Source organism: Corythoichthys intestinalis, chromosome 6 (genome assembly GCF_030265065.1).
Source record: "Corythoichthys intestinalis isolate RoL2023-P3 chromosome 6, ASM3026506v1, whole genome shotgun sequence".
NCBI lineage: Eukaryota > Metazoa > Chordata > Actinopteri > Syngnathiformes > Syngnathidae > Corythoichthys > Corythoichthys intestinalis.
Window position 1 is genome coordinate 57,743,607 of NC_080400.1, and position 279,409 is coordinate 58,023,015.

General features: G+C 40.4%; 5 protein-coding genes, 2 long non-coding RNA genes and 1 other non-coding gene across 12 annotated transcripts in view; 4 read left to right on the top strand and 4 right to left on the bottom strand.

The window, feature by feature from the left end:
* The window catches only part of LOC130917150 (Na(+)/H(+) exchange regulatory cofactor NHE-RF4-like), a 23,684-nt gene extending 19,556 nt beyond the window's left edge, over window positions 1–4,128 (bottom strand). The window contains exon 1 of the mRNA XM_057838254.1: window positions 4,049–4,128. Within this exon, the coding sequence (XP_057694237.1) occupies window positions 4,049–4,064 (16 nt within the window). The 5' untranslated portion in view covers window positions 4,065–4,128. The remainder of the gene's footprint in view (window positions 1–4,048) is intronic.
* Window positions 4,129–9,531: 5,403 nt separating this feature from the next.
* Window positions 9,532–50,693, bottom strand: nlrx1 (NLR family member X1). 4 transcript variants are annotated; one of them, XM_057839592.1, is made up of 13 exons: window positions 50,429–50,693; window positions 50,255–50,328; window positions 49,763–49,825; window positions 40,630–40,742; window positions 39,522–39,912; window positions 37,288–37,519; window positions 32,529–33,696; window positions 28,408–28,591; window positions 27,868–27,963; window positions 23,791–23,877; window positions 20,725–20,976; window positions 20,432–20,642; window positions 9,532–16,097 (listed from the first exon to the last, which is right to left on the bottom strand). In XM_057839592.1, the coding sequence occupies exons 3-13, from the start codon at window positions 49,780–49,782 to the stop codon at window positions 15,948–15,950; spliced, it is 2,904 nt and encodes a 967-aa protein (XP_057695575.1). In that variant the 5' UTR covers window positions 49,783–49,825; window positions 50,255–50,328; window positions 50,429–50,693; the 3' UTR covers window positions 9,532–15,947. The 4 variants fall into 4 exon arrangements, with proteins under 4 accessions (XP_057695575.1, XP_057695578.1, XP_057695577.1 ...); XM_057839593.1 differs by lacking the exon at window positions 9,532–16,097 and adding an exon at window positions 20,199–20,328; XM_057839595.1 differs by lacking the exons at window positions 49,763–49,825; window positions 50,255–50,328; window positions 50,429–50,693 and adding an exon at window positions 40,031–40,176.
* A 1,391-nt stretch (window positions 50,694–52,084) lies between these two features.
* On the bottom strand, window positions 52,085–155,553 carry LOC130917124 (uncharacterized). Its single transcript, XM_057838211.1, has 12 exons — window positions 155,329–155,553; window positions 152,676–152,741; window positions 89,265–89,391; window positions 84,102–84,336; window positions 77,385–77,661; window positions 77,126–77,303; window positions 76,984–77,060; window positions 72,970–73,150; window positions 72,584–72,832; window positions 59,828–59,996; window positions 59,606–59,751; window positions 52,085–52,821 (listed from the first exon to the last, which is right to left on the bottom strand). Exons 1-12 carry the CDS (start codon window positions 155,551–155,553, stop codon window positions 52,667–52,669), a joined length of 2,085 nt encoding a protein of 694 aa, XP_057694194.1. The 3' UTR covers window positions 52,085–52,666.
* A 14,794-nt stretch (window positions 155,554–170,347) lies between these two features.
* LOC130918104 (uncharacterized) lies at window positions 170,348–174,938 on the top strand. Its single transcript, XR_009063561.1, has 4 exons — window positions 170,348–170,431; window positions 170,515–170,627; window positions 174,602–174,773; window positions 174,843–174,938. It is a non-coding gene; the product is annotated as an uncharacterized LOC130918104 (long non-coding RNA).
* A 17,960-nt stretch (window positions 174,939–192,898) lies between these two features.
* LOC130917605 (mucin-5AC-like) lies at window positions 192,899–226,267 on the top strand. Of its 2 annotated transcripts, none has more exons than XM_057839184.1 (19): window positions 192,899–192,918; window positions 195,193–195,258; window positions 195,359–195,409; window positions 195,491–195,521; window positions 195,627–195,653; window positions 195,945–196,116; window positions 196,197–196,309; window positions 196,470–196,650; window positions 196,734–196,846; window positions 198,910–199,081; window positions 199,150–199,262; window positions 204,389–204,569; window positions 204,649–204,761; window positions 206,535–206,706; window positions 217,727–217,839; window positions 221,985–222,156; window positions 222,245–222,357; window positions 225,754–225,925; window positions 226,103–226,267. In XM_057839184.1, the coding sequence occupies exons 3-19, from the start codon at window positions 195,383–195,385 to the stop codon at window positions 226,209–226,211; spliced, it is 2,094 nt and encodes a 697-aa protein (XP_057695167.1). In that variant the 5' UTR covers window positions 192,899–192,918; window positions 195,193–195,258; window positions 195,359–195,382; the 3' UTR covers window positions 226,212–226,267. The 2 variants fall into 2 exon arrangements, with proteins under 2 accessions (XP_057695167.1, XP_057695168.1); XM_057839185.1 differs by lacking the exon at window positions 192,899–192,918 and adding an exon at window positions 194,595–194,618.
* On the top strand, window positions 196,977–198,131 carry LOC130917606 (uncharacterized). The gene is made up of 3 exons (XR_009063497.1): window positions 196,977–197,283; window positions 197,443–197,491; window positions 197,582–198,131. It is a non-coding gene; the product is annotated as an uncharacterized LOC130917606 (long non-coding RNA).
* Window positions 226,268–234,873: 8,606 nt separating the features above from the next.
* On the bottom strand, window positions 234,874–248,041 carry LOC130917125 (mucin-5AC-like). Its single transcript, XM_057838212.1, has 7 exons — window positions 247,857–248,041; window positions 246,399–246,550; window positions 245,637–245,808; window positions 245,447–245,559; window positions 241,137–241,308; window positions 235,131–235,240; window positions 234,874–235,049 (listed from the first exon to the last, which is right to left on the bottom strand). The coding sequence occupies exons 1-7, from the start codon at window positions 248,039–248,041 to the stop codon at window positions 234,874–234,876; spliced, it is 1,080 nt and encodes a 359-aa protein (XP_057694195.1).
* Window positions 248,042–264,995: 16,954 nt separating this feature from the next.
* Window positions 264,996–265,069, top strand: trnai-aau (transfer RNA isoleucine (anticodon AAU)). The gene has a single exon. It is a non-coding gene; the product is annotated as a tRNA-Ile (tRNA).
* The last annotated feature ends 14,340 nt before the right edge of the window (window positions 265,070–279,409 follow it).

Genomic DNA, 279,409 nt, shown 5'->3' on the forward strand with positions numbered 1-279,409 from the left:
TTTTACTAAAACATTTTTCTAATAGAAATTTTTTTAAAAATCTCCTTTTTAAAAGGACATATGAGCTGATAGCACTCAAAAATAATAATTGAAAAAGATAAATACAGTCAAATACAGTCAAATACAAAAGAACAGTGTGTATTGCAAATGTGCAAAATGAACAATTCTTTTGCAGAAAAATAAGCATGTCTGCTTTTTCAGGTAGAATACGTGATCTTTCTGGACTTATGGTGTCTCCAGCAGTGGAGAACACCCTCTCACATGGGGTGGAGAAAGCCTGCGCACACAGAAAGTGTTCAGCTAGTCCAGACAGCAGGGCAGAGTATCTCTTTTGTTGTCCCAAATATTAACAAGTTCATAGTAAGGTTGGTGTGATTACATAAGGACGATTGGATCTCACGCAATATAAGAGGAATTTTAGAACAATCCTTCGTTAACGCTGATTTGTTAACTTCCAAAACATAGTTGGGGTACTCTATGGAAAGGCCTTTTGATACAGAGTAGAATAAAAGTGGTTTGGGACCAATGGGACCATCCTATCTACAATTACGGGTGAAAATACGCTGATTGGCTGTAGTCGTCAGGTGCATTTCGGGAAGTCATTTGGAACATCCACTTCCGTTAGTCGTAGCAACACAAAAATACCACTATCGGGTGTGGAGTTATATACTTTTGTGTGAAATCAGTAGTCAGATTGGCCCTACGACCCACACAATTCAAATTATTCCGAAAAACCTCAAAAAACCATTGATTGGTGGACTACCGACCGAAATGAGTATCATAATTGCTAATAAAATCATTTAGGATTATTTTAGATGCATATATGTTCTATTATCCTTTTAGAGTATTCGACGAGGAATACGATAGACCCATTAATAGACTTTTTGGAAAAAACATCACCCTTTCTTTAAGTAGTCTCATGAATAATGACTTGGCCTGTAAAAATCAATGCTTGAACATTTGGCAACTGCTCTCCAGATTGCACCTGGTAAGAGGTCACTCTTACAATTATCACAGTCTTACCTACTGATTTGAGCACATGTGATATGAGCAAATTATGTGATGCAATTATGACATAATTCGTGCAGCTTGAAATCTATAGGAGAATTGTTAGATAAACTGCTAAACGATTCCGTGGAATGGACCCGCTTCTCTACAGGAACCTGTTCTGAATTCCCATCCCTACACATAATGTTGTGTGTTACTCCTAAACAGTTCAACTTTGGTTTCATGAGTCCACAACTTCTATGGAGTGTCCAAGTGCCTTTTTGTGAACATTAAACGAGCAACAATATTTTTTTGGACAGCAGTGGCTTCCACCATGGAGTCCTCCCATGAACACCATTCTTGGCCATAGTTTTACATATAGTATAGCTGATGTGTGCACAGGGACATTTGACTGTGCCAGTGATTTCTGTAAGTCTTTAGCAGACACTCCAGGGTTATTTTTTACCTCTCTGAGTATTCTGCTCTGAACTCTTGGCGTCATCTTTGGTGGACGGCCACTCCTTGGGAGGGAAGCAACAGTGCCCAACTCTCTCCATTTGTAGAAAACTTCTCTGACTTTCGATTGATCAACATCCAGACTTTGATTTGAAGATGCAGGCATTTGCACATAATTTTATGTTTTTGCCTATCTGATGACATTGTTTAAAAAAAAAAAAATCAGACTTCATGTTCATTTTGGCAGATCCGGCACCTCTCGTGCATATAAAATAATAATAATATAAAAACGTTGGGGGGAAAGAAGATGAGTCGTTGATGACATTGTTTTAAAAAAAATAATAATCAGACTTCATGTTCATTTTGGCAGATCCGGCAGCTCTCGTGCATATAAAATAATAATAATATAAAAACGTTGGGGGGGAAAGAAGATGAGTCGTTGATGGCTTTCTCCACTTTATTGTGGCAACAATAAGAAAACAAAATAATTGCGGACTGCCGCCACATTCGACTGCAAAGTTTTGCTTCTCGCTCATCTCCCCCTCGCCTCCTACTACTCACTGCTCTCCAGTCCCAGCGTCTCTTAAACGGATCGTGCATAGTGTCTTGTTATGAGCTTTTTGTTGACAAAGGTATCGAACACACAGCGTTCTGACAACTTTGTTTCTTTATTAACACATGGAGCTAACAGTACGAACACAGCTTGGGACTCTCGGCAGGCTGTGCGGAGCGATAGATAGAGCCTGTAGAAGTGGCGTCTAAAGGCGTGAGGAAATGTTTTTTCACACAAGCGAACAGATCACAAAGCACCACTTCAGTGTTGTCCCGAGACTACATTTCCCATGATTCACTGTGTGACCTGCGCCGCTCGCTGATTCGCTGCGAGATTGACTCAATGGCTACGCTAAACCAACACACTAGTTGTCAGCTGTCACCTGCTCTCATAAAACACAAACTAGAAGGCTATCATGCGATCACCGTGGAAGAAACGCCGAACCGTCCAAAAGCAATGCAATGCTTGAAGCATGAAGGTGGAAATACATAATACAAATACAAATAAACGTGCACAAACTAACCGGCGGTGTGTGTCTCTTACGGCAACGTGACAGTGAATTACCGCGACGCCGACCCGCTTATATGCACATCCACACCCCTTTCCCGATTGACAGTGGATTAACCCTTTCGGACAAGATCGTAGATGACGCACAATTTAAACACGCTTAACCTAGCGAACGCAACAACAACTATGATCGGGGATTGCCACGAGTTAGCTTTCGGCTAACGTCGCTAGCTTCTACTGTTCATTCCACAACAGTTGGCAGCTCTGCTTTGACGAAGTCATCAGTCATCTATTCAAAAATCACACTTACTTTTTGGCAAATCCTTGATCATGAGCAGACCGGTTGAGGAAGCAGGCATCTTCGAAGTGTTTGCAGCAGAGAACACTACTCAATGATGGCGTGAAATTCATTCGCTTAGTGCGACCAAAAGACGTGCCCTGCTATCCTTCAGCCACTCATACAACTTTTCTTTAGATTGACAACAATACATCGCCACACACCGCCATGGCATTTTACCAAGAAGCAATGCAACAATACTGTGTGTATGGCGGACTTCCCTCGCAGTTCTCGGTGTGAACGTCAATTCCGAAGATTGTCAAAGAAAAGCATTTTCGTTGTCAAGGGCATTGCTATGGGTTAAAGAATTTGGAAGGGTTGCGTTAAAAAAAAAAAAAAAAAAAAACGAAAATATGCTTAAAATTGTTTAGCCATTGGTATTATTCAAAAACAGGGTTGGCCAACCTTACTTCACATTTGGCCTTTAAAGCAGACACTTTTGTTTTTTTATCTGTGTGATTTTGACAAAGATCTGATCACATTTGATGGTGATTTTATGCAGAAACCCGGGCAAAAATGGTTGTACAATTTTGGGTTGTTTTATCTAATGACTCACTATTTTTCAGTTTATTAAGAGACTGGTGTTTGATTATGGCATAGTTGTTTTATTCACTAAATTATGGCAATTAATATCAACTCATGTTTGATTGTATTTACATGCATAAGTTTGTTTCGGCTGCAGTTGTTCAAAAAGTGCAACAAAAATAAAATTAAATTGAGATCACTTTTGTTTTGACTGTCAAATCGAACCCAAATAATGTATACTGGTGATCTTCCTCCTGAATACCTTGGAACACAGGAGGTCTACTAAGACCTGTAAACTTATTTTGAGTATGATTGCTATATTATACTGGTCTGGTGCTTCTTTGTGTCATAATAAGTAAGCTAATGGCAAGTTTGTGGTCATACTGTCATCATTACGGCAATAGCTGGTCTGGCAATGTTTAACAAAATGGTTAACAACTGTCAGGGTGCAGTGTACAATCCGACGGAACACCAACAGTAGAAACTGGTTATCTTTTCCAATGCTACAACACAACACATACCTTATGCCATTTCATATCTTGTACAATGGTTAAAACCATATCCTGCTATACTGCAGATAAATCATTTACAGTGCAAATGAGACATTTTAAAGTGCTTACAATTTAGATTGAGTAATACTAAGCATTTTTTCCAGCCAAAGTGAAAGAAGGAGGATAGCTTACCTGAGATGGACCTCATAGTGTTCCGTACTGTATTCCCAGGTCACTATCTGCTCAGAGTGAAGAGCAGTCAAGAGCCCAGCTTTGGAGTTGAGGGATAATAAAACTCCTTATCAGCTGGCGAGTTGGAGACTCCTTTCTTAACAACCTTGTTGTTTAAATATTTACCCACGGTGTGGTTAAACAACTCAGACAACTGTGTGCGCAGAGCTGGTGTGAAAGCGGCAAGACCGTTAAGGTTTATTTTTGATACGAGTCAACATACTTAAAGGGACTGTAAATTGGAAGTCAACATAAATGATTTGATTGGGCCAAAGAAACGTGTGTTGTTCACAAGTCTGACAAATTGAATAAAATGTATTGTAAAATGTAATAGGACTTCAAAAATTGGGCTAACTGTGCTTAAACCACACCCAGCTCTAGTGCCAACAGTCTATCAAGCTAGAGTAGTTTTAGTCAACAATGACGATAATGAAAATATTTTGTTCACAAACAATTTTTTCAAGATGATGACGTGACGATGACAAGCTAAAAACCTGGCTCTGAAGACTAGAGCATAACGATGCGAATGCCAGTTTTCGTCTGACGAGATGACAACTAGACTAGTTTATCCCAAAAGTGAGTACACCCCTGGCATTTCTGCAGATACTTAAGTATATCTTTTCATGGGACAACACTGACAAAATGACACTTTGACACAATGAAAAGTAGTCTGTGTGCAGCTTATATAATAAATTTATTTTCCCCTCAAAATAACTCATAATATAGCCATTAACACCTAAACCCCTGGCAACAAAAGTGAGTAAACCCCTTAGAAACTACATCCCTAAATGTCTGAATTGAGTACTGCTTGTCATTTTCCCTTCAAAATGTCATGTGACTTGTTAGTGTTACTAGGTCCAGGTGTGCATAGGGAGCAGGTGTGTTCAAATTTATGGTGCAGCTCTCACACTCTCTGAGGATCTTAAAAGACATATTGTTGCGCTACATGAAGATGGCCAAGGCTACAAGAAGATTGCCAACACCCTGAAACTGAGCTGCAGCTTAGTGGCTAGGATCATCCAGCATTTTAAAAGAGCGGGGTCCACTCAGAACAGGCCTCGGGTTGGTCGTCCAAATAAGCTGAGCGCACGTGCTGAGCGTCACATCCAAATGCTTTCTTTGAAAGATCGTCGTAGGAGTGCTGTCAGCATTGCTGCAGAGCTTGAAGAGGTGGGGGGTCAGCCTGTTAGTGCTCAGACCATACGCCACACTTTACATCAAATTAGTGTGCATGGCTGTCACCCCAGGAGGAAGCCTCTTCTGAAGACGGTACCAAGAAAGCCCGCAAACTGTTTGCTGAAAACATGTCAACAAAGCACATGGATCACTGGAACCATGTCCGTCTGATGAGACGAAGATTAATTTATTTGGTTCCGATGGTCTCAAGTGTGTGTGGCGCCGACCAGGTGAGGAGTACAAAGATAAGTGTGTCATGCCTACAGTCAAGCATGACGATGGGAATGTCATGGTCTGGGGCTGCATGAGTGCTGCAGGTGTTGGAGAGTTACATTCCATTGAGGGAAACATGAACTCCAACATGTACTGTGAAATACTGCAGCAGAGCACGATCCCCTCCCTCCAGAAACTGGGTCGCAGGGCAGTGTTCCAGCATGACAATGACCCCAAACACACAGTACAGCAGATGGCAGTATGCACCTGATAGTTGCTTGCAATCCGCCATTAAGTAAGTTTTGGAGTTTTTTTTTTTAGCTTGTTAAGCTTCTGTTTACAGTGCAGTCAATTTTTTGCATGTTTTTTTCCATTCTGCACAGTCTTAAAAAGTGAAAAAGAAAATGGTAATATTGTGGGTGCAAATGTACTATGTACACATTCTCTTATAACTGGCATTTATTTTTGCGTTGGGAGAAAATACTCAAGTATTTTTTTTTCTTAGATACTTTTACTTAAATATGTTTTGCCCCTGTATCTGTACTTCAGTAAAATAAAGTGAATCAATCAGTCATAGTTCATTTTGAACTTATTGTTAAAGATGAAGGGCTCCTTTAGATTAGTATTCTTACAAAAATCTTTATTTCCAACCATAACAAGGCAAAATTGTTTATGACATAAAATTCAAAAGGTAGAAATGGAAATTCTACAGAGACATGAGCATTATTTTTTCTTTTTCCTGATGAAAAAGAGGACATGCATCAAAAATACTGTTATAGGAGGACATCCTATTATGAAAAAAGAAAACAAGCAAGTACGGCAGCGTTGCGCTATTGTTAATCCCTCTTATGCAAGTATAGATTTTAGAAAGCGGTAGGCAGTTGAGATGTATCCAAATGTGTCACCTTAAAAAAAATACTAAAACAAACTTGCGTTATGTTGCTGACTCATAGACTTCATAATATATTGAAGGGACATGGGGCACAGGGCTGATTAATAGGGGGCCTGCATTGTTGGCGTGGCCGTCAAAGCTGACCGAGTGGAAAATTCTTGTGGATAAATGCTTAAATCCCTGAATTCTTTATAGATATGGACGTAAAACATCTCGATTCTTGGTTAAAAAAAAAAAAAAAAAGTGCAGTTAGCATTTATTTTACGTAAATGTGTCGGAGTATGATGCTAGTCTGTCAGTCAATGTGCTGGCCGCCATATGTAAACAGAGCTTTCCGATGAAAATTCTTGTGAATAAATGCTTAAATCCCTGAATTCTTTATATATATGGACGTAAAACAGTCATGATTCTTAGTTAAAAGCATAAAAAAAACAGTGCAGGTAGCACACATTTTATGTAAATATTGTAAACTATGAGGCTAGTCAGTAAGGAAATGTAGCAGCCACCTTATGAAAACAGAGCTTTTCCAGTAAAAATTCTTGTGAATAACTGCTTAAATCCCTGAATTATTTATAGATATGGACGTAAAACAGTTTTGATTCTTTGTTCAAAGAGCAAAAAAAAAAAAAAAAAAAAACAGGCAGTTAGCATTTATTTTATGTAAATATGTCAAAGAATGATGCCAACGCCGTCGCGGTGAATTTCTCCCATTGTTTTAAAAAAAAAAAAATTTTTTTTTTTTACAACGTTTCAAAATGCATGCCCGGTGCGAAAAATATAATAATTACTAGGGGTGCACGATATCAATTTTTTTAAATCGATACCAATATCGATAACTTCCTGCTCCTCAAGGCCGATACCGATACTATAACCAATAATGTATGTATATAATTTTTCAATGTATATTCACCAGAGTTTTTGAACACCTCTAGGTAAAAATATTAGTGGTGGATTCAGCATAGATTTGCCTTTGACCTAACCAGAATTTTTTTTTAATGACATCAACATTATTATAATAAACAAAACAAATACAAGAACAGTTTTAACTTCAAATAAAGTGCCCATATTAATTATTTCAAATAAATATGATTTGACAATTCAATTCAATTCGACAATGTGTTCCCCAGAACAATGAGGACTGAACCAAAACAGACATAAACCCAACAGGCATTGTGCTTTGTCAGCAGATAAAACATTACGTGCAACTGGAGACGAGACTTTTGTAGTCTTGGTCCATGAAACAACTTAACCTGGCAATTACATATCAATAACCAAAAGGCCTCTCAAGAACTTGTAAACATAACACTGTAAAATGCAAACATTTGCCAATTGCCATAGTAAGGTTCATCACTTAGTGATGGGAAAATAAGGCCTCTAGAACAGTAAAAAAAAAACTTTGCATACTGGCAAAACAGGAGGGGAAACAAATGCACACATCCCAATCCACCAATAGACCCTACTCACGTGACGTCACAGCCACGCCCCCGCGCCATGTTGTCCGGATACTAGTCATGTTAATGCATTAGCGCTTCGTAAATTCCTCCTATTATGGCGTGTTTTTCTGCTCGTTAACATTAATAATCAAAATGGTGAAGTCGTGTGTGGCGGTCGGTTGCAAAAACAGAGAAGATAGACGGAGAGACTTGAATTTTTACCGTATTCCGAGAAGGCCGAAGAGGAGACCGAGATTGATTGCTGCAATTCGACGAGAAAACTGGGCTCCAAACGACTACCACAGATTATGTAGTAGTCATTTAATATCTGGTAAGATGCATTTAATATATATTTAGAGGGTTTTGGGCTGACAACCACAATTAAGATCATTGCTAGGCTAATCGCCGACAACATACACTCAGACGTTGTGAATGAACTACCTGAAAATATATAATTATAAGAGGATAATCAGACAGTTGTCATACAATTAATTTACAATTTCACTATTGAGGTCAAAAGCCAAAAAATAAATTCAACTAGGGACAATTTGGAGTAGTGCTATCGCACTTCATACGTATTATATATGTATATAGTGAGAGTGCTATTGCTAAACCATATAAACATTAAAAGCCCTAGCTCCATTGACAAATGATATGAAATACATTAGAATTGACAGTGGATGTTAGCAAGAACAAAAGATTTTGAATTGAAAATTTCGTAACTCACCTTCCAAGCACAAAATTCCTGCCGAATTTTCGTGTACGAGGACCTGTTTCACCCAACCAGCAACGTAGCATTTATAAGCCTCCAAGCTCTTAAAGTTTTTCAAACTTTCGTGAGAATAGGCTGATTTTGTGTGGACAAGATAGTTGTAAATATCAGGATATCAGATGTCAGGCGAAGCCAGCGGGTCGAAAAACATCGATTTAGGCATCAAATACGGATCTGGCGAATGGATAAACTGAAGCTTTTCCACGTAACGCCTTTTATGCAACGGATCCAATGAGTTTACAGCGTCAGATAACACCGGGGCTTCCATGAATTGCTCTATAACTTGCTCGACGAATTGAAGACAATGAGAATAGGTCTAAAAAAGAGGTACAATATGGCGGCCGGAAACAGAGACACGTCCATTTTGTGACGTAGGTGAGTAGGGTCTATATTAATAGGCCCGATAATATATAATGTTATATATATACTGTAATACTGTAATTCCTGTAATTCCTATTATTGGACCGATAATTATCGTGCACCTGTAATAATTACCTTGAATCCTCGAACAAATCACTCCTGAGATAGTTCTTCCTGTTTGTATGCAGTACAGCTTTCGTACTTTTTCAACCTAAATCCGGCGTTGGATCGTTGCATGTGTTACTGCGACCGACTGCGAATAACTTAAGTGGAGTGTGGGATGGCCCCCCACTTGAAGGCGTGGCGCAGTGTATGTCCAAAGTGACCCGTGAAAATAATTATGAAGTCTATGGCTGACTATAAAAAATAATGTGCAATGGTCTTCAAGAGTACTAAAAGACAAAGGCAAAACTGCCAAAGTCCAGTCCCCGAGAGCCCCTATCCAGCTTGTTTTCCATGTCTTCCTCCTTTAACACAACTGAATAAAATGATCAGCAAGCTCTGCAGGAACCCTATAACGATCCTGATTATTTATTTCAGGTGTGTTGGAGTAGAGAGACATGGAAAGCGAGCTGGATAGGGGCTCTCGAGGACCGGACTTGGGAACCCCTGCTTCATATGATGGATTTGAACAGTGATGTTTAGAATGATTTATTGACATAAAGTACTACAGTGGTACCTGGACATACGATCCTTTCGACATCCGACCTAAAATTAAACTCGTCATTCGTCTCGACATATGACGACATGCTCGAAATACGACTATTTACAACAGCGTAGCAATTTCATTGTCATTTCATCATTCCCGCAAGACGGCAGCACGGCGGATTTTCTTGTGAGAGAAAAAAACATGGGTCCAAAGAAGGCTGCTACAGGTGGTAAAAAAAAAGGTGACACTTACCATTGAAAGTAAGATGGAAATGATGGAATATGTCTACAGTCTCAGCGGTCCTCCCCCTACCTCTGACTGCCTGTCTTTATAAGTTAAGGTGACAATTATTATTATTGTAAAATCGGCAAGGAAGTCGGCATCTTCGTCAGGTTTTTAATTATTTATTTCAGTACTTGTGCACAACAAGGCTACTGAAAGTAAAAACTCTTCCGCATTTCTCTCACTTTCTCGTCATTCACGGAGTGTTCAGGAACCGCATGCAAAACAGAACCACCACATTAGTACCCATTTCGATAGATTATTATTATTATTACGTTTTGTATTTAGAATTTACTGTATTGGCCCGAATATAAGACGGTGTTTTTTTTGCATTGAAATTAGATTGAAAAAGAGGGGGTCGAGGTCTAGACGTTATACCCATTCACGACGCTAGATGACGCCAGATATCATTGAAGCAATGTTCTGGTATGACAGATCTCAGCTACTCTCCCCATTCACGACGCTAGATGACGCCAGATATCATTGAAGCAATGTTCTGTCATGGCAGATCTCAGCTACTAGTTTAACCAGTTTGCATTATTTTATTGCAATGTTTTTCCTCATTCAGATTTGTTTCGAGACTAGTTACAATTAGACTTCACTTTGATGGTTAATGCAGTTATTGCAGTTTTGTTATTTTATCACAATAGATGGGTTTATTTACAATTCAAAAACAGGAAGCCATTCATTTACGAATGTGATTGCACTTTCGTTTACATATTTAAATGTTCAGATATTAAGATTTGAATGAGGCAAAATAACATGCTTTTTCTCTCAAATATATTGTTATAATCATTTGTTTCAGATGAACTGTAATTATTTTCTGTATAAAAATTAATTTGATGTTCAAAAAGTCTTTTTTCAAACTTGAGTCTTAAAAAAGAGGGGGTCGTCTTATAATCAGCGCCGTCTTATGTTTGGGCCAATACAGTATTAGTTTTGCTATGTGTAATTGCTATTTGTAATTGTACCTTCAGTATTTATTAAGGATTTAGCGTAGGTTTTTGGGCTGGGGAATGAATTAATCTAAACCATAGACTTCACCGTCAGTTGACTAGACAGCTCCTACAGACATTGCGCCAAGCCTTACAGTAGGGGGCCGGGCCAGGCAGAGTGGTGTGCAGCTTTCACTGCTATAAACTCAAACACACGCTGCGTTCAAACGCCGGATTTAGGTTAAAAAGGGGCGAAAGTATTACGGCATACAAGCGGGCAGGAGTGTCTCAAGAGTGATTTGGTCGAGGATTCAAGGTAATTATAATATAAGATAGCACCATGCATACACTTTGAAACGTGAAAAAAATGAATGGGAAAAAATTTGCCTAACTTTAGCTTGAAATATTTAATAATAATAATAATAATAATAATAATAATAATACATTTTATTTCTAGAGCGCTTTTCAAACCACACAAAGACGCTTCACAAGAGACATGGACTCACAGTACGATAAAAAGGTATTGAAAGGATAAAAGCACAATAAAAAGAAATAGAAATATAACAGATAGGGATTATGGTGGGTAAGAAAGAGTGAACAGGTGTGTTTTCAGTCTGGATTTGAAAAGTGATAGGGTAGATATGCTGCGAAGATCAGGGGGTAGGGAGTTCCAGAGCTGGGGGGCACACTGACTAAAAGCTCTGGAACCAAAGCTGAGACGGACACGGGGGACGGAGAGGGGAAGAATAGTGGTAGGGCGAAGTGAACGGGTTGGATTGTTTAAACTGAGTATATCGCAAAGGTAGGGAGGGGCCAGGCCACGGAGTGTTTTGAAGGTGATGATTAGGATCTTGTAATTGATTCTTTGTTTGACGGAAAGCCAGTGAAGTTGACGGAGGATGGGGGTGATGTGGTGTGTTGCGGGGGTTCGAGTGATTAGGCGTGCTGCTGAGTTCTGGAGGAGCTGCAGTTTCTGGAGGGACTTGTTAGGGAGACCGAAGAGCATTGAGCTGCAATAATCGAGACGGGAGGTTATTAGATTACAGACCAGGGTGGAAGCGGTATGGCGGGTGAGAGAAGGGAGGAGGCGAGAAATGTTGCAAAGGTGGAAATAGGCTGATCAGGTGATGCTGTTAATATGTGACCGGAAGGAGAGTGTGCTGTCGAGGATGACACCCAGACTCTTAACCTGAGACAAAGGAGAGATTGGTAAATTGTTGATGGTAATAAAGAACTTATGGACATTAGAGAGCATTGCGGTGGTTCCAACTAGGAGGACTTCTGTTTTGGAGCTGTTGAGTAGGAGGAAGTTAGAGGAGAACCAGGAGTTAATGTCATCCAAGCAGAGGGTGAGGGAGGAAGGTGGGAGGGAGGCAGTTGGTTTTGAGGAGATGTAGAGCTGGGTGTCATCCGCGTAACAGTGGAAGTGAATGTTGTGTTTGCGGAAGATGGAAACGAGGGAGAGAATGTAAATGATAAAGAGGAGCGGCCCCAGGACAGAGCCCTGGGGCACGCCAGCAGAGACAGGGAGGGAATTGGATTTATGGGGGCCGAATTTGACGAATTGTGTGTGGTTGGACAGGTAGGAAGTGAACCAGGAAAGGGGAATGTGAGTGATACCAATGGAGGAGAGTCGGTCGAGAAGGATTGTGTGGGAAATGGTGTCGAAGGCGGCAGTGAGATCGAGGAGGACGAGAATTGATAATAAACCGGAGTCGGATGCTATGAGAAGGTCGTTTGTAAATCTGAGTAAGGCTGTTTCGGTGCTAGAGGAGGGGGCGGAAACTGGATTGAAAGTGCTCGTAGATGTCATTGGTATTTAGGTGGTTATGGAGCTGGGATGCAACGGTTTTTTTCAAGAATTTTGGAAATGAAAGGTAGATTGGAGATGGAGCGGAGGTTATTGAAAGTGAGTATAATATAAAGTGAGTTGAGAACTGTACATTTCCTTGTGTATTGATAGTCCAGTTTTCTTGTACAGACGTTCGAGCTGACCGTTTCGTGACTTAAGGAGGCAGAGAGCAGGGGTGAACCAGGGCGCGGATTGGGTGAGGGAAACAGAATGGGTTTTTAGGGGGGCATGGTAGTTTAGGAGTGAGTGGAGATGGGAATTGTAATGGGACACTAAATCGGCAGGTGAACTGGTCGGGGTTGTGGGAGGAAGGTTGTCAATGTCACAAGAAAGTGCTTGGGTGTTAATGCTCTTGCAAAACAAAATTGATCTGGTGAGGATAATCTTTGAAAAGGGGATCTTGAGAGTAAAAGTAAGTAGGGAGTGGTGAGAGTATAGTAATGGATGGGGCCTGCAATCAGAAGGGGTGGAGCCAGAGCAGCAAACCAAGTCCAAAATATGTCCTTTGTTGTGAGTGGGAAAGTTGATGCATTGTGTTAAACCGAGGCTATCAAGGCAGGAAATGAAATCTTTTGTGAAGGGATTATTTTGATTGTCAAGATGAATGTTGAAGTCGCCAAGGATAATAATAGTTTAACAGAGGGAAGAAAGAGGGAAGAAAGATGGATGATTTGTATAAAATGAATGATAACCACCCATTTTTTTGCTTTTAACCAAGAATCTAGACTGTTTTACGTTCATATCTATAGAGATTCTGGATTTGCGCATTTATTTATAAGAACATTCAACATAAAAAGCTCTATGTTTTGACATGGCCGCCATGTTATATCCATACACAGTAGTGTAACTTTACATTCAAATGATCAGATAATTTTCGGCCAACTGCCCCTTCTTTGGCAAAAATTAGTAATTTAGACATTTCTGCGTCCATACGAAAAAAATCCGGCTTTTATGTGGTTTATTTTACGTAGCATTTCCTTAAATATTAAGTTTCTGAGGTGAAAATTAAGCGATTTATTAGCTGTTGAAACCTTGCAGTAAATCAACAAAACCTAAGTCGCTATTTCGGGCAAAAACTTGTATGTTAAATATTGCTATTGATCCTGAAAATAGAGGTGATTATCTTTGCATTTGGTGATTTCTGTGCATCTGGCGTAAATTTGAGAATTGTATAGCTATTTTAAGTTTTGTTATATTTATATTAAAAAATAATTTATCGGGATTTTATTAGGGAACGACTTTGAATTTTTTTTATGTTGCTGCCCATGGAGACTCATGAATGCCTAAGGGAGGTGCCTGTTTGGGTTTTAGGTCGCTAGCGGATTTGGTTTTAAAAATCTTTGAATTTGGGTTAGGGTTTAGGTCTAGAACCCGTGTCCCATCAACTGATAGTGAAGTCTATGTCTAAACTTTTTAAAATGCTTTAATAAAGTGCAATTGAACTCAGTTTTGCTCATGCTGCCTTAAAAAAAAAAAAAAAAAAAAAAAACACTAGCGCGCATGCTAGCGTGCATGCTAGCATATGTTTTTCATGCACCCAATAGAAGAAGTCGGACATCCGGGCATTAATGACATCACCAGCCACAACAAAGCGTCGCCATATCGAAAACGGGGCAAAAGACGAATCACAAGCAATTGCTCTGTAGTGTATTGTAAAACAAACGTGTTGAACTTTTGTCTTATTTGCGGTCTTTTTTCCGTCGGAATGACTAAAAGTTGCTGAGTGGCGGGTTGTCACACAAGGAAGAGTTCGGAGCCGCATTTTAAGGTTCTTCATTATTCCTCATGAGAAGAAAATAAACAAATGGCTGAAAGCAATTAATCGAGGAACAGTAAAAGAAGACTGTTCCGTGTACTATTCTCGCCTGTGGGAACCTAAATCCAAGCACATTTACGTTTGCAGCTGACATTTTATTACTGGTGAGTAAACCTTAATTTTTTTTTTTTTTCTTTTTTTTTTTTTCCCCCAATTAGCTGCTAGGATTTAATAGACTAGGCAGTAGTTATTATTACTGGAACCGACAACTCGCAAAGCGTTTTTTCTTATGCAGTGAACTGCTATGATCGGTCAATCGGTATATTATTGGCTTGGTGGGAATTGGTTATTTTGCCGTGACGTGTTCACGGCTAAATAACGCTTGGAGGTGAACTACCAGTTACGGCAGAAATAATCACTCCGTATATCCTACCAGTTTTCTTAGTTTCACAAAGTACATATTCCACGTAATTGATGAAGGTCAACTTACTGGGTGACTTTATGAGGTAGTTGTAGATGTTTCCGAACTCCACTGCAGGCCATTCCTTTGTTTATCGAGCTATCAGCTGCGACTATGTATGGGCAGATTTGCAAGCCAATAAACGCTAATTTTAAGTTGTATCGCTTCCTCGCGTTTGTCGGCAGTGACTCGTGATAATAAAAAGTCATGTTTAAGACGTTTTTATGAAAAAAAAAGACGCAAAACACAGCTGAGATATATGAATGTCAGACAACGTTTGTCTACGGCTGTTAAGCTGTGCAGGCCCCCTTTACAAAATGGCGACACGTTGCTAAGCGAGGTGACGTCATCGTGACATCACGCCGACTTCCTCCATAATGCGGTGCGCCTTTTGTGTGTGTGTTAAATACAAAAATATCATCCGAAAATGAGCTTGCACCTTTTAATACAGTACGCCTTATTGTCATGAAAATACGGTTTATAACTTTTGCTTCCAACAAGAGACATAGCTTCATTACACATTAACCCCAATGTGTATTTTCACTTTCAAATGCTTTGTTTTGGCATCCAGGAAGTTGTAGATTATGTGTAAACAGTAGCTTCACTTCAGCAGTGAATGACACCGGTGATCAAATTGCAGTTCAGGGATGAAAATTAGCTCACTCACAAAATGGTGAGAGTTAAACATCCCTTTGCCAATATGTTAACAGAGTAATTAACACTACAACACGTCATTCCAGACGACATACTGTGGAAACATTTTTTGCCATGTGGGCAAATGTGTCACTTCCTCACACTGCATGAGCAACACATTTGCACCAACCCGCTTTAAAATAGATACATAATTAGACATATTACAGCTCCATTTTGTAAATATTTCAAGGCTTTGTACATAAGGCATGTTATACCTATTTTCTGCTATACGCAGTAAAAAAATCTTGAAGTGACATTTGCACACCGTCAGCTAAATCCTAATGACATGCACACACATCGATCTGGAGGACCACACTATCTGTAATGATAATTACAGTCAAAGTGCATCATGAATTCTAAAATATAGTATTATCTAGTTGATTCCAGTTACTTGTTGACCGATGCAGAAGGCGGCGGCGTGTCTTTCTCCAGCATCCGTAGTGTTTGACGCACGCCTTTCTCCACCCTTCGGAAGTGAAGTTTTTTCAAGAGACTCTGCTGCTGTTGACGTCCCCACTCCAAATCCCTGAGGAACACCTGAACAGGATTAAACTGTATGACTGCCAAAGATCAGTAAAATCACATCACTTTATCAGCGGTGTTCTTTTCAATTAACGGTGACAAAATTATTTCAGTGACGCTCCTTTCTGTGATTAAAAAAGGACTAAAACCTGCACCCCTGCAATTCTGTCAGATAATGCTAAATTTCTCCCAGAAAATGATTGCAATTACAAATGCTTTGTTAGTAATATCTTCATTTATTTTGCTTGCCATGAAAAAACACAAAAGAGAATTGGAAAAAAATTAAATCATTATCATTTTCCCAAAAAATCCAAAAATGGCCCGGACAAAAGTATTGACACCTTTTGAAAAATCATGTGATGCTCCTCTAATTTGTGTAATTAACAGCACCTGATACTTACCTGTGGCACATAACAGGTGGTGGCAATAACTAAATCACACTTGAAGCCAGTTAAAATGGATTCAAGTTTACTCAACCTCTGTCCTGTGTCCTTGTGTGTACCACATTGAGCATGGAGAAAAGAAAGAAAACCAAAGAACTGTCTGAGGACTTCAGAAGCAAAATTGTGAGGAAGCATGGGCAATCTCAAGGCTGCAAGTCCATCTCTAAAGACCTGAATGTTCCTTTGTCTACCGTGTGCAGTGTCATCTATAAGTGTAAAGCCCATGGCACTGTGGCTAACCTCCCTAGATGTGGACGGAAAGGAAAAATTGACGAGAGATTTCCACGAAAGATTGTGCGGATGGTGAATAAAGAACCTTGACTAACATCCAAACAAGTTCATGTTGTCCTGCAGTCCGAGGGTACAACAGTGTCAACCCATACTATCCATCGTCGTCTGAATTAAAAGGGACCCTATACCTAGAAAGACCCAACTTTTGACCCAGAGACATACAAAAGCCAGGTTGGAGTTTGCTAAAACTTACCTGAGAAAGCCAAAAATGTTTTGGAAGAATGTTCTCTGGTCAAATAACACAAAAGCAGAGTTTTTGGGGAAAAGGCATTAAAGTTTACATGTCAAAAAAACGAGGACTTAAAAAAAAAAAAAAGAAGTCAAACATGACGGAGGTTCCCTGATGTTTTGGCGTTGCGTCGCTACCTCTGGCACTGGACTGCTTGACCGTGTGCATGGCATTATGAAGTCCTAAGACTACCAATCTTCAAGCAGGACAATGACCCAAAACACACTTCAAAAAGCACTAGAAAATGGTTCGAGAAAAAGCACTGGAGACTTCTTAAGTGGCCAGCAATGAGTCCAGACTTGAGTCCCATAGAACTCCTGTGGAGAGATCTGAAAATGGCAGTTTGGAGAAGGCAAAGGCACCCTTTAGATCTCAGAGATCTGGAGTAGTTGGCCAAAGAAGAATGGTCTACAATTCCAGCAGAGCATGGTAAGAAACTCATTGATGGATACCGGAACCGGTTGTTCGCAGTTGTTTGGTCTAAAGGTTGTGCTACCAAGTATTAGGCTGAGGGTGCCGATACTTTTGTCCGGCCGATTTTTGGAGTTTTGTGTAAAATGATAATGATTGAATTTTTTCCCCCCATTCTCTTTTGTGTTTTTTTTTTATTGCAAGCAAAATCAATGAAGATATTACTACCACAGCATTTGTAATTGCAATCATTTTCTGGTAGAAACTGAGCATTATCTGATAGAATTGATGAGATGCCAATACTTTTGGCTAGCAGTGTAGGGCAGGGCGATATGGCATTGAGTCTGGCATCTGTTTTTACATTGCAAATACTGACACAACAAGTTTGAGTTCAAGTCCAGGGTTTTAGGAAAGTTTCAGAAATTATTGATACAGGAAAATTACACCTACAACAGGAAATGTGTTACCTCTTTGACTGCATTATTCATCTTATTGTTATCTGAAGACGAGGAAAACTGAAAAAGGTAATACTTGTTTTATTTAGAAATACATTACCTTTACCTGTTTGTGTTTTAACATTTTCATAATAGGTAGATCCATTTGTCTTAAGAGTCTAAAAAGTAGGTTACGAGCTAAACAAGGGTACAAAAGATTCTTAAAGGGATCCTCGACCTTAAATAAACGTAGACTCTAATAAACCACAATTGTTCTCTTGTTAAAATATGTTGTTAGAAACACAAAATGTTAAATCAATGGCAATATTTTATAATATTTAGTACATATTTTGACCAATAGTTGGCGCAATGTTTTGCGGGCTCGGTGTGATAACGTAAATGGGATTTTTCCAAATGTGTAACGTGTACATCAATTGCATATTGCTGCCTAAACTCGCGAAGTAAAATGCCACGATGTGCTGCTTTTGGAGGCAATTTCCAGTTAAATGGAAACAAGGGGAGTGACATGAGTCTCCACAGATTTCCTGTTGACAAGAAGAGGTGCCGGCAGACTGGCAAAACTTCCCAAGGACTCAAGGCTTTGTTCTAGCCATTTTTCTCCTACGGCGTTTGAGGCTTTTAGTCGACGACAACTTATGAAAGAGCTCACCTGAGCGGCTGGATATAAGCACAGACTAAAACCAAATGCTGTTCCAACTATTTTCTTGCCTGGTATACCAGACTCACCTCTGTTCCAGCGATTGAGTCTGGCGACCTTCCGGCGGATCAAATTCCGAGGGCGGAGCAAGCCACAGCAAACAGACAGCGGAGTGGACCAATCAGCGTCGGGCAGACGTGACGTTGTTAAAGCGACAAGTAATTAGCGTGAGCTGAGAATGGAGACGTTTATTCAACATGGCTAGCGCGAGCCATGTTGACTGTTGTCAGTGACTTGTGTCGATGTGTTTTTGGTCATTTAAAACTGGTTTTTACCGTGGATTGGAACATATTCTCGGCTCTCCCGTTCGCCATCTGTGTTGTTGTAGAGACGACTTTCGTCGCGCAAGAGTGACGTTACTCGTTAAGAACACGTCACGCAAATAAACAAATCTGATTGGACGGTTGATTTTGTACTTGTTCGAGAGGTCGTTAATGGGCTGGGTCCCAGACCATTTCTCACAGTGTTTGAAAAATAAAGGGAGAATAGTCTGGCGGTGCCAGGCAAACTATTTTCCATCACAAGAAGCTTCAACGTGCTTGGATATCAAGTGAAATGTGCGCAATAAAGCGCCAAAGACAAGACACTCTGGCTGCTCTCTTAAAGCTCTTAAGCAGCCAAGCCGCTCCTGTCGCTACAGCGGTAGGCGAACCTTCTGGCGTACCGCTAATCGCAGAGGAAGCTAACAATTCACTTCTACTGTCAGTTCATCAGGCAGTAAGCGTGTCTGTTCAGTATTCACCTAATATGAGTGATGCTGCTACTCAAACTGATCCAAACACTTCCGATGCAATGGTACAGTGGCCAGCTGATGCGCACAGAGCACTTAATATGGACCACCCTACTTAGCTCAACGTGAGTTGGATGTACAAGACATGGAAGACACTAGATCCAGATGACGAATTTAATGAGGACAGCCACGACTCGACTCCAATCCTGACTATCACATGTGTGCATTCATAGTTTTATTACCTTCAGTGAGAGTTTATAATCTCAATAGTCATGAAAATAAAAATGCACGAATGACAAGGTGTGTTCAAACTTTTGGTTTGTATTGTATGTAAAGCACACGACAGCTGTGCTAACAATCGACATATTTATACTGGGTTAAGTTTGACCACACAATAGCTTACCTTAATGATCTGCTAACAAAAAACAGTTCTCAACAGCATACACTCTCTCGCTCCGTCGTCATTGAGATGCACTTGCCGCGAAGTACATCACCAGTTTTGCCCAACTCTTGTCTTATCAGGTATTTCCTGCTTTGCATTTTGCCTTTGCTGCTCGTCTTGTGAACGACCGACCGTGCTGTCCTGCTCTTCACTTTTCCCATCTGGTTCAAATTGGAAGGGCACAACCGACGAAATGTCGGGGTAGCTAACGAGTGACACGCTGGAAGTTTGGCAACGGGCCTGGTGGCGTCACTGCACTGTGACGTCAACAAGAATGACGACCTATCAATTAAAATAATTTCACAAGTTTTATTAAAACGAAAACATTAAGAGGGGTTTTGATAGCAAATTACTATAACTCATACTAACATTTATCTTTTAAGAATGACTTATCTTAAAGATCGAGGATCCCTTTAAGTCTAATGACAACCTGATGTACTGTACTGACCGGAACACTGTAAAAACTGACACTGCGCTCTGCTTCATCCAGTTATGGATATTTTTGTCAGTGCGTTTTTTTTAGGTGAGAGCGTGTGTTGGGTAGAAAACTGGGAAAGGAAAACATCATCATTCGACCAAGGGGAATTTTAGCAGCAAAGTCGTATATTAGAATGAAAGAGCATACTGAACAGTACGTTAGTAAGAGATTACCTTAAGCTGCTGTTTTAAACGCTCTCTGTCCCAAGATGAGACATTCTCACGAATGACACTGAGAATAGGGTGCCAATCCTCTGAGAGATCAGAACCCTCCGTGACGGAAGCGAGGACTCTGACGCGCCGCCCGCTGCCGCCGTGGCTCTTGGGAATGCCTCGGACGTAGAGGGACTGCTTGCCCACATCGCTCAGAGGGTTCAGGTACAAACTAAGCAAACAGATAAGTTGGGAGTTTTAACAACATCAAAAAGCAGTCACTTGAAAAACACCGGAGACAGAAAGTCTCTTACTGAACAGTGTCAATGCTGGGATGTTCCCTGCAAGCATCCACAAGTGCCAGAGCAGCATTGTCTCCAATATTATTGTAGGCAACGTTGAGCTCCTGTAGGCCAGTATGCTGCTGAAGTCTCTCAGCCAGCTCGAGGGCCCCTTGGTCCTCCAAGCCGGTGTGCATCAGGGACAGATGCCTCAAGGACTGGTTCTCCGGAAGGGCCTCCAGGAGAAGGCAGGCTCCGGAGTCTAGTATTCGGTTGTCACAAAGTCTGTACGTGAGACATTTCTGGTATTTAATCACATTCACAGTGACATATTAAGATACTTATGTCATAGTGACAGACTATGACCCCTGTATATCTCATACGTAAGCAGTTTGAGACGTTAGTCGGATCTAAATTATGTACCATGAAAATAATCACCGATATAGCACAGGATCCAACATGATCAGATGCTCAATTTAGTAGCCTTTGTTTAACTAGTTTATCCATTATTACAATATGTGTCCTCATTAAAGATTTTTAGTAGTAATTCCTCATTGGCATTATATAAGACTCTGAAATAACAAGCTGAGGTCTGAGACACGCTATTGAGAAACTGTTTTAAATTGTGACCAACAAAAATCATAATACGACTATATTACAGACTAGAATTGAGTTTTGCAAATGACACTAGATTGTCGTGTCTTAATCTGTCAGCAAGGGGCGCTGGTGTGTTGTAATGCATGATAGAACTAATAGATAGAATTTTTAATTTTACTACCATTAGTGATCGACTTGTGGTAATAAAAATTATCAATAATAATGACAAGTATTCTATATATAAAAGTAGTATAAATAGACCGCTATATTAAAGCCTATTTCAGAAAATTGAACATGCTGAAAAATGCAAGCATGCCAACTCAACAGTGCTAAATTATGGAGTCACAGGAGTGCCAAAATTAAAAATAAATAAATAAATGAATGAATATATAAATATAAAGAGAAATAAATATATAAATACATGAATAGTGGAGTTGCAGGAGTGCCAAAATTAAAAATAAATAAATAAATAAATATAAAGAGAAATAAATATATAAATAAATAAATGAATAGGTAAATAAATGAACGGATAAATAAATATGAAGAGAAATTAATATACAAATAAATAAAAATATAACGGTATACTTTGTCATTGACATTTACCTTTGGTCATTAACAACCACAAACGGAAAAAACAATGACAATTGCATTTTTTTGCCTTTGCCTTTTCTGTTTGGCTTTTACATTGTCATTTGTCGCCTTTCCTCTTCAGGAATGTAAATGGCAACTGCACAGGGAATCGGTCTGTCAAATCAAATGACGTTGGGCGGGGCTTTCCAACCAGGAATAGTAATCGATAATTGATTATTCCTAGTTTACCTGAAGGAAAGTGACGTCGGTTATCGAGTTGCACGTGCGGTTTTTATGGATAGGATAGACTGGATAGATATGGATATAGATAGACTTTTTACGCGATGTATTCAACGATAGAAATACATTTTTCTAGACCGGTAAAAAAATATATTATAAAATATATTATTCGACACACATGCCAGACCATTCAAAGAATAATCATTTTCTATGTCCGAATCTTCACGTTTATAATCATGACGACATTGGAGGAAGTGGCGTAGTGCAGTCACACAAAACAGCCGCGGTCGCGCTTGGGTAGCCGTACGGCGAATGTGCGGAAAGTTAAACCAGGAATAATCAGCTATCGACTACTATTCCTGGTTGGAAAGCCCCTCCCAACGTCATTTGATTGACGGACCGTTTCTCTGTGCATTTGCTATTTACATTCCCGAACAGGAAAGGCGATCGACAAATGTCAATGACAATGTGAAAGCCAAACAGAAAAGGCAAAGGCAAAAAATACAATTGTCATTGTTTTTTCCGTTTGTGGTGTTCAATGACAGAAAATAAAAGTCAATGAACAATATTGTCATTGTTTTTTCCGTTTGTGGTTTTTAATGACCAAAAGTAAATGTCAATGACAAAGTAAACCGTTATATTTTTTATTTATTTATATATTTTTTTCTCTTTATATTTATTTATTCGTTCATTTATTTACCAATTCATTTATTTATATATTCTCTTTATATTTATTTATTTATTCATTCATTTATTTATTTATTTTTAATTTTGCCACTCCTGTAACTCCATACTAAATAAGACCATGAAATCTTTACATAAACTCATTTGTAGTAACCACTATTACCATCTTAACCCTGAGCTTTAAAAAGTTCACCTTGATGCGTGAATCTCTCTTCCCTACCCTAACTTTTCCCACCAAAATGAATTGTCACAAGTCTTGAGTACATTTGCTTCTTTGAATTGAAAACAATATTTTGTTTAAAAAAAAATACATGCAATATTTGGGATTATCTATAAATGTCGACCGATATATCGACTTTTTCCAACGGCCAATTAACAAAAGCCGATAAAAAAGGATTTTGATCAGGCATCTGTGTGGGCAACTGTGGCTGCCGCTAACTGATGGTAGGACCCCGAAAGGACCCCGCACCAGCTTGAAACAATAATACCTGACTGCAGCCAAGAGCCAAGCGACCGCCGCTATAAACTACTCCCACATAATGCTACGGTAGTAGCGTCTGATGCCTCTCCTAGATATCATATGTACACAGAACTACATGCGAAATGACAGACTCGGCGGCATTAGTAAATAGCCGCCATCTTAAAGCAGTAGACTTCTCAGGAAGGCTCTGTTGAAGCGAACCTAAGGTGAGTAACTTTTTATCTAAAATACTTCCAAATGGGCAAAATTTTCACTTGAATCCACCTTTAAATGATGAAACAAAATCAGTTTTGTATATTGTCAGTTGGCTGAATTTTTTTTTCGAAATCAGAATCGGCATCTTAAAATCCTCTTTTGGTCGACCTCTATCTATCCCTCAAGTTCCATCCAATCCATTACAAAATTGATATAAAAATAATTTTTAAAAAATCTAATAGTACATTTGTTCCATGATTGATTGATTAATTAATTAAAGGAACTGACACATTAACTCGGTAAAGAAAGGAGTTGTGAAAGAGTTGTCTTACTGTAGTACACTAACACAACTTTTGGAGTCTTTTAGTAGATCTCTCAGGAGGATGCAGGAATCAGGACCGAGGCTATTAAACTGCAGGCTGAGGAAAATAGAGACAGGCAAAAGCAAAAATCACAACACACACATGCTGACCAGCAGAGGTGGAAAGACTAGCCAAACATTTTTTACAAGGAAGAGCAGCGTTACTTCAAATAATTTTACTCAAGTACAAAACAGTAAAAAAGTGTACAGTGAAAATAATAATCAAGTAATTGCTTACAATGTGTGTTTTTTTTTAATACGAGTATTTTTTCCCCTTCAGAACAAAGTCATCTACAGTATACTGTGGTATGAAAAAGTATCTAAATCTTTTGGAATTTCTCACATTTCTGCATAAAATCACCATCAAATGTGATCTGATCGTTGTCAAAATCACACAGATAAAAAAACAAACTGCTTTAACTAAAACCACCTAAACATTTACAGGTTTTCATATTTTAATGAGGATAGTATGCAAACAATGACAGAAGGGGGAAAAATATCAAAGTGAACCCTCTGCCTAAGGAGTCAAAGAGAAATTGAAACCAATTTTTACCAAGCAATTTTAAGTCAGCTGTGTCCCCAATCACTGATGAGTGGTTTAAAGCTGCCCTGCCCACTATAAAACACACCTAGTAAGAATTGTCTTGATGAGAAGCATTGTTCCCTCAATCCATTGCATCTCTACAAACTGGAACTCCTTCTGCTAATACCCATCATCAGTCCTGGTGCATCTATAGCTTGTCCGTCCTGGGAGTGGATCTCTCCTGCCTGTGGTTCTCCCCAAGATTTCTCTTTTCCCACTGGATTTTTGGAGTTTTTCTTGCCGCCATGGAGGGTCTAAGGATAGGGGATGCCCAGGACATGAACCATCTCATTCATCTACTGTATCTGACTGTATCAAATTGACTCTGTAAAGCCCTCTGAGACAACCTTGTTGTGATATAGGACCATACAAATAAAATTGAATTGAATTGTTTGATGTGCATCATGGCTTGGTCAAAAGAGCTGTCTGAAGAACTGCAACCAAGGATTGTTGATTTGTATAAAGCTGGGAAAGGGTACAAAACCATCTCTAAAATTCATGATGTTCATCAATCGAAGGTCAGAGAAGTTGTCTACAAATGGAGCGAGTTTGGCACTATTGCTTCTCTCCCAAGAAGTGGCTGTCCACCAAAGATGACGCCAAGAGTTCAGCGCAGAATACTCAGAGGTAAAAAAGAACTCTTGCGTGTCTGTTTAAGACATACAGAAATCACTAGCACAGTCCAATATCTGTGAACATATCAACTACTAGTATATGTAAAACTTTGGCCAAGAATCGTGTTCATGGGAGGAATCCACAGAGGAAGCCAGTACCGTCTAAAAAAAAATATATATTGTTGCTCGTTTAATGTTCAAAAAGGCACATGGACACTCCACAGAAGTCTTGGCAAAATATTTTTGTGGACTGATGTCACCAAAGATTAATTTTTTGGGAGTAACACACAATGTCATGTGTGGAGGAAAAATGGAACAGCTCACCAATATCAACACCTCATTCCCACCGCGAAACATGGTGGAGAGAGCATCATGATTTGGGGCTCTTTTGCTGCCTCAGGGCCTGGACAACTTGCAATCATTACTAGAAGAATGAATTCAAAAGTTTATCAAGATGTTTTTCAGGAAAACCTGAGGCCGTCTGTCAGGCAGTTAAAGCTGAAAAGAGGATGGATGCTTCAACAAGACAATGATCCAGAACACAGAAGTAAATCAACTTCAGAATGGTTTCGGAAGAACAAAATACACGTTTTGGAGTGGCCAGACTTGAACCCAATTGAGATGCTGTAGCATGACCTCAAGATAGCGATTCATGTCAGACATCCCAGGAATCTAACTGAACTACAGCAGTTTTGTAGAGAAAAATGGGCCAAGATTAGTGCTGATCAATGTGCCAGACTGATCTGCAGCTACAGGAAGCATCTGGTTGAAGTTATTGCCGCCGAAGGGGGAGCCACAAAATAATAAACGTAGGGCTGCAGCTATCGATTATTTTAGCAGTCGATTAATCGATGAACTATTTAGTTCGAATAATCGAGTAATTGGATAAGGAACATAAAAAAATAAAATACCTGAGCTGAGCCTCAAACGGTATAAAATAAATAAATAAATGAGGATCTATGTACAACAGAAGAACAATAGGCTATCATGCATAGCAAAAGTCAGTTAGCTTAAATGCTATAAAATGCCAACTTTTTTTTTTTTTTTTACAATGCTCTTAACAAATGATCCAGACACATATCGCCACAAAAAACGGCTAAATATACCTAAAAAAATTAATTACAAATGCATTTAACAAACATTTAACTTAGGTTGGTCTTAACAGGGAGCGGCTGGATTCAGCCATGTGAAATGAGGCAGACTAGAGGGCAGTGTATCCACCTAAATGAATAAAGCTAAATGCAAACACTTTCAAAACAAACCATTATGACGCCACTTTAATTAAACAAATACTCGAAGCAGCAAAATTTAATTCAAATCTTTTTTTTCCTAATCGAATACGCGAGTCAATTGATAAATCGTTGCAGCACTAATTAAATGTAATGGTTTACATATGTTTCCACCTTCTGTCATTGTTTGCATAGTATCCTCATTAAAATATGAAAACCTATAAATGTTTGGGTGGTTTTGGTTAAAGCAGTTTTTTTTCCATCTGTGTGATTTTGACAAAGATCAGATCACATTTGATGATTTTATGTAGAAATCTGAGAAATTTCAAAAGGTTCAAATTCTTTTTCATACCACTGTATATGAACTGTGATTATTATACTGCGCTATAAGCTGCAGTCCATGAATACACAAAAATAATCAAATTCTGACGAGAAAAATCTACAGAAATGTAACATGACCAGTCCAAAGAGCATGAGTGCCGTCTAGTGGAGAATGCTTATTCCCTAGCATGAAATTAAAATGATTACATCTCTGGTTTTCTGTTGTCTTTTGGTGCCATATAAGAACTGGGAGGGGTTGAAATCCGTGCTTTGGATTTAATGTTAACTTAATGTGAAATAATTTCTTTTTTACCGCGCTTTACAGAGGCCACGCGACTGAACAGGCCGGTGTCGTCATAATACTTCCGACTGCAAGCTTGCGTGTGACCATGTAATTGTTACGTCTGATTAGTATAATAGTGCGATCGGACTATTGTGAAGATGCCTCATTGGTGAAACTGGTCAAATCTAGTATGTAGACTCAATAGGAAAACTGCAACAACTAGTGTCGGCCAAATTAGAGTAAGAGTGGCGTCTCTTCCTCAACAATCTTCAAGTAAAAGGAAAAAGAATGGCGTGGTAAAAATACTCTTAGAAATACATTTTTCTCAAAAGGTTACTCAAGTAAATGTAACTCGCGACTATTCACCTCTGCTGACCGGTTTGAATTATCACAAATTAAGTAGTAACCCAGATAAAGTGCATGTTTTGTAATATTTTTAAAAATATGGATTGTCTTGTTACATGATAGTTTGGGTAAAGGACTAACTCAAATTGTCACTATAAACATTCTTTCCAAATTTACAGTTTTTGTAAATTTTAAATGGAAAGACAACACCAAGCATACAGTAATCGACCTTAATGTTAAAGATGCTTTTTGTAATAGAAGAAATGTTGTTTCAACACAAAAAATAACTGCTGATTCTGTGAAATCATTTATACCCACATGCATTCACACTGATAGACTCAAGGGCAGGTGAATGTAATATTGGGCATTAATGGCGTCATGAGAAAGAGCAAAAAAGTCTTGGATACACGAGTTTGATTGGCTGAAATAGTGCTGGCATTGATAAAATGTCACATAATGCACATAATAAAGGTGTGGTCTTTCCATTTAAAGCTAGGTAATGAAGTGTTTTTAAAGGGCATTTATTATCTGGGTCACTGAAACGAACATGCATCCATTAATTTTGGTTCATCTGGGTTATGCACTCATTAAAGTGGAGAAAAATTCTCAGTCCCCAAAATCAATCAAGACCTTCACTGCAAACAACGGGAAAATAGAAATGCCTTTGTCTCACTTGAGGTTGCGAGTGTGTCTGAAGGCAGGCGACAACATCTGAAGCATGTCTCGAGTAAGAAGACATGAGGAAAGGTCCAACTCTTCCAATTGGTAACTACGAGACACAAATGGTCTGTCTTTAAAACTTCTCATTCAATGACAGTCTGTCTTACAAGCCCTACTCAGATCATTAAAAAAAATAAAATACAAAAGTTTTCCTTTAGACTGTTCCACATGATCAAACAATGTACAGTATACTACCGTTCAAAAGATGGGGTCTAAGCGACCCCAAACTTTTGAACTATAGTGTACATAATGAAAAATCCCATATGATACACTATGGTTCAAAAGTTGGGGTTCGCTTAGCGGGATCCCATTTATGCTCATTGCACCCTGTCGCTGTTCACATTTGTTCCGCCATTGATGTTGGCAATAACTATGAACGGACTTACAATTTGAATCTAAAGACACATCTATTGTAGTTTGTAAACTGCATGGCGAATTTAAACAAAAACAAAGAAAAAGTGGAAAATAATTTAAAATACGACCTCTGCCTTACCTTGGAGGAGCGCATGAAAGCACAGAACTCAACACAAAGCATTTGAGGGCAGTCATGCGTATATTGTGGAGGCGGATGGTTCTGATTGAGGCAAGAACCTCCGCAGTTAGGCGAGGATTTTGAAACTCGTACAGAAGAACTAACAGATCCATTAACTCCTCTGGTGGCTGTGGCTTGTTGATTTCTAACAGAAAAAAAATGTAAAAATACAATTAATTAATCCTTTAAACCTTATCATTGTTATAGATTGATTCTAAATCATTTTCACATGTATTGTTATGTACGGTATGTAAGAATCAAAGAGAACGGAAAAATAGATGAGTTGGATCAAATATTAGAACAGTGTTTAGAAATTTTTACATCAAATATTAATTGAAATCTATTAATCTTATGAATATTTAGTATTTCTTGGCTGTTGTATGAGCTGATTGTGGTTTTAAAATTGTCATACAACATTTTCCTTAGAGTAAGAGTATTTTGCTATCACTGCTCATCTCTAGACAGAATACCAAATTTTGTACTTTTTGAAGTTATTTGAGAAAACTTATGAGGTGGGTGAAAAACCCATTAAGGGTTGTGGGGGAAAAAAATTAATCTAAGAACTCGATTATGTTGAGGATAAAAATATGTCAACATACAATCTATGTCGGTGGCATTTCCCATTTTACATACAGGGAGGAGCAGAAGTATTTGCACCCCTTGTGATTTTGCAAGTTTACCCTCTTAGAAATAGGCAGAGGTATAAAATTTCAATCATAGATGAATTTCCACTTATAGAGATATAATCTAAAAAAAAAAAAAAAAAAATCCAGAACTCACATTGTATGATTTTTCAATAATTTGTAATTTACTGGGGTTCATAAGTATTTGTACCTCTGAGAATCAGCAATAATTATGACCCTCAGAGTTTTCAGTCCACGTAAAAAAAAAAAAGTCCACCTTTACACCATCAGTAACCACCCACCCATCAACCATTTGATCTCAATGTTGTCACCTGTGCACCCCACAGTCAGTCATAATCCAACTGCTACCATGGGCAAGACCAGAGTGCTTTTCAAAAGACACCAGAGAAAAAAATGTTAGCAATTGTTAGAAAATTGAATGAAATGGCTGAATATGACTGATAATCTACCTCGGAGTAGGGCTCCATGTAAAATCTCACCTCGTGCGGCATCACTCATGATGAAAAAAGTGAGGGCTCGGCCTAGAACTACACTGCAGGAGCTGATCAATTACCTGAAGAGAGCTGGCTGCACAGTATCAAAGGATACTGTCAGTAGAACACTACGTTGCAATGGTTTGAAATCACACATACTTAAAAGGTTCCCCTGTTGAGGCCACTACATGTAAAGGCCTGTCTGAAGTTTGATACAGAAGGGACATAGGAGAAAGTCACGTGATCAGATGAGACCGAAGTAAAAAGTTTTTGGTGCAAACTTTACTCGTTGTGTGTGGAGGAAAACGAAGGATCAGTACAATCCCAACAACACCATCCCCACTGTGAAGTATGGGGGTGGAAACCTCATGCTTTGGGGCTGCTTTTCGGCAAAGGGAACAGGACGACTGTACTGTATAAAGCAGAGGATGGATGGTGAAATGTATCGTCAGATTTTGAGCCACAACCTCCTTCCCTCAGTCAGAGAATTGAAGATAAGTCGTGGCTGGATCTTCCAACATGACAATGATCCGAAGCACACAGCCAAGATGACCAAGGAAATCATTGAATTGAGCTGAAACTTCATGTCTCTCAATAACAGCCCCAGTGACAGATCTGGAGAAGATTTGTGTGGAAAAATGGGCCAAAATCCCTGTTTCCATATGTGAACTGACCTTTATAATTGCAAAAAATTTCTTCTGCACTAAATATGACTACTGACTTTCTCAGGGGTACAAGTACTTATGAACCCCAGTAAATTAAAATAATTTTTAAAAATCATACAATGTGAGTTCGGGATTTTTTTTTAGATTATGTCTGTATAAGTGGAAATGCATCTATGATTGAAATTTTAGACCTCAATCTATTTTCTAAGAGGGTGAACTTGCAAAACCACAAGGGGTGCAAATACTTCTGCTCCTCACTGTATTTCTACAATACATAAAACTCCATTGTCTTGTGTCAGTCTCCTGATGACTGTACCCTCTATTGGTACCCTCTATTAATAAAAGATGGTACCACTTGGCCAGTTCATAATTCTAAATAAAAATCTATAGGGGTGTAACAGTACACAAAAATCTCGGTTCGGTACATACCTCATTGTTGAAGTCACGGTTCTGTTCATTTTCGGTACAGTTAGAAAACAAGATGCAAAATATAAATGTGCTACTTGTTCATTACACACTTTTGTACTTTCAACAATAGGAACATTAGCCTATACAAAGCTAGAATTCTGCTCAAAAAGTAGCGGTATTTAAAGATAATAATCCAACAACAATTTGCCTTTCAGACCCTGCGTATTGGTCAGATTTCTTTCTGAAAGAAAGAAGAAAAAAGAAGTCCTGTGCTAAAGAGAAAATCAATCACAATGACAAAGATTTTAACATCTATTTTACAAATGAAATGCCTCAATGAATCATTTTCTTTCTTATGAACGGTTTTCAAAAGCTTTATTGGTGGATTTTCTCAAGTTAAAGCGCCACACAGAAATTAAAAAATTTCATTGTGTAAGCAGGATCTGTGTATTATTATTATTTAATTACAGGTGTTTTAGCTCATTTCAATTAATTTAAATGGGCTATTATATATTTTATTATGTGTTTATATTTTACAAATGTGATGTAGTATTCATTTATATTGTATATTTTATGTTGTATAATTTTAGTTCCTATGTAAATATTAGTTCCGACTTGTTTTGTTGTGGTAGGAGGGTTTTCTATTGAACACAGGGCCGTGTGGGTTATTATTATAGCAGAGAAGACAGCAGTAAATCAACAAAGTCAATTCAACTGTGCCCCGATCTACCACTCAAGAGATCTGATGGACTCAAAAAGTGGGTTACGATTGCATATTAGTTTGAAAATCGACCGGATCCACTGTATTTTTACACGAATGACTTCCGGTCTGCCAGATCCTAGCCAGTAGTATTGACGCAGGAGGGCCGCGTCTCGCGTCAAATAATGAACTCTGACGTTCTTTTCGCGTGAGTTGCATTGAGCCACTTCTGGGACGCGTAACATGCGGCCGCACTGCGACTGGTGTGTATTGGCTGATTGACTTTAACGCCGGCATTTCACTGCGTTCTCGCGGCGGCCACGTTGTCGCGCCGTTGACGTTTCTGGGTTATACTGTCCACAGACCTACCGTGTTGGTCCTCATTATAGTAGAGAGAAGACAGAGTAAATATAATCTACACAAAGAAATTGTAACCCGATCGACTCACAGCCTCGAAAAGTAAGGGTTACATTACGTCAAAAATTCGTTCGGTACGCCTCAGTTCTGAACCGAGCACCACGTACCGAAACGGTTCAATACAAACACATGTACCGTTGCACCCTTAGAATTCTATCAAAACTTATACAGTATATATAAATGGAACTCCGTCTGTGTGTCTGCATGCAGCTTAGGCGGAACAATCGTCACGAGATTACTTCCAGAAACAATTATTGTCGTAAGTAAAGGTACCAATGTAGTTTCGACAGCCCTGCTGATTTATTGCTAATATGAAACCGTTTTTTATTACAATAGTTTGCATACATTTTTCAAAACATATGCTTTCTTGGAAAACTTTTTTTAAGACTAAAACCTTTAAATTTTTGCAGACGAAAAAGAAATCTTGAGTATTCATTGACGAAAACTAGACAAAGACTATCCCTTTTTGAAATGACTGAAATATAACGAAGACTATGTTTTTTCGTCCAAAAAACTAAGACGAAAATTTAAACGGCTGCCACAAAAATCACTGAATCATTTGTTTCAAAACTGGTGGCAGTTTACAAAAGAGGCTAGGGGGGTTAGGGTTAGATTTTTGAGTAGAATAATTAATAAGATAATCGGATCTAAAAAAAAGCTTAAGCTACATGACTGAAATGATCGTATTCAACTTTTGGAAATACGTACAAGGCACAAGGAAACTAGAATTGGCAGGGTATTGTTGGTATAGACTAAAAAGCATAGGAAACATTACCTCGAACAAGATATTTCCGAAGAGCTCGTGTGATCTGAGCCACTGTGTCACTCTGGATGTTACAGCCAAGATGCTGAAGAAGGACTCTGTTGCCATAATGCAAGAGTCCACCCATGAAGATGGGGTACAACTCAAAAGGCTGCGCCTCCATCTGCTGTTTTGACTGTGGACCATGCACTCCCAGGAGGTTTTGCTCCATCTGATCCAGAACGTCCTCATTGTAGCTATCTTCCTTGCGGAACAGTTCGGCTGCCATCGTCCTTGCGATATTGCCCTTGTTTCGAGTACTGATTTTCTCGTACAACTTTGGAAAAAGCTTGATTAAGTTGAAGACTGCAAAGATTCTGAGTGGGATGAACTTGGAGAAGATATTAACAATGGCACTGACATCCTCAGTTGCCTGTCCAATGGCTACGGACACCTGCTTGGTCAGCTTCTCCAGAGCGGACTTATTCTCCCCTAGTACTACATAGAGTGCCGCCAAGTATTCCTGCATGGCTGGAACAGCAAATACATATCGCCTCCCATCATGTTCACAGAGTTCCGCGGGTAAATGTTTACAACTTTCAACACACGGAGCCAGAAAAAAGTCTAGCACGTCAGTTCTGAACACAGCCAGCTGACGCAACTCCTCGTCCGTCTTGGTCTTTCCTCCGATCCACTGCTCGAGCTCCTGTTCTGAGAATGAGGTGCGTTTGTATGCCACGCCTTCGTAGGCCAGTTTGCCAACTGTGCGGACGACATACAGCATTAAAGAACTGTGAATGTCCTGCTTGGGTGCACTTGCTCCAGTAGCTTTGCTCAGTACCTCCCCTCCAAAGTTGAGCCTGAGAAAACTGGTGTATATGCCAGTCAGAGTGCGAATAGGTGCCTTGGCATCAGTAAAATGCAGGAAGTGCAAGGTAGCACATGTGAGCCAGCAGTAAGACGGCAGAAAGCAGGCTGCGGCCAGCTGGCTTTCTCTCTGTAGATTGAGGTAAAGTAGCTCTACGAGAGCCTGAGCATCATGCGCCTGGACGCTTCCCCCACTCTGCTGGAGGAGGCGGCTGGTGAAGTAGGCACGCTGACGGTTCGGGTCGTTGAAGCCACAAATCTGTGCATAGCGACTCACATACTTTGGAGGGATACGGTCCAAGGCAGACAGTCTGGTGGTCACTAAAACACTGGCCTGAGAAACAGAGCAAACAGGCCGTTAAAAATACCATCATTTTAAAGAGGCACTGTACGCAGTTTCCAATACTTTGAACCGTTTCATGCATTTGTGTCACGTTTCTCGGGCGAGCAGGCAGGCGCAGTTGAAACAATGCTTTGATAGGTGAAAAAAAGTACAAACAAAAGACTGCGGGATCCAAAAACTCGAAGGCAAACAAAACCCAGGGTACTAAAAAAAGACAGGGTATCAAAAGTTAGCAGGGGCAGGGGAACACAAGGGCTTGGATGCAGAAATAGACATGAACAATGCCGCAACAAGAAATGAACAAAAACAGGGAGCTTATATACACAGACAAGGGGTAACTAGCAGTGTTGTCACTAACACTAATTTACTAAGTAATACGTTACTGTAATCTGATTAAAGTTACAGTAGTTTCCATAGTGTCTGTGTGTTACTATTTTGTTATGACCTCATAACGTATGTAGAATGAAGAATATCGTAGTCATATACGGAGATAAATGAATACAAAAGGTTAGGTTCCCATAGGGCCGAGCCCGATTTCCCGGCTTCGGGACCTCTGTGCGAACACCCCTGTTTCTCGAGCGTTCCCCCACGGCGTGCGAGCAGAGCCAGGACCCGAATACGCCGCGGCGAACCAGTCGTGGCGGGCGGATTATCCGGTACGAACATAGTTGCCGCCGCCGATACGAGACACGGTTTGTTTTTTTTACCGAAATGTTCCGAGAACCAAAGCCCTGGATAAAAAAATAATACAGTTTATAGGACCACCATTCTTCATGAAAAAGTGATGTCCAGTAAGCAAGCTTATCATGACGGCACAGTGGTTCGATGATAATTTAACATGGAGAAAATGAAGTCAGCCAGCCAATAATGCATTCAGTATGTAAAATGACGAGCGGTCAGATGACTTTGTAACACTGCCTTTATTTTCGGCTTAACAAAACTCAGGCACAAAACAACACGCACGCGGATGCGAGCTCCAACTCCGTCCAAATAGTCCTGCCGTGTATCAGTTTAGCTGCTGTAAAGCAAATGTCGCGAAAGCCGCAAATGTAAACAAAGCGCTGCAGAATGGGTACATGACATCTCGCTCTTTTGAGTTAATCATTTTCACAGTGTGCAACAAAGCATGTACAGTGCCTTGCAAAAGTATTCGGCCCCCTTGAACCTTGCAACCTTTCGCCACATTTCAGGCTTCAAACATAAAGATATAAAATTTTAATTTTTTGTCAAGAATCAACAAGTGGGACACAATCGTGAAGTGGAACAAAATTTATTGGATAATTTAAACCTTTTTAACATATAAAAAACTGAAAAGTGGGGCGTGCAATATTATTCGGCCCCCTTGCGTTAATACTTTGTAGCGCCACCTTTTGCTCCAATTACAGCTGCAAGTCGCTTGGGGTATGTTTCTATCAGTTTTGCACATCGAGAGACTGACATTCTTGCCCATTCTTCCTTGCAAAACAGCTCGAGCTCAGTGAGGTTGGATGGAGAGTGTTTGTGAACAGCAGTCTTCAGCTCTTTCCACAGATTCTCGATTGGATTCAGGTCTGGACTTTGACTTGGCCATTCTAACACCTGGATACGTTTATTTTTGAACCATTCCATTGTAGATTTGGCTTTATGTTTTGGATCATTGTCCTGTTGGAAGATAAATCTCCGTCCTAGTCTCAGGTCTTGTGCAGATACCTACAGGTTTTCTTCCAGAATGTTCCTGTATTTGGCTACATCCATCTTCCCGTCAGTTTTAACCATCTTCCCTGTCCCTGCTGAAGAAAAGCAGGCCCAAACCATGATGCTGCCACCACCATGTTTGACAGTGGGGATGGTGTGTTCAGGGTGATGAGCTGTGTTGCTTTTACGCCAAACATATCGTTTTGCATTGTGGCCAAAAAGTTCAATTTGGTTTCATCTTACCAGAGCACCTTCTTCCACATGTTTGGTGTGTCTCCCAGGTGGCTTGTGGCAAACTTTAAACGAGACTTTTTATGGATATCTTTGAGAAATGGCTTTCTTCTTGCCACTCTTCCATAAAGGCCAGATTTGTGCAGTGTACGACTGATTGTTGTCCTATGGACAGACTCTCCCACCTCAGCTGTAGATCTCTGCAGTTCATCCAGAGTGATCATGGGCCTCTTGGCTGTATCTCTGATCAGTTTACTCCTTGTTTGAGAAGAAAGTTTGGAAGGACGGCCGGGTCTTGGTAGATTTGCAGTGGTCTGATGCTCCTTCCATTTCAATATGATGGCTTGCACAGTGCTCCTTCAGATGTTTAAAGCTTGGGAAATCTTTTTGTATCCAAATCCGGCTTTAAACTTCTCCACAACAGTATCTCGGACCTGCCTGGTGTGTTCCTTGGTTTTCATAATGCTCTCTGCACTTTAAACAGAACCCTGAGACTATCACAGAGCAGGTGCATTTATACGGAGACTTGATTACACACAGGCGGATTCTATTTATCATCATCGGTCATTTAGGACAACATTGGATCATTCAGAGATCCTCACTGAACTTCTGGAGTGAGTTTGCTGCACTGAAAGTAAAGGGGCCGAATAATATTGCACGCCCCACTTTTCAGTTTTTTATTTGTTAAAAAAGTTTAAATTATCCAATAAATGTTGGTCCACTTCACGATTTGTGTCCCACTTGTTGTTGATTCTTGACAAAAAAAATTAAATTTCATATCTTTATGTTTGAAGCCTGAAATGTGGCGAAAGGTTGCAAGATTCAAGGGGGCTGAATACTTTTGCAAGGCACTGTACTTACACTTACATGTGATTCATTCAATACTGGGTTCCACACCTCACTTTGCTGATTTGTGTCAGCTCCACCCAGTCTAATCACATCCTCTTTGACTAGCTTCCCCTCCTCTTTCTCCTCGGTTATCAGGGCCACCGCATGGTATCCACTGGTAAATATAATTAGCTCACGAAAGCACCACTATGTTCATAGGCATCATGCATAAAAATGTATTTCTTATAATTGTTTGTTCTTCCCCTCTTCTGTCTGCTCCCTTCCTTCCTTTCTCTCCCCTCATCACCTCTTCCTGTTCACCGCTTTCTCCTAATGAATAAAACAATATACAAACACAGTGGGGGTGTAACAAACTCCCATGTGATAGATTAAAACTGTTCAGACCATAAGGACACTCAGATTCCCATTCTTTGTGTCAAAGCAGCTGAACAGGACAGATTTGGGGGAAAAAAAGCCTATTCAGATCAAGATTTGATTCTGAACGAGAGGGTTGCTTGATGTCTAATTATAATCCGATTGCCGCGCATCAAAACAGTTTCTGTATATTTGACCAGCCTGCGCAAGTGCAAAGTAATTTCTTCCGATTGAAAGTGTGACGCCCGAGTGTCCATTAAAACATTGCATCCGATCATAATTTTAATTCGAACGCCGATTAGATTTAAGAAATTTTGTCCAAGTAAACAAAGCCAGTGAATACGCCCTTATTCTTCATTTCAGTTCAACTCATTGTGATTGTGATTGTGATTTTTGCCATAATCGCACAGTCTAACTTATAAAAAGTGCATTTTCAGCAAGCTGCATATTGTGAAATTTTCCATACTCCTTTACCTCTGGGAGAAGGTACTTGCGAAGAAGGTTGACCACCACCGCACCAGAGGGCAGCGCCTCATTTGGATCACTGCAGAGCTCTGTGGAGCCAATCCGGAAGTCAAGTTTCATCTTTTCCATGCCATTGAATAAGAAGAGTACGTCTTTGGCTTGGTTGCCTTCGCCACTTAGTAGAGGGGTTTTTTTCAAGTGAAGGTATTTCCTACTGACCAGGTCCCTCAAAGATGCAACCCTGATTGAAACAGATCACAAAAAAGACAAAAGTGAAATTGTTTGGCACAGCTACTTGAACTGAGTCGTTTAATCAGAATAGTCAATTCCACTGACTTCATAATGCACTGACGGGACACGGGTCGCGGGGGCGATTCAAAAGGGGCCTATCTTCGTCAAATAAACTTTTTCAGTTGAAAATTTTTGTGAATTCTGAATTCTTTATAGATATGGACGTAAAACAGTCTCGATTCTTGGTTAGAAGCACAAAAAAAAACAAAAAAACGTGCATGTAGCATTTATTTTACGTAAATATAGAGAACTATGAGGTTAGTCAGTAAGGAAATTGGCGGCCGCCATATGTAAAAAAAGAGCTTTTTCTGTTAAAAATTCTAGTGAATAAATGCTTAAATTTCTGAATTCTTTACAGATATGGACGTAAAACAGTCTCGATTCTTGTTAAAAAACACCAAAAAAAAAAAAAAACGGGTAGTTAGCATTTATTTTATATAAATATGTCGAATGTGCTGCTACTTATGTCACTGTGGCGGCCCCCTTAGTACAACAAAGAGCTTTTTCCGTTGAAAATTATGCACTTCTCTTTCGTCATGCATGTTGTATTAGTAATGGATTTTTTTTTCTTTTGTTCGCATCGCTTGCAAATTCTTTAATCCAGCGAGTGTTCATGTTTGATGTGTCACCTTTTAACCACAATTTTGCGTTGTGGAGAAGACTGTCAATGTTTTATAACAGACTAAAGTGGTTAGTACAATGTCTTTTTTCCATTAGTCTGAATGTAGCAATGCTAACTCTTGAAATGTTTAATGTAGAACTGTTTACTTATTTTGTGTATCTGAACATTAATTCCACAGAGTGTTGATGGCCAATAAAAATCTGTGAAAGCTACGGGAGTCAAATATGTAATCAACACGCCCCTTGTGCCGAGTGCACGCAGCACACATGAACGCACACACGCGGTGATAAATAGCAGCCGGGAAAATTACCGCCCTCATTTTCATTTACCGTGCGATAATTTCACTTATTGCATATCGCGACAGGCTTACATACATGCGTGTTTTTGGTGGAAATAAACAATTCAGTGCTTGCACTCCTATTCCCGTCCAGTAATTGGCAGCGCGCAGCAGCATTGCCTTGCAGTTTGCACCAATCTGAGAAGAGATTTACGTCACCCTATAGTGGTTGCTCGGATTAGTCCTTTTATATATTAGTCTGAAATTTGGGCTCATTTTGGCTTTGACTGCAAAGACGGAGGCATGAAGTATTTACAATCCTGCATTTAAACAGCTTTGCGCTAAAGTATGTTTGCACAAAAAAAAAAAAAAAAAAAAGAGAAAATGTTATTATGAAAGCCATATGTTGTTCAAACATAAAACAAAAACATTTTTACTAAAGTGCTGGATGGGGTTTCAGGAATATATCGATACAAATGTACTTATGTCCATTTTGATTTGTTTTTTTTCTAAAGTGATATACAAATATTGCAATATCGTCTTCAAGTGTAGTTTCGGGATTAATCAGGATCGAATCGTATCGTGACCTGTGAATCGTGTTGTGAATCGTATTGCCAGATATGAAGCAATACACACCTCTACTTTCTATATACATATTTTGGTTGGGGAAAGTACTGTTTACCAATATTTATTTATTTATCTAATTATGTGTGTTAATGAGACTTACTTGATTGTACAGTAAATATTGCTCCAGGCACATCAGCGTCAAATAACTGAAATTTTATTTGTTGTGTCATCATTTTAGTAGAACTGTCATGACTCTTATCAAAATTCATTCACATTCTGCGTTGCTCATCAAACACTGCAATACATTCCTGTTTATCTAACATAAAAGGCAGGGTACTACTTATTCACAGGGATGATAAATACAGAGCATTCAGGCAAAAATTGACTGACAACTAATTTTCAAGAGAACCCAACTTGCATGCATTGACTTGTACCCAGAGAAACAACACACAAGCACAATTAAACACTCTACAAAAAAGGTCTTACTTTGTTAGCTCGCCAAGATCTTCACAGGAAAATGGAATCAGCAGTTTGAAGTTTGTCAGCGTGGTCCCTGCGCACCAATCCAGCACTAGCTTTCGGACAACTGTGCTTTTTCCAGTTCCCACCGCTCCGTACAGCAGTACGTTGAGTCCTCGGTCATGGTGCTGGTCTTCATTTATTTCAAAAAGCTGCTCCACGGTCAAGGCGGAGCCAGAAGAAGCCTGGATTTTTACGGGGGTGCTGAGAAGTCCCGCTCTTTCCTCTGGCTTCCTTTCCAGGATCAGTGGATCCACATGCATCGTCTCTGGGCTAAAGTAGCCTCCAAACTGTTTCTCCTCCTGGGGAAGATGGCTGAACCATAAGAACAGCTTCCTCCTGTGGATCTCTGTGGGATCTACAAACAGTATTTTAATTTGGTGTAAAGAAATAGCTTTCATCTTAACCAGGCAAATCAAATTAGTTTTTAATTTGTATGCAGTGAAATTACCTGATATGAAACTGATCATGCTTACCTCAATGTCCAATGGAATTGAGCCAATACTTTAAAATTTGTATCACAGGTGAACCTCGATTTCATCCACTATCGGAACTTTCACAGCCTGTCTTTCCTATTTTCAAGGCATTTTTAGGTCACTTCCGGTTGAGTTTGACTCACTGCCTATTCATTTGGAGAGATTCCAGTGTCACTTCTTGTTCTGTATCCCCAAAATCAACAGGAAGTGACTGAAAATCAACAGCAAATGACCTGAAATGCCCCACAATCAAACTCATGGGTTGCCATTGACGTCCAATCCATTTGAAGTGAGAGGGATCGCAGCAAATGATCATTTGCTGCCACCCTCCCAGTTTAAGTAAATTGGACATCTACTAGTGATAGATACAATTCAATTCACAACAGAAGGATGAAAAGAGCTCGTTTTTCTGTTTATTACTTGTATATTAGAAAATTGTAGACTGACCTGACCCATGTATCGATAATTGTTATATCGCCATATTGTGAGATAATCGTTATCATGAGACTTGTATTGTATCATATTATGAGGAATCCAAAGTTACCCACTCCTAATGCTAACATCAGGACAGACATTTTTTCAGGTAGTCTGCTTTTTACCTGCTTCAATTGTAGTGGAGCAGACCCTCTTGCAGTACAACGCAGCACCGGGGCAGAGACAAACATCTGCTCTCCTCTTCCACTTCCAAACAATGAAAAGGTGATTCAAATGTCTGAAAAAAAAAAAGAGCCTTATTATTTTTGGTCAGCTCAGCAGAAAAACATTGTTCATTAACTTTACAGGATGTTCCACTTACTCAACTTTCTCACAGTAGCTTGACACCTCCTGTTTTTGACAGTAAGCCTGATTCACTATTATTATTATGCTTCAATTGACAGTAAACAGCTGCAATGTGCTCTTTGCGGGAAAACTAGTATGTGTACTAAATATATGTTGAGCATTCAGTCAAGTCAGATATGGGAAGTCAACAGGCTATTTACGCCACGTCCATAAACAAGCAAGAAAGAAGGTTTTTAATCATGAATTAAGGCAGGGGTGTCCAAACTTTTTGCAAAGGGGGCCAGATTTGGTGTGGTAAAAATGTGGGGGGCCGACCTTGGCTGACGTCCTTTACGCAGAACAATATATTTAAGGAAATTTTAGCAAGCTATTCTGTGTGTCACATTTGCTTTATTATTTTTTTTAAATGAATAATTTCAACATTCTCTCAACTAGAGTTCTCTTTCGACTCTCGAGCTCTTGCGAAATACTGCTGCTGTGAAATTAAACTAGCTTCAAAAGTTGCTTCAATTTCTCGCTGCATATCGTCCCCGTAATTTTGTCGTACACAGGCATGAAAATGGGCCAGGGGTTAAAAAGGTGAGAAGGGTGTGGAGGAAAAATGTTCCAGTACACTGTACACCCCAACAAAATATTGAGCTCTGTCGACCCACACTGTGTTTCAGCAGGGCCATGCAGAGACCGGTGGAGGGGCGGGTGCTCGTAGATCAAAAGGGGCACATGAACAAGTATTTAATACACCTTAAAACAACATAACTTCAATTTTAACCAGCTTTAGATAATAATTGGCTGTGACTGTGACATACTTTAATTGGGAGGGGGCAACAGTGAATAGAAATCAAAACTGTCATCAACACTTTCTGGCTGTGATGCTACTTCCCGGTTTTCACTTATTGCTGCGGGTTCTGGTCCCCATTAACCGCGAAAAACGAGGGATCCCTGTATTTCTGAAAAGCTTTAAGAAGCAGGACACATTCCCACCACTCGTCGGGCCGGTGTTGTGCCGACACCGGCCGTCAGCTCAAATCCAAGCCGAAAATAACGCGTCTCCGGCGGACGACGGGAGCGATGTGAGGCGCCCCTTCCATCCGAGAGCATGCCGCTTAATTTGACTCAACAATGTGTTTCTTCGTTTGTATTACCGCTAAATACACAAGCTTGACGCCAATTTAACGGGAGCTATTTTTTTTCATGGGAGATTTGGCTAGCTCTGGCAGTGTTCAACGCAAGCTGCAACGAATGGCAGTAAATTTTTTATATCGCAAAATGTGAAAACGATTGAAACCATTACTCACCAACTTCAATCTGCTGGCAAATACAGGCAAGTGTGTATGCTGCGCTCTGGTCTGCCCCGGTGTGGATAAGGCCTGCTTTTTGTTTTCGCAGCTTTGCAATGCAACCAAAGGCTCTCCGAGCACTCCATTTACAGTAAGGAGAGTGCGCGCGTTTGGAATAATGGAACGCAGCTTGGGCCATGATTGGTTCTCGTCAGCGAAGCATCTAGAAGGATTTGCTGACTGTGTTCTTAAGTGCTTAGTTTACGTACTAAGTTAATCACATGATGATAATAATAATGCTAATTAAATAAAACCTCCCGACCCCCCCCCTCCCAAAAAGAATTTCTCCTCGGATCTACGCAATTCACGTAGGTCGCCCTTTTTGACTTCAAAATGGCGAATTTCGCCAAAAGGTGAGAGATTTTCATGCCTGCGTACATGTCAGCGTGTCTTGTTTGGTAATATCGCCTCACATTGAATTCTTTAAAAACAGCGACTGTCTCTTTGCAAATGAGGCAGACACAGTTGTTGCTTATTTTATTGAAGAAATAGTCCAATTTCCACCTATCCTTGAAGCGTCAGCTGTCACAGTCAACTTTTTGTTGTTGTTGATTGTCGCCATTTTAGAAAATTGGAAGTCAAGGATCACACGGGGTAATGTTGCTTGGAGTCCTGCTGCCTTTTAGTGGGTAAATGAGGAGCAGCATTTAGTGTGTAAGCTACTTCATATGCTGGTAGCAGTACTGCTGACCAATTTATTAAGTCTGTGTGCGGGCCAGACGTTATTGATCTTATGACAGAGGCTGGGGGTGCCGGATGAAATTTGACCACGGGCCGCATTTGGCCCCCGGGCCGCACTTTGGACATGTCTGAATTAAGGTTTTAGTGCATTTTCTCATTACAGTACAGTACTTTATTTAATTTTATTTGAGAAGCAGATGTCACATCCGGTGAATATTTGAATTCAAATTGAATCTTCCTTTTGAGTTCTGGGGTCTCTTTCTTTGACAAACCTATTCTGACCACAAAAGCTTCATGTCACAGAGCATACAGTTTACAGTACATTCAATCATTAAAGTGCGTATGACAGGATAAAAAGTCTTAAATAGCAGTATTATGTGAATTAGAATCATACTTTGAGCCGATTCGACTATATACAACAATTTGGCAAAGCGCAGATGACGATTTTGTGGTGGGCGGAGCCAAGGTAGCTGAGAAAGGAAGACTACGGTTATTAGGATCTTATTTCATTCTTGATCATTTTCTGTTAAAATTTCAGATAGATTTGTGTCCAAAATATGCTCTGCTATCATTTTGAAGTCACTTGCTGTAGTATTTCATAGCACTTTTAAAATGCCTTGTGACACGAAAAAGCATGTTTATTTCATAATATACGCGGTATTTTATGCTCCTGAATGAAATGGACCACTTGGATGTGTGAAGAAGCGATCAATATATTTATTCAATTTTTTGAATACCGCGCTACGAAAATGACAGACTTTCGGCTTCGCTCTTGCACTGAGGAAGAGGGCGCTGTGACGTGTACGGGAGAAGGAGTCCTCTTCACAATACAGCCGTACTGTTGTTTGAGAAAGACAAAGGATTCAGCTGATTTTGCGGATTAATTCGTTTATTTTTAAGTTATATTTAAGTTTCCCATTCAACGGTGGATATTGGCCAAAACAAGCCCTAATACTGTGGGAACATGGGACGTACGAGGAAGTGAGTAAACATTGTGCTTTGTATTATGTCAAACACTGGGATCATTTTAATATGTAGGTGGCTTGCATTTTGTGGCTGACATGCTCCTTCGGCCATCGGCCGACGACCGGCGGCTTGTCGCACATCCCCCCGCCGGGAGAGCACTATACTCGGCTTATTGCCCTCTTCATGTGCCCGGTGTTCTGTCAAATTTTCCAACTGATCAGAAATTGCAACTTTGAGTTAAAAATAGCTGCGAATACAGCGATTACAAAGTAAACACTACAAACTCTCTTTAAATAAAGGACTACTTACGTTTGATCCTGGATGAGCATGAAAAAAGCTCACCTCATACACATATTGTCATGTTAGCTGCATGGCAACTGCAGCCGCCCTCCTATGAGTCTCTCGCTTTTTAGGACTTCGCCGTGTAGTAAAGCATTATTTTGCCGGATTCGTGTTAACCATTTGGCAGCTACACCCTCCTCCGACATTGGCCGGTTTGTCCGGCAGTCATTGTCCAGCTGCTTCCCCGCAAACGAGTCCTCTGCCCTCAGCAGCAGAACGATGAGCTCTAACTTGTTTGCTGCCGGGCGGGTTGCCAATCGGCAAAGACAATCGACAACCCAGTCGTCATGTGAGATTATCCGGGCTAGTTATGTGTAATTTTCTGCTTTGAAGACTTTGAAACATCATTTGGTTCTGGTTAGCATGTCGGCTAGCTGTCACGCCGGGTAAGGGAAATGACATAAGCCCGACTTAGGTGGCATAAAATATCCTTCGGGAGGCAAGACAGTAAAGGTGAAGTCGACAGTTCTGACCATTATGGAGTAATTTTGTCATGTCGTACTGAATAAATGCATTTTTATTATTTCATATTCCGTTTAGCACAAGACTTATTTGTCATGACTATACCATTTATTTAGCAATTGGGGAAAAATACTTCGATAAAAAGAATATTCTGTAAAAATATTGGGAGTAGAGAGACTGAAACAGACATTTTGCGGCTCTCTTCGTCGCGTTTTCCTCGTTCTGAATAATTCCCCCTCAATGGGCTGAATAGTAAAACCGATGAGCCCATTCTCCCACTGACGACATCCACCTGTTGGGGACGCCAGAGCCCTATAATGGTGGGCGTGACTAACCGGCAGATTAAAAGACTAATTTCTCATCATCTGCGCTTTGCTAAAGTGTTGTATATAGTCGAATCGTCTCAAAATATGATTCAAATTCACATAATAATGATATTTAAGACTTTTTTTCTCTTGTCGTATGCACTTTAAGTTTGACGTATGTGGGAAATCCGTGGATACTTATAACGTTAAAATCGTATGACCTGACAATGTGCACAAAGGAACACATCAATATTCATGCTTTTATTCGTGTTGTCCTTGAAGAGAATAAAAATCGTGTGTTGTCCTTGAAGAGAAAAAAAATCGTGTCTTAAATGAGAATAAAACTCAGCTGGAAATTTGATAATATGAATGGCAGCAAACCGAAAGAGAAAAAGAGCCAGCAGGAGAATCTTTAGCAGATGAAACGTCACGGCGCTCTGTTCATAGAGCCTATAAAAGAGCTTGCATGTTGAAACAGGTAAATTAACATACCTCTGAGGCGTGTACGAGTGGATTTACCAGAGCTGAACACATTATCACCCTTTATTTAAAATAATCCCTCTTCAAGGCTTCTCACAGAGAACACATGCAGGTTTTTGTTCTATATGTGTGAGAACTCTCATTGATATCCCTAACCCTTCGTATGCCATGAAATGCCAGCACTTCATCTAACACCCACGTAAACCCATTCACACGCATGCACTTAAAATTTCACCTTTAAGGCAGCTGTCACATTGTTTACACGCTAACAGTTCTGGAAATGTCGGACAGGTCTGTACACTTCGATATGTACTAAATAAAGAATTATGGGTTGGCCGTACAGTACATGCTCCACAGCAGGACTTTTCTCATGAAAACGCATATGACTGAGTGTGCATTCAGGACATTTTTAGGACTTTTTTTTTTTTTTTTTTTTTTAAATGACATGCAATGAAAGTACAACACCAGACATGCCAAAGAGGGAAGTACAGTCATTATTACAGAACTAAAAATGTAACTCAGTTGTTCTGTAGAAAAAGGAGACACGTCTCTGTCCTGGCTGTTTCAGTACAAAATCCCTACCGAATCAAACATGACGCTTTGACTTTTTTTCCCCCTCTAGATTTAATAATATAGTGGTATCTCTACATACGAATTAAATTCATTCCAAGACATGGTTAAGTTAAGACCAGTAAGTCGAAATGGTGGTATGTCGAGCGGGATTCTCCCTCAAGAACACATTTTAATTCAATTAATTTGTTCCACAGCCCAAAAAACCGATGCAGTTTGGTGTGGCGTTGTTTTGGCCGCATGGGCATTTCGAACAATGATCTGCCTCAGCGAGCTATCAGTAAGCTAAACCATGCTAGGCATTATGGGAAACGTAGTTTTGAACTGATACGTTTGGAAACATGCTGGTTGAATTGTTTGTCAGTTTATTTCGGGTATTGTTTGTGTGCAATCTAGAACATTGAATGAGAATATAAATTGAATGGGAATAACAATTCGTCAAGGACAATTGTCGTGATAGTAATTTACAAAAATGTTTAGTTGGCACATAACCTACTGTGTGTATATGTATTGACTGGACAACATTTCCATGGGTCTGCATTCTATATATATTATTATTATTTTTTTTTTTTCAAACTGCATTTTTCCATCCAGAGTGAGGGGGCACACTTTAAATATATTAAAGTGATATAGGCATCTTTGAGTGAACTTGGAGTAAAATTCAAGTAACTTGAGGCCGGGCTGAGTGTCCTCTTTTTTGGAAATCAAAATATGGTCACCCTAGTCTAGTATGCTTTAGATATAGATCAGTCCTTGGATGTCTCAGATTTCTTGGATCGCTCTCTGTTTGCACTTCAGAATGTTTCTTTAGTAGTTTTTGAAAACAAAGGTTTGAATGGAACGTTGTATCACCTGAACCAATACATGTGAAAGTTTGAGTCAATAAAGATTTATTTTGCATTGATCATTTAGCTTAGCAACTGATTTGGTTCATATTTGTGAGAAATGTAACCCTGCCCACTGTTCAATAATCTGTTCGGTCTTATTCATTAATGTCCCGACCAATGCTGAGACAAAACCTACACCCTTATAAGCACATCCGCCTCATATGAGGTTCTTGCGCTCACATCCCCAAAACAACATGTAGGTAGGCTCAATAAACACTCTCAATTCTCCAAAGGTGTGTTTATGCGTGTGAAAAGTTGTTTGCCTAGATGTGCCCTGCTATTGGCTGTCATTCGGTTCACAGTACACCCCGCCTCTTGCACATAGTAAGATGGGCTAAGCTCCAGCACCGCCATGGCCTTCGCGAGGGTAAGAGGAGCAGAGGACGAATGAATAGTTTACTATAGTCCCTACTCACATGACGTCACAACCACGCTTCCGCGCCATATTGTCCGTCTACTCATCGTGTTGACGCATTACCGCTACGTAAATTCCTCCTATTATGGCGTGTTTTTCTGCTCGTTAACATTAATAATCAAAATGGTGAAGGCGTGTGTGGCGGTTGGTTGCAAGAACAGAGAAGATAGACAGAGAGACTTGAAGCTCTACCGTATTCCAAGAGACCCGGAGAGGAGAGCGAGATGGACTGCTGCAATTCGACGAGAAAACTGGGCTCCAAACGATTACCACAGATTATGTAGTAGTCATTTTATATCTGGTATGATGCATTTAATATAAATTTAGAGGGTTTTGGGCTGACAACCACAATTAAGATCATTGTGAGACTAATCGCCGACAACATACAGTTTCAAATTCAAGATGTTTATTTCTTCCACCATCATTACATTTTGAATAATATTTAGCTGGTACTAAGTGAAAGAAGCTGGCCTCGTCTACGGATCATCAGTTAAACAGGTGTGTCCAAACCAGGGGTCGCGTTAACCGGAAATTTTCCGTCGTTGACCGTTTTTTTAAAACTGTGACGGAAAAAACTGAAGTCTGTCAGTCATTTTGACAGGTTGCAATTCACACCCCAGACCACAGGGTGGCGAGTTAGCATATTATTTGGCTATTGTCTGTCTTAATGCATGACGTCGTTGGCTATTCTGTCAGAATATTGTAGTGTAACCGGGGTCTGGCGGCGGCACCGTGATTGACACATCAACGCGAGGTTCTTATTGGTGCACCCGGTGTGCCAGCGCGTCATCCAATTGATGGACAAGATTGCCGCCTGTGTATAGACCCCAATCACATGACGTCACAACTCTGCCCCCCTGACCGGAGCCGCCATATTGTGTGTCAGCCCCTCATGTTTATACATTACCGCTACGTACATGCTTCCTACTACGGCGTGTTTTTCTGCTCGTTAATATTAATAATCAAAATGGTGAAGGCGTGTGTGGCGGTTGGTTGCTGTAACAGAGAAGATAGACGGAGAGACTTGAAGTTCTACCGTATTCTGAGAGACGCGAAGATGAGAGCGAGATGGACTGCTGTAATTCGACAAGAAATCTGGGCACCAAGCGATCACCACAGACTATGTAGTAGTCTTTTTATATATGGTAAGATGCATTTAATATATATTTAGAAGATTTTGGGCTGACAACCACAATTAAGATCATTGTGTGACGTTGGTGATTGGGGTCTATATCGTTGCCTCCTTTTCTTTGGGGGCGGAGTTGTTGGCGGTAAGCAGAGTAAAAAGGGAGAAAAATACCACGACTTCCGTGTCTAATTTTTCGCCGCCAAGCAAGCGTTACAATATTAATTAAAAATGAATGAAAACTAAATACTATTGAATATGTCATCATTAGCATTTTAAAAATTTAAGTGACGGGTAAAAATAGACTATGACCGGATTTTTATGACCTGTCAGTCAAAATGACAGACAACGAAAATGTCTAGCGCAACCTCTGGTCCAAACCTTTTGCAAAGGGGGCCAGATTTGGAGTGGTAAAAATGCGGGGGGCTACCTTGGCTGATTTACATAGAACAATATATTTAAACAAATTTTAGCAAGCCCTTCTGTGTGTCACATTTACTTTATTTTTTTTTCATTAATTCATAATTTCAACAATGTCGCCTTTGTGGCGTTCTCTTTCGACACTTGGGATCTTGCAAAATACTGCTGCTGTGAAATTAAACTAGCTTCAAGTTGCTATTATTTCTCGCTGCGTATCTTCCCTGTAATGTTGACGTACATGTCAGCGTGTCTTGTTCGGTAATATTATCGCGTCACATCGAACTCTTTAAAAACAGCAACTGTCTCTTTGCAAATGAGGCAGACACAGTTGTTGCGTGTTTTATTGAAGAAATAGTCCAATATCCACCTATCTTTGAAGCGTCGGCCATCGCAGTCACCTTTTTTTTTTTTTTTTTTTTTAAATTGATTGTCACCATTTTAGAAAATTGGGTCACACGGGGTAATGTTGCTTAGAGTGCTGCTCTTAAAGTTTTTCAAACTTTCGTGAGAATAGGCTGATTTTGTGTGGACAAGTTAGTTGTAGATATCAGGGTAGCAGATGTCAGGCAGAGAGGGCGAAGACAGCGGGTTGAAAAATATCGATTTAGGCATCAAATATGGATCTGGCGAATGGATAGACTGAAGCTTTTCCACATAACGCCTTTTATGCAACGCATTCAATGAGTTTACAGCGTCTGAAAGCACCGGGGCGTCCATGAATTGCTCTATATACTGAACGACTAATTGAAACCATTGAGAATAGGGCTAAACAGAAACGGACAATATGGCGGCCGGATACAGCGACACGTCATTCTGTGACGTTGGTGAGTAGGGTCTATATATTTAGCACTTAACTAATCTAGCCATTTGCAAATTTTGCACCATCCATATCTTGTCAATGCGTCAGCGAAGAGAATACGTGTAGCATTATGACTGAAATAAAAGAGATCATTAAACTTACCGCTGCAGCGAGGCGCTCATCTTTCAGCTTTCCTATAATGCAGGTGGAAACGGAAGGTTTAAGCTGTAAAACAGGCCAAAGCACAACAAAGTTATAACAAGACATGAGTACATGATTTTGCCCTTAAATACCTGCAACATGAAGCAATTATCAGAGAATCCCAAAACATGAAGAAGAAAAAAAGATCCCAATGAAACCTTTTTTTCAAATTTGTAAAAAGAAAAGTCAAAATGAATATGTCTAATAAGCGCTATGATATCTATAGCCTAACCCTTGCTAAATCCTGTTTGTTTTTCTCATGGAACCTACAGTGCATGTGTTGACTTGCATCCATCATTTTTTTCCCCCAAAAAGAATTGTCAAAATTCTGAATTAGTCTCAAAATCATGAAATTCTAGGTGTATCAAATGTGATACGTAGGGCAATAAAGGGTTAAAAATATGTGTACATCTACACTGGTTTGGGAAAACAAGTTTTTTGGGGCATCCTTACTCGCAGTCGTTCTCCCGTTAGACGTGAGAAGTTAGTCTTCACCCTCTCACGCTTTATGAACTTTAAACCAGCAGCTGCAATGAGAAGGTCACTCACAGTTTGCTTTCAATGCTACAGTGTAGAAAGCTAGTGTTAAATGAAGCGACAACGAGACTTATTTAACCATAGCCTTACCGTCTGCACTCTCCTGCCTTCAACAGTGCCGTAGTTGACAAAGTGTCACCGATTTAATGATTTTCCACCATCTCAGTCAGAAGACGTGCACTGCCTGCTGAATCCGGCGAGCCCTTGTAATTCTCTTCCTTAGAAGGAGGCGCCATCAGTTGGCATCCGCAAGTCGCTTCAAAATAAAATAGAATGTCTCCAATAAATAAAATAATCAAATAAATCGTAACATTACATTATCGTATTCATCTACTTAATTAACCACAGACCTTCGCCACAGCAGAAACTGCAATGAGGTTTATTAGAATATGAACACTATATTCATGTTTTTTTAAAAAAATTATCTTAAACTACAAGAGTACCACTGGGTCAAGTATTTACACCAGCGTGTTCTAAGTCATAAGTGTTCGTTGGTTTAAATGCAAAAAGAGCAATTTACATTAAATTGCCAGTGTCTATTTTAGTGGTTATTTACTTACCGGTTGAGTGAAGTGAAGCGCCTTTATTTTTTAAATAATTCATGACGAATGGATACGTTTCCTGCCCTAATTAATTCAATATCATTTCAAAATAAAAAGTCAGAAAATTTGTTTCGTGAAAATGATTTTTTATAAATATGCTTCTTTGTTTAAAATGTGGACTAAATGGTGAACATAATTAATAATAATCGACGTGGTCCAAAACACTTGCGTCCCGAAACTCATACCCCCTTGTTTGCACACATAGATCATTTGTTTTTGGAATCAAGCGTGTCATTAATTACTGTTGAGTTTTCCCCTGAAAGGTTTTGAGAAGAATACATTTAATTTCCACATAATTAGTGGGCATAAGAGACCCAGGGTTGCCAGACGGGAAAGAATCTCAAGCCCATTCACAGCGTAAAATCCACCCAGTTCAACATAAAGCAGCCCAAATGACAACCAATGTTTTACCTAATCAACTCAATCTGTATTTTGATATTATAACCAGAAAATAATTAGGAATTGACGTGCAGGTCACAGCGCCATTACAGCAAAGAAAAGAAAAAAAAGAAAAAAAATCTCAAGTAAATGTAACCATCCAATAAATACTCAAGTACAAAAAAAGTATTTGGTGAAAAGACTAGTCAAGTAATGAGTAACACTGTGAGTAACTGCTAGATTTTTTTTTTTTAGCAATATTTTTTTTCCAGCACAAAGTTATCTAAATGAACTGTTATTATACTTTGAAGAAGAGTATAACCTACAACATAACCACATAAAGCAGAAAAATAAATAAATAAAAATGAAATACAGAAATGAAGCATAATTCGCTCAAAGAGCATGCGTGTCGTCTAGTGGAGAAACAATGAAACTAAAAGGATCATATCTACGGGTTTCCGTGGTCAATCGGTGCCAAATAAAAACTGGGAGGGGTTAAATCTGCTCTTTTGAGTCATCTTGACGGCTGCGCTGTCAAATACTTTTATATTTTTAGAGTGCTTTAAAGACACCACGTTATTAAAACAGGCCGGTTTGATCATAGAGCAGCAAACTTGAGTCTGATTGGTATAATGGAGTCATGTCATTACTATTGCAACGTCTCATTGGTGAAACTGGAAAGCGCCACTGTTAGCAGCGCCGGCAAAAAAACAAACTCACTCTGATATATAAAATAAAGAGGAAAAATATGACTAGTGTAGTGCCCAAAGTAGCGGTGTAAGAGTAGCGTTTCTTCTTCACAAATCTACTCAAGTAAAAGTATGGCTCAGTAAAACTACTCTTAAAGTAAATTTTTCTCAAAAAGTTACCAAAGTTAATGTAACGGAGTAAATGTAACACGTTACTAACCGCCTTTGAGTGTTATACATCAGAAAACAAAACGGTTCCCTCCCAAATTGTCAAATTTTGATTAACCTGCCCAGTGCATTTTTTTCTCGCTTGTCTTTGAAAATAGCCCAAATGGGTAACACTGAACAGACCATCCTGGATTTCAACCATTACGTTTTGCAAAATATCAGCAACATCTACATAGGTAACTATGGATCAGTCCCGAAAAGAACAGGTGAAGAGCATGTAACTAAAGAATTACAGTCGTAAAATGAACACATATTTATTACAATTTTTATTTTTGATCATATTTACATAGAATTTGTGGCATATTGAGGTTTTGTGAATTGGTGGTGGGGATTGCTTGGAACAAGAGTACGAGGGGTTATTCCATCACCGCGGTCTGTCAGATAAAAGAGAAGTTTCCCCGACCCCATGTTGACTCCTAGACATCACTGGATTAAGTCTGAACGGCCACAACATGCTTCTTTGAAGGCCCCTCATGTAGAGAACTGATGGTAGGAGGTACAGGCACCTTCTCCAGTTCCTTTTGGAACTTTCTGGGATCAGCAAGTACTTCATTGAGAACCAGCTGGATCAAGTCACTCCTGTATGCTGCGAAATTGTAAATACTGTTAGAGTATGGAGCAAAATCTAGGCCCAAAGTATTATAATCTGGGTTTTGATGAGTTGAAGAGTTGTTATTTTCAGGTTTAAATGGTACTTTTTGGTTTATGATTAGATTTTTTCCTACTTTCAAATCTTTTTTTCTCAGCTTCATTTTTTAACCTTTAAATACATATATTTTTTCATTTTCAGGTCTTTTTTTTTTTTCCAATTCTTTTATTCAGTTTTAAACTTTCGGCAATGTTATGGCGTGGGAGGCGTGGCCTCGCCTCAGAGGCTTGTGGTCTTGTAAGACAGTGTTTTTCAACCGGCGTGCCACGACACACTAGTGTGCCATGAGAGATAATCAGGTGTAAAATGCTTTAATATCGCATCGTTTAATTAAAAAAAAAAAATTTTTTTTTACGTCGTCAGGTGAAGTTGCAATAGGAAGGAAGCAGTATGTAGAAAGTTCTCGGTCGTGTGCAGATGAGTGAAGTATTGCTCGTGTCGCATTCAAAAACCGCTCCGATTTCTAGCCATTGGCCACCTTGCTGTTTGTGACAATGTGGACCCCTGCACTTCTACTATACATCATTTGATTAGACTCGTCAAGTGTCGATATACACGAAAGTGTCCTTTCCATTTTATCCATGTGACGACCGTCAATCCTCCCTGTGTGTTTTATTCCAACACATTGTCGAGGACAGCAAGGTGGCTGATGGCTAGAAATCAGAGCTGCTCCTGAACGTGACACGAGCCAACAGGGCCATGATGCCAAGCAAGCTTAAACATCTCTAAACGAAACACCTGTCGCTTCAAACTATGGACTATTTTGTTTGCCTTTGTGAAAACACAGAGAAACAGGCAACTATCTGGAGAAAAACTACAAAGGTAAATGCGAAAGCCCTCAAAGCTACTTAACTGATGCTGAACTTGTTGCTAAATCCCAAATGTCCCACACTGTGGCACAGGGGCAGACTGGGACTAAAAAGCAGCCCTGGACTTTGACACGGCCCAGCCCACAAGAATCGCTATACCGAGGGAAATACAGACCCCCTAGGAGGTCCGGGGGCATGCCCCCCCACCCCCGGAGACCTTTATTTTTATTTTTATTTTTTTATACATTTTATTGTAAAATGCATCAATTTCGTGCACTTTGAGAGAAAATGAAGAAAATGTGTCTAGACTGTGACTGTCTGACTTGGGGCGCTCAAAGTATTGCAAGGCTGAACTGGAGTTGGGTTCATTTTCTGTACTAGCTCTATGATCAACCTGAAAAAACAGATGAAAGAAATTATTTTTCAAAGCAAGTTTTATGTATCCAATTGATTACAATATATCTCTATATATCTATGCCATAATTCAGTGGTCTCCAAACCATTCCACATAGGGCCGCAGCGGGCGCAGGATTTCATTCTAACAAAACAAGACAACGACTGTGCACCAATCTGGTGTTTTACAAGTGTAATCAGTTGACTGCAGTCAGGTGCTGCTTGTTTTAGCAGAAACTTCATTGGTTAAACTGTCGGTACTCGATCGGTTGAAACAAAAACCAGGCCCCACAGCGGCCCTTGAGGACCGGTTTGGAGACCCCTGCCATAATTAATCTTGCTATACAAATAATAAATTTCAATGAAAATACAATAAACATTTCAAGACAAATCCTGGATACATAACCTTCATTGGAAAGTATTAACCAGAAAACAAAACGATATATACATGAATAAAATATATATATCATATCAATTTAACTAAACTTTAAAGTAAAACCATTCATTTTATTAATATTTTGTTATATTTCTTCTGAATATTGCTGCTGCGTGTGCATACATTGTTTTACAGCTAAAATATTTTTCCTTAGGAGAGTGATAGTAGGACTAGCATACTGTAACTTGACACGATTGCAAACGGACGAGCTGGCACTAACCCTTTAATTGTCATTTATTTCATTTGAAATGTAGCTACTTGGTGGATAACAATTGCCAGTTTACCGAGCAAGTGACCCTCTTCATCCCTTTTTACTTGCCCTGCGCTTGTCTGGGGAACTTCCACCAGATTATCATTACACCCTCCCTCTACTTTTCTCTCTCCCTGCAGCGGCTGCACGTCAGAGCGGCTCCCGCTCCCCCTCTCACCATCGCCGGGGGCTGAGCTGCTGTTACCCGACGTGGCCGTTGTATGGACTGCTGCTTGCGAAAATATTTGTCAACTTATGACATTTTAATACTTCGCTCTCCAGTTTCTTCATTTTTTTTTCTCCCTAACCTTCTCCGCGCCACCCTTTTCTTTTTTTGCCACCACCATCCATATTGTGCATTGACGCTCGTTGCTAGTTTGCTTCCACAAAGAACCAATGAAGTATGGAGTCACAGGAGTGCCAAAATTAAAAATAAATGAATGAATAAATAAATATAAAGAGAAATAAATATATAAATAAATGAATAGGTAAATAAATGAATGAATAAATAAATATAAAGACAAATAAATATATAAATAAATACAAATATAACGGTATACTTTGTCATTGACATTTACTTTTGGTCATTAACAACCACAAACGGAAAAAACAATGACAATATTTTTCATTGACTTTTACTTTCTGTCATTGAACACCACAAATGGAAAAAACAATGACAATTGTATTTTTTGCCTTTGCCTTTTCTGTTTGGCTTTCACATTGTCATTGTCATTTGCCGATCGCCTTTCCTCTTTGGGGAATGTAAATGGCAAATGCGCAGAGAAACGGTCTGTCAATCAAATGACGTTGGAGGGGCTTTCCAACCAGGAATAGTAGTCGATAACTGATTATTCCTGGTTTAACTTTCCGCACATGGGCCGTACGGCTACCGAAGCGCGACCGCGGCTGTTTTGTGTGACTGCACTATGCCACTTCCTCCAATGTCGCCATGATTATAGACGCGAAGATTCGGACATAGAAAATAATTATTCTTTGAATGGTCTGGCATGTGTATCGAATAATATATTTTATAATATATTTTTTACCGGCCTAGAAAGATGTATTTCTATCATTGAATCTATCACGTAAAAAGTCTATCCATATCCATATCTATCCAGTCTATCCTATCCATAAAAACCGCACGTGCAACTCGATAACCGACGTCACTTTCCTTCAGGTAAACTAGGAATAATCAGTTATCGACTACTATTCCTGGTTGGAAAGCTCCCCCAACGTCATTTGATTGACAGACCGTTTCTCTGCGCATTCGCCATTTACATTCCCGAAGAGGAAAGGCGATCGACAAATGACAATGTAAAAGCCAAACAGAAACGGCAAAGGCAAAAAATACAATTGTCATTGTTTTTTCCGTTTGTGGTGTTCAATGACAGAAAGTAAAAGTCAATGAAAAATATTGTCATTGTTTTTTCCGCTTGTGGTTGTTAATGACCAAAAGTAAATGTCAATGACAAAGTATACCGTTATATTTGTATTTATTTATATATTTATTTCTCTTTATATTTATTTATTCGTTCATTTATTTACCTATTCATTCATTATTTATATATTTATTTCTCTTTATATTTATATTTATTTATTCATTTATTTATTTATTTTTAATTTTGGCACTCCTGTGACTCCATAATGAAGGCTACTTTGTGCTTTCTTCGTTCTTCTATCAGACTGGCGATGAACAGCAGGCGCAATGCTGCCACCTGTCGGATTGGATGCGAACTGTAGATAATCAGAGGCTAGGGGGGATAAAACCAGTGATGCATAATGAATGGCGGCCGCCAGCCGTCCAGGGCACCGGCCGTTCTGTGATCCTCCAGAACCCACAGATCACCAGTCCGCCCCTGCTGTGGCAGGGACATTAATACTACCTGTCTGCCAGTGGCGCCCCCGGGGGTGGCCACGGCCCCCCCTATAAATTTGTTGGCCACCCCACTTGCCAGAATATCGTTAGATTGTTGTAGCATCACTAATGCATTTCATTCCGTGTCCTTAAGTCTTTCTGATAGTTTTCCCCTGACCTTTTTTACTGCAACCTGAAATAATGGCTTTTAGTTTTGGTGTGCCACCCCAAGATTTCAAGTGGCCCCATCTGGCCACCCCAATGAAAAATTTCTGGAGGCGCCACTGCTGTCTGCAAAGCCATTGTCAGCGAGATGCTCGGCCCTGATGTGGTTCAAGACTCTCTACAAAGAGAGTCTTCGCAAATACAACCAGGAACTGAAAAATGCTAGACAATCATATTTTTCAGAGATCATTAGTAGAAACACCAACAATACTCGCACACTATTTTCTGTTGTTGACAAACTGACAAAACCACAAGCATCAATACCTCAGGAATTGGCATCTGAGGTGTCCTGTAATAATTTCGCAGCATTCTTTACACACAAAGTACTAATGATTAGACAGACTGTGTGCAACTCCGGATTAACAAATGTTACACTAAATGCCTCCCAACATGTCCCCCACGTCAATCTTAGAGAGTTTAGCCTCTTGGACTATGCCACTTTAACAGAAATAGTGTCGAAACTAAAGCCCACAACATGCTGCCTTGACATCCTTCCTTCAAACTTTTTCAAAACTGTTTTTCATTGCATAGCCCCAGACATACTTCAGATTATAAATACTTCCCTCCAAACAGGAGAGTTTCCTCAGACTTTAAAAACTGCAGTAATAAAACCTCTCTGAAAAAAACCTAATCTGGATGCCTCAACCATTAGTAATTACAGGCCAATATCAAATCTGACATTCCTGGGGAAAATTATCGAAAGGGTTGTGTTTGAACAGATCCAGACTTTTATGATCCAAAACAATCTTTTTAACTCATTTCAGTCTGGATTTCGGCCACAACACAGCACAGAGACTGTGCTTATCAAAGTCCTAAATGATATTCGTCGGAATACCGATGCAGGCAAATCATCTGTTCTGCTACTATTGGACCTCAGCGCCGCATTTGACACGGTTGATCACAACATACTACTCAGCAGATTGGAACAGTGGGTAGGGCTTACTGACACTATTCTTCAGTGGTTCACATCCTATTTACATGATAGGGATTTCTTTGTGTCAATCGGAAATTATCAGTCAGAACGAACCAAATTCACTTGTGGAGTCCCTCAAGGGTCAATTCTTGGACCACTCTTATTTAACATCTATATGCTTCCGTTAGCTCAGATAATGGAACAGTATGACATCTCCTATCACGCCTATGCAGATGACACACAACTGTACATTTCTGTGTCCCCACATGATTATAGTCCCTTAGTCTCCCTGAGTAAATGCATTCATCAAATCAATGAATGGATGTGCCAGAATTTTCTCCAGTTAAATGTGGAGAAAACAGAGGTGATCATTTTTGGGCCAAAAAAGGAAAGGTCAAAGATAAGCAGCCAACTTAGCACAATGTCACTTACAGCTACAAATCAAGTCAGAAACCTTGGCGTAATTATTGACTCAGACCTAAAATTTGATAGCCATCTAAAGTCCGTCACTAAATCCGCTTATTACCACCTAAAAAATATAACCAGAATTAAGGGGCTTCTGACTCAACAAGACATGGAAAAACTTATGCATGCATTCGTTTTCAGCAGATTGGACTACTGCAACGGTATATTTACAGGTCTTGATAAAAAATCAGTCAGGAAGCTGCAGCTAGTACAGAATGCTGCAGCCAGAGTCCTCACAAATACAAGGAAGCTGGACCACATTACACCGGTTTTGAAATCGCTACACTGGCTTCCAGTGAGTCAAAGGATAGACTATAAAATACTACTGCTCGTCTACAAAACACTTAATGGCCTTGGACCAAAATACATGCTTGACTTGTTAGATTCCTATGAGACATCTAGACCCCTAAGGTCGTCTGGAACGGGTCTTCTGCATGTTCCAAGAACAAGAACCAAGCAGGGTGAGGCAGCATTTAGTTATTATGCTCCTCACCTCTGGAACAAGTTACCCGAACGTCTGAAGTATGCTCAAACTGTTAGCTCCTTTAAATCAGGGCTAAAAACGCTTTTGTTTAGCACTGCATATCCATAACTGTCTATATATTTCAATCTACCTGCCTTCTATTCCTCTTGTGCTTATCTCCATTGCTGATTTCAATGATTATTAGTAGTAGTAGTTTTTGCTTTATTTCTATTTTTGTTTTATTTTTATTTATTTTTATTCTGTGATTAAATGCGATCTTTTGTCTTGGTTTTTACGTTGTGTTGATTTAAATGTGATTTTTATGGTTTTCATGTGATGTAAAGCACTTTGAATTGCCTTGTGTTGAATTGTGCTATATAAATAAATTTGCCTTGCCTTGCCTTGCCAAGACATTGCTAAAGTCCCCCTGTCTGATAATTGTGAGCTTTTCAAGCCTAACTGCTATTTAAAAAAAAAAAAAAAAAAAAAAAAAAAAAAACAGACACCTAGAACTGTTAAAGAAGATTCCTGCCAGGATATCGGCTTTGTGTTCATCTAAACAGGCTAACGTTTCACACTGAGTAGGTATAAATACTGAGATATTTTATAATTTGATATACTGAACAGAAAGTAATTTTGGAACACTTTTGGTTTATGGTGTGCCACGAGAGTTTGTACAATGTAAAAACGTGCCGTGACTCAGAAAAGGTTGAAAAGCAGTGTTGTAAGAGACAGCAATTCAAAGAGAAAAAAATGTTTGTTTTAAAAAAAAAAGAACAAACCTTAAAACCTTATGCTTTCAATATTGTTTTTTTCTTTTTTTTAACTACTCTTTTGGCCTTGATTTAGCTCAACTGCATAATACAGTGTGTAAGATAAAAATATGTGGGAAATAAAGAATTTTTTTTTTACCAAATGTGGGATTTGTTTTGATTGGCCTTGCAATAGTCTGTCCCTTTATGGACTTTGGGTACCCTAATTTCCACAAAAGCTTTTCCTTTGCCATGGCCTGCTCACGTTTTCCATTCTCATTTTGGTGTAAAGCAGCTAGATAGAGCCTATGAAGTAAAAGAAAAAAAAGTCTTGAACCATAACATATAGGACCTTTACTACATGCTAAGCATAAAAACACACCTGCACAGCAATCCAATGAATGAGAAATTCACATTCTTAGGTGCAAAGCGTAGAATCAGGCTGTGGAATGACTCAAGCGATGGCATTGGTTGCTTTTTGCTGAGTTGGCACACATCTTTGAGGATCCTCTTGTTCATAAGTATCTTCTCCACCTTAACTGTCAAAGTGCCTGGGAAACATGCAGTTGGGGCAATGAAGACAAAAGTGCAATCTCTTACAGTGGGGCAAATAACTATTTAGTCAACCACTAATTGTGCAAGTTCTCCCACTTGAAAATATTACAGAGGCCTGTAATTGTCAACATGGGTAAACCTCAACCATGAGTGACAGAATGTGGGGAAAAAAACAAAACAGAAAATCACATTGTTTGATTTTTAAAGAATTTGTTTGCAAATCATGGTGGAAAATAAGTATTTGGTCAATACCAAAAGTTCATCTCAATACTTTGTTATGTACCCTTTGTTGGCAATAATGGAGGCCAAACGTTTTCTGTAACTCTTCACAAGCTTTTCACACACTGTTGCTGATATTTTGGCCCATTCCTCCATGCAGATCTCCTCTAGTGATGTTTTGGGGCTGTCGTTGGGCAACACGGACTTTCAACTCCCTCCACAGATTTTCGATGGGGTTGAGATCTGGAGACTGGCTAGGCCACTCCAGGACCTTGAAATGCATCTTATGAAGCCACTCCTTTGTTGCCCTGGCTGTGTGTTTGGGATCATTGTCATGCTGAAAGACCCAGCCACGTCTCATCTTCAATGCCCTTGCTAATGGAAGGAGATTTTCACTCAAAATCTCTCGATATATGGCCCCATTCATTCTTTCCTTTACACAGATCAGTTGTCCTTGTCCCTTTGCAGAAAAAACAGCCCCAAAGCATGATGTTTCCACCCCCATGCTTCACAGTGGTATGATGTTCTTCGGATGCAATTGAGTATTCTTTCTCCTCCAAAAACGAGAACCTGTGTTTCTACGAAAAAGTTCTATTTTGGTTTCATCTGACCATAACACATTCTCCCAGTCCTCTTAAGGATCATTCAAATGCTCTCTAACGAACCGTAGACAGGCCTAGACCTGTACTGGCTTCAGCAGGGGGACACGTCTGGCAGTGCAGGATTTGAGTGCCTGGCGGCGCATTGTGTTACTGATAGTAGGCTTTGTTACTGTGGTCCCAGCTCTCTGTAGGTCATTCACTAGGTCCCCCCGTGTGGTTCTGGGATTTTTGCTCACCGTTCTTGTTATCATTTTGACGCCACGGGGTGAGATCTTGCATGGAACCCCAGATCGAGGGAGATTATCAGTGGTCTTGTAGGTCTTCCATTTTCTAATAATTGTTCCCACAGTTGATTTCTTTACACCAAGCTAATAGTGAAGAGTTACAGAAAACGTTTGGCCTCCGTAATTGCCAACAAAGGGTACATAACAAAATATTGAGATGAACTTTTGGTATTGACCAAATACTTATTTTCCACCATGATTTGCAAATAAATTCTTTAAAAATCAAACAATGTGATTTTCAGTTTTTTTTTCTCTCCACATTGTCTCTCATGGTTGAGGTTTACCCATGTTGACAATTACAGGCCTCTCTAATCTTTTCAAGTAAGAGAACTTGCACAATTCGTGGTTGACCAAATACTTATTTGCCCCGCTGTATATGACGAAGAATAACCAGAGGTGGGTAGATGTTGCTAGAAAATTTATCGCGCTTTCGAGAAATGTTGACGGCAATGCTCTATGTAAAACAGCTGATTTTTTACGGTGCTTTAAAGACGACCGGCGTGATCATAGGACTTCCAACTGCAAGCTTGTACGTGGTCATCAGTGTTATCGTTACTGTAATCTGATTACTTTCTTTTAGTAACGAGCAATCTAACGCTGTCATTTTTCCAAATGAGTAATCTGATTGAAGTTTGTTTCCTTAGTGTCTGTGCGTTACTATTTTTTTATTGCCTCATAATGTACAGTGGGGAGAACAAGTATTGGATACACTGTCAATGGGAAAACCCATTGGCAGTGTATCCAATAATTGTTCTCCCCACTGTATGTAGAATGAAGAATATTGTAATCATATACAACGAGCATTTTGAATAGAAAATGTTAGTTTCCCAAAGGTTCGCTTCCATTGTAACCGCTCATAGTTACTTCCTCTTTTGGTCTCGAGTCACACGTGCTAAGTGTTTTGGGACTGAGATAGGTGGGATCAACGCGGGTGACATTCGAGCAGAGTGCAGCCACCTGTTGAGATGTGCAAGCGAATGTTGATCTGTGTGCGTCCATGAATAAACGTATTTTTCCTTCATTCTGGAAGGTTCCAGCAATAGGTTGGACCTCCTACATGCGCGGCCATTTCAAAGCTTTGCAATTGCAACGGTGGGGAGTGATCGCTACAAGTTGGCAAACATTGTTCATGCCGTGAAGTGACTTGTTTGTTTAGCATCTTTGGGATGTGCTATAAGTCCGATTGAGTGTAAAGTGCTTAGTTGCCACTAAAGATACACGATAATATCGGCTACCGATAATTATCGGCCGATAATGGCAATTATGACGTCACACAGATAATACAGATAATAAAAAAAATCAACCGATAATGCAATCCGATAATTATATACTTGATTTAGCCTCCAAATGTGCGCAACCAAGCAGTTTTCTCCACTTCTTCACTGCCGCCTGCTCAACCCCTCCCCTCTCTGAAGCCCCTGTGGGAGGAGGGGTTTAGGAGTACGGCGTCATAGAGGAGGCGGTGTTACACATCAGTGTTGAGGCGCTCTCACTAGCGTGCGTTGCTTTTCCAGTGTGGCTCTCGCCATCTACAAAAACAGTTCCTCAAGGCCTAAAGAAAGCGTCCTCATTGAACACCACTAGCACTAACCCAGCAGCCTTTTAAAACTGCATCACAATGATTTTTGGAACAAATATGAGGCTGCTGCTAGCACGAATGCTAAAGCTATTGTTAACAAATAAACTATAAAGAAAGCTACGGGGCTTGTGACAATACAGAGACGCTGCGGTCCTCCCGGAGTCGGGGTGTTTGGGAATGCAGCCCAAAGCGAGTGGTAAACTCCCATCTATGGCTAAACACCTCACGAGATCGATAGTTGACAAGTAGCTCTCTTCCGACGGAGCCCGCTGGTCCGGCAGGCCGCCGCCTCGCCCTAGGCGGGTAGAGCATCAGAGCAGAGCCGCCGGGGCGGGCGGATATCCGGTACGAACTTAGCTGCCGCCACCACTCCGGTTCGAGACAGAGGCCTGGCGCGGGTGCTAATTTGGCTGCCGGGCGGACTGAAGGGCACAGGCGGGAGGAAATTCCCGAAATGACCCGATAGCCAAACCCCTGGATGAAAAAATAATGCAGTTTATACGACCACGATTCTTCGTGAAAGACATGCCGATCACATCAGTTTTACCACGGACATTTACACAGGTGATGTCAACAAACCATGTTTATCATGACGGCACAGTGGTTAGTTGATAATTGCAACATGCACCAAACGACACAAAGAAGTCATCCAGTCAGTAATGCATTCAGTACGCTTTAAATTTATAACGTCTTAATCAGATCATTCTTCTTAAATCTAGTCAAATAATTTTCCCCATCTTGTTTGAGTGTTGAAAACTAGTTGAATGCGCCAGATTATTCCACTTACTTGAACTAAATATTGCAATTTGTTCTTATTAAGCCCAAACATCTAAAAAATAAGGTCATTTTTCACCTAAATCAAGAAAAAATTGCTTTCAAATAATGTTTTGAACCATACATATTCTTGAATAAAGAACATTTCTGACAAGGTTTTTTTTTTTTTAGGATTATGTATAATAATTTATTGCTTAAAATAAGGCTGTTAATCTTATTTTCAGCTGGCCATTTTTCTTCAAGAAATCCGAGTGAAATATACTTGAAGTGCTGGCAGTTAATTTAACTTATTTCCAATAGATTTACACTGAAAACAAGGGACTTTAACTAGTCTTAAGGAGCTGTGTTTTTGCTGTGTAGTAATGTTATACTTTAGGAATGGCATACTTTTAAAGCCATTTTTGTGCAACTTATGTATTTACTCTGTAAGTAATTGTTGCCAAAAGTTTACCATTACACAATGTCAGACAATCTGTCTTTATTTAGATGTTGGAATTTACTACTACTACTACTTGTTCACATTTGATGTTGAAAAAAAAGAGCAATATTATTTTTGCACAGCAATATTTTCTCTTGTGTATACTTTAAAATTTTACATAAATCTTTAATAAAATTATCGGCTTGACATTATCGGTTATCGGTTGGAACGAGGAGGAAATTATCGGTTATCGGTATCGGCTGAAAAATGCATTATCGTGCATCACTAGTACTTGCCACCACATTTTATGACCAAATTGACCGCGTGTGTGTCCGGCGTACTTCCGGGTTGTGCTCGCGCTTTCGCGCCTTCCCCCACCGTTGTGTTTATTAAACTGTTTATTGCACAATTCATTTGTGTGTTGTTGATTATTGTGCAGTCAATTCGCATTGTTTTACATTGGCACTGATATGCTGTTAACCCTCACCCGAAGTTCACAGTTTCTGACATTAGGCTTAATCTTCGAGTTAGCGGGAGTTAATTAGACAGTGGAGTTGATTTCAACAAATTCCACGCAGTTTGTCAGTTATTTGTTAGTTTCAGGGCTCCTGAGTGATAAGCTAGCGCGAGTCAACGGTGGTTGAAATCAATTCCATCGACGAATTAAACCCCCGCTAACTCGAACATTAAGCTCGAGATTAATTTGTGCCGGATCCTGCCGGAACAAGATCTGGCACCTCTTTATTTTGGCCTCCTTGTATTCCGGGACTTATTTGGGCAGATCCGGCACCTCTCGTGTATAGAAAAATAACAATATAAAAACGTTTTTAAAAAATGTATAATATAAAATAATAATATGCATTAATTCATTTACAGAACAAATCCCAAGAATTGCATGTTGTTTATAAAAATTTAACGTCATTTGAAAGAGTTGGAGATTTGTTAATGCACTGAAAATCTGGACCAACAAATCACGCCCCTGACATCCCAAAAAAAAAACAACAAAAAAAACTGGAAATTTGCGGCATTTAGGGAGCCAGCCAGGATCAAACGATATTTCAACCTCCAAAAAGACAGTTGCATTTACTGTCTTTTTTCAAAAAGAAGGAAGATGGTTCAAAAAGAGTACAGCAACAACCGGCGATGAGGGCAGCTGCAGCGATCATGCTAATGGGCAGGACCAGGTGCAGCCGGAGGCTAGTGCCGCAGCAGGTGGCCAGGTTCGCAGACAGCCAGCCAAGCCGGGGCAGGAGGCTGCTACCGTGGCAGCAGCTGGTGAGGTTCAGCGCCACCTGGAGTGGGGACCAGCTACAGCTCCAGCAGTCAGCCAGGTGGACCACCAACAGCCGGAGCAACAGGCCAGTACCCTTATGGGAAATTCAGGTTTGGGCTGCCCAATTTTTAAGGCGATGGGAACTTTAAAGCCAGAGAAGATGGGGGGGATGAAACTCGCAAAAGAATGGGTTTTATTTATTGTATCTGATTTTATTTTTTTATGTTTTGCAAATAAGACCTGCTGACAAACTAATTGCTGACTGTGTACTATAAGTCCCATCTATGGTTATGTGGACAATTGCCCGTAGTGCGCAGAGTTTAGCCTAAATAACTGTAAATTGTTGTCCTAATATTTTTACCATAGATATTATCTGAAATTGACACTTGTAAGTCCCACAGCATGGCAAGTGGGCATTTGCGTGTTGTTTTCAGCACCATTTTCTGCGTATGTTCTGGGACCTGTGCCCGTCTTGTCATCCCTGCGCTGTCATATATACTTTGCATTCCAGCACCTTATGATTTACAAATTAGGCACTGATTAAGCCTTATGTGAAAACGTCTGATATTCCTCTTTAAATTCAATTATCAGAAAGTCAATTACATGTGAGGACATTTTTTTCTGTTGTCGTTCTTATGTTGAGGCAGCAAAGGGAGAAAAATTGGTAAAAAAGTAACCGATAAATTACTTTCAAAGTAACTAAGTTACTTTGGAAATAAAGTAATCAGTTTTGATAAGAAAGTAATCAGTAAAGTAACTGGATTACTTTTTTGAGGCGTAATCAGTAACTTCATTACTTTTTTAAAATTAATCTGTGACAACACTGGTGTGGCAATTTTGTTGAGTCTAATTGGTATAATAGAGTCATGTGATAATTGTTGTAATATCTCACTGGTGAAACTGGTAGAGCATATGTGCTGGCAAAAAAAGTCAGATCTAAAATGTGGAATAAAGAGGAAAAATGTAATGACGCTAGTGTAGCCCAAAGTACAGTGGGGCAAATAAGTATTTAGTCAACCACTAAGGCTACGTTCATACTACAGGTCTTAATGCACGAATCCGCTGTTTTGTCATATCTGTTTTTTTGGCGTGCCCGTTCAGACTGCCTTTGTCCATTGAGACCGTTCAAGTATTAAGCATGCGCACTAATTCGCAGTCCGACACGCGCTGAGCAAGAAGACCCGCATGCGCAGAAGCATCAAAACAAATGACACACGTCATCCGTCATTCCGGGGATGTCATATTTTCTTTTCAAAAGGAGGACACAAATAACAGACATAAATAATCCCCGTTTAGGCTTATATTCAAAGTTTATATGGATCGATAGCATGCACGCACTGTCCGTGCATGTCACGCACACATACGGGCAGTTTGCCCCGACTCTCGGCCGTGTAGGCAATGTTGAAATATTGCTCACTTGGAGCAGAGAGAAAACTGAGCATTCTCAGGCTTATCCTCAACCCATTTTTATTTTTTAATGACTGTTGTCAAGCCCAGCCCTTCCCCAAAAGCCGTGTTCACTGCAAGCTAGGCGCTAATAACGCACAGCTGCACCGCTACGGTAGTGTCTCTCTCGCTATTTGATGACGTAATTGCTGCATGAAATCCGATTTGGGAGAGTGGACAGTACAGACCGCTGCGACAGTCTGGAAAAATGTGGCCCAGATCGGATTTGAACCACATACGTAAGGCTACGTCCATACTACAGGTCTTAATGCACGAATCCGATTTTTTTGTCATATCTGTTTTTTTGGCGTGCCCGTTCAGACTGCCTTTGTCCATTGAGACCATTGAAGTATTACGCATGCGCACTAATTCGCAGTCCGACAAGCGCTGAGCAAGACGACCCGCATGCGCAGAAGCATCAAAACAAATGACCACACATGCTGGCTGTCATCCGTCATTCCAGGGATATCATATTTTGCTTTTTAAAAAGAGGACACAAATAACAGAATAAATAATCTCAGTTTAGGCTTATATTCAAAGTATATGGATCAATAGCATGCACGCACTGTCCGTGCATGTCACACACACATATGCGCAGTTTGCCCCGACTCTCGGCCGTGTAAGCAATATTGAAATATTGCTTATATGGAGCAGACAGAAAACCGATTATTCTCAGGCTTATCCTCAACCCATTTTAATTTTTTTTTATGACTGTTGTCAAGTCCGATCCTTCCTAAAAAGCCGTGTTCAAGGCAAGCTAGGCGCTAATAGCGCACAGCTGCCCTGCTACCGTGGCGTCTCTCTCGCTTTTTGATGAAGTAATTGCTGCATGAATTCCGATTTGAGAGACTGGACAGTACAGACCGCCGTGACAGTCTGGAAAAATGTGGCCCAGATCGGATTTGAACCACATACAAAAGTGACCCAGATCGGATTTGAAATGGTCCAGTTCTATGCAACTTGTCACGTTCAGACCGTCAAGTTAATGCCTCACTCGAGTCGGAAAAACACGAAAAAATCGGATTCTTGCATTAAGACCTGTAGTATGAACGTAGCCAAAGTGACCCAGATCAGATTTGAAATGGTCCAGTTCTATGCGACTTGTCACGTTCAGACCGTCAAGTTAATGCCTCACTCGAGTCGGAAAAACACGAAAAAATCGGATTCGTGCATTAAGACCTGTAGTATGAACGTAGCCTAATCGTGCAAGTTCTCCCACTTGAAAATATTACAGAGGCCTGTAATTGTCAACATGGGTAAACCTCAACCATGAGAGACAGAATGTGGGGAAAAAAAACAGAAAATCACATTGTTTGATTTTTAAAGAATTTGTTTGCAAATCATGGTGGAAAATAAGTATTTGGTCAATACCAAAAGTTCATCTCAATACTTTGTTATGTACCCTTTGTTGGCAATAACGGAGGCCAAACGTTTTCTGTAACTCTTCACAAGCTTTTCACACACTGTTGCTGGTATTTTGGCCCATTCCTCCAGGCAGATCTCCTCTAGAGTAGTGATGTTTTGGGGCTGTCGTTGGGCAACACGGACTTTCAACTCCCTCCACAAATTTTCGATGGGGTTGAGATCTGGAGACTGGCTAGGCCACTCCAGGACCTTGAAATGCATCGTATGAAGCCACTCCTTTGTTGCCCTGGCTGTGTGTTCCGGATCATTGTCATGCTGAAATACCCATCCATGTCTCATCTTCAATGCCTTTGCTAATGGAAGGAGATTTTCACTCAAAATCTCTCGATACATGGCCCCATTCATTCTTTCCTTCACACAGATCAGTTGTCCTGGTCCCTTTGCAGAAAAACAGCCCCAAAGTATGATGTTTCCACCGCCGTGCTTCACAGTGGGATGATGTTCTTCGGATGCAATTCAGTATTCTTTCTCCTCCAAACACGAGAACCTGTGTTTCTATCAAAAAGTTCTATTTTGGTTTCATCTGACCATAACACATTCTCCCAGTCCTCTTCTGGATCATCCAAATGCTCTCTAGCGAACCGCAGACGGGCCTGGACGTGTACTGGCTTCAGCAGGGGGACACGTCTGGCAGTGCAGAATTTGAGTCCCTGGCGGCGCATTGTATTACTGATAGTAGCCTTTGTTACTGTGGTCCCAGCTCACTGTAGGTCATTCACTAGGTCCCCCCGTGTGGTTCTGGGATTTTTGCTCACCGTTCTTGTTATCGTTTTGACGCCACGGGTTGAGATCTTGCATGGAGCCCCAGATCGAGGGAGATTATCAGTGGGCTTGTAGGTCTTCCATTTTCTAATAATTGCTCCCACAATTGATTTCTTTACACCAAGCGATGAGTGAAGAGTTACAGAAAACGTTTGGCCTCCGTTATTGCCAGCAAAAGGTCCATAAAAAAGTATTGAGATTAACTTTTGGTATTGACCAAATACCTATTGTCCACCATGATTTGCAAATAAATTCTTTAAAAATCAAACAATGTGATTTTCAGTTCCCCCCCCCCCCCCCATTCTGTCTCTCATGGTTGAGGTTTACCCATGTTGACAATTACAGGCCTCTCTAATATTTTCAAGCAGGAGAACTTGCACAATTGGTGGTTGACTAAATACTTATTTGCCCCACTGTAGCTGAAAGAGAGTAACCACCGTGAAGTTGGCCCCATATCAGATGTAGATTAATGTCAAAGTGATGTCAATTGTTTGTGCTACGTTTGTACTTGTTTGTGCTGTAAAAAGTTTCATTTGTGGCGCTATAGTTTTTAAGATATTTACAATTCTCTTATAGGTCAATCTGACGTCAATCAGCCCCCCATTTTGATTAAAAATGACCGATATGGTGGCATTTGCTTATGCTACCATTGTGCTGTAAAAAAATCTTTTGTGCTGCTATCATTTTATTTATATGGTCGGTCGGTCGGTCGGTAGGTAGATGGATGGATGGAAGTGTTCCAACAACTAGCGCAACAGTAGCACAAATGAATGCCACCCCTTCAGGTCCATTTTGCAAGGGTTAGGGTTAGGGCTGCGAGTCACATCATCGCTCGAAATTAATATCCAAGCCATTTCATTGTGCTAGTTGTTGGCACAACTCTCTGTTAGAGTTGGTACGCTCAGTCAGCCGCAAGAGTTGGATACGGAAAAGCTGCGCATGACATCATCACAAGAAATTAATATCTCAATACCCCAAAAACGATAGCAGCACAAACGAAGACATTTTCCAGCACAAACGACTGACACCATTTTTAATCAAAATGGGGTTTGCTTGACCACAGATTGACTTAAAAACAGGCATGAAAATGGGTCAGAGGTTAAAATGGTGAGAATGGTGTGGAAGAAATATGTTCCGGTACACTAGGGCTGTCCAAAACGACAAATTTTCTCCCGATTAGTCAGCGATTAGTCGACTAACCTAATTTTTTTTTTTTTTTTTTAAACAAAAGAAGAAGAACAAAGAAATTTTTGTTGACGCTTATTAGTTCACAAAAACATTTTGTAACACTCAAATTCCTTAACAAAGTACAAATAAACATGTAAATAACAATAATTAATCACAAACAATCAAATGCTGATAGCATTTACGAGTGCAAAAGAATGGAATGTAAACAGATTCAGAACACTGACTTCGCCTTTCCAACATGATTCAAAACAATTATTAAATATATAGCATTATTATTACAGTAGTTATATTACTATATATAATAGTATTATAATAATTATAATAATTATTCATTGCCAATCATATTTTTCATAAAGGATGTTATTTTAAAGCTATCCTTAGTGTAGAATCTGAATTCTGTAGTATTATGGTATTTACATATTATAGTATCACGTCTGAAGTATGTGGGATTACCTCCGGAAATCGTTATTTATATGACGAACATGACGTGCTTTTATTTTGAAATGTTCACCGGAAGTATGTTAGCTTAACCGCTAACCGTAAGCTTTACAGTCCCCAAAAAAAGCACTTTTCGTCATTGCTTGTGATGTCACTAATAGATTTTTTTCCCCATTTATAAATGCTGTTAACTGCCGATTTTTCATGTTTGAAGTGTCACCTTTTAAGCGCAAGTTTGCGTTTTGGAGAAGACTGCCAATATTTTATAGCAGGCTAAAGTAGGTTGTCTTTTTTTCCCCATAAGACTAAATGTAGCAATGCTAACGTACAGTGTTTAATATAGATGTGTTTCCTTATTTTGTATGTCTGAACTGTAATTCTACGACGTGTTGATGACCAATAAACATCTGCGTAAAGAACTGGAGTCTCATATGTCATCTACACTAGAGCTGAAACGAGTACTCGAGCAACTCGAGTAACTCGAGTTTAAAAACTGATCCGAGTAATTTTATTCACCTCGAGTAATCGTTTATTTTGACAGCTCTAAGCATCACGTTTTGCTCGGACTACTTTTAATGCGGGACAACGCGCTGTCACGTGCGGAGAGGAAGAAGGGAAAAAAAAAACTTACTGCAGCTGACAGCCGCCACAAACGACGCCGACGTTGCCAAATACTAGCCCGCACGATGCTACGTTGGTAACAGCTAGCGTCTGATGCGTCTCATAAAGATCACATGTATGTTGAACTAGATGCGCAATGACAGACTCGGCCGCGTCTGGGCAGCGTTATTAAACAGCCGCCATCTTAAAGCAGTACAGCGCTAAGCGCTAATAAAGAGCGCTAAGCGCTAATAAATAAGATTAACGTTACTGTCGCTACTAGCTCACGTAAAGTTAGCCCTGCGGAGGACTAGGTTTCAATTAATTATGACCACTGTCGTTGCGTGGCTAACGCGTCTTACATACAGGCTTTAAGATAACATAGCATTGTGGAGTGATGAGGGTGTAAAATAAAAACTTAATCATGCTAACTATCAATTTTAGCTCAGGAGTCATTGCTGGAAAAAGCACCAAGTAGCACTGGTCCCTAATGTGCTCCAGTACAGCCTGTATCATACATTTATTTTGAACACTGCAAAAACACAAAATCCTATCAGGACTTACAGTTTAGACTAACTTAAAACTTAACTAGAACTTAAAAATGGCTCGACACAAAGAGAAATTCAATTGAAACACGTGGGAAAAAATCCTAACTTTTAAGTGATGTGTGTTATCAAGCGTAACGGCATTTTTAGGTAATATATATATATATATATATATATATATATATGTATATATATATATATATATTTTTTTTTTAAATAAGATCTAAAAGTTTTTTGAGTGAAAGCAGTTAATTAGTCTTTTTTTTTAAATTCTAGCTACAATATACATCGAAAATAAAGACATTGATTGACTGAAAATGGTTCAAGATTAGATGAAATGTCTTGTTTTCTCATGTATATTTATAATTGCTCTTCACCTAAAAATATATTTGTTTTATCCGATTACTCGATTAATCGATAGAATTTTCAGTCGATTACTCGATTACTAAAATATTCGATAGCTGCAGCCCTAATCTACACGCACGCACAAATGTATAAATGCACGCACGCACACAGTGATAAAACGCAGCTGTGTAAATTACCGCCCTCATTTTTATTTACCTTGTAATAAATGGACTCATTGCATATCGTGACAGGCTTAGCAACTTCAATAAAACATCTCGTTAGTAAGTTAGATGGACTTACGACCCCCCCCCCCCCCCCCCCTAAAAATTTTCTCCACGGATCTACACAATTCACATAGGTCACCCTTTTTGACTTCAAAACAGCGAATTTCGCCGAAAGGTGAAAGATTTTTTGACGCCTGTATAAAAGACATTATTGTCTTAAAAACAATAGCAGCACAAATGAAACTTTTCACATTTTGATATAAATTTGCATCTGATGGGGGGCCAACTTTACAGAGGTGTGAGAATAGCGTTTCATCTTCACAAATCTACTCAAGTGAAAAACTATGGCTTGGTTAAATTACTCTTAGAAGTACATATTCTCAAAAGGTTGATCAAGTAAATGTAATGGAGTACAGGAAACATTTTACTACCCACCTCTGATTATAAAATATAACACAAACCAGGTTTGAACCACTTGTTACGATCCTTGGAAACCTTGACTGGATGCAAACACTTGGGGTAAAAGGGATGGTCGTGCTCGTGGACATCTTGTATGTGATTCATCAGAGATGTCCACTTTGCTATTTTCTCTGCTCCAGTTGTTGATGAAGATACTGTCCAGTAAAGGTGATTTTTGATGCTTGGCAACCACTTCTTTACAATTTCACAGTCCTTTTTCTTCGCCAAAGCATCCAGTTTCTTGGACAAACCTAAAATACAATAATAGCAACATTTGCATGTCATTAGTGAAAGAAGGAATGCATCCACATATTTTGCTTATTATTATTATTTTAGCCAACAGCTATCACTTTCAATAGTTCAACTGGAAAGACAGTGTAGTTCACACCATTTGCCACATGCCAAACGTCATAGTAGTGAGAAATCTCTCTCTCCCTTAGATAATTCTGTACTTGAGGATGTCTGTCTGTTACAATATAATCCAATGACACAGAGCTGGACTCCAGCAGATCCAGACATCGTTTAAGGCCTTCTTTCTCCATATTAACACTGCTGCCAACTTCGTTACTCTAAAACAAACAAACAAAAAAAAAAAAAAAAACAACAACCAACAATTGGTTAGATAATTTGAAAAATCTATAGTAAAGAAATACAGGTAGTCCCCAGGTTACGACGTACCCGATCTACGTGATTTTAAATTTACGACGACGGAGTCCTCCGCCATGTTGTCTCCAGTCATTTTTTTTTTTAACAGTGTAAACAGTACCTTTTTGTACCTCACAGTACATTATTTTTTATTTTATTAATATGCTTCTTCTGGCTTTTGGCGAAATGTGTATTGTAATGTTGACTTTGGCGCGGGAAGCTCCACACATGAGTAAAAGCGCATGTACACATGAAGAAGAACGTATTTGCGCACACGAAGAAAAGTGCACATGCACGTGGAAGAGCGCATTTGCTCCCACGAAGAAGTCGTGCAGCTGAGTGAGAGAGAGGGGGAATAGAGCTTGCTGTCTATCTACGACTTAGCTCCAACGTCTTGGCGAGGACAGTACAACGACGTATGATACATGTTTTCGGATAGTTAATTTCAGATTTAGGTGCCTATGACAGCATGCTCCTGAATGAAATGGACCGCTTGGATGTGTGTGGAAGCGATTCAATTCTTCGAATGCCATGCCATGAAAATGACTGACTTCCTGGATTGAGGAAGAATGCGAATGTGACGTCAGCCAGGTCACCATCTCACAATACAGCTAGGCCTGTCGCGATAACAAATTTTAGTGTGCGATAATTATTCTCATAAATTATTGCGATATGCGATATTATTGCGCCCCCCCCAATATTTTTTTTAACCAATTTACAATAACACAGTGAGAATACAGTATATATTAATAGATTAAGTACACCAATTCAAATGCGATAAATATTTACTCTCAAATTCAAAAATACTCTTAAAGAAATCACAACTAAAACAATAGACCATCCCTCTTAAGTAAAAATCAACAATATTGATACCGCACAGAAACACAGAATAAATAAAATGTGTTTAAAAAAAAAAAAAAAAAATTGCACTTAATAACTTAAGCATTTAGGCAAATGAAAACTTTTCCCGTCATAGCTTCTGCAATGGTGTTCCATAGGGATGCAACGATACAGTTAAGTCAAGGTTCGGTATGATTTTTGATACGGGGGACACCATTTTGGATCCGATTCTATACATTTAATGCTCTGTAAAAAAATAACAATTATATTTTTTGTTTCGTTTTTTTTTTGTTGTTGTTGTTTTTTGTTTTTTTTTGCTAACGAGCAAAAATTAAATTGCCATCATATAAACATGCATTTTAGTGCATAATATTTTTGTGCTTACTTTTTACTGATATGAAAAAAATTTATATAAAAGTGCTGAGAACAATCTTTACTGTTTGTAAAGTGAGGCAGGGCACACTGTTGATTGCTACAGCTCTCTTAGCAGCTAGGTTTACTACATGAGCAAGACATCCTATTTGTGGTCCGAATCCATCTGTGTCACGTACTGAATTAACAATATTTGCAACATTATCTATAGTCAATGGTATGGATTGATTTGGCCTTCTTAACTTCCATTCAGTCATGACAGTTTAGAATTCATCGATGTAGTATATGGACTACGTGTCCCATAATCACTCTGGGCTCACGTAGCCAATGGCATGGGCCGTAGCACATCTAGTTTGCCATTTCATGCTATCTAGTGTGTGGGCGCATTGAAAAAGTTAGCAAGCGCCGCTGAAGTCACCTCTGCTCATTACTACTCACAACCAGCATTTGACAATCGACTTTCATAAACAGGACGCGTTTGAAGCACAGCGCTCTTAATTTCTCGCAGCTGTTCGTTGTCAAAGCGATGTTGTTCGTCGCAGCCAAGTCGGTAACAATGTTTTGGCGGACTTTGTTGTAAATATCCGGCGTTGTGCTGAAAAATAGCCGCCCCGCGTGAAATGTCACTCCTGACGGGAGTGGCCACACGTCAACAGCACCGGCGCGCCGTAGATGGTCCACAGTCACTCCGGAGCACTGACATGGCCGGTATACGTTGAACAATAGGATATAATGGGAACGATTGGCTCCGGCGCTAGTTTTTGCCGGACCTGGAACGAAGATGCATTTTGCGCAGTTGGTAACGAGGAATCCGAACTTTTAACAGCACTTCTGCCGCACGCGCGCACACACGTGCACGCGAGGCGATAAATCGCAGCGGAAAAATTACCGCCTTTTTTATATATCGCGCGATAAATGGAATTATTGCATATTGCGACAGGCTTAAATACAGCCATTGCTATATAGCATGCAGATGGACTGCGGATTCAGCTGATTTTGCAGATTAATTCGTATATTTTTTGCATCACGCCAGCCCAGTGTGCTGTGGGCGTTAGTTGCTGCCCCAGGGAGAGGCGTGTGAGCCTTTTTGGGTTTCAAAAAGTTCCCCATTCACCAAGGAGAATGGCCAAAACAAGTCCGACAACTGTGGGGTAATTCGAGCGACGAGGAAGTGAGTAAACGACGTGTTTTGTATTATGTCAAATACTGGGATCATGGTACACATTTTAATAGGGAGGTGGCTTGCATTTTGTGGGTGACAATGCTCCTCATCCACCGAGAAGGCCACTCGGCCGACGACGGGCAGCTTGTCACACACCATGGTCACTTCCATCCCCTCGGTCCTATTCACGTGCCCGGAGAGAATGCGCTTCCTCGGCTTGGCCACGAGCAGTCCCCCGCTCCGACGTCGGCCGGTTTGTCCACCGAGAATGGGCTATTTTCGGCATTTATTCCCAGCGACGAGCGCTGCCAGCCCGCCGTGGCCGCAGCAGAATGAGGAGCCGTAACTTGCTCGCCGCCGGGGGCTGGCCGATCGGTGAAGACAATAAAGCTCGCCGACGTCTGTGACACGAGTCGGGTAGATTTATGTGATTTTCCATTTTCGAAAAGCAAGAATAATACTTGGAGAAGTCGATCGGTTCGGGTTATCATGTCGGCTAGCTGTCACGCCTCCTGTTTTGTTTACGTTTTCCTCCGTCTCCGAAGTTGGGGCAGGGAAATGACAAAAGCCGGACTAACCCCGGTGGCATACAATACCATTCAGGAGGTTTAAGAAGTCGGCAGTTTTGACCATTACGCAGTATTTTTGCCCTGTCGTACTGAATAAATGCATTTTTATTATTTCAGATACCATTTAGCACTGTTATTTATCATGACCATGCATACGATTTATTTTGCAATTGGGGAAAAATACGTGGATAAAAAGAATATCCTGTAAAAATATTGGAGAGATTGAAATAATCATGACATTTTGCTGCTTGTATTTTCCTCGTCCTGAATCTTCCCCCTAAATGGGCTGAATTCTCAGTCAGATGAAATCGTGACCCTGCCGACGTCATCGTCCAGGTGGGGGCGCTATAGCGCTATAATGAAGAGCGGGGCTACACGGCAGATTAAAAGAATAATTTATCGTCATCTACTCTTAGCCAAATTGTTGTATATAATCAAATCGTCTAAAAATATGATTTTAATTCACATAATAATGCTATTTAAAAAAAATTTTATGCTGTCGCAGGCACTTTAAACGGTTAATTCCGACTTGTGCGGAAATTCGGGTTATGTCGCCAACATAGGAACGGACCTCTTTCATAACCTGGGGACTACCTGTAACTATGTGAGGCACTGCGTAGAAAGATTTGTTTTGTTTTGTTTTCCCACGTCAAAGTAAATGCCATGACAAAGGTGTGTTAGTATTCGTGTGTTAGAAAATGTGTGCACCATCGATGAATGTTTACGTACTGTATGTACATTTCTCATTTATCTGATTATCTGGAGACATAAAAAGACATAAAACTATATGTAAACAGTGACAAGAGAATCTAACTTGCACAAGTTGAATGTCAAGGACCCTGCTTTCCTCAAGCTCCATTATCGTATAGCTGCCAAATTTTGCAGAGTCACCTGGAAAAAAGACCCCATTAGCATAAGCATGACGATTGGCCAATATTAAGTGGCAAAATAATTACCTTGTGAATCAGCTCTCATGTCTCCAATTACAGCTACTTTTTCCTTTCTTTTAATTTCTTCCAATAACTTGTGCTGGTCCACCTTCCACTTGTGGAAAACAGCTGGTTGCAAGAATTGCTGTGCATGCTTCCTATAGGTACAATATTGATGTACCCGTAGATTCATTGTGCTGCAAATCTATCAAGAGCAAAACAAAACAAAAATCTTGTCAAAACATATTAAATATTCATATCATTACATTGTCATGATGAAGAATACCCTTTTAATCTTTTTAAATGATCCTCCGTTGAAGTACACTGCTGCAGATAACTCTAGATTGCCCTGTGGTATCTTGCCTTTCATTGGTTGGCTCTGCCACTTCCGAGTAAAGGAGCAATGTGGACAGCACTGGCTGAAAGCCACAAATGTTCCACATTTGCGTTGGTGCACTATGCAGTGCTTCTTGCAGACAGGACAATTCTCAAAAAGTTCTCGGAGGGCGCTCTCAAACACAATGTATTTTGCATCTTCAAAGTCATATGGTTTCTCCATTTCTCTGTTTGAGCAATAGCAAACATAACATAGATATCATATACACTGCTGTCAAAAATTATTGGCACCCCTGCAACTCTGACAGATAATGCTCAATTTCTCCCAGAAAGTGATTGCAATTACAAATGCTTTGGTAGTCATATCTTCATTAATTTTGCTTGAAATGAAAAAACACAAAATAGAATGGGGAAAAAAATTAAATCATTATCATTTTACACAAAATTCCAAAAATGGGCCGGACAAAAGTATTGGCACCCTTTGAAAAATCATGTGACGCATCTCTAATTGGTGTAATTAACAGCACCTGTTACTTACCTGTGGCACATAACAAGTGGTGACAATAACTAAATGACACTTGCAGCCAGTTAAAATGGATTAAAGTTGACCCAACCCCTGTCCTGTGTCCTTGTGTGTACCACATTGAGCATGGAGAAAAGACAGAAGACCAAAGAACCGTCTGAGGACTTGAGAAGCAAAATTGTGAGGAAGCATGGGCAATCTCAAGGCTACAAGTCCATCTCCAAAGCCCATGGCACTGTGGCTAACCTCCCTAGATGTGGACGGAAAAGAAAAAATGACGAGAGATTTCAAAGAAAGATTGCGCAGATGGTGGCTAAAGAACCTCGACTAACATTCAAATAAGTTCAAGCTGCCCCGCAGTCCGAAGGTACAACAGTGTCAACCTGTACTATCTGTCGGCGTCTAAATGAAAAGGGACTATATGGTAGGATACCCAGGAAGACCCCACTTCTGACCCAGGCTGGAGTTTGCCAATTGCCAAAACTTACCTGAGAAAACCAAAAATGTTTTGGAAGAATGTGCTCTAGTCAAATGAGACAAAAGTAGAGCTTTTTGGGAAGGCGCATCAACATAGAGTTTACAGGAGAAAAAAAACGATGCCAGGGGGGCGTGGCTCAGTGGTAGAGTAGTTGTCCCCCAACCCAGAGTTTGTGGGTTTGATTCTCCGCCCTGATGAACTCGTCTAAGTGTCCTTGAGCAAGATACTGAACCCCACATTGCTCCTGGTGCTGCGTCACCAGTAGGTGGATGGCGAGATAGTGTAAAGCGCTTTGAGGGCCTAGAAAGGTGGAAAAGTGAAATAGACCCTACTCACCAACGTCACAGAATGACGTGTCGCTGTATCCGGCCGCCATATTGTCCGTCATTGTTTATCCGTATTCTCAATGGTTTCAATTTGTCGTGCAATTTATAGTGCAATTCATGGAAGCCCCGGTGCTTTCAGACGATGTAAACTCATTGGATGCGTTGCATAAAAGGCGTTATGTGGAAAAGCTTCAGTCTATCCATTCGCCAGATCCATATTTGATGCCTAAATTGATATTTTTCGACCCGCTGTCTTCGCCCTCTCTGCCTGACATCTGCTACCCTGATATCTACAACTATCTTGTCCACACAAAATCACCCTATTCTCACAAAAGTTTGAAAAACTTTTAAGAGCAGCACTCTAAGCAACATTACCCCGTGTGACCCTTCCAATTTTCTAAAATGGCGACAATCAATGAAAAAAAAGTTGACTGCGATGGCCGACGCTTCAAGGATAGGTGGATATTGGACTATTTCTTCAATAAAACACGCAACAACTGTGTCTGCCTCATTTGCAAAGAGACAGTCGCTGTTTTCAAAGAGTTCGATGTGACGCGATAATGATATTACCGAACAAGACATGCTGACATGTACGACAACATTACAGGGAAGATACGCAGCGAGAAATAATAGCAACTTGGAGCTAGTTTAATTTCACAGCAGCAGTATTTCGCAAGAGCCCGAGTGTCGAAAGAGAACGCCACAAAGACGAGACTGTTGAAATTACGAATTAAAAAAAATAATAAAGCAAATGTGACACACAGAAGGGCTTGCTAAAATTTGTTTAAATATATTGTTCTATGTAAATCAGCCAAGGTAGCCCCCCGCATTTTTACCACACCAAATCTGGCCCCCTTTGCAAAAGGTTTGGACACACCTGTTTAACTGATGATCCGTAGACGAGGCCAGCTTCTTTCACTTGGTATCAGCTAAATATTGTTCAAAATGTAATGATGGTGGAAGAAATAAACATCTTGAATTTGAAACTGTATGTTGTCGGCGATTAGCCTCCCAATGATCTTAATTGTGGTTGTCAGCCCAAAACCCTCTAAATATATATTAAATGCATCTTACCAGATATAAAATGACTACTACATAATCTGTGGTAATCGTTTGGAGCCCAGTTTTCTCGTCGAATTGCAGCAGTCCATCTCGCTCTCCTCTCCGGGTCTCTCGGAATGCGGTAGAACTTCAAGTCTCTCCGTCTATCTTCTCTGTTATTGCAACCAACCGTCACACACGCCTTCACCATTTTGATTATTAATGTTAACGAGCAGAAAAACACGCCATAATAGGAGGAATTTACGTAGCGGTAATGCGTCAACACAACGAGTTGACGGACAATATGGCGCGGAGGCGTGGTTGTGACATCATGTGAGTAGGGTCTATACAAGTATAACGACATTTACTATTCAAAGAAAAGAACACGGTCCCCACAGTCAAATATGGTGGAGGTTCCATGATGTTTTGGGGTTGCTTTGCTACCTCTAGCACTGAACTGCTTGACCGTGTGAATGGCATTATGAAGTCTGAAGACTACCAAAAAATTTTGCAGCATAATGTAGGGCCCAGTGTGAGAAAGCTGGGTCTCCCTCAGAGGTCATGGGTCTTCCAGCAGGACAATGACTCAAAAAGCACTAGAAAATGGTTTGAGAGAAAGCACTGGAGACCTCTAAAGTGGCCAGCAATGAGTACAGACCTGAATTCCATAGTACACCTGTGGAGAGATCTGAAAATGGCAGTTTGGAAAAGGCACTCTTCAAATCTCAGAGACCTGGAGCAGTTGGCCAAAGAAGAATTGTCTAAAATCCTAGGAGAGCATTGTAAGAAACTCATTGATGGATAGCGAAGCGGTTGTTCGCAGTTATTTTGTTTAAAGGTTGTGCTACCAAGTATTAGACTGAGGGTGCCAATACTTTAGTCAGGCCCATTTTGGGAGTTTTGTGAAAACTGATAATTTTTTTCATTCTCTATTGTTTTTTTTTTTTTTCATTGCAAGCAAAATAAATGAAGATATTACTACCAAAGCATTTGTAATTGCAATCATTTTCTGGGAGAAACTGTGCATTATCTGACAGAATTGCAGGGGTGCCAATACTTTTGGCCAGCAGTGTATACTGCATACAATATTACGGCACATCAAACGGCTTCAAGTAAATACAGTCATTGTATCATTGTTGTTTTCCTCAACCATGATGATAACGAAGCTATTTTGTCAATATACAATTTTTTTTCATGACAAGACGATAACACGCTCAAAACGTGTCTTAGGAGACTAAAACATAACGAGACGAATACCACTTTTCGTCTGATGAGACAAAAATGCGCCCCAGTTTCCCTCATATGTTCACAATTTGTGACGTTTTTCTTATTGTAGGTGTAGTTAGTCATCCTGCATCGTAGCAGTACTTGGGTGGTCCTGTGCCCCCAACCTGTCCATCACTGTTAACTTTTGGTTAACCTATTCACTACCAAAGACATATAAACAATGATAAATGGACTTAGACCAGTGGTTCTTAACCTGGGTTCGCTTGAACACCAGAGGTTCGGCAAGTCAGTCTAAGGGGTTCGTTGAAGGTTATGACATTCATGGCCCTATTTTTGGACGCTGAATCCAGGAAAAGTGGCGTTTTAGACCAGGTTTTGAACTAGTTAGTCCCCAATTTACAGGCTTTATTCATAGACTCCACCATCAGTTGACAAGACAGCTCCTACAGACATTGCGCCATGCCTTCCCGTTGGAGGCCGACCCAGGCAGAACGTTGAGTTTGCTTTCACTGTAATAAAACTCAACGCTGCGTTCTAACGCTGGATTTAGATGGAAACAGGACAAAGGTTTTAGTACACACAAGCAGGCAGGAGTGTCTCAAGAGTGATTTGGTCGAGGATTCAAGGTAATTATTACATTAAATAGTACCATGCATGCACTTTGAAACGTTGAGGGGACAAAAAAAAAATCAATGGACAAAATTAGTGCAACTTTGGCTTGAAATATTTACGTAAAATGAACGATAACTGCCCGTTTTTTGCTTTTAACCAAGAATCTAGACTTTTTTACGTTCATATCAATAGAAATTGTATGATTTAAGCATTTATTTACAATAATTTTCCACTTAGAAAGCTCTTTGTTTCGTGACGGCCGCCATGTTGAATTACACAATATCGTAACTTTTGCTTGAAATACTTGCGTAAAATGAACGATAACTGCCCGTTTTTTGTTTTTAACCAAGAATCTAGACTGTTTTACGTTCATATCTATCGAAAATGCACAATTTAAGCATTTATTTATAAGAATTTTCAACTTAAAAAGCTCTGTTTTGTGACAGCCGCCATGTTGGATTTTGTAAAATATGAAGTTGCTATTACTGGCAAAAACTTATGTTTAAATATTGCGCTTGATCATGAAAATGTAGGTGATTATTTCGGAATTTGGTGATTTTTGTGCATCTAGCATAAAATCTAAGAATTTTATAGCCATTTTGTTTTGTTATGCTTACCGTAATTTTTGGACTATAAGCCGCTACTTTTCCCCCTCATTTTGAATCCTGCGGCTTATAGTCCAGTGCAGCTTATTTGTTGATTTATTTGGGTTAATAGGTAACACTTTATTTTGACAGCGACGTCTTAAGATTATCATAAGACCGTCCTAATGATGACATGACACTATCATGTGCATTAATGAATGCTTATGACAGATGTCATTAAGTGTTATCTGGCAAATTATGCCAATAACGCCATCTATGTCCAGTTCAGATCTTTTCGCGTTAGCATTAGCATTAACTTTAGCGTAGCATGCATCCTTTTAAACAAATTTAATTTTGTTGCTGTCTGCTACGACTTACAGTTGTAATGCTTCGTGCCTCCCATTGCAAATAAAACAATGGGTGCTAGTGCTAGCACTGTTTGGTCCTTTTTAAACTGACCCGTTTTTTCTCAGATAGTCCGCTTTGTTTTGTAAATGTGAACGTGCATCCGAACTATAGCTCGGACCAAACAAACGAACTCTGGTCTGCTCAAAAATCGTGAGTCTCAGTCCGCTTTAAGCGCACCGTGGTTCGTTTGTCAATGCAAGCGGTGGGTTTATGCTAGGCATGCAACGATACACTTAAGTCACGGTTCGGTATGATTTTCCATATGAGGGACACAATTTTCGATTCGTTTCAATTACGTTTAATGCTCTGAAACAAAAAATACAAGTGTTTTTTTTTTCTTTTTCTTTTTGCTAACGTAGCATATCTAGGTTGCCATTTGATGATATCTAGTGTGTGCGCCCGAGTGTTGTCAGGCATTTAAAAAGTTAACAAACGCCATAGACGTCACGTCTGCTCATTACTGCACAACACCAGCAATTGACAATCGACTTTCATAAACAGGATGAATTTGAAGTACAGCGCTCTTAATTTGCTACTCATTGTTCATCACGTAACTGTGAACAGTGTCATCCCTGGGTGTCCAGCTATCTATTGTCAAAGCGAGGTTGTTCGTAGCAGCAAAGTTGGCAAAAATATATCGGCGGACTTTGTTGTACGTATCTGTAATGAAGACGGTCTTTGTTAAATATGTACTAGTTGGGATAGCATATCAGCTCACCCAAAATGCTGCCAAACAACGGATCTGTACGACATTGAATCCGGAGAGCCGCCTCCTTAACACCTTTCACCTTTCAGGCAGTTTGGGGGAGGAGTGGAGGAGGGGGGCTGCTAGCGTCAGAGTTTGTTTTTTCAAAGCTGCGCCGGACATTTTAGTGAGAGAGACGACCAAAATAAATTCAGAAAATACATTTTGGGAGCTTTTCATTTGGATTGAATGTTTTTGCGTTTTGAATTGAAAAGGGCGTGTCGAACGGTTCAATATAACACCGAGTAAGTTTATGCTACATTGCATGCAGCGTCACAGCACCACGCTGTGATGCTCCACGCTCCCTCCCCTCTCAGGAGGGAGGTGTTTTCTCTTCTAAATTTGTCCAATTAATGAGTGCGCCTTTCGTTAATGTGATGCTACTTGGAAAGTTCAGTTGCTTCATGTCATTTGAAAGCGTTGTTGCGAGGTGGCTCTCCAAACGGACCCTGGTCTTTTTGGTCCAATGTGAAAATGCCTTAAGTTGGCGTGGCCCTTGTAGAATCTGTGCTTGTCTGTCAATGTTTATTCGAGATTGTTGGAATTTTTTGGGACTAAAACCTTTGAATTTTTACAGACGAAAACATTTTGAATATTCGTCGACGAAGACTAGACGAAGACCAACACTTTTGAATTTACTAAAATATAACTAGACTAATAAGTATTTCGTCCAAAAGACAGACAAAAATTAAAAGGGTTGCCAAAAACAATTCTCCATCGTACATTACGTCAGACAGGTCTGCAGCCGTTTCTCTTGCTCCATATGTTGAATCTTGAGGGGCTGAACCTGACATGCTCAAGACATCATCGTCATCTTCTTCTTCCAATTCTACACGAGAACGTTTTGGTGGTCTTACCCCATTAACAGAAGCTGTTTCTATAGATGCTGATGAAAACCGTGTGAAGGCATCTTCTTTGTTAGTTTCTCTGCTTATAATAGCATCAGTAACTTGAACACCTGTGCAGAGCACAAACAAAACATGTCAAAAATTAAAACACATACTGTATTTTTTGGACTATAATTCGCGTTTTTTTTCATATTTTGGCTGGGGGTGCGACTTATACTCAGGAGCGACTTATGTGTGAAATTATTAACACATTATGATACCATTTCACATGTTATTTTGGTGTTTTGGAGTGACACTGATGGTTTGGTAAACTTGTTAGCATGTTCTTTATGCTATAGTTATCTTAAAGAGCATATGACACCAGAAAAAAAGTCTTAAATGGCATTATTATGTGAATTAGAATCATATTTTGAGACGATTCGAATATATACAACAATTTAGCAAAGCGCAGATGACGAGAAATTAGTCTTTTAATCTGCCGGTTAGCCACGCCTACCATTATAGGGCTTTAGCGTCCCCAACAGGTGGATGACGTCAGCGGTAGACTGGGCTCATCGGTTTTACTATTCAGCCCATTGAGGGGGAATTGTTCAGAACAAGGAAAACGCGACGAAGAGACCCGCAAAATGTCATTGTTTCAGTCTCTCTACTCCCAATATTTTTACAGGATATTCTTTTTATCCAAGTATTTTTCCCCAATAGCTATATAAATGGCTTGAGAAGGACCAGTCAGCCCGTCGAGGGGGAACTATTCACAATGAGGAAAACGCGACGAAGAGAGCAGCAAAATGTCATTGTTTCTGTCTCTTTACTTCAATATTTTTACAGGATATTCTTTTTACCCAAGTACTTTCCCCAATTGCTAAATAATTGGCATGGTCATGACAAATAACAATCTTGTGCTAAATGGAATATAAAATAATAAAAATCCATTTATTCAAGACGACATGGCAAAATTACTCCATAATGGTCAAAACAGTCGACTTCACCTTTACTGTCACACCGATATTTTATGACACCTAAATCGGACATATGTAATTTCCCTTCCCCGGCTTCAGAGAATGTAAACAGACCAGAAGGAGTGACAGCTAGCCGACATGCTAACCCGAACCGAGGGACGTTTCAAAGTCTTCGAAGTGGAAAATCACACATAACTAGCCTGGATTATTTGACATGACGACCCGGTTGTCGAGTTTCTTTGCGGATCGGCAAACCGCCCGGCGGAGAGCAATTTACAGTTCGTTCCCTGGAGGAGGGTGGCTGGAGTTGTTGTGCAGCTAACGTGCTAACAGCTAACTGCTAATGAACATGAGGATAGCTTTTTACATGCCTATCAATGATCAAACGTAAGTAGTCCTTTATTTAAAGGAATTTTATAGTGTTTACTTTGTAATCACTGTATTCGTATTTGACATAATACAAAACAAGATGTTTACTCACTTCCTTGTACGTCCAATGGTCCCACAGTAAATATCCACGGTGAATGGGAACATTTTGAAACTCCAAAAAGGCGCATACGCCTCTCCTGCATACAAAATGATTTTTCTGCAGCCGTTTGGCTGGCGTGATGCAAAAAATAAAAGTATTAATCCGCAAAATCAGCTGAATCCTTCGTCCTCATACACAACAGTACACTGTATAGTGAAGAGAACGTCTTCTACCGTACACGTCACAGCGCCCTCCTCCCCAATGAGAGACCGAAGCCGGAAGTCACTCATTTTCATGGCGCGGGATTCAAAAAACTAAATAAATATAGCGATCGCTTCCACACACATCCAAGCGGTCCATATCATTCAGGGGCATAAAATACCGCGTGTATTATGAAATAAACATGCTTTTTCGTGTCACAGGCACTTTAATAACTCTTATTAGCTATGGCCACGTTCGCGTTCTGCCTTTGGCAATGTACTGTATGTTCAATTGTATTATTGACTTTTTTATATTGAAATGCATGCTTTTAGTTTGTGGCGCTTTCACGCCCACGTGGGGGCGCACTCGCACTTGATTACGTGAAGAAGAGCGCTCACACGCCAGAAGAAGACGGACAGCTACGTAGCTCTGACTGAGTGGGCGAGTTAGCGAGAGAAAAACACGGCTACGAACTTACGTTCATTGTTTATGCTTTTAAAATATCTCTACAGAGGCAACACCTGTGTGTATCATCTTTTCTGTTGTTGTTGTGTGTTTTCCACCCGTGATCGGACACTTAGAGCCAGTTGTGTGGTTGTTTGAACGATGTGCTAATGCTAGCATGCTAACCGTTTATATCATTGCTGTAATAGCATAGCACCTAATTATCATTTATCTACGTTGATGCGAACCTGTTTGGTATCGAGGACCAAATTGTTTCAGCAAATTATACGGACGTCCAGCATCGTCATTTGGGAGTTAAGCTCGCTGTATAGCCAGGACCGAGCCGTAACGTCCTGGTGAAGACAGTATATTCGCATTTCGTTGTTCCTGCACTGTACACTGTACATTTATTCAGCATGTTATTCTTTATTGTATTTTTATATTAAATTGCCTTTCAAGTAGGGCTGTCAAATTTATCGCGTTAACGGGCGATAATTAATTTTTTAAATTAATCACGTAAAATATTTCACGCAATTAACGCATGCCCACTCACATGCATACAACCCACTCACGCATTACCGCAAACAGCCTACAATGGTGCTGTTTTACTTATATACAGTGCTAAGAGACAGCATCAAGTGAGTGGAGTAGATACAAGCAATCAGTGCAGCCGTGCTTTTAATTGACATCTCTCACACAATAACTATAAATAGTGTGGGAATCGACATGGGGAAGAATGGAAAAGATCTTTTTCTTAATACCATGTATTGCACACAACGCAGAGAAGATATAGCATTTGCGGGCACCACACCCAGTCATGGTTGCAACCATGCATGCATGGTTGCACCCATCATGCATTTGGGCAGAAGTTAAATCGCTACAGTATCATTTACTGAAAGCTCAACAAATACACTAGATGGCAATATTTAGTCACAATATATAAACTCACATTTATCCTTTAAGAATTACAAGTCTTTCTATCCGTGGATCCCTTTCACAGAAAGAATGTTAATAATATTAATGCCATCTTGTGGTTTAATGTTATAATAAACAAATACTAAGGGTGTAACGGTACATGTATTTGTATTGAACCGTTTCGGTTCAGGGCCCTCGGTTCGGTACGAGGGCGTACCGAACGAGTTTCTGACGAAATGTAAAGTGCTGTCAAATTTAGCGCGTTAACGGGCGGTAGTTAATTTTTTAAAATTAATCACGTTAAAATTTTTGACGCATTTAGCGCAAGCGCGGAATGCCCGCTCATGCTTCCCATAATCCCACTCTTACGTCCCACGGACGGCTGCTAAGGGCGTAACATAAAACGAGACACGCACACAAGTTGCAATTGGACACAAATTTATTCACACAAGTCGAACTCGCAATGAACAAAATATACAAAATGCGGAAGAAGCTGGCTTCAGCGTAAGCCCAGGCCAAAACAACAAACAAAATGAAACTACACTTGAACCCCACCCGCTAAGTAAACCCTGATCGTAAAAAAGAAAAAAACAATACAGCCACTAACCTGGCTTCTACACTAAACAAAACGGGTTGAACGAAAACGGCAGTTTACCTCTACTGCTGCGGTGCTCTTATTTACAGTGGTGAACAAAAACGATCCAATAACGAATGAACACAAAATACCTCACCGAAAAAGCGGGAGTGTAACAAAATAGCGATCAAATGCACAGGTGAATGAATAGCGCGCAAACAGCTGGCGAGGAGGTACGTGGCACGTATGCTGTCAAATGAGAAGTTGCGAACTCTGAGTGTTGACTGTAAAATGACGAGCGGTCAGATGACTTTTGTTAACGCTGCCTTTATTTGCTTAACAAGACTCAGGCACAATACAACACACACGCGGGTATGCAAGCTCAAACAACGGCCTAATAGTATTACTCAGAGCCGTATTACCGTGTATCGGATTAGCTGCCATAAAGCAAGTGTCGTTATTGCCGCAAATGTAAACAAAGCGCTGCATAATGAATACATGTCAGACAGCGGCTCGTTCGGGTGGCCCGTCAGCGGCGGTGACGTCGTTAGCCCGTCCGGCGTCAATTCTTTAAAAAAAAAGTACGCCACATTAGGAGGGGAGGCAGCCAGCTGGCAGACGCGGCGATCAGATGACTGACAGTCTCAAAAAAGATAACAATTAAACTGCCAGGGCCGTCGCACCACTCAGAAGTGCAGTGAGCAGCGTGGGTAACGGTTAAATGTTAACATGGAAGATGGTTGGCCCTCTGGGTGGGGAATTCAAATTAAAAAAGAACATAGATGGAACAACTCTTTTAAATTTTGCACATCAGATATTCATTTTAAAGTCTTAGCCAAAGTTATTTTTATTTTGTTTTTCAAAATATCTACATTTCAGAATATTGTATTTTCTATTTTTGAGCAGAATTCTAACTTTGTATAGGCTAATGTTCCTATTGTTGAAAGCACAAAGGTGTGTAATAAACAACTAGCACATTTATATTTTGCATTTTGTTTTCTTACTGTACCGAAAATGAACCGAACCGTGACCTCAAAACTGAGGTACATACCTAACCGAGATTTTTGTGTACCGTTACACCCCTAACAAATATAGTAGTTATGTACAGTATGTTGAATGTATATATCCGTCTTGTCTTATCTTTCCATTCCAACAATAATTTACAGAAAAATATGGCATATTTTAGAGATGGTTTGAATTGCGATTAATTAATTTTTAAGCTGTGATTACCTCGACTGAAAATTTTAATTGTTTGACAGCCCTACTTTCAAGATGACATATCTGTTCTATTTGTTGGATTTTATCAAATAAATTTCCCCCAAAAATGCGACGTTTACTCCGGTGCGACTTATATATGTTTTTTTTCTCTTCGTTGGGCATTTTATGGTTGGTGCGACTTGTAGTCCAAAAAATACGGTACCAGTACGGTACATGTAAAATGTAAAACAGCAGATAATGCAAATACACAAAACTTACCTTTACTCCGGTAGTGCTGTAATCTCAAGGTTCCAGCTGACAATTGTGTAGACCTCGAGGTACTATAGCTTGGAGTAAAGGCATGTGCTTTGTGTTCTGGTGCGGAGCTTATCGTTGCAGATGGCCTCTGACAAAAAAGAAAAAGAAGTAAGTAAAATAGCACATTCAAAATGATACTAACTAGGGTAAAAAGCAGTCCAACACAAACAGTCAGTCAGACATGACAGTGGTAGGTTTCAAGTAGGGTAGACACACGCTGAACCAGTCACACATTTGCCGACTGCAGTAGTGTGAGCAACATTTACATAATAAAAGTTTGTTGATCAAGGAACCTCTGTCTGCAATGTTAACAGTGTCTAATTTATGCAGTCACGGGAGTGCCAAAATTAGTAGGAAATGCAAAGACAACCAATAAAAGACAACATTTAATAATGTAGTCATGTAACGGCCATCAATAAAAAAAAACATTTACATATGCAGTTAAATAAAGACAATCAATAATAGACAACATTTACAAATGCTTCCCCAATAACGTACAGCACGAATACTATTTTTAGACTCCAAGGCTGCGTGACATCACCATCGTAAACCAGACGAGAGTCAACATAGAAGTGCTCTCGCATACAACCCATGCTACTACTGCTTGTTTTCTGCCGGGAATCTTTCAAAAAAGAACATGCCAAGTAAACACTGCTGCTATGGTACTTGTAGAAACGACTCTAGACATTATGACCGTCCACATATGAAGGATTTTTTCTTCATACGTTTCCCGAAGCCAAAAATTCAGAGGGGAAAAAATGAACAATGGATCAACTTCTGCGGACATCCAAAAGACCAGTTTAACGCCAGCAAGGTGAAGCCATTCACCTTCATATGCAGTAAACATTTTGTTGGGGGCCATGGTCCTATAGATGACAATGCTGATTCATTGCCTGCCACGAAGAGGTAAGCTATTTTTATATTTTTACTTATTTTTTAGCGTGGCGTTTTGCTGTGCTGCTTCTGTCTGACGATGAATCACCTGAAAAAATATTAAAATGGTATCTGACTGCCAAGCTGTTACCTTTTCTGTTGTAAAAAACACAACTTTAGTAAGGGGGAAGTGTAAATAAATTATAGAACTAAGATTTTTTATTAATGAAATCATTAAAAGTGTTCGTTGACTGTCACTCAGTAGCATTTGCGATCGCTACACAAAAATAGCAATATAAATTGCCCCCAAGAACAGTCAGAGCCTTAAGATAACCAGAGGATATCATATATAAGAAAAACAGGGCATATGGTGGTAAAGGATAGCTTGTTGAAACAGGAGAATGTCATTGTCAGTGGCGTAAGGCAATGCACACAAGAAAAAGGTGTCGATAAATATGCTACTTCTGAATCAGGTCGGCTCTTTTCAAGACCAAGCCATCTCTATAACTGAACATTTGTATGTTCTTCCACATCTTTACCAGTGAATTTGGCACCAGGGAAATCATTTTCGGACAGAATTGGTAGCTATAGCTCAGTAAACTTCTCATTCATACACTATTTACATACATCTAGCATGAGGGACAAACGCGAGCTTGACCCCCCCGGTAACAGTTGCTAACGTCATGAATATTAATGAGCAAAGGTGACGTGTTACATGCGGTACGCTATTGCATTTTCATTACACAAGAGCAATAAATGCATTTAAAAATGAAATAAAATAGCATTGCCTCAAATGGTATTAAAAAAAAAAAATTAAATGAGGACATCAATTTGTTAAACTGCATTGCAAAAGTCTGCTACCTTAAATTCCCACAAAAACATAGCTAAATATTAGGGCTGTCAAAATTATCGCGTTAACGGGCGTTAATTAATTTTTTTAATGAATCCCGTCAAAATATTTGACGCAATTAACACACATGCCCCGCTCAAACAGATTAAAATGACAGCTAAGTGTCATTTCCACTTGTTACTTGTGTTTTTTTGTGTTTTGTCGCCCTCTGCTGGCGCTTGGGTGGAACTGATTTTATGGGTTTCAGCACCATAATTATTATTGACATCAACAATGGCGAGCTACCAGTTTATTTTTTGATTAAAAAATTTACAAATTTTATTAAAACGAAAACATCAAGAGGGGTTTTAATATAAAATTTGTATAACTTTTCTTTATCATTTATCTTTTAAGAACTACAAGTCTTTCTATCCATGGATTGCATTAACAGAATGTTAATAATGTTAATGCCATCTTGTTGATTTATTGTTATAATAAACAAATACAGTACTTATGTACAGTATGTTGAATGGATATATCAGTCTTGTGTCTTTCTTTCCATTCCAACAATAATTTACAGAAAAATATGGCTTATTTTCTAATTAATTTTGAAGCTGTGATTAACGCGATTAAAAATTTGAATCGTTTGACAGCCCTACTAAATATACCTATAAACTAAAGTACGAATGCATAAAAAAAAAAACAGCTCGAAAAAAGACCAACATAAGGCAACATAAGTTTTTATGTTGCCTTATGTTGGTCTTAACAGGGAGCAGCAGGATTCAGCAATCTTAAATAAGTTATGTCATATTCACTGTTGCCACTAGGGCAGTGTATCCACCCAAATCAATAAGGTAGGGTGACCATATTTTGATTTCCAAAAAAGAGGACATTCGGCCCGGCCTCGAGATACTTGAATTTTACTCGAAGTCCACTCAAAAATGCTTGTATAACTTTAATATATTTAAAGTGTGCCTCCTCCATCTGGTTAGAAAAACTAAGTTTTATTTAAAAAAAAAAAAAAAACATAAGCCTATTGCCATATAGTATATACTATATGGAAATATTTTTTACTCAACTGGTTACTTTATTCTTCCTAAAAAAAAAAAAAAAAAAAAAAAAAAAAAAAAAAAAAAAAAAGAATAATGATTAAAATATATATACATACATATATATATATATATACATATGTAATATATATATATATATATATATATATATATATATATAATGCAGACCCATGGAAATGTAGTCCAGTCAATACGAACACACGGTAGGCTATGTGCCAACTCAACATTTTTATAAATTACTATCACGACAATTGTTATTCCCACTCAATTTTTATTCTCATTCAGTGTTCTAGATTGTACGCAAACAATAACCGAAATAAACTGACAAGCTATTCAACCAGCATGTTTCCAGACGCAGCAGTTCAAAACTACATTGCCCATAATGCCTAGCGCGGCTGAGCGCACTGATAGCTACCCTGTTACGAGTACCGGCTACCGGGCGAGGCAAAATCAAACTGTGCTATAAAAGTTTACAATCATCGGCAGCGCAACGATGCGACACCAAACAGGATTTTCCAGATTACGCCAGTACAAATCTCCGACAGAAGTCAACAGTTGCCATTTTATACGTATTTATCGTAAAAAACTTAAAATATAATAACATTCAACCAAATACACGAACACAGAACAATTAATACAAGACTAATACAATATACTGCATCTCTGTTTACACATATAACCCAATATTCAACACACGTGATCGACATTAACAGGAGAGAAACCTACAGAAAGGTGTATGGAGCCACGTCTTAAAACTCCTTGCTGTAGTCTGATTTATTGCCAAACTGTCAACCGTCGTTAGATGGTGGTAATTCCACATGAAACAAAGGGTAAACTGCCAACAAAAAACAAGAAGAAGATGTACTCCTTCTCCTGCCCCTACTAGTCGGAGCCACATCAACGCAGGCAGGCGCTGCCTCCTAGCGGCCGGAGGGATTCTCTTCAAATTGGTCCCGTGAAAAATCATAAAAAACGGACATTTTCATGAATTTATGAAACCCGGCCGGACCCTCAAGAGAGCACGTAATAAGAGGACATGTCCGGGCAAAAGAGGACGTTTGGTCACCCTACAATAAGGCTAAGTGTAGTAACGAATACTCGAAGCAGCAAAATTTGATTTGAAGCTTTTCTCTAATCGAATTACTCGAGTTAATCGTTCCAGCACTAATTGTAACGTCTGGTGAAACTGTTTGAGCCACTGTTGTATATGTAGAATAAAGAGGAAAAATGTAACTACTTTAGTCCAAAGTAGTGGAGTAAGAGTAGTTTTTCTTATTCACAAATCTACTCAAGTAAAAGTCAAAAGTATGGCTTAGTAAAACTATCATATTTTCACTATACTATTTTCTGTATGTAACGCATTACGACCCACCTCTGCAAATTTGATAGTGTTCATTTTAAAACATGAAATATTGTATTTTGTAAGACCACAGTGTGAACTAGGTAGTTTATACTAATGGTAATGTAATGTTTGTAAAGCAAGGCGAACAATGACTTCAACTCACCTGTACGGTTTGCATTGCGGTTCTCTTGAGAGTTGGGATAGCATCATCTTTAAGCGATAATCTGCTTATCAGTCCGCTATCAAATGAGCTTTTATTTAGAAAGCAGTCTTCTGTAAAATGCCATGAACAAACATAGCAGATCTTTTTGGGTAGAGGGTTGTTTTCAAAAATAAAATCCAACCATTTCTGACGATGAGCGTCGCCCTTTGGAAGTGTGAAAAGAGGAGACTTTTCTTGGCATCCAAATATACATTTCCTCTTGGACATTTTGGAAAATTATTCGATTGCTACCTGCGAGTTGCAACCGTGTCAGGGGTGGTGGGGGGCTATGCAGCAAAGCATTCACGTCAGAGTAGAGGAGGTGCTCTGCGGCAGGCGGAGGTAGATATTACTGAGCGTTTTAGCAGTGACACAAACGCAGACAGGAGAGATTGAGTATTTTTCTTCTTTCTGTTCTTCTTGTCTTTTACTGCTTCTTCTTCTTCAGGTTTCAAAGCGATTGGCAGCCAACATACTGGAGCGTTACCGCCTCCTTCTGTCCAATTGTCACAATGTCACAATTGTTTTGACATTTCATGTATAGTTTTTTTATTTGATTTTTGTTTTTATTCAAACTTACATGCATAAAAACTCACAAAACAGTCAGTTGACAAAAAAAATGACACATACAGTTACATTGTCATTGCAAAATAAAAGAGTAATAAAAAAACATATACATGTACAATTTAGCAATCAGCAAAGTTACATTATCATTGCAAAATTAAAGACAGTAATTAAAAAAAAAAAAAAAAAAAGTATTTGATACACTGCCGATTTTGCTGGTTTTCCCACTTGCAAGCCATGTAGAGGTCTGTAATTTGTATCATAAGTTCTCTTCAACTGTGAGGGACGGAATCTAATACAAAAATCCAGAAAATCACATTGTATAATTTTTAAATAATAAATTTGTATTTAACTGCATGAAATAAGTATTTGATACATTACCAACTAGTAAATATTTCGGCTCTTAGTTCTTCTTTAAGAACCCCTCCTGTTCTCCACTCATTACCGGAAGTAACTGCACCTGTTTGAACTTGTTACCTGTATAAAGGACACCTGTTCACATGCTCAAACAAACAAACAAACAAACAAACAAACAAACAAACAAACAAACAAACTCCAACCTCTCCACAATGGCAAAGACCAAAGAGCTGTGTAAGGACATCAGGGATAAAATAATAGACCTGCACAAGGCTGGGATGGGCTACAGGAAAATAAGCAAGCAGCTTGGTGAGAAGGTAACAACTGTTGGAGCGATTATTAGAAAATGGAAGAAGTTCAAGTTGACGGTCAATCTGCCTCGTTCTGGGGCTCCATGCAAGATCTCACCTCGTGGGGCATCACTCATCATGAGGAAGGTGAGGGATCAGCCCAGAACTACACGGCAGGACCTGGTCAATGACCTGAAGAGAGCTGGGACCACAGTCACGAAGAAAACCATTGGAAACACATTATGCCGTCATGACGCCGTCATGGATTAAAATCCTACAAGGTCCCGCTGCTGAAGCCAGTGCATGTCCAGACACGTCTGAAGTTTGCCACTGACCGTCTGGATGATCCAGAGGAGCAATGGGAGAAGGTCATGTGGTCGGATGAGACCAAAATGGAACTTTTTGGTCTAAACTCAGCTCGTCGTGTTTGGAGAAAAAAGAAGGATGAGTACAACCCCAAGAACACCATCCCAACCGTGAAACATGGAGGAGGAAACATCATTTTTTGGGGCTGCTTCTCTGCCAAGGGTACAGGACGACTGCACCCTATTGAGGGGAGGATGGATAGGGCTATGTATCGCCAGATCTTGGCTGACAACCTCCTTCCTTCAGTGAGAGCCCTGAAGATGGGTCGTGGCTGGGTCTTCCAGCATGACAACGACCCAAAGCACACAGCCAAGGCAACTAAAGAGTGGCTCCGTAAGTAGCATCTTAAGGTCCTGAAGTGGCCTAGCCAGTCACCAGATCTGAACCCGATAGAAAATCCATGGAGGGAGCTGAAAGTCCGTGTTGCCCGGCAGCAGCCCCGAAACTTGAAGGCTCTGGAGAAGATCTGCATGGAGGAGTGGACCAAAATCCCTGCTGCAGTGCGTGCAAACCTTGTCAAGGACTACAGGAAACGTTTGGTATCTGTAATAGCAAACAAAGGTTTCTGTACCAAATATTAAGTTTTGATTTTTGTGATGTATCAAATACTTATTTCAAGCAATTAAATGCAAATTTATTATTTAAAAATCATACAACGTGATTTTCTGTTTTTTTTGTATTAGATCACAGTTAAAGAGAACTTATGATACAAATTACAGACCTCTACATGCTTTGCAAGTGGATATATATATATATAGACAGTTAAACAGTTATATATATACTGTTTAACAGGTAAAAATAATATAGAAATTTTAACCGGAGGCTTTAGGGAAAAAACATCAGATATTCTCATCAATGTTTTACTTTTTTATTTTTATTTTTTTAATAAGCTAATTAGTCTTTGTCTATGGATTTCAGTGTCAAATCTATTTTCTGACTGGAAAAATGCAAATATAGGAGTTTTCTTTGCAAACATTTGTTTGTGACTAAAAAACATAAAGAATTATAAAATTGATTAAATATTCAAAACTATTATCTCTTGTGTAAATGTCGCATCAAATAATGTCTTTTAAATTCAAATTATAGGGGCCAAAAATCCAAAGCAGTCCAGTATTGTTCTGTTTTTTAATAAATAATAAATGCAATATTGTTTCCATGTCATTTCCACAGAAAGCACACATCATTAATATCGAGAAATTTAGCGAGAATTTTTTTTTAAAGTTTTAAATATTTGATGTAAAATATTTTGATGTACCACCTTCGCTTCATTGGATATACAGTATTTGTATGGTAACAGCCAAGGTTTTCTCCAGTTTATACATTCAATTTGAGAGTTCCCAAAAACTCATCTTGCAGCAGCTAGTTATCCTGGAATCCTTTCCCCTATTGATGGCAGATCTCAATCCTGGGTCCAGCATGTGACGTGTCATTTGAAATTAGGGTTTCCAATTCTCTGAGAGCAAAATAAGGGACAGCTCACCGGTAAAGCCGGGCAGCTAGTTCGATAACTGTCACCCTTTAGTTCTTTTTTTGTATATGTAAAGTGATTTCTAAATATATATACACACAGACACACACACACGCACACACACCCACAAGCACACACACACACACACGCACACACACACACACACACACACACACACATACATATATATAATATATTTATGGCCAAAAGTATTGGCACCCGTGCAATTCTGTCAGATAATGCACAATTTCTCCCACAAAATGATTGCAATTACAAATGTTTTGGGAGTAATATACTCATTTATTTTGCTTGCAATGAAATAACACAAAAGTGAATGGGGGAAAAAAGATATATCATTTTGCACAAAACTCCAAAAATAGGCCGGACAAAAGTATTGGCACCCTTTGAAAAATCATGTAATGCTTCTCTAATTTGTGTAATTAACAGCACCTGTTACTTACCTGTGGCACATAACAGGTGGTGGCAATAACGAAATCACACTTGCAGCCAATAAAAATGGATTAAAGTTGACTCAACCTCTGTCCTGTATCCTTGTGTGTACCGCATTAAGCATGGAGAAAAGAAAGAAAACCATAGCCTGTCTGAGGACTTGAGGAGCAAAATTGTGAGGAAGCATGGGCTATCTCAAGGCTACAAGTCCATCTTCAAAGACCCGAATGTTCCTTTGTCTACTGTGTGCAGAGTCATCAATAGGTGTAAAGCCCATGGCACTGTGGCTAACCTCCCTAGATGTGGAGGGAAAGGAAAAATTGACGAGAGATTTCAATGAAATATTGTGCGGATGGTGGATAAAGAACCTCGACTAACATCCAAACAAGTCTCCTGCAGTCCGAGGGTACAACAGTGTCAACCCGTACTATCCGTCAGCGTATGAATGAAAAGGGACTGTATGGTAGGATACCCGGGAAGACACCACTTCTGACGCAGAGACATAAACAAGCCAGGCTGGAGTTTGCCAAAACTTACCTGAGAAAGCCAAAAAACGTTTTGGAAGAATGTTCTCTGGTCAGATGAGACAAAAGTAGAGCGTTTGGGGAAAAGGCATCATCAAAGAGTTTACAGGGGAAAAAAATGAGGCCTTCAAAGAAAAGAACACGGTCCCCACAGTCAAACATGGCGGAGGTTCCCTGATGTTTTAGGGTTTCTTTGCTGCTTCTGGCACTGGACTGCTTGACCGTGTGCATGGCATTACAAAGTCTGAAGACTACCAACAAATTTTGCAGCATAATGTAGGGCCCAGTGTGAGAAAGCTGGGTCTCCCTCAGAGGTCATGGGTCTTCCAGCAGGACAATGACCCAGAACACACTTCAAAAAGCACTAGAAAATGATTTTATAAAAAGCACTAGAGACTTCTAAAGTGACCAGCAATGAGTCCAGACCTGAATCGCAGAACACCTGTGGAGAGATCTGAAAATAGCACCCTTCAAATATCAGAGACCTGGAGCAGTTGGCCAAAGAAGAATGGTCTAAAATTCTAGCAGAGCATTGACAGAAACTCATTGATGGATTTCAGAAGCGGTTGTTCACAGTTATTTCGTCTAAAGGTTGTGCTACCAAGTATTAGGCTGAAGGTGCCAATACTTTTGTCCGGCCCATTTTTGGAGTTTCGTATAAAATGATAATGATTTAATGTGTTTTTTTTCATTGTCTTTTAGTTTTTTTTTTTCATTGCAAGCAAAATAAATGAAGATATTACTACCAAAGCATTTGTAACTGCAACCATTTTCTAGGGGAAATCGAGCATTATCTGACAGAATTGCAGGGATGGCAATACTTTTGGCCAGCAGTGTATATGGCGGAAAGCACTCAGGTGACTCGAAGTTCCGCTCTGAGACCCACAATTTGACCAAATTTCAAAATTGTCCGATATGCATGTGTGATACATCATTGGAAATCTTAAAATCTAAATTCTCTGGGGGAAGAAAAATTTTGAACAGGAGGGCTTTTTTTGGTTTGTTTTGAAGTTTTTTAAACAGCAAAACCCTGTCTGGAGGTGAGAGCACGCAAGAGCAGAATTACAGACGCCATTACTTTAACGCGATACTATCGCGTACTTACATTGTTTCGATCCAAAAACTCCATGTAGCATGTATCAATGAGTGTCAAGACACAGCTGTGAATGGCCACAGCTAGATTTTTGGGGGATTATATGTGTGAAACATGGTCATATAACAAGGGTCGGGATGCAGAAATCGCAGACATCAAGGAGTGGTCGAGATTTTCTTTTTTATATATTTACCCTTTTAAACGTTTTTTTCAATTTTTCTTTGTTTGGTTCGATTATTTATCATAACGTATCGGAAAAAATGCGACAGTAACAAAAAAAAAAAAAAATACAATTAAGCGATAGGTATGAGGTAGATATCCGTGACTTTTATACAGACGCCATTTTTTTTATTGTCACGTAATTTGTTTAAAAGTTTAAAATATGCGAGTGAATCATTTCTTAAAGTCGTTTTTTTTTTTAACGAAATATTAGACGTCAATTAATGATTGTAAGCTAAAAATGATAGACATTTTGAATAATAAATATAATTAATTACCTTTGTTTTATGGCTGGGTTGAAACAAAAGCGGTTGCGCGACATCTGTAAACGGGGGTCTTCAGGGTAAAACGGACAAATTAAAAATAGTTTGGGGGCATAAAACGCTATATGAATCTGCTATGCAGCATACAGACATATTGTTCTATCAAACACAACAGCTGTTTTGGCTTAAAATACAGCAGTTTATTTTAAAGAGGGGTGCATGAGCAGAAACTGCTTTTTCATTTATATATACAGGGGTGCACATAAGTGGTCCACATGCGCGCATGCGTACTGGAGGTAGACAAATGCGCTGGGCCTCAACGGTTTCCATACGCTTTTGCGTACCGATGGCTGACCACTGTATTTGCGGCGGACACGAGAAAATCACTTCTCGAAATGTCAAAGAGGCAGGCCCCATGAGTAATTACTTCCGTGTTTCCCCACCCCCGTCAAAAGACAGACGTCACCGGAGCTACCGGAAAAAAGGACTTTTGCTGAAAAGTGGCGGCAGGAGGTACCATGGCTAGAAGCAAATGCTGCTTGCATGGAAATGTGGTGCAACATTTGCCGTGAGAATCCCAATGTCGTTAATAAGAGCAGCGCATTTTATGTAGGGTCAAAGAATTTTAGCCATCCAAACTTTGAAAAGCACGAAAAAAACAGAGCATGTGGCAATTAAGAAAACTATCGATGTCAAGACAGGACCCCACTCGCCCTATGGACAAGTGGCGGAAAAAAGTCATTGAAGAAAAGTGCCATGAACTGACAAATGTGTTTTTGCTCGCATTTCACAAAGCTAAACATGCACGTTCAATGAGCTCTTATGAGGAGGACATCCCACTTTTACAAAGGCTTGGAGTTAATGTGGGAGTCGCATATGAATGCCTTTTATTTTGAATTAGTGCTTTTATGTTTATTCCTTTACTTTTCACTTCAAAGTAATGGCAAGTTTGTTGTGCCAGTTGATGTTAATCAAGCGTTAATTGTTTATATAATGAATTAAAGGTAATTGGCTCTAAGTAAAGCTTGTCATAATTTTTTCGCATCAGGCGGGTCGGCTCTCAAGCTCAATGAGGACCAAGTCACATCGCCAGGTCCTCCTCTGAGAACCTGGGCAAAAAAAATATGTGCACCCCTGTATATATATATATATATATATATATATATATATATATATCAGGGGGCGCGTTAACCGATTTTTCCGTTCCGTCGGTGACCGATTTTTTAAAACGGTGACGGAAAAAACTGAAGTCCATCTGTCATTTTGACAGGTTGCAATTCACACCCCAGACCACAGGGTGGCGAGTGAGCATATTAATTAGCTATTGTCTCTCTTGATGCATGACGTCGTTGGCCTTACTCGGAAAAATATCAAGGCAACTGAGTGTCCGAAGTTTCTTCGAAAAGCCCCAAAACGACGATGGTGTTGATAAAAGAGGTGAAAAAAGAGGGACTGCACAAGCGGGCACGCAATTCAAGTCCATGCGCACCAGGACGAAAGTGTGAGACTGCGTTCAGGCCACAGCAGGTGAACTGTTAATTTCATTGTTCCATATGTAGTGTAGCCTACCTACTTGGGCCACAGTCAGCTGTTTTTGTCACTGCGGAGAAAAAGTTACATCTTCATCTGCTTGATGTGTGATGGCACGGTGTGGATTCTCTGTTAAGCTTGTTCGGACAGAGTATTAATTTAAAATGAATGAAAACTAAATACTATTGAATATGTTGAAGCGGTATGCAATGTTAAGAGTCTTGTTAGCTCGAATTGCTGTGTCCAGCCGCTGTAGCTCTGCTGCTCTCTGTGAACTCTCTATTCAAGCCGGAACGCGCGCGGCTCTTAAGTGTCTCTGTCACGTGACTGTGTCGTAGCCGGTAACACGCTCGGCCAAATGGACACACAAGTACGGAAAGTGAATTATGCTAAACAAAGGGTCACCACAATGTCATTATTATCATTTTAAAAATTTAAGTGACGGGTAAAAATAGATTATGACCGGATTTTTATGACCCTGTCAGTCAAAATGACAGACAACGAAAAAGTCTAGCGCAACCTCTGATATATATATATATATATATATATATATATATATATATATATATATATATATATATATATATATATATATATATATATATATATATATATATATATATATATAATGTTTACATTATCTTTAAAATATATTACATTTCAATGTGCATCATGTAAGTCATTTTTACTTATTTTTCTTACAGTATTTTACTAAAATGATATTTTTATTATTTTTATTTTTTTTAAAGTCAATGTTTATATCATCTTCCATTTTAATGTAGAATTGTTAAAAGTGAGGGTTTGCCTTTAGATGTCAGGAAATAGGGGGCCGGGGGGGTTCAGGAGATGGAGGTTGGAGTAGCTGTGTGGTGTTTTACTTAACTGTTACTTTGCACATAATTGAAAAAATACAATTTTAAATGAGTTTCTTGTGTGTGTTTTATTCCAGTAAGTATTTTTCAGTGTTTTATCGAGTATAAATATAACAGTGCCAAAAGCAGCATTTTTCCTTTGCATTTCAGTGGTTTTAGAAGGTTTGACACCTCCCCCCAAAAATAAATAAATAAATAAATAAATAAATACATACATACATTCCCTCAAAAGTGTGATGCTTCTCTCATAAATATAAGAACGATATTGTGTTGGTTAAATACACAAAACAATGGCATTTCCATTCAATACCTGTGCTGTGATTCTATCATCAGCCATGTCCCCGCCCTCTATATCGCAGGGCAACATTTGTTGTTAAATTTTAAGCATAAAGGTTTTAATCATAGCCTATTTAGTTGTCAGTTTCAAAAATACAAATATGCTCCATTGTCATTCTCAAAAAAAAAAAAAAAAATGTTATTTAAGACTCCATGCTCCTCAGTTCATTGGTCACACGACCTATAAAAGGGCCTTGTAACCTATTGCGTTCACACTCAGCGCCTCTTGTATGGTAAGTGGTCACAACTCCGAATACCCAAACTCTTATTTAGCGAACTACGGTAAAAATAGCGTGTATATTTGTGCAATGCGTACCACTGGTTTTGTCAATTGTGTTAACCAGGGTAGAAATGTTGAAATGTTTGGTTTATGCGTGGTGCTGGCGTCACTAAAAGTTCCAAGTAATTCTTCTTTTAGCTGTTGTTTAGGACGCCTGTATGGCGCGCAGGTGGGATTCATTTGCAAATTCTGTGACGTTTCAAAGTTGGTTTGTTGCATCAGACTGTACACACAAATGCTAATATTTTTTTATAACCTTCTTTCGTTTTGTTTTAAATGTAGGCTTAAGCATGACTTTTTAATTTGAAGTCAGCGCAGCATGGTTTGAAATGAATTGGGCTCCGTCTCTCAATATGCATTATTATCGAATGCCCATGTAGGCCTATGTTGGTGTAATGTTAAACATTTTTTTTCTGAAGATGTTTAAAAAGTGCTCCATTCACGCCTGCTCTACATGTTCATTTAAATCGAAATCTCAACTTTCTCACTTTTTAATCCCCAAATTTTAATGTTAGTAATTTGAATTTGTTTGACCATGCTGTGGAAGTGATTGGGGGGGGGGGGGGGGGGGGCGATGTACTGCATGCACAGCTTCAACAATTACTTTTTTTTTTTTTTTTTTGTAACAAAACATTTTAGATCTTTCAAGGTGAATTGTCAAAAATCGCCACTGTATACAAAACTCGTCATATTCTTGCTAAAATCTTGATTTCCACAAAAATGTTAACCTAAAACAATGAAATGCTTTTTTTTTTTAAACCTTCATTTTATTTTGGTCATATCAGTGTTTAAACTTGAATGCAACATTAAATTCAACAGAATTTTAAACGGAGGTTGGTAGAGTAGCCAAAAATTTTACTCCACTAAAAGTTGCCACCAAAAAATATACTCGAGTACAAGTAAACAGCTCATTAAATACTAAAGCCATGAGTAACATTGTAAGTGCTTATACGATTGTCCCCCCCCAAAAAAATCTCCTCGGCACAACTTCATCTATATGAACTGTTGTTATTTTGTGCACCACAGACAAATTGTGATATGGGCTTTTTTTTCACGGACCGACAATGTGCGGCAGAAAATTGTGTATAAAATAACACGACGGGGCTAAAAAAAAAACTAACATTAAGTGCGGGAAAATGTAACTTCATACGCTGAATTGACCTCAGTTAAAGCGGCAACACCTTAAAACTTGACGGCAAATACAGTGTCCTTGGTCGCAGGCATAATGAGTTCGTTTGGTCCATAGGCGGAGTTTGACTTTTGGGGCAGGGGGGCACAACATGTTGATGACCCCGTATAGCAGTGTCGGTAATAAAATTAACTTACAAGAATATTTATAATAAGCCTTGTTTGTTTCCCATCATTCTTGAGGGGAATTCTAAATCAGGCTGCTTGGGCAATACTTTTCGCCAAGATAATCATCCATTGAATATGGTACGCCTGCCGGTGTCGTGCCAATGTAGTTACCCCAGTCAAAAATTGTATCCCCTGGGCGGTGCCATATGGAGGTAGATTTGTCTTTATTAGTCAATCAAAAAAAAAAAAAGTTGCTTCAACCAAAAAATTGATGCTTCAATCAAAATTTTCATTTTCAATAAGTCGCTTGAAACTCCCAAAAAATGTATGTGAATGCTATTTTTAATTGAAGCAATGTTATGTGTTTGGGACACATTTTGGCTAGGACGTTTTTGTCTTTATTCAAAAGATATATTTTTAAAAAGAAAAACCACTTCAACCCAAAAAAATTATAGAAAACGTTTTTGAATGCGAAAACATATTTGAGACTGAAAAATTTGCATTTGAACACTTAATTTTTCATTGAAAAAGTTTGATTGAAGCAATGATTTTTGTGTGTTGTGTACCCATATTAGGGGTAGGACATTTGTTTCTAAATAATTCAATCCCCAAAAATTTGCTTCAATCAAATGAAATATTTTCAATAAAATAAAATAAAAATCATTTGAAAAATTATGTTTGTGACCTCGTCTTTTGATTGAAAATTGCCCTCCCCTAATTTTTTTTTTTTTTTTAAATATGCAAAGCAAATGACCGTTTAAGGTGCTAGTCACATGATCTGTTCGACAAAATAATTTTGACCATTATAGAAGTATATATTTTTGTCCATTTCATTCATTTTTGTTGCAGTTTTATTGCTTTACAGCTTTTATTTATGTAGGAAAGTAAATTTCATGCAATAACACTTTTTGGCCACCGGGGGGGGGGCTGCCCCCCCTTAAAATCAGCTTATGGTTTGGTTTCAACATTGGTAGGGATGATATAACATTATAACCTGCATATACACCTTTTGATGGGTCGGGAAATAAATAAGGCCAAACAGATTGGGTGAACGGGGCAAAGGGCCACATTTCTCATGAATATGAACCTAATTAATTGATAGGCTAATGATCAATGCAAAATAAATCCGTATCGACTGATAATAACTTTTACGTGCACTGGTTCAGGTGGTAACACTGTTCGAATCAAACCTTTGTTTTCAAAAACTACTAAAACATTTTGAAAACTTCTAAAATGTCTGGTTTTATTAGCAAACATACACATAATGAAAATAATCTCAATTAATAATAGTTGTCAGTTTCAAAAATACAAATATGCTCCGTTGTCATTTTCTCAAATGAAAAGGAAAAAAACATGTTATCTAAGACTCCATGCTCCTAATATCCTTGGTCACATGACCTATAAAACACGCTCATATGCAGTATTTAGGGCCTTGTAACCGATGCAAAAAAATAAATCCGTATCGACTGATAATAACTTTTACGTGCACTGGTTCAGGTGAGAACCATAGGCGGAGTTTGACTTTTGGGGCGGGGGGGGGGGGGGGGGGGGGCAATGTTGATGACCCCCTAAACGCAGTGTCAGCAATAAAATTAACTTACAAGAATATTTATAATAATAAGTTGACAATGAGCGTTTTTTGTTTCCCCTTATTCTTGAGGGGAATTCTAAATCAGGCGGCTTAGGCAATACTTTTCGCAAAGATCGTCATCCATTGAATATGGTATGCCTGCTGGTGTTGTGCCAATGTAGTTACCCCAGTCAAAAATTGTATCCCCTGGGCGGAACCATATGGAGGTAGATTTGTGTCTTTATTATTCAATCAAAAGATAAGTTGCTTCAAAAAAAGTGTAGATTTTCAACAACAACAACAACAACAAAAATCCAATCAAAAAGAGATCTGAATCATAGAAAAGTAGATGAATGCAAAAAATTTGAGATTGGGGGTTAAAAAAAAAAATCTGTGCTCAAAATATAATTTTTTTTTCATTTCATTCATTTTTGTTGCAATTTTATTGCTTTACAACTTATACATAGGAAAGTCAATACCATGCAATGACACTTTTCGGCCACCAGGGGGGCCTGGCTCTTCTGCCCCCCCCTTAAAATCAGCTTATGGTGATAACACTGTTCGATTCAAACCTTTCTTTTCAAAAAACTAAAACATTTTGAAAACTTCCAGAATAAATGTCGGTTTTTTATTAGCAACCATAAACGTAATGAAAATAGTTCACTTAATAATGGTAGGGTCAATTCTATCGTTACAGCATGTGGGAAGACAATCTAAATTCCCTATATAGCTGAAGTCATTATTAAATTCAAATAAGGTTGCTTAAAAGTTGGTGGGGACAATTTTAGCATCCTGAAAGGTTGGTAGTGTCATGTCCCTACCATCCCTATGCAAACCTAAGTCCTTGGTTCTTCGAATCTTAAAAAGTTTCTTGGCTTAAGCAATACAGTTCGCCACGAAGTATGACACTCTCGGTGCGTTTGGTTTTGTTGCCTTGTTTGTTAGCTTTTTGGGAATCACAAGAGTTATTTAAAAAATAAATACATAAATGACAATATAAAGGAGTTTGTCATTGAAAATGCCAAACGGAAAAAACGATAATTTTGTCATGGACATTTCCTTTTCATTAAAAAAAAACTCAAACGGAAAATGCAGTTTTTTATTTTATTTTATTTTTTTATTTTTATTTTATTTATTTTATTGGGTTGGGAATCCCTACTGAGCCTCTTACACGACCTTGTCATGCCAAAAAGATGACGCAAAAATCAAATTTAGACCAGAACACTGACCTGTCCAAAGAGCATGAGTGCCCTCTAGCGGAGAAGAAAAAAATGTTTCCTCCTCAATGGCATAATGGAGTCGTGCTTACTGTTGCGCATGAAGAATGAAGAGTGTAATGACTCTAGTGTTGCGGAGTAAGAATAGGTTCTTCACTCATGTAAAAAGTGTTGTGTGGGAAAACTAAGTAAATGTCTCATTCAAATAAATGTAACTCGTTACTACCACCTCTGAATTTAAATCTTTGTAAAGTTTTGCCAACCGTGAAAAACTGTTCTCTCATTGAATGTGTAGTTAGTTCCATCTTGTGGATTGTTACAGACGCTGATTTAACTTTGCGCAATTTCTCAGTGTTGACATCTGACAACTATACAGCAACATCCTGTACTGTAAGACTAGTTCAATTACACTCAACAACTTGTGCAGTTTATCAAACTAATCATATATTTGCAATACTGACTTTAAATTCTTTTGTATTTATTAAAGGAAAAGTCCTTTGTTGCAGTCAAAATGATGTGCCCAATAATAATCAAATGGGTAATGTATAAACCTTTCTCAATTGGCGCACAAACTGTGACATGATACACCAATCTAATATTAATTGGTATGTCTCTTCAGTTGGGTATCACGCTTGGGCTCCTGCATGCTGGTAAGATTATTTTCAAGAAAAGCAATTTGCACAACAATGCTTTTTTCTTTTTAGCTGGCATATATTCTTTACACCTGGAAAATAAAGTTAAGTGTGCTTATTTTTCTAGGAGATCATGTGCAAGCCAGTAGCGATGGTAAGCACTCATTTTGTATATTTGGCTAATACAGTACAAGGTAGCAAATTTAAAAGGTATAACGGCTGCCTTGCACGATGTACTGTATTTGTGTTAATATTTGCAATTTTACATTTTCACTGTGGAGGTGTGGCATAACAAAACCTTTTTAAGCTGCTCATTTTCAACATGCAGTGAGTGTGTTAGGTGACAAGTCTGCTGTTATTAGCCACATACAGTGGGGCAAATAAGTATTTAGTCACACTAATTGTGCAAGTTCTCCCACTTAAATATTAGGCCTGTTATTGTCAACATGGGTAAACCTCAACAATGAGAGATAGAATGTGGGAAACAAAAACCCAGAAAATCACATTGTTTGATTTTTAAAGAATTTATTTGCAAATCATGGTGGAAAATAAGTATTTGGTCTATCTCAAAAGTTCATCTCAATACTTTATGTACCCTTTGTTGGCAATAACGGAGGCCAAACGTTTTCTGTAACTCTTCACAAGCTTTTCACACACTGTTGCTGGTATTTTGGCCCATTCCTCCATGCAGATCTCCTCTAGAGCAGTGATGTTTTGGGGCTGTCGTTGGGCAACACGGACTTTCAACTCCCTTCAGATTTTTCTATGGGGTTGAGATCTGGAGACTGGCTAGGCCACTTCAGGACCTTGAAATGCTTCTTACGAAGCCACTCCTTTGTTGACCTGGCTGTGTTTGGGATTATTGTCATGCTGAAAGACCCAGCCACGTCTCATCTTCAATGCCCTTGCTGATGGAAGGAGATTTTCACTCAAAATCTCTCGATACATGGCCCCTTTCATTCTTTTCTTTACACAGATCAGTCGTCCTGGTCCCTTCGCAGGAAAAACAGCCCCAAAGCATGATGTTTCCACCCCCATGCTTCACAGTGGGTATGATGTTCTTGGGAGGTAATTGATTATTCTTTCTCCTCCAAACACAAGAACCTGTGTTTCTACCAAAAACTTCTATTTTGGTTTCATCTGACCTTAACACATTCTCCCAGTCCTCTTCTGGATCATCCAAATGTAAACCATGTACTTTCTTCAGCAGGGGGACACATCTGGCAGTGCAGGATTTGAGTCTCTGGCGGCGCATTGTTACTGATAGTAGCCATTGTTACTGTGGTCCCAGCGCTCTGTAGGTCATTCACTAGGTCCCCCCCTGTGGTTCTGGGATTTTTGTTCACCGTTCTTGTTATCATTTTGACGCCACGGGGTGAGATCTTGCATGGAGCTCCAGATCGAGGGAGATTATCAGTGGTCTTGTATGTCTTCCATTTTCTAATAATTGCTCCCACAATTTTCTTTTCCAAAAAATCTTTACATCAAGCATTTTACCTATTGCAGATTCAGTCTTCCCAGCCTGGTGCAGGTCTACAATTTTGTCTCTGGTGTCCTTCGACAGCTCTTTGGTCTTGGCCATAGTGAAGTTTGGAATGTGACTGAGATTTTGGACAGGTGTCCTTTATACCGTTAATGAGTTAAAACGGGTGCCATTAATACAGGTAACGAGTGGAGCCTCGTTAGACCTCATTAGAAGTTAGACCTCTTTGACAGCCAGAAATCTTGCTTTGTTTGTAGGTGACCAAATACTTATTTTCCACTCTAATTTGGAAATCTTTAAAAATCAAACAAATGTGATTTTTTTTTTTTTTTTTTTTTCCCTTTTCCCCCCCACATTCTCAATGGTTGAGGTTTACCCATGTTGACAATTACAGGCTTCTCTAATATTTTCAAGTGGGAGAACTTGACAAAGTACTTGTACTTGTGTAGTCTTTACAGTGGGGCAAACAAGTGTAAGAAAAATTGCATGCCTGATCAAAACCTGTACACCCCTTCATGATTGCTACAGAATGCTGGACTCCATGGTTTGATCGGGACAACCCCTCTGGTACTGGAGACTATGAAACACTTTCCAAGTTGCGTAAAGAAAATCCATCAAAGATATGTGACAAGCCGGTTAAAATTGACGTCAAAACCAAAGCTGGAGCTGATGTTGGATTAACGGGCGATGTGATCCATGTGTAAGTACAAGGTATACTAATATTGACATTAAAAGCTTTTCTATTTAAAATATTTTGCCACTTGTCTTCACAGATCAGATGTGTACAGTGGATTTATTTGCAGAAATCGTGACCAGGCGCAACATGGTCTTTGTGCAGATTATAAAGTTCGTTTCTTGTGCCCACTTGAATTTTGCAAACCAAAAGGTAATCGTGCACAAAATGCATAACTGTATTGGGCAAAAGTCCCCCCCCCCCCCCCCCCCCCCATATGGTATGTAATGGGGATACAACCACTAGCAAAAAGTATGGAATCACTCCAATTTTATCATGTAGAACAAACTCTGATAAAAAGCTTGAAAAAAAAAATAATGAATTGGTTGAAAAGCGCAACTCTTTAGCATTCAGAAACACTAAAAGAAATTAATCAGTAAATGTTAATTTTATAGAGCAAGTGCAGGGAAACATATATGGAATCATTGACAGTGTTTCCCCTATGATTTTTTTACTGAAGCTGTGGTGGGCTGCATCTGAGTTAGACAGCCTCACCATGTCGTGCCACAGTGAATTTTTTTTTTTTTTTCGTCCCCCCAAGAAGAACCATAACAAAGATATATTTTAAATATTTCATTAGCTAGGCTAATGTCATAGCTCTCAGCTACGGTACATGTATGTAAAATGCGTAGCTGATTACAGCTACGTTACCCTGCGTAACAAAACAATATGAATTTTTTTCTCGTAGCCATAGTACGACTTGCATCTCGTGGTTGGCAACCCGAAATGTTGAAAGAGCCACATTTGACCCCCCCCCCCCCCCCCCCCCGCCTCCCCCAAACAAATACAGTATATCTGGAGGCGCAAAATATTGTCTTGTATAAGCCTTATAATGGTAGCAACACTGGCTCTATGTATCGATACTAGCTACAGTATATTAGCCTACTATTGAAATGACAAAGTTGGCTAGAAATGCATAATTAGCCTTCATGATTAAATGTTTATTTTCCCTGCAGTGGATCCTATAGAGAATGACGCACCATGTGACTACTGTTGTACGATACCACAAGTTTAACTTCATTACAATATTAATTAATTGAAATAATGTTTGTCCTCCCAGAAATCCTATTAAAACAAAAAATATATTTCCCTCCCCCATCTTTTTCCCATTTAAAATAAATAAATAAAAATAAATGAATAAAAAGCTCCGGAGCAGCGCTAAAGAGCCGCACGTGGCCCTAGAGCAGTGGGTTGCAGACCACCATCGTACTTTTTCCTTTTATTTGACCCTTATAAGTACATTACAAGTCCTTCTGTCAACGAACCCATTTCAAGGACTGGGGGGTATTCTGATAGCCGTGTAAAGAGTTTTACTAGATTCGGTGAGAGGGTGAATAGTTTTTTTCGTTGTTCATGAACTAAATTTCCACACAAACGCACATCGAGGTACCATTAACTTGGCAAGGAGAGGTATGAGTCATTTTTCGAGTGTCCCAGAGCTCGCGAAATTTGGGGGGGAGGGGGGAGCACATTTATCAAAGTTTCGTCAGCAGTAATTGCGTTAATCCGTCGGCCGAAACGGTCTGATAGCACAGATGAAGTACACTGCCCCTTGTTGTCGAAGTTGGCGCGCCGGTGTTGTGCCGAAAAATAGCCACTCCGTGTGAAATTCAATAGGGTTGAGATCTGGGCTATTTGCAGGCCATGACATTGACTGGATGAGTCTTTCTCCAAGGAATGCTTTAACTGTTTTAGCTCTGTGGCATGATGCATTATCATCTTGGAAAATGGCAACCACATTTTCAATTGAAGGGATAAGAAAGCTGTCTAAAATTTCAATGTAAACTTGTGCATTTATTGAAGATTTAACCACAGCCATCTCCCCAGTGCCTTTGCCTGACATGCAGCCCCATATCATCAAGGACTGAGGGGAATTTTTTTTTTTTTTTTCTTCAGGCGGTTATCTTTGTAAATCTCACTGGAAAAGCACCAAACAAAAGTTCCAGCATCATCACCTTGTCCAATGCAGATTCTTGACTCTTGACAAGGTGATGATGCTGGAACCTTGGTTTAGTGCTCGTCTGAGGCTGGTGATTCCATACTTTTTGCTAGGGGTTGTAGATGACAATGTGCTGAGAAAATTCTTTTCACTGACTTAATACCTTTTTATAAATGCATGAATACATTTTTTTGGATGAATTTTACATTGAGTAATATTCTGAAGTACCACATAACCCACCAGTTTAAAAAAGCTAATTTAAATGAATACAATAAATATGTAGATATAAAAGTTACAATGCATGACAAGTTGCGTATGTCCTAAATTGTAACACCCCTCTAAATGGATGCACCAGAATGCTGGACTTCATGGTTTGATCGAGACAACCCCTCCGGTACTGGAGACTATGAAACACTTTCCAGGCTGCGCAAAGAAAATCCCTCAAAGATTTGTGACCATCCTGTTAAAATTGAGGCCAAAACAACATCAGGTGCCAGTATAGGTTCAACGGGGAATGTGATTCGTGTGTAAGTACAAGATGGACACTCATGTTGACTGACTTTCACTGGTTTATTTTATTGCTCTGAATGTTTCTGCTGTTTCTCTCTAGATCTGACACGATCAAAGGATTTATTTGTCAAAATCGTGACCAGCCACAAAATGGTCATTGTGCAGATTATAAAGTTCGTTTCTCATGCCCTCTTGAGTTTTGCAAACCAAAAGGTAATCATGCACTTAATGCGTAACTGTATCTGGCAAATGTTTTTTTTTTTTTTTCTTCTGGTATAAAGATGAGTTGTAGCTGAGCGATTTAATGATGCACATTGTAAGAAAAAGTACCTATATTGGTGTATATGTATGTATTGGGGCATAGGCTGTGGGCAGAAAGTGTTGACTTACTAAATAAATATTTAGTCAACTACCAATTGTGAAAGTTCTCCTACTTGAAAAGATTAGAGAGGCCTGTAACTATCAACATGGGTAAACCTCAACCTTGAGACAGAATGTGGGGGTGGGGGGGCAGAAAATCTTTTTTTTTTTTTTTTTTTTTTTTTTTTTTTAATTTGCAAATCATGGTGGAAAATAAGTATTTGGTCAATACCAAAAGTTAATCTCAATACTTTGTTATGTACCCTTTGTTGGCAATAACGGAGGCCAAACGTTTTCTGTAATTCTTCACTCTTCGCTTGGTGTAAAGAAATCAACTGTGGAAGCAGTTATCAGAAAATGGAAGACATACAAGACCACTGATAATCTCCCTCGATCTTGGGCTCCATGCAAGATCTCACCCCGTGGCATCAAAATGATAACAAGAACGGTGAGCAAAAATCCCAGAACACACAGGGGGGACCCTGGTGAATGACCTACAGAGAGCTGGGACCACAGTAACAAAAGCTACTATCAGTAACACAATGCGCCGCCAGGGACTCGAATCCTGCACTGCCAGACGTGTCCCCCTGCCGAAGCCAGTACACGTCCAGGCATGCCTGCGGTTCGCTAGAGAGCATTTGAATGATCCAGAAGAGGAATTGGGAGAATGTGTTATGGTCAGATGAAACCAAAATAGAACTTTTTGGTAGAAACAGTTTCTTGTGTTTGGAGGAGAAGGAATACTGAATTGCCTCCCAAGAACATCATACCCACTGTGAAGCATGGGGGTGGAAACATCATGCTTTGGGGCGGTTTTTCTGCAAAGGGACCAGGACAACTGATCTGTGTAAAGCAAAGAATGAATGGGGCCATGTATCGAGAGGTTTTGAGTGAAAATCTCGTTCCATCAGCAGGGGCATTGAAGATGAGACGTGGCTGGGTCTTAGCATGACAATTATCCCAAACACACAGCAAGGGCAACAAAGGAGTGGCTTCGTATGAAGCATTTCAAGGTCCTGGAGTGGCCTAGCCAGTCTCCAGATCTCAACCCCATAGAAAATCTGTGGAGGGAGTTGAAAGTCTGTTGCCCAACGGCAGCCCCAAAACATCACTGCTCTAGAGGAGATCTGCCTGGAGGAATGGGCCAAAATACCAGCAACAGTGTGAAAAGCTTGTGAAGAGTTACAGAAAACGTTTGGCCTCGTTATACTTAATTTGCAAATCATGGTGGAAAATATTTAAAAATATTCCCCCCCCCCACATTGTGTCTCATGGTTGAGGTTTATCCATGTTGACAAATACAGGGCTCTCTAATATTTTCAAGTGGGAGAACTTGCACAATTAGTGGTTGACTAAATACTTTATTTGCCCCACTGTATATAGCGTGTGAGCACTAGGGAGTAACAATACATTGATCTTGGTCAATATATAATGTCAATTTTGACAAATTGCACACGGCGGCTAATGGGTTGGTAATATCTACCTCAGTTCTGAGATCAAGGGTCCAATCCCGGTCTTCCTTTGTGGAATCTGAGTGTTCTCCCCATGCCTTCGTGGGCATGTGAATGCGTTAATGTTTGGTTCGCACTGTGCCTGTAATTGGCTGGCATGAAGTTCTGGGTGTATCACACATACTGGCAATAGTTGGCCCGGACAGGCTCCAGCACCCTTGTGACGATGAAGATGATATAAAAAAACAGGACTCCCCTAGGCCCACGGTCGAACGCCTTCTCCAAATCCACTAAACACATGTAGACTGGTTGAGCGAACTCCCATGCCCCCTCGAGGACCCTGCCAAGGGTGTAGAGCTGGTCCACTGTTCCACGGCCGGGACGAAAACCACACTACTGCTCCTGAATCAGATTTGACTTCCCGACGGACCCTCCTCTCAACACCCCTGAATAGACTTTACCGGGGAGGCTAAGGAGTGTGATCCCTCTATAATTGGAACACACCCTCGGCTTGCCAATCGAGTCACTGTCCCCGATGTTCTAGAGGCGTGTCAGCCACGACAGCCCCACAACATCCAGAGCCTTTAGGACAGGGGTGGGCAAACCGGTCCTCGAGGGCCGCAGTGGGTCCTGGTCTTTGGTTAAAAGCTCAGTGCTGGATCAGTTGGAACAATGAGGTTTCAATGGAAACAAGAAGCACCTGACTGCAATCAACTGATTGCACTTATAACACACCAGATTGGTGAAAAGGTGTCCTCTTGATGGATTGCAGCAAAAACCCGCACCCACAGTGGCCCTTTGTGGAAAAGTTTGCCCACCCCTGCTTTAGGAACTCCGAGCTGACCTCATCGACCCCCGGGGCCACCGAGGAGCTTTCCAAGTGACTTGGACACCATAGACAGGAGAGCCAAACTCTGAATCCCCAGACTCAAAGGAAGGCGTGTCGGTGGAATTGAGGACTTCGAAGTATTCTTCCCAGACTCGCGATGTCCCGAGTTGGTCAGCAGTACATAATCTCCACTTTACACAGTGTTAAGGGTGTACTGCTGTCCACTCCTCAGACGCCGGATGGTGGACCAGAATTTCCTCGAAGCGGTCCGGAAGTTTTTTTCCATTGCCTCGCCAAACTTTTTGCCCAGGGAACCGGCAAAGCTGCAGTCCGCTTGGCCAGCCGCTACCTGTCGGCTGCCTCCGGAGTCCCAAAGCCAAAAAGGCCAAGTAGGCCTCCTCCTTCAGCTTGATGGCATCCCTTACCGCTGGTGTCTACCAGCGGGTTCGGGGATTGCTGCCACGACAGGCACAAACAACCTTATGGTCACAGCTCCGATCGACCGCCTCGACATTGGAGGTGCGGAACATGGCCCACTCGGACTCAATGTCCCCCACCTTCCCCAGAAGGGAGAAATTCTGCCGGAGGTGTGTGTTGGAGCTCTTTCTGACAGGAGATTCTGCCAGATAGTCCCAGCAGACACTCACAATACGTTTGGGCCTGCCAGGTCTGGCCAGCATCTTTCCCAGTCATCGGAGCTAACACATAATCAGATGGTCATCCGTTCTACCCATCTACACCCGAGTATCCAAATCATGCGGCTGCAAATCCGATGACACGACTACAAAGTCGATCATCGAACTGCGGCCTAGGGTGTCCTGGTGCCAAGTGCACATATGGGCAGCCCTATGTTTGAACATGGTGTTCGTTACGGACAATCCTTGGCCTGGACAGGCTCCAGCACCCTCGTCATGATGAAAATGAATTAAAAACAAAAAAAGTACACATGTCTGACTGCTATAGCCTAACATTTACCATCCCTTGCATTGAATGTTACAGAATGCTGGACTCCATGGTTTGATCGGGACAACCCCAGTGGCAATGGAGACTATGAAATACTTTCCAGGCTGCGCAAAGAAAACCCATCAGAGATTTGTGACTATCCTGTTAAAATTGAGGCCAAAACAACATCTGGTGCCAGTGTTGGTTCACCAGGGAATGTGATTCATGTGTAAGTAAAAGTTGAACACTCATTGACATTCAGTGTTTTATTTTGTTACTGTGAATGTTTCTCTCCAGATCTGACACGACCACAGGATTTATTTGTCAAAATCGTGACCAGCCCCAAAATGGTCGTTGTGCGGATTATAAAGTTCGTTTCTTGTGCCCTCATGAGTTTTGCAAACCAAAAGGTAACCATGCACTTAAACTGGCAAATGTGGTTATGTATTTATTTATTTTATTTTATTTTTTTTTTTTAGGGGGGGGGGGGGGGTATGAAGTGGTATGGTTGTAAGTGCTGAGCAGTTAAAAGTTGATGGTAGGAAAAATGAACAACATATCGCTGATGTTTTATGTAGAAGCGAACTGTTTTTTTTTTTTTTTTTTTTTTTTTTTTTTTTTTTTTTCCCCCTGCACGGTAGCCGGTACATTTAAATTAGGCAGTTACCAAATATACCAGATATGTCAAAATTTATTCCAACTAAAAATGTGATACATGAAGTACTAATCAATCCATATTTTCGTAGAGGTCGACCAATATTTGATTTTAAAATATACCGTATTGGCCCGAATTTAAGACAGTGTTTTTTGCATTGAAATAAGTGGGAGTAGTCTTATAGACCCCAATCACCAACGTCACACAATCACATGATCGCTGTATTTTGCCGCCATATTGTCCGTCATTTTGTGTCGTATTGTCAATGGTAGTAGTTTCTAAAGGTGGATTCACTTGCAAATTATGGAAGCCCCGGTGCTTTCAGACGCTGTAAACTCATTGGATGAGTTGCATAAAAGCCGTTATTTGGAAAAGCTTCGGTCGATCCAGTCGCCAGATTCTTATTTGATTCCCAAACCGATGTTTCCTCCCGTCCAGTCTCGTCCCGTGCGTCAGAGCTAGTCCTGAGACCACAAAATTTCCAATCATACTCCAGTTTATGTCACGATGAGGAGTCTGATACCCAAAATCGGCACCGGCCCAAATATAAACCGATATTTGGTCAGCTGAGCGTCACCGTTGTCACGATTGTAAAATGAAACTTGATCGACAACGGGCCGGTGTGTGCAGAAAAATAGCTGCCCCGCGTGAAATGTCCCCCCTGACGGGAGCGCTTATTTATAACGCTTTCCGTGGATTCATTACAGTAATGGTTTTACGACTAAGATCAGTTTTAAATAATTAAATTACACAAATATTAGTACTGTATTTTGGTAACAAATCGTGGACTGGGCCACATAACAATCTTTGAACAGAAATGTATTAGTCTACAGCAGGGGTCTCCAACCTTTTGCACCACGGACCGGTGTTATTTGGGTCTTTTTTTTTTTTCACGGACCGGTGTTCTGACAAATTTTGCAACCCATCAAAAATTGCAACGATGCGCTTCTGCGCATGTGCGTAACGTTAAACATAGCCGCGCAAATGCAGCGATTCCAAAGTAAACACTACAAACTTTCTTGAAAGAAAGGAATATTAACTTACGTTTGATCATGGAAGGACTTGTAGAAAAGTTCTCCTCAGATTCATCCTGCCATGTAAGCTGCACACAACAGCTGCAAACCGTGCTCACCATTAACGACTTCGCCTTGTCGTTAAACATTAATTAAGAAGCCCACTTCACAAAGATACGATGTTGGAAACTGTAGTAAGATTTTCAATGCTCTTGTCGCAATGTCAGGATATTCCAGAATGACTTTAATCCAGAACCTCGGTAGAGTTGTTGTCTCAAATGTACGTTTAATAAGGTCGCCGTCATTTATGATCTGTTTATTCACAAACGGTCACGAATCCACTCCTTCGCAGTTTGTGGGTCTTCGAGGTTGTAGGCTCATCAGGTGCCCTTTTCGCCGTAAAAATATCTCCAAAGACGTCTGTTTTCCAGTTATCTTCGCTCGTGTGGGGACTAACTATTTCCGGGAACAAATGTGCTGCGCCCGCGGCCTAGTAATACGTTATCGAGGACAAGCGCACATAGATATGTTATATACACAAACAAGATGTACTGCTAACAGTCCAATCAATGGACTTCTATGACATCATTGTAATCTATCCCGTAGTATGATATCTAGAGTAGACAGAGATATTGGTGTGTTAAGCAGGGGCACAGGGTTAATGCGGTCGATATTAAATTATTATTTCTGTGCGGCCCGATAGCAAATGCGCCACGTACCGGTCCGCGGCCCGGCAGATGGGGACCCCTGGTCTACAGGTTTTCACGACCATATCCCAATGACAATCACACAGGTATGACATTTATTAGTTCAAGCAGAGTAAAATAATACATATTCACGGTACAAGAAAGTAGTTTCCGTGTGAGCGCTCCTGTCAGGGGGGACATTTCACGCAGGGCGGCTATTTTTCGGCACAACACCTGTTGTTGCGCTCACCTTCTTGCTGCGCGACAGTGTCGATGAGCTTTGAAGTCTCCGTCTGATGATGTCTCGTGTTTGTGTTGGCATCATATTGATGTTTTCGCTGCTGTCTGACGGCTGTCGACACAAACGCATCATGGATCGAGATAAACAAACTGTGCTGCTTTAGAGATTTGCCCTTTTAACAATGGGCACACAGCAACTTCTAAAATGACGTTTATCTTGTTACTGCAACCAACCGCCACACACCTTCACCATTTTGATTAATCAGTCAGATCAATCAATGTTAACGACTGTTAGGAAGGTTTCTGGATTCGTTTACTAGGCGGTGATTCCTTTTGACAAGCAGAAAAACGCAGTAATAGGAGTTATGTACGTAGCGGTAATATGTAAACACGACGAGCTGACGGACAATATGGCGGCACCAGTCAGGGGGGCGGAGTTGTGACGTCACGTGATTGGGGTCTAGACATTATACCCATTCACGACGCTAGATGGCACCAGATATCATTGAAGCGAATTTTGAATTGAGGAGTAATGTTCTGTCATGACAGATCTCAGCTTCTCTCAAGTTGAACCAGTTTGCATTATTTTATTGCAATGTTTTTCCTTATTCAGATTTGTTTCAGGACTACAGTTAGTCAGACCTCACGTTGATGGTTAATGCAGTTATTGTAGTTTTGTTGTCTTATCACAATAGACTGGTTTATTTACATTTAAAAAACCAGAAGCCATTTACGAATGTGATTGCACTTTAGTTAACATATTTAAATGTTCAGATATTAAGATTTGAATGAGGCAAAATAACATGCTTTTTCTGTCAAATATATTGTTCTAATTTGTTTCAGATGTACTGTAATTTTCTGTATAAAGATGTGTTCAAAAACTCTTTTCAAACTTGAGTCTTGAAAAAGAGGGGGTTCTTATATTCGGGCCAATACGGTAATTCAGATTTTGTAAGCCTATATACGCTATTATCATTTTTATTTTCAAACAAACGCAGCACTTGATGATTATACACACCAGTGACGTGCGGTAAGGTTCATGGTTGGTGAGGCACTGACTCCTTTAGTGTCAGATTTCCAAATATATGAACCAAAAAGGGTAGCTTATTCAATTGGCTACTGGTTATTTCATATCTCATCAGCATTCTTCACAAAACACGCACACACGGTACATATTATCGATACGTAAAAGAAAATAACATGCATTTGCTCTACACCCTCAATGTGTTGGCCGTCGCAATTCTATAACTCATGCAACATAAATGAGAGTAAAGAGTGGTGTACAAAACCACAGAATTCAATTCTGACCTTTAGTGAAATATTGTTGTTTTTAAAACTTTTAATTCTGATACTTTAATCAATTTATTACTGATTGCTAAACAAAAAGTGTGAAAAGAAAAACAAAGGATATTTTATTTAAGTCCAAAATTTAGTTTTTAAATATTCTATTGTATTTTTCTTAGTCTAAGCTTTTTTTTTTTTTTTTATAAGATTGAAATGAAAACTGTTTGTGGTCTTGCGCCTGTCCTTCACCACAAAAACCGCCGTTACTTTGGAAGGGCATAGGTTTGGTCTCAACATTCGTAGGGACGATATAACAGCATAACCTACCTATAGGTACACTTTTTGCTGGGGACGGGACATTAATAAGACCAAACAGATTGGATGAAGGGGGCAAAGGGCCACATTTCTCATGTATATGAACTTAATTAATTAATAGGCAAAATGATCAATGCAAAATAAATCCTTATCTAATGATAATAACTTTTACGTGCATTGGTTCAGATGATACACTGTTCGATTCAAACCTTTGTTTTCAAAAAATACTAAAACATTTTGAAAACTTCCTGAATAAATGTCTGGTTTTTATTAGCAAACATAATGAAAATAATTCACTTAATAATGGTAGGGTCAATTCTATCCTTACAACGTATGGAACTATTGAAAGATCAAAATTCTCTATATAACTGAACATTATATCAAGCAAAAAAGGTAAGGTTGCTTAAACGTTGGTGGGGACAATTTTAGCATCCTGAAAAGTTGGTAGTGTTATGTCCCTATGCAAACCTACACCCTTTTTGTAAAAGTCCTCATTTTCCTTTACTTTAAAAAATCTCTCCGCCTCAATGGAGAGGATTGCTTCAATTAGATCGTTCTGTGTTCTATTTGACAAGCCAGAAAACACAGTGGATGTGTCCAAATGTCTAGCTAACCTTTCATCTTTCTCAGCAAAACCATGTAATCGTTCTACATATATGCCACATTTAGAAGAGCTTACACGCTCATCGTTACCACGAAATGTTAACTCCTGTTTAGCTAGGATGCAGGTTGCATTAATGAGGTCTTTCAAACTCTGTTTTCCTTTACCTTGGGCGTTGTGGATGCTACCGTTGAGCTTCCACTGTTCGTCAAAGCCAAATTGATCCTTGAGCTTCCAAAGGTTTTTAAAGCAGTCAGGCTTTAAATGTGAGTGGTCGAGCTCTCATGTTTGCTAAGGCTTCGTGGTAGTTTTTTAATGTCACAATATCTAGACATTGGCACAAGTTGAGAAGAAAAGGCAGGGAAAGCAGCAAAGCCGATTTTTTTCGAAGGACAGCCACATAGCCAGTCTTTTCGGGTGTACCAGTCCGTTTGAAAAGCGCGAGTTATCTTCTGTCCCGTAGTTTGAAGCAAACCTTTTAGCTCCGGTGTTGTTAATCGCGTCCAGTTTCACGTACGCCCCCTTTCAGTGCGGCAGAGTACTATCTGCCGCAACCTGTGCCTTTTCACTGCGGTTTTATTTCCCATCAGCAAAACTAAATGTGTCGCTAACAAACATTAAACTTTAAGTGTTAAAGACATTAGCCAGACTGTGGAAAATCAGGTCAAATAAACGTATCTGGAAACATTATAAGGGAGACATGCAGATGTACGGCAACCAGCACGCTCCAATTCCATGTATCAACCCAGTTTGTTATGGATTGCGCAATCAGAGGTGAGGCTTTACTTGTTGCTGCCGCACCTCTCGTTTCATTTCGTTATTTGAACAGGAAATGGGCAAATTCAGTGATTTTTGACTATAAAAAATGTTTGAAATGAGTCATACATTAATAGCAATGGACAAATATTAATATAAATTTGATACTATAATTTTTTGTCATGATGACAGGTGAGGCTCAGCCTCACCTGCCTCCCCTGACCGCACGTCACTGATACACACTCGGCAAAAACATTATTTTCAAATTAAATCCACTGGGACATCATTACAAGTGAGTTTTAAGAGGATGCTCACCATGCTAAAATGAATGCTACTCTAACGTTACGAATTACGTTTACATTTCTTAAAATATTTCCAAAACGGGCAAGCTTGACGTTTCCTGTAGCAGCCTGCTTTCAAGCTGCTGCAGGGTCCTTCCGGGGTCCTACCGTAACCCAGCGGAATCTTTTTTTTTTTTTTTTTTTTTTTTTTTTTTTTTTTTTTTTTTTTTTTTAAAGAATTTATTTGCAAATCATGGTAGAAAATAAGTCTTTGGTCAATCCTGAAAGTTGATCTCAATACTTTGTTGTGTACCCTTTGTTGGCAATAACGGAGGCCAAACGTTTTCGGTAGCTCTTCACACAGTGTTGCTGGTATTTTGGCCCATTCCTCCATGCAGATGTCCTCTAGAGCAGTAATGTTTAGGGCAGGGGTGGACAAACCGGTCCTCGAGGGCCGCAGTGGGTCCTGGTCTTTGTTCCAACTGATTCAGCGCACGCACAGTATAACCAATGAGGTTTCAGTGGAAACAAGGAGCACCTGACTGCAATCAACTGATTGCACTTGTAAGAAACCAGATTTGGTGAAAGGCTGTCCTCATGATGGGTATGAACAAAAACCCCCACCCACTGCGGCCCTTTGCGGAATAGTTTGCCCACCCCTGGTTTAGGGGCTGTCGTTGGACAACAGACTTTCAACTCCCTCCACAGATTTTTCTATGGGGTTGAGATCTGGAGACTGGCTAGGCCACTTCAGGACCTTGAAATGCTTCTTACGAAGCCACCCCTTTGTTGCCCTTGCTGTGTGTTTAGGATGATTGTCATGCTGAAAGACCCAGCCATGTCTCATCTTCAATGACCTTGCTGATGGAAGGGGATTTTCATTCAAAATCTCTCGATTCATGGCCCCATTCATTTTTTTCCCTTTATACAGATCAGTCGTCCTGGTCCCTTTGCAGAAAAACAGCCCCAAAGCATGATGTTTCCACCCCCATGCTTCACAGTGGGTATGAGGTTCTTGGGATGCAATTCAGTATTTCTCCTCCAAACACGAGAACCGGTGTTTCTACCAAAAAGTTCTATTTTGGTTTCATCTGACCATAACCCATAACACATTCTCCCAGTCCTCTTCTGGATCATCCAAAGGCTCTCTAGCGAACCGCAGACGGGCCTGCACGTGTACTGGCTTCAGCAGGGGTACACGTCTGGCAGAGCAGGATTTTAGTCCCTGGCGGTGCATTGTTGCTGTGGTCCCAGCTCCCTGTAGGTCATTCACTAGGTCCCCCTGTGTGGTTCTGGGATTTTTGCTCAGTTTTGACGCCACGGGGTGAGATCTTGCATGGCACCCTAGATCGAGGGAGATTAGCAGTGGTCTTGTATGTCTTCCATTTTCTAATAATTGCTCCCACAGTTGATTTCTTTACACCAAGCGTTTTACCTATTGCAGATTCAGTCTTCCCAGCCTGGTGCAGGTCTTCAATTTTGTCTCTGGTGTCTTTCGACAGCTCTTTGGTCTTGCCATAGTGGAGTTTAGAGTGACTGACTGAAGTTGTGGACAGGTGTCTTTTATACTGACAATGAGTTTAAAGAGGTGCCATTAATACAGGTAACGAGTGGAGCCTCGTTAGAAGTTATACCTCTTTGACAGCCAGAAATCTTGTTTGTAGGTGACCAAATACTTATTTTCCACTAATTTGGAAATTCTTTAAAAATCAAAACATGTGATTTTGTTTTGGTTTTCCACATTCTCTCATGGTTGAGGTTGAAGAAAAATAGTCGTGTAAAAACTGTCAAAGACGATTTCTCTTTTCTCAGGTTCTTTTATTCTCGTGGAAAAAACAGGAAGTGAACGGCACACAATTCTAGAGTTACAGAAAATGTTCAAATACATTTATTGAGGAAATACTGACCGGCCAGGACATTTCACGGATACGGGCTCCGTGAAAGTCTCTCACCCCCCTTCTTGTCCCGTATATATTTGTGTTAACAGATGTGGTCAGAGCCAATAGGCAGCCTAGTCCTGCCTTATGGCCAAGTCTGAATACAAACTTAACCTTATTTGGAAATAGGTAATGTGAAGCTGGCTGTTGGGGGCTGTTGAATTCTGTGACCAGCACACAGAGATAATTAAGTCCAGATGGTATGTGGTAGAACAAAGAACACTGTGTTTTAGGGTATAAGATAAAGAATATATTCTAGTTATTAACTATATGAGTAAATATGCATACAAGAATATAATAATAGGTAAATATATATGTGTGTATCCTTTCAATCCCTCTTTGGATTCAAATTAAAAATTGAATCCACCCAACTAAAAAACAAAACAACAAATCAGCAAAAGAAAACAACAACAAAACCCAAGTAAACTCAAAGAAAAAATACATCACAAACCACGCGAGAGGTGACGAGACAAAAACGGTAAAACAAAGAAACGAAAAACGTATAATATAAACAATTAAAAAATAAACCATAATATCTGAGTCCAGAGAGCATAACACATTCCCATCTCCCAAGGGTGAGCACACACGAATTCCCAGAGTCTGTCCCAAACAGGTGTGCAAAGTTAAAGTCAGCATCGCTGCAATCTCATAGCCTTGGTGTTATAAGGGATTGAGCCCATAACTTACTCCTCGGGAAAAGGGTTCGGTCCATGAAAAGGGTCAGTTCCATGTTGATAGTCCATGGCTCAGGTTGAAACTAATCCTTTTTGTCAATGTGTGTTGAAGAAAACAATAATCGCAATCCTTAACGCAATGTCCAGTGGTCGAGAAAGCAGTTCAGAAAACAAGACGCAATCATCAATATCTTATACTATTGCAAACACTGACACCGCCCTCTTTTGTGCTGTAATCTGTTCAACTAAAAACACAGAATGCAATAGAAAAACATCAAATCATAAACAATTAAACATAAAATGAGTCAGCCTATCTAAAAAAAAACAATGCTGGTCGCTCTTGTAGGTTGTAACGTCATAGTTGCTCATAAGAAAGAAAAAATGTATTAATACTATAAAAATGGTCGTTTAAATGTGATACAAGTTAAACATTAATCAGAACTATCACTCAATGACCTCATTTAAATAAAATGCTCGTTGGAATTCTACAGGCAGGAAGATAACTGTCACAATTAAAATTCATTCATGTCAAAGGAACCTGAAAACCTTCACGCACAGAAAGGACAATACCCTCGGCTGGGATGAAACTCGCACCAGTTAAAGCCAACGGGTGCACCCACTCAGGGTCCAAGTGGGGACTGAATCAGCCCTCCGATCATCCAATCCTCGGAGAGCATGGGCCCCATTCCTGACATCTGGGTCACCCTGCAGCCCCACCAGATCAGTGAGTCACCAAGCTCACGATGGTAATGGAGGCCGTGCATCCGGCGAAGGCCGTGCGTCCTGCGAAGGCCGTGCGTCCTGCCAACGGTGTTGACAGGACTCAAAAACGACATGAAAATAGCCAGATTATATCACTTATCCTCTCAAGTTATCATATCATATCATATCATCTTACCACCTGGAGAATCCCAAAAGCATCTATCTCCAAACTCCTGGAACATATAATATGACAAATCATTATCACCTGGGAGAGCAATAACTCATCTGTTTCTTCCTACCATATTACTAACACATAAACTAAATCCCTTCCATTTAAAATATGGGAGAATAATGTGCTTGAACAATATGCTTGCAAAAATTTTAACTCATCTGAATATGTAGTGTCATTTTATCTGTATGTTTTCAGTTGAACAGATAGCACAGATCCATCAAACCTTCAAAAAAAAAAAAAAAAAAAAAAACTATCCATATGTCAGTAGATAATTAACAAAACATAAAAATATAATCATGTTTTTTAGAGTTTAAAAATCAACACAACCCCCCATAGGTACAGTATATAATAATGATGATGATGATGTCCCTCTTTTAGCCATGCTTACAAACCAAAGCATGGCTATATATAACATAAAACTATAACACTACTAGGTTACGTAAAAACAAAAAAGCATTGTAATGAAAAAATCCAAACGATCATCATGAATTTATAACAACATGCGAGTTAAATCAAAAATCCAAACAAAATTGAAAGATCCCTCTTTGGAAACTAAAAAACAAAACATCATTTCAAAAGAAAAAATGTCCTTGTAAATACATCATCATTATTATACCCTACAAAAACAAAATGAGCAAACCCCATAGAGGCAAACATTACCAACATTAATAAATCTAATCCATTTGAAGACGCCTTTCTGGCACTCCGGATCATCATGTAATCAAATGAAAACATCCTACCAAATGTAATATTAAAAGAAGAAAACATAAGAAAAACTGGTGACAAATTCAAAGACGGAGAAAAGATAGCAAATCCGACAAGGCTAGTCTGAAGTCAGTATTGAAATGGCGAAGAGAGTCAGTTTTCCTAAGGGAAAACGGCCACAAATTCCAGAGCCAACAGCTGGATGCCCTTCCCCCATGGTCAGACGAAGCAAAGGTCCAGTATATTCTGCCGGCTGTGAAACAACCTCTGTTCCGCGATAACATCAGAAAGATTCAACCAACTCTTAGTAGGACTTCAGTATGTCGCTGGATGGATAAATAGCCTGGCGTAATGGGGTCTTTGCCAGTCTGATAGAAGGAATACGGTTCAGCCAGCCTGCTCCGGTCCAGTTGGAGTCCACCGGGAGTCTTTCAAGGGAGGCCTGCTAAGGTCACCATGGCTCAAGCTAACTTTGGCACTCTACCCCACCTATGGATAAAGTGGTTGAGTAGACCTAACCAAGTCCTTGCCTGATGTTAAATTTAAACGCGCAAAGCAAGGTATATCAAATCAAAAATGGCTTCTATAAATTAAAAAAAAAATAACCACAACAAAATAAAAATGTAAGATTACCGAAGTCGCGAAAGAAAAAGAAAACATTAAAAGGAAATCTGAATCAAAAATTCATCACACAAAATTTCAAAAGTGAAAAAGATCATTTGAAACTTATCTTCAAAGTTAAGAAAAATGAAAAGCTAAAAATTCCAAAGAATAAAAATCGGAAACCGAAAAATCAATAGTACGTGTTATTAGCCAAACAAAAGTACTTGAGCCTCAATTTATCAAAACCACTTGAACTTAAAAATGAAAAATAAAAATCAAAAATGAAAAATAAAATGTAAAATCAAAAATCAAAAAATCAAAAATAAAATGAAAAATAAAAATTGGTATTATTCTGGGAAATTTGTTCCCTCCAACGTAAATATGAAATCATCATAAGCCATACGAAAACGCAATTTTCCCAACTGTACAAACAAAATTCTTACATGATTACAAAATTAACAATTTTCCCAGAATAATGTCGTTTAGCGTAATGCCAAATAAAGTTTATTTCCTCTCTCAAATTTGTCTGCTCCCTCTTTAGTAATTTGTCAATTAAATTTGGCTGTGGCATCTCTCGACGAAACTGGCCACTTATTTCCCACTATAATTTCATTACAACAAAATTTACATAAATTGGACTTCTCTTCACATCCCAGATTCCGAAATTAATAAAAACGTTCATCCCTCTTTTTGGTCACAGCTGAATTCAAAAATAGCCAGATTATATCAGCATGTGACCCAAAGATTACATTTTAGCAAAATTTGGCATTTTCAAGTCCTTAAAAATCAAAATTAGATTGCATATCGTCTAATATTTCGAACATGACTCAAGACAGGTCCCCTCTCATTCTTTCATGAATCAATAGTTGCTCTTTGTCAATTTTAAGATTTACTTCGGCTGCTTCCAATTCTCTGTGTCCCATCTACATTAAAACTAATTAGTACTTTGTCACTTCCACCTTTGAATGAAATCATCAACACTGGAGTTTCTTGAGCGTATTTGTGGTGCCCTTGGTTGCGTCCTGGTTACAGGAGTGCAGGGGCACATTAATAAAACCATTCAAAGCTACCTCAAATGTGATTGGATTCACCGTGATGCAGTCCAATGTCAGCAGGTCCCTCGGATCACAGTGACCTGTATACAAAAACATTCAGTACCTAAAGAATACATGTCAAGGGGTATTTGAACTCATGTCCAATCAGTTGCCAAACGGCATTGTCCCACCATGGGTCCCAATTCTTGAGCTTCGTGTCTTAGTCATCAATCTAAATACTTATGCATTAGTCGAGGTGAGATCTGGTATGCATCATAGGTTAGAAGTCGGGGAGCTTTAGTGGTTGGTGTGGAAGATGGGAACCTGTCTCGGAAAACAGCAAACAATGGAGTGACAGGAGACAAAATGTTCAAGAACAACAAATTTAAACCTAGGATAAGACAGAATGTCAATCAATTGGTGAAAAATAAACAAGTACATATCAGTCTCACTACAGCACCGCAGGCCATAAATTATCTTCGTGCCTGGATCCAAACCTCTCCGTCGATAGCCAATTCTGGCAGTGTTTCTGCAAAAAGTCAAAATCATTTAATAACAATTTTAAGCCAATTAACTCACCTTATTGATTTGGAATCATGAGGTAATTTCCAGGTGTTAGGGTGTATCTATTTAAGTTCCAACTTCTAGTCTTTGTCTGGGATCTTTTTTGGATTTGGTCACAGGATAGCAGCTGACTGGCCTTTGCCATCTGCTTTCAATTAGGGGAGGGGGTGAAAACAAGTCTGTGTCAGCTATCGTGGTCATCGCCTGGGCTGGGGCTCCGCTGCCCCCCCTCCCTTTTTCACTGCTTCTGCAGTTCTCCTGTTACAATATTTATTTAATCCTAGCATAAATATAACAGCTGTGCCAACTGTTTCTTCATATTTGATAGATTACAGTTAAGATTTTGCCGATTTAGTCTCGCTTCAACAGCCTTCCAGAGAAGTTTATTATTATTAAGCTATTGATTTAGAGTTCTCGGAGGAGTTTAATTTCGACATTTGTTGATCAATCAAATGTGAAATTATCTCCCACCGATGTATAATTTTAAATCAGAATACTACCTCCTTAGCACAATATTTTCACAAATCACAACAATCCTTGCTCCATATTTTATTCAGACATTTAAACCTATTTTAATCTATTAGCTCGTGAATGAATAAATCATTAGTTTAGAGCTAAATAAACACATTAGAGAAAAAATGTCGTCTAGCAGCTCATTAGCTGGTCTTAAAACTTAAGGTAAACATATTTTATCAAACAATATAATCATTGTCTCGACATGTCATTTTCCGCCAAATTAAACAAATCTCATTACTTTTAAGGTTGTTTAACAAAACATTTTGAGCTCTAAAGATCATACTATCGATCTCAATTAAGCTCACTAGTTTATTATTTATTTCACCTCACTCGCTTTTCATTTCATTCATAAATTCTATTTCAATAATCAGTTGTTCCCCATTACTATCAATTTGATATTAGTTCTAGTAAAAAGAGAGGGCTTAAATATATTCTCAGTCACCCTTGTTGTGTTTGGCCAGAACACAACAAGGGGGGCTCACAGCGGCCCGCTCTCCTAAATTTTGAACACCATCCCCCTTTTCTTAATCAAAGGCGCCACGTGGCACACACGGGTGCCTGCCAGAATATGAACAAAGGCGCTTCATTTATTATCCTATACTCGATATTTAAGTATTTCAAAAACAATTACTTTGTTCGTCCGCGCTCCCTCTCCACTCACGAGAGCAGAATAAGGAGCGCTCACTTCACTCACAATTAGAGGAAAGAAAAGAAAGAGGACAAAGAAGAGAAAAGTTGGGGCACCCCACACACACTGACACAAACCAACGACAAATAACAAACATCCGCGGAACAAATTTGAGTTGCTCATGCCCCCCATCCCAGGATCTCAGCGTTCATGCATACGCTGGAAATGCACTTTACTCGTGATTTACGCAAATCGGTCCTGCCGGAACTCCTCACATAGGGAGTTCTTAATTACAACACGAAACGGGTCGTCAAAGACGCCCGGAACTACCTCACATAGGGTGTTCTTATATGCATTTTGTAATCGCGATATATAAATAGATAAATAACATACACATTATTAATTTCCTCAATAAAAATTCAACCCCCTCCGGGGCAGCAGCGCAATAAGGCAACAGTGCAATCTTGTAACACTCCTACCTTATTTTGGTACCACACCGTCTGTCCCCGAGTGAGCCGAATTCCAGAATTCTGTGCCGCCAACTCCCGCGAGAATCCTACGCCGACAACGCCAATTGAAGAAAAATAGTCGTGTAAAAACTGTCAAAGACGATTTCTCTTTTCTCAGGTTCTTTTATTCTCGTGGAAAAAACAGGAAGTGAACGGCACACAATTCTAGAGTTACAGAAAATGTTCAAATACATTTATTGAGGAAATACTGACCGGCCAGGACATTTCACGGATACGGGCTCCGTGAAAGTCTCTCACCCCCCTTCTTGTCCCGTATATATTTGTGTTAACAGATGTGGTCAGAGCCAATAGGCAGCCTAGTCCTGCCTTATGGCCAAGTCTGAATACAAACTTAACCTTATTTGGAAATAGGTAATGTGAAGCTGGCTGTTGGGGGCTGTTGAATTCTGTGACCAGCACACAGAGATAATTAAGTCCAGATGGTATGTGGTAGAACAAAGAACACTGTGTTTTAGGGTATAAGATAAAGAATATATTCTAGTTATTAACTATATGAGTAAATATGCATACAAGAATATAATAATAGGTAAATATATATGTGTGTATCCTTTCAAGGTTTACCCATGTTTACAATTACAGGCCTCTCATCTTTTCAAGTAGGAAAACTTGCACGATTGGTGGTTGACTACTTATTTGCCCCACTGTAAGTTTTTTCCCCCAAAATAGCAACCCAATTTTTAAAAAAATGTTTAGTTTTCAACTGCTAATCACTCTTTTCTCATCAGAAACTTGATTCTGCATGCTTTCAAGTATTATCTTAATTTTATTCAACAAAAGCAAAATTAGAATTTTTATATATACAATCACAACTTTGTTAGGTTGAATTCCGCTATTGTGTAGCGATACCAAATACAACATGGTGGCCATCACAAAATAAAGAGCTTTTTAAATTGATTCCTGTAAATAAATGCTTAAATTGCATAATTTCTATAGATATTAACGTAAAAGTCTAGATTCTTGGTTAAAAGCAAAAAACGGGCAGTTATCATTCATTTTACGTAAATATTTAAAGCCAAAGTTACACTAATTTTATCCATTGATTTTTAAATCTTAATGTTTCAAAGTGCATGCATGGTCCTGTATAATATAATAATTACCTTGAGTCTGACAAAATTTTTGAGACACTCCTGCCTGCTTGTATGCCATAAAACCTTCTTCCTACTTCCACCTAAATCCGATGTTAGAACGCAGCGCGTGTTTGCGTTTATCATAGTGAAAGCCAGCTCAACGCCTGGGTCAGCCCCCTACGGGAAGGCGTGGCGCAATGTCTGTGGGAGCTGTCTTGTCAACTGATGGTGGAGTCTATGCATTACATCGATCTGGGTCAATATAAAATTTAATGTTTGGGAAATTACACATTGCAGGTAAGTGGTGAGCACGTCTGTATTGCTGTTCTGAGATCAAGGGTTCAACCCCAGGCTGCGGCCTTCCTTTGGGGAGTTTGCGTTTTTTCACCATGCCTGTGCGGATATGTTTGTAGGTATACATTACTGGTTGGTTGACTCATTGTGACCTGTGAGTGACTGGCAACCACTTCGGGGTGTACCCACCTTCTGGCTTCAATAGGCTCCAGCACTCACAATGAACAAATTACTCATCTGACTACTGTTACCTAACATGTACCACCCCTCTAAATAGAAACACCAGAATGCTGGACTTCATGGTTTGATCGCGACAACCCCAGTGGCACTGGAGACTATGAAACACTTTCCAGGCTGCGAGAGGAAAATCCCTCAAAGATTTGTGAACATCCTGTAAAAATTGAGGCCAAAACAACATCTGGTGCCAGTGTTGGTTCAACAGGGGATGTCATTCATGCGTAAGTAAAACTCGATAAACATACTTTCGGTGGTTTTAATTTTTATTGCAGTGATTGTTTCTACATTTTCTCTCCAGATATGACACAGTCACAGGATTTGAATGCAGAAATAATGACCAGCGACACAATGGTCTCTGTGCAGATTATAAAGTTCGTTTCCTCTGTCCCCTTGAATTCTGCAAGCCTAATGGTAATATTTAGTTGTAATGTGCAACTACTGGGTTTTCCTGACAATGTATATTGATCAAATAAATAAAAAAATAAAAAAATAAAAAACTTTCACGTTCCATTCTTTCACTGAAGGCGGAGTTCAAGTGTTTTAATGCTTTTGTTTTGTAAAATTATAAAACTTGGTAAAAAAAAAAAAAGGAAGATGCCAATTGCAGTGGAATGTAACGGAGTAAAAGCACTTAATTACTATACTTAAAGTGCGTACGCCAGGAGAAAGACTATTCGACTGTATACAACAATTTGGCAAAGCGCGGATGATGAGAAATTAGTCTTAATCTGCCGGTTAGCCACGCCTACTAATATAGGGCTCTAGCGTCCCTAACAGGAGGATGTCGGCAGGGTCATGGTTTCATCAGATTTAGAATTCAGCCAATTGAGGGGGAATTATTCAGAACGAGGAAAATGCAACAAAGAGAGCCGCAAAATGTCACTGTTTCAGTCTCTACTCCAATATTTTTACAAGATATTCTTTTTATCCAAGTATCCCCCCCCCCCCCCCCCCCAATAGCTAAATAAATGGTATGGTCATGACGAATAAGTGCTAAATGGAATATCAATAAAAATGCATTTATTCAGTACGACATGGCAAAATTACTCCATAATGGTCAAAACTGTCGACTTCACCTTTACTGTCGCACCTCCCGAACAATATTTTATGCCACCGTGCTAAGTTGGGCTTTTGTCATCTCCCCGGCTTCGGAGAATGTAAACAAACCAAGAGGTGTGACAGCTAGCCGACATGCTAACCCGAACAGAGTGATGTTAAAGTCAAAGCGGAAAATCACACATAACTAGCCCGGACAATTCACACGACGGCGGGGTTGTCAATTGTCTTGGTCGATTGGCAACCCGCTCGGCGGCGAGCAAGTTGGAGCTAGTCTTTCCCCTGCTGAGCAGAGGGCTCGTTTGCGGGGAAGCAGCTGGACAATGACCGCCGGACAAACCGGCAGACATCGGAGGAGCGTGTAGCTACCAAATGGTCAACACGAATATGGCAAAATGCTTTACTACACAATGTAAACAGCGAGAGTCATAGGAGAGCGGCTGCAGTTGTGCAGTTAACATGACAATGTGTATGAGGAGAGCTTTTTACATGCCCATCCACGATCAAATGTAAGTAATCTGGTAAAGTTTGTAGTGTTTACTTTGTAATCTCTGTATTTGCGGCTATTTTTAACACAGTTGCAATTTCTGATCGGGCGGAAAATTTGACAGAACACCGGGCACACCAAGAGGGCAATAAGCCAAGTATAGTGCTCTCCCGACGGGGGGATGTACGACAAGTCGTCGGCCGAGTGGACAAGGAGCATGTCAGCCACAAAATGCAAGCCACCTACGTATTTAAATAATCCCAGTATTTGACATAATACAAAACGCGATGTTTATTCACTTCCTCGTAAGTCCAATGATCCCACAGTAGTAGGGCTTTTTTTGGGCCAATATCCACCGGTGAATAGGAATCTTTTGAAACCCCAAAAAGCCTCACACGCCTCTCCCTGGTGCTGCAACATTTTCTGCAGCAGTTTGGCTGGCGTGATGCGAAAAATAAACGAATTAACCCGCAAAATCAACTGAATCCTTAGTCCTTCTCATACAACAGTACGGCTGGATAGTGAAGAGGACTCCTCCTACCTTACGCGTCACAGTGCCCTCTTAACTCGAGACTGGAGCCGGAAGTCACTCATTTTCATGGCATGGGATTCAAAAATTGAATATATAAAACGATCGCTTCCACACACATCCAAGCGGTCCATTTCATTCAGGAGCATAAAATACCGCCTGAAATATGAAATATGCTTTTTGGTGTCATACGCACTTTAAGTACTTTTGTGGTATTTTTTTAACCTAACTATATTTTACAGTACGCCATCTGTACTTTTTTCTCCACTACTTTTCAAATTTTCGCCTTTGTTCCCTTTTTTTCCTCTCAATGTGAATTCATACTTTCGTTTTCATGCCTCCGGTGAAATCGATAAGCCATGTGCAACTACTGTAATTGAGCACTAGAGGTAGCAACATGAGTACAAACAAAATTAGGTGAACAAGATACTAACGCATAAAAACCAGCAGCAAGAGAAGCGTGCCTTCAAATGGGTGCTGCATACTCTTGTACAGTAGGTGGACTGGGACTGCACCAGATAGCTGCGTGCAATCCGCCATTAAGTTAAGTTTTGGAGTTTGGAGTCACATATTTGCATCGGGAGAAAATACTTTTACTATTTACTTTTACTTGAATAATTTTCTTTCTTAGACACTATTACATGAGTTTTTATTATTTTGGCCTCTAGCTGTACTTAAGTAAATAAAAGTGAGCACTGGGGAATTGACATGTGAATCACATGTGAATCCATCGTTTAACTGCCAATAAATGTTAAGTTTGATCTCTGTGCATACGCGGGTGGGGAGAGCTAGGGAAGCACGCGCTGTAATGTGTGTGCGTGGCGAGGTTAGAGGCAGCCGGCCCGGCGTGATTGTCCACAAGGTACACAGCGATCGAGAGCAGTTTGTGATCGCGAGTCACAACAAGGGAAGTAATTGTATGTGAGAGGATTTGGTGCGAGGCTTTGTGTGCGCATTTGGGGGGGGGGGGGGGGGGGGCACTGGAATGAATGTGTGTGTATACAAAAACATTACAAGATTATATACAAGTACATTTTAAAAATAGTACTTTTGAAAAAAATGAAAACGTCTTACATGTATCTTTCCAATGCTAAATCTGAATAAATACATTGTACACACACAAAAAACATTTATAATTTTTTTTTTTTTTTTGGTGGGGATGTGGGATACGCTACTTCGCGGTTTTTCACTTATCGCGGCGGGTTCTGGTCCCCATTTATCTCGAAAAACGAGGGATCACTAGTCATGAAAACCTGAAATGGTTCAATTTTAGTTGAAAGATTGTTAGGTCTATGATGTGCCGCAGTTCTCGATTTGTAACAAATATTATTTCATTACGCGCCACTGTCCCCCAACCCAGCCCAGCAGCAAAACCCACCAACCTACTCGGCACACAGCGGGACCCCCACGGTCCACTATACCCGGGGCAGGACAGGGTCACACCCGGAATGGGCAATGCCCTGCCGACCCACTGGCACCCGGCCAGCGACCCTCGCCGGAGCCCAAGGAGGTTACCTTGGCAAAGAATAGGGGAAGGTGGAAGCAGGAGAGCGCCAAGAAGGTGAGGCAGGACAAGAGCCCCGATCTCCCACAACCCAAGCAACCAGCAGCCAGGCGAAGAGAGAAAAAGTGTGGGACCCACGTTGTGTATAGCGTGCAATATGAAACAAAAATAAAAAATTTTTCAAATAATATGAATTTATTGGTAATATTGTAACATATAACTGCAATCAAAGAATATCTTCAGCTACATCATAATTACTAAAATTTAACAGTGACTTTTGTTATAATTGTATGTAGCACTTTCGGCAATTTCTATTATGTCTTGATGGCTGCACTTCAGCTCACAATTCAGTTCGAGTTGAAGGTAGTTCGTTAGTGTGTCCAGTTATAAATTAAAACGGTCAATTGATAAAATGAACTTTACCGATGCGATCTTTGAGTCAGGGAACATTTCTTTTGCTAATTCTGAGAAGTGATCAGCAATAGTTGCAGGCAAATTGTGTTCGGCAACAAATTGGCAGAATGAAATCTCCGCTTTCGTCACTTTTCATTCTGCAGTCTTTGACCAGTTATGTTAATCTTACTTTTAATCTTACTTCTTCCAAAAAGTAATTGAGTTAGTAACTCAGTTACCCGAAGGTAAGAATAATTAGTTGCTTGCTTGGCAAAGTAACTGGTGTTACCTTTTTTTTTTTTTTTTTCATAAAAAAAAAAAAAAAAAAACATAGTAACCTTTGCTATGTTTGGAAATCGTTTAATGTTGTGAATCAACTGTTAAAGTTGTTAAAATTGCTACGTTTTTGCATTAGTTCCCTACTGTCTACTTTCGACATGTTAAAGTTTTTAAACTGTTTCATCATTTAAAGATAGATTCAAGTCAAGATTTTGCCAATTTAGGAGTATTTTACATAAAAAGTTACTTAAGTTCGCTAGGAAGGTTCACTACAACAGAGCCTTTCTGAGAAGTCTACAGCTTCAAAATGGCGGCTGTGTATTAACACAGCCGTCTGTCATTTCGCATGTAGTTTTATAAGTATTTGAAATCTAGGCGAAGATTGCAGCCTGTTGGCTACAGTCAGGAAATATTGGAACCACGTAGCCTAGCATCGCGTTTGCTACAGCGTCACAAAACTCTTCTCTCTCAGTGTGTCTGACTTTTCTCGCGTCAGTCAACCAACGTGGTAACGCATCGTAACGCACATTGTTTTGTTGCCGAAACGGTGACAAAATTCGAACGGAGGAAAAAAAAACGTAATGCACAAAAAATGTACAGATTTTGAACGTACAGCGTACACATTTAAAAATCAGTGCTCACTTGTACAAATTACGCCGAAACCGTACAACTTGACAAGTATGCGAAAAACAATGGTGCAGTTCTGTGTGCATTTATTCAACTAAAGTGGTTCAGCGTAAACATAACATATGCACTGATAAACATGAGCACCCAATGGCTGGCTACCCGGTCTGCCCTCCTTATCTGTGATTGGCTAGAAATTGCCTTCATTCGCTGCTCAGATTGGTTGAATTGAATGACGACAGATCAAGATAGGACGAATAGAGGGTTCGTCCTCTCCGTGTGTGTGTGTGTGTGTTTGTAATTTGTGGAAGATTAAAAAAAATTTACTGAGTACAGTCTAATTGAGCTAGGACGGGCACAGCAGTCTCTCAGGGCGGGCCCGGCCCCCTAATGCCCGCCCATGCAGCCGGGTCTGATTTGACCAACATTGTGACAGCCGATGCCGACCAAAAATGACGTAACATCCAGGTTATAAAATCGTGCCAGCAGCCCTCCCCGCGCATGTGACCTCGGGGAACATGTTTTTTTGTTGTTTTTTTTTTCCGTACTGGAATAAAGTGTACTGGCACATCTACTCAGTAGGTGGCAGTGGCGCTCTCATTTTCAGAGTGCGCGCAGTATTTTTGAACTAAGGAAGAGCACTCAGCACTGAGCACACACAGACAACAGATATGAAGAGCGGTGTGCCGCCGCCGTTTTCGAAAGCCGTTTTCCGACCGGACTCACTCACGCAGCGACCCACTGTCTTGTCAGGTGTAGCTGCTGTAGCTGTTCTCACGTCGCCGCCTGAGAAGTGCCATTTTCGGCTTGGGATCATCACGACGACCGCCCTCACCTACGGTTCTACCTCGGCCGCCGTGAATGCGCTTTTTTCGTGCCGTTTGCCTTTTAGCTTTGACTTTTAATACAGTGGGTGATGATGAAAGACCACTGTTTACTGTGTCTAAAAATAATTATAGCAGACAGCCAGAAGCCGAATCAATTAAGACGCCACTTAAAGACATTAGACCCCAATCTCATTGTTAAGCCGCTTGATTTTTTTCAGTGAAAACGTGCCGAATATTGCCAACAATCGTCCTGCCAGTGAGCATTGTTAGCATGCTTATTGCAAAATAACTCCACACCATTGCAAAGGAGGTAAATACTGTGAGCAGCAAAAATAAAAACTGTCCTGTCCAAGGACACTTTTTTCTTTTCTTTTATTCAGTTTTGTTTTTTCGGTCAAATTTTTTGGCATATTGTCCTCATGAGTGAATGTTTCTAATCAATTTTAATTTGTTATTATTTACTGATTTTATTACATTTAATTTTTCTGTATCAAATGGTCAAAAATGTACCTTGAGTGTATTTTTTAGTTTGGATGTGAATTTTATTTTTAAATTCAGGTTAATTGATGCACGTCAAGTCTTCTCTGTTACAAACAAAACAATGTTAATAAAGTTATACTTTATTATAAGTTGATCTATGTTACTTTTTTTCTTTATTAGAAAAAAAGGACACAATGTTAGGCAGATGCGTATTTATAATAGTAATTTTATAGATAAATGATACTATTTACAGTGGCGGCAGAGAGTTTGGGGGGGCGCGAAACATTTACGTCTTCCTTGGGGGGGCGTGACAGAAAATAATTGAGAAGCACTGGTGTAGACCTTTTGTAATCCTACATTTTAAAAAGCAGGAAAACCATATAATTATTAAGTAAAATTAACAATACTGGTTGCACATGTATGTTTATGATGTAACTTGTTTATTTAGCACATTTGGATAATATTGGGAGTCCAACTGAATGTAAAAGAATTCTTATTCGCCGCCATAAAAGCTTTTGGAAGCAAATGCTGTCTTATTTGCTAAAATAACACAGCCGTGACAGCAGTTGGGTTGCCAGGTTGGATAGGTTTCCGCTATTACGGTTTGTTGTTTATCGTGTATTTTTAGCCTATGGCTTTATCTTCAGTTTTGACAGGCTTCAACTATGAACTCATGAATGAGGTTATGAACGCCGCTCACAACTACTGGAATGAGCGCGTCCACAGCAGTGTTGTTTTTGGCAGCCCTTTTAATTTATACTTTTGGAGAAAAATGCTTATTAGTTTTAGTCATATTTTAGTCATTTCAAAATGTTTTCACCTTTGTCTATTTTTAGTCGATGAAATATTATACAAATTTCGTCTAGTTTTTGTTGACAGTATTTCAATATGTTTTTGTATGTGATATTCAAAGGTTTTAGTCCAAAAATATATAAAGGTTTCCAACAATTTGAATGAATATAGACAGAGAGCACATATTGTAGCGTCTACAAGGACAACACCAACTTGATGATGATAATATTCCTTCAGCAAGAAAAGGAGTACGTTATTTTCAATTAAACCCACCTAGAAGCCATAACCTGCATGTAAAAATAAAGTTGTGCAAGCGTTTAACATCCTCTAAACTTACTGACCAGAAAAGCCAAGCGGCTCTGCTTTAGACTGGCCAGTGTTTTAAGAGGACACTCACCATTGTGAAGCTAATTTGAAGCCGTATGCTACGCTAATGCTAGGAGTTACATTTAGCGTCTTATGATCATTCAGCACAAACCTTTAAAGGCTAAAGCAACATTGCATATTCTTTCTTGTCAAGATAGAAAACAAATCTTCCCATGTTTCCAAACAAACAAGATGGAGCGCAGCCTAGCTTGAGATACATCTTAAACTCCAGTGAGGAGGGGGAGGCGCAGCACATCTCACATGACTGACATGACCCAAACACTGCTATGATGCAAGCTGGCATACTCCACGTATAACATGAAAATGTCACGCATTGTGAACATAGGACGGAAACGATATCGCATTGTCGTCTCGTCAGATGAAAACTGGCATTTATCTCGTAATGTTCTAGTCTCTCAAAACACGTTTTTATCTCGTCATCGTAACGTCATCGTCAAAAAAAAAAACAATATATTTTTGTTAATGTCATTGTTGAAAAAAACAACACTGGCCAAGTACAAGTAAATAGGTTCAGTGGTATGAAAAAGTACCTGAACCTTTTGGAATTTCTCACATTTCTGCATAAAATCACCATCAAATGTGATCTGATCAAAATCACACAGATGAAAAAAACAGTGTCTGCTTGAACTAAAACCACCCAAACTTTTATACAGAGCTGCCAACTTTTAGAAAAACCTTGGAGTGAGATTTTGTTAGGGGTGACCAAAATTTTGCCCCGTGAGAAATTGGATGTGTGGCGTGTGTGCGTGAGAAAACAGGCAATTGCGTGTGTCTCACACATTTTAATAAAATGCTAACGATGGACTACGGTAGCCTATGTGGTCGACCAATGTTACTAACCGTTATGTATGATGACGTTTAAGATAGAATCCCGTTTAGAATACTCGCTCAAAAGGCGCTCAGAAAGCGCTCAGTAGGCGCAGGCGCCAAGTGTGAACACAGCCTAATACTAAATAAACAATGCTATATGAGCATGCTTGCAGTAGGCAATCATACGAGGTTAACAAGGTGATTTCCTGCTGCTTATTATGAGAACTGACTTTACATTTACAACACAAAAGCAAGTTCACACGCACAAACACAAACAAATTTCTTTCAAGATTTAAAGTTTAAATGAGTGGGTACTTAATTGACGATATACTGTACAGTATGTCACTAATTAAAACATACCTGATCTCTGTCTGTAATCTTCAGATTGGATATGACTTTCTTCAGAGATTCTTTCTCCATTCGAGTTTCTCCCACGATTGCATACCTGTCAACCCGAGGCCGTTGGCAATCCTACAAATAGTTACGTATGCCCTTACAAATTGGTGCCTTATCTTACAACGTTGTATATAGCGTGCAATATGAAACAAAATTAAACTCAATTTTTAAAATAATATGAATTTATTGTTAATATTGTAACATATAACCTGGTGCAATCAAAGAACAATCAATATCATGATTACTAAAATTTAACACTGACTTTTGTTATGATTGTATGTAGCACTTTTGGCAATTTCTATCATGTCTTGATGGCTGCACTTAATGGCACTTCAGCTCGCAATTCAGTTTGACTTAAAGGTAGTTCGTTAGTGTGTCCATATATATTATTGATAAAATTAACTTACTGATGCAATCTTTGAGTCAGGGAACATCTCTTTTGCTAATTCTGAGAAGTGATCAGCCATAGTTGCGGGCAAATTGTGTTCGGCAACAAATTGGCAGAATAAAACCTCTGCTTTCGTCACTTTTCATTCTGCAGACTTAATCTTTATGACCAGTGTTGTTAATCTTACTTTTTAAAAGTAATTAATTACAGTTACAAATTACTTCTCCCAAAAAGTAATTGAGTTCGTAACTCAGTTACCTGAATGTAAGAGCAATTAGTTACTTGGCAAAGTAACTGTTGTCACCTTTCATGTTTAAAAAAAAAAAAAGTACCTTTGCTTTGTTTGAAAATCGTTTAATGTTGTGAATCAACTGTTAAAGTTTTTTTGAAATTGCTACCATTTTTGCATTAGCTTCCTTCCGTCTACTTTCAACATGTTAAAGTTTTAAGACGGTTTCATCATTTAAAGATAGATTCAAGTCAAGATTTTGCCGATTTAGGAGTATTTTAGATAAAAAGTTACTTAAGTTCGCTAGGAAGGTTCACGATAACAGCCTATGACAAATCTACTGCTTCAAAATGGCGGCTGTTTATTAACGCTGCCGTCTGTCATTTCGCATGAAGTTCCATAAGCATGTGATATCCAGGCATATATTGTAAACTGTCGGCTAGTCTGGAAATATTGGAGCCTAGCATCGCGTTTGCTACAGCGTCACAACACTCTTCTCTCTCTGTGTCTCTGACTTTTCTCGCGTCATTCAACCAACGTGGTAACGCATCGAAACGCACATTGTCTCGTTGCCGAAACGGTGACAAAATCCGAACGGAGAAAAAAAACGTAATGCACGAAAAAAGTACAGATTTTGAACGTACGGCGTACACATTAAAAAATCAGTGCTCACTTGTACAAATTACGCTGAAACCGTACAACTTGACAGGTACGCGATTGTCTTCTTGAAGGTCTTCTTCTGTCGCAACTAGGATGTTTATGCAGCGAATAGGGTTACAGTGGTGAGTAGCGCCATCTACTGTTGGAGAGTTTGATAAAGAAACGAGTTTCGGCCCAAAATCAGATTGTTTTTTTTTGCGTGAGAAATTGGATGTGTGGCGTGTGTGCGTGAGAAAACAGGCAATTGCGTGTGTCTCCTCCTGGATAGCATCCAAACCATGACAGAAGAGGGAAAAAAGTAAGTGAACCCTCTGCCTCCAAAGACTTAAGGAGCAATTGAAACAAATTTTTACCAAACAATTTAAGTCAGGTGTGTGCTCAATCACTGATAAGTGGCTTAAAGCTACTGTAAATAGCCTTGCATCCGCTGTCCAAACAGCTAAACATGAAAAGGTTCACACTTCGGATGTTTTCAGAAATCCTTTATGTGTCTCTCTTTTCTTTTTTGTGAAACTAAAACAATAAAAAAAATGAGTGCTGTCAAATTTATCGCGTTAATGGGTAGTAACTAATTTTTTCAAATTAATCACGTTAAAATTTTTGACGCATGCGCGGAATGACCTGCTCATGCATTGCCTCAAACAGCTAACATTGACGCTGTTTTGTGCAAATTGTGAGCAAAGAGGCAGAGAAATGCGAGCGGACACAAGCGCTCATTGGATTGCGCCGTTTTTTGGCATAAGCTTTGGCAACTCTTTCACAACAAACATAACTACTGTGGCGAGCGATGAGGGGAAAAATGTCAGGAGATGAACTTATTCTTAATATGCTTCATTGAACACAAAGTAGAACATATACCATTTGCAGCCACCACTGACAGTCATGGTTGCCCAACTTCCCATCATGCACTTGGGCGGAGCAGTTAAGTCGCTACAGTATCATTTAGTGAAAGCACAACAAAAATAATATTCCTATATCTAAAAAAAAAAATTCACAGAAAGAAAAGCGCTCAATGCAAAGAGAACTGGCATTCCCAATCAAAATAGCTATGCAAAATACACATAAAACTTACGCAGACTTTGGTCAAACTCTATTCAAACATTTCGTTTAGCTCAACAAATACACTAGATGGCAATATTTAGTCACAATATACAAACTATCAGAGGTCTCGTACAGTGTGAAGTCAACACTCAAATGAACGTAAGGTACAATGAACCCGGTAACTAGTGTGTTAGTCGATGGGCAAAATGCACTCGTTGGATAGATCGCTAATTAATTTAAAACTCGCCGTTGACAACTTGTGGTGTATTTTAATCACTACTACGTAGTTAAAGACACTGTGGAAGAACGACAAGGAGTCCTCCATACATGTGACGTCCCGCTCGGCGACGTCAACAATGGCATGCTATTAGTTTATTTTTTTGATAGAAAATTTTACAAAGTTTATTTAAACGAAAACATTAAGAGGGGTTTTAATATAAAATTACTATAACTTGTACTTACATTTATCTTTTAAGAACTACAAGTCTTTCTGTCCGTGGATCCCTTTAACAGAGAGAATGTTCATAATGTTAATGCCATCTTGTTGATTTATTGTTATAATAAACAAATACAGTACGTATGTACAATATGTTGAATGTATATCTATGTCTTGTGTCTTAGCTTTCCATTCCAACAATAATTTACAGAAAAATATGGCATATTTTAGACAGGGGTCGCGTTAACCGAATATTTTCCATTGTTGACCGGTTTTTTAAAACGGTGACGGAAAAAACTAAAGTCCATCTGTCATTTTGACAGGTTGCAATTCACACCCCAGACCACAGGGTGGCGAGTGAGCATATTAATTACCTATTGTCTCGCTTGATGCATGACGTCGTTAGCCTTACTCGGAAAAATGTCAAGGCAACTGAGCGTCCGAACTAAGGCTACGTTCATACTACAGGTCTTAATGCACGAATCCGATTTTTTCGTGTTTTTCCGACTCGAGTGAGGCATTAACCTGACGGTCTGAATGTGACAAGTCGCATAATACGGGACCATTTCAAATCCGATTTGGGTCACTTTCGTATGTGGTCTAAATCCGATCTGGGCCACATTTTTCCAGACTGTCACGGCGGTCTGTACTGTCCAGTCCCACAAATGGGATTTAATGCAGCAATTACGTCATCAAAAAGCGAGAGACTGTACGGTAGCTACGGTAGTGATGCAGCTGTACGTTATTAGCGCCTAGCTTGCCTTGAACACGGCTTTTTAGGAAGGGTCGGAGGCAGGTTCAAGGCAAGCTAGGCGCTAATAACGCACAGCTGCTTGATGTGTGATGGCGCGGTGTGGATTCTCTGTTACGCTTGTTCGGACAGAATATTAATTAAAGATGAATGAAAACTAAATACTATTGAATATGTCATTATTAACATTTTAAAAATTTAAGTGACGGTAAAAATAGATTATGACCGGATTTTTATGACCCTGTCAGTCAAAATGACGGACAACGAAAAAGTCTAGCGCAACCTCTGATTTTAGAGATGGTTTGAATTGCGATTAATTACGATTAATTAAATTTTAAGCTGTGATTAACTCGATTGAAAATCTTAATCGTTTGACAGCCCTAAAAAAATACATGCAATCAACAATAATGCTGCAAATAACAAAAGAAGCCATCCATACATACAAATACAATTGGCCTGTATGAAATAGTGCTTAATTAGAAATATAAAACCCACTCAGTCTCAAATATGCAACCCAAAGACAATATATGAAGTGTAATTCTCAATTTGACAACAAAATACATACAGATGTTGCTCTAACAAACACAAATGCCACAGAAGTTGTGAGAATGAAGCTGCCATGTAACACACTGAATCACATTTGAAGAACTTCCTATTTGCATTCTTCTTCTATTGTTATAGAAACGGTGAATAAAACGGCCACTAAATGGGTCTTTTTAGCAACCAATAAAGATAGAATTGACAATAAACATAACAGCTACCCTGCCCACTATAAAACACACACCTGGTAAGAATTGTCTTGAGAAGCACTGTCTGATGTGCCGCCTGGCTCGGTCAAAAGAGTTGTCTGAAGACTTGCGATCAAGGATTGTTGATTTGTATGAAGCTGGGAAAAGGATACAAAACTATCTATAAAAGTTTGGATGTTCATCAATCGACAGTCAGAGAAGTTGTCTACAAATGAAAAGAGTTTGGCACTGTTGCTTCTCCCCCAAGGAGTGGCCGTCCACCAAAGATGACACCAAGAGTTCAGCGTAGAATACTCAGAGAGGTAAAAAAGAACCATATAGTCTCTGCTGAAGACTTACGGAAATCACTGGCACATTCCAATACCTCTGTGCACACATCAACTATATGTAAAACTATGGCCAAGAATGGTGTTCATGGGAGGCTTCAACGGAGAAAGCCACCGCCCCCCCCCCCCCCCCCCCCGAAAAAAAAAAAAAAAACATTATTGCTCGTTTAATATTTGCAAAAAGGCACTTGGACACTCCACAGAAGTTTTGGCAAAATATTTTGTGGACTGATGAAACCAAAGTTGAATTTTTTGGGAGTAACACACAACGTCATGTGTGGAGGAATAATGGAACAGCTCACTAACATCAACACCTCTTCCCCACCATGAAGCATGATGGAGGGAGCATCATGATTTGGGGCTGTTTTGCTAGCTCAAGGCCTGGACAACTTGCAATCATTAATGGAAGAATGAATTCAAACGTTTATCAGGATGTTTTGCAGGAAAACCTGAGGCCGTCTGTCAGACAGTTGAAGCTCAAACGAGGATAGATGCTGCAACAAGACAATGATCCAAAACACAGAAGTAAATAAACTTCAGAATGGTTTCAGAAGAACAAAATATACATTCTGGAGTGGCCAAGTCAAAGTCCAAACTTGAACCCCATTGAGATGCTGTGGCATGAGCTAAAAACAGCAGTTCATGTCAGACATCCTAGGAATCTAACTGCACTAGAGCAGTTTTGTAGAGAAGAATAGGCCTAGATTAGTCCTGATCGATGTGCCAGACTGATCTGTAGCTACAGGAAGCATCTGGTTGAAGTTATTGCTGCCAAAAGGGGGGGCCACAAAATATTAAATGTGATGGTTCAAATACTTATTTTTGCACCTTCTGTCATTGTTTGTAAAATATGAAACCTACAGTGGGGCAAATAAGTATTTAGTCAACCACCAATTGTGCAAGTTCTCCTACTTGAAAAGATTAGAGAGGCCTGTAATTGTCAACATGAGTAAACCTCAACCATGAGAGACAGAATGTGAAAAAAAACAGAAAATCACATTGTTTGAAGAATTTATTTCCAAATTCGAGTGGAAAATAAGTATTTGGTCACCTACAAGCAAACAAGATTTCTGGCTGTCAAAGAGGTCTAACTTCTTCTAAAGAGGTCTAACGAGGCTCCACTCGTCACCTGTATTAATGGCACCTGTTTTAACTCATTATCGGTATAAAACACACTTGTCCACAACTTCAGTCAGTCACACTCCAAACTCCACTATGGCCAAGACCAAAGAGCTGTCGAAGGACACCAGAGACAAAATTGTAGACCTGCACCACGCTGGGAAGACTGAATCAGCAATAGGTAAAACGCTTGGTGTAAAGAAATCAACTGTGGGAGCAATTATTAGAAAATGGAAGACATACAAGACCACTGATAATCTCCCTAGATTTGGGGCTCCATGCATGACGTCAAAATGATAACAAGAACGGTGAGCAAAAATCCCAGAACCACACAGGGGGAACTAGTGAATGACCTACAGAGAGCAGGTACCACAGTAACAAAGGCTACCAGTAACACAATGCACCGCCAGGGCCTCAAATTCTGCACTGCCAGACGTGTCCCCATCCTGAAGCCAGTACACATCCAGGCCCGTCTGCGGTTCGCTAGAGAGCATTTGGATGATCCAGAAGAGGACTGGGAGAATGTGTTATGATCAGACGAATACAAACTAGAACTTTTTGGTAGAAACACAGGTTCTCGTGTTTGGAGGAGAAAGAATACTCAATTACCTCCCAAGAACATCATACCCACTGTGAAGCATGGGGGTGGAAACATCATGCTTTGGGGCAGTTTTTCTGCAAAGGAAAGAATGAATGGGGCCATGTATCGAGAGATTTTGAGTGAAAATCTCCTTCCATCAGCAAGGGCATTGAAGATGAGACGTGGCTGGGTCTTTCAGCATGACAATGATCCCAAACACACATCCAGGACAACAAAGGAGTGGCTTCGTAAAAAGCGTTTCAAGGTCCTAGAGTGGCCTAGCCAGTCTCCAGATCTCAACCCCATAGAAAATCTGTGGAGGGAGTTGAAAGTCCGTGTTGCCCAACGACAGCCCCAAAACATCACTGCTCTAGAGGAGATCTGCATGGAGGAATGGGCCAAAATACCAGCAACAATGTGTGAAAAGCTAGTGAAGAGTTACAGAAAACGTTTGGGCTCCGTTATACTTATTTTCCACCATGATTTGCAAATTATTTAAAAATCAAACAATATGATCCCCCCCCCCCCCCACACACACACACACACACACACATTGTGTCTCCGTTATTGCCAACAAAGGGTACATAACAAAGTACTGAGATGAACTTTTGGTATTGACCAAATACTTATTTTCCACCATGATTTGCAAATAAATTCATTAAAAATCAGACGATGTGATTTTCAGGTTTTTTTTCCACATTCTGTCTCTCATGGTTGAGGTTTACCCATGTTGACAATTACAGGCCTCTCTAATATTTTCAAGTGGGAGAACCTGCACAATTAGTGGCTGACTAAATACTTATTTGCCCACTGTAAATATATATGGCGGAAAACACAGACAAGACTGAAAAAGCAGTTTCTGCTCTTGCACCTCTCTTTAAAATAAACTGCTGTATTTAAGCCAAAACAACTGTTGTGTTTGATAGAACAATAAGTCTATATGCTGCCATAGCAGATTCATGGCGCATTAAGCCCCTGAGCTATTTTTAATTTGTCCGTTTTACCCTGAAAACCCCCATTTACAGACGTCGCGCAACTGCTTTTGTTTCAACCCAGCGATAAAACGAAGGTAATTAATTATATTTATTATTCAAATTGTCTGTCGTTTTTAGCTTAGAATCATTAATTGATGTCTCATATTTCATAAAAAAAAAAAAAAAAACTTAAAAAAATTATTCATTCACATATTTTAAACTTTTAAACAAATTATGTCACAATGAAAAAAATGGCGTCTGTAAAAAAGTCTCGGATACCTACCTCATAACTATCGCTTAATTGTATTTTTTTGTTACTGTCGCATTTTCTCCGATATGTTAGATGATAAATAATCGATCCAAAAAAAGAAAAATAGAATTTCAAAAAAACCTTTAAAAGGGTAAATATATGAAAAAGAACATCTCGACCACTCCTTGATGTCTGCGATTTCTGCATCGCGACCCTTGTTATACTACCATGTTTCACCCATAAAATCCCCAAAAAATCCGGCTGTGGTCATTCACATCTGTGTCTTGATACTCGATGATACATGATATATGGAGTTTTTGGATCGAAACAAGATAAGTACCTGATAATATCACATTAAAACCATGGCGTCTGTAATTCTGCTCTTGCGTGCTGTCACCTCCAGATAGGGTTTTGCTGTTTAAAAAACTAATTTAAAAAAAAAAAAAAAAAAAAAAAAAAAAAGCCCTCCTGTTCAAAAATTTTCTTCCCCCCAGAAAATTGAGATTTTAAACTTTCCAAAGATGTATCACACATGCATATCGGACGGACAATTTTGAAAGTTGGCCAAATTGGGGGTCTCAGAGCGGAACTTCAAGAAGTCACCTGAGTGTTTTCCGCCATATATATATATATATATATATATATATATATATATATATATATATATATATATATATATATATATATATATATATATACACATACACATACTTATAAATGTAAATATACTTATATATGTATGTATAAATATATATATACGTTTATATGTATATATAAATATACGTATATATATACATATATACATATATTAGGGCTGTCAAAATTATCGCGTTAACGGGCCTGCAATTAATTTTTAAAATTAATCACGTTAAAATATTTGACGCAATTAACGCACATGCCCCGCTCAAACGGATTAAAATGACATAACAGTGTCATGTCCACTTGTTACTTGTGTTTTGTCTCCCTCTGCTGGCGCTTTGGTGCGACTGATTTTATGGGTTTAAGAACCATAATGTAATTATTGACATCAACAATGACGAGCTACTAGTTTATTTTTTTATTGAAAATGTTATAAATTTTATCAAAACGAAAATATTAAGAGGAGTTTTAATTTCAAATGTCTATAACTTGTACTAACATTTATCTTTTAAAGGGCAACTGAAGACCTTTCCGGATTTTGGTGTAATTTTACGAATATAAACTTTGGACGAGTTCGTCAAAACAACCATGAAATTATCAACACGTATTTGTAAGGATAATTTGTTTTTTTTTGTTTTTTTGCACTCCGTTAATGGTCCCTTCGCAAACCCGGAAGTGTGACGTAGATTCCACGACACAACAGAGAAGACTATCCACAGCTAGCATAGCAGCAACAACGATGTCAGTGATATTTCCACCAAAGGTAACCATTCAGGATCTATCTTTCGTGACGCTACCGATGGCAAAGGCTTCCAGGAAAGATGAGCTACAATTAATCCCTACATGTTTGAACCTGAGGCGTCAGATGACGACGATTTGCTTGACACCGCAGATGTCGTCATGACGCCAATTGACAGCTCGACACTTCACGAACGTGAGAGTGAGTGGTAAGCCTAAATCCAGCATCGTGATTTTTTTGAGAGAATGCGATTACATGGTTGTATATTTTTCTATGCTCTCCACATAGCTAAAACTGGATATTAGGTAATGGGACAGCTCCTACCGATCTAAATATGGTTAAGCTACCCCAAATGTGGCTAAATGAATGATATGTTATTGATTTTTCAAAATAAATGACAAAACGGTTTCATTTTCCAGGTGTTGCAGTAAACTGTCAAGTAATTACCCTTCCAAGAGTATGCCTGTGTCGTCAGGAGATCTCAGAGGTGAGAGCCAAACTTGAGGAGGCTGAAGCACTGACAGGGGCATGAATTACATAAAGACATAAAAAAATAAAGCCATAAATTGTAAACAACATTGACATATTTTGTTGACTGTTTAATGTATTCTATTGGTATATAATATATTGTAATTATATTACATTCTGAAACACTATTCTATAGGCCACAATAATAAATTATACCAGATTTATGTTGAATCAGCATCAGCTTTTGCTGCCAGATTGTAACGCAACATAGAAAGCTAAGTTATACCAAGCACACAATGGCACACATCAAGACTTCAGTCGTCATCGCTGGACACCGCATCACTTGGGTCATCATATGACTCGACCCACTCTCTGTTGATTTTGGGAAACTGGGTGGCGACTGACTTGCAACGCTTTTTTCATCGTGTTGAGGGTTTCCGCTGCTTAATTTTTAAAAAATGTTTGGCTTCCTGGGGGAAAAAATAATCACAGAAGCATGAAAATATTGGATGAATCCTAATTTTAATTTAATAATTTTTAATAATAATTTCTTGGTGATCAAATAATAATGCCCCAGTCAAATCAGCATCTATTTGATGCTATTGTTCCTTCTTCTTCTTCTTCTTAAAAAAAAAATGTCGCGCTTCAACAAACAGGCAGTAGGAGTCCCTCTCATTTATCAACAGAAGTGCATCAAATTTTAGAATCATAAAAGCCAGTAAAGGTCTCTACTTACGTTTTTGTAAAACCAATGTTGCATTGTTGTAGGTTTTCAAAGCTGTCGTCGCTGAAATGATGAAAACAATGAGCCGATTGGGGACCTGTATGCATGCTCACAAAAACGGTCCAAACCTTTGCAGGAGAGGTTTTTGGGGACCACTCATAGAGTCTCGAGTCTTCCTGTGAGCAATTCATCGCTACACATCGAGATGGCATGAAGAATCTCGTGAGTAAAACCCAGAAAATGCGACAGTAACAAAAAAAAAAAAAAAAAAAAATTACAACTAAGCGATAGGTATGAGGTAAATATCCATGAGTTTTTTACATGCGCCTTTTTTTTGTGACGTAATTTTTTAAAAGTTTAAAATATGTGAGTGAATCTTTTTTTTTTTTTTTTTTTTTTCCCAAACAAAATATTAGATGTCAACTAATGATTTTAAGCTAAAAATGATAGACATTTTGAATAATAAATATAATGAATTACCTTTGTTTTATGGCTGGGTTGAAACAAAAGCGGTTGCGCGACGTCGGTAAACGGGGGTTTTCAGGGTAAAACGCACAAATTAAAAATAGTTTGGGGGCTTTAAACGCTCTATGAATCTGCTATGGCAGCATATAGACATATTGTTCTATCAAAAACAACAGTTGTTTTGGCTTAAAATACAGCAGTTTATTTTAAAGAGGGGTGCAAGAGCAGAAACGAGAGTTACTTCTGTAACTAAGGTTCTATGAATTCCGGATGACCGCCAGAGGGCGGTGCTTAGCACCTGGATATCTACGTGTGCGCAGCACAAAGGTCGAGAATAAAATACCAACAAAGTCACGCCATTGGACGTGACCTGGGTGACGTCAGAGGTCGATAAGAGCCCCGCTCACCCAGCACTAGTTCCTTTTCGGAATGTACTCGCAGGGAGTCTGAGTGACAGGCAGCTCTGGCGGTCATCCGGAATTCATAGAACCTTAGTTACAGAAGTAACTCTCGTTCTATTTCATTCCTTCTGACCGCCAGAGGGCGGTGCTTCGCACCTGGATGACTTTATACCAACAATGTCACGAAGACACCACACATACCGAGGATCAGTCTCGGTGAGAGGAAGCCGACAGCACTACTGAAGCTACCGGGTGAGGAGCTGCCACATTCACTCTGTAGAAGCGGGCAAACGTACAAGACGATGCCCACGTTGCTGCGGAACAGATGTCATTCAGAGGAACACCTCTCAGTGCCGCCCAGGAAGTTGCCATCTTCCTTGTGGAATGGCACGTGACTTTAGGAGGCTGAAGACCTTTGGATTCATAGGACTGAAGAATAGCTTCGACAACCCAATGTGACAAGCGTTGCTTCGAGACTGTGCAGCCTTTATTTTTGTCACCAAAACATACAAAAAGAGCATCTGTTTACGAGTGCTTGCAGTCACGCTAATATAGTGCTTCAGCATACGAACAGGACATAGCAAACTTTGCAAATGTACGTCAGGTTCACTCACATCGTTAAACACAGCCAGGGTAACTGGCTGGTTAATGTGAAAGGCTGAAAGTCTCTTCGGTAGAAAACTCGGATTGGGCCATAATGTAACCCCAGAACAGTTAGGATTCCACCTTAAACAGTTCGGAGAAATCGATAAAGCATGTAATTCACTCACTCGCTTCGCTGAAGTAATTGCGAGGAGGAACGCAGTTTTCATTGTGACCCACTTAAGGTCAGCCCCATTCAAAGGCTCAAAAGGGGTTGAACACAAACCCTCCAGGACTAATGGAAGGTCCCACGTGGGGACGCGTGGTAATCTTGGAGGCTGTCGACGAAGGGCACCCTTCAAAAACCGACACACCAGGGAATGAGAGCCCACTGATCGGCCATCCACCAAAACATGGTGGATGGATATCACAGCCACGTACGCTTTTAAGGTTGATACAGATAGTCCCTTATCAAGAAGTTCTTGTAAATAGCTGAGTAATATTGGCACAGAGCAGCGCACAGGATCCACATCATGATCCTTACACCATTTATTGAACAGTCTCCACCTGTTACTGTAAAGCGCCCTCGTGGACGTCGCACAAGCATCAAGTACAGTTTGTACAACTGCCTCTGTACAGGACTCTAACAGAGAGTCCGGCCCTTCAGAGGCCACAGGTACAGGTGAAGACGCTCCGGGTGGGGGTGCCAGATGCTCCCCTCCAACTGGGACAACAGGTCCATTCTCTGGGGCAGAGGCCAAGGATCTCCATTGAGATGTTTGAGAATCAACGGAAACCACATTTTTCCTGGCCAGAACGGAGCGACCAACAACACCCTGTGATTGCTCTGGCTGATACTGTGCAGAGTCACCATTAAGAGAGGAAGAGGCGGAAACGCACACAGGAGACAGTCTGGCCATGAGTGTGCTAGGGCATCCTGACCTAGTGGACTGTTCGGTTCCGCAAGGGAAAACCACAGTTGACAATGAGTGGTTGCTTCTGAAGCGAAGAGGTCCACCTCTGCAACACCGAACCTCCCCCATATCTCCTGAACCACAGCAGGGTTCAACCTCCACTCCCCAGGCGGTGGTTTCTGCCTGGAGAGTAAGTCTGCTGCACAGTTCCGCACCCCCGGAAGATGGACTGCCCTGAGACTCAGAAGGTGTGGAAAAGCCCACAGGAGAAGCTTTTGAGCTTCCACCAGTGAGAGAGGAGATCTGGTCCCCCCTTGGTGGTTTATATGGTAGACAGTGGACGTATTGTCCGACCGAACCAGAACATGCTTTCCACTCAGCGCAGGGAGAAAATGCTTGAGACCGAGTCGAACAGCACGAAGCTCCAATACATTTATGTGACAAAGTCTCTCCAGTGGGGACCAAACACCCCTGATCGTCCTGTGGTTCCACGCTGCACCCCAGCCTGAAAGTGACGCATCCGTTACAACCACTTCTCGGCGCGAGGGAAGAGAACCTAACGTGACCCCTTTGCATATGAACTGCCTGTCCATCCAGGGCCTTAGAAGTCGATGACAACGCCCTGAGAGAGTCACAATTCTGCGTTGATGTCGGGTGGGATCCAATCCCAAACCGTTCATCCAAATCTGTAACGGGCGCAAAAATAAAAGCCCCAATGGCACCACAACTGATAGTGCAGTCAGTTTCCCCAACAACTGGAGGACGGTCCCGTATGACAGACTCGCACTGTGTCTGACACGCGTGACCGTTCGGAGAACGTCGTCCACCCTTTGTGGCGACGGAGAGGCGGTCATAGTTAAGGAGCTTAAGCTCATGCCGATGAAAATCACATGTTGGCTGGGAATCAAATGACTTTTCGAAAGGTTTACCTTGAGACCTAGTTGCTTCACATGGTCCAACAGCAGCGTGGTGTGGCTGAGAGCTTGTTCCCGAGTCTGTGAACACACAAGCCAATCGTCCAAGTAAGGAAGAATTCTGAGGCTGCGGCTCTGCAGGGGGGCCAGCGCCGCAGCCATGCATCTTGTAAATGTCCGGGGAGCAAGAGAGAGGCCGAATGGCAGCACTCTGTATTGGTATGCTTTTCCTTCGAAGGCAAAGCGAAGGAAAGGCCTGTGGTGTGGTACCACTGGAATGTGAAAATAGGTGTCCTTTAAACCCACACTTGTAAACCAGTCTCCTTGAGTGATTGATTGTAGAACGTCCGTCGTGCAAAGCATGTGAAATTTTAGACGCTTGAGGTAACAATTTAGTGATCTCAGGTCGAGGATAGGGCGAAATCCGCCGTCCTTCTTCTGAACACGAAAATAAATTGAATAAAACCCTTTCAACAGGTTTGAACAGGGAACCAACTCTATAGCTTCCTTCTGTAAGAGTTCTACGATCTCTTTTCTGAGGGCCATACGTTTCCCTGGATCTGACACAACTGTTGTCTTCACCCCATTGAACTTTGGGGGACGACGCTTGAACTGAATAGTGTAACCTCTGAACAGAGTTGAAATGACCCATGGGTCTGGAACAAGGGCGACCCAGCGTCTGAGATGGTGTTTGGTAAAACGGCTGAGGCCCTGGCAATGGTAGTCAAACTCTACCGTTCCTGCCCCTACTAGTGGTAGAGGGCTTTGAGGGGCGAGTGTGTTGAAGTCTGTGAAATCGGTCGGCTCTTGGAGGTCTTCCTGTCGGCTCCCAAAAAACAGGCCGTAGAGAGGAATGTCCATCCGCAGAAACTGGACGTGCAGTTCTCGGCGCAGGTGGAGCCCTGGTTGCAGAGTGATAGGTAGGAGCACGTCTGTGGGGGGCCTGGAAGCTCGTTGCAGGTCAACAAACTGTTGCCGGGACCTGTTGGCTTCCACAGCTCTCTCAAGGGTTTGTTGGGCTGCTGGGCCAAACACTTGACCCGGAACAACAGGTAGAGTGCGAAGTGCACCCCTACACGACTCAGTCAGAGGAGACTGTGCCAACCATACTTGGCGTCTGGTCACTGTAAGTGTCGACATGAGTCTGCCAAGTTCTCTGGACATATATGCGAACGTCTGGAGGGAAGCATCGCTCAGGTTCTGTAAACTTTCATTGACACCTGCAACCCTCAATGACTGTGAAAGGGCCAGGGCAAGGTGGGAAAATGTATTACCCAAGCGGCCAATCCGAGCCGCAACATCATAGGCCTTGGTAAGGAGATCATCAGTCACCCGGCACGGCGCGGGCAGCATCTGCTGGGTCCACTATCAGGCTCGCGACAGTGCTGTCCACCGACGGCATCTTGTTTAACCCATATTGAGCCGCATCATGCATAGAGCTGAGTGCCCTACAGTCTTGGGACAAGTGGGTGGACGACTTAGGATCTGTCCAGCAAAGCTGAAGCTCTTTGATATAGGGTTGCGATGCTGGCACACAGAATTGTGGTTTTTGAGCGGTCTTAAAGAAGGCACTAGAAACCGAATTCTCAGCTGGTAGTGTCTCAATACCCAGTTGTGAAAGGGCTAATTGGACAGTTTGCTTTATGAAAGACAAACCAGGACTAGATTCTGGGGGTAGGGACTCGGAAGTGTCAGAGTCCGCTACCGAGGGGCATGGAGAAGGCCCGATGTCAAGGTCTCCACCATAGGTAATATCTCCGGTCCTAAACAGAGAGTCACTTGCTGCTATGGACACAACGTCCTCTTCCAGGTGGCCAACTACACTGCAGTGCTCCTGCTCAGGCACGCTATCAATGACACCTGTGTTTGCACACATATCCCCCCCCGGCTGTAAATTCAGGAGTAATGATTTAATCTGAGCGAACTCAGAGGCCAAAGTGTCAACCTTAGCAGATAGCATGTGGTCGGTATCACAAGCCTTCTTTGATGAGGTGGCCTCAACATGCTGCTTCTTATGGCGCTTGGTCGTCTTTTTTGGGCTCGACGCCAACGCGCCGTGAGAAATTTCATTTTCCACCACAGCCAGTCTAGCGGACCTTTCTGACAACGGGATGCAGACACAATTAGGACACGCTTCCTGGGTGAGCGCCTTTCTTAAATGCCCAACACCTAAACACGACGGGCATAAAGTGTGTCCGTCTTCTGGGTTCAGGTGGGCTAAACAGCGAGCACACGCGTTCACGAGCGGTCCCGACATGCCTACACACAGTGCGAGCCCTACTCACGAACTCCGGCGCGAGTCAGCAAAGTACGAGGCTCCCCGAGCGAATAACACTCGAGGACCAGTCCACAGTAATGAGGCTCGAAGCAAACAAGCCACTCGGTTACAGCTGGAGGAGGCGCGGAGCGAAAATACACTCACACACTCCCGTTGTATAAATGCAAAGAGCGAGTAAACACTCACGGCACAACAAACAAAAATGGCGCGGAGCGGGAAACACTCACAGCCTAATCAATAACCCGGTTCGGAAGAAACCGCCGCGGCGACACATTAGCCAGTGCGGGCCCGCAGAATTGGTGGAAATAGCCGCGGTGCTACATTAGCGTATCAGAGCGAAATATACTCACAACAATACAATCAATAGTGTCCGGAGCGGAAAACACTCACAGAAAATATGCAACTGAAGATAATCCAGAACGTGAAGAAAGTCCAGCCGCAGCTCGCAGCCTCTGGAGGACGTAATCCACGTAGCTCCAACCAAGCCGGTTTCGAGGCTTCCGGCGAGCGCGGTACAAACACGGTAATACGACCTTCGCCGATGCGAGAATGTAGAAAAGGAACTAGTGCTGGGTGAGCGGGGCTCTTATCGACCTCTGACGTCACCCAGGTCATGTCCAATGGCGTGACTTTGTTGGTATTTTATTCTCGACCTTTGTGCTGCGCACATGTAGATATCCAGGTGCTAAGCACCGCCCTCTGGCGGTCAGAAGGAATGAAATAGAACTGCTTTTTCAGTCTTGTCTGTGTTTTCCGCCATATATATAATGTTTGCGTTTAAAAAAATATATATCTTACATTTCAATGTGCATCATGGAAGAGTCATTTTTACTTATTTTTCTTACAGTATGTTATACTAAAATGATATCTTTATTATTATTATTATTATTATTTTTAAAGTCAATGTTTATATTATCTTCCATTTTAATGTAGAGTTGTTAAAATTGAGGGTTTGCCTTTAGATGTCAGGAAATAGGGGGCCGGGGGGGGGGGGTTAGGAGATGGAGGTTGGGGTAGCTGTGTGGTGTTTTACTTAACTGTTACTTTGCACATCCTTGAATAAATACAATTTTAAATGAAAATCCGTTTCTTGTGTGTGTTTTGTTCCAGTAAGTATTTTTCTGTGTTTTATCGAGTATAAATATAACAGTGCCAAAAGCAGCTTTTTTCCTTTGCATTTCAGTGGTTTTAGAAGGTTTGACATCTAAAATAAATAAATAAGTAAATAAATACATTCCCTCAAAAGTGTGATGCTTCTCTCATAAATATAGGAACGATATTGTGTTGGTTAAATACACAAAACAATGGCATTTCCATTCCATACCTTGCTGTGATTCTATCATCAGCCATGTCCCCGCCCTCTATACCGCAGGGCAACATTTATTGTTAAATTTTAAGCATAAAGGTTTTAAACAGAGCCTATTTAGTTGTCAGTTTCAAAAGTACAAATATGCTCCATTGTCATTCTCAAAAAACAAAAACGTGTTATTCAGGCATGAAAATCTCTCACCTTTCGGCGAAATTCGCCGTTTTGAAGTAAAAAAGGATGACCTACGTGAATCGTGTAGATCCGGGGAGAAAAATTTTTAAGGGGTGGGGGGGGTCGTTTGTAGGCATGTGCCAGTTACCTTCACGGATTACCATGCTATGAAAACGTCGCGGTTACAAAACCACTAAAATTTTCCGTCATACAGTAGTACGTATTCGTTATTTTTCATGTGTCGAAAATGCAGCCAGAATTAGCTTGGCGCGGCAGCGCTTACCCCTTCCCCTGTTTGATGCTGCGTGTGTCAGTGACGCTATTCCAGCAAACCCAAAAACAAGCACTCCAAACGCAAGGCGTAAATTCTTCAATTTATTGATCTCTCAAATCGTGGTAACTGAAATATACCAAATGAATACATTTAAAACGTTGTACACTCGTATTTTTCCACATGTGAGTAGCTTCAACAGTTTAGCTTCATGAAAAAGTTCGTCAAAAACAAAACACATTTTCCTTTCAAATTCAATACACAAAGTTACTAAAAACTTACAAAGACGAATGATAGGCAAGGCTTAGCTAGGACAGCAACTTCATTGAGGTTAATCACAGCCGCTGAGAGAGAAACAAGTTTGTATGCGGGGAGGGGAAAAAAAAAAAAAAAAGAGCGTCAAAGATCGCTAATTGCGACAGATGATCTTGTACTAAGCACAAATTCACATTCGCTCGAGGAGGTAAAGTATCACTCCCAATTGTTTTTAGATGAATGCATTTGCCAGCATATTGAATTTAGTGAGTGATGGTTTTCGTTTTCATATTTTGTGGTATGACAAAGTTACTGCCGTTCGTAGCAGCTTGCATTGAACACTGCCGGAGCGTCCGGTGAAAAATAGCTCCCGTTAAGGTAGCGTCAAGCTTGTGTATTTAACGGTAATATAAAAGCAGTGTTGTCAATAACGCGGTATCGTAATGCGTAACTAATTTGATTACTTTCTTTCAGTAAAGAACAATCTAACGCGTTCATTTTTCTAAATCAGTAATCTGAGTAAAATTACTTTTCTTGATGCCTGTGCGTTACTATTTTGTTATTGCCCCATAATGTGTGTAGAATGAAGAATACTGTAGTCATGGGAGTGACATCACATGTCACATTTTTTAATCGGGGATGGAACAAAAAGGGTCACGTGTATTACCATGATGCGTGAGCGCTGGGAGTTTGCGGCCAAAACAACATAGCCTTGCTACCTCGCCAGGATGCAATGAAATAGGCAGGAGATATACTACAAACGGCTGCATTTGCACACTGGAAACACAGCCATTACTTCACATTTTTGTCCAGTAAAGATAACAAAAATATCTCCGTGCGCTGCAAACTTTGCGCTGGCTCAAAAAGACTGTCCACCGCTGTAAGCATCCAATTCAAGCACCACTTGGAATTACAGCACAACAGGTAACACGACAGCCAGGACTTTTTGATACTGCTCGTGCTCAATCCTCGGTTCAAGCTCAGTTGTTGTTGAGGGTTTTGAAAGCTTAGGTTTAAAGAAATTCTAAATATCCATCTTGCCTCCTCAGCTGTAGTTTTGGCTAAGCAATGCAAACGGCTGTCTCTAAGGTTCTATAGTCACATGATCTGTTCGAAAAATAATTTGGACCCATTATGAAATACTTTGAAGGATTCCTGTTCATTTTATTCATTTGTGTTGTTTGTTTTATTGCTCTAAAACTTTTATAGACAACATTTTAAGGGCCATATTCAATGGTCTTTATTTTAAAGGGGAAGTTCAGAATGTTTTACATTAGGCTTAATCTTTGAGTTAGCCGGGGTTTAATTAGTCGTTGGAAATGATTTGAACAAATTCTGTGCAGTTTGACAGTTATTTGTTAGTTTCAGGGCTCCGGAGTGGCTAAGCTAGCGCGAGTCAATGGTGGTTGAAATCAACTCCTTCAACTAATTAAACCCCCGTTAACTCGAATATTAAGCCTTATGTGAAAAATTAAAATGGTCAAATTCGCCACATGTAGGACGTTTTGCCGACGGCGGACATTTTGGCAGAACGCCGGAACATATTTCCTCCACAACTTTCTCACCTTTTTAACCCCTGACCCATTTTCATGCCTGGTTATTTAAGAATCTATGCTCCTAATTTCATTGATCACACGACCTATAAAAGGGCCTTGTAACCTATGGCGTTCACTCAGCGCATCTTGTATGGTGAGTGGTCACAACTGCAATGCCCGAACTCTTATTTTGCGAACTACGGTAAAAATAGTGTGTATATTTGTGCAATGCGTACCACTAGTCTTGTCAATTGTGTTAACCAGGGTAGAAATGTTTGGTGTATGCGTGGTGCTGGCATCACTAAAAGTTCCAAGTAATTCTTCCTTTAGCTGTTGTTTAGGACGCCTGTATGGCGCGCAGGTGGGATTCATTTAGCTAATTCTGTGACGTTTTAAAGTTGGTTGGTTGCATCAGATTATACACGCAAATGCTAATATTTTTCTTTTTAACCTTCTATCGTTTTGTTTTAAATATGTAGGCTTAAGCATGACTTTTTAATTTGAAGTCAACGCAGCATGCGGTTTGAAATGAATTGGGCTCCGTCTCTCAATATGCATTATTATCAAATGCCCATGTATGTTGGTGTAATGTTAAACATTTTTTTTCTGAAGACTTATTAATAAGTGCTTCATTCATGCCCGCTCTACATGTTCATTTAAATCTCTCAACCTTGTCACTTTTTAATCCCCAAATTTTAATGTTAGGAATTTGAATTTGTTTGACCACGCTGTGGAAGTGATGGGGAAAAACGATGTTGTGCATGCACAGCTTCAATTCTTTTTTTTTTTTTTTTTTTTTTTTTTTGTAACAAAACATTTTAGATCTTTCAAGGTGAATTGTCAAAAATCGCCACTGTATACAAAACTCGTCATAATCTTGCTATAATCTTTATTCCCACCAAAAACGTCAATGCAAAACAATGAAATTCTTTTTAAACCTTCATTTTATTTTGGTCATATCAGTGTTTAAACTTGAATGCAACATTAAATTAAACAGAAATTTAAACGGGGGTGAGTAGAGTAGCCCAAAATTTTACTCAAGTAGCTACAAAAATTATATACTCGTATACAAGTACAAAATACTCGTTAAATACTAAAGCAATGATCAACATTGTAAGTGCTTACAATGCCCCCCCCCCTCCTCGGCACAACTTGATCTATAATATGAACTGTTATTATTTTGTGCACCAGACGTAGTGATTTGTTTGAATACTCTACATGTTAAACATTTATAAAAATATGCAAAACATGCTCAGTCAGGCTACTTGTCTGAAAGTAGCCTGACTGAGCCTTTCGCACAACCCCCCTTTTAGACACTGTTATTTCTTACTTGACACTAAACTGCTAAACTTCTAAGAATATTTTAATTCTAATTCATTCATATTTGTTTGAATACCCTCTACATGTTAAAAAACATTTTTAAAAAGATCAATTAACAATTTGCTGTGAATATACATTGATATACATATTTAGAAATAATACAACTAAGCACACCAAGCAACAGTGGTGAAACGAAGAGCACGACACATGAAATTGCTGGAAAAAAGTGTGCAAGATTAGTAAATACCACTCTTAGTTCAGAAACAATAATTCAGGTTTCATACAATGGTGTAAATATTACATTGAATTTGAAACCAAATTAAATTAAACTGAACTAGTGCTCCACATCGATGTGCATGTGTTGTGGACCCTTCCGTTAGTTACAAGTGTGTTTTGTTTGCTTTGCTTTAATTAAATGAAACTAGCTTGATACATCCAAATACTTGTCATCAGCTGTTAGAATATTATCTACTCTCAATGTGTTTTCTTCAGTCAGAAAAGTAATAAAGATTAATCACGATAAAAAGTGCACTAATTAGGGGTGTAGTAAAAAATCGACACCACTAATTGTAATGTTAGTTCATTGTTCATTGTTTCTTCATTTGTAATGTTTTTTTGTTTTTCAGTTTTGCTAAACGCACAAGTGCACTTTTTATCGTCACTTTTGGTTACGTAACAACTGGCCGAATGGACTTATGATGTATGTGAGTGTAAAGAGGTGTCCCAATTCGTAGGGCTGACGTTTCAAGCCCTACCCCTTATTGCTTCGTTTGAAGGGCCAAGGGGTGGGGGAAGAAAAATGGGACACCCTTGGGGATGATCCCAGGTTGTCCCAAAATGGGACACCCGTGGTACTTCTAGTGTGAAACCTGTTACTGTCCGACCGAATTATTTTTAAACAAGAATAAAGTGGTAGGAAAATGCTTGGATTTATTAAATGCTTCATAGCATGTCTACTCAAATACTCTCAAGCTGCTCACTTACGCTTGCACAAACTTTTTCTATGATTGAATTTTGTAATTGAAGTAACTTTTCTTTTGAAAATATTCTTTTGTTTAAAGCAACTTCGTTTTCGATTGAATAAATTTTTTTTTTTTTTTTTAAATCACAAATGTCCTAGCCAAAATGTGGCCCAAACGCAGAACATTACTTCAATCAAAAAAATAAATATTTGTTTTCAAATGCTTTTTATGTCAATTTTTGCATTCAAACATTTTTTGTGTTCGAAGTGACTTTTTTTGATTGAAAATATACATTTTGATTGAAGCGACTTTTTTTTTTTTTTTTAATTGAATAAAGACACAAATCTACCTCCATAGTTATTGAGGGAGAAAGAAATTAAGAAAGCTTTAAAAATAAAACTCACCGGAGAGTCAAATTTTTTAAATTTAAGATTTATAGTTCATTATGTAGACATGCATCATAAGGAAAGGAGGTTAAGTGATTTGAGGGGGGGAGTTGGAGAACAGCTGGGTGAATAGCACAATTGGTAGGAATAAGTTTGTAGGATAGTCGGGTTTAAAAAATACAACAATTATTTTTCTATAAGATTTTATGCAATTATTGATGATTATGTTCTAGATTAGTCAATTATGGATAATAATGAAATAATAGTTTTGAAAAAACTGTGCTGATGGTGGCTCAGTTGCCATCTGATGTGATTTGTTGAAGTTTTGATGTAGAGGTTGAAGGACGAAAAGATGCAAAGTCAGTCACAGCCAGAAAGAAATGATGACAGTGTTGATTTCTATTCACAAATCCAACCCCCACCCCACCCACCCCCAATTAAAGTGTGTCACAGTCACAGCCAAATATACTGTAAAACTGCATGGTTAAACTGGAAGTTATGTTGTTGTCAGGTGTATTAAATGCTTGTTCATGTGCCCCTTTTGAACCATGAGCACCTGCTATTCCACCCGTCTCTCGGTCTCTGCACGGCCCTGCTTGTAACCTATGCAAAATAAATCCGTATCGACGGATATAACTTTTACGTGCACTGGTTCAGGTGATAACACTGTTCGCTTGAAACCTTTTAATAAAAAAAAAAAAAAAAATTGAAATCTTCCAGATTAAATGTCTGTTTTTTTATTAGCAAACATAATGAAAATTCACTTATTGGTAGGGTCAATTCTATCGTTACAACATGTGGGAAGACGATCTAAATTCCCTATATAGCTGAAGTCATTATATAATGCAAATAAGGTTGCTTAAAAGTTGGTGGGGACAATTTGAGCATCCTGAAAAGTTGGTAGTGTTATGTCCCTATATGCAAACCTACGTCCTTGGTTCGTTCCAAACGTAACGGGTTTCTTGGCTTTAGCAAGACAATTCGCCACGAAGGAGGAGCAGGAGTTGTTAAAAAATAAAAAATAAATACATTAATGAAAATATAAAAGTAGTTTGTCATTGAAAATGCCAAACAGAAAAACAATGCAAATTTTGTCATGGACATTTCCTTTTCATTAAACTCAAACGACAAAAAAAAAAAAAGCCATTTAAAAAAAAATTGGGTTGGGGATCCCTGCTGAGCCTATTACACGACCTTGACATGCCAAAAAGATGACACCAAAATTATCAAATTTAGACCAGAACACTGACTTGACCAAAGACCATGAGTGTCCTCTAGTGGAGAAAAAAAACATTGTTCCCTCCTGAATGGCATAATGGAGTCATGTGCTTACTGTTGCGCATCTTTGGGAAAGAATGATAAAGTCGAAATGTAGAATGAATTGGGGAAAGTGTAAAGACTAGTGTTGCGGAGTAAGAATAGTTTCTTCAAAAATGTGCTCATGTAAAAAGTGTTGTGTGGTAAAACTAAGTAAATTTCTGTCAAGTAAATGCAACTCGTTACTACCACCTCTGAATTTAAATCTTTGTAAAGTTTTGCCAACCGTGAAAAACTTCTCTCATTGAATGTGTGCAGTTAGTTCCATCTCGTGGACTGTTAGACGCTGATTTAACTTTGCACAATTTTCCAGTGTTGACATCGGACAACTACAGCAACATCCCGTACTGTAAGACTTGTTCCGTTACACGTAACAACTTGTGCAGTTTATCAAATTAATCATATATTTGCAGTAGTGACTTTAAATTCTTTTGTATTAAAGGAAAAGTCCTTCGTTGCAGTCAAAATGATGTGCCCAATGATAATCAAATGGGTAATGTATAAACCTTTCTCAATTGACTCAAACTGTGACATGATACACCAATCCAATATTGGTATTTCTCTTCAGTTGGGTATCACGCTTGGGCTCCTGCATGCTGGTAAGATTCTTTTCAAGAAAAACAACTTGCACATCAATGCTTGTTTTCTTTTCAGCTGGCATATCTTTTTTTAAACCTGAAAATTAAGTTAAGTGTGTGTTAGGGCAAGGCAGGCAAAGTTGACTTGGACCAAAGTGCGAGCCGGAAACAGATGAAGCGTGAAGTGGTATTTATTGTACAAGGACAAAGTGTTGAGCGTCTGGTGGGTTGAATGATCAATGGCTGTGGTTCAGGCTGTGGCTGTGGTTCAGGCTGTGGCTGCAAGGGCTTGATGGGTGGTTGTCCTGATGGCAAAGAACAAGTTTTAGTCAAGAGATCTATGAACAACTGTCAAACACTACAGGCGTAGTTGGCCAATGTACCACTGGTGATTGGCAGAATCATCTGGCACCTGCACGCTGCCCGGGCCGCTCCTTAAAAGCAGTGTTGATTGCGATGAGCTGCAGGTGCACTCCCAGGTCTGCCACACCCAGCCTGCCAAGGTTGAACTCATGCCACATACAACAGAAAGTGTAACAATAAAAGCCAGTAGAGGGGAGTGTGGGCTAGGACCACCACAGTACCCCCCTCTCAACGGACGCCACTGGGCGTCCTGCCCGGCTTCCCAGGGTTGGCAGCATAAAAGTCCCGCAAGAGGGACGGGTCCAAAATAAGACTCCGGGAGATCCACGACCTCTCCTCCGGACCATAGCCCACCCAGTCCACCAGAAACTGGAAACCGCGGCCGTGAGGCCGGACATCAAGAATCTTTGAGACTGCAAATGCGGGGTGGCCATCTATGAGAAGGGGAGGGGGAGGATCAACCGCCGGAGGGCATAGGTCACTGGAGGAAACAGGCTTGAGAAGGGAAACATGAAAAGTGGGGTGGACATTCATGGATGCCGGGAGGTCCAATCGAACGGCAGATGGGTTGACGATCTTGGTTATTTTGTAAGGCCCCACGAAGCGGGGGGCAAGTTTGCGTGACTCTACCTGAAGGGGGAGGTCCCGGGCGGACAACCAGACCTCCTGTCCCACCTTGTATTCAGGGGCTGGTGAACGATGAAGATCGGCCAGTCTCCTGTTTTTCTTGGCGGTACGAGCGAGGGCAGCCCTTACGGTCTTCCAGATTTCCTTTACCCTGCTGACGTGGTCCTTCACAGCAGGAACGGCTATTTCCCTTTCCTGCTCTGGGAACAACGGAGGTTCAAATCCATTACAAGCCATGAAAGGGGACATACCTGTGGCAGAGCAGATGAGCAAATTATGGGCGTACTCAACCCATGGAAGGAAAGCCCTCCAGGAGACTGGATGGTGGGCGGTAACACAACGTAGAGCAGCTTCTAGGTCCTGGTTGGCCCTTTCCGTCTGGCCGTTAGTCTGGGGATGGTATCCAGAAGAGAGACTGGCTGTCGCCCCCACCACCTTACAGAACTCTTTCCACACCACCGAGGAGAACTGGGGCCCACGGTCCGAAACAATGTCTATAGGGAGGCCATGAAGTCTGAAAACATTCTTGACCAATAGATTGGCGGTTTCGAGAGCAGAGGGTAGTTTGGGAATGGGAACATAGTGAACAGACTTGGAAAAGCGATCGATAATGGTAAGGATAACTGTATTACCTTCAGAGGGAGGCAGACCAGTTACAAAATCAACTGCGATGTGGGACCATGGCCGACTGGGAACAGGGAGAGGGCATAACAGACCAGCAGGTGGCTGATGGGAGGCCTTCCCTCGAGCACAGATCGCGCAGGCCTTGACAAAGTCACGGGCATCTTTGGCCATGCCAGGCCACCAGAATGATCGGCGGAGGAAACCGAGGGTCCTATGAATACCAGGGTGGCAGGTCAGTTTGGACGAGTGGCTCCATTCCAGGACTTGAGAGCGTGCAACGGATGGGACAAATAGGCGATTCGGGGGGCCGTTTCCCGGGTCTGGATCAGTTTTTTGAGCTTCCCTGACCATTGACGTAATCTCCCATCTGGCCGCACCGACCACGCAGGCCGAGGGAAGAATGGGCCCCGGGTCTTCTTTGTCCAGATCGGGAGAATGTTACCGTGATAGCGCATCAGCTTTGCCATTGCGTGAACCTGGGCGGTATGATAGTGTAAAATTGAAACGGGCAAGAAACAGTGACCAGCGGGCTTGTCGGGGGTTAAGACGCTGCGCGGATCGGATGTAGGAGAGGTTCTTGTGATCTGTCCAAATCAAGAATGGGGTCTTAGCACCTTCCAGCCAGTGACGCCATTCCTGCAGGGCCAAAACAACCGCCAGCAATTCGCGGTTGCCCACATCATAATTTCTCTCGGCAGGGCTCAACCGCCGGGGGAAAAAAAGCACATGGATGCAATTTTTGGGTAGTGGGATCCCGCTGGGACAAAATAGCCCCTACTCCAGTGTCTGATGCATCCACTTCCACCACAAATTGGCGTGAGGTGTCAGGGTGTTTGAGGATAGGGGCAGAGGTGAAGAGGGACTTCAAACGTGCGAATGCCTTACCGGCGGCTTCAGACCAGGCGAAGGGGTGTTTGGTGGAAGTGAGTTGGGTCAGAGGGAGTGCCACCTTGCTGTAGTCCCTAATGAAGCGGCGATAGAAATTGGCAAAGCCCAAGAATTTCTGTAGTTCTTTACGGGTGCTGGGAGTAGGCCAGTCCACGACTGCCTTTATCTTCATCGGGCCTGGTTTGAGTTGGCCCTGGGCGATGATGTAGCCCAAAGAGCTCACTGATGACACATGGAACTCGCACTTAACTGGTTTAACAAAAAGCCGGTTCTCCAAAAGTCGCTGCAGGACCATTCTGACGTGGTGGCGATGCTCCTCTAGGGAACGGGAAAACACAAGTATATCGTCAAGGAATATAAACACAAAGCGATTCAGAACGTCTCTGAACAGGTCGTTCATGAGTCTTTGAAAGACCGCAGGGGCATTTGTCAGACCAAAGGGCATTACTAAATATTCAAAATGACCAAGGGGTGTGTTGAATGCTGTCTTCCACTCGTCCCCCTCCCGGATTCGGACAAGATGATATGCAGTACGGAGATCCAGCTTGGTGAACAACCTGGCGTGACTGAAGGGCTCAAAAGAAGGGTCAATCAGAGGCAAAGGGTACCTATCTTTTATTGTTATCTGGTTGAGGCTGTGATATTCAATACAGGGCCGCAGGCCACCATCCTTCTTGCCCACGAAGAAGAAGCCTGCGCCGACAGGAGAGGAGGAGGGACGGATGATTCCAGAAGCCAAGGAGTCCCTGATGTAGTCCTCCATAGCTGCTCTTTCAGGACCGGATATGTTATAGAGCCTGCTCGCTGGAAGCGGAGCCCCTGGCAGGAGTTCAATTGCACAGTCATAGGGGCGATGGGGAGGCAGACTGTGGGCGAGGTCCTTACTGAACACTGTCGCCAAGTCATGGTATTCGGGGGGCACATTGGTCAGGTCAGGAGGTACTGGCGGACAGGTTGGCTTTCTTACCGGCCCACCAAGTGGGTGCGCCGAGCCAAGACATTCCAAGTGGCAGCGATTGCTCCATCCCACGATCTTTCCCTCCGTCCAGTCGATGTTTGGGTTGTGGTGTTTAAGCCAGGGGAGACCAAGGATGACATACGCTACTGGTGAGGAGATAATAAATAGTTGTATTAGTTCATGATGATTTCCCGAGACCTTGAGCATGAGAGGGATGGTGCGATGGGTTACCGAAAACAGCTTTCTACCGTCCACGGCTTCCACCACCTTAGGGGATCTGAGGGTTTCAAGAGGGATCTTGGCTTCGGCCGCAAAGCCTTCGTCCATGAAACTGTCGTCAGCACCGGAATCAATGAGAACCTGAAGCGCCATAGCGTCTGAAACTTGGGAGATGCTAGCAGGGAGTACGAGACGTGACAGAGAGCGAGGATCCGAGGAAGTTTGGCTCACCAGTGTGCTCTCTTTACCTGGTGAGCCCTGTCTTTTGGCCATACTGGGCAGGAGTTTGCAAAGTGTCCGGTTTGTCCACAGTAAAAGCAAGGGCTTTCTTGGCGGCGCCTGCGACGCTCATCAGGGGATAACTGTGTTCGCCCAAGTTGCATGGGCTCCTCCAATGGAACAGGGGGTGTCAGTGTTGGAGCTGCAATAGGGGATGGGTTGGCTGTATCGGCGGAGGGTGACATGAATGGCGGGAACGGACGTGTTTTGGTTGCTTTCTCCCTCCTACGTTCCCTAAGGCGATTATCGATTTTTATGGCTAGGGTAATTAGGTCTTCCAGGGTGGAAGGTTCATCCCGTGTTGCTAATTCATCTTTGATATCGTCTGCCAAATTGCGTGAAAAAATTGAGACTAAGGCTAGCTCATCCCAGCCACTTTCTGCAGCCAAAATACGAAACGCTATTGAAAAGTCTGCCACTGACTTAGAACCCTGCTGGAGAGAGAAGAGGCGGTTTCTGGCCTCCCTCCCACGAACAGGGTGATCAAATACCCTACGAAGTTCACCGGAAAATGCCTCAAAAGTATTCAACACAGGTGAGTTTCTCTCCCAAAGCGCCGTTGCCCACTGACCAGCCTTTCCCCTTAATAGGTTATTACAAAAAGCAACCCCGGCGGCATCAGAGGTGTAACTAGAAGGTTGCATGTTACACACCAGATTGCAATTTAGCAAAAAACGACTGCAAGAGCCCAACTCCCCGGAATAACATTCAGGTGTCGGAACGAACACGTCCGACCGAGGGGGGGGTGGTGGGCCACCAGCAGGACTACTCACAGATATGGTAGGTCCGGCCCTGGGAGTGGGGGATTGCGAGAGCTGCGACTTGACCTGCTGCAAGTCCATTGAAATTGTTCGGAGCGTTTCTCCAAGGCTGCATAGCATCTGCTCATGCTTACCCAGCATGGCCCCCTGGTGTCCGAGGGCCTCTTGGAAGGAGTCGGCGGTCGCTCGGTCCATTTCCGTTTGGCCAGATGATTGTGTTAGGGCAAGGCAGGCAAAGTTGACTTGGACCAAAGTGCGAGCCGGAAACAGATGAAGCGTGAAGTGGTATTTATTGTACAAGGACAAAGTGTTGAGCGTCTGGTGGGTTGAATGATCAATGGCTGTGGTTCAGGCTGTGGCTGTGGTTCATGCTGTGGCTGCAAGGGCTTGATGGGTGGTTGTCCTGATGGCAAAGAACAAGTTTTAGTCAAGAGATTTATGAACAACTGTCAAACACTACAGGCGTAGTTGGCCGATGTACCACTGGTGATTGGCAGAATCATCTGGCACCTGCACGCTGCCTGGGCCGCTCCTTAAAAGCAGTGTTGATTGCGATGAGCTGCAGGTGCACTCCCAGGTCTGCCACACCCAGCCTGCCAAGGTTGAACTCATGCCACATACAACAGAAAGTGTAACAATAAAAGCCAGTAGAGGGGAGTGTGGGCTAGGACCACCACAGTGTGCTTATTCTAGGAAATCCTGTGCAAGCCAGTAGCGATGGTAAGCACTCATTTTGTATATCCAGCTAATACAGTACAAGGCAGCATATTTAAAAGGTATAACCAAGCCTGTTGCAGTAAGTCCATTTATCGTACAATAATAAAAATGAAGGTAGTAATTTTATCGCCTCGCGTGCGTGCGCGAGTGCGGCAGACGTGCTGTTAAAAGTTCGGATTCCTTGTTACCAACTATGCAAAATGCATCTTTATTCCAGGTCCGGCAAAAAATAGCGCCGGAGCCAATCGTTCCCATTATATCCTATTGTTCAATGTATACCGGCCGCGTCAGTGCTCTGGATTGACTGCGGACCATCTCCGGCGTGCCGGTGTTGTTGACGTGTGGGCCCTCCCATCAGGGGTGGCCTTTCACGCGGAGCGGCTATTTTTCGGCTCAACACCGGATATTTACAACGAAGTCCGCCACAACATTCTTACCGACTTGGCTGCTGCGAACAACCTCGCTTTGACAACGGACAGCTGAATGGACATGATGAACATTGAGTGGCAAATTAAGAGCGCTGTGCTTCAAACTCGTCCTGTTTATGAAAGTCGATTGTCATATGCTGGTGTTGTGCACTAATGAGCAGACGTGACTGGGGCGTTTGCTAACTTTTTTAATGCGTGCACACACTAGATATCATGAAATGGCAAACTAGATGTGCTATGTTCCGTGCCATTCGCTACGTGAGCACAGTGATTATGGGAGACAGTCCATATACTACATCGATGAATTATAAACCGCCATGACTGAATGGAAGTTAAGAAGGTCAAATCAATCCATACCAGTGACTATAGATAATGCTACAAATATTGTTAATTCAGTACGTGACACAGATGGATTCGGACCACAAATAGGATCTTGCTCATGTAGTAAACCTAGCTGCTAAGAGCTGTAGCAATCAACAGTGTGCCCTGCCTCACTTTACAAACAGTAAAGATTGTTCTCAGCACTTCTATACAAAATTTCTTCAGATCAGTAAGAAGTAAGCACATAAATATTATGCACTAAAATGCATTTTTATATGATAGCAATTTAATTTTTGGTCGTTACCAAAAAAATGAAACAAAAAATACAATTGTTTTTTTATTTCGGAGCATTAAATGTATTGAATCGGATCAAAAATCGTGTCCCCTGTATCGAAAATCATACCGAACCTTGACTTAACTGTATCGTTGCATCCCTATGGAACACCATAGCAGAAGCTATGAGGGGAAAAGTTTTAATTTGCCTAAATGCTTAAGTTAATAAGTGCAAATTTTTTTTTTCTTGAAAAACATTTCTTCTGTGCGGTATTAATATTGTCTTTTACTTAAGAGGCATAGTCTGTTGTTTTTAGTTGTGATTTCTTGTTGTGAAAAAGTGTTGTTGTTTTTTTTTTTTTAGGAGTAAATAGTTATCGCGTTTAAATTAGTGTACTTGATCTATTAATACATACTGTATTCTCACTGTTATTGCAAATTGGTTTATAAAAAAAAAAAAAAAGGGGGGGGGGCAAAAATATTGCAATTTATGAGATAAATTATCCCACACTAAGATTTGTTAACGCGACAGGCCTAGGTGTAACGGCTGCCTTGCATGATGTACTGTATTTGTGTTAATATTTGCAATTTTATTTTCACTGCTGTGTGTGGAGGTGTGGCCTAACAAAACATGCAACATGCAGTTAGTATGTTAGGCGACAAGTCTGCTGTTATTAGCCACATAGACTACACAAGTACAAGTGTAAGAAAAATTGCATGCCTGATCAAAACCTGTACGCCCCTTTGTGATTGCCACAGAATGCTGGACTTCATGGTTTGATCGAGACAACCCCTCTGGTACTGGAGACTATGAAACACTTTCAAGTCTGCGCAAACAAAAATCCCTCAAAGATTTGTGGCCATCCTGTTAAAATTGAGGCCAAAACGACATCAGGTGCCAGTATTGGTTCAACGGGAATGTGATTCGTGTGTAAGTACAAGATGAACACTCATGTTGACTTACTTTCACTGGTTTATTTTATTGCTCTGAATGTTTCCGCTGTTTCTCTCCAGATCTAACGCGATCAAAGGATTTATTTGTCAAAATCGTGACCAGCCACAAAATGGTCATTGTGCAGATTATAAAGTTCGTTTCTTGTGCCCTCATGAGTTTTGCAAACCAAAAGGTAATTATGCACTTAATGCGTAACTGCATCTGGCAAATGTTTTTTTTTTCTTTTGGTATAAAGATGACAGTTGTAGTGCTGAGCGATGTAATGATGCATATTGTAAGAAAAAGTACATATATTGGGCATAGGCTGTGTGCAGAAAGTGTTGACATACAGAGGGGCAAAGAAGTATTTAGTCAACCACCAATTGTGCAAGTTCTCCTACTTGAAAATATTAGAGGCCTGTAATTGTCAACATGGGTAAACCTCAACCATGAGACAGAATGTGGAAAGAAAAAAACAGAAAATCACATTGTTTGACTTTTAAAGAATTTATTTGCAAATCATGGTGAAAAATAAGTATTTGGTCAATACCAAAAGTTCATCTCAATACTTTGTTATGTACCCTTTGTTGGCAATAACGGAGGCCAAATGTTTTCTGTAACTCTTCGCTTGGTGTAAAGAAATCAACTGTGGGAGCAATTAGAAAATGGAAGACATACAAGACCACTGATAATCTCCTTCGATCTGGGGCTCCATGCAAGATCTCACCCCGTGGTGTCAAAATAACAAGAACGGTGAACAAAAATCCCAGAACCACACGGGGGGGACCCAGTGAATGACCTACAGAGAGCTGGACCACAGTAACAAAGGCTACTATCAGTAACACAATGCGCCGCCAAGGACTCAAATCATGCACTGGCAGACGTGTTCCCCTGCTGAAGCCAGTACACATCCAGGTCCGTCTGCGGTTCGCTAGAGAGCATTTGGATGATCCAGAAGAGGACTGGGAGAATGTGTTATGGTCAGATGAAACCAAAATAGAACTTTTCTGTAGAAACACAGGTTCTCGTGTTTGGAGGAGAAATAATACTGAATTGCATCCCAAGAACCTCATACCCACTGTGAAGCATGGGGGTGGAAACATCATGCTTTGGGGCTGTTTTTCTGCAAAGGGACCAGGAAGACTGATCTGTATAAAGGAAAGAATGAATGGGGCCATGTATCGAGAGATTTTGAGAAAATCTCCCATCAGCAGGGGCATTGAAGATGAGACGTGGCTGGGTCTTTCAGCATGACAATGATCTCAAACACACAGCCAGGGTAACAAAGGAGTGGCTTTGTAAGAAGCATTTCAAGGTCCTGGAGTGGCCTAGCCAGTCTCCAGATCTCAACCCCTTACAAAATCTGTGGAGGGAGTTGAAAGTCTGTTACCCGACGACAGCCCCAAAACATCACTGCTCTAGAGGAGATCTGCATGGAGGAATGGGCCAAAATACCAGCAACAATGGGTGAAAAGCTTGTGAAGGGTTGCAGAAATCGTTTGGCCGCCGTTATTGCCAACAAAGGGCAGTGTTGGTAAAGTTCATTTTCTACATGAACTAGTTCAAATTGCAGTTCACAAATTTTAAAATGAACTGTTCAGTTCATAGTTCAAAATTTTGAACTAAAGTTCATGGTTCCAAAAAATGAACTTTTGTAGTTCAGTTCTTTTTTTTTCGCCAAAAATTGTTGCAAGCTATTATTGGCAGTGTCCATATAGAACCACAGACAGCAATTCATGTATCCTTTTTAATACTGAAACTGTGTCAGATTCATCTTCATATTCAATTTCAACTCCTTGTCAAACCAGGGTTTACACTAGCAATGAAGAGGCAGCCCTCAGATTACTGGGATTTCCATAGTGCTTTGCTGCTACTCATTCAGTCCACACAATAGCAGCTCTACAGCTTTTATTTACAGTATATTTAAGCATAAGCAAAACCTTGCTGCTATTGTGCTGCCACAATATACTGCAGAACTAGGTTTTTGGGTGGCAGAGGTACTGCTCTGGCCAACCGTTGCCGTCTCTTTCTTAATCGCACATGCTCGCAGTCGCAGATACCTAGCAAGGCTTGTCGCATGCTTTATTTCGATGTGCCGTTTAAGGTTGGCTAAAGACTTACCGATGTACGGACGGTCTTCAATCCAGGTGGACAAAGTTTACAAGTAAACGTTATATTTTTGCCATCCGGGTCGGTACTGACTTTTTCGTAAAACTCTTTTAAATACTGGTACTGTGTAGAAAGTTGCTCTGAGCGGGCCGGGTTTCGAGAGCTGCCAGCTTCTGTGTCCATGCTGCCGTTGTTGTGATGACGTATTTGCTTAAACAATACGGCCGTGACAGCCAGCTTGGGTTGCCAGGTTGGATAATTTTCCGCTATTAAGGTTAATTTTTTTATTGTGTGTTTTTAGCCTATGGCTTTATATGCAGTTTTGTCGGTAAGGCTCTAAATGTGATAAACTCATGAACGAAGTTATGCGCACCGCTCACAACCGCTAGAATGAGCGCGTTCACAGTAACTTCATGAGACAGAAATATGATGCGTTCAATTCACGTTCGCCGAAAATATGAACGTGTTCATGAACGATCTTTCATTGAACGCGTTCATGCACAACACTGACAAAGGGTACATAACAAAGTATTGAGATGAACTTTTGGTATTGACCAAATACGTATTTTCCACCATGATTTGCAAATGAATTCTTCAAAAATCAAACAATGTGATTTTGTTTTTCCACATTCAGTCTCTTGGTTAAGGTTTACCCATGTTGACATTTACAGGCCTCTAATATTTTCAAGTGGGAGAACTTGCACAATTAGTGGTTGACTAAATACTTATTTGTCCCACCGTATGTGACAATATGACCAATAAATTCATATTTTTAAAAATTTTCTTTCATATTGCACGCTATATAAAACGTAAGATTAGTCACCAATTTGTAAGGGTGTACGTCACTATTTGTAAGATTGCCAACGGCCTCTGGTTGACAGGTATGAACACGCCCGTTAAAGTCAATCAGCCAGTGCACACCAGTCACAGTGCGACCGTGTTTTAGACGCGTCCTAGAAGCGGTTCTACGCGTCGCCCTCGAAGAAAACCAGAGTTCATTCTTTGAGATGAGACATGACCCTCCTGCGTCAATACTGTCGGGCAGACCGGAAGTCACTTGTGTAAGAATGCTGCGGATCCGGTCCATTTTCAAAATATGCAATTGTAACCTTTTACTTTCGAGTCCATCAGATCTCTTATGGTTTTGGGTAGATCAGGTCAGTTTACTTTGTTATTGATTTAGTGCGGTCTTCTCTGCTATAATAAAAACCAACACGGCAGGAAAGGTATCAACTCTTTTAATCTTGGCGCGGTGCGCACCAGTACTCGATAAAATTACAAAAGTAGGAACTAATATTCATATAGGAACTAAAATTTATACATCATAAAATGTAGAATATAAATGAATGCATCACATTTGTAAAACATGAATACATAATAAAACGGCTCATATAAATAAAATTGAAATGAGCCAAAACACCTGTAGCTAAAAAGAATAATACATAAATCCTGCTTACATAAAGTCGTGCAGAAATTAAAATATTTAACTTTAGAAAATTAATAAAGCTTTTGAAAATTGTTCATAAGAAAAAAATGATTGATTGAGGCATTTCATTTGTAAAATACATTTGGGATTGCTTTTCTCTTTAGCACAGGATTTTTTTCTTTATTTCAGAAAGCTGACCAATATGCAGGGTCTCAAAGGCAAATGGTTGATGTATTATCTCTAAATACCCGCTACTCTCGCGCGATCTTGCAATCCTTCTGTGAACCGCTCCAGACGCTCTGCTCATAAAATGCGTCCTATGGAAATTGGGAGCGAGCGTCAGTGGTGCGCTGACGCGCTGGTATCGCTGATGCGCCGTAGACGTGCTTGGTGTTACCGGGGTCAGTTCTGAGATCAAGGGTCCAATCCCAGTCTTCCTTTGTGGAATCTGTGTGTTCTTCCCATGCCTGTAATTGGCTGGCATGAAATTTGGGGTGTACCACACATACTGGCAATAGTTGGCCCGGACTGGCTCTAGCACCCTCGTGACGATGAAGATGATATAAAAAAAAAAAGCACATGTCCGACTGCTATAGCCTAATATTTACCACCCTTTGCATTGAAAGCTACAGAATGCTGGACTCCATGGTTTGATCGGGACAACCCCAGTGGCAATGGAGACTATGAAATACTTCCTAGGCTGCGCAAAGAAAACCCATCAGAGATTTGTGACCATCCTATTAAAATTGAGGCCAAAACAACATCTGGTGCCAGTGTTGGTTCAACAGGGAATGTGATTCATGTGTAAGTAAAAGTTGAACACTCATTGACATTCAGTAGTTTTATTTTGTTACTGTGAATGTTTCTCTCCAGATCTGACACGACCACAGGATTTATTTGTCAAAATCGTGACCAGTCCCAAAATGGTCGTTGTGCGGATTATAAAGTTCGTTTCTTCTGTCCCCTTGAATACTGCAAACCAAAAGGTAATCATCCGCTTAATAAATAACTGTATCTGGCAAATGTGATCCCCCCCCCCCCTCCTTTTTTTGGTATGAAGATCATGGTTGTCATGCTGAGCGGTTTAACGATGCATATAGTAAGAAAAAGTACTGCATTTATTGGGCATAGGCTGAATGCAGAAAGTGCTGACTTAAATATGCTGTTCTTTCTATCAATGTTGGTCAAGAACAGCCCCTAGATGTCTTGGTAACAAAAAACGGGTTCAGTGAAGCCCCTAGCTGTTTGTCATGGTGGATAGATAAAACAAACCTAATGGAAATTAATAAAATATATAGCGCGCGAGCACTAGGGGAGTAACAATACATTGATCTTGGTCAATATACAGTATGTCAATTTTGACAAATTGCACACGGCGGCTAATGGGTTGGTAATATCTACCTCAGTTCTGAGATCAAGGGTCCAAGCCCGGTCTTCCTTTGTGGAATCTGCGTGTTCTCCCCATGCTTTCGTGGGCATGTGAATGTGTTAATGTTTGGTTCGCACTGTGCCTGTAATTGGCTGGCATGAAATTCGGGGTGTACCACACATACAGGCAATTAGTTGGCCTGGACAGGCTCCAGCACCCTCGTGACGATGAAGTTGATATAAAAAAAAAAAATTGCACATGTCCAACTGCGAGAGCCTAACATTTACCACCCCTTCATTGAATACTACAGAATGCTGGACTCCATGGTTTGATCGGGACAACCCCAGTGGCAATGGAGACCAGAGGTTGCGCTAGACATTTTCGTTGTCTGTCATTTTGACTGACAGGGTCATAAAAATCCGGTCATAGTCTATTTTTACCCGACACTTAAATTTTTAAAATGATAATGATGACATATTCAATAGTATTTAGTTTTCATTCATTTTTAATTAATATTGTAACGCTTGCTTGGCGGCGAAAAATTAGACACGGAAGTCGTGGTATTTTTCTCCCTTTTTACTCTGCTTACCGCCAACAACTCCGCCCCCAAAGAAAAGGAGGCAACGATATAGACCCTACCCACGTGACGTCACAACTCCGCTCTCCTGACTGGTGCCGCCCACTTGTCCGTCAACACATCGTGTTGACCAGTTACGGCTACGTACATTCCTCCTATTTACGGCGTGTTTTTCTGCTCGTTAACATTAATAATCAAAATGGTGAAGGCGTGTGTGGCGGTCGGTTGCAATAACAGAGAAGATAGACGGAGAGACTTGAAGTTCTACCAGATTCCGAGAGACACGGAGAGGAGAGAGCGAGATGGGCTGCTGCAATTCGACGAGAAAACTGGGCTCCAAACGATTACCACAGATTATGTAGTAGTCATTTTATATCTGGTAAGATGCATTTAATATATATTTAGAGGGTTTTGGGCTGACAACCACAATTAAGATCATTGCTAGGCTAATCGCCGACAACATACACGTATGTATGTAGTGAGAGTGCTATCGCTAAACCATATAAACATTAAAAGCCCTAGCTCCATTGACAAATGACATGAAATACATTAGACTTGACAGTGGATGTTAGCAATAACAAAAGATTTTGAATTGAAAATTTCGTAACTCACCTTCCGAGCACAAGATTCCTGCCGAATTTTCGTGTACGAGGACCTGTTTCACCCAACCAGCAACGTAGCATTTATAAGCCTCCAAGCTCTTAAAGTTTTTCAAACCTTCGTGAGAATAGGCTGATTTTGTGTGGACAAGATAGTTGTAAATATCAGGGTCAGGCAGAGACGGCGAAGGCAGCCGGTCAAAAATCATCGATTTAGGCATCAAATATGGATCTGGCGACTGTATAGAACGAAGCTTTTCCACATAACGCCTTTTATGCAACACATCCAGTGAGTTTACGGCATCAGAAAGCACCGGGTCTTCCATGAAATGCATTTTAAATTCCTCGATCAATTGAAACCAATGCTAATACAGAGACAAAATGACGGACAAGTGGGCGGAACCATACAGCGAGCACGTGGTTTTGTGACGTGGGTGGGTAGGGTCTATAGACCCCAATCACCAACGTCACACAATGATCTTAATTGTGGTTGTCAGCCCAAAATCTTCTAAATATATATTAAATGCATCTTACCAGATATAAAAAGACTACTACACAGTCTGTGGTGATCGTTTGGTGCCCAGATTTCTTGTCGAATTACAGCAGTCCATCTCGCTCTCATCTTCGCGTCTCTCAGAATACGGTAGAACTTCAAGTCTCTCCGTCTATCTTCTCTGTTACAGCAACCAACCGCCACACACGCCTTCACCATTTTGATTATTAATATTAACGAGCAGAGAAACACGCCGTAATAGGAGGCATGTACGTAGCGGTAATGTATAAACATGACGGGCTGACACACAATAAGGCAGCTCCGGTCAGGGGGGCGGAGTTGCGACGTCATGCGATTGGGGTCTATACACAGGCGGCAATCTTGTCCATCAATTGGATGACGCGCTGGCACACCGGGTGCACCAATAAGAACCTCGCGTTGATGTGTCAATCACGGTGCCGCCGCCAGACCCCGGTGTTCTGCCAAAATATCCTACATCGGCGAAACGTCCTACATTAGTCGATTTTGACACTTAAAGTACTACCGTGCGCTCTAAACTTGTTTTGTTTAGATGCATACAGGAATAAGGTACTAAAAAAATGCCTGCAGAAAATACTTAAATGTAGTTACATCAAATAAGGACGGTTTAAACACGCTACGTGACTAATTTGGTCAACTGCTTCAAAGCTAACACAAAAAAACACAATGGTTAAAAGTATGAGAGGGTAATACATACAAAAAGTATCTTTGAGGCTGTGAAAAGGTTCTAAATAACTAAATAAAAACAAAAATAGTGAGTACTCGCCGCCTCTAACCGATGTGCGCATGCGTGTGAATGCATGCGCAAGCGCCCTGAGCATTGTGTAAGACGTTTCACCGCGTAGTAAGGAATGGCCGAACACCGGTTACACTACAATATTCTGACAGAATAGCCAACGACGTCATGCATTAAGAGCGACAATAGCTAATTAATATGCTAACTCGCCACCCTGTGGTCTGGGGTGTGAATTGCAACCTGTCAAAATGACTGACGGACTTCAGTTTTTTCCGTCACCGTTTTAAAAAAACGGTCAACGACGGAAAATTTCCGGTTAACGCGACCCCTGATGGAGACTATGAAATACTTTCCAGGCTGCGCAAAGAAAACCCATCAGAGATTTGTGACCATCCTGTTAAAATTGAGGCCAAAACAACATCTGGTGCCAGTGTTGGTTCAACAGGGAATGTGATTCATGTGTAAGTAAAAGTTGAACACTCATTGACATTCAGTGGTTTTATTTTGTTACTGTGAATGTTTCTCTCCAGATCTGACACGACCACAGGATTTATTTGTCAAAATCGTGACCAGCCCCAAAATGGTCGTTGTGCGGATTATAAAGTTTGTTTCTTCTGTCCCCTTGAATTCTGCAAACCAAAAGGTAATCATCCGCTTTCTTAATACATAACTGTATCTAGCAAATGTGATTATTATTTTTTTTTTTTCCTCCCCTCTTGGTATGAAGATCATGGTTGTAGTGCTGAGCGGTTTAACGATGCATATTGTAAGAAAAAGTAGTACATTTTTTGGGCGTAGGCTGAATGCAGAAAGTGCTGACTTAAAAATGCTGTTCTTTCTATCAGTGTTGGTCAAGAACAGCCCCTTGATGACTTGGTAAAAAAAAAAAAAAAAAAAGGGTTCAGTGAAGCCCCTAGCTGTTTGTGATGGTGGATAAATGAAACAAAGCTAATGTAAATTAATAAAATATATCGCGCATGCTGGGTGAGCACTAGAGGAGTAATACATTGATCTTGGTCAATGTATAATGTCAATTTTGACAAATTGCACACGGCGGCTAATGGGTTGGTAATCTCTACCACAGTTCTGAGATCACGGGTCCAATCCCCGTCTTCCTTTGTGGAATCTGCGTGTTCTCCCCATGCCTTTGTGGGCATGTGAGTGTTTGGTTCGCACTGTGCCTGTAATTGGCTGGCATGAAATTCGGGGTGTACCACCCATACTGGCAATAGTTGGCCAAGACTGGCTCCAGCACCCTCATGACGACGATGAAGATGATATAAAAAATTGCACATGTCCGACTGCTATAGGCTAATATTTACCACCCCTTGCATTGAATGTTACAGAATGCTGGACTCCTTGGTTTGATCGGGACAACCCCAGTGGCAATGGAGACAATGAAATACTTTCCAGGCTGCGCAAAGAAAACCCATCAGAGATTTGTGACCATCCTGTTAAAATTGAGGCCAAAACAACATCTGGTGCCAGTGTTGGTTCAACAGGGAATGTGATTCATGTGTAAGTAAAAGTTGAACACTCATTGACATTCAGTGGTTTTATTTTGTTACTGTGGATGTTTCTCTCCAGATCTGACACGACCACAGGATTTATTTGTCAAAATCGTGACCAGCCCCAAAATGGTCGTTGTGCAGATTATAAAGTTTGTTTCTTCTGTCCCCTTGAATTCTGCAAACCAAAAGGTAATCATCCGCTTACTTAATACATAACTGTATCTGGCAAATGTTTTTTTTGTTTTTTTGGGGTATAAGGTCGTAGTGTTGAGTGGTTAAACAATGCATATTGTTAGGAAAAGTACTAGATTTATTGGGCATAGGCTGTATACAGAAAGTGTTGTCTTAAATTAAATATGCTGTTCTTTCTGTCAGTGTTGGTAAAGAACAGCTCCGAGATGTCTTGATAACTATTAACCAGGGGTTCAATGAATGGCCTAGCTGACTGTCATGGTGGTTAAATGGGGAAAAAAGAGCTCACGGAAATTCAATCAATCAATCAATCAATCAACTTTATTTGTATAGCACATTTAAAAATCCGCCAAGGAGACCAAAGTGCTTTACATAGCAAAACACAGCAAAATAAGTCAACTTTGAAAGATAAAACAAACACATAAAATAAAATAAATAAAAGACGAGGTCATAAACTGTCATTGCACATTAAAAGCTGACGAAAAATAAAATGTTTTAAGACGTGATTTAAAATCCGTAAGTGAGGAGGCCTGTCTAATAGTAAGTGGTAATTGGTTCCACAGCCTGGGCGCCATCACCGCAAATGCACGGTCACCCCTAAGCTTCAGCCTTGATCTTGGGACTACTAGAAGCAGGTGGTCAGCTGATCTGAGGGTTCTGGTTGGACTGTAAGGCTGAAGCAGTTCTGACAAATATGGCGGCGCAAGATTATTCAAACATTTAAAAACAAATAATAATATCTTAAAATGTATTCGGTAATGTACCGGGAGCCAGTGAAGAGATGCTAAAATTGGGGTGATATGTTCACGCCTGCGGGTTCTAGTTAGGAGTCGAGCAGCAGAGTTTTGTACAAGTTGCAGACGGGCCAGTGCCGCCTGACCGACACCTGCATACAAAGAATTACCGTAATCCAGCCGAGTTGTGACAAAAGCATGAATCAATTTTTCCATATCAGAGCGTGAAACAATAGATTTCACCTTAGCAATCTGGCGAAGCTGATAAAAACAGTCCCGAACAACACAAGAAATCTGCTTCTCAAATTTAAAATCAGCATCAAATTGGACCCCTAGATTTTTGACATAATTCTTAAGAAACGGAGACAATGAACCGAGGTCAACATTCAGGGAGGCCTGGCTACTCGGTTTGAACACCATGACTTCAGACTTACTGTCATTCAAACTTAAAAAATTACATGAGAGCCACGACTTTATATCGTTGAGGCATTCAATAAGTTGACAGAAAGTGCCATTCTGCGCCAATGGAAAATAGATCTGACAGTCATCAGCATACAAATGAAATGAAACACCATGTTTTCTAAAAACAGAACCAAGAGGCAATAAATAAAGTGAAAATAAAAGAGGGCCGAGAACAGATCCCTGGGGAACCCCATGTGGAAGCGATGCCTTTTTGGACATGAAATTGCCCATTTTCACACAAAAACTCCGTTCATTTAGGTAAGACTTAAACCATTCAAGAGCGACACCTTGAATACCCACACTGTGTTCAAGACGAGAAATTAAAATCTGATGGTCTACGGTATCAAATGCTGCAGATAAATCTAAAAGAACTAAAACAACAAACTTGCCAGAGTCTGTTGCCAGAAGTATATCATTTGATACTCTTAAAAGTGCCGACTCAGTGCTGTGGAGGGATTTAAAACCAGACTGAAATGGTTCCGAAATCTGGTTTTCTTCAAGGAATGGTAGCAGCTGACTATAGATAACCTTTTCTAGTATTTTAGAGATGTATGGAAAATGAGAAATGGGCCTAAAATTTGAACAGAGGGTGGAGTCTAGGCCTCTCTTCTTCAATAAAGGTTCTACTACTGCATGCTTAAAGTCACATGGCAATGTGCCAGTAAGGAGACTACAGTTAATAATTTTTAAGACGTGTGGAGCAATGATGTCAAAAACCTCTTTAAATAAGCGAGGGGGAATTACATCGGAGGGGGAACCGGAGGGCTTTATATTACTAACAATGTTTTCGACAAAAGAAGAAGAAACTTGCTCAAACTGGGCGAAAACAGATGAACAGCGCATGGGAACGGAGGGATCATTGCAAAATGGTGAAATAGAGGCTCTAGTTGTAGCAACTCTGTCAATAAAGAATTGAAGAAAGCGGTCACATTTTTCATTTGATGCATCAGGATCTAGGGAAATTGGAGCATCGAGGACAGAATTTATAGTTTTGAAGAGAGCACGGGGATTATTACTACTAGCAATAATTTCCGATAGGTACTTGTGCTTCTCAGCTTTCACAGTCTTCTGATATTTCACCAAGCAGTCCTTTAGGATCTCCCAGGAAACGTGCAGCTTGTCCTTTTTCCAAGAGCGCTCCGCTCTCCTGCACTCTCGTCTGGCGGCGCGAGTGACGTCATTAAGCCAGGGCTCCGGTGCTGGTTTGACGCGCCGATTTTTTAGGGGAGCGATCGTGTCCAATGTTCGTAAGCAAACAGTATTAAAAGAAGCAACCAGTTCGTCAGTATTTAAACTCTCGGGTGAATGAGGGAGATCGTTGCTTATATCCAAAAAAGTCGATGAGAAAAGAGCTGGAGAGGAGGAGTGAAATGTGCGACAGCGTTTTGGGGGTGCGCAAAGTTTAGCTTCCCGCCGAATAGGAACGTCAAATACAATGGGCATGTGGTCTGAAAATACTGCATCATGAATGTTCAGATTGGACACACACAACCCATGTGATAGCACCAAATCAAGCGTGTGGCCGAGTTGATGGGTAGGTCCGACCACCGATTGGACAAGATTAAAAGAGTCAATAACATTTAAGAAGCTGCCGGAGATTGGCTCATCAGGGCAACAGACATGAATGTTAAAATCCCCAAGAACGAGGACACGATCATATTTTGGTAAAATTTCAGCCAAGAATTCAGCAAAGTCACTTAAAAAATCCTTGTTGTACTTGGGTGGTCGGTAAATGACAGCGCACAGTACAGCGTGCCAGCGACCAATTTCGAACAGGCAGTGCTCAAAAGTCACGCAGGGTGCTTGCACGCTGATCGGCCGGCTTTTAAAAGAATCTTTAAAAACAACTGCTACTCCACCTCCTTTTCGACCCTCAGCTCGCGGCGAGTTAAAATAGCAGCAGTCCGGTGGTAACAGCTCGGCGAGAGAAGAGTACTCACCGGTGCTCAGCCATGTCTCCGTCACACATAAAAAATCCAGGGAGTTCGATGTAAAGAAATCCTTTAAAATGAAAGTTTTGTTGCTCAGTGATCTCGCGTTGACAAGGGCGAACCTGGCCGTTGGGGGGCTTGCTCGGGGCGCACGAGGCAGGGCCCGCAGATGGTGGGGATTTGCACCTCGCCAGCGGGGGCGCGGGGAACAGGTGCCGTGGCGAGCCACTCCGGCCGAGCCGGCGACGTACACCAGGCAGGCGTCCACCAAATCCAGTGATCGCGGGTGCAGAAAGAGGCCAGGCACTGCTCCGCTTCTCCTCCGGCGTGCCACGAATGTTCGAGCAAAAAAGAGCTTGAATCTCGCCAGCTGACCGCCACGTTTTCCCCGTCGGCGGCGTCGGCGTGTAGACCAAGGGAGGGGAGCGGAAGTACAGCAAAGGTGGACAGGTAGCGAGTCCGGCTGTTGGAATGGCCGATACGTCTTAAAACATTCGTGGTCGCCCTTCACCAAATCCTTGGCAGCAGGGCGAAGATCTAACAGCGTTTGGCGATCATAAATAAAAACCGAACTGACGGTCGAGATTAAAAAAGACAAAAACAACAAAAACACAAACAGTGGGAGACGGCAAGCCACGTCAACATACACCGGCGCCATCTATTATCCAAATTAATAATTTATAAATAATAAATAAATAATTTATAATAAATTAATAAAATGTATGACCTGTGAGCACTAGGGGAGTAACAATACATTGATCTTGGTCAATATCCATCATCTGCACTTAATCCGGGGTCTGGTCGCAGAGGCAGCAGCTTTAGCAGGGAAGCCCAGACTTCCCTCTCCCCAGCTGCTTCAAACGGCTCCTCCGGTGGGTTCCCAAGGCATTCCCAGGCCAGCCGAGAGACATGGTCTCTCCAGCGTGTCCTAGGTCGTCACCGTGGCCTCCTGCCGGTGGGACATGACCAGAAAACCTCTCCATGGAGGCATCCGAACCAGATGCCCAAGCCACCTCAACTGGCTCCTCTTAACACGGAGAAGTGGCGGCTTGACACAGTCCCTCCCAGATGACCGAGCTTCTCACCCTATCTCTAAGGGAGGGCCCGGACAAACTGCGGAGGAAACTCATTTCGGCCACTTGTATCCGGAATTTTGTTCTTTCAGTCACGACCCACAGCTCGTGACCAAAGGTGAAGGTACGAACGTAGATCGACTGGTAAATTGAGAGCTAAGCTGAGGCTCGGCTCCTTCTTCACCACCACGGAACCCTCACTCGTGAACAAGGCCCACTTGGGGCAGGATCTCATCCCCGACCCGGAGAGGGCATGCCACCCTTTTCCGGCTGTGGACCATGGTCTCGGATTTGGAGGTGCTGATCTTCATCCCAACCGCTTCACACTCGGCTGCGAACCGCCCCAGTGAGAGTTGGAGGTCACGGCTTGATGAAGCCAACAGCACCACATCATCTGCAAAAAGCAGATGCAGTGCTGAGGCCACCAAACCGGACCCACCTCAACGCTTTGGCTGCGCCTAGAAATCCTGTCCATAAAAATTATGAACAGAATCGGTGACAAAGGGCAGCCTTGGGGGAGTCTAATCCTCACTGGGAACGAATTCAACTTACTGCCGGCAATGCGGACCAGATTCTGACACCGGTCGTACAGGGACAGAACGGCCCTTAACAAGGGGCTCGGTACCCCTTACTCCCGGAGCACCCTCCACAGGACTCCCCTAAGCACACGGTCGTACGCCTTCTCCAAATCTACAAAACACATGTAGACTGGTTGGGCGAACTCTCATGCACCCTTGAGGACCCTGCCGAGGGTGTAGAGCTGGTCCACTGTTCCACAGCCGGGACGAAAACCACACTGCTCCTCCTGAAGCCGAAATTCTACTTCCCGACGGACCCTCTTCTCCAGCACCCCTGAATAAACTTTACTGGGGAGGCTGAGGAGTGTGATCCCTCTATAATTGGAACACACCCTCCGATCCCGCTTTTAAAAAGGGGGACCACCACCCCGGTCTGCCAATCCAGAGGCACTGTCCACGCGATGTTGTAGAGGCGTGTCAGCCATGACAGCCCCACAACATCCAGAGCCTTTAGGAACTCCAGGCAGATCTCATCAACCCCCTGGGCCTTGCCACCGAGGAGCTTTCCAACAACCTGTGACTTCAACCCCAGAGATTGGAGAGCGCACTTCTGAGTCACAAGACTCTGCTCCCTCCAAGGGAGGTGTGTCGGTGGAATTGAGGAAGTCTTCGAAGTATTCTCTCAACAGACTCATGACGTCCCGAGTCGGTTAGCAGTACCCATCTTCACTATACAGTGTTAATGATGCACTGCTTTCCTCTCCTCAGACGCCGGATGGTGGACCAGAATTTCCTCGAAGTCATTTTCCATAGCCTCGCCAAACTCCTCCCATGTCAGTTTTTGCCTCGGCGACCGCCAAAGCTGCAGTCCGCTTGGCCAGCCGGTACCTGTCAGCTACCTCCAGAGTTCCACAGGCCAAAAAGGCCCGGTAGGCTTCCTTCTTCAGCTTGACGGCATCCCTTACCGCTGGTGTCCACCAGTTTGGCGGGATTGCCGCCATGACAGGCACCAACTACCTTACGGCCACAGCTCCAATCGGCCGCCTCAACAATGGAGGTACGGAACATGGCCCACTCGGACTCAATGTCCCCCACTTCCTCCGGGATAATGGAGAAGTTCTGCCGGAGGTGGGTGTTAAAGCTCTTTCTAACAGGGAATTCTGCCAGACGTTCCCAGCAGACCCTCACAATGCGTTTGGACCTGCCAGGTCTGGCCAGCATCTTCCCCCGCCATCGGAGCAAACACACCACCAAGTGGTGATCAGTTGACAGCTCTGCCCCTCTTCACCAGAGTGTCCAAAACATGCGGCCGCAAGTCCAATGACACGATTGCGAAGTCGATCATCGAAGTGCGGCCTCGGGTGTCCTGGTGCCGTGTGCACATATGTACACCCCTATGTTTGAACTTGGTGTTCGTTATGGACAAACTGTGACGAGCACAGAAGTCCAATAACAGAACACCACTCGGGTTCTGACCGGGGGGGCGTTCCTCCCAATCACGCCCCTAAGGTCCCACTGTCATTGCCCATGTGAGCGTTTAAGTCCCCCAGAAGAACGAGGGAGTCCCCAGAGGGGGCGCTCTCCAGCACACCCTCCAAGGACTCCAAAAAGGGTGGGTATTCTGAGCTTCTGTTCGGTGCATAAGCGCAAACAGTCAGAACCCCCCCCCCCCCCTTCACCCGAAGGCGGAGGGAGGCTACCCTCTCGTCTACCGGTGTAAACCCCAACGTACAGGCGACTAGCCGGGGGGCAATATGTATGCCCACACCTGCTCGGTGCCTCACCATGGGCAACTCCAGAGTGGAAGAGTCAAACCCCTCTCGAGAGGATTGGTACCAGAACCCAAGCTGTGTGTGGAGGAGTCCGACTAGATCTAGTCGGAACTTCTGCCTCACACACCAGCTCGGGCTCCTTCCCTGCCAGAGAGGTGACATTCGATGTCCCAAGAGTTGGCTTCTGCAGCTGGGGGTCGGACCGCCAAGACCATCCCCTTTGGCTGCCGCCCAACTCCCTATGCACCTGACCTCTTTGGCCCATCCCACAGGTGGTGAGCCCATGGGAAGGGGAACCCACGTTGCGTTTTCGGGCTGTGCCCTGCCGGGCCCCATGGGGACAGGCCTGGCCACCAGACGCTTGCGTTCGAGCCCCACTTCCAGGCCCGGTAACCCGCGTCCGGGCAAGGGAAACTTGAATTCATTTGTTTTACTCATCATAGGGGTCCTTTTGAACCATGCTTTGTCTGGCCCCAAACCTAGGACCTGTTTGCCATGGGTGACCCTGCCAGGGGCATAAAGCCCCAGACAACATAGCTCCTAGGATCATTGGGACACGCAAACCCCTCCACCACGATAAGGTGATGACTCATGGAGGGGTGACAGCCAACGAACACTTAATTTTTTCATAACAAATCTTAATTCTATAATTTGTTTTACACTACCCCCTTACTAGAGTTTTTCAACAGAAAAGGTAACGGTGGCAGTCAGATACAATTTTAATTTTTTTCAGGTCATTCCTTGTCAGACAGAAGCAGCACGGCAAAACACTACGCTAAAAATATCAGCATGGCTTACTCTTCATCCTCTGTAGGACCATGGCACCCAACAAAATGTTTACTGCATATGAAATGTTAATGGCTTCACCTTGCTGGCGTTAAACTGAGCTTTTGGACGTCCGTGCAAGTTGGTTGATTCATTCTTCAAATTTTTTTCCCTCAGTTTTTTTGGTTTCGGGAAACGTATGAAGAAAACATCCTTCATACGTCGTAATGTTTAGTCGTTTCTACAAGTTCCATAGCAGTAGTGTTTGATCGGCATGTTTTTTGAAAGATTACCGGAGAAAAAAAGCAGATATAACATGGATTGTATGCGAGGGCGTGTCTATGTTGACCCACTTCCGCGTTACGATGGCGACGTCACTGTCTGAAAATGGCATTCGTGCGGTACGCTGTTGAAATTGTAAAGTGGGTGCAACAATACATCGATCTGGGTCAATATAAAATTTAATGTTTTAATTTAATTACACATGGCAGGTAAGTGGGGAGCACATCTGCCTTGCTGTTCTGAGATCAAGGGTTTAATCCCGGGCACCGGCCTACCTTTGTGGAGTTTGCGGTTTTTCCCCATGCCTGTGCGGATATGTCTGTAGGTATACGTTACTGGTTGGTTGTCTCATTGTGACCTTTGACTGGCAACGAATTCGTGGTGTGCCCACCTACTGCCCAAAGTTGGTTTCAACAGGCTCCAGCACTCTCGCGATGAACAAATTTCCGTACACTCATCTGACTACCATTACCTAACATGTACCACCCCTCTAAATAGAAGCACCAGAATGCTGGACTCCATGGTTTGATCGGGACAACCCCAGTGCCACTGGAGACTATGAAACACTTTTCAACCTACGAAAGGAGAATCCCTCAAAGATTTCTGACCATCCCGTTAAAATTGAGGCCAAAACAACATCTGGTGCCAGTGTTGGTTCAACAGGGGATGTCATAAGTGAAACTCCACAAACACTTTCAGTGGTTTTCATTTTTATTGTAGTGATTGTTTCTCCATTTTCTCTCCAGATATGACACCATCACAGGATTTGAATGCAGAAATGGTGACCAGCGACACAATGGTCTCTGTGCAGATTATAAAGTTCGTTTCCTCTGTCCCCTTGAATTCTGCAAGCCTAATGGTAATCTTTAAAAAAAACTTTCAAGTTCCATTCTTTGAAGAAGGTGGAGTTCAAGTATTTCAATTATTTTGTTTTATAAAATTATAAAATTTGGTAAAACCTAAAAAAACTGGGAAGATGCCAATTGCAGTGGTGGAATGTAACAAAGTAAAAGGACTTAATTACTGTACTTAAATGCGTACGACAGGAGAAAGTCTTAAACAGCATTATTATGTGAATTGGAATCCTATTTTGAGACGATTCGAATATATATATACAACAATTTTTGGCAAAGCGCAGATGACGAGAAATTAGTCTTTTAATTTGCCGGTTAGCCATGCCTACCATTTATAGGGCTCTAGCGTCCCCAACAGGTGGATGATGTCTGCAGGAGAATGGTCTCATCTGTTTTACTATTCAGCCCATTGAGGGGCAATTATTCAGAACGAGGAAAATGCGACGTAGAGATCCGCAAAATGTCAGTTTCAGTCTCTGTAATCCAATATTTTTACAAGATATTCTTTTTATCAAAGTATTTTTCCCCAATAGCTAAATAAATAGTATGGTCATGACAAATAAGTATTGTGCCAAATTGAATATAAAATATGCATATATTCAGTACGACATGGCACAATTACTCCATAATGGTCAAAACTGTCGACTTCACCTTTACTGTCGCACCTCCCGAACGATATTTTATGCCACCGTAGTAAGTCGGGCTTTTGTCATTTCCCTTTCCCGGCTTTGGAGAATGTAAACAAATCGAGGCGTGACAGCTAGCCGACATGCTAACCCGAACCGAGGGATGTTACAAAGTCAAAGCGGAAAATCACATAATTAGCCCAGATCATTTCACACGACGGCGGGGTTTTTGATTAAGCCGATCAGCAACCTGCCCAGCGGCAAGCAAGTCTGAGCTCGTCGTTCCCCTGCTGAGGGCAGAGGGCACGTTTGCGGGGAAGCGGCTGGACAATGACCATCGGACAGACCTGCCGACGTCAGAGGAGCGTGTAGCTGCCAAAATGGTAAACGCGAATATGGCAAAATAATGCTTTACTACACAACGAAGACGTAGACAGTCATAGGAGAGCGGCTGCAGTTGTTGTGCGGCTAACATGACAGAATGTGTATGAGAAGAGCTTTTTTACATGCCCATCTATGATCAAATGTAAGTAAATAGTCCTTTATTGAAAATTTGTGTTTACTTTGTAATCACTGTATTCGCGGCCAGTACGACTGCATAGTGAAGAGGACTCCTACCGTACACGTCACTGCGCCCTCTTCACGAGACTGGAGCTGGAAGTCACTCATTTTTCATGGCGCGGGATTCAAAAATTGAATCAAACAATCGCTTCCACACACATCTAAGCAGTCCATTTCATTCAGGAGCATAAAACATACTGGACTGTCTCAGAAAATTAGAATACACAATATTCTAATTTTCTGAGACAGTCCTGTACATTAATCCACCATTTAAAGCAGGGGTGTCCAAACTTTTTGCAAAGGGGACCAGATTTGGCGTGGTAAAAATGTGGGGGGCCGACCTTGGCTGACGTCCTTTACATAGAACAATATACAGGACTGTCTCAGAAAATTAGAATATTGTGTATTCTAATTTCCTGAGACAGTCCAGTATATGTACATATAAAACATACAAATATGACATAAGCATGCTTTTTGGTGTCATGCGCACTTTAAAGCTGTAATGTGAAGTAATTTCATAACATGCCAAATAAGGTCACAATTAAAGTAATTAAACATTGTCCAACAAATAAAGCATGAACAAATTTATATGTTGTATATTTGACAAAATAATCGCGTATCCGAAGTTCGAGCCTGAAAGGGGATGAACCCGGAAGTGATACATCACACCGAGAACAGCGATGGCAGCGCTCCATACGGCCGCCATACAAAGCCCTTCAAACAATGATTCAAACAGCGATATAAGCGATAGATCGAGCGCAAGGGAGGAGATCCAAGTTTTTGAAGAGTTGGAGAAAGAGGAGGAGGTTGGAATTTTATGTTGGACCGTACATGGGATATTAGCCAGAAGCTAATCAGGATGCAAACAATGTGCTCAGACTACATGACATGGAATGGAGACAAGACCCATCGAGATTACAAGATTGGTAAAATATAGGCTGTTAATATTTTCATGATTTGAAGATGCAGGCATTTGCACATAATTTTATGTTTTTGTCTATCTGATGACATTGTTTAAAAAAAAATAATCAGACTGCATGTTCATTTTGGCAGATCCGGCGGCGCTCATGCATATAAAATAATAATATAAAAACGTTGGGGGGGGGGGGGGGGGATGAGTCGTTGATAGCTTTCTCCACTTTATTGTGGCAACAATAAGAAAACTAAATAATAGCGGACTGCCGCCACATTCTACCGCGATGTTTCGCTTCTCGCTCATCTCCACCTCGCCTCGTACTACCAGCTACTACTACTTCCAGTCCCAGCGTCTCTTAAACGGATCATGCATAGTGTCTTGTTATGAGCGTTTTGTTGACAAAGGTATCGAGCACACGATGTGCTTACAACTTTCTTTCTTTATTAACACATGGAGCTAACAGTAGCTGGGGCTTTCGGCAGTAAGCGGCGTCTAATGGCGTGAGGAAATGTAGTTTTTGTACACAAGCGAACGGATTACAAAGCACCACTTCAGTGTTGTCCCGAGACTACATTTCCCATGATTCACTGCGTGACTTGCGCCGCTCTCTGACTCGCTGCGAGATTGACTCAATGCCAACACGTTCGCTGTCACCTGTCAGCGGCTCTCGCGAAACATAAACTAGAAGGCTATCAAGCGATCATCGTGAAAGAAACGCCGCTACAAATGCAATGCAATGCTTGAAGCATGAAGGTGGAAATATCTAATACAAATACAAATAAATGTGCGCAAACTCACCGACGGTGTAACCCTGCCGCTGTCAACTCTCTGGGAAGTCGCATTTCACAGCATTCTGCTGCGGTCGGTCCTCCTCGCCAGCTGTTTGCTCGCCATTCACGCTCGTTTGCATTTGATCGCTAGTCTGATACACTCCCGCTTTTTCGGTGAGGTGTTTTGCAATAGGTGTAAGTCGCCATTTCTGTTCAACCCGTTTTGTCCTGTTTTGTTTAGCGTAAGAAGCTAGGTTAGTGGCAGTCTTTTCTTTGTTCTTTTTCATGATCAGGGTTTAGTTAGCAGGTGGGGTTCAAGTGTAGATTCCTTTTGTTTGTTATTTTGGCCTGGGCTTACCCTGAAGCCGCGCTTCATCCACATTTTGTACATATTCATTGCGAGTTTGTTTGTTGTGTAAATAAAATTTGTGCCACTTGTGAAATTGTGTGGCTCGTTTTATGTTACGCCCTTCGCGAGCCGTCCTTGTGACGTAACACTAGCGAACACAACAACAACTATGCCACGACTATTGCCACGAGTTGGCTTTCGGCTAACGTCGCTAGCTTCTACTGTATATTCAACAACAGTTGGCAGCTCTGCTTTGACAAAGTCATCAGTCATCTATCCAAAAATCACACTTTTTGGCAAATACTTGATCATAAACAGACCGGTTAAGGAAGCAGGCATCTTCGAAGTGTTTGCAGCAGAGAAGACTACTCGATGATGGCGTGAAATTCATTCGCTTCGTACGAACGAAAGATGTCCATTTACGTGCCGTTATCCTTTTGCCAGTCATACAACTTTTTGTTTGAGTGAGAACAAAACATCGCCACACACCGCCGTGGCATCTTACCGAGAAGCAATGCAACAAACAATACTGTTCTATGGCGGACTTCAGGGATGGCAAGAAGGGACGCCCACGCCTACCCCCACCCACCCAGACCACGAGCCACAGCTGCAGCCCCCGAACAGGACCCCCAGCGGCCCGCCAAGCCCAGGGCAGGGCAGGGTCCCCCGCCGGTGCAGGCAACACCCAGCCGATACACCGGTGCCCAGCCAGTGACCCGCGATGGAGCACAGGGCAGATATCCAGTCAGAGAAAAGAGGGGATGGTGGAGGCAGGAGAACACCGAGGAACCACAACGGGGCGACGCAAGATTGGAGCCCCGAACCCCCCCCCCCTCCCCCGCCAACCTCCGCCCCAATGGCGCCACTAGGGGGTGGCCAGGGGTGGCCACGGCCACCCCTATAAATTGGTTGGCCACCCCACTGGCCACCCCGCTTGCCAGTATATCATTAGATTGTTGCAGCATCAGTTATGCATTTCATCCCAAATGAATGCATTTATTTTGTTTTGTTAACTTAAATGTACACCTTATGCCTAATATATACATAACACAATAAAACAGAATTGTTGTGGAACTCAAAATGTTGACTGGACAGTTATGGACTATGCACATTAAATCATTAGCAACATCAAATATTTCACAATACACCAAAGTATATCAGTAGCCGTGTCTTTAAGTCTTTCTGATAGTTTTCCCCTGACCTTTTTACTGCAATAATATAATGTAAACCTGAAATTATGGCTTTTAGTTTTGGCCACCCCAAGATTTTAAGTGGCCCCATCTGGCCACCCCTATGAAAAATTTCTGGAGGCGCCACTGCTCCGCCCTCACCCCACTCCCGCGGCCGGCAGCCCAGGCAGAGCGGAAGCCACGCCCCAGGAGCCACGCCATAGGGAAAAAGTGTGAGACCCACCTACCACCCTATTACTGAGGGTGCCAATAAATACTTTTGTCCGGCCCATTTTTAGAGTTTTGTGTAAGATGATAATGATTTAATTTTTCCCCCATTCTCTTTTGTGTTTTATCATTGCAAGCAAAATAAATGAATATATTACTGGCATAGCATTTGTAATTGCAAACATTTTCTGAGAGAAATTGAGAATTATCTGACATAATTGCAGGGGTGCCTATACTTTTGGCCAGCACTGTAGTTGTAAAATTAAAATATGCTCAAATGTCATTCTCAAATTAAAACAAACGTGTTATTTAATAAGAATCCATGCCCCTAATTTCCTTGGTCACATGACCTATAAAACGGGCGATTACGCAATATTTAAGGGCCTTTGTAACCTATGCTGTTCATTCAGCGCATCTTGTGTGGTAAGTGGTCACAACTCCCAATGCTCGAACTCTATTCTGCGACCTACGGTAACGAATAGCGTGTATATTTGTGCAATGCGTACCCATGGTCTTGTCAAATGTGTTAACCAGAGTAGAAATGGGGAAAATGTTGAAATATTGGGTGTATGCGTGGTGCTGGCGTCATTAAAAATACAAGTGACTGTTGTTTAGAAACCTGTATGGCGTGCAGGTGGGATTCATTCAGTTAATTATGTGACGTCTGAAAGGAAGTTTTAACCAATAGTTTTGTTTTAAATATGTAAGCTCAAGTATGACTTTTTATATTGAGGTCAAAGCTATACTGTTTGAAATGAATTGGGCTCCGTCTATCAGTATGCCTCATTGATTGCTCATTTATGTTGAAGTGTTAAACATTTTTTCTGAAGAAAAAAAGTCCTCCATTTCATGCCTGTTCTCCATATTCATTTATATCAAATTCTCATCAACCTTGTCACTTTTTAAATCCCGGAACTTTATTTTAATGTTAGTAATTTGAATTTGTTTCACCACGCTGTGGAAGTGATGGGGGGCGATGTTCTGGATGCACAGCTTCAAACAATTATTTTATTTCTTTTTTTAAACAAAACTTTTTTAGTTGTCTCAACGTGAATTGCCAAAGCGCCACTGTATACAAAACTCGTCATTTTCTTGCTAAAGTCTTTATTTCCACAAAAATGTCAATTCAAAACCATGAAATACTTTTTAAAACCTTCATTTTATTTGGTCATATAAGTGTTAACTTTAATGCAGCAAATATTATACAGAGATGAGTAGAGTAGCGAAAAATTTTACTCAAAAGTAGCCTCCCAAAAAAATCGTAACGGTTAGAGAATACTAAAGTAATGAGTAACATTGTAATTGCTTACAATGTATTTTTTCCCCCCTTTCCCCTCCCCCTCTCTAAGGACAACTTCATACCACAGACCGTTGTGATATATATATATATATATATATTATTTTTTTTTTTTTCACGGACCGGCAATGAGTGGCAGAAAATTCTGTATAAAATAACACGACGTGGCTATAAACTAACATTAAATGCGGGGGAAACGTAACTCTCCATATGCTGAATTAACCTCAGTTAAAGCGGCCTAAAGTTGACTGCAAATAGCCTTGGTCGAAGTCACTCGCAGGCATAATGAGTTCGTTCCAATCGTAAAAGGTTTCTTGGCTTTAGCAATACAATTAGCCATGAAGTATGATGCTCTCGGTGTGTTCGCTTTTGTTGCCTCGTTTGCTAGCTTTTTATGGAATCACAATGATACCAAAATAAAAAAATAAAAAATAAATAAAAAAAGGAAAATATAAAAGTAGTTTGTCATAGAAGATTCCAAACGAAAAAACTGAGTTTTTGTTATGGACATTTCCTTTCCATTAAACTTGGGGGGGGGGGGGGGGGGGGGGGACCAAAACGATGGCAATTTTTAATTGGGTTAGGGAATCCATGCTGAGCTCTATGCCATGACTGTATCACAGGGCAGGCCCAGCCTATACGCAGACTATGCAGCTGCTTAGGGCCCCTGACCACTAGGGGGCCCCCAATCTGGCAATTGTTTAATTTATATTCTATTTTGTTTGCCTTATTTGACTTTTGTGAGTTTTGATACTTGATTACAAGCTTAAAAAAAGTTCTTCCTTCTTTCTTTCCTCTTTTAGAAAAAGGTTTGGCGCTATCTACTGTAAGTACTGACAAATCATTTGGGGTGAGAAATTTGAAGTATGCAGTGCAACAAAATCTGATTAATATACAAAATATGGACGTATGGGTTGGATTGCATGTATGGGTTTTACAGTACACTGTGACGAAATGGTGGGCCAAAAATAAGGGCCCCTTTGCGTTATTTTGCTTAGGGCCCCCAAATGGCCTGGGCCCTGCCGTATCATGCAAAAAAGATGAGACCAAATTCACATTTGGACCAGAACAATGACCCATTACCTGTCCATAGAGTATGAGTGCCCTCTAGTGGAGATAAAACGGTTGCCTCCTGAACATCACATTATTGTTGCGCATCTCTGGCAAAAATGGTCGATATGTAGAATAAAGACGAAAAATGTAATGACTCTAGTATAGCGGCATAAGAATAGTTGTGTGGTTAAAATACTCCAAAGTACATTTTTCAAAGTTACTGAAGTAAATTTAAGCAGTTACTAACCACCTCTGAATTTAAATCTTTTGAAGTTTTGCCAACTATGGGGAAAAACTGTTCTCCCATTGAATGTGTTCAGTTGGTTCCATCTTGTGGGATGTTACAGACGCTGATTTAACTTTGCACAATTTTCCAGTGTTGGCATTGGACAACTACAGCAACATCCTGTACCGTAAGACTTGTTCCATTACATGCAACAACTTGTGCAGTTTATCAAACTAATACTATATTTGCAATACTGACTTCAAATGCTTGTGTTGTATTTATTAAAGGAAAAGTCCTTTGTTGCAGTCAAAATGATGTGCCCAATGATAATCAAATGGGTAATGTATAAACCTTTCTCAATTGACGCACAAACTGTGACATGATACACCAATCTAATATTAGTTGCTATTTCTCTTCAGTTGGGTATCACGCTTTGGGTCCTGCATGCTGGTAAGATTCTTTTCTAGAAAAGCAATTTGCACAACAATGCTTGTTTTAATTTCAGCTGGCATATATTCTTTAAACTTGAAAAATAAAGTGTGCTTATTTTTCTAGGAAATCCTGTGCAAGCCAGTAGCGATGGTAAGCACTCATTTTATTTATTTGGCTAACACAGTACAAGGCAGCAAATTTAAAAGGATAACGGCTGCCTTGCATGATGTACTGTATTTGTGTTAATATTTGCAATTTTACATTTTCACTGCCGTGTAAGTGGAGGTGTGGCCTATAAGACCATTTTAACTGCATGTTGCAAATGAGCAGTTTAGGTGACAAGTCTGCTGCTATTAAGCCATATAGAGACTGCACAAGAACAAGTGTAAGAAAAATTGCATGTCTGATCAAAACATGTACCCTTCTCCGTGATTGCTCCAGAATGCTGGACTCCGTGGTTTGATCGAGACAACCCTTCTGGTACTGGAGACTATGAAACACTTTCCAAGCTGCGTAAAGAAAATCCATCGAAGATCTGTGTCCAGCCGGTTAAAATTGAGGTCAAAACCAAAGCTGGAGCTGATGTTGGATTAACGGGCGATGTGATTCATGTGTAAGTACAAGGTATACTAATATTGACACCAAAAGCTTTTTAATGTTTTGTAAAATGGATTCTGCCACTTGCCTTTACAGATCTGATGTGCACAGGGGATTTGTTTGTCGAAATCGTGATCAGCCGCAACATGGTCCTTGTGCAGATTATAAAGTTCGTTTCTTGTGCCCACTTGAATTTTGCAAACCAAAAGGTAATCATGCACGTAATACATAACAGTATTGGCCAAAAGATCCCCCCCCATTTTATAAGCAGTTACTCACGACTTGTCTTTTCAATGTACAAGTTAAATGTAATAACACGTTGCATACGTCTGACAACTGTGTCCTAATATGTAACACTTCTCTACATAGAGGAACCAGAATGCTGGACTTCATGGTTTGATCGGGACAACCCCTCTGGTACTGGAGACTATGAAACACTTTCCAGGCTGCGCAAAGAAAACCCCTCAAAGATTTGTGACCATCCTGTTAAAATTGAGGCCAAAACGACATCAGGTGCCAGTATTGGTTCAACGGGGAATGTGATTCGTGTGTAAGTACAAGATGGACATTCATGTTGACTTACTTTCACTGGTTTATTTTATTGCTCTGAATGTTTCTGCTGTTTCTCTCCAGATCTGACACGATCAAAGGATTTATTTGTCAAAATCGCGACCAGCCACAAAATGGTCATTGTGCAGATTATAAAGTTCGTTTCTTGTGCCCACTTGAATTTTGCAAACCAAAAGGTAATCATGCACGTAATACATAACAGTATTGGCCAAAAGATCCCGCCCCCCCAGTCTCTGACAAGCACTCACTCACATTTTATGTATAACAAGTACTGATAAAAAGCTTGAAAAAATAATGAATTGGTTCAAAAGTGCAACTCCTTGCCTTTAAGAAATGAATAAAAACATTGTGGTGGTCAGTAAATGTTACTTTTATAGAGCAAGTGTAGGGAAATGTACTCACTCCATTTTGAGTAGAAAATGCAGACGCACTCAGTCAATTTCCTTTCCTTAATTGGGCCCCTGCCGCAGATTAGGTCTGCTCGTTAGTCAGCAGTTAAAAACAGTGCAGTTATCACACCTTGGAGGGCTGCTGGACCAAGTGGATTCACAAGAATCGTGGCTCCAGCAAGAGATGTCTCTTGAGACTGAGGAGATTATCAAACTTCTTGAAGGTAACTCTACACGTATGGTTGCCAAAGATGTGAGCTGTTCAGTCAGCTGTATCAAAAACCTGGACAAAGTACAAACAGCATTGCAAGGTTGTTAAGCGTAGTGGTAGACTGAGGAAGACATCATGACGAACAACTAAAGGCCATATGTCTTCAAAACAGAAGATGTACAACAAGACAGAAGAAGATATGGGAGGAAGCTGGAGTCAAGGTATGTGACAGAACGGTGCAAAACCGCTTAAAGGAAATGGGATTTTCATACAGAAAAACTAAAAGGAAACTATCGTTGACACTTAAACAGAAATGAAGAAGACTGCAATGGGCTAAGAAGCAATCATGGACTATGAATGACTGGGTGAAGGTAATTTTCAGTGATATCTGCATTGGACAAGGTGATGATGCTGGAACGTGATTGGTGCCGTTCCAGTGAGAGTTGCTGTGGTTAAATCTTCAATAAATGCACAATAAGTTTACATTGAAGTTTTAGACTGATTTCTTATCCCTTCAATTGGAAATGTTTGTCATTTTCAAAGATGACAATGCATCATGCCAGAGAGCTAAAACTGTTAAAGCATTCCTTGGAAAGACTCATCCAGTCAATGTCATGGCCTGCAAATAGCCCAGATCTCAACCCTATTGAAAAAAAAATGTCCTTGGCAAGGCTGACCTGCTCGGATGATCTGGCAACTGCAATCAGAGTTGGCACCAAATTGGTGAAGAATACTCTTAAAGTCCATGCCTCAGAGACTGCAAGCCGTAATAAAAGCCAGAGGTGGTGCTACTAAATTCTAGATGTGTTTTGATTGTTATTTCTCATAATTCCATTATTATTTTAAATTCAGAATAGTGATTCTATATTTCCCTGCACTTGCTCTATAAAGGTAACATTTACTGACCACCACAATGTTTTTTTTAATTCATTTCTTTTAGTGTTTCTGAATGCTAAAGAGTTGCACTTTTGAACTAATTCATTATTATTATTTTTTTCCAAGCTTTTTATCTGCGTTTGTTCTACATGGTAAAATGTCTGAGGTGAGTGCTCGTCCAAGACTGGTGATTCCATACTTTTTGCCAGGGGTTGTAATGCATAACTATACTGTATGTGGCAAGTGTGAGTTTATTTGGTATGAACATAGTGGTTGTAGTGGTGAGATATTTAACTATGCACATTGTAAGTACAACATTTATTGGCAGTCCCTAGATGCCTTGGTAACGAAAAACCAGGGGTTCAAAAAAGCCCCTAGCTTATTGTTATGGTGGTTAAAAAAACAAAGCTAATGGAAATTAATCAATTATGAGTGAGCACTAGGAGTAACAATAAATGGATCTTGATTGATATAAAATGTACATTTTGACAAATTGCATATGGCAGCTAAGTGGTTAGCAATATTTGCCTCAGTTCTGAGATCAAGGTCCAATCCCTGTCTGTCTTTGTGGAATCTGTGTGTTCTCCCCATACCTCCGTGGGCATGTGAATGCGTTAATGGGTGGTTTGTATTGTGCCTGTAATTGGCTGGCATCAAATTTGGACTGGAAAGTGAACAGGCTCCAACACCATCTTGAAGATGAATATGGAAAAATTGCAAATGTCTGACTCTTATTGCCTATCCTTTGAAATAATCACCCCAGAATGCTGGACTTCATGGTTTGATCGAGACAACCCCAGTGGCACTGGAGACTACGAAATGCTTTCCAGCCTGCGCAAAGAGAACCCATCGGCGATCTGTGACCAGCCAGTTAAAATTGAAGTCAAAACAACATCTGGTGCCAGTGTTAGTTCAACGGGGAATGTGATTCATGTGTAAGTAAAAAGATGAACACTCATTGACATTCAGTAGTTATTTTATTGCTGTGAATGTTTCTCTCCAGATCTGACCCGATCACAGGATTTGCTTGTCGAAATCGTGACCAGCCCCAAAATGGTCGTTGTGCAGACTATAAAGTTCGTTTCTTCTGTCCTCTTGAATTCTGCAAACCAAAAGGTAACCATGGAAATACCGGTGACTGTGTTTACCTGGACCCCTTTATTCAGTTTCAAAGCATGTTCGGAAAATGCTTCAGGTTCAAACCCATTTTGAGATTTTATTCCGAATGAGGGTGGTTTAAAGACTGTAATCCGATTGGCACACATGAAAACACTTAATCCAAAATTGGTCACCACAGATGTCTTGCATTGGTATATTCCGTTGTTCATCTAAGAAGCTAGTATAGCGAAGCTAACTGAAGACTGGGTAGGCGCGAACACTTTGCTGTAGATATTACATGATCTTAAAATTGAAAGACTTGATTGGGGGGGGGGGGGGGGGGGAAGAATGTCGCTATCGTTTCATGCAGAAGCAGACCTCGGGTTTTTTAATTTTATTTTTATTTTTTTTGCATTGAACTCTATATTTGGTAACTACATGTCAAAATATATTACATTTTGAAAGTCTGATACATGAACTACTATTACATATTTTGGTAGAGGTCGACCAATATTTATTTATTTTCAAAATAATTCAACCCATAAGGACAAGTGAGTTTTAGAGGATGCTCACCATGCTAATACGAATGTTATCCCAATGTTACTTCTGGGGTCCTACTGTCAGACAGCAGCTGCCATGGATGCCTGAGCAACCCCCCGATGGGCGGATGTTGGGAAAAGTTCATATATCTGTTGACCTCAAATTGCTGGTGTCCATGAAAACTGTGAATCCATTCATAATTGGATATCGGAATTTTGTCCATGTAAACATACCCACTGTCGATCAAATGTAGTGATTTTTTTTTTTTTTTTTTTTTTTTTTTTTTTTGTATGAAGATCATGGTTGTAGTGCTGAGCCATATATCAAAACATCATGTGAAAATGAAAGTACTACAGTCATTCCCTTCTATTGTCAGTTATTGGGCATAGGCTATACAGCAGGGGTCCTCAAATACAAACCCTGAAGGTCCACAATTATTTTTTTTTTTTCATACAAGCATGGGTCAATTTATTAATGTCAGTTAAGTAGGTGGTGGTCTTTTGACCAAACAAAAATACAATGCACATTCTGCTTGAATAAAAATAAATTGACCCAACATTTTCTTGACTTAAAATAATAATACAAAAAAAACATGCAAGTACAATGTTCATTAAATAATTGACAAGATCTGTCATTAAGGTGCAAACAAAATACTTATTGACAGTAACTTTAACTGTAAAACACTGCTCAATGAGAGAATTGGCATTTGGGGGTCACAAAACTGTTTAACCACATCATCAGCCAGTATTTCAGTGTGACTTGTGGTTGTTGAATCTGGGAGTGAGATTTGACTTTTGACATTTCTTCCTTTTCTTTCGAACATTGCTGCCATCACTTCAGTTATGCACGCTTTTATTATTTCTCCATCAGACACTCGGAGTAAGCACTCTGTTGCATTTTGTTGTTGTCATAGATTCAAGAATAACCTTGCTTTACTCTTGATAGAACTGCTTCAACCTGTTAATTTGTAGCCTTCTCAATTCTGATTTTGCAGGAAACTTCTCTTCAAAAGAGCTGTGCTCTTTAACATAGTGTTTCACGTTTTTACTTTTAACGGCGCACTTGTCTTCAAGCTTATTAAGCATAGGTTTGGTACTTGCAGTTGGTAAAATGGGCTCATATTTGTCAGTCAATTTCTCACTGAAACGGTGATTTTCGTTGTCCACTTTTCCTTTCTAGGTCAACTTTGAGCATGACATTTTGTTAGATTTGGTCATCCACTGGTGGCATGGAAACAGATTGCAAAGTGCTGGGTGCGACTCGTTTCACACTGCTGCAGGTGGTCAGCACTAGCTAGCTCTCTCAGCCAATCAGCGCATCCATGCAGGCTCTCTCGGCCAATCACCACATCATGTCATTGAGATTATAACAGAAGTGGGAACATGGAAGATATTTGACTAAAAAAACTGAATTTAGCGATAGAATAGTAGCGCATAGCACAAGATCTGCGATTTATACAAATATATGTTAAAGGTTTTTTTTTTTTTTTTTTTTTTTGAAAAGCGCCATTTGTTCTGGGTCTTCAGAGAGGAAGACTTTGAAAAATCACTCAGTTCGCGTTAGCATGTCTGCTAGCTGTCACGCCTCATGGTTTGTTTACATTCTCCGAAGCCAGGGCAGGGAAATGATAAAAGCCCGACTAACTATGGTGGCATAAAATATCCTTCCGGAGGTGCAACGGTAAAGGTGAAGTCGACAGTTTTGACCATTATGGAGTAATTTTGCCATGTCGTGCTGAATAAATGCATTTTTATTCATATTCCATTTGGCACAAGACTGCTATTTGTCATGACCATACCATTTATTTCGCAATTGCGGGGGGATACTGTGATTTAAAAAAAAAAAAAAAAAAAAAAAAAAAATCCTGTAAAAATATTGGAGTAGAGAGACTGAAACGATGACATTTTGCGGCTCTCTTCGTCACATTTTCCTCGTTCTGAATAACTCCTTCAGTTGGCTGAATCTAAATCTGATGAAACCATGACCCTGCCGACGTCATCCTCCTTTTAGGGACGCTAGAGCACTATAATGGTAGGCGTGGCTAAACAGCGGATTAAAAGACTTGATTTCTCATCATCTGCGCTTTGCCAAATTGTTGTATAGTCGAATCGTCTCAATATGATACGAATTCACATAATAATGCTATTTTAAGACATTTTTTAAATCCAGTTGTCCATCCATTATCTTCCGCTTAGTCCGGGGTCGGGTCGCGGGGGCAGCAGCTTTAGCAGGGAAGCCCAGACTTCCCTCTCCCCAGCCACTTCAGCCAGCTCCTCCGGCCGGATTCCAAGGCGTTCCCAGGCCAGCCGAGTGACATAGTGTCTCCAGCGTGTCCTGGGTCGACCCCGGGGCCTCCTGCCGGTGGGACATGCCCGGAACACCTCTCCAGGGAGGCGTCCAGGAGGCATCCGAACCAGATGCCCGAGCAACCTCAACTGGCTCCTCTCAACGCGGAGGAGTAGCGGCTCGACACCAAGCCCCTCCCGGATGACCGAGCTTCTCACAGTATCTCTAAGGGAGAGCCCTGCGGAGGAAACTCAATTCGGCCGCTTGTATCCGGGATCTTGTTCTTTCGGTCACGACCCACAGCTCGTGACCATAGGTGAGGGTAGGAACGTAGATCGACTGGTAAATCGAGAGCTTCGCCTTTTGGCTCAGCTCCTTCTTCACCACAACGGACCGGTGCAGAGTCCACATCACTGCAGACGCTGCACCGATCCGCCTGTCAATCTCCCGCTCCCTCCCACCCTCACTCGTGAACAAGACCCCAAGATACTTGAACTCCTCCACTTGGGGCAGGATCTCATCCCCGACCCGGAGAGGGCATGCCATCCTTTTCCGGCTGAGGACCATGGTCTCGGATTTGGAGGTGCTGATCTTCATCCCAACTGCTTCACACTCGGCTGCGAACCTTCCCAGTGAGAGTTGGAGGTCATGGCTTGATGAAGCCAACAGCACCACATCATCTGCAAAAAGCAGAGATGCAATGCTGAGGTCACCAAACCGGAAACCCTCAACGCTTCGGCTGCGCCTAGAAATTCTGTCCATAAAAGTTATGAACAGAATCGGTGACAAAGGGCAGCCTTGGCGGAGTCCAATCCTCACTGGGAATGAATTCGACTTACTGCCGGCAATGCGGACCAGACTCTGACACCGGTCTTACAGGGACCGAACAGCCCTTACCAAGGGGCTCGGTAACCCGTACTCCCGGAGCACCCTCCACAGGATTCCCCTAGGCACACGGTCGAACGCCTTCTCCAAATCCACAAAACACATGTAGACTGGTTGGGCGAACTCCCATGGGTGAGGGTGTAGAGCTGGTCCACTGTTCCACGGCCGGGACGAAAACCACACTGCTCCTCCTGAATCCGAGATTCGACTTCCCGACGGACCCTCCTCTCCAGCACCCCTGAATAGACTTTACCGGGGAGGCTGAGGAGTGTGATTCCTCTATAATTGGAACACACCCTCCGGTCCCCCTTTTTAAAAAGGGGGACCACCATCTCGGTCTGCCAATCCAGAGGCACTGTCCCCGAAATCCTGTTGTATGCACTTTAAATACTGTTCATAATTTCTATCTGCAGTAATCAAGAACAGCCTCTGGATGTCGTGGTAACAAAAAACAGGTCGAAGGAGGGGGCCTAGCGACAGTCATGGCACTTAAATAAAACAATGGGGTTAATGGAAATTGAAATTGTAAAGTGGGTGTAACAATACATCGATCCGTTTTAGAAATTGCACATGGCAGGTAAGTGGTGAGCACGTTTGTCTTGCTGTTCTGAGATCAGGGGCTCAATCCTGGACATCGGCCTTTCTTTGTGGAGTTTGCCTTTTCTGTGGTTACTGGTTGGTTGTTTCATTGTGAGATGTGATTGACTGGTGAAGGGGAAAAGATATCGTCATCGCACACACCATATAATTGTTTGCATTAGTCGAACACCTATATAGTCTAACACATACATATGGTACAGGTTCTCGTAGGCACCGTCTAACTGTTTGCATTACTCTAACACACGTAATATAATCAGGAAATAGTATCATTTTCATATTTACGGTATGACTACACTACTAATATTAAATAAATAGCACACCATAGTTTAATGAGAAGAAATAGAAGAGATACACAATGCCGTCTTATCACAAGATTGACGCACCAACTCTTGCAATCGGCTCTCCCAGCAAACTCCAAGAACAAAGCGCTTTGTCCTAAAACAAGTACAACCAGCCCGGACAGCAAAGTTGATAGCGGGCGTCCCAATCCGCGCACGAACCTAACCCAGCCACAGAGGGGATGACCCAAAAGCAACACCCAGAAACTCCTTCGACAAGGCCCGCCTCAGCAAAGACTTTTAAAAAGACTGGGCACTGAGATAACACTGATTTTTGCTGCTCGGAAACATGTAGCCTTGTTTTGGATCCAGAATTGTCCCTCCGTCGTCTGTTTTTGCCTTATATCCTGCCTTATATTGATATCTTTTCCCCTTCACTGGCAACCAATTTGGGGTGTACCCAACCATAGTTGGCTTCAATAGGCTTCAGCACTCACAATGGACAAATTACTCATCTGACTACTGTGACCTAACATGTACCACTCCTTTTAATAGAAGAACCAGAATGCTGGACTTCATGGTTTGACCGCGACAACCCCAGTGGCACTGGAGACTATGAAACTCTTTTCAAACTACGAAAGGAAAATCCCTCAAAGATTTGTGACCATCCCGTTAAAATTGAGGCCAAAACAACATCTGGTGCCAGTGTTGTTTCAACAGGGGATGTCATTCTTGCGTAAGTACAACTCGACAAACATAGTTTTAGTGGTTTTTATTTTCATTGCAGTGACTGTTTCTGTATTTTTTCCCTCCAGACATGACACGATCACAGGGTTTGCATGCAGAAATAGGGACCAGCGACACAATGGTCTTTGTGCAGATTATGAAGTTCGTTTCTCCTGTCCTTTTGAATTCTGCAAGCCTAATGGTAATCTTTAGTTATAATGCGCAACTGCTCAGTTGTCCTAAAAATGCTGTCTGTATGAATGTATATTAATCAAAAAACTTGCATGTTCCATTTCTCTGAAGAAAAAGGCTGAGTTTAATTGTTTCAATGATTTTCTTTATAAAACTGTTTGGGGCAAATGCCAATTGCAGAGGTGGAATGTACTTTTGAAGTGGTACTTTTTAGCTTTGCTATTTTACAGCACGTAGCTGTTCTTTTGAAATTGTTTTTTTACTTTCCCGTCTCATTGTGAATTCATACCTCCGGCGCAATCGATAAGCCCTGTGCAACTATACGGTAATTGAGCACTAGTGGCAGCAAGATTAGGCAGGTGAACAAGATGCTGACCAATAAAACCCACCAGTGTGCCTTCAAATGGGTGCTGCACGCTCTTGTACCATAGGTGGGCTGGTTATGAACCTTATAGTTTAATGGCGGATTGCAAGCAACAAAGTTTTGGAGTTTGGAGTCACATGTTTGCTTCGGGAGAAAATACTTTTCACTTTATTTGTTTGACTCTAGAAGTTCTCACTTAAAAGTACAGCATCTGCCTTTGGCCAATTGACATTTCTCTTGTATAATGCAAGAAAATATTAAGTTACTTCCGTTGTGTGAATGCATGATTTGACTGATTCTCATGAATCTCATTTTAGAGATGAAATGGTTATTTTTTTTTTTTAGTTGAGATTGTTATGTCTTTTATGTGGCCCAGTTCTCTACTTGTAACAAATATGAATTTTAACTGATTTTGGTCAAATTCATTTATGTAATGTGTCCATAAACTGTTTTCACCTCGGTACAGCATCATAAATTTTCAATCTGATAAATATATTGTATGTTTAAACACCTGATTTAGTAGAGTGAGCTATAATGGTGTTTTTGGACAAACAAAATGTGTAGAAAATTTATAGTTCAAGCATGCAGCCTTAGTGTTGTACTGTGTTCAGTCTCATCATAAGTGTTTTCTTCGTTATTCTGGCCCATAAATGCGCCACAAAAACAAGACAAAAGATGGCTAGGTAAGATTTGTTTGGCATAAGTTTACAACAACGATTACAAAAAGGTCAATTTCCCCACCATAGGTGGTGATTACCATAATACATGTTTTGAGACGTTAATCAGATATTTTACGTTAAAAAAAAAATGTATAAAGGGAGCTCTGTTGATGGGGGAAAATTGCTGAGTCGTCACAGCATTCTATTTTCAGCTAGTTTTGGTAAATTTCCTCCATTTCCGTAATGCAAAGCTTTTTATGAGAATTGCCCATTTGGTGTTGTATTTGTACAAAACATTTGGAAAATCTTAATGTTTTGATACAGTATGTGGAGCCCCCCCAATTGAATAAAGGATAGACATCTCTTTTAAACCAATTTATCATTTTTTTGCAGCTACATGGGACCCCGATATTGTAGATTTAATGGGAACGGTCCAGTTTTGAGCTGTCCCAATTGGGATATTTCAGTGCTCAGTTATATCACAAAGAATTATTGTTCCAATTATACCATGCTTAATTTTATTTTTAGCACTGATAAGTGCAAATTTGAGATGCATGTAACATGCGGGGGGGAGACGACTTGTTTTGGTGGTCAAGTAACATTTGTATAACCCCCATTTGCAACAATTGTGTCAAATGTTCAGTCTGAATAATTGCGATAAGTTAATCATTTCTGTATGTTGATTTTGAATGCTGCATAGACTTTAAAGCTCTTATTTTAAATTTTCTTCAAATGAACCTTTGCATTGTGATATCTCCAGATTGCTGGACTCCATGGTTTGATCGAGACAACCCCTCTGGTACCGGAGACTATGAAACTCTTCCCAAGCTGCGCAAAGAAAATCCATCAAAGATCTGTGACCAGCCAGTTAAAATTGAGGTCAAAACCAAATCTGGAGCCATTGTTGGTTCAACAGGCAATGTGATTCATGTGTAAGTACAAAATGAACTACAAATACTCTAGACAGTGTAGATGTTAATTCTCACCCCCACCCTTGTCCATTTCACTTTTGGATACCAATCAGAACTGTGGTTGGTCCCGCCATCACGGCTAACAAAATAAGATGATGGTACCTAGAATTAGGGGAGTAAATCACTAACGTGGTAAAGGATTGTTGATAAATACTAAACTTCAAAGTTTTTCCTAAATGGTTCTAAAATGTTAAATGTGAATCAATAATACCCCTTTCCCACTGGCCAAAAACCCCGTGTCAACCCACTAACAATCGGCTTTTGGTGGCAGTGGGAAAGGTGCAGCAACCCGCCTCGACCAGTGCCAATCAACCCGCCAAGCGACCCGCGTTAAAATCACCTCGGCTCTGATCGTCTTGCAGTGTGAAAGCAAAACCCCGGGTCAACAGTCAGCACCCTAATCTACGTGGTGACGTAGGCTCTTACGTGATGCGTCAACGTGCCAGTCGCCTCCCATTTAACATGCCCCACAACCGTAGTTACGTCGATGTTAACGACAAAGCTAGAAGAATTCATGTTGCCTCAGCACAAGCAGAGTGTTGATCCTTTGCTGCATTTCGATCATTTTGAGGGCAGTAAAAAGCATGAAAACGAGAACACAAACTGAAAGGAAGCTTACATGTTGCTCTGCATTGTTTACTTCCTTGATCTGAATGAATTGTCGATGCGCATTTTAGCGTGGTGATGTCACATAACCTTATGCACGGCTGAGGAGGGGTGGGGGGGTTAGACGGGTGGGGAAAAAAGAGACACGGCTTTTTTTTTTTTTTTTTTGTCAATGGGAAAGGTGCCAAATGCCAATTGCTAGTGGGTTACATCGGCTTGGAAAAAACGCGCGTTGACCCACTAGTTTCAGTGGGAAAGGGGCATTAGTCTAAATTAGGGCTGTCACAATCACATTTATGCGTCAGTTACCTGATTTTGAGAATCTGATACTTTCCCAATCAAATACCAGATTTTTTTTTTATGTGAGCAAAAGTTCAAACCTGTTGGAGTACTGTACTTCCACGGTTTCCAGGAATTTATACAATGGAATTGCCAAATTATGCATAAATGTATATCTGAATTATTTTACTTTTTAGCCCTTAAACAGTATGTATATATATATATAATATTGGGGCTGTCAAATTTAACGCGTTAATTTTTTAAAAATTAATAACGTTAAAATATTTAACGCATGCGCAACATGACCCGCTCATGCATTGCCTCAGATTACAATGACTCTCTTGAGAGCCAAGAGGCAGAGAAAGGTGTCTTGTTTTGTGATTTTTCTTAACAAAGGTATACCACACGCGACGTGCTGGCACTTTTTCTTTATTAGCACATTCAGCTTCAAAATGAACACAGCTTACGGCTCTCGGCAGGCCGTAACTCCTGCATCATGTAAGTAAACAACATTGGCGCCGCGTGCACTTAAAGGTGCTTCGGATAATTCTTTATCAGACTATTACAAAAGGTGAGTGGACACGGGCGTTCATTGGACCGCGCAGTTTATTGGCATAAGCTTCGGCAACTCCTTCACAACAAAAATGAGTATAATTTAGTGAAAGCACCCAAAAAATCTCTCAATGTTCACAAAAAGAAAAGCGCATCGGCTGTATTAATGAGGCCCTATTCTCACAGTTAAACAGTGCAAAAAGAACTAGCATTCCCAATCAAAATAGCTATGCAACATACACATAAAACTTACTGAGACTTTGGTCTAACTCCTATTTAAACATTTCGTTTAGTTCAACGAATACACTGGATGGCAATATTTATCCACAATATACAAACGATCAGAAGTCAAGTACGTTGTGAAGCCAGCACTCAAATGACGTGAATTACAATGGATGGATCATTAAACGGGGAACTACGGCGTCAGTCGAGGGACAAAACACACTATTTGCCTTGTTCTCTAAGTTGATTTAAAACTCTCCATTGACACCTTATGGTGTATTTAGTGTATCTAGTTTATTTTTTGATTGAAACTTTTACAAATGTTATTCAAACAAAAACATTAGGAGTGGTTTTATTATAAAATTAGTATAACTTGTACTAACATTTCTTTTAAGAACTACAAGTCTTGTGGATCCCTTTAACAGAATGTTAATAATATTAATGCTCTTTTGTGGGTTTATTGTTATAATAAACAAACAGTATTTATGTACAGTATGTTGAATGTATATGTCTTTCCATTCCAACAATAATTTACGGAAAAATATGGCATATTTTACAGATGGTTTGAATTTCCATTATTTTTAAGTTGTGATTAACTCGATTAAGAATTGTATTCGTTTGACAGCCCTAATATATATGGCGGAAAACAGACAAGACTGAAAAAGTGGTTTCTGCTCTTGCACTCCTCTTTTAAAGAAACCGCTGTATTTTAATCCAAAACAACTGTTGTTTGATAGAACAGTCTATATGCTGCCATAGCAGATTCATGGCGCATTAAACCCCCGAACTATTGTTAGTTTGTCAGTTTTACCCTGGAAACCCCAGTTTACAAACGTTGCGCAACAGCTTTTGTTTCAACCCAGCCTTAAAACAAAGGTAATTATATCTATTATTCAAATTGTCATTTTTAGCTTGGAATCATTAATTTCATGTCTAAACTAACTAACTAACTACCTCATAACAATCGCTTAATTGTATTTTTTTTAATTATATATATTTTTGTTACTGTCGCATTTTCTCTGTTTAAATGATAATTGATCCAAAATAAGAAAAATGGGGGGGGGGGGGGGGTTTGAAGGTGTTGAAATGCCCCCCCCCCCCGGCCAAGACGCACGGAAACGGCGACAGCCAAAACAAGTGCCGCTCGGCCGATGCTGCCTCCGTGCGCGCCAACCGGGAAGGCAGAACTTCGTGCGTTCTCTCTGACATTAACCCTTTGTACTGACTCCATGTTCCAAAAGTTTGAAAAAGACTCGCTGAAAGCAGGTTGACAATTTATTCGTCGACAATGGTCAAAAACGGACGACGGAGGGACAATTCTGGATCCAAAACAAGGCTACATGTTTCCGAGCAGCAAAAATCAGTGTTATCTCAGTGCCCAGTCTTTTTAAAGTCCTTGGTGAAGCGGGTCGTGTCGAAGGTGTGTCTGGGCGTTGCTTTTGCGTCTTCCCCTTTTTGGGCGGCTTAGGTTCGTGCGCAGATGGGACGCCCGCTATCAACTTTGTTGTCCGGGCTATCTCTACTTGTTGTAGGACAAAGCGCTTTGTCCTTGGAGTTTGCTGGGAGAGCTAATTGCAAGAGTTGGTGCGTCGATCTTGTTCGTGACGCACGCGTTGGGCTTCTGTGATAAGATGGCATTGTGTATCTCTTCTATTTCTTCTCATTAAACTATGGTGTGCTATTTATTTTATATTAGTAGTGCAGTCCTACCGTGACAAATGAAAATGATACTATTTCCTGATTAATTATATTAAGTGTGTTAGAGTAATGCAAACAGTTAGACTGTGCCTACGAGAAACTGTACCATTTTTCTCATCTTCCCCTCATTAGCCCGGATAAGGTGATTCACTTTACTGTGTCAAAGGGCATGTAGCGGAGTCTGCTTAAACAATAGTTAGATGAATGTGTTAAACTAATGCAAACAATTATATGGTGTGTGCGATGACGGTACCTTTTCCCTTCAATCCCCCTCACGAGCCCCGACAGGGGATCATAAAAACATGGATGTGGCCTTAGAACTTAGCTTTAGCAAGTGGTGGAAGAAATGTAGCAGTTGATGAGCAGTTTAAACAGGGATGTGTGAAATTTGCAAGTCCCCCTCAGGACTCCTGTTAAATACTCTTTAAAACACTATGCTACCGCCTCAAAGGGTTAATCCTTGGTTGTCTTTGGTCCCGTAGCTATAGCTCACAGTGACCTCTTTGTACAGGTGCATTGAGACCGATTTTTCATGATCAATTAGACGGGCTACAGATCCAGTTAGTCCTGTCGCTAAGAAAAATGAGATACATTCAGTTAAATTTGGCCCCAGTAAATTTAAATTTAAGTTCCCACTTGTCTACTTCTGTAAAGTTGAGGTCAAACACCACCTGTAGTAAGAGGGAACTGTGCGCAGCCCTGAACAAAAAGGAACGCCACAGAATACAGTGTGTCCAAAACCTCCGAATGGCTTTTAAAGGAAAAAAGATGATCACTGACAAACTGCTAAATCTAAAAACATAGTACAGCAAAAAAACATTCCCCCATTGACTAGAGAATGGTGAAAAAGCGGTACCGTACAAAAGTGGAATGTTGCAATACAGAAAAACACAATGAACTCGAAATAAACATCTTCCCCCCCCTTACCAGTAGTTGAAAATGATGGACACAGACGCCTGAAGGAAAACTTTATTCTACCCCAATTAAAGAAACTTTATTCCGCCCCATTTACCAAAAAATGAATAAACATCCTAATTAAAAAAAAAATATATATAAAAATAACAAAAGTTATATTCTCCATCCCAAATGACAAAAAATGGCTAAAGAATAAAAAAACAGAGTTAAAAATGGCAAAAATCTACAGAGTACTATGATTTATAACCTAACGAAAAAATGGTAGTCTTTGAACAAAAATCCCAAGAACAAAAATGAATCTACTGTGATTGTGGAAATATAAAACAACCCAGTGAACTTGTATGACATGTGTCGAGGAATTACAAAACCCAAATGTGACTGCAAAAGATCGAAAAAATAAAGCCCTACTACATAATGTGTATTCCCACCGCTTACCAACAAAGTCAGGGGAGTCTTTCCACACCACATTCCTAACAGCAACATCCGCATGTGAAATCAATAAAAAGGGAAAAAGCAAAGAAAATCCAAACCTTTTTAGTGAAAAATATAAAAAGAACAAATAAATAAAAGCACTATAGCGACAGGGACCGTGACGCTAAACCTATTTCCATAATCAATTGTTGCTTCCTAGGAAATGGGTCAAATGGGAAAGGGTCCTTGTTTTCTCCCAGTCCGGATCAGTCATGGTTGCCCCCCCCCCCTTGAGTAGATCCCAGTGTAGCTGTAATCTGTTCAACTCAAAAGAATACAGAGCCGCCAACATACTTTAAACCAATCACTAATTAAAGCATAGAATGACTTGGCCTTTGTGTAGAACACAAACAAAGAGTTTAAAGTGTCTAAAATATAATGTGGTACCTACAGGAAAGTGAAAATAAAATGATAAAAGTAAAGAATCTTAAATACATCTGGGACTATGTGGTGTACTTAAAATATATCACGTAATCGCATGTTTTAGTTTTGCCTAATGCCCATGAGACGTCTAAGGCAGGCTAATATCTCCAACATTTAAATACTCTCAATCTCAAAAGGACCTGAAAACATTCACCTTGACGAAACACAGCATCGTCAGCTGGGGTGAGTATAAAACCGTGGGTACAGTCGTGACGGCTGTCCCTTGGCGATGAGCCATTATTTTGAGAGCCCCTGTTCTCACACAACCACCAACTCACGCCTGGCATGGTACTTTCTCCGCATGTCATAGCCCTGAGGGAATAGGTGGGGTCTGGAATCAAACCTTCGATCCTCCAACCATTGGCGATCCCTTCTCCCACCCGCGCAACCGGTGGTCCGTGTGCCGGTGCGATGGCTCGCATGTCACACCCAGCTCCAGCTCAGCTAGCGTTCAGAGTAAATGTCTTCCCATCCTGTCAAGATACACATCTGGTGTTTCAGGGGATGAATAAATAGAAATAAGGATAAACTTAAGAATAGCCGATTTGTCATACTTATCATAACTGGGCTTATTTATAACCTTACCACCTGAAACGTCCCAACAGCACCCGTCTCAAAACTCCAACATGTGATGTGGCAGATCATTATCCTTAAACCTTAATCTTTTGGGAAACAATGTGGTCAGGGAAAACCTTTAGATCGTTGTAATGGCCTCTGCGTGCTCCTAAAATGTTTCGTGTTATTAAAGCAATGTGTCAAACTCCATATGTCTAAATGACATTATGAATAGTATTATGTTTATAATAATTTACTGTTTGTTGGGCCTAAGAACTGTATGTTTAGAGTTGAACAGACTGTACAAGTCAATAAAAATTTACAGTTGTCCGCATCCATATTAACTTTCAGTAATAATGTTGGTGTTACCTTGACCCACTTAACCCCCTCTAGCCATGCCCACAATTGCAATCGTAAGCATGACTATATCACTCATAGCTACTACTCAAAGTGCATTATGAATACCCAGTCCATGTTATCATTCCCAATTTGCATCAACTTGTGTGATACCCCAATTATCTAGACAAAATAAACTATCCACTATGGTGGTCTAAATACCATTATTTGAGATTCTAACTTTTTGAAAATAAGCTTAATAAATAATATTGATCGTCAACAACCCTAGCACAAGGAATCATTTTGTCGAAAGATGGGAGTTATACATTCAATTACTACGGTGTGTGGTTGTCTACTCAAAGTTTAAACTGTTCAATGTTTACCAATGCAACAATCAACACAAAAGCATTTATGTCTTATTATTTCCAGTTTACAAACCCCTCATGTCCAATTCGGATCCAAAACAAAGCCACTTAGCAATAATCAAAATATTTATGTCTTGGAAATTGATGCCTTTTCTTTTGTGCCTTATGTCGTTCAAAATACGCATCGTTCTCCCCTTTTGTGAAACAATTAGGTCCCCAGAAAATAATTTCAAAATAACAAACCAGTAAATAGGATCAATAGAATAAATGCAAGCCAACCATTTTTTGTTTTTTGTTTTTAAACACAAAACGATGTCCTCCAAACAGGCAAATATAAAAATTTCTATTTTATAAAAAATGAAAAAATGCCATACCAATATAAAAAATAGAATTTTTAGAAAAATTATAAAAAATGAAAAATACAGTTGGCATAGGCATGGAACTAAACAACACTTACTTCACTCGTCCTTTTTTTTTTTTTTTTTTTTTTTTTTTTGAAAGATTATTCACGTCCTTAAAAATTCAAAATGTCTGTTCTATAAAGGTGTCAAGAGAAATGGAAAAATATCAAATGAGGGTAATTCATCAAAAAATCGAAGATGAAACCATAAAAATTGTCTTATACTGGGGAAATTGTTTTTATAGGCCGTAGATTTGGAAATAATAAGTATTCTGAAGTTAAAGTAACTCCTATCTAATTATAGTTTACAGTCTCCGAGTATTATATTTAACATTTAGTGTAAGCAATTTCCCCGGCATAATAAATTGTATTCGGCACAATGCCAGTGTTTGTTTACGTTCTCAAACTTAGTTACTCCCCTCTTATGTAATTTGTTAATTAGATTTTTACTGTGGTCTTTCTCTTTAAAAAAAAAAAAAACTGGCTGCTAATTTCCCCTATAATTTAAAAGCAACAAAATTTACATCCATTGGACTTGTCTTTTCATCTCAAATCATGAAATTGGTGAAAATGTTTTTTCCTTTTTGGGTCGCAAGGATAGCCCTATTCTATTCGCAGCTGATCCAAAAGATTACATTTTAGTGAAATTTGGCATTTTCAAGTCCTTTGAAAACCTAAATCAACTTTTACATTGTCCTGTATATTAAAGTTAACACATGAAGGAGATTCTCCCTCCGCATTCTTTAGAGAGTCAATAATGGCTAGGGAAGGAGTATCGTATCTATTGTTTTACCAAAACAACCAGAGACTTGAGCTTGAGATGACCCACTTTAAAACTTTTCTTTCCTAAACTTTAACCTGTTAGGCAAGGCATCTCAAACCTAAATTAGCTTCTATAGACTCCAAATTAAACTGAACTACAAAATAAATAAAAAATCATCTTTACAAAAGTGCAAAAGAAAATACATTAAATGAAACTATTTCCTTTAAAGGTCAACAATGAAAAGCAAATATCCAAGTTAAAAATAAAAGTAAAAATTAATAAGACTTACAATTTATCTCATTCTGGGAACGTTATCTCCGATGTAAATTTGGAATCGTGATAAGTGTTATGAACGAACAACTTGCCCATTTTTTTTTTTTTTTTTTTTTAAACTCCAAAGATGTTCTAGTTACTTTAAGGGGTGTTATGATTGTCAATTAGCTCAAGTATTTACAATTCTTACATTACATTATTACAGGTTTTATAATCGCTCCCTATTTAATAATCTGTCAATTAAATTTGGTCGTGGCCTGTCTCGACAAAGTTGGCCACTTATTTCCTACTATATTTTCATAACTGCAAAAATTAGGTCAATTATAATTCTTGTGATGTCAGAACTAAAATTGATAAAGATATATTGTTGTTCTTTGGATCACAGCTGAATTCACGACAGCCAATTCTATCAACATGTGATCCAAAAGTGACGCCTTCCCCATATTCATCATGCTCAAATCCCTCAAAAAATTAAATTAAATTCCAAACTATTCGTTATACTAAGAGCGAGCCATGATGCCAATTCCCCGTTATTAACTTTAAGGTTTTCTTTGCTTTTTCTGCTCGCATGTGTTAGTCTAATAATTGTAAGTTTGCGGTTAAACACATCAATTTAAGTCTTTTGTCTCTCTACATTCTTTTGTGAGTAAAAAACATTTGTTAGAGAACGCTTATTTAATCTAGGACTTTACCAAACATCCAGGGACTTCAGCCTTCTCAGTTTCTTAACCTGCATTGAAAGAAAGTATCAGTTTTTCACCATGCTCTGAAAAAAAGTTTATCAAGCGATCATTTGTTATTCTTCACGAACCCATTTCAATCTTTGGTCAAGACTTGCAAAACTATTGCTATTCTTTTCGGTACTGGGTTTCTGGCCAGAGCTGGAATTGCTGATACCGGGTGATCAAGCCGAGCCCGACACGCCAGCCCTGCCGGATAAAACCAGTTTCATTGTTTTTAAGCAATTTAAGCGGCTTTTGTAATTTTAAAGCATTCTATCATATTCAATCAAGCTCACGGGTTTATTTTCCTCTAATGATGCCTCTTTTTCACTTTATTAGCTCTTCATCTCGAGTTCTATTTTAATATTAATTTTTTAAATTAAACTGTCAATTTGATATCACCATTGGTAAAATGTGCTTGAATGTTGCCAGCCCTCCTTACTTTGCTTGGCCAGAACAAGAGCAAGGGGGGCCTCACGCCCATCGGCCCGTGCACCTCATTTTGAACATTGTGTTCCTTTTCTAATCAGATCTACTGATTAAAAAAAAATTTTTTTTTTTTATACATGTTTTCCCTCTTTGGCTCTCAATTTAATCTTAAATAGTTAACAAAAAGGACTGGAAAATTCCCTGCTTCGATTCTAACCTCCCCTTATAATTAATTTTGGCAAAACCCAGCGGATGCCGTCGAGGACCCCATGTTGTAAATAGGGGCCACCGCCGGCCCGCACTCCTTATTTTGAATACGGTGTTCTTTTCCAATCAGATTGCGCCACTCTAGGTGCCATGCCAACGGCTGTCTCGCTGAACGTTAACGGGGCGCTTCCTATTTTTTCGGCTTTATTTCGACCAACACTAAGCAAAACAAAACGTCCACTTACTTTAACAAGAGACTACACGACACCATAGCAACTTAACATTGAAACAACAACAGTGGCAGTCCACCCCGGCTTCCCCATTTTAATTGTCACTTTTCTTGTCATGGTCAATTTTAGTGCATTTGTACAACCTTCCATCTCGGGTCCCTAACCTATATTTTCTGCTGGGCGAATGTATACTTATGGTCATGTTTTTGCTACCACAGCAAAATTATTCCTGCTTACCGCAAGCAGCGAGGCCCTCTTTGCTGCTGGGCGTCACTCCAACAGCGGCCTTAACCTATACTGTTTTGTCGGTTGTACCTGGGGCCGTCCTGGGCCACAAAAGGTGGCCCAAAGACGCCACAGTGTGCCCTCCCGACGGGTCTTGCACCTATCTTTTGAGGAGGGACCACTCCCTAGGGTTCCTCCACCCAGCTCACAACCTCTGCCTCGTCAGACGTGAGGGGCGGGCAACCGCCACGTTCCAGTCCCGGTGAATTTGACCCGGCCTGACGCTGCCTCGCCAGTCAATTCACTTCCTTTGGACAAGTATATGTCATATATATATATATATATATGTATATGTGTATATGTATATGTATATGTATATGTATATGTGTATATGTGTATATGTATATGTATATGTGTATATATATATGTGTATATGCATATGTGTATATATATATGTGTATATGTATATGTATATGTATATGTGTATATATATATGTGTATATGTATGTATGTATGTATGTATGTATGTATGTATGTATATATATGTGTATATATATGTATATATATGTATATATATGTATATATATGTATATATGACATATACTTATATATGTATATATGTATATATGTATATATGTATATATATATATATATATATATATATATATATATATATATATATATAGCGCGCAACAGCCCCCGCGTCAGATCGGAAACCAACCAAATGCTTCATTGAGTGAGTCCGCTCAAATTGACTCACACTTTGTCGCTCACCCGCTTCCGATCCTCTGAAAAATGGCGCGATCGGCCCGATTTCCGATCATGTGATCGGATTGGGACAGCTCTAATGAATGCAATGTGGTCAGTGATCCACAAAAGTCTTACCGAACAGAGCTGTTCAAGTCATCTGGTGAAAATTTATCTAGTTTTATCGCAACCCCCCCCCCCAAAAAGTCACAATGTCAGTTTTTCCCAATATTGTTCAGCCCTAATCGGGACATCCATAGTTTAAATTGAATAGCACTGAACTGTACTTGACAAATGCACTGTAGCTGATTTTAAAAAGTTTGAAAATCTTTTGCTACGATTAGAGAACCCGCGTACAAGCAATTGGACTCATAAGTTGGCACGCTTTACTGTATTGGAATGTAACAAAGAGAAGTTGTGCAACTTCAAAATGCTTTACATCCAAATTTTGTATTGAATTGGGTGGGTTTGATTTTTGCTTGCAAAAATGTTTCATGATCTTTTCCACTACTGGTCATGAGGTTAAACTAATCTACAAACTGTTTCTGGTTTTGTCTCTACAGGTCTAATGTGCGTAGAGGGTTTGTTTGTAGAAATCGTGACCAGCCACGAAATGATCGCTGCGCAGATTATCAAGTTCGTTTCTTGTGCCCCCTTGAATTCTGCAAGCCAAAAGGTAATCTACATTGTTTCTGTAAAAATGCTGAAGTTTGTTTCATGCTAGGCTGTAGGTTTGGTCTCAACATTGGTAGGGACAAATGCCATAACTTGCACTTTTTGCTGGGGACAGGACGTTCATAATGATCAAGGCAAAATCTGTATTGACTTATACTTTGATGTGTATTTATCAGCCTACACCAATTCAAACCTTTGTTTTCAAAAACTATTGAAGAAATATTTGAAAAAAAATGTCTGGATTTCATGAGCAATTTTAAATTGCATTATATTAACATACACGATAAATAAAAGCTTGTTAATCATCTCTTAACTATCCAGCAATTGAAAAAATGTCTTAAGACCGCTCAACTTTGTGTAATATAAAGAAATATGACTGGAAAAAAACTTTTGTCAGGGAATAACAAATTAAAAAAATAAAATAAAATGGAGTGGTCCTTAAGGTAAAACACTACAGCTTTTGTCAACAACTACAGCCAAACTCAACAACAACAAAAAAAGCTCCTGTGGGCTGCATTAAGACCACATAAATAAAAAGTAAAATTGGGGAGAAGGGGGTAAACCTCAGTTCACTACATTACTCACAATTTAACTTTAACTTAAAACGCATACAGGAGGACACCTCTCTAAGCACGTTCCTACTAGTTTTGCAGGTTGGCAAGTTCACACAGTTTAATGTTATGCTAACTGATGCAGGTCAGACTTTCAGTAGCCAATTTAGTGGGGTGTTCCTCACTTCCACAACATTGACGTCTTTACATTTCTTACAGTGGCTTCCGCTGGATTAAAAAAAAAAAAAAAATCATTGTATCTAACGTGTGTGTGTGTGTTGGGGGTGGGGGGCTCAAATCATCAGCCAATCAAATGTGCGTTTAGGAGTAATAAAAACTGATCGGCTAATTCATTTTTCCCCGAATGTGGCTGGCGGTCTGAACTGTCTAGACTCCCAAATCTGAATTCACTCAACAATTACATCAGCAAAGAGCAAGAGGCATGCAGGACTGCAGCAATGTAGGCATTAGCGCCAGCTTGAACTCTGCTTTTAAGCACGAAGCGAGTTTGACCAGTCATTAAAAAAAATAAAAGTATAAGCCTGACAATTTTCGATTTTCATTCTGTGTGGCGAATGAGCGATGTTTCATTATTGCACACTTGACGAAGTCGGGGCAAACTGACGCACCCACGTCATGCGTAATACAGTGATACCTCAGCTCACGAACGCTTAAGCTCACGAACTTTTCGCCTCAAGAACATTAAAGTCGCGAGCATATAGTCTCTGCTGACGAACTAGTTTTCGGCGGACGAACCAATTCACGCGGTCGAAAAGCGCCACGTGAAGCTGACGCACGCTCACGGCGTCCCAGTTCGTCCCCTCACTTTCGTTGAGTGCGGACGTGGTTTGTGTTTGATAGACATTTTGGACCATATTGAGTGTACTTTTGCTATTATGGGACCGAAAAAGAGTTACCTACAGTCCTTATGGAAGGTGACTCGTGTTACCAATTCGCCCTCGACTGGTAATTGGCGGTGCTTTCAGCTTCCCACCGTAGTGAGAAGTGGACCGGCGAGTCACGTTGGCTCGTTGTCGTCGGTTGTCTTCGGTTCGCCCGATTTCCTCTCCAGAAAGGTGGCGGCGTGCATACAAACACCCAGAGGCGTCGGATGGCTTTTTGTGGGCACTTTTATGAACAACCAAAAGCATGTGGGGGGCACAGCACGGGAGTCTACGCTAACTGCGCACTTTGCCGGTAACACTCTCCTTCCAAACAGTAACTCCCTCCCTCCCTCCTCCTCCCACTCCATTCCATCAAGCCATCAACTACCATCACAAAGGTAAATAAAATGACTTTATTATACAGTAAAGTTTATTTCTTTAATTATAATACAATAGCACATTTATTATACATAAAATAAGGTATATTTTTGTGTAGTTTTAAGGCTTATTTAGTAGAAAATTATGTTTTATAGGGACCTGGGAACGGATTATTCTCATTTTAATGGTTTCTTATGGGAAATAAATGTTCGGAAGACGAACTTTTCGCCTTACACACACTTTCTGGGAACCAATTATGTTCGTGAGCTGATGTTACGTGCCAAAGATGGCTCGCGAAAGGCGTAACATAAAACAATCCACACAAATGGACAAGTGGACACAAATTTATTTACACAATAATCAAACTCTCAATGAATATGTACAAAATGCCGAGGAAGCGTGACTTCAGGGTAAGCCCAGGCCAAAACAACAAACAAAAGCAACTACACTTAAACCCCACCCGCTAACTAAGCCCTGATCATGTAAAAGGAACAAAGAAAAGACAGCTTCTAACCTAACTTCCTACTCTATACAAAACAGGAGAAAACGGGTTGAACAGAAATGGCGACTTACCCTTACTTGCTTCAGTGCTCTTATTTACAGTGGTGAACAAAAACGATCCAATAACGAATAAACACAAAAGACCTCACCGAAAAAGCGGGAGTGTATCAAACTAGCGATCAAAATGCAAACGAGCGTGAATGGCGAGCAAACAGCTAGCGAGGAGGAACGCGACAGAATACTGCCAAATTGCGACCTCATAGAACGTTGACAGCGGCAGGTTTATGAAGCTTGGCGCCTTTTTCTTGGCCAATCAGCTGCGGCGACGTCGTTGGTCCGTCCTGCGTCGATCAGCTTCCGTCACAGTGGGAGGGGAAGCAGCCAGCTGGTGGAGGCGACGATCAGCTGACTGGAAGAACCTCAGAAAATTAACCATTAAACGGCCAGGGCCGTCACAGCTGAGGTATCACTGTACTTTAACGGTCTCGATGGACAAAGGCGGTCTGAATAGGCACGCCAAAAAAACAGATGACAAATCTGATTCGTGCATTACGACCGGTGGTCAGAACCTAGCCTTAATGACCTATATAACGCAAATGAGGTTGCTTAAAAGTTGGTAGGGACAATTTGGGCTAGGGTCACACTACAGGTCTTAAATGCATGAATCAGGTTTTTTTTGTCTTGTCTGTTGTTGTTTTTTTTTTTTTTTTTTTTGGTGTGGCCATTCAGACTGCCTTTGTCCATTGAGACCATTCAAGTGTTGCGCATGCACACTAATTCGCAGTCTGACACGCTGAGCAAGACCCGCATGCGCAGAAGCATCAAATTAAATGACCACACATGCTGGCTGTCATCAGTCATTCTAGGGGTATCATATTTTGCTTTTCAAAAAGAGGACACAAATAACTGACATAAATGATCCCCGCTTAGGCCTATATTCAAATTTTTTATATGGATCGATGGCATGCACGCACTGTCCATGCATGTCACACACATACAGGCAGTTTGCTTACACGGCCGAGAGTTGGGGAAATATTGCTCATATAGAGCAGAGAGAAAACTGATCATTCTCTGACTTACCCTCACCCCATTTTTATTTTTATTTTTTATGACTGTTGTCAAGCCCGGCCCTTTCCCCAAAAGCAGTGTTCAACGCAAGCTAGGCGCTAATAACGCACAGCTGGACAGATACCGTAGTGCCGCTCTCGCTTTTTGATGACGTAATTGCTGCATGAATTCCGATTTGGGAGACTTGACAGTAAAGACCGCCTCGACATTCTGGAAAAATGTGGCCCAGATCGGATTTGAACCACATACGAAAGTGACCCAGATCGGATTTGAAATGGTCCAGTTCTATGCAACTTTGTCTTTGTTACAACTGATCAAGCACGGGCAGTTTAACCAATAACTGGTCCGGGGAAAAAAGTTGCACCTGATTGCAATCAACTGATTGTACTTGTATGACACCAAATTGGCGAAAAGGTTTCCTCTTGATAGGTTACAACGAAAACCCGCACCCACTGCGGCCCTTTGTGGAATAGTTTGCCCACCCCTGAGTTAATGCCTCACTCGAGTTGGAAAAACACGAAAAAATCAGATTCATGCGTTAAGAACTGTAGTATGAACGTAGCAGCATCCTGAAAAATTGGTAGTGTTTTGTCCCTATGCAAACCTACGCCTTTGGTTTCATGACCATTGATTTGTGCAAGAAATGATAGAACATGTGAATTTGGGATAAATGACAAAAGCAGCACACCAATTAAAGATTGGTGTTGAATGCCACAGTTGACAGCTCAAATTTAAATCTCGACTTGACCACCCCACTCTTACAGAATGCTGGACTCCATGGTTTGATCGAGACGACCCTAGTAGTACTGGAGACTACGAAACACTTTGTCGCCTGCGCAAAGAAAACCCATCAAAGATCTGCGACCATCCTGTCAAAATTGAGGTCAAAACAACAACTGGAGCCAGTGTTGATTCAACAGGCGATGTGATCCATCTGTAAGTACGAAATGACATAACCATAATGTTGACGTAAAATATTTTCAGCTTTTGTTGTACTGACAGATTCTGCCGTGTGCTTCCACAGATCTGATGTCCTTAGAGGATTTGTCTGTAGAAATAGTGACCAGCCGCAAAATGGTCACTGTGCAGATTACAAAGTACGTTTCTTGTGCCCGCATGAATTCTGCAAGCCAAAAGGTAATTCTAAGCAAAATATCATCCTGCATTCATAGATAATCTTTTCCATACATTGTTGATGAAACATTCAATGTCATTTAAACATGCACGGTAGGCCGATTGAGCACTCTACCTATCTCTGCTCACACCTAGGGACAAGTTAGAGTAGCAGGAAATCTGAATCAAGAGTATTTACTTCAAAATAATTACTCAAAAGCAGTTATCAAAAATGTAATAGAGTACAAGACTTTTTTTTTTTTTTTTTCTCAGCATGTCATATACTGTATGATAACTTATTATAGTGCTGCAACGATGAATCGGTTAACTAGTAATTCGATTAGAAAACGACAAATCAAATTTGGTTGCTTCGAGGATTCCTTTTAGTGTGACGTTGTTTGCCATGGTTTGTTTGAAAGGTGTTGCATTTAGTTTTTTTTTTTTTTTTTTTTTTTTTTTGTGGGGTGGATACACTGCTCTCTTGTGGCAACAGTGAATATGCCATAACTCCTCTAACATGGCTGAATCCAGCTGCTCCCTATTCAGACCAACATAAGGGATGTTTTTGTTTGAGCTAATGTGTGTTTATGCATCCGTTATTTAGTTTAGTATATTTCTTTTTTTTGTGTTTTTTGTGTGGGAATGTTTGAACAATTTAAGAGCATTGTTTAGGAAAAAAAAAGTTGGTGTTTTATAGCATTTATGCTAGCAAGCTTTTGCAGTTTTCTTTTGTTGTACTTGGATCCTCATTTTGTGTATATCGTTTGAGGCTAAGCTTGGGTAATTTATTTTTAAATGCATTTATTTTGTGAAAAGTGCAATTCTTCATAGTTTGTAATAGGAATTTTATGTTGTATTCGCATGTAATGCTCTTATGAAAGTGTAATCTTGGCAAGCCAAAAATTTTTGCAATCACAAACACTTGTTTGTTTTGCATATTCTGAAATTCTGCAACAAATTAAATGTTTGTTATCAGATTTATTTCAACTATTACCTAAATAGTCGATAGCTGCAGCCCTAACTTATTACATTACCATATTATCGAATTCAGACTAGAACTCTAGATATACATCACCCATCCAAAGAGCATGCGTGCCCTCTAGTGGACAAAACATATTTCCTACCATGAAAATAAAACGATATCCCCGGTGCCGAATAAAAAGTGGGAGGTTAGTTAATCTGTGCTTTTGAGTAATGTTGATGGGAGTGCTCTGTCAAATAGTTATTGCGTTACAGTGCTTTAAAGAATCTACATAATCGAACAGGCCAGCGTGATCAAAGGACTTCTGACTGCAAGCTTGTGTGTGGTCATGTGACTACTTTGTTACATATGACGATGGAGTTGTTTATTGTTGTAGCGTCTTATCGGTAAGACTGGAAGACTCACTGTGGGCAACTCTGGCAAAAATTGAGTCAAATCTATGTAGAATAAAGAGAAATTTAAGGACTCATGTAGTATAGCAGTGCTTCTCAATTATTTTCTGTCACGCCCCCCCAAGGAAGACGTAAATGTTTCGCGCCCCCCCCCCCCCCCAACTCTCTGCCGCAGCTGTAAATAGTATCATTTGTCTATAAAATTACTATTATAAATATGCATCTGCCTAACATTGTCCTTTTTTTCTAATAAAGAAAAAAAGTAACATAGATCAACTTATAATAAAGTATAACTTAACATTGTTTTGTTTGTAACAGAGAAGACTTGATGTGCATCAATTTGCCTGAATTAAAAAAAAAAAAAAAAAAAAAATTCACATCCAAACTAAAAAATACACTCAAGGTACATTTTTGACCATTTGATACAGGAAAATAAAATGTAATAAAATCAGTAAATAATAACAAATTAAAATTGATTAGAAACATTCACTCATGAGGACAATGTGCCAAAAAATTTGACCGAAAAAACAAATCTGAATAAAAGAAAGTGTCCTTGGACAGGACAGTTTTTATTTTTGCTGCTCACAGTATTTTTACCTCCTTTGCAATGGTGTGGAGTTATTTTGCAATGAGCATGCTAACAATGCTCACTGGTTTACTGATATAACACTGACAAAGCAGGACGATTGTTGGCAATATTCGGCACGTTTTCACTGGAAAAAATCAAGCGGCATAACAATGAGATTGGGGTCTAATGTCTTTAAGTGGCGTCTTAATTGATTTGGCTTCTGGCTGTCTGCTATAATTATTTTTAGACACGGTAAACAGTGGTCTTTCATCATCACCCACTGTATTAAAAGTCAAAGCTAAAAGGCAAACGGCACGAAAAAAGCGCATTCACGGCGGCCGAGGTAGAACCATAGGTGAGGGCGGTCGTCGTGACGATCCCAAGCCGAAAATGGCACTTCTCGGGCGGCGACGTGAGAACCGGACAAGACAGTGGGTCGCTGCGTGAGTGAGTCAGGTGTAGGCGCACTATCCTATTCCCCTCACTATCCACTCGCGGGGGCCTGCGCTTGTCAGTGACGTTTCTTATTCTCGCTATATGATTATATAACTTTAACATTTGTTAATAATACGCTCTGTGTGTATTATCATCCATCGCTTTTCCTTTTTAAATGGGCACTTTTAAGCGAATGCAATAAGTAACAACGGGAACATTTTTAAACAGGCATTTCACGGGAGAGCATTTCGACTCTTCGGCCATTCGGCCAATCATATAGCGACTCTTCGGCCAATCATATAGCGAGAGCGAGTGGATAGTGAGGGGAAGAGGATAGTGAGCCTACACCGGTCGGAAAACGGCTTTCGAAAAGGGCGGTGGCACACTGCTCTTCATATCTGTTGTCTGTGTGTGCTGAGTGCTCTTCCTTAGTTCAAAAATACTGCACGTACTCTGAAAATGAGAGCGCCACTGCCACCTACTGAGTGGATGTGCAAATAAACTTTATTCCAGTACGGCAAAAAAAAAAAAACATGTTCCCCGAGGTCACATGCGCCCCCCTGGCATCGCTCTGCGCGGGGGGCGCGCCCCACTATTTGAGAAGTACTGTAGTATAGTAAGAGTAGTGAGACTTGAAAATCAAGTAAAATGTATGGTGTGGTAAAACTACGGTACTTAGAATATTTTTCTGTTACTCAAATAAATGTAAAGAGTTACAACCCACTTCTGGGTGTGGGTGATGGTTGTCTCCGTGTGCCTCACAATTGACTGGCAACCAATTCGGGGTGTACCTCACCTAATGCCCATAGTTACGTAAATGGGATCTGCTGTCACACCCTCATAAGGATAAGCCATATAGAAGATGAAAATGAAACAATCCAGAGTCTGCAGAACAGTAGTTGGACTTCTTTTCCAAATTTTGTCGATCATGTAGTGCAGGATTTGAAGTTAAGAAAAGCTGACATCTTTTCTTCCCACAACTCTCCACAAAACATACTTTCCAAATATTTCTTTAATCTTGAGTCTCTTGATGCATCTTTTAGTATGCAAGACTCCATGGTACGACAGAGACGATCCAAGTGGGACCGGAGACTTTGAGATACTTGAGAAACTCTACCTTGATCATCCCAAAGAAATCTGCCCAATTCCTCTCGACATTGAGGTCCAAACAGTCACCGGAAGTAGCCTGTCTTCATCAAATGATGTCGTAGCTGTGTAAGTACTAGTCATTGAACATCTGACTAATAAACTAATCTTTAGTCTGCTTAGATTGGTGCAGTTTATAAGGAAATTCCTTGTCCAATAAAATCCATATGCACTGAATTGATTTTCAAAAGCTTTTTGCCAGTGTTGTGATATGACTGATTATGCGTTTCCCTACCATCTCTGCAGAATGGATCCAACTATTGGGTTTATCTGCAAGAATGCTGACCAGAAGAGTGGACGTTGCTCTGATTATAAAGTTCGTTTCATATGTCCCATTGATTTCTGCAATAGATAATAAAATGAAATGTTTGTACAAATTTGTATTCATTAGGGCAAGTATAGGTACTCATTTGCAATACACAACAGCTGCAAATCTAAATAAAAAATGTTTCTGACATGTGAGCAAAAGCAGGAAAATTCAGACCCCCTGTGCAGCTTTAAAAATTAATATGTACGGCATATAGATTTCATCGTTCAGTTTAAAAGTGGAATTTTAATCTTGCTGCCTCATACGAGACCAGGGGTCGCCAACCCAAAATGTTTAAAGAGCCATAATAGAGCAAAAAACAAATGTCTGGAGCCACAAAATATTTAAAAGGATGGATAATGATAATAAAGGCAACACATGCTATAAGTATCTATATTAGCCTACTATAAAAATGACTAAGTTGGCTACAAATACATAATGAGCCTTCATGATTACTGTATTTTCCGCACTATAAGGCACACCGGAAAGCCTTCAATTTTTCTCAAACCGACAGTGTGCCTTATAATCTGATGTCACTTATACTGTATATTGGTTCATCATGGCATGGCATGACATTCCATTTAGCTCAGCTCCATCTTGTGCATGTATTCCGCAAAGACCACACCTACTACTACACCTTATTATGCAGTGTGAAAATGGTTTTAAAATAGGCCATTCATTGAAGGTGTGTCGTATGCGCCTTAGAGTGCGGAAAATAGTGTTTATTTTCCCTGCAGTGCATCCTATAGGGAATGACGTACCACGTGATTACTGTTGTACGATGCCGCCTCAAGTTTAACATCATTACAGTATTAATGCATTAGAAGAATGTCATGTTTGTCCTACGGAAGCCATGTCCTAAATAAAAATATTTTCCTCCATTTTCAAACGTATTTGAAAAAGCTACTGGGAGACACTAGGCAGTACTAAAGAGCCGCATGTGGCTCTAAAGCCGCGGGTTGCTGACCCCCTGTACTAGACATACCGTTTTAGTTGGTTTGTCCCTTAATGTTTTTGCAGTCATTGTCCTGTGTTTTCTAAATTTTTATTTTTTAAATCCATTGTTGTTCAAACTCTTTTATTAGTGTTGGACGAAGTGACTTAATGGTTGCTTGGTTAAAACCCAATTCAAAAATGAGACCGCATGGAGGTGGAATAATTATCCCTGCAAAAAAAGTGCTCACAATCAGATTTATGAATACTATTTGAGAGAAATGGTTATTTAGTGAATGAAATGTTTTAGATCTTAAGAGTTTGTCTAAAAAAAAAAAAAAAAAGGGAGCAAATACAAGTGTGTCGATGCAAAGAAATGCTTAATGCTGGCCTCCTTTATGGACATTTTAAAGATCTATTATGGTTCTGAAATGTTGAAATTTGGATTAATTGTATTTTTTTTGGACACATCTTCTGTCTTAAGTGTGACACGCTTCTCCTCTTTAAAATGCACACACCTGCCATCCTTGCCAAAAACATTAATACCTGCAAAATGTTGGCTATCATGCATCTCGAATCACCCAGTAGACTGACCTTCCTGGGGAAAAGTGTTGTGTCCTAGAACCTGACATCGAAAACAATACACACAAAAAACTAATAAAAATGCCATGATAAATTCATTCTCTTATTCAATTTGTAATTTCAAAACAAAACTCCTGATTGCATATTTTTGCACTGGAGTCAGTTAGCAGATTTTGACTCTGCCGGTGGTCCAATCCGATACATTAAAAACAAAACAAAAAAAAAACTTATTATCAGGTCCAAACATGTTACAGTGCTGTACTTGCTCTTCCGCTTTTTCCAGGAGTGTCGCGGAGTATAAAACGTATATATTTTTGTATCTTTTGGCGATGCCATTGTATGTCTGAATTATTTTGTTACTTTTTAGCCCTTAAGTAAAAAAGTGTTGCACTCCAGTGATCCTTCATTTTTTGCTGTCAATGGGGACCCCTCCTCCCCTGTGGAAAAATCTGCGACGTAGAGGCGGAGCTTAATTAAAAAAAAATTTTTTGTGTGTGTGTATTCAGTGTTTTCAAATTGAGCAATGGAAAGTGACCCCCCCCCCCCCCCCCAGAAAAAAGTGTTTAATTTTTTTTTTTAACATGTTACTGTCCTACCAAATGATTTTTAAACAAGAATAATGTAGCAAAATGCTGGTCTTTATTGAAAGCTTCATTGGGTGAGTCCACTCACGCTGCTGAAACCAGCCTCTCGTCACTTACACAATCAATTGCCACAGCACACTACCGCTTGTGTTTAACAAGCTAAACAATGATTGACAGGTCCGTGGCTTAGAAGATAGCGCTACAAAGCTTCTCTGGCCTTGTATCGCAAATCGTATCATGTCGTGAGATACCCAGAGGTTCCCAGCCCAAGTGCAAGGTCTGCAAAAAGACTTGTTCTTAGTGAAGGGAATAGGTACCGTTCTCGCACACACCATATAACTGCAGTAGTCTAGCACAGTCTTCTAACTATAGTTTAGGCAGACTTTACTCCATGCCCTTGAACACAGTAAAGTGAATCACCTTATCGGGGCTCCTGAGGGGGAGATGGAAAAATGGTATCGTTTCTCGTAGGCACCGTCTGTTTGCATCACTCGAACACACGTAATATAATTAATTAGGGAATAGTATCATCTCATATTTACTGTAGGACTGAACTACTCTAAACACACCTAATATGAAATAAATAGCACACCATAGTTTAATGAAAAGCAAAATAGATACACAGCGCCATCTTATCACAGAAGCCCAATGCGTGCGTTACGAGCAAGACTGACGCACCAACTATCTCAATCAGTTCTCCTGGCCACAAAAAGGACAAAGAGTAGCGTGCTTTGTCCTAAAACAGGTAGAGCCAGCCTGGACAACAAAGTTGATAGCGGGCGCTTGGGACGTCAAGACCAGCGTCGGTTGCTGTGGCAACCACGTCCCATCCACGGACAACCTAACCGGCCACAGACGGATGGTCCCAAAACAACACTCAGCCACACCTTCGGCCCGGCCTATTCCACCACGGACTTAAAAAACACTAGACACTGAGATAACACAGATTTGCTGCTCGGAAACATTTTCGATGTAGCCTTGTTTTGGATCCAGAGTTTTCAGTGAGCCTTCTTCAAACTTTTGGAACATGGAGTCAGTACAAAGGGTTAACACGAGTTGAACGCGCGGAATTTCCGCCTTCCCAGTTGGTGCGCGGAAGCGGTAAGCAGCGGAGCACCATTTCCATTCGGCTGTCGCGGTTTCTGTGCGTCTTGGCCGGGGCGCGGATTCCAACATTAGGGACAATGGGGGTCAAAGCCATTGAGTCACACATGAGAGGAGAAAAACTTTCAGCTTAAGTCTATATCTTGGAACTAGAGTTCAACATGCCGAATGGAATGAATATCTGAAAGTAACCACTTTGCAAAACTGCCATTTTAATGGGAGAAAAGGAGTCTAGAAATTTTTCTTTTTGATTTCATCTTATCATACTTTTAATTCCTGTCGCAGTTTCCCGAGTGTCATTTCTGTGTCTTTTATCATTATTATTGGCATATTTTTATACTTCAGTCAACAGATTTTTAGAATCTGCCAATGCAGAGTCCCGATCCGATACAGAGAAACTTTTTTTTTTGTTTTTGTTTTTTTTTTGTGTTTTTTTTTGTTTTTGGAACAGACGTTCCAAACAAGTTACAGTAATGTAATTTTTACAGTACTTCCACTTTGGCTTTTCCCGGGAGTGTTGCAGAGTATAAAACGTATATATTTCTGTATCTTTTGGTAATGCCATTATATTTCTGGATTTTTTTGGGTTACTTTTTAGCCCTTAAAAAGTCAAATCTATCAATGAGGCTTAAAGATGTATTTGCATGAAAACGATGTAGTATTCATGCCTGGCCCAGGAGAGTACATTTTTTTCAAGGTGACAGCCAATGATGCATTTCCTTGACGACAACAACGTTAGCCCGAAAGACATACCCACAACATACCCACCCACTCCACTTCATGCATACACTCACTCAAACCTACTGTGTTCAATCAGCAAACCGTGCACTCTTTTTGGGATGTTGCAGCAACCTGGAGAAAACCCACGCTTAGAATAGTGGAGAAAAATGCTTGTCTTTATTAAATGCTTCATTGAGTGAGTCCACTCAAATTCACTCACTCTCGCTGTAGAGAACAGCCTCTCGACAACTAAGATTGACTAAACTACGATTAACACATTTGTGCCTTTGATCGTGGAGCTAACGAGTCTTTCTCTCGCTAGATCAAAGCTACAAACCTGTCAATCATTGTTAACTTTAAGTACCAGCTGTACTGGTGAACAAGAAAAGCAGTGGGAGGAAGTGTGAGAGGCTGTACAAGCATGAAGCAGAAAAACTTTTTTTTTTTTTTTTTTTTTAAAATTAAAAACCCGATCCTTTATACCCGATTCCGATCCTCTTAAAAATGACGTGATCGGCCCGATTTCCGATCACGTGATCGGATCAGGACATCCTTAATTATTACATTTAGAGTTCTGTTTGTTGACAGTTGTATAAATAAATATTTAGGAGTAAATTATTTTTCCTTAAACATATTGCACTATTTAGTGGTATGAAAAAGTATCTCAACCATTTGGACTTTCTCACAGTTTTTGCATAAAATCACCCTCAAATATGATTTGATCTTTGTCCAAATCACACAGATGAAAAAAATAAAACTAAAACCACCCAAACATTTACAAATTTTCATATTTTAATGAGGATAGTATGGAAACAATGACAGAAGGCGGGGAAATAAGTAAGTGAACCATCACATTTAATATTTTGTACCCCTGCCTTTGGCAGCAATAACTTCAACCAGATGCTTCCTGTAGCTACAGATCAGTCTGGAACATCGATCAGTACTAATCTTGGCCAATTCTTCTCTACAAAACTGCTGGAGTTCAGTCAGATTTGGGATGTCTGTCATGAACAGTCTTTAGGTCATGTCACAGCATTTCACTGGGGTTCAAGTCTGGACCTTTTACTTGGCTACTCCAGAACATGTATTTTTGTCTTCTCAATCCATTCTGAAGTTTTACCTCTGTGTTTTAGATCATTGTCTTGTTGCAGCATCCATCCTCTTTTTAGCTTCAACTGTCACACAGATGGCCACAGGTTTTCCTGCAAAACATCCTGATAAACTTTTGAATTAATTCTTCCATTAATGATTGCAAGTTTTCCAGGCTCCGAGGCAGCAAAACGGCTCCAAATCATGATGCTCCCTCCACTATGCTTCAAAGTGGGGATGAGGTGTTGATGTTGGTAAACTGTACGCTGTAAGCATTTTTCCTCCATACATGACATTGTGTCTTACTCCCAAACAATTCAACTTCGTTTTCATCGGTCCACAAAATATTTTGCCAAAATTTCTGTGGAGTCTTCAAGTGCCTTTTTGCGAATATTAAATGACCAACAATTTTTTTTTTTTTTAAAGACAGCAGTGCCTTCCTCCCTGGAGTCCTCATGTGAACACTATTGTTGGCCATATCGTTACATACAGTTGATGTGTGCAGAGATATTGGACTGTACCAGTGATTTCTATAAGTCTTTAGCAGACGCTCTAGGGTTCTTTTTTACCTCTCTGAGTATTCTGCGCTGAACTCTTGCCTCATCTTTGTCAACTGTTTACATGATTGACAAAGTGCTGTTACATTGAAAATGTTAAGTAAATCTTAAATTATAATAAGGGTTATTTTGTTGTGAATAAACAGCACGCCAAAACCTCAATTACATTGGCAAAACATGATCCTTGCTGCTTTTGCTGTGTGTCTTAAAGATCATCTAGGAAAATTGTTCATAGCATTTGAACTGGGAAGACAGTTAAATATCTTTTTCTCTCAGTTTCTGTTTTAATGTGCATTTTTATTACTTTGCTACATCACACACAAGGCTTGCAGAATCCCTGAACAAACAAGTGAAATGCTACTGTTACAAAAACATAAAAATCATAAATATAGCAATCATCTTATCCAATCAGAAAACAAAATACTTAGATTACATTTCAATCACAGGGGCATCCAAAGCGTATTTTGTAGTCATAGCATTGTTTGTCTTTCTGGTCTTCATTGCGACAGGCAAATCCTTCGGTGGCACTATATCTGTGAAAAGAATCAAAAGATAACTAAATATATTAGTCAATTGAAAAATTATTGCACCAGTGCTGTTTGTACTTCAGTTATTTTAAAGGTGCACAAGGGTTGCAGAGATGCGATAGCATATCCCAGCACTTCCGTGAAGTTGCAAGCCCCTATCAGACGTAAATTTATATAGAAATGACGTCACTCGTTTGTGCTACGTTTGTGCTGTAAAAAGATTTATTTGTTATGCTTTTTTTTTTTTTTTTTTTTTTTTTTTTTTTTTTTTAGATATTTACAACAAAAAATGTTGCCTCCTTGACAACCTCCGTGAAGTTGGCCCACCATCTGAAGCAAATTATAAAAGAAAAAAATAATGTCAATTGTTTGTGCTTCTTTTGTGCTGTAAAAACTGTCGTTTGTGCTGCTATCGTGAAGATATTTACAATTCTTTTATAGGTCAATTTGTGGTCAACCAGCCCCAGTTTTGATTAAAACGGCTAGAAATGGTGTCAACCGTTTATGCGTCTTTTGTGCCGTAAAAATTTACGTTTTTGCTGCTATTGTTTTTGATAACGTCACACAGCCCTCTATTTATTGCAAAATGGACCTGAAATGGTGCCATTCATGAATGCCAAGTTTGCGCTGGAAAAAAATTTGTTGGTGCTGCTATCGTTTTATAGATAATAATTTCGAGTGATGACGTCACTCGCAGCTTTTCTGTATCCAGCTGCCGCTGCTGACAGAACATACAAATTTTCTCAATAACAGAGGGGTGTCCCAACAACTAGCGCAAACCTAGCACAAACAAATGGCACCCCTTTCGGGTCCATTTTGCAGTAAATAGGGGGCTCGAGATACAGTATTCATTTCGAGAGAGCTGTTTTACAAAGGTTTTGTAACTGCAGTCCCTGTAATTTGCAACAAGATGTCTTATTTTATTATTTCTATTGGACTCAAACAGCATTACTCTTGCAGATGGATTTTAGAAAGTTATTTGCTCGCACCAAGGAGGAATGAGAGATGTAAGCTAGGTAACCCACCTAGGCAACATAAACCACTTCTAGGTCACAACCTACCAGTTGAGAAACACAAATTAATTGCATAACAGTCACAGTGATATATCCCCATTTCTGTCCAGACAAAGTAAAGCATCAGACTGTAGGACGAGGTGAAGGAAAGATTAAAAGTTGATGAGCATGAGCAGAGGTGAATTTACTATCAATAAGAGATATCCCGTGTTTGATATTGAATACTGATGGCTGAAAACCCCCCCAAAATCGTCACTTTTTTTACAGAAACGTATATTTTGGTTTGATTATATACAGTTTAAAAAGCTATTTCTGAATTCATATGATAGATAAGTGCTAAAAAAAAAATACTTGTGCTCGCTCGCCAGTGCCCCAGTATTGTATTAGGTCTAGTGACATAGCTGAACTTCAAGGTGTGGAGTAAAAGTTTAATTGTTGAAACTAATCAAAAGGGTTCCTTACGTATCCATCCATCCCATCCCATCCCATCCCATCCCATCCATCCATTTTCCGCTTGCTCCAGGGTCGGGTCGCGGGGGCAACAGCCTAATCAGGGAAGCCCAGACTTCCCTCTCCCCAGCAACTTCAACCAGCTCCTCTGGCAGGATCCCAAGGTGTTCCCAGGCCAGCCAAGAGACATAGTCTCCCCAGCGTGTCCTGGGTCATCCCGGGGACCACCCGCCAGTGGGACATGCCCGGAACGCCTCTCCAGGGAGGCATCCAGGAGGCATCCAAACCAGATGCCCAAGCCACCTCGGCTGGCTCCTCTCAACGCGGAGGAGTAGCGGCTCGACGCAGAGTCCCTCCCGGAAGACCGAGCTTCTCACCCGATCTCTAAGGGAGAGCCCGGACACATTGTGGCGAAAACTCATTTCGGCCGCTTGTATCCGGGAAGTAATGTAGATCGATTGGTAAATCGAGCTCCGCCTTTCGGCTCAGCTATTTCTTCACCACTACGGACCGCTGCAGTGATCCGCCTGTCGATCTCCCGCTCCCTCCTACCCTCACTCGAGAACAAGACCCCAAGATACTTGAACTCCGCTACTTGGGACAGGATCTCCTCCCCGACCCAGAGAGGGCATTCCACCCTTTTCTGACTGAGGACCATGGACTCTGATTTGGAGGTGCTGATCTTCATCCCGTACGCTTCACACTCGGTTGCGAACCGTTCCAGTGAGAGTTGGAGGTCACGGCTTGATAAAGCCAACAGCACCATATCATCTGCAAAAAGCAGAGATGCAATGCTGAGGTCACCAAACCGGATCCCCTCAACGTTTCGGCTGCGCCTAGAAATTATGTCCATAGAAATTATGAACAAAATCGGTGACAAAGGGCAGCCTTGGTGGAGTCTAACACTCGCTGGGAACGAATTCGACTTGCTGCCGGCAATGCGGACCAAACTCTGACACTTATCGTACAGGGACCAAAAAGCCCTTACCAATGGGCTCGGTACCCCGTACTCATGGAGCACCTCTCACGGGACTCCCCGTTCTTACGTAACCACAACTGAATATTCATATCACTCACAGACACTTTAGAGCAGGCCCGCCCGCTCCATGCAACGCTTTTTTAAAAAAAAAATTATTAACCTTAGAGTTAACTTACACATAAGGTGTCTGGCCAGTCATCGGAAACGGATAGTCATTAGAAGCATCGACGACTTCGATGCTGAGAGGACTTTCGCAGATATCAGGATGCATTGACCTCAGAAAAGAGAGGAGCTCATAGTCCCCTTTTCCGCCTGGTTCATCGTGGTTGAACCAATGTGTGTAGCACACTGTTAGACATTTTAGAAATAATTTTGAGTAAAAAAATTTAAACTCAGATAAAAAATCTTTTTTTTTCTTAAATAACTTACCGCTCTGCTGGCAGAAATTTAGGGGGCAACTAAAGCGCACTTCATAATCAGCACAATACCCGTCCTTCTGGTCTGAATTTCTACAGATGAAACCTGTTTCTGTGTCAGCTCTGCAGGGAAACAGAGTTAAGTTTGTTCAGTCCTTCTCAATTACTTATTAATTGTATTTTTGTAAATGTTTTGCCCCCCCCAATTCTCTACTACCACTGTCTGTAAAATTATAAGTTCACCACTACATAACATTGTGTCCTTTTTATATTAAAGAAAAAGGTAATATAAATCAACTTACAATAAAGTTGAACTTTATTAACATTGCTTTGTTTATTAGTTACAGAAAAGCTCATCAATTTGCCTGAATTAAAAAGAAGAAAAAAAAAAAAAAAAAAAAACGTCCAAACTGTAAATAGGTACACTTTTTGACCATTTGATACTGAAAAATAAAATGTAATAAAGTCAATAAATAATGTTGCTCATCAATTTGAATTAATTATTAACTAAGAGTACAATATGCCAAACAATTTGACTGGGAAAAAAAATCATAGAACAAAAACAACAGTAACATTGGACAGAGGGACAATTTTTATTGCTATGGTGTAGGGTTATTTTGCACTGAGTGACTTGGTACAGTAGTATGAAAAAGTGTCTGAACCTTTTGGAATTTCTTACATTTCTGCATAAAATCACCATCAAATGTGATCTGATCTTTGTGAAAATCACACAGATGAAAAAATAGTGGGTTAACTAAAACCACCCAAACATTTATAGGTTTTCATATTTTAATGAGGATAGTATGGAAACAATGACAGAAGGGGGGGAAATAAGTAAGTGAACCATCACATTTAATATTTTGTACCCCCGCCTTTGGCAGCAATAACTACAACCAGATGCTTCCTGTAGCTACAGATCAGTCTGGCACATCGATCAGGACTAATCTTGGCCCATTCTTATCTTCAAAACTGCTGTAGTTCAGTCAGATGTCTGGCATGAATCGCTGTCTTTAGGTGATGCCACAGCATCTCAATGGGGTTTAAGTCTGGGCTTTGACTTGGCAACTCCAGAATGTGTATTTTGGTCTTCTGAAACCATTTTGAAATTGATGTACTTCTGTGTTTTGGATCATTGTCTTTTTGCGCCACCCATCCTCTTTTTAGCTTCAACTGTCAGGTGGTCTCAGGTTTTCCTGCAAAACATCCTGATAAACTTTTGAATTCATTCTTCCATTAGTGATTGCAAGTTGTCCAGGCCCTGAGGCAGCAAAACATGCCCAAATCATGTTGCTTTCTCCACCAAGCTTCACGGTGGGGATGAGGTGTTGATGTTGGTGAGCTGTTGCATTTTCCCTCCACACATGACGTTGTGTGTAACTCCCAGACAATTCAATTTTGGTTTCATCAGTCCAGAAAATATTTTGCCAAAACGTCTGTGGAGTGTTTCAGTGCCTTTTTGTGAACATTAAACAAGCAACAATGTTTTTTTTAGATGGCAGTGGCTTCCTCCGTGGAGTCCTCCCCATGGACACCATTCTTGGCCATTGTTTTACATATAGTTGATGTGTGCACAGAGATATTGGACTGTGCCAGTTATTTCTATAAGTCTTTAGCAGACACTCTACGGTTCTTTTTTTTTTTACCTCTCTGAGTATTCAGCGCTGAACTCTTAACATCATCTTTAGTGGACAGCCACTCCTTCGGAGAGAAGCAACCGTGCCTTCTCTGACTGTCGATTGATGAACATCCAGACTTTTAGAGATGGTTTTGTATCCTTTCCCAGATCTATACAAATCAGCAATCCTTGATCGCAGGTTTTCAGACAGATGATGAGCCATGATGCACATCAGACAATGCTTCTAATCAAGACATTTCTTACAAGATGTGCATTTTATAGTGGGCAGGGCAGCTTTAAACCACTCATCAGTGATTGGGCACACACCTGACTTAAAACATTTGTTAAAAATGTTTTCAATTGCTCTTTAAGTCTCCTTAGGCATAGGGTTAACTTATTTTCCCCCCTTCTGTCATTATTTGCATGCTAGCCTCATTAAAATATGAAAACCTTTAAATGTTTGGGTGGTTTTAGTTAAAGCAGACACTGTATTTTCATCTGTGTGATTTTGACAAAGATCAGATCACATTAGATAGGGTTGTATGCAGAAATGTGAGAAATCCCAAAAGGTTCAAATACTTTTTAATATCACTGTATGCCACTTTATATGATGCTAACTGTGCTCGCTGGTTTACTGATTTAACACTCACAAAGTGGGGCGATTGTTGGCAATACTCGGCACGTTTTCGCTGAAAAAAAAAAAAAAAAAATCAAGCGGCTTATCAGTATGATTGGGGCAACTGACGTCCGACATGATTTGGCTTAATGCTGTCCACTGCCAATATTTTAGACACAGTAAACATACTGGTCTTTCCTCGTCTCCCACTGTATTAAAAGTGAAGCTGCAGTAAATACGCGTCGTGATATTTCCTCGTCTTAGCTCTTCATATCTCCAGTGCGCTTTGCTGTGTGCTCTTGTTTGGTTAAAAAATACTGCACACACTCTGATAATGAGAGCACCACTGCCACCCACTGAGTGGATTTGCAATTACACGCTATTCCAGTATGGCAAAAAAGTATGTTCCCAGAGGTCACATGCGCCACCCCCAGCATCGCTCTGTGCCCCACTATTTGAGAAGATCTGAGTTTGCTTGATTATAGCGTTTTTCTCTGCTTTGCTATCGTTTCAGAGTAGAAGAACGGAGCATCCTAATGTCTTCGTTCTTGGTTTACTTGTACACATTTTTTCCCCCCCTGAAGTCCGTCTGGTACTTACACATAAATCACATCTCCTGTTGACTGCACGCTGGCTCCGGATTTTGTCCGGGCCTCAATGGAAGCTGGCATATCACACATTTTGGATGGGAATCTCTTTCGAATTGTAGAAATCTTCTCCAAGTCACCCTTTCGACCAGGGCTGTCTACATCAAACCACTGGGTCCAGCATTCTGAAGCCAGAGGGGGAAGGAGAATTACAAAAATAGGTCAAATAATAACAAACTAGCCATTGGTCTGTGAGCTCCGCTGGTCTTTTACATATATCCAAGCAGAAATGAGACTATACCAGATTTGTCCATTCACATGGACTTCTGACTAACCCACTTTTCAAGAAGCGGAGCTTGATTTTGATTAATTTTAACAATCATCAATCATTAAAATAATTTTTAAAATTGAATGTTGTCGCAAAACCTTTTATGTCACATTTTGCATAGGGATAGCATTCAAGCTAGTGGATAAATACTGAGGCACTAAAAAAATGAGCCATGTAATAAGACTTTTTCTCATGACTTTAACTTTTTTTGCCAAAGTACTGTACTATAACAACTGAGCCGTGGTTACCTGGTGGTTTGCAGAAATCAAGAGGGCACCTAAAGCGAACACGGTAATCTGAGCAAATTCCATGCTTTTGATCGTAATTTTCACATATGAAACCTGTGTCGACATCAGCTCTGGAAGGAAAGAGAATTGAGTCCATCTGTACAACAGTATCCTGACATTGGTTGAAACAGATAATAACAATCTTAAATGTGTCTTAAATGGAGCTTAGTCGGCTTTTTGCCTCTGATACACATACATCACACATCATACACTCATCTACAGTGTAAATTTGCCACATGACTGAATTGAAAGGGGGATAAAATTCAGGCCATGCGGCAAACTGGGTTGCCAACCCTTGCTTTATAATATGTATTGTCTGCAGCTTCCTGCTTTGGTAAATTTGCCTTGAGCCCTCCAATCTCGATTTTTATTTATTTACAAAGAAAAAGACAGTGTAAATCGGATCAATGTAAAATAAATCATAGACTTAATAATGATATTGACGGGACATATTCCCCAGACACTGCGCCACGCCTTCAAGTAGGGGGCTGTCCCACACTCCGCTTCAGTTATGTCCCACACTCCGCTTCAGTTATTCGTACGCTGGATTTAGGTTGAAAAAGTACGAAAGCTGTACCGGATACAAACAGGAAGGATTGTCTCATGAGTGATTTGTTCGAGGATTAGAGGTAGTTATTATATTTTTAGTATGAAGTAGTTGTGAAAAAATATAAACGGGACAAAATTAACCGCTACGGCATTGGCATCATAATTCTTAATATTTACGTAAAATAAATGCTAACTGCCCGTTTTTTTTTGTTTTTTTTTTGCTTTTAACCAAGAATCGGGGCTGTTTTATGTTCATATCTATACAAAAGAATTCAAGGATTTAAGCATTCATTTACAACAATTTTCACTGTAAAAACTCTTTGTTGTAAGGCGGCCGCCACATTGGCTTACAGACTAACATCATTCTTCGACATATTTACGTAAAATAAATGCTACTACCCGTTTTTTTTGTTTTGTTTTTGCTTTTAACAAAGAATTGAGACTGTTTTACGTTCATATCTATAAAGAATTCAGGGCAACAAGCAGATCTTCATCTGCTTTGACCCCGAGCATCTTTCGAAGAACATCTACAGCAGCTTCTACAACAACGGCTGTATGGTGCTACCTACGTGCCCTGGGGCTGAAGTAAGTGTGGAGTATTATTCACTTTATAAAAATGATGAATCAAAACACATCTTTCCAACAAAAACATGCTTTGTAGGAGTCTGAGATTATGAGGATGGCGCCACAATTTCATTGTACAACTGTATAATGACAATAAAGGGCTATTCTATTCTATAATAAGTTGTGATTGTGTATAGAATTTATTAATAATCTATTTATATATCATTTATAATAGATTCTGCCTGTTTTCATCTAGTATTAAGTTTCTGATGTGAAAATTGAGTGACTTATTAGCTGTTAAAAACTTGCAGTAAATAGAAAAAAAAGTTGCAATTTTGGACAATAACTTATATGTTAAATATTGCTATTGATCCTGAAAGTATAGGTGATTATCTCTGGTGATTTTTGTGCGTCTAGTGTAAAATTTAAGAATTTTATAGCTATTTTAAATTTTGTTATACTTATGTAAAAAATAATTAATTAGGATTTTATTAGGGAACAACTTCAAATTTTTTGATGCCGCTGCTCATGGAGACTCATATGTGCCTAAGGTAGGTGCCTGTTTTGGTTTTAGGTCGGTAGCAGCTTTGGTTTTGAAACTATTTGAATTTTAGTGTTTTTCTTTTTTTAAATAGTCCCCCTATGTATCATTCCCCTTGCCCCGTGTACCGTCAATATATTATGAAGTCTATGAATAAATAAATTTTTTAAATGTTAGCAGAACTTGAAATTTCAAGTCAACCTGTTTAACTTGTTCGCCAACAAGTTCTCTCTGCAACAAAACTTGCAAAGTCATTGCTCAAAACTCAAAGTATTAAATAAGCTGTACTTATGTAAGGATGTCATCAGGAGTGAGGCCAGAACTACTGCATGTCCACACATTTTAAATTTGCACAATTCAACACATCAATGTTAAACAACTTCACATTTCAAGTTCACACAATTTCACGTTTCAAGTTCTGCTTATTCAGAAATTTAAGTTTCTGCCTCAAAACTTGATCATTCACATTAACACATTTCATCAAGTTGAAGCGTTACTAGTACCAGCACTAGAGTTTGGAATACGCAAAATAACGAGTTACAAAATATTATAATAATAATAATAATAATAATAATATTGCTAAGTATAACGCCAATGCTGTCGCGGCTAATCTCCCCCATTGATTTTTTTCATGTTTCAAAATGCATGCATGGTACGTAAAATATAATAATTACCTTGAATTCTCGAACAAATTGCACCTGAGACAATCCTTCCTGTTTGTATGCGGTACAGCTTTTGTACTTTTTCAACCTATATCCGGTGTTGGGTTGATACATGTGTTTGAGAAGAACTAAGACCGACTGTGAGTAACCAAAACGGAGCGTGGGACGGCCCCCTACGAAAAGTCTGGGGAATCTGTCCCGTCAATATAATTACGAAGTCTATAGTTAGCATAACTCATTGGAAGTTTTATTGTTACAGTGTTTACTTACACAGCAATCACATCTCCCGTTGAAGCCACACTGAACCCATACACAGTTTCGACCTCAATTTGCAATGGTGTCGGGCAGATTTTATATGGAAATTCTTTGCGAAGCTCACAAAGACTTTCATAGTCTCCAGTACCGGTGGGGTTGTCACGATCGAACCATTCGGTCCAGCATTCTGGAGCAATCAATCACAAAAAGAGAGAAGAATGATATAAAATGACGCTAACAATGCTGAACTGTAAAACTAATACCAGGCTTCAACTCATTATATTTGTGACATAATTGATGAAACCTTGGCAGTAGAAAATATTTTGCACAAGGGATTGCCTGGCTTTGACTTCTGATTAATTGAAATGCAGGATTAATTACACATGATTACCATGTTCTCTGCAGAAATCGATAGGACATGTAAAACGAACTTGATAGTCAGAGCAATTTCCACTCTTCTGGTCAGCATTTTTACAGATAAATCCAGTAGTTGTGTCCACCCTGCAACGATAAAAGGAGACACTTCATTCAAAACCGTATTCAGGAGCAGTATAGCCAGTATTTGCTTTCAACTAACCTTTAAAGCAGCATGTTTATGACAGCGAAAAGCATGTTTATTTCATATTCCACGCGGTATTTTATGCTCCTGGATGAAATGGACCGCTTGGATGTGTGCAGAAGCGATTGTTTTTTTTGTTCAAATTTGTTCAATTTTTTGAATCCCGCGCCATGAAAATGCGTGACTTCCGGCTCTAGTCTCGAGTTGAGGACAGATCACCCGGGTCAGCATCTCACAATACAGCATTGCTTTATAGCATGCAGATGGACTGCGGATTCAGCCGATTTTGCGGATTAATTTGTTTATTTTTCAAATCACGCCAGCCAAATGTGCTGCAGGTTTTTGTTGCTGCACCAGGAAGAGCCGTGTTTGCCTTTCTAGGTTTCTAAAAGTTTCCGTTCACCCCTGAGATTGGCCAAAACAAGTCCGACAACTGTGGGACCATTAGACTTACAAGGAAGTGAGTAACTACGTGTTTTGTATTTTGTCAAATACTGGGATCATGGCGCATGTTTTAATAAGGAGGTGGCTTGCATTTTGTGGCTGATTGTCCACCGAGAAGGCCATTCGGCCGACGACCGGCGGCTTCTCGCACACCCCTCTCGGTCCTCTTCGTGTGCCCGCCGCGAGAAGGCTATACTCAGCTTATGCTCGTGAAGCCCCCCGCTGTCATACTGCGGTTCGCCATATCGTTATTGCTGAAGCCCAGAAATGTTTGTTTTTAGTTATTTTATATTTACTGTCACTTTTTGCCACACATTGCCGGTCTGTGAAAAAAAGGCCCATATCACATTGGACCGTGGTGCAAAAAAGGTTGGGGACCACTGGGCTATAGTGCAGTAAAAAAAATAACAGTTCATATAGATGCGGTTGTTGTCAACTAAACTAGACTTGGATCTCATTGTTCATGGTAATGCCATCGTCCAAAAGATTCGATTAATTCACCAACATCACATTTCTAATGGCAGGAAGATACGATACAGCAGAATGTTCGATTGACTCACATAAATCAACAAAAATGTGCGCTTGATCTACTAGTACTTACACAGCAATTACATCCTTTGTCGAAGCCAGAGTATTTCCATCAAGAGTTTGGACTTCTATGTCGAGTGGAAATGGGCAGATTTCATTTGGATTTTCATATTGGAGTGCCTCAAGTAACTCAAAGTCTCCAGTCTCAGACGGATTGTCTCGGTCATACCATGGAGTCTTGCATACTGAAGCAAAGGACCATAGAGGTAGATGAATAAAACCATTGGAAACATTTGGATCATTTTCTCAGCTTCAATTACAAAATAACTGCACAATTTTAACTACAGTGGTACCTGTACATACGAATGTCTCTACTTACAGATTTTAAGACACGCCTCAACGGGAAAACATTGCCCGTCGTTACGAAAGAAATTTCAGGACACGAAAGGCAAAAATATATTATGGCTGTGACTCGCAGCTCCCAGAGTTTACTGAACATGACATACTTATAGGTGCTCTGTCATTGCCTAGCATTCCTGGCATTGGGTTGGCTAAGAGGGACTGCAACTGTATGTGTATGTGTGTATCCTAGTGTCCTCTTCATTCGCCCCTTGTGTTCCGACAGCTTTACATGAGTGTATTAACTTTTATTTTTTACTCTATTCTTTGGACACGTCTCTACAACATCACATGGACATCGGGGACAGTGCCTCTGGATTGGCAGACCGAGATGGTGGTCCCCCTTTTTAAGAACGGGGATCGGAGGGTGTGTTCCAATTATAAAGTGGTTAACACTCCTCAGCCTCCCTGGTAAAGTCTATTCAAGGGTTCTGGAGAGGAGGGTCCTTCGGGAAGTCGAATCTGAGATTCAGGAGGAGCAGTGTGGTTTTCGTCCCGATCGTTGAACAGTGGACCAGCTCTACATCCTCGGCGGGGTCCTCGAAGGTGCATGGGAGTTCGCCCAACCAGTCTACATGTGTTTTGTAGATTTGGAGAAGGCGTTCGACCGTGTGCTTTGGGAAGTCCTGAGCCCCTTGGTAAGGGCTGTTCGGTCTCTGTACGACCGATATCAGAGTTTGGTCTGAATTGACGGCAGTAAGTCAAATTCTTTCCCGGTGAGGGTTGGACTCTGCCAAGGCTGCCCTTTGTCACCGATTCTGTTCATAATTTCTAGGTGCAGCTGAAGCGTTTAGGGCAGGGGTGTCAAACCAATTCCATAAAGGGCCAAGAGGGTCCTGGATTTCATTTCAACTAAGACTGCACAAACAGATTAACCAATGAATTTTCTGCTGAAACAAGCAGCACCTGACTGACTGCAATCAACTTATTACACTTGTAGGAGATCAGATTGGTGAAAGGTGACCTCTTCATTGGTTGGGACGAAATCCAGGACCCTCTTGGCCCTTTGTGGAATTGGTTTGACACCCCTGGTTTAAGTGGGTGTGTTTGGTGGCCTCAGCATTACATCTCTGGTTTTTGCAGATTATATGGTGCTGTTGACTTCATCAAGCTGTGACCTTCAACTCTCACTGGAACGGCTCGCAGCCAAGTGTGAAGCGTTTGGGATGAAGATCAGCACCTCCAAATCTGAGACCATGGTCCTCAGTTGGAAAAGGGCGTTGCATCTTCTCCGGGTCGGGGATGAGATATTGCCCCAAGTGGAGGATTTCAAGTATCTTGGGGTCTTGTTCACGACTGAGGGTAGGAGGGAGCGGGAGATCGACAGGCGGATCAGTGCAGCGTCTGCAATGATGCAGATTCTGCATTGGTCCGTTGTTGTCAAGAAGGAGCTGAGTAAAAAGGCGAAGCTCCCGATTTACCAGTCAATCTTCATTCCTACCTTCACCTATGGTCACGAGCTGTGGGTCTTGACCAAAAGGACAAGATCCCGGATACAAATGGCTGAAATGAGTTTCCTCTGCAGGGTGTCCGGGCTCTCCCTTAGAGATAGGGTGGGAGCTGGGAGGGACTCGTGTCGAGCCGCGATTCCTCTGCGTTGACAAGAGCCAGTTGAGGTGGCCCGGGCATCTGGTTCCCACCGGTGCGAGGCCCCGGGGACAACCCAGGACACGCTGGAGAGACTATGTCTTTCGGCTGGCTTGGGAATGCCTTGGGAGTCTGCCGGAGGAGCTGGTTGAACTGGCTGGGGAGAGGGAAGTCTGGGCTTCCCTGTTAAAGCTGCTGCCTTTGCGACCTGACCCCGGACTAAGCGGTAGATGATGGATGGATTGACTCTATTCATGTTTTTTTTCACATTATGCACAACTCTGACTTTATATTTATTGTGCAATAATATAATTGTAGCATGTATTTGTTACAGTTTTGGTGCTTTTTTTTATGCATTATAAAAGATTTAATTTACATGGAAAACGCATCTCTGCTACTACTACTTCCAGAACCAATTTCATAAGTAGAGGTACCACTGTACTTCTAAACTTCTTCTTTACTTCTTAGCTCTCAGAGTTACTGAGTCATGGTACTAAAGTACCGGTATGCCCATGGCTAATTAAATAATGTAAAATTGTCCTCAAAACCCAGCAAACGGAACAAGAAATACATTCTACTGGCGTAGCAGACCTAGATAAGCATGCGGACAAGAAGAGAAAAGTTGAAGAAAAGCAACAAAAAATCTGAACTTGGTGGAAATAATTGGATAGATGTTACAATTTTGATAACTGAACACAAATTTGAAACTTTTCCTAACTTTGAGACGTCTTATCAAAGGTGTAGAAAAATTTACAAGTCATACATATAGTCAAGAATTTACTGTAGTGTATCGTATACGCATGCTTACCTTTTGCTCTGCAGAATTCAAGGGGGCACAAGAAACGAACTTGATAGTCTCTGCAACGACCATTGTGAGGCTGGTCACAATTTCGACAAACAAATCCAGTTTCTGTGTCAGCTCTGTAGCGACAAACCGTAGAATAACGATCAAAAAACAGAAACCATGCAAGAATTTCCCGTTAACATCTAATACTTACGCGTAAATGACATTATCGGTTGAACTAACGCTGTCTCCATTCAGAGTTTGGACCTCAATTTTAATTGGATGTTCGCAGATCTTCCATGGGTTTTCTCTGTGCAGTTCGGAAAGAGTTTCAAAATCTCCTTGACCAGTTGGATCATCTCGATCAAACCATGGAGTCCAGCATTCTGAAGAAATCATTTAAACAGAGGGGTCATAGCGGTCAAACATATTAACATTTTCATCCATTTCTGTGATTACTGTATAGCTGCTCTGCCATAGGCAATTGCCTAGCATCTTTCTCGCATCCAATTGGCTAAGAGGGACCTCTACTGTATGTGTATGTGTGTATCCTAATATCCTCTTCATTCACCCCTCGTGTTCCGACAGCTTTACGTGAGTGTACTAACTTTTATTGTTTATTCTTTGTTTTGTTTTTCTACATTATACACTCTAATTTAATTGTTATTGTGCAGTAATCTAATCGTAACATGTATTTGTTAAATGGGGGGGATTTTGGGGGGCTTGAAACGTCCCTATTTACAGAATTCACTTTACAAAACTACTTCCAGAACCAATTAATTTTGTAAGTAGAGGTATCACTGCATTGTCAGTGTTTTCCAGAGTAAACCTTATACTGGTGGAGAGTACCCTTAGTAGTGTTTTCAACAAAAGTACAAAAACAAAGCAATATTTTTGCAAAATGGATAGCAACATAATCAACAGGCTTTATGTTGGCCTTACTACCGTATTTCATTTTACATTGGCAAAGGATTACCTTCATGGGCGCAGAATTTTAGGGGGCACTGAAAACGAACTTGATAATCTGAGCAACCTCTGCTCGAATGTTCTTCATTTCTACGGATTTCGTCTCCAATTCTAGGGTTTTGGTCTTCATTTCTACAGATGAATCCGTTGTCTGTATCAAATCTGCAGAAAGGGACAGATAGAGTAGATTTAGAAGCAGGTTACAAGCAGTGGTTGATGTGAGATTTGCCAGGTAGGGGAGCCCTAAAATTTGGTGTTGCACCACAGTAGGGAAAATTACGTACATGTAGTCTCTACAGAGAAATACAGGGCGAATTATCAGGAAAAACACACATGGTAATCTAACATGGCTAATTAACACAAAGAAAAGCAACTCGGACAAAGACTAAAGTGAAAACCAAACCTGTAGACACAAAAGACTTTGTTTTTGCCCTGTTTTCTTTATGCACTTCTATCTTTACCAACAAAATTATCAGATATTAACACTTAGACATTGGTGGATGAAGTACTCACTTTTTTTTTTTTAACTTAAGTAAATGTACAGATATGGGTGCAAAAAAATACTTAAATAAAAGTACATGTAGTATCGAAGAAATTAGATTAGAAGATTTTACTCAATTGGATTTTTTTTAAAACAAAAAAAAAAAAAAATAGCTAGCTGAAAATAAGCATAAGAGACTTATTTTAAGCAATAAATTAGCATATCTAATCTTATACAAAGCTTGTTTTGTTTTGCCAGAAATGTTCTGAATTAAAAAATAGATATGTTTTTTTGATTTAGGTGAAAAATGACTAACTTTTAAATGTATGGGCCTCACAAATAGCAATATTTACTTAAAGTAAAATTCATTGACTCCTCAGTTTTATTTAAAACTGTGCAGAATGGAAAAAACAAGCAATGAAATTGAATGCACTGTAAACAGAAGCTTGACAAGCTCAAAAACTCCAAAATTTAGCTTAATGGCGGATTGCAAGCCACTATCGGGGTGCATACGGCGCCACCTACTTTACAAGAGTGTAGTGGGTTTTATTGGTGAATATCTTGTTCACCTGCCTAATCGTGCTTGTACTTGTGTTGCTGCCTTTAGTGCTTAGTATCGTTATAGTTGCATGGGGCTTTTTGATTGATTGATTGATTGATTCATGCCGAAGCATGAAAACAAAAGTATCAATTCACAATGAGAAAAAACAAAACAAAAGTCAAGTGTAACGCTGGCGACAATTTGAAAAGTAGTGGAGTAAAAAGTACAGATACCTGCTGTAAAATGTAGTGAAGTGAAAGTAAAAAGTACCACTTCATATTTGTCCTCAAGTAAAGTACAGATACACAAAAATGTATGTACTTAGGTACAGTAACGACGTACTTTTATTTAGTTACATTCCTGCAAACTAAACAATTGATGAGATCATTTAGCCCCCGAAATATAACAGGTGTATATATTATGTTATGTTTATATCTGTTACTTACGCAAAAAATGTTTCGCCTGTCGAATATGCGCTGTCTCCGGATATGGTCTGAACTTCAATTTCAATAGGAATTTGGCAGATTTGCATGGGGTTTTCCATGCGCAGGCGAGAAAGAACCTCAAAGTCTCCTTTCCCACCGGGGTTGTCTCGATCAAACCATGGAGTCCAACATTCTGGTTCTGGCATGCAGGAGGCAAAAGGTGGACATTGTTTTAGATGTTGAACAATGGGACGAGAGTAACATCATCAATTCGTGCATGAAAACAACATGCAATTAGCAATTCAATTGTAGATTAGAGGTGTGAATATGCCACCATTTGGAAACACTTGACCAATAAGAAAAGATTGCAGTGTACTCTACTACATGTTGGATCAGATCCAGTGGGACAAACAAGTATTTAGTCAACCACTAATTGTGAAAGTACTCCCACTTGAAAATATTAGAGCGGCCTGTAATTATCAACATGGGTAAACCTCAAACATGAGAGAGAGATTGTGGAAAAAAACCCAGAAAATCACATTGTTTGATTTAAAAAAAAATGTTTTTTTGCAAATCATGGTGGAAAATAAGTATTTGGTCAATACCAAAAGTTCATCTCAATACTTTGTTATGTACCCTTTGTTGGCAATAACGGAGGCCAAACGTTTTCTGTAACTCTTCACAAGCTTTTCACACACTGTTGCTGGTATTTTGGCCCATTCCTCAGTGCAGATCTCCTCTTTTGGGGCTGTCGTTGGGCAACACAGACTTTCAACGCCCTCTGCAGATTTTTTATGAGTTTGAGACCTGGAGACTGGCTAGGCCACTCCAAAACCTTGAAATGCTTCTTACGAAGCCACTCCATTGTTGCCCTGGCTGTGATTTTGAGATCATTGTCATGCTGAAAGACCCAGCCACGTCTCATCTTCAATGCCCTTGCTGATGGAAGGAGATTTTCACTCAAAATCTCTCGATACATGGCCCCATTCATTCTTTCCTTTACACAGATCAGTCGTCCTGGTCCCTTTACAGAAAAACAGCCCCAAAGCATGATGTTTACATTCCCATGCTTCATAGTGGGTATGTTTTTTTTTGGATGCAATTCAGTATTCTTTCTCCTCCAAACACGAGAACCTGTGTTTCTACCAAAAAGTCCTATTTTGGTTTCATCTGACCATAACACATTCTCCCAGTCCTCTTCTGGATCATCCAAATGCTCTCTCGCGCATTGTTTTTCAACCTTTCTGAGTCACGGCATATTTTTACATTGGAAAAAATCTCGCGGCACACCTCAAACCAAAATTTTTTCCAAATTTCTCTCTACAGTATATTTAATTATAAAATAATTTCTTAGTATACACTTAGTGGGAAACTTGAGCCTGTTTATATAAACACAGTCTATATCCTGACAGGAATCTTCTTCAACAGCTCTTTTATTTATTTTTAGAGCAGTTAGGCTTGAAAAGCTCACAATTATCATACAGGGGGACTTTAGCAATGTCTTTAACCGCATCAGTATGGTTTACTTTTTGCACTCCTGGTCCTCCATTCATCAGGGCTGAGCATCTCGCTGACTATGGCTTTGTAGGCAGGTAGTATTAATGTCTCTGCCGCATTGTGGGACTTTGTTGCTGAACTTGTTGCTGAATCCAAAAAAGTTGCCTGCTTTGAGGGCATTTACCTTTGTGAAAACGCAGAGAAACATGCAACTTTTTGAGGAAAAACTACAAAGGCGAACAAAATAGTCCATCGACTTGTTTTGAATTCATGTGCGTTTAAGCTTGCTTAGCACCATGGCACTTTTGGATAGCTGCTCGTGTCGCGTTTAAGAACTGCTCTGACTTCCAGCCTTCAGTCACCTTGCTGTCTTCAACGATGTGTTGGAATAAAACACACGGGGAGGATTGACGGTCACCACATATGGATAAAATGGAGAGAACACTTTCCTGTATATCGATACTTGATGAGTGTAATCAAATGATGTACAGAAGACGTGGTGGGGTTGACATTGTTGCGGACTGAAAGGTGGCTGATGGCTAGAAATCCGAGCATGTCTTGAACACAACACGAGAAATGCCTTGCTCCGCTGCACACGACCAAAACCTACCTACTCCTTCCTTCCTACTGCAACGATGTTAAAAAAAAAAAAAAAACGATATTGGACCCTTTCTTGCGGCACACCTGGCAATCTGTCACGGCACACTAGTGTTCTGCGGCACACCGGTTGAAAACACTGCTCTAGCAAACCGCACACGGGTCTGGACGTTTACTGGCTTCAGCTGGGGGACACGTCTGGCAGTGCAGAATTTAAGTCCCTGGCGGCGCATTGTGTTACTGATAGTAGCCTTTGTTTCTGTGGTCCCAGCTCTATGTAGGTCATTCACTAGGTCCCCCCGTGTGGTTCTGGAATTTTTGCTCACCGTTCTTGTTATCGTTTTGATGCCACGGGGTGAGATCTCCCACAGTTGATTTCTTTACACCAAGTGCTTTACCTATTGCAGATTCAGTCTTCTCAGCCTGGTGCAGGTCTACAATTTTGTCTCTGGTGTCCTTCGACAGCTCTTTGGTCTTGGCCATAGTGGAGTTTGGAGTGTGACTGACTGAGGGTGTGGACAGGTGTCTTTTATACCGATAATGAGTTAAAACAGGTGCCATTAATACAGGTAATGAGTGGAGCCTCGTTAGACCTCGTTAGAAGAAGTTAGACCTCTTTGACAGCCAGAAATCTTGCCTGTTTGTAGGTGACCAAATACTTATTTTGCACTCTAATTTGGAAATAAATTCTTTAAAAATCAAACAATGTGATTTTCTGGTTTTTTTTCCACATTCCGTCTCTCATGGTTGAGGTTTACCCATGTTGCCAATTACAGGCCTCTCTAATCTTTTCAAGTAGGAGAACTTGCACAATTGGTGGTTGACTATTTGCCCCACTGTCACATTCCAAGGGCGTAGGTTTGCATAGGGACAGTAGGGGCATAACACTACAAACTTTTCAGGATGCCCAAATTGTCCCCATGAACCTTTAAGCAAGCTTATTTGCATTATGTAATGACTTCAGTAATACAGGTCATTTAAATTGTCTTCCCATATGTTGTAAGGATAGAATTGACTCTACCATTACAGTGAATTACAGTACTTTCATTATGTTTAGACTGAAGCCTGAGTTATGCTCCTGCATTGCGGTGACGGCGAAGTGACTACGGCGTCAATGAGCATTCAATAGTTCTGCGGTAAAGGAACGCATTGCTCTGTAATTCACTGCCAAGCCACTAGAGGGGTGTGGCTTTATGTTTGTACGATTTTGGGGCATGCTTGTTGACTTCCTCTAGTCTAGTTTAAAGGAGAAAAAATAAACAATGACAGATGGAACGCTTGAATGTGGATCTTCAGCTCATCAACATTGAATAAATGTTTATCATACAAATGTTGAGCCGCAAGCAATGCGGAAGACGGTTTTGATGCCGCACAGAGAGTTCTAGCCTCGGGTGGAAACCAGCAAGCTGTGGCGGGTAGCTTCAAACTGGCGTCGAGCACTGCGTCCAGCGTTTTGTCCGAGGTCTGCAAAGCCCTCTGCCCCGATTTGTTTGCCGTGTCCTACAACCAGCCAGTGGAAAGCCAGATCAAATTTCTGACGGCTTTGGAACTTCCCAAACAGCATTGGAAGCCTTGATGTTAACGTTATCATAAAAGCACCATGGCACTCTCAATCAGTGAAGATGTATCGATTCGAGAATGAACTGTCTGTTGTTGAAAATTAAACATCAAAACAACTCTTTTGACGCCAAACCTGTGCTTTATTTTCTTTATATACTTGTAGTGTGACACGTGAATAAGTCACAGACTCACAGCAAACATATGTACACAATAAAAGATGAAGTGCACCAACCAAAAATACAACATAAAGTGATAAAAAGCTGGCAGTTTTTGGCCGACTGGGTCACTACTTCGCGTGGCCGTTTGATTCCGAACATACTTGTCTCGGTGGTTCTTTCCTTTTTTTATTCAATCGTTGGCTGACCTACCGCCCCGTATTTTCAGCAAACTCCTCCCACGAATTGCTTGCCATTTGGCAATCTTCATGATGTCTTGACGAGACATTGTAGAAGTTGTTGTACTTGGTCTTTGTAGGCTTGGTCCATTTTTGCGTGTAGCAAGGTCATGTTTGACAATGGCGGTGATTTTGCGCTGAACTGGAAACAACAATCTGAGCGGACCAATCCCAGTCCCTTTCCGCCACGTCATATGCGTCGACGTGACGAGGTTAAAAAATTCAATACGAGCACATCAGGCTACGGCGCAGGGTCGTAAATCGGGTCTTCATTGACGGCGCAGGTCTAACGCGTAAGCATAACTCGGCCTTTACATTGACCCCTTTTCACTTGCTGAATGTGCCAGTTCATTTTTTCCCCTCAAACACACGTTTGATTGGCTGATTACTGGAAGGAAGGCTCCATTTTTATTTATTTTTGTTATACGCCAAGAAGTTATTTCAGTTATATTTAATTTATTTATATAGACAGACAATGTTGAGTGGTCTTAAGAAAAATGTTTTTTTTTTTTCATTCCTGGATAGATAAGAGATGATTAACGCGTTTGTATTTATTGTGTATGTTAATACTGTATAATATAATTTAAATTTGCTAATAAAATCCAGAAATTTATTCTGGAAGTTTTCAAAATATGTCTTTAGTCGTTTTAACAAAGCCTGAACCAACACATATGCACTGCAAAAACACAATTTCTTTGTTTTCAGTGTAAATCTACTACAAATAAGTGAAATGATCTGCCAGTGCTTCAAGTAAACTTTACTCACTTAGATTTCTTGAAACAAGAAAAATAGCTATCTGAAAATAAAATAAACAGACTTATTTTAAGCAAAAAGTTAGTATGTTTGACTTTAAAAAATAGCTTGTTCGTCAGAGAGGTTCTTAATTCGAGAACAGATATTGTTCAAAACATTATTTGAAAGCAAATGTTTCTAGATTTAGGTGGAAAATGAACAATTGAAAAAATGAAAAATTTAGATGTATGGGCTTAATAAGAACAAATAGTAATATTTACTTAATTTAAGCGGAATAATCTGATGTATTAACTTTTAACTAGTCTTTAACACTCAAAAATAAATGGAGAAAATTATTTGACTAGATTTAAGAAAAAATATCAGATTAGTAAAAGGTAGTATAAGTCAATACAGATTTATTTTGCATTGATCATTTAGCCTATCATTTAATTAGATTCATATTAGTGAGAAATGTAACGCTGACCCCTCGTTCCCCCAATCTGTTTGGTCTTATTAATGCCTGTCCCCAGCAAAAAGTTTATATGCAGGTTATGCTGTTATGTCGTCCCTACCAATATTGAGACCAAACCTACGCCCTTGGTACATTCTGTCCAGTGGGTGTTGTGCTTTTTAAATTTGAGAACTCATAATATAAACACAAAATAAAGAAAATGAGTAGCATTGCTTACGTTCACCGCTGGCTTTCACGAGATTCCCTAGAAAAATAATTAAACAAAAAAAGTGTTATTTTCTATTTTTAACTGATCATGCTTTTGCTGTGTCACAAATAAATGAAAATATATTTCACAGAACAGAATTGTGCAGGCAGGCAGAGATGGGTAGAATAGCCAAACATTATACTGTTGTAAGAGCAGGGGCCGCTGACGATCCTTTTTGGTGTTTTCCCATCCAAAAACAGCCGTTTCGTGCACAATGGCACTGGCAGTACACATGCATGCTGACTAGTTCATGTACTACTACTAGGCTACTACAAAGACGGCATTTTATTTCACCTACAGTGTGTGTTGAAGTTTTTGTATTGGAAATGAAAGCACACGTATATTCTAATGCAAATCAGTGCAGCAAATCAGAAGGCGCGATGACAGTCCATAGACTTCACAATTGTATTGACGGGTTAACTGTTACTGCATTTTTTTTTTGCTTTTAACCAAGAATCGAGACTGCTTTATGTCCATATCGATAAAGAATTCAGGGATTTAAGCATTTATTCACAAGAATTTTCAACGTGAAAAGCTCTTTGTTTACATATGGTGGCCGCTAATTTCCTTACTGACTAGCCTCATAGTTTGCAATCTTTACATAAAATATCTGCTACCTGCACGTTTTAGTTTTTTTTTTACTTTTAACCTAGAATCAAGACTGTTTTACATCCGTATCTGTAAAGAATTCAGGGATTTAAGCATTAGCTCACAAGAATTTCAACGTAAAAAGCTCTTTGTGGTGATAAGGCAGCGCCACAGTGTCTTAAAGACTAGCAGCACATTTGACATATTTACGTAAAATAAATGCTAACTGCCCGTTTTTTTTTTTTTTCTTTTTTGTGCTTTTAACCAAGAATTGAGACTGTTCTAGGGATTTAAGCATTTATTCACAAGAATTTTCAACGGAAAACGGTGTTTCCACTCGGTCAGCTTTGATGGAGATGACCACGGCCCCGCGCCCCGTCAATACATTATGAAGTCTATGGACAGAGGAACACATTTGAAAACTAAAAGGTCTAATAAGCCTCGGTTTAACACCCCCTTTTCACAACACTAAAATAAATTGCACACAAAGCGCTCTGAACAGCGGCAGCTCAACAGCTACAACAAACAAAAATATGGCTACAATGCCTTACCTTTTTGAAGACACCAAAGGTAGATAGAATTATCATCATGATCATCCTAATTTTCAACCTCGAATTTAGTATTAGAATATTTCGCTGTTTTTGTAAAGAAAAAAATCGCTAATTCATTTTTGCACCCTGTTAACGCCTCCTCTTTCAAAGGTTAACTTTTCCAATTGCGCCTTATTCAGCGTTACCCGGTAGCAAGCAAAGTGTCAGGTGTTGACCATGTTATTAACAAAAAAACAAAAACTTTTTCAACATATATATTTAATACCCAAAGTTAAATACCTTATTGTTTCAATATGTTTTATATATTCATTAATTTCTAACAACAACAACAATCTACCGAAACAGTTTTTCTCCTCTCCCCAACACCAGAGGGTGCAATAGCACCCTTAGCACCTCACTTCGCGCGCCACTATAGACCCTACCTACCGACGTCACAAAATCACGTGATCGCTGTATTGTTCCGCCCCATTGTCCGTCATTTTGTGTCTGTATTATCAATGGTCTCAATTGATCGAGCAATTTATAATGCATTTCATGGAAGACCCGGTGCTTTCGGATGCCGTAAACTCACTGGATGCGTGGCATAAAAGGCGTTATTTTGAAAAGCTTCAGTTTATCCATTCGACAGATCCATATGTGATGCCTAAATCGATGTTTTTCGACCCGCTGTCTTCGCCGTCTTTGCCTGACCCTGATATTTACAACTATCTTGTCCACACAAAATCAGCCTATTCTCAAGAAAGTTTGAAAAACTTTAAGAGTTTGGAGGCTTATAAATGCTACGTTGCTGGTTGGGTGAAACAGGTCCTGGTACACGAAAATTCGGCAGGAATCTTGTGCTCGGGAAGGTGAGTTACGAAATTTTCAATTCAAAATCTTTTGTTCTTGCTAACATCCACTGTCAAGTCTAATGTATTTCATGTCATTTGTCAATGGAGCTAGGGCTTTTAATGTTTATATGGTTTAGCGATAGCACTCTCACTACATACATACGTGTATGTTGTCGGCGATCAGCCTAGCAATGATCTTAATTGTGGTTGTCAGCCCAAAACCCTCTAAATATATATTAAATGCATCTTACAGATATAAAATGACTACTACATAATCTGTGGTAATCGTTTGGAGCCCAGTTTTCTCGTCGAATTGCAGCAGCCCATCTCGCTGTCCTCTCCAGGTCTCTCGGAATCCGGTAGAACTTCAAGTCTTTCCGTCTATCTTCTCTGTTATTGCAACCGACCGCCACACACGCCTTCACCATTTTGATTATTAATGTTAACGAGCAGAAAAACACGCCATAAATAGGAGGAATGTACGTAGCCGTAACAGGTAGGTAAACACGATGTGTTGACGGACAATTGGGCGGCAGCAGTCAGGAGGGCGGAGTTGTGACGTCACGTGGGTAGGGTCTATATAAGAGTAGCGTTACTCAAGTAATATTACTCAATTAAAAGTAACAGTAGACATTAAAAAATTTACTCAAGTACTAGTAAAATGAATTTGGTAACAAGAATACTCAAGTAATGATTAACTGCTGACATGGTCTGACATTTTTTTTTTAACAATGGCATATTTTTTTTCTCACCACAACACAATGTATATCTATTACAAGGTAATTTTAGGCCAAAAGTATACAGTATAAAAAAATGCATTTCCTACTAATGGCGGTTTCCGGCACGGTCGGGTTGGGCAGTCGCCCGGGGCGGCAAATTGCTTTGGGTGCATGCACGTGAGGTGATCTTGAGTGATTTTCTACTATTATAATTGGTGCCCTTAACACAGCAATGATGCCCAGACAGCAACTGCGGTCTGCACGCAACCGCAAAAGGAGAAGAAGGTGGAGGCGGGGATTGGATCAGTTAACAGTGTCGCTCACCTAGGGTTGACCTTGATTATTAATGTGCAATTTCCAGATTCAACGCCTGCTCATTCAGTGATGATGGGAGTATGCCTTGTAAGGTGAATTAAAGGCGCTGCAATTAGATTGCAACATTCATTAAATACTAGATGCATCATATCTGAATATTTAATGTAAGGAGTGAATGTTTGAAGGGAGATAGCTTGCAAACATTCACTGTACTGTCATTGGTTTATAGTTAAAATGATGTGGTTTAAGAGATTTAAGCATTTATTCACAAGAATTTTCACCTTAAAATCTCTGTTTACATCAGGCGGCAGCAAGCTACATTCACTGACAGACTAGCATTGTACTTCGACATTTACGTAAATTATACGCTAACTGCGTAGTTTTTTTTGTTGTTTTTTTTTTTGCTTTTAACCAAGAATTGAGACTGTGTTACATACATATCTATAAAGAATTCGGGGATTTAAGCATTTATTCACAAAAAAAAATGACTGGAAAAGCTCTGTTTACATCAGGTGGCCGCTAGCTACATTCACTAACAGACTAGCATTGGACTGTACTTCGACATATTTACGTAAAATAAACGCTAACTGCACGTTTTTTTTTTTGCTTTTAATCAGAAATCGAGACCGTTTTACATCCATATCTATAAAGAATTCGGAGATTTAAGCATTTATTCACAAGAATTTTCAACAAAAAAAGCTCTTTGTCTGTGATTCCACTCGGTCAGCTTTGACGGCCTCGCCCAGAATGCAGCCCCCCTATTTATCGGTCCTGCTCCCCATGTCCCCTCGATACATTATGAAGTCTATGGTTAAGTAGTTCATGCGCTGTATTCTGTTAGTCAACCGTTGTTGGTTTTTTTGCGGCACCAAAGCGGCTTGTTGTCCAGGACACCATCTAGGCACTGTAAAATTCCTAACATGAAAGGAAAACGATCTCCAGTGCCATATAAAAACTGTGAACTATAAAAACAACTCAGAGAGGTTGAAATCTGCGCTCTCGAGTAATGGTGATAGCAGTGCTTTATGTCAAATAGTTTATAAAATTCTGTGATTTAAAGATACCACGTGATTCAACGCATCGTCGTGATCATAGGACAGCCGACTGCAAGCTTGCGTGTGGTCCTGTGATTGCATTATTTCGTCTGATTGGTATGATGCAGTCATGTGATTATTGTTACGACATCTCATTGGGGAAATCAGAAGAGCCACTGTTGGTGTTTCTTGCAAAATAAAGTCAAATCTAATCTGTAGAACGAAGAGGGAAAATGCAAGGACTCTCGTGTTGCCCAAAGTAGTGTCGTAAGAGTAGCGTTTTTTCAAGTAAAAGTAAAAAGTATGGTGTGGTAAAACTACTCTTTGAAGTACATTTTTCTTAAAAAGTTACTCTAGTAAATGTAATGCGTTACTACCCACCTCTGTATGCAGCTTGCATTTCTTAAAAAGGACCTTACCTGCATGCAGCACCGCAAGTGTGATAACCAACTGCAGGAGAGTTTAAAGTATTAGATACTGTGTAGGTTAGGTTAAATTTCACACTTTGTGTTTAAATTGGGGAAGGCGTAACATTACCCATTTGAACATAATTGGAGATGCCAGTTTTCACAGGAAAAGAAAGGTTTTGTCTTAGAAAACAAAAACAGATGTTTTGTTTTATAGTTCTTCAAGAAATGATAACTGTGAGTGTAGAATAAAATTTCAAGAAATTTATACATATATATACAATCATATTAGATATGAGGAAAAAAAGCTAAAATGCTTACTGTGCAGGATGCTGCTGCTGCTGCTGCTGCTGCTGCTGATGTTCTGTTTTGACATTAGAGAGTTTTGAGGACTTAAATACTTGAGAGGGTGGCTCGGTACACTCAAAGGAATACTTGGTAGAATTCATTTGATGCACACCCAATTACAGAGTGTCAGACATGGCTTTGTAATTACATACGTAGTAGGAGTGTTTTCTTGGTAATCTATTTGGAACAGTACTTTACAAGATTGGAATTTGTATTAATTAATTGTAGACCTCCCCAATTAAAAAAAAAAAAAACTGAAAATATAATTAAAGTTCAAGTGCATTCCGTATGTCTTAGCTAACAAACATGTTGAATTTTTGGGGGGGCTTGGATATTTGCCTTGTTGGTTGGTTGGATAGCTTCAAAATAATTCCTTCTACACTCTAAATGCTAATATACAACTTTTAATCAAATATTATACGTGAGCCAAACTGACTTTTATCAATGAATTATGAACACTATTTTTTAATAAGTAAGTCGTAATTTGGGGCTGGAAACCCATATGGAGAAGAAATAGAAAAAACATTTAAGAATTTGCATCGATTACAGTAATCTTTATAAGTCTCATACTATGATTTATTCTTGAAAGTGGCCACTTTTGCATTCTTTTCACCAAGGGTGTAGGTTTGCATAGGGACGGCAGGGACAAAACACTAGCAACTTTTCAGGATGCTTAAATTGTCCCCACCAACTTTTGAGCAATCTTATTTGCTTTATGTAATGAGTTCAGTTATATAGGTCCTTTAGAATGTCTTTCCATATATTTTAATTGATGTTATTGACCCGACCATTATTACGTGAGTTATTTTCATTATGTTCAGACTTATATGTATAAGTATTTAGTCAATCACCAATTGTGCAAGTTCTCCTACTTGAAAAGATTAGAGAGGCATGTAATGGTCAACATGGGTAAACTTCAACCATGAGAGACAGAATGTGAAAAAAAAAACACAGAAAATGACATTGTTTGATTTTTAAAGAATTTATTTCCAAATTAGAGTGGAAAATCAGTATTTGGTCAGCTACAAACAAGCAAGATTTCTGGCTGTCAAAGAGGTCTAACTTCTAACGAGGTCTAACGAGGCTCCACTCGTTACCTGTATTAGTGGCACCTGTTTTAACTCATTATCGGTATGAAAGACACCTGTCCACACCCTCAGTCAGTCACACTCCAAACTCCACTATGGCCAAGACCAAAGAGCTGTCGAAGGACACCAGAGACAAAATTGTAGACCTGCACCAGGCTGGGAAGACTGAATCTGCATTAGGTAAAACGCTTGGTGTAAAGAAATCAACTGTGGGAGCAATTATTAGAAAATGGAAGACATACAAGACCACTGATAATCTCCCTCGATCTGGGGCTCCATGCAAGATCTCACCCCGTGGCGTCAAAATGATAATAAGAACGGTGAGCAAAAATCCCAGAACCACACGGGGGGACCTAGTGAATGACCTAAAGAGAGCTGGGACCACAGTAACAAAGGCTACTATCAGTAACTCAATGCCACACCAGGGACTCAAATCCTGCAATACCAGACGTGTCCCCCTGCTAAAGAAAGTACACGTCCAGGCCCGTCTGAGGTTCGCTAGAGAGCATTTGGATAATCCAGAAGAGGACTGGGAGAATGTGTTGTGCTCAGATGAAACCAATATAGAACTTTTTGGTAGAAACACAGGTTCTCGTGTTTGGAGGAAAAAGAATACTGAATTGCACCATACCCACTGTGAAGCGTGGGGGTGGAAACATCATGCTTTGGGGCTGTATTTCTGCAAAGTGACCAGGACGACTTATCTGTGTAAAGGAAAGAATGAATGGGGCCATGTATCGAGAGATTTTGTGTGAAAATCTCCTTCCATCAGCAAGGGCATTGAAGATGAGGCGTGGCTGGGTCTTTCAGCATGACAGTGATCCCAAACACACAGCCAGGGCAACAAAAGAGTGGCTTCGTAAGAAGCATTTTAAGGTCCTGGAGTGGCCTAGCCAGTCTCCAGATCTCAACCCCATAGAAAATCTGTGGAGGGAGTTGAAAGTCCGTGTTGCCCAACGACAGCCCCAAAACATCACTGCTCTAGAGGAGATCTGCATGGAGGAATGGGCCAAAATACCAGCAACAGTGTGTGAAAAGCTTGTAAAGAGTTACAGAAAACGTTTGGCCTCCGTTATTGCCAACAAAGGTTACAAAACAAAGTATTGAGATGAACTTTTGGTATTGACCAAATACTTATTTTCCACCATGATTTGCAAAAAAAAATCTTTAAAAATCAAACAATGTGATTTTCTGGGGTTTTTTCCACATTCTGTCTCTCATGGTTGAGGTTTACCCATGTTGACAATTACAGGCCTCTCTAATATTTTCAAGTGGGAGAACTTGCACAATTAGTGGTTGACTAAATACTTATTTGCCCCGTTGTACGTGCGTTCTACCCGGAGGTGGCCGAGAGGCTGGGAGATGGTGACGCACCTCGTGGCGGACCGCTAGCTCGATCTCGAGGTCCAACTACGTGCTTTTTAACTGCAGCAACTTTAAGATACGCTATTGGAGCTGGAATTACCGAGGTTAGCGGTAGAAAGCCCGTTTGGATGCTGCCGAGGGTCTTCATAATGTCGGGTTAAAGTTTGGCGAGGTGCCGGAGCTTTGCTGTCTGATATCACATTCTCGTATGCTATGCTTTTTCTAATAATTTTATAAATAGTTATTTATTGACCTGTTTTGCACATGCACCAATCGTTTTAAATAAAACAAGAAATGAATCATGTTGTCCAAATGTTTTATTGTGATTAATATCTGCAATAAAAAAGAATGACATAGTATTTTTGTTAATATGTGCATACTTTGTAGTATTTCCTTGTAACAAAAAAATCCGTGTCAGCCCTTCTGCATTCGGTAATGTAATAAATGTAATGAAAACGAAACTATCAATTCAAAATGAGAAAAAAGAAAACCAACAAAAGTATCGTGCAACGCATGCGACAATTTTGTATAAGTAGTGGAGTAAAAAGTACAGATACATGCCATGCTGTAAGATGTAGTGAAGTAAAAGTAAAAAGTACCACTTCATAGATTTACTCAAGTAAAGTACATAACACAAAAATGTACTTAAGTACAAGAACGAAGTACTTTTACATTCCACCACTAGTTATCAGGCCCCCCAAATGGTGTCTACGGGTAACTATAAGCAGGGCCGGCCCAGGCCATTTGGGAGCCCTAAGCAAAATAATGCAAAGGGGCCCATATTTTTGGCCAACCATTTCGTCACAGTGTACTGTGAAACCCATACATGCAATCCAACCCATACGTCCATATTTTGTATATTAAGCAGATTTTGTTGCACTGCATACTTCAAACTTCTCACCCGAAATGATTGTCAGTACTTACAGTAGATAGCGCCAAACCTTTTTCTAAAAGAGGAAAGAAAGAAGTTAAGGAAGAACTTTTATTTTTTTAAGCTTGTAGTCAAGTATCAAAACTCACAAAAGTCAAATAAAGCAAATTGTAGTAAACAAAATAAAATATAAATTAAACAATTGCCAGATTGGGGGCCCCCTAGTAGTCAGGGGCCCTAAGCAGCTGCATAGTCTGTGTATAGGCTGGGCCGGCCCTGACTATAAGTAGCTAACGATAGCACATGCGATGAACAACTGCAATTGGAGTATATCAAACTCCCATGTGATATCATTAAAACTGTTCAGACCATAAGGACACTCAGATTTCTAGCCTCCGTGTCTAAGCAGCTGAACAGGACAGGTTTAAAAAAATAAATAAAAAAAAAAAAACTGGTTTCCAGTCTTTTACCATAAATTTATAGCATTTTTAAAGATAGGTTCCCAACATTCGACAGCCACCCCACACTTTAACTATGTTCACAAAAAAAAAAAAAAGTTTATATCTGCTTTTGCATTAAACTTTTCAAATTAGGATGCCAACATCAAACAAACTTGAAAAACATACAACTATTTGTATGTTCTTGTTTTCACTTTTGATTTCACATTACTCAATTTGTACCAATGTAGTCTTCATGACAATTGTTGCAAACACTTTGACTTACTTTATCTTCTGTGCTGAGCTACCTTTGCATGACGACTGCAAATGGCCCGCTCTTGTTAATTTAAGTAATTACGTTGAAATGTCAAACAGAGACGCCCTTGGCACTGGAATGGTTAAACCTAAATTTCAATTTGGGCCCTACCCGTGTGTCTGCTGATTACAAATGACTCCTTTAAAGTTCCACTTAATATTTTCCAGTTAAGGGCATGCGGCTGTCGTAAAACTTTTGGCAAGATTGCCAAGTTGATAGCCTTCCTGTCATCCGTCCGTTTCTTATCTTTGCAGTACACAAGCCTTGTCTTAGGGAAGGAAACTAAGAAAGGGACACGAATCACCAGTTTAAGGTGGCAGAAGGGTGTTAGAAGGTGTTGAATCACTAAGTAAATGCTTCTTAATGTATTCTTCATGATTTGTTATAGTTATTTTTTGTGCTGTCCCTCGTTTTATAAAATCCCTCTGAAATCATTTGGTTCACAGACCATAGCATTTATATCTCAGTCAAACCAACGAAGATAACCTAAAAACGAGCGCAATTTGTGCAAATCTCAGTGGATCGCTGTTATTAAGCAACTTGCTCCATCTATTTCATTATCAGTTCATCTTATAAACATAAAACAAAATACTGTATATTGTTGACATTATTTTTAATTGACATAAATTTCCACATCTATCTTGAGTAGCGTATCGCACGAATGCTGATTTTAGACTGTGACGTTGCCATCGTAACCCAGAAGTGGGTCAACATAGACACCATCGCATAGCCATCGCATACAACTCATGTTATTACTCCTTGTTTTCTGCTGGTAATATTTCAAAAACGAACATGGCGAGGAAACAATGCTGCTATGGAACTTGTAAAAACGACTCTAGATATTACGACATATGAAGGATGTTTTCTTCAAACGTTTCCAGAAGCCAAAAAAGAGGAAAAAATGTGAACAATGGATCAACTTGTGCGGACGTCCAAAACACCAGTTTAATGCCATCAAGGTGAAGCCATTCACCTTCGTAAACATTTTGTTGGGGGCCATGGTCCAACAGAGGAGGAAGCGGTAGCCATTTTGATATTTTTACTTCTTTTTTAGCGTGGCGTTTTGCCGTGCTGCTTCTGTCTGACAATGAATGATCCGAAAAAAATTAAAATGGTGTCTGACTGCCACTGTTGTTACCTTTTATGTTGTAAAAAAACAACTTTAGTAAGGAGGAAGGAGGAAGTGTAAAGAAATTATAGAATTAAGATTTTTTAATAATGATTAAAATTAAAAGTGTTCATTGTCTGTCACTAATTAGTATTTGCGATCGCTGCACAAAAATAGCAATGTAAATAACCCCCAAGAACGGTCAGAGACGTAAGACAACCAGAGGATATAATATTTAAGAAAGACAGGGCATACGGTGGTAAAGGATAGATTGTTGAAACAGGAGAATGTCATTGTCAGTGGCGTAAGGCAATGCACACAAGAAAAAAGTGTCGATAAAAAAGCTACCTCTTAATCAGGTCGGCCCTTTTCCCCGTCTTTTTCAGCCCTCGACTCTCAAGACATCTTTTGAATTGAACATTTGTATGTTCTTCCACATCTTTACCAGTGAATTTGACACCATGGACATCATTTTCGGACAGAATTGGTAGGTTTAGCTCAGTAAGATCTCGTTCGTACACTATTTACATGCATTTAGCATTGGGACAAGCGTGAGCTTGACCCGTCTAGCAACAATTGCTAATTGAGTCATGAATATTAATGAGCAAAAGTGACGTGTTGCGTACGGTACACCATGCATGACTTCAACTTGACTCATTATATCCTGTAAACCAAAGTTTGAACTGTTGTTTTTTTGAATGAAAGTGCACTTGTCCCTCTGCCTTGTTGTGAAAGCGGAGGTCTTTATCCAAAACTAGCCAAGACTAGTGTTACTTCAAAATATTATTCCAATAGTTTAGTCATCAAAAATATATACATGTACTCAACTACAAGTAAAAAAGTATTAGGTGAAAGGAATACACAAGCACTCCTTGGTGGCAAGGCCCCAGGTGTCGATGAGATCTGACATGGGTTGCTAAAGGCTCTGGATGTTGTGGGGCTGTCTTGGCTGACACGCTTCTACAACATCGCGTGGACATCGGGGACAGTGCCTCTGGATTGGCAGACTGGGGTGGTGGTCCCCCTTTTTAAGAAGGGGGGCTGGAGGGTGTGTTCCAATTATAGAGGGATCACACTCCTCAGCATCCCCAGTAAAATCTAGGGGCAACAAGGACATCCATCCAGCCAGGGGTCAGGATAGTCAGGCGGCTGGGGCTGAAAAAGTAGCCCCTCCCTAGAGGGGAAGGGGGAAAGGGGACACCGGGTGACTAGTGATGAAAACACCAGTCAAATAGATATTAGAACTAGAAAAGAGAAATAAAGTAAAGACAAGTGGTCAGTAGAGTGCAAAACAGGGGATAGGACTCAGTGGCTGTACTTCCCCCAGCATTATAGCTCCTAGGGCAGCTTAGACTGAACTGTGAGTCTAGTCTGGCTATAAGCTTTGTCAAATAGGAACATTTTTAGTCTAATCTTAAATGTATAGACTGTGTCAGCCTCTTTAATATTTGCTGAAAGCTGACTCCATAAGACAGGAGCTTGGTAACTAAACGCTCTAGCTCCTACTGTACTTTTAGAGACCCTGGGAACTACCAGTAGACCTGCATTCTGAGAACGAAGTGTTCTGTTGGTTTGGTATGGAACCAGAGCATCTGTGAGATAAGATGGCCACCATAATGGCCCCAAACCATTAATTGTGGTGGTTATATGGGTTTCATGTGTATGTACCTGGGCAGCTACTCACGGCCGGTTAGCTCAGTTGGTCAGAGCATGGTGCTAATAACGCCAAGGTCATGGGTTCAACCCCCATATGGGCCATAAGTTACCATATTCAATGAGGAGATTAGTTGACTTCTGTTTCAAATCAAACTTTGCCTATGAATTTGTTTGGCGAAAACATTCTCTGCTTCCTCCAGGCCTAGATCAACTGTTCCATCTATGAGAATGATCAACGATATTCTTGCTGCCGAATATATTGTGGCAATCTCGGTTCGATGTGTATGTACCTGCAGAGCTGTTGTTCGCCGGTCAGCTCAGATGGTCAGAGCATGGTGCTAATAATGACAAGGTCACAGGTTCAACTCCCATATGGGCTATCAGGTATGCTGTTCAACTAAAAGAACAGTTGATCTCTGATCCAAGCCTCTCAAGAATATAATGTACAGAAGAAAGACAAATTTTGCTTATGAATTTAGCTCCTCAGGGTTTGGGCATGCACAGTTGTACTCAGCAAGTGCAGGACTTTGCATATATGACAACGTAACAAAGTTCCCGCTTTGAGCCGGCAAGTTGCATGTCACGGGGGGCTACAAGGACTAGAAAACTTTATCGAAGTACAAGGAGGCTGCATCAGGCTTCAAGGAGAAAGTTTTCGACGTTCAGAAAGGCACTTTCAAAGTTAGGAAAGGCACGAACGACGACAGGGCGAACTGGTGGACCCGATTGCCGTGCTTCGTGTTCATTCCCACGAACACGAAGCTAGCTGCTAGCGAGGTCACGCTTGGTTGCGCCGCAGCTGGAGAATTGTCGACTCTGGGTGCATACACGCCAGTATGCCACCCAAAAGAGGCCCAACACCGGCTTCAGAGGAGGTCGAGGATATCAAAAACTCCCTTAGCTCTCTGATCGAAGAAGTGACTGTTGTCAGAACGCAGCAGGAGCAGTTGTTGGGGCTTTTGGAGGAAGTTAAACAACTACGTCTCCAGCATGCCGAAAAAGACAAACGAATTGTGGATCTCGAACGGAGAGTGGAAGACCTAGAGCAGTACACCCAAATGAATGATGTGGTCATCACTGGCATAAAAATCAAGCCGCGCTCGTACGCGCATGCCGTGGCCGCGGAGAGTGACTATCTGGGCAGCTAAAGAGTCTCTCACACTTTTCGGGCATATTATAAGGACTTCTGTCTTTTCAGGGTTAAGTAGAAGATCGTGCTCATCCAGGTATTTATATCTCGGACGCAGGTGCTTAGTTTGTCCACTTGCCCGATCTGCTCAGGTTTAATTGATAAATACAGTTGTGTGTCATCAGCGTAACAATGAAAGTTAATACTATGTTTTCTGATGATATTACCTAGAGGTAGCATATACAGCGTAAACAAGATGGGCCCGAGGACCGATCCTTGCGGCACACCATAACTAACTCTAGAGTACGGTGATGATTGCTGGTTTACATTGACAAACTGGTACCTATTTGATAAATATGATTTAAACCAGCAAAGGGCTGCTCCTCTAATGCCTATGTCACATTCTAGTCTCTGCAATAGGATATTATGGTCGATTGCGTCAAAGGCGGCACTCAGGTCCAACAGAACCAGGATCGAGACTAATTCAACGTCAGCGGCTAGTAACAAGTCATTAGTTACTTTGACTAATGCAGTTTCAGTGCTATGATGAGCTCGAAAGCCAGACTGGAAATGTTCGAATAAACTATTGTCCTGTAGGTGCTGACAGAGCTGTTTAATTACCACTCTTTCAAGGACTTTGGAAAGAAATGGTAAATTAAGAAATAGGTCTATAATTGGCCAAGATATCAGGATCAAGAGTAGTTTTTTTCAAAAGCGGTTTAATAACTGCATATTTAAAGGACTGCGGCATGTGGCCAGTAACTAATGAGGTATTTATTATATTTAAGATAATATCAATAGTTAGAGGCAGGGTCTCTTTAAAAAGTTTGGTTGGGATCGGGTCTAGGAGGCACGTTGATGGTTTGGAGGACATTATAATTGAAATGACATCGATTTGGTCTACAGTGGTAAAGGTATTTAATATTTTAGAGGGGTTTATCGGAGATTCTGAATTTTTTGTCAGCACTTTATCAGACCTGATAGTTGGAAGTAATTCATTCATTCATTTTCCATGCCGCTTATTCCTCACGAGGGTCGCGGAGGTGCTGGAGCCTATCCCAGCTAACTTCGGGCAGTAGGCAGGGGACACCCTGAATTGGTTGCCAGCCAATCGCAGGGCACAAGGAGACACACAACCATTCACGCACACACTCACACCTATGGACAATTTAGAGTGTTCAATCAGCCTACCATGCATGTTTTTGGGATGTGGGAGGAAACCGGAGTTCCCGGAGGAAACCCACGCAGGTACGGGGAGAACATGCAAACTCCACACAGGAAGGCCGAAGCCCGGGATTGAACCCTTGATCTCAGAACTGTGAGGCAGACGTGCTAACCACTCAGCCACCGTGCCGCCGGAAGTAATTCATTTATTTTATTTCTAATAGTTGCAATTTTATTGTTAAAAATTTTTAGGAAGTCATCACAACTAAGGGTGGTTGGGATATAAGGTTCTATTGAGATGTGACTGTTTGTCAGCCTTGCTACAGTGCTGAACAGAAACCTAGGATTATTTTTGTTTTCATCTATTAAGGATGAGTAATATCTGGTTTTAGTCGTAAGCAAGGCCTGTTTATAGGTCACTAAACTGTGTTTCCAGGCAGAGAGAGTGTGCTCTGTGTTGGAACGGCGCCAAAGTCTTTCTAATTTACGTGTCGATTGTTTAAAGGGCAACTGAAGAGCTTTTCGGATTTTGCACTTGAGTGTTTTACTCAGTTGAATTGTATTAAATGCATCATTCGCTGTCTCAAAAAGTCACATTAAAAAAAATATATAATAATTGACCGCGTAGTTTTTGAGTTATGGCCATAGCAACACCATAGCAACGAGGGACGCGCTGTCCTGCCGACCGCTACCTCATGACGTAACTTCCAGGAAGCCTCGCCACCACTCTGAACACGGAAATATAGCACCACGCTATACTCGCCATATATTGCAAACATTTTCTGGGTTTTACTCGCGGGATTCGTCATGCCATCTCGATGTGTAGCGATGAATTGCTCACAGGAAGACTTGAGACTCTAGAAGTGGTCCAAAAAAACTTCTCCTGCAAAGGTTTGGACCGTTTTTGTGAGCATGCATACAGGTCCCAAATCGGCTCATTGTTTTCATCATTTCTGCCACAACAGCTTTGAAAACCTACAACAATGCAACCTTGGTTTTACAAATACGTAAGTAGACCCTTACCTTTCTAAAATTTGATGCACTTCTGTTGATAAACGAGGGGGACTCCTACTGCCTGTTTGCTGAAGCGCGACATTTTTTGTTGTTGTTGCTGTTGCCCTGTAACCTAACCTAAACCTAAACCTAAACCTAAGTAGATAGGTTTGCTGACAGGTCTACTCATGTGATTTTATGACTATATCAATAGGTATTATGTAAATTCAAATGTTCCCAGCACCAAATAGGTCCTTGGCTTATTGTTTTTTGGCCTGTCACAGGGTAAATATAAAGCCTGTATATTTAAACAATCCTTTGCCAGGCCCTAATGTATCAAATACATCTCAATAAAACAATAACTATTATACTTCAACATCAAGGTCTTCCTATTTGAAGAGGGAACAATAGCATCAAATAGATGCTGCTTTGACTGGGGCATTATTATTTGATCACCAAGAAATTATTATTAAATTAAAATTAGGATTCATCCAATATTTTCATGCTGCTGAGATTTTGTTTTTTTTCCTCCAGGAAGCCAAACATAAAAAATTAAGCGGCGGAAACCCTCAACACGATGAAAAAAGCGTTGCAAGTCAGTCGCAACCCAGTTTCCTAAAATCAAGAGAGAGTGGGTCGAGTCATATGATGACCCAAGTGATGCGGTGTCCAGCGATGACGACTGAAGAGATCCTATGAGGCCTGCCAGATGCTGAATTTCTTCCGTCTGCGACATCAGATGATGATGACTTAGGAGAAATAAATGTAGCAAATTTTGATGACATGAAATCATAAACTAGTCATATTTACAGTACACATTTTTTAAAAGAAAAATCTACCTTCACATTTTAATGATAATGCATTATCTTTGTATAGAGAACACTTAATGCTACAGAAAAGAGTAAATACATATTTCCCACTGCCATTATCATTTTTCAATGTTGCGCTAGTCCGTTGCTATCCTAACTTTGTGTTGCTTACTAAATTTATGTTCTTTGATGTGTGCCATTGTGTGCTTGGTATAACTTATCTTATATGTTGTGTCACAATCTGACAGCGAAAACTGATGCTGATTCAACATAAATCTGGTATCATTTATTATTGTGGCCTATTGAATTTTTTTCAGAATGTAATATAATTACAATATATTATATAGCAATAGAATACATTAAACAGTCAACAAAATGTGTCAATGTTGTTTACAATTTATGGTTTTATTTTTTTTATGTAATTCATGCCCCTGTCAGTGCTTCAGCCTCCTCAAGTTTGGCTCTCACGTCTGGGATCTCCTGACGACAATCTTGGAAGGGTAATTACTTGAAGGTTTACAGCAACACCTGGAAAATAAAATCGTTTTGTCATTTATCTTGAAAAATCAATAACATATCATTCATTTATCCACATTTGGGCTGGCTTTACCATATTTAGATCAGTAGGAGCTGTCTCATTACCTAATATCCAGTTTTAGCTATGTGGAGAGCGTGGAAAAATATACAACCATGTAATCGCATTCTCTCTAATAAAAAAATCACGATGCTGGATTTAGGCTTACCACTCACTCTCCCGTTCGTGAAGTGTCGAGCTGTCAATTTGCGTCATGACGCCATCTGCTGTGTCAAGTAAATCGCCGTCATCTGACGCCTCAGGTTCAAACATGTAGGGATTAATTGTAGTTCATCTTTCCTGGGAGCCTTTGCCATCGGTAGCGTCATGAAAGAGCGATCCTGAATGGTTACCTTTGGTGGAAATATCTCTGACATCGTTTTTGCTGCTATGCTAGCTGTGGGTAGTCTTCTGTTGCCTACGTCACACTTCCGGGTTTGCGAAGGGACCATTAACGGAGTGCAAAAAAACTTTAAAAAAAAAAAAAAAAAAACGCAAATTATCCTTGCAATTACGTTTTGATAATTTCATGGTTGTTTTGAGGAACTCGTCCAAAGTTTATATTCATAAAATTACACCAAAATCCGGAAAGGTCTTCAGTTGACCTTTAACAGAGCGTGTTTCAGCATTATACCAGGGAGAGGCTCGTCTCGGCTTGACAAACTTTAATTTCGGGGGGGCGACAACATCAAGAGTAGTACGAAGAGTAAACATAACACTATCAACAAATTCGTCATTAACATCAAGGCCAGACATTACTCCTTCATAATCAGATGACATGGAGGCAAATATTGGCTGAATTATCTGTTTATACTCTAAAACAGAGCGATCACATTATGTCCTTTTCATCTGAGTTTCTAGTCGCTAGTGACGGACTATCTTTAAGCACAAACTGAAAGGTAATTAGAAAATGATCAGACAGGTAGGTTAAAATCAGGTCCAGGGTGTGCTTGTGACTATGAGTTGGTTTATTTACATTTTGAATGAAGCCAGTCCCATCTAGTAGGTCATTAAAAGCCTTACCAAGAGAGTCACCGTCATCATCAACATGTATATTAAAATCCCCTACAATTATAATTCTATCCCAGCTTAGCAAAATACTGGATAAAAAGTCAGAGAAATCTAACAAAAACTGTGAGTAGGGACCAGGGGGACGGTAAACCACTATGAAAAGAACTGGTTTTTGGTTCTTCCAGTTAGCATCTATAATTGATAGTACTAGACTTTCAAAGGAGTTATAAATGTAATTAGCTTTACTTTTTGGGCTCATACCTAAACAACAGTGTGATATTACTGCCACCCCCCCCTCCGCGGCCCGTGCTTCGAGCTGTGTGAAAATTCACGTGACTTGGGGGCTATAAACAATTCATTTGGTCAAAATATATTCAGGGAGGGTCTTAAATGTATATATATATGTTTGTGGAAGTCTTCTTACCATATTGGTATTGATATACGCAATATAAGTGTGTGTATATGTATATATTTACACACACGCTTATATATATATATATATATATATATATATATATATATATATATATATATATATATATATTAGGGCTGTCAAAATTATCGCGTTAATGCCGTTAATTAATTTTTTAAAATTAATCACGTTAAAATATTTGATGCAATTAACGCAGATGCCCCTCTCAGACAGATTTAAATGACGGTACAGTGAAACGCTCACTTGTTAATTGTGTTTTATGTAGTTTTGCCACCCTCTGCTGGCGCTTGGGTGCGACTGATTTTATAGGCTTCAGCACCCATGAGCATTGTGTAAGTAATTATTGACATCAACAATGGCGGGCTCCTAGTTTATTTTTTGATTGAAAATTTTACAAATTTCATTAAAACGAAAACATTAAGAGGGGTTTTGATATAAAATTTCTATAAATTGTACTAACATTTTTCTTTTAAGAACTACAAGTCTTTCTATCCATGGATCGCTTCAACAGAATGTTAATAATATTAATGCCATCTTGTTGATTTATTGTTATAATAAACAAATAGAGTCCTTATGCACCATATGTTCAATGTATATATCCATCTTGTGTCTTATCTTTCCATTCCAACAATAATTTACAGAAAAATATGGCATATTTTATAGATGGTTTGAATTGCGATTAATTGCGATTAATTACGATTAATTAATTTTAAGCTGTAATTAACTTGATTAAAAATTTTAATCGTTTGACAGCCCTAATATATATATATATATATATACACACACACATATATATATACATATATATATATATATATACACATATATATATAAATATATACAATATGTATACATATACATATTTTTGTTTTGTTGTTCTGTTTTCTCTATTGCTGACTGAGGGAATCGACATTGAGGGTTCTGCCCTCCCGTTACATGCGTTGGCGAAGGATGTATACTAGAGCTGAAACGAATACTCAAGCAACTCGAGTAACTCGAGTTTAAAAACTGATCCGAGTAATTTTATTCACCTCGAGTAATCGTTTATTTTGACAGCTCTAAGCATCACGTTTTGCTCGGACTACTTTTAATGCGGGACAACGCGCTGATGTCACGTGCATAGAGGAAGAAGCAAAAAAAATAAATAAATTACTGCAGCCGACATTGTTAAATACTAGCCCACACGCTGCTACGTTGGTAGCAGGTAGCGTCTGATGAGTCTCATAGAGATCACATGTATGTTGAACTACATGCGAAATGACAGACTCGGCCGCGTCTGGGCAGCATTAGTAAACAGCCGCCATCTTAAAGCAGTAGAGTGCCCTGCGGAGGGCTAGGTTTCTATTAATTATGACCACTGTCGATGCGTGGCTAACGTGTCTTACATACAGGCTTTAACATAACAGCGTTGTGGAGTGATGAAGGTGTAAAATAAAAACTCAAAAATGCTAACTATCAATTTTAGCCCAGCAGTCTGCTGGATAAAACACCAAGTAGTACTGGTCCCTAATGTGCAGCATGTGCTCCAATACAGCCTGTATCATACATTTATTTTGAACACTGCAAAAACTCTAAATCCTATCAGGACTTACAGTTTAGACGAACTTAAAACTTAACTAGAACTTAAATACACAAATAGAAATTCAAATGAAACACGTGGGAAAAAATCCTAACTTTTAAGTGATGTGTGTTATCAAGCGTAACTGCATTTTTAGGTATATACATATGTATGTATATATATATATATATATATATATATATATATATATATATATATATATATATATTGTAAATAAGATCTAAAGGTTTTTTGAGTGAAAGCAGTGAATTAGTTTTTTTTTTTTTTTCTAGTTACATCTGTGATGCAATTGTTGGCTGTTTTCAACAATATACATTGGAAATAAAGACATTGTTTGACTGAAAATGGTTCAAGATTAGATGAAATGTCTTGTTTTCTCATGTATATTTATAATTGCTGTTCACCTAAAAATATATTTGTTTTATCCGATTACTCGATTAATCGATAGAATTTTCAGTCGATTGCTCGATTACTAAAATATTCGATAGCTGCAGCCCTAATGTATACTATATAACTAAAAAAATAAAAATTAAAAATAAAATTAAAAAACAGGTTGCAGGAAAATATTTTATTTATTTTTATGATAATTGAGAAATTGGGGTGGGATTTAATAAGTTTTCTTCATCCCACTACCTTTCAGGCATTTTTTTTGTTTGTTTTGTTTTTGTTTCTTTTTTCTCTGTGTTTCTTGAAAGCAAAGAACTGAATTCGTGAAGATGAATGTAACTGCCTGAAATGAAATTAATAAGAAAAAAAACAATTGTTTGGCACAAACATGCTCTGCTGGTTCCAGGCCTATATCAATTCCTCCATCCATGAGAATGATCAACTTTGTTCTTGCTGCTGAATATATGCTAGTTAGCTGGGCTCAATGTGTATGTACATGGACTGCAGGTCACGGCCGGTTAGCTTAGTTGGTCAGAGCGTGGTGCTCAAAATAGAAGATCTGCAAGCATTTTTTTTACAACACTCTCCTGCTCCGTCACTAGAGCAGGAGAGTTCTGTCACTAGCAAACTTGACACATGAACACTACTCTCGTCTTTCCTGTTCATTTTGCTTTTGCTGCTGGTTTTGTGAAATATCGGCAGGGCTGTCCTACTCATTAATGTTCCCTCGGGTTCAAATTGGAAGGGCAGAACCGACGACATGTTCATGTTGTTAAAGAGTGACGATGTGGAAGTCCCGCAGTGTGGTCCGGTGGCGTCACCGCCCAGAGCGCATTGCGTCGTCAACAATGGCAACCTACTAGTTCAACAAATTTTATGAAAACGAAAACATTAAGAGGGGTTTTAATATCAAATTATTTTAATTTGTACTAACAATTATCTTTTAAGTACTACTTTAGGGATACTTTAGGGATACTTTAAAGATACATGTAAGACTTTAAAAAGGTAAAGAGGCGCAATACAAGTGTAACTCCATTTACCATTAAACCAGTCAGAGGGCAGGATGAATTCTGGTGCAAGAGACAGCAGGCAGGAGAGAGAGGCACGGCTGCATCTGAGCCGAAATAACCCAGTTTTAAATTGATTTTTTCATATCAACCAGACGGATTAAAAAAGGGCCGATACAGATATACGTCAAATTTTCAAATATCTACTCGTGACTCAACTCGACTTGCCCACAACAGATAAAACTTGCAATTTGCTTATGGCTTGGATCAAAGTGATTTGTGCAATTGTCTGACGATTAGCCTTGCAAGCAAGACGGTACTTCCTGATTCATTGATTCATCTTGCAAACCTCAGATGTCCAACCACTTCTCCAGTCATCTATGTTCGAGCCAATCTGTAGAAAGAGGCAAGAGCTGCAGATGTGACCAAGAAGCAACTATCTGCTGAGTGCTAAGTGATTCTTGTAGTTCAGTGTCTGAAGTTTTGTCAGAAATAATCTCAATTTCCTCATTAAAAGAAGAGGAACCACTGTCACGAAAAGATTTTCTTGATGGGAAAGTTTTTGCTCTTCGAGGAACCAGTACATCATGTGGCTTAATGTGGATTGGTCTGGTGGCAAGCCAATCGGGGAAAAGAGACGGGAGCTGCAGACATGACCAGGAAGCGTCTATCTGCTCAAATACTGTGGCGGAATGCATATCAGTTTTTGAAGATGGGTTTTGTCTGAAATACACTTAATTTCCTAATTTTAAAGAGGAGCAAAGAATGTCACTAAAAGATTTTTTTTTTGACTGGAAATGTTCTTTTCGCAAGTGTGACGAAAATCATTACCCTTATATTTTTTTATGGTTCCTCCCATGAAACAGGGCTAAATTGGATCTTTCCTGGATTGATATGTGTAATATATTCGTAACGGATATATGGAACAATGATTCTGGCGTGCCAGGTTAGCATACAATGACAATTAAGCACTGGCATGTACCCATAGATGCCAGGTGGTGCTCAAGCACTGGCCCTTGCCCTCTTAACCAAGCAAGTGCCCTTATTAGGGTTATGAAGTCATGATCAGAGGTAGGTAAAATAGCCAAAATTTTTGCTCAAGTAAGGGTAGCGTTACTTCTAAAAAATATTACTCAAGTAAAAGTAGTCATCCAAAAATTGACTCAAGTACAAGTAAAAAGTGTTTGTTCAAAAGAGTACTCAAGTAATAAGTAACATTGTAAGTAACAGGTTAAACTGTTTTATTTTATTTTTAAAAATAGTATTTTTTACTCTCAGCGCGACTTCATCAATATTAACTAACCATTATTATACTGTACTATATAACCCAGTGGTCCCCAACCTGCTATCATATAGCCACATATTATGCAGAATGGACTTGGCTGTAGCCTCCTACTCTGGCTAAACAGTTTACCTTTTCCTCGTAAAAAAAAAAAAAGCTCTCCCAAAACATCACCACCCACAGCACACAGCAGTTAACATTACTGTTTACATTGAGTGACGCTGGACTGCTATAGGTGTGCAAATACCCCAGTAATGGCGGTCAATCACTAGAGGGCAACATACACAAATCTCACTAAAGATTAGTCAAGAGGCACAGGCCAGATTGCAGACGTTAACAAATTATTTATTATTTCTCTGAGACCCGGTTGCAAATGCGCCACGGACCGGTACCCAGTGGTTGGGGATCCCTGGTTGAGCCTATTACATGACTATATTATGCCAAAAAGATGACACAAAAATTATCAACTTCAACCAGAACACGATGACCCATGACCCGTCCAAAGAGCATGAGTGCCCTCTAGTGGAGAAAAAACATTGTTACCTCTGGATGGTAAAATGGAGTCATGTTGCGACGTCTCATTGGTGAAACTAGTAGAGCTACTGTTGGCATCTCTGGCAAAAATAAAGTCAATATGTAGAATAAAGAGAACAAATGTAACGACTAGTGTAGCCCAAAGTAGCGGAATAAGAGTAGTGTTTCTCTTTCAGAAATCTACTCAAGTAAATGTAAAATGTACTGTGTGGTAAAACTACTCTAAGAAGTACATTTTTCTCAAAAAGTTACTGAAGTATATATAACGGAGTGAATGTAACGTGTTACTATCCACCTCTAGTCATGATCGTTATTATGTTATTAATGTGTGTGCCCCCCAAGCGCCGCAGCCATAATCACTGTGAGAGTGCCCTCTGTCCTCCAAACGCGGAAACACATGCCCTCCTGTGTGCACAATTGCCCATCATTTGTCAACGTGTCATGAACGCGCAGCGCGGACACGAAGGCGGCACATTACTTGCAGCAGGAGCAGCACAGTATATGTGTATACTGTATGCGTGCCCCCCTAAACCTCAGGTGCTTAACGATTTATCTCGTGAAGAAGCCTTTGTCTCTATGCAACTCTAAATTAACCGAATGCCCAGTGAAGGAAAAACAAAGTCGATTTTTTTTTCTTTTTACAGGTTCTTTTATTCTCTTAAAGAACATGAGATGATGACACACAATTCAGGAACAAAAGGAAAGCAATAATCACCTAACATATTGAAGAAAAATATATCTGCTTTAGAAGTTTTATTAAAATGTATAATCATGCTGATAAGAAATGTTTTTTAACGCTTTACTTTTATGTTCACGGCTGTACTTTTATACTTGCGAAAGACTTGCATTTCTGAGGAATGAGTCAGTGGGACAGACGGCCGCTGTCCATATGTGGAAAGAAAAGGGGGGTCTGTAGCTGGCTAAGCATGCTGGGACGCCTCTTGCTCTGACGGCAGCTGCAGACCCCAGATAAGATAAGAGTGCAAGCGTACTCATACCTCAAACCATCGCCTGATTTGTAGTAACCAATCATCACACACCACAAACTCACTGAGGGAGGTTTCTCTTGTTGTGACTGTTGAATAGAATACTCGTGTGTTTTATTTCCTGACACATATATACACTTATTTAAGAAAGATAAGTAAAACGCTGGCTGGCCAGGACATTCCACCGAGACATCTCGAGCAGAAGTGCCTCGACCTTCGAAATCTAACATACGCCAACCTAGTGCCGACCCATCGCTACACAAATCAATGGTAACAAAAGCCCTTGTACGCAAGCAATACTGTAGATAAACGCACAGTTACGAGAACAGAGAATGATTATGTGCAACAATGTTAAATGAACAGATATGTTCAAGTGAATAATAGGAAATATACAGTGCCTTGCAAAAGTATTCGCCCCCCTTGAATCTTGCAACCTTTCGCCACATTTCAGGCTTCAAACATAAAGATATGAAATTAAATTTTTTTTGTCAAGAATCAACAACACGTGGGACACAATCGTGAAGTGGAACAACATTTATTGGATAATTTAAACTTTTTTAACAAATAAAAAACTGAAAAGTGGGGCGTACAATATTATTCGGCCCCTTTACTTTCAGTGCAGCAAACTCACTCCAGAAGTTCAGTGAGGATCTCTGAATGATCCAATGTTGTCCTAAATGACCGATGATGATAAATAGAATCCACCTGTGTGTAATCAAGTCTCCGTATAAATGCACCTGCTCTGTGATAGTCTCAGGGTTCTGTTTAAAGTGCAGAGAGCATTATGAAAACCAAGGAACACACCAGGCAGGTCCGAGATACTGTTGTGGAGAAGTTTAAAGCAGGATTTGGATACAAAAAGATTTCCCAAGCTTTAAACATCTCAAGGAGCACTGTGCAAGCCATCATATTGAAATGGAAGGCGCATCAGACCACTGAAAATCTACCAAGACCCGGCCGTCCTTCCAAACTTTCTTCTCAAACAAGGAGAAAACTGATCAGAGATGCAGCCAAGAGGCCAATGATCACTCTGGATGAACTGCAGAGATCTACAGCTGAGGTGGGAGAGTCTGTCCATAGGACAACAATCAGTCGTACACTGCACAAATCTGGCCTTTATAGTAGAGTGGCAAGAAGAAAGCCATTTCTCAAAGATATCCATAAAAAGTCTCATTTAAAGTTTGCCACAAGCCACCTGGGAGACACACCAAACATGTAGAAGAAGGTGCTCTGGTCAGATGAAACCAAAATTGAACTTTTTGGCCACAATGCAAAACGATATGTTTGGCATAAAAGCAACACAGCTCATCACCCTGAACACACCATCCCCACTGTCAAACATGGTGGTGGCAGCATCATGGTTTGGGCCTGCTTTTCTTCAGCAGGGACAGGGAAGATGGTTAAAATTGACGGGAAATGAATGCAGCCAAATACAGGAACATTCTGGAAGAAAACCTGTTGGTATCTGTACAAGACCTGAGACTGGGACGGAGATTTATCTTCCAACAGGACAATGATCCAAAACATAAAGCCAAATCTACAATGGAATGGTTCAAAAATAAACATATCCAGGTGTTAGAATGGCCAAGTCAAAGTCCAGACCTGAATCCAATCGAGAATCTGTGGAAAGAGCTGAAGACTGCTGTTCACAAACATTCTCCATCCAACCTCACTGAGCTCGAGCTGTTTTGCAAGGAAGAATGGGCAAGAATGTCAGTCTCTCAATGTGCAAAACTGATAGAAACATACCCCAAGCGACTTGCAGCTGTAATTGGAGCAAAAGGTGGCGCTACAAAGTATTAACGCAAGGGGGCCGAATAATATTGCACGCCCCACTTTTAGGTTTTTTATTTGTTAAAAAAGTTTAAATTATCCAATAAATGTTGTTCCACTTCACGATTGTGTCCCACTTGTTGTTGATTCTTGACAAAAAATTAAAATTTTATATCTTTATGTTTGAAGCCTGAAATGTGGCGAAAGGTTGCAAGGTTCAAGGGGGCCGAATACTTTTGCAAGGCACTGTATCTACACCATCGCGTGAAAATTTGGGTCATTTTGACATCCGAACAGTGACGATCGGTCAAATGGTTTGGGCTGTGCGGCATGCTGAAGAATCGCCATTCGAAAAAAAAAAAAAAGAATCAATTTTACTATATGGGCCTTTGCCTTGCAAAGTCCCATCTAAATATGCAATTATGTAATGCATTTGCATTGTTTTTTCTATCTTTTACTAATTCACATTGCTCTAATGAGGCAACCAGGCAGGCAGTTTCCTATGCTGCAAAAGGTGCTCTTTTTTCCCTATCTGCCCTTCAAATTGTCTGTGCACGCCACTGCAATTAAGATGATTCTAAAGTTATATTGAGATGACCTGAGTAGGGTTGAACGGGGTGGGGTTGAGTTCAGACGAGGGAGTGAGAGAGGTAGAATACATCCTGGATATATAGAATAACTAATTTCTTTGTCGCCTTGTGCTTGATCTTCTTCACAAACATAATTGATAAACACCGGTATACATTTGCCGGCGGAGAGGCAATCACGTTCGCAGCCCTTC

Bases quoted from the DNA above. Each gene is read 5' to 3' on its own strand.
- nlrx1 (XM_057839592.1), bottom strand. From the start codon at position 49,782: ATGAGCGCCTCGCTGCAGCG. The intron at 28,592-32,528 runs GTAATGTTTCCT...TTTTTCTGTTAG, and splicing joins TCGGAAATATCTTGTTCGAG to AAATCAACAAGCCACAGCCA. The intron at 20,643-20,724 runs GTAAGAGACTTT...CTGTTTGCTTAG, and splicing joins CCCAGCATTGACACTGTTCA to TTTGTACCTGAACCCTCTGA.
- LOC130917124 (XM_057838211.1), bottom strand. From the start codon at position 155,553: ATGACCTGGGTGACGTCAGAGGTCGATAAGAGCCCCGCTCACCCAGCA. The intron at 73,151-76,983 runs GTTAGATTCTCT...TGTTTGTTTTAG, and splicing joins TTGACATTCAACTTGTGCAA to AGTAACGAAGTTGGCAGCAG. The intron at 72,833-72,969 runs GTGTGAACTACA...ATTGTATTTTAG, and splicing joins CGTTTGGCATGTGGCAAATG to GTTTGTCCAAGAAACTGGAT.
- LOC130917605 (XM_057839184.1), top strand. From the start codon at position 195,383: ATGATGTGCCCAATGATAATCAAATGG. The intron at 217,840-221,984 runs GTAATCTACATT...CCACTCTTACAG, and splicing joins TGAATTCTGCAAGCCAAAAG to AATGCTGGACTCCATGGTTT. The intron at 225,926-226,102 runs GTAAGTACTAGT...CCATCTCTGCAG, and splicing joins TCAAATGATGTCGTAGCTGT to AATGGATCCAACTATTGGGT.
- LOC130917125 (XM_057838212.1), bottom strand. From the start codon at position 248,041: ATGCCAGAACCAGAATGTTGGACTCCATGGTTTGATCGAGACAACCCC. The intron at 245,560-245,636 runs GTAAGTATTAGA...TTGTCGCTACAG, and splicing joins ACCGATAATGTCATTTACGC to AGCTGACACAGAAACTGGAT. The intron at 235,050-235,130 runs GTAAGTTATTTA...AATGTCTAACAG, and splicing joins AAATTTCTGCCAGCAGAGCG to TGTGCTACACACATTGGTTC.